This window comes from Tachypleus tridentatus, chromosome 13 (assembly GCF_004210375.1).
Source record: "Tachypleus tridentatus isolate NWPU-2018 chromosome 13, ASM421037v1, whole genome shotgun sequence".
In the NCBI taxonomy this organism is placed as follows: domain Eukaryota; kingdom Metazoa; phylum Arthropoda; class Merostomata; order Xiphosura; family Limulidae; genus Tachypleus; species Tachypleus tridentatus.
Window position 1 is genome coordinate 86,381,372 of NC_134837.1, and position 288,358 is coordinate 86,669,729.

General features: G+C 33.3%; 1 protein-coding gene across 4 annotated transcripts; it reads right to left on the bottom strand.

The window, feature by feature from the left end:
- Positions 1-8,856: 8,856 nt before the first annotated feature.
- LOC143238473 (glutamate receptor ionotropic, NMDA 2B-like) lies at positions 8,857-220,011 on the bottom strand. 4 transcript variants are annotated; one of them, XM_076478737.1, is made up of 16 exons: positions 219,873-220,011; positions 104,404-104,508; positions 82,722-82,903; positions 80,103-80,353; positions 67,294-67,477; positions 60,755-60,881; positions 44,584-44,804; positions 42,129-42,276; positions 40,029-40,212; positions 39,034-39,159; positions 34,412-34,632; positions 27,329-27,489; positions 23,094-23,275; positions 17,367-17,602; positions 11,909-12,078; positions 8,857-11,664 (listed from the first exon to the last, which is right to left on the bottom strand). In XM_076478737.1, exons 3-16 carry the CDS (start codon positions 82,841-82,843, stop codon positions 11,526-11,528), a joined length of 2,472 nt encoding a protein of 823 aa, XP_076334852.1. In that variant the 5' UTR covers positions 82,844-82,903; positions 104,404-104,508; positions 219,873-220,011; the 3' UTR covers positions 8,857-11,525. The 4 variants fall into 4 exon arrangements, with proteins under 4 accessions (XP_076334852.1, XP_076334849.1, XP_076334850.1 ...); XM_076478734.1 differs by having other exon boundaries at positions 103,884-104,508; XM_076478735.1 differs by lacking the exon at positions 219,873-220,011 and adding an exon at positions 131,489-131,606 and having other exon boundaries at positions 103,884-104,508.
- Positions 220,012-288,358: the final 68,347 nt, after the last annotated feature.

The following is a 288,358-nucleotide window of genomic DNA, read 5'->3' on the forward strand; positions in this document are numbered from 1 at the left end:
ATACATACATAGAATGGGCATTCTCTAAATATGTAATGTCAGTCAGCTCATTCATCAAAGACTCTTTTAATTTCAAATCTAGCCTTAATCAACTTAATTATAAAGCCTTAAAGGCTAGTTTCGATGTCATATCCCTCTTTACAGAAGTCCCAACCACTGAAGGCTGCACGATACCCTTAAAACTCTATATCCGAGACCCTAAACCATCAATAAACATCCCCAGCATCGAAGTAGCAACCCTCATATAATTCACCACAATGAAGACAAACAACAACAACCACAACTATACACAAACAAATGGCCTAAGCATGGGCAATCCAGTATCACCAGTTTTAGCCAATATTTTTATGACACAAGTTGAAACAAACAACACAGCATTACATCCACCACTATACTGGTACAGATATGTAAACGACACGATTGTGGGATTCACATCTACAGAACACACACTTAAGTTTTTCAATCACATTAACTCTATACATCCCAACATTAACTTCACATGTGAACAGGAAGAAAGCAATCAAATATCATTTCTTAACCTCAAAATTACAAGAACCGACACACAATTCAAAACAGAAATCCACCGAAAAATCACCCATACTGGACTATACATTCCTTGGGACTCAGCACATGAAACAAAACAAAAACTCAACATACTAAAAAACCAAATAAACACAGCCATAAAACTATGTTCACCAGATAAAATTAATGATGAATTAGACAAAATAAAACAATACTTCATCAACATCAATAAGATTCTTCCACAAACCGTAGAAAACATTATACACACACACCTAGACAGAAAGCTAAATCAACTAACAAAAGTAAATATACCCCACGATTTAAAAATTACGAAACTGTGCACTACTGCATATCATATATTTCCGACATCAGCAGAAAAATAACCAACATTTGGCAAAAACTAGTTACAAAATATGGCATTCCAGTTAATACCAAATTTATTTTAAAAACCATGCACAAAACTAAGTCTATACTATGTAAAAATTACACTGACAAACACTACAGCAATATTTATTTATAAAATACAAGGTGATAACTGCCACGACTTCTATATTGGAGGAACAAGTAGAAAAATGGAAACCAGATTCAAAGAACACAAAAAGTCACCTTCCCACGTTTTCGAACACTGTAAATCAAATAAACACAACATATCCATAGACGACACCCAAATACTAAAATAAAGAAACAAACGCAAAATTAAAGAAGCCTTACTTGTTCAACAACTCAAGTCCAAAATAAACCAATGCAAAGGAACACCTTTAACAATATTAATAAATATGTCCAACATCTAATCACGCCCTCTACATTCCTACACTCAATTACACAACCCCTTTCAAACAAGTGGTCAGCTATCGGTCAGTAACATTTTCTTTCTTTGTGAACCTGACGATGACCGAAGAAGGTCGGAGCGAACAACTTTCTATACTCATACTAGCCGTTTTTAGATATATAATTTTACTGTTCCATTAAAAACGTAGTTTCAACTTAGCCGATGAGATGACAGCACTATGTGATTTCTTTTTCTTCTACGCGAAACAGTCTAATATTTACAAATACAAATGAGGAATTTCAAGGTCCGGCATGGCTATGGGGGTTAAGGCTCGACTCGTAATCCGAGGATCGCGGGTTCGACTCCTCGTCGCACCAAACATGCATGCCCTTTCAGCCGTGGCGACGTATAATGTGAGAGTCAATCCCACTATTCGTTGGTAAAAGAGTAGCCCAAGAGTTGGCGGTGGGTGGTAATGACTAGCGGCCTTCCCTCTAGCCTTACACTGCAAAATTACGGACAGCTAGCGCAGATAGCCCTCTAGTAGATTTGCGCGAAATTAAAAAACAAACAGAAATTTCACCATTCCAATAAATTCCTAGTTTCAACATAGACAATGAGATGCCAGCACGATTGATTTTTTTTTTTTTCAGCGGAACAGCCTGGTATTTACAAATACAGTTGTTTTTCTGAAGTTAAGTACAAAGCTACGTAATGGGATATCTATGCCCTGTCCACCAGTGGTATTGAAACCCGGTTTCTAGCATTACAAGTCTTCAGACATAACACTGTGCCACTGCTGGGCAACAAATACATAAAACATAAGAACTCTTACCATTTCAATAAATACGTAGTTTAAACTTAGACAATGAGATAGCAACATTATATAATTTTTTACCCAGACGAAACAGTCTAGCATTTACTAATACAGAAAATTAATTAAGTTATGTAATGGATTGAATTAAATTATAATATCTTTAGAAGGTGTAATAAAAAAATAAACTTTTGATGAATTGTTCAAAAATGAAATGGATTGCTTGTTTAAACTGTATATGAATGTACAAAGGTACAGTCTCCCAATTTAAACATTTAGATATTTGTTTATTGTTACTAGTTGAGAATATCCGACAAGAAACAGTAAGTTGTATAAAGGACAATGTCAGATAATGTTCCTCTCTTCTGTGTTGTTATTAATCCCTAATGATTAATTAGACACTAATTGCATAGGGTAATCTGAGGAAGTAATGACTGACACATTTAAGTGATTAAGTAGTTCTGTCTTTAAATCCAAAGCCAAAATTTTATAAAAAAAATTGGAAAGTTGCCTTTTCATATTATTTTATCCCTTTCTTGAACAAAGATGCTAAAACAATATAACACGTATACACCGTCAGACACTTTCCAGTTATCACACACACACACACAAATTGAGGTAATTAAACAGACCAGCTTTGTGTAATGGATGCTAACAAATACAGACATATGCTCATCGTGAATCATCTTTATAGTAAGAAGTAAAAAAGAATACACAACGCATTATCTATGTTATAACTATCACGAATATCGAAACCCGATTTTTAGGGTTATAAGTGTGTTTGAAATTAAGCACAAAGCTACAAAATGGGCTATCTGTGGTCTGACCACCACGAGTACTAAAGTCTATACAATGTGAAAACTACATTGACAAACACAACACTAACATTATTTATAAAATACAATGTAACAACTGCCATTACTTCTCTATTGGAGAAACAAGCAGCAAAATGGAAACCAAGTTGAAAGAACAAAAAACAACAACAAAAAACATCTTCACATGTTTCTGAACACTGTAAATCAAGTAAACACAAAATAACCATAGAAAACACCTATATAAATACAATAAGTAAAGAAACAAATATAAATAAACGCAAAATCAAAGAAGCCCTGCTTATATAACAACTAAAACCAAAATTAAACAAATATAAAGGAAAATCTGTATACTTATACTAATTAATAACCTAACATATACTGCAACACCCCCTAGAATCCCGTACCTGTTTATACTCTCGCTCCTAAGACATGTGCTAGGTAACGGTCAGTTGAAAACTTTCTGTAGTAACTTGAAGATGACCGAAGAAAGTAAACGTTGTTCTCTACAGGGTGGCCCGTAAGTCCCTACCCATCCATATATTGTGTCTAAACAACGTTATAATGATGAGTTGAAGGCAGCTGTTACCGCGACATTTGGAACAATAACCCCTGCTGTGTTGAGAAAAATATCTCACAGAACATGGTGTCGCATAATATTATGCAGCGAGAATGAGGGACAGCATACAGATACACTAGATACACAAGATATATGGATGAGTAGGGACTTACGGGCCACCCTGTATTTTAATAAAAGTTTTAATACACATACCAGTCGTCTTGAAATAAATTTTTACTTCAAGTGGGTCTCTCGTCATCACGAATTTCATTCAAATTAATTTAACTTTCCTTATCGATATGTTAATTTTAACACAGGCTCTGATGTCTGTTTAACTTTTTTTAATGCGTCAACAGGTTATTTAGAAACTTAACTAACATAGTTTAAAATTTTTAGCAGGTGAAGTGAACAAACAGTAACGACAAATAAATTCTGAAAACAACAAATCGTCGTAATGTTAGACATTTCTTACTAGAAATATATTTTAATTGAGACACCTACCTTTAGAAATTACAGTTTTAGGAATCTCAGTTAATGGACAGGGCTAGGCCTATAATTGTATTGATTAAATGTTCCGAGATGTGGTACTGCTGAAAATGTTGAACATTTTAAGGTAGAGCCGTGTTATGAAAGTTACTGTTACTCATGTTATTATGTTCACAGAGCCAGACAAAACACAACACTTGTGACGGCGGGTGCTAATATCTGATTTTCTTTCCTCTGGTAAGTGGATCAAAATTCAAGATGGCTATATTCGAACCTCAGGCAAGGACAAAAATCAGCATACTTTTGGCTGTTTTTCAAAACACACTAATAATTTTGAATTTTTTTTAGAGTTACTGAAGTCAAGAAACCTTCCTTTAAACTTTCTTTATAATTTTTTAATGTATTTTTGTACACCCCCTAGTTACTTCAGAGAGTTTGATGCCAAACGAGAAATTATTCACATTTTGTGCAACCAGCACAACTGTGATGTCAACTTAACATGAAGTATTCTGTTCCAGCGTATAGAAATCTGTTGTTTTTTTTTCACTTTTAAGCACTGAGTACTAGCAAATAAGCTTATTGTAGTCCTGTATATTATTTATATAAAATATGGCGTGTTGCGATACATTTATGCATTATGATTCTAGATCGATATATAGTTACTTGATAGAGTTGTCTTAACAGGCCACGAAGCAATCAGAAGTTAATGTTTATTTTATTAAGATACGTTTATTATATATATTTATTAAGCCCATACACAAATGAAACATACATTTTTTACTTCTATCACATCGTTCGAAACTATTAGGCTCTTAGAAATATTATTACTTACCAATATCAAAAAGGGACGATTTTTAAACGATGTTATGCCCCTCAAATGTGAAGCTATTGCACACTTTCTTTATAAATGGTATTTTGGAATAAGTAGTGAAAGGTTTTAAATAAAAAGGTGTAACAGCGATAGACAATAGGCTGATTTATATAGTAACGTAATTGTTTAACAAAACTTCTCAAGTGTTTTAGGTAAAGTCTTTTTGCTCTTCTGTTAAACTAAACCGGTTTTACAGCTGTTTCTGTGAAACACAGTAACTCACCTGACTTTGTTTATTTTTTCTCCACTAAGAAAAAAAAGATCTACACCTAACCGAGCACCACGCAACTCTTTGAATCCAAAGTGGCCATCCATATTTCAATTACGTCTTTAAACTGTCTAATATATAATAAATACTAAAAAATAGAATTATTAATGTTTTCGTGATTGATAATAAATTGGTAATTTCGTTTTCTCCAACGCCCCACCTACATGGCTTGAGGTTTGATATCTCCTGGAAACACAGCGCAGATAACCAATTACCTAACTTTTTGCTAAAACAAATAATCCATATGTGCATTTTACGAACTGTAAAATAAAATAAGAAGATATTGGTTTCATAGTTTTTCAAACAATATACCTTTTCTGATTGTATCGTATCTAAAAATATGACTTAATATTCTTTTTCTCACTACAGGCTAAGTTGGTCAATTTTTCACAATTTTACGATGTTTAACAGACGGCATTAAAGCATGTGATCTTACAGGTTCATTCATTTAGTTGAATTTTTGTACAAAGCTACTCGACGATTGTCTCTAACTTTAAAGCTGTAGACAAGATGAAAGAAAACTAGCCACCACCATCCACTGTAAAAGTTTCGACCACTTTTTACCCAGGGATAATGGGATTGACATTATTATCATGCCTCCACGGTTGAAATGGGAAGTGTGTTTGACGAATGGATTTCGTCTTAACACTCCTACGAAAAGTGGCCTAATAGGCCCCAGAGCAACTTGAAAGGTTATTAATATTAGGCTAATAATTTTGTATTTAAATGAAATCAAATGAAATGGCAATTTCATTTAAATACAAACAGGCCCCACTTTTCGTAGGAGTGTTAATCATCAAACCTTGCTAAGCCTGACATTAGAGCGTAATTTGAAGTGATACAACGTTACCATACCAAATACGCATCATATGACCTACATACAGTACCCTTTTAATGTAAGAAATCAGAATTTTTAACCTGAACGGGACCTCATGTTGAAACAGGAGCGAAGCTAAAATTCTTCAAGTTATTTCTTTCGTAAAGATGAATGACTTTAAATAATGAAGGTAAAGTTTGTGGTGGTGAGGAGATAAGTCAGAAAACAAAACAAAACGATAAAACTGGATGCTTCGAGATGCATTCCAGGTTATGTTGGAAATAATTTTTGTTGGCAGTTTTGTTCATTTATTTCCTTTCCTTTTTTCTGAAATTTGTGATAATTGGGGAAGAGATTATACAATAGATATGAAAACTGTGTACTCTCTATTTAGAATATTCACAATAGTAAAACTGAATGAGAAACTCTACAACTTAAAAAAAGGTGCAGTAGACGTTTTATAAATAATTCGCTTTTTTATTTGATTCCGGTTTTTAAAGACTTATTTTAAGGTCGTTAACGAATAGGTTTGGATATCTTAAAAGTTATATATTTGGGGCTATTCATGAAGAATGCTATCAATCTTAACTTAAACCAAGCATTACCGTTCAGATCTGTAACCATCTACTTAGTAATTATAGTTTGAATGATGCACACTGCATCAAGAAAGAAAGTAATATAGCAATATTCAAATGTTATAAAATTCGAACCCCAAGTTATAGTCTCATAACGCTTCAAGCTTTTCGCTGGGTTAGCAAGGAACAGTTAATAACTTAAATGCCAGACTAAGTTGTATCAGTTAAAAACGATTTAATAAAACAACAACTAAGTGATATTTGTATATTTGACATTCAGTTTTAGCGCTGTTATTTTTCGTACATGATTTATATCCATCATGGTCTGGCGTGGCTCAATGTGCACAGATTGTAAATTCAAGGGATCTTGATTGACTCACTTTAGAGTCGTTGATGCGTTTTAAGCGTGACGGTCAAATTCCACTATTAACTCAAACAAGTTTATTTGTTTTGGATTTTGCGCAAAGTTACCTATTTTAGCAGTGAAAGACTATAGAGGGAAGGCAGACAGTCATTATCACACCCACCGCCAATGCTTGGGCTACTATTTTACAAATGAGTAGTGGGATTAACCAGAACATGATAACACACCCGCAGCTAAAAGACAAACATATATGGTAGAACAAGGATTCACAGAATACAAGTCGATCGCCCTAACCACCTGGTCTTACCAGGTTTTACTCAAACAAGTGTTTCAACATCGTGTTGTTGAATAGCTTGCCTTCCTTTTTTCTACACCATCATTTTAAAATAAGAAACAGCTGTTTCCTTTCTTTGTTTTTGCTTAATCTGATTTCCACTTCAGCCCATAATCTGCAAGTCTCTCATTTTGATCTTTGTTTGTCTTTTAAGCTATTTTCGTATTTAACAGTGCGTTATTGAGATTGTAAATTTTATTTACTTCTCTCTTTTGTGTAACTTTATAGTATTCAACTCAATTTAAAAATGTAGAAATGTATTTGTCTGGTCTTCTTACCTCTTTCGTATTCAACGGAATATTATTTAATGTATTTAAAGCTACATGAGGGCTACCTGTGCTAGTTGTCCCTAATTTAGCAGTGTAAGATTAGAGAAAAGGAACCCAATCATTGCCATCCACCGCCAACTCTTAGGATACTCTTTTATTAACGAATAGTGGGATTGATCGTCACATTATGACACCTCCACGAGTAAAAAGTGGGAGTATGGTTGGTTGGGAGAGGATTTTAACCCGCGACCCTCATGTTGCAAGTTGAGCGCTCTAATCAATTACTTGGCTATATCGCGCAATATTTCATTAATTGTGTGTGTGTGTTTTCTTATAGCACAGAGTCCACCGAGGGGAATCGGACCTCTGATTTTACCGTTCTATATCCTTAGACTTATCGCTGTACAAGTTGGAGATATTTTAATAAGTAACTAAAGTTATTATTACTACTTCATTATTGAACATTTCATTTCGTATAATACTATCCACTAAATAGACGGCAATTTACGAATTCACTAAAACTGGTGTTTGTTTCAGAAAAATAATGCACGCGTTAAACAATGATTATAATCAAAATTACGTTAACACATCAGTGGTACTATAATAAACAAGTTAATTTATGCACTGGTCAGTTGTTTGTTGACATTACATTACAACAAGACTAACAACAAATTATACAAATGTATTTTTACTGGTCCTGTACTATAGGCTTTTCAGTAAGAAGAAAACATTGCCATTTCGATCGCACATGTTATGCTCAAAATGTCGGTACCTTCAAAATCAGAGCTCGTCTTTGGCAAGAACATAACATACTGACAAAATATTTTGCCGAATAAGCCATTAATAACAGTTTTAAATCACATGTTGATATTGAATCAACCCTTAACGATTTTGTATTTCAACATCCAACAGAACCTGAAGTAATAAAGAACATTACGTTAATATGATAAATAATAAGTAGGCAAAAACAACGATTTATAAGCATGATGTAGTGATTTATATCAGTGGAACATACTACATGCTTCGATTTGATTGAACCTACTACAGACAAACTTCCGTTTATTTGGTGTCGTTGGCGAAGGTTGTTGTTGCTTTCGAATTGAGAAGAAAGGCGGGAAAAGTGAGGTGGTCATCAAGACATGTTTTTTAGATTTCATATAATTCAAAAGTTTAGAAGAGGACGGTTAATATTTTTAAACTGAGTGTAAGGAATTTTAGATTTTTTGAAACATTAGTGGAATTCAAAACAATAATTTGATTAAAATAATGAAGACAGTGGAGAAATTTAGTTATTAAGTAAAGAAGTGTGTAAGTAACGTTCAGTATTGTTTGGTTTTGTAATGAGTAGTAAGTTGAGAGGAAGAACGTTGACACCTTGGTTAGAAATCAAAACGAGTTCACGAACGACAGAGTTTTATTTTTAGATAACACTACTTAAAATTAAGCGAACATGTAAATGCATTCAGAAGAAAGAAAATAAAAGTATCTCTGCTATTAGAATTGTCAAAGATTGAACGTGCTGTTCGGAAACTGCATCCAGCTGTTCTTTACGTTTAGATTCTCGTGTTTAGTTACTTTTAATCGAACGTTAATAAAACATGGATATTTAGAGTTGTATGGTGGTGAAGGTGTGATGCAGGAAGGATAACAAATGTTTTTGGTAAGGTTTTTAGAATTACTGTAATCAAGAGTACTTTCACACGAATTTGAAAACATAAACCAACAAAGAAAATAAACGACGTTTCTGTTGGTCTTACCAGCCAGTGACCGTAAAATAACAACAATAAATTATGTGAAAACATTCTTGTTGGGTTTTATTTTACGAGCAAACCTTCTTAGCTACTTACCGATAGGGATCGTGAAACGATCATTATTTGGTCCTAAACAAAAGTAAATATTTATATATACGGAGTTAAATAGATGATATAATATTCCATGTTTTTAATACCCTTCGCTTACATGCGTCATTTTTCGAGAGATGGTCGTAATAAATAGGTAAAATGTTAAAAGAAAAAAGGAATATTTTGCCATAAACTTTCATTATTAAGCTTCTGTCACAATTAGTTAAACTCCAGACACTTGAACGTTTTGAATGAACCGTTGACGTATTTAATTCGGATTAGACATCAAATTTATTTTCATTTGCTTTCGCCGTATGAAATTTCACACTTTCCCAAATCATGATAAAATTATTTTGATCAATACGATAAGAAAGTAAAAACACTATTAGTTTCACTACCCTAATTCTAGTTATGTTATACATCTCTATCCACAAATTCTATTAATCATAACCGTTAAAGTGGAGTTTATGGTTTATTAAGCTATTCTCTGCACGATGAAAGTAAAGTGGGTACGATGACATTATACAGGCAAATTAGGGTCTAAATTGTTAGCACTGATCATAGCCTAATAAATTAAACACGTGTTTGTAGAAGGGCCAACAAATAGGGAATTTTTTTACTGGTTCTACCGTTTATAGTAAGGTGTTTTTTCCCCCTTGAACCTCCTAAAGAGTAGCGTTTGAGGTTAGAGACACAGTGTAATATCTAAATATATGAATGGGAATTTTGTGACAAAAGCATGTGAAACTGTTAAAGTATTTTTCACGTAACAACGTTTGATTACAAAAGTGTAAATAGAGAGAAAAATGAAACAATATGTGTTAGACGTTTCAAATATTTATCATGACGTGAATTTCATGGTATGTGAGAATTACAAAAAATACAAACGGTGAACAAGAAATCAATGAAGAAAAGTGACACTCAACAAAACTGAACATTAAAAAATCTAAAGTCAGTTACAAAAATTGAAAATGCTGAAGAAATAGGTGAAAGTACGACCTGTCAAAAAGTTTTGACAGTGTTTGAGAAATAGCAAATAAAGTATGTGAGGCTTAATGCAAATACTAGAATGATATTAATTACGTAATGAAGGTTATTTATTTTATGATAAAAATATGAACGAATACTTTCAAAAATGGTTGTTTGTGGGCATTTATCTGTGCTGTTTACTATGAGATTTGCAAATTTAATGCTTAATAATATAATTATATAAAAGTAAAACTGCTTTCATTTGAGCAGGGTATAATCTTGTGCAATGATTGGTTCGTAGACCGTGTGTGTTAGATAGCTCCATATTTAATGCTTTCATATTTGTTTCTAGAAATATTAAATCTCTAAAGTTGAAGGCGTATTTATGAGCACGCATTAAGACGTAAGACTCACACTACAACATAATAATACTATTACTATAAACGTAACGATGGCAACCATTTTGTGCGTTCTTCGGTGTACATTGAAAAGCTACTTCGTTCTCAAAATTGAAGGAAAACAATTTTCCCTTTAATATTTTCTGTCGCAATACGAAGTAAATTTATTTGTTTACGAATAAATAAAACAAAATGAGTACTTTTTCTACAGTTATTTCACAACTCTAGCAATCCAGTTATTTCTCTTTGTTGGGAAGAAGTTGAAAGCCAGGCTGTTTGCTTTATACGCTATTAAAGAAAAGTAAACATATATGTACGTGTGGTAGTTCAACTAATTAGAAAGAAATTTCATAAAGCTCGGACAGATTAAATTATTTTAATATCACATGGTGTGTTATATAACGTTATCAGTTGAACGAATATTCTATAAATAATACAGATTGTTTATCTAAACATTACTAGTTGTTTATTTCTTTTGTTGTCCGTTCTTCAGACACCTTAGTTTGGAATGTTTTCTTTTCATTTTTGGTTTTAGTTGGTAACTAAAAATAATATTTTTAGAGTTTGAGTAAATGCATTTTTTTTTATAAATATATGCAAAACAATGAATATTTTAACCCACAAGAAGAGGTCATTTCTCTTTCAACCAACTATAATGTTAATTAAACTTACAATGAAAACCAAATATTCTTCCTAAGTAAAAAAAAATCTTCTTCTAGTTTTTAACTTTACGTCAGTGCTGATCAGTCAATATAGTTCACAATATATAACATAGATTGAATAATCTAATCTTCAAGACAATAAGAATTTCTAAAGAACATTAAACAATAGCAGAGAGTTCACCAAAACTTATAGAATTAAATAACTGTTTCATATTCTGCAATCTCCTTCCTCATTGGTCTATAGTAAAGTCTTGAATGTGGAGTTTGAGATTCATTTGTGCTACTGTAATTTTTCGTGAAGTCTCGTGGTTCCCTTGGATCAACAGGACTTGTCCTAAACGTAAAAGTTAACAGTTTTTTTTTTACAAAGATTTGATTTAGTTATTCTTATTGAGATGATAACAATAGTCGCGTGTATCTGAATTATAATAATCAAGTTTAAATGTTTCAAGAAAGTGTCAAGAGAAAGAATAAACTATGTAAGAAATTAACAGAAAACATTTTAAACGTAAATTCAGGATAAAAGGTTTAGGAGATGAAGTTGCCTTTGAGAAACTGTAGTTCATGCCTCAACTTACTTGAGATAGAGTTCCTTCTGAAGTTGTTTTAACTTAAGACGAGCCATGTCCAGTTCATGTCGAGCTTTCCACAGTTGAGTGTCGCAGATCGGGTCTTTACATCGATGACGTTTCAACATGTCCTGAGCTTCGTACACTGCCCCACGAAAACTTAGTGATTTTCCCATACTCTGTACAAAATCAAAATATTATACCATGCTGTGTAGAGTTTTTTCTCTTTTTTCAGACTGTTTTCTTTTGCAGTTATTCTTATATCGTTATAAAAGAAATAAAACCGAAATACAAACTGGTTTTGGAAATATTATTTCCAGACAGCTGGACTCACTTAGTTTCACGTATTAGTACTACAGACCTCATGAACTGACATTTAATAGGACGTTACCTTTATTGGTCATCTTGAAAATGCATATTATTCGAAGTGAAAGACGAAATCTATAAGAAATGATTGACAACGTTAACTAATATTGTATTCTGTGGTCAGAAGATAGCGTACTGAATATATTTCGCTGTGTTATCATGTAAATACAACTAATCAGAAAGTGTTGATGGGCCCAAAGCTTTAGTTAAGGTCACAAAGGATCTTATCTAGTCTACAGTGATGTCCAGATAGTATTTCATATATCGTGAATATATATATGATACATAAAAGATCCTTATCATTTGTCGTAATATACGCCCTAACGAAGATTGGTTATTTATATTTGATTGTTAATTTGTTTAAAGTATAAGTGAATGTGATTAATTATTATGTGTGTCTGCTGTAAAGGAAGTTTTGTATTTGAAACTTATTAACAAAGGCCTTTAGTAAGTATCTATATTGTGATGTAATGTTGTTTTGAGAGCAAATTTTAAAACAAAGAAAGAACTAGACTTTTGTTACATGGAGACAGTAAGATTATCCTGGATCACGTAAAAACAGAAATATTGTTGAATGCAACTTTACATCTGAAACACCTCTAAAGCTCTCTTTTGCTACAACCTGATAAAACAGCATTTGAAATACTGATGTTCTGTGTAATAACTACGAAAGTCTTAAGTAAGCTTTTAAAATGCACCGTCAATGTAAATCGATCCTGAGGGCGTAAATTTAATCTCGACGATCTGCTACAAAGATCTGGGCAAGATAAGAACGCTCGGTGCATGTACAGTATTGCAATACATTTAGGCAGATAAGATAACATGGATAACGAGATTATGTGACAGCAGAGATGCAGCAGGATTTCTGATTGGAGTGTCTTTGCTTTTGACTAGTATTACCTACAGACAACAATAACAACATTCCTGTAACTATTAATCCAACTGACAGAGAGAGTGTTGCTCCTGTATCTTTACGAGGAGATTATTTAGCGAAGACGAGGACATAAAAGAAAACAGAATCAAACCTAACTATAAGTACTATGGTACTTATAGAAAAACATATCAAAGCAGCAAGAGAAATTAGCAAATCCATATGAAAAGTGACGACTAGGTATGGTGCATATAATGGAAAATTGTGAAACAAATCAGGAGTAACCGCGTGTTAGTTACTGATTTTAGTAATTCAATTTCTTCCATACAGCCAGAGTGTTTACTGGTAGAAACAAACGTCATACTTATATATGTAAAAAACGGCTGGTATGGATAGAGAAAGCACTATGTAGAGGAGCGAACGACGTTTCGACCTTCTTCGGTCATCGTTGTTCGCTCCTCTACATAATGCTTTCTCTATCCATACCAGTCGTTTTTACATATATAATTTTCTCTACAAGTGAGTTTTCTCGTCATCACCGATTAGCAAACGTCATACTATTACATAGTTATTTTGTTTTTCTAAAAAATGTAGCACCATACGAAAACAGCATACGAACATTTATATCCCTTTTGTTGTAGTTTTGTCCAAAGAAGTACATATTTTAAAATACCTTGAAAGGTGTTTCGTAGTATAGTTGTTGAGGTTGTAATCGTTGCTCATAACTAAAAAATACTTTACTGTAACTCAAAGGTTCAGATGCAGATTATTTATTAACTGATTAAACTGTCTGGTTGGACTAATCTCACTGTTTATTATTCTGTCAGCTGCTGATCACCTAAGCAATTAAGTGAGGTGTCTTGTTTTATCTATCAGTTAAGGATGGCTTTTGGATGTAATATGATAATTATCATTTCATTTTTGACAGCTCTTTAGAATTTAGAAAGTAAAATTTCTGTATGTGTTTATTTGTATAATTAAGCATATGTAGACAGGAGGGGTAACAACAAACCCCTCAATGAAGTAAAACGAAACTAATATTTTTTTTCTTTGTGGTTGAAAGGTATCCCTGCTGGCCATGCTCATGTTGTACATTTGATTATATAAGTATCCTCATCCGAGAGAGCTTCATGAAGTATATGATTAGTATCTTTATTGAAGAGTTGGTAATGTCCACAAGTGTCTACATATATAATGACTTATGTTGCTAACACAAATCTGCATATACGTGTGAAACAGTGTTGACTGAGGCACTTTTAATACACGGAAAATCAAAGAGTGTATCATTATTATTCTCAGTAACCAAAAAAGAAAATTCTATTCAAATATCCAGGAGAAAACAATAACAACAACAAAAAACACAAGCCTAAGAGACTTAACTTTAAATATTTCGGTCGAATCTCTAGCCTAGAGCAGCCCGGCATGGCCAAGTGGCTAAGGTACTCGACTCGTATTCCGAGGGTCACAGGTTCGAATCCACGTCCCGCCAAACATGCTCACCCTTTCAGCCATGGGAGGGTTATAGTGTACGCTTAATCCCACTATTCGTTGATAGAAGAGTAGCCCAAGAGTTGGTGGTCGGTAGTTATGAATAGCTGCCTTTCCTACTGCTAAAGTAGGGACAGATAGCTCACGAGTAGCTTTGCGCGAAATTCATACCAAACCAAACTAGCCTGGAGCATAAAAACAAGCATTCAAAAAACAAAGCGCCGGGAAATGATGGATTACAAACAATTCTTCTAAAAAAAGGCACTCCAAAATTATTTGACCACCTATTAGCCATATTTGATTTATCTCTATAATCTGGATACATCCCAGTTTCTTGGAAGCAAGGTAATATTTTAATGTTCCACAAAGAGGGAAAACCAGCCAATAAACCAAACAGTTATCGGCCGATCAGCATGACCAGCTGTGTAGGTAAAATTCGTGAAAGTATAATAAGCAACAGACTCTCCACATTTTTGGAGTTTAATTCAAAATTATCAGAAGAATAAAACGGATTTAAAAAATATAGACAAACAACAGATCACTTAATTAGATTAACTGAAACAATAATAAACAGCTTTAATAAAAAAGAATGCACTGTCGCCTGCTTCATCGATATTGAGAAGACATTCGACACTGTATGGCACGATGGTCTTCGGTTCCGTATGTATGAAATGGGACTACCGCGTGAAATTATTCGCTGATTATCAAACTTTTTGGGAAATAGAAAATGTAGAATAAACGTAGAGGGAACTTTTTCGGAGTTCTTCACTCCAGAAGCTAGCGTCCCTCAAGGAGGGGTGGTTAGTCCTTTTCTCTTCATCATGTATGTAAATAATATGCCATTCAAAGCCCCAAACCATGGATACGCGTCACAGTTCGCTGATGATGTAGCAGTTTGGAAAAGTTCCCCTACACCAGAAATAGCAGCCACTAACTTACAACCACAACTAAATAGTTAATGTGAATATTGCGGAAAATACAGAATTAGAATAAATACAGCGAAAACGCAATTAGTAATATTTTCAAAATCTACGAAATATCAAAAAGTTCAACCCCAGATCTACATGAACGGAAAGCTTCTCCAGACTGCTAGATCTGCAAACTTTTTAGGGTTAATGTATGATTCGAAACTTACATGGATAAAACATGTAAATAACATAAAAACTAAAATTTGGCGAAGAGTAAACTATGCTAGGAGTCTAACTGGTAAAAACTACAGAACAACACCAGAAAACATCATTAAAATATACAAGACATACATTAGACCAGTAATAGACTATGCAGCTCCTGCATGGATCAATGTAAGTGAAAAACAAATACAAACCAAACTCCAAACATTACAGAATACACTAATTACATCAGCATACAGAGTACCTAAAACTACTTCCTCAAAGTTCATGCACAATTACTCAAATACACAAACAATACCAGATAGACTTCTACATGGTACAATAAAATATTTTGATAAAAAATTGGCGAAAAAATGAGTTGTCATGCGAGCTAGACAGATATTGCATATATGATGAAGAGAGACCTAAACACCTCTCTCAGTTAAATTTGTACATCAGATCTTTAAAACAAAATCAAATTTAAAATAATAATAATAATAATACTAAAATAAAACAGGCCACCTACATTCTAGACTTATTAAAAAATGAAAGAACAATATAAATAGACATTGCCCTGAAAAGGACCAGATTAAAGTTATGATATTACTTCAACCATTCAGTATTTACTCAAAATATATTAATCAGGCCACTCCAACAAAGTAATGGAAGGAGGAAGAGGTCTAGTGTACCTGACCCTCCTAGGTATAAAAATAAATATACGCAAACACCTAGAGAGATAGATAGCGTGGAATCTTATACAAAAAAAATGTTCAAATTAACAAAATTGTTTCGTTCATATGAAAAAGATGGTGGGAGAACATTCATATTTTATGTGATTATTGCATAAAAAATATGCATAAAATATTGCATATATTTAAGTTTTGTAATTTTGTTTTTATAAAATTCCGAACTTAACAATTATGTAGCGAATGTTTGGATTGCTATCCAAATGAATATTATATATATATATATATATATGTATATAGATCTTGGCTGTTATGGCATATTTACACCAGTACAATTACTTGCTGTATAAATTCGAGTAAATTAACAGAGGTGATATTATATTTGTATACAGTAAATTAATTCATACAAAATTCCGGGCCCGGCATGGCCAGGTGGTTAGGGCACTTGACTTCTAACCTAAGGGTCGTGAGTTCGAATTCCCGTTACAGTAAACATGCTCGGCCTTTTGATCATGGGAGCGTTATAATGTGACGGTTAACACCACTATTTGTCGGTAAAAGAGCAGCCTAAGAACTGGCGTTGGGTGGCGATGACTAACTGACTTCCCTCTAGTCTTACACTGCTAAATTAGGAATGGTTAGCGCAGATAGCCGGCGTGTAGCTTTGCTCAAAATTCAACCCAAACCAAAATTCCGTGATTGTAAATACCGTAATAACATAGGGTTGTGTTAAATTTTTGTATACCTGTATGCCTATATTTTTCTGTTTTTAACCATAAGCACTGACTGAATGCTCACGTTTATAAGAAAATCTGTGGAAAAAAAGTACAAGTTAAACAACATAACGTTCCTTATGTGTTAAAAGACAGAAACATACGAAACTAAAAAGCGCAAAACATTGCAATATTTCTCACGACAGGAAATTGATAAAGAAGAAAAAAACATACCAAACTGACAAGCGCAAAACAACTACCAGTGTCCTTCTTGGCCAAATGCTGACGAATGTATTTAAAGTAGACATGCTCTAAGCCTAACACGACTAGGGTTAAGAAGACTCCACATCCAAGTAGCAGGAAGGCACTCATGAACTGGTTGGTATCGAGGGGATTACTGGCATTTCGCTTGTTTTTAGTAGGCTTACAAATACCTTGCAGCCAGAACCTCTGGAGACGGTCTAAGTCACCTGGATGAACAGATTATAGTACCATAATTGAGGGGAGAAAATATATCTTGAGAAGTACATATAATATCAGTTTTGATTAAAATCATATTTTGACTACTATAAAAGAGTACACAAAACAGTTTTTATATGTTTCTGTATTATTATTCCAATTTCGAAATGACTAGATATATTGAATGAGATACATGTGTAGAAAGGTTTAAAAATCTGTCACGCTTTCAGGGTTTACTATTTTGAAATAAAGTCAGAAACTTTAGCTTTCATGATAAGAGGAAGTTGAGTAGTCATTAAGAATGTTGTTTTAACAATAACTTCCGAAGGCAATTTTTATATTGGGACTTTATGAATAAATAATCAAATACGGAATTATTAAAAGTTATTTATTACTTTTCTTCGTATCTTTTAAATCATTTAGTTTGTTTCAAAATTCTGATCTCCTTGTATCAGAATTATAATGATTTATTCTCACTCATATGAAGAACAAAACTTATGTTTGGTGTGGACTGTTTTAGAACAAATAGTTTGAGAAATATAAAAGAATATGGTGTTACGAAATTACCTTGACATCCACTAGTACGTTTTCCCGCAGTTATTATTTTGGAAGTTTCGAAAACTAACCTGATAATTTATCACGAATTAAGTCACACTGGATAGACACGACATTGTTACTAGTTCAAAAACTAGGTTAATTTTTATAAATATTAAACAGGTAGGATTTTGTAGACAAATAATTATTATACAATATGAGCATAGAATCACAATTAGAATACGAGGTCTGTTCAAAAAATACGTGGACTGTTTGAATTGCGTGGCTCCAGTTGGTTCCAGAGGAATCCGCTTGATGTTGCTAGGTTTGCACAGATCAGCTGATTACGACGCCATTTCCCGATTGCAGATATCTTCATTTGTGTATTAGTTACGCGGTTTTAAGTGAAGTTCGATATTTTCGTTTGGCGGATTTCAGAATGAATGACCTGAAGGAGCAACGACTTGCTGTGAAATTTTGTGTTAAACTTGGAAAATCTGCGACTGAAACTTTTGCAACGGCTTACGGTGATGTTGCTATAAAACGTACGGCATGTTTCAAGTGGCATGAACGTTTTAAGGATGGTCGACAGTCCATTGAAGATGATGAGCGTCCTGGACGTCCTTCCACGTCAACTGACAACCCACACGTCGACAAAATCAACACCTTGGTGCGAGCAAATCAACGTCTGACTGTCGGGAGCTTGCTGAAGAGTGTGGGATATTAGTTAGATCTTGTTACGAGATTTTGACCGAAAAATTGAAGATGCACCGCGTTGCTGCAAAATTTGTGCCTCAGAACTCGTGAGTTTTTGGCCAAACACTCAATCACTGTTCTTCCCCACCCCACCTTACTCACCTGACCTTGCTCCTTGCGATTTTTTCTTGTTCCCCAAACTCAAAAGACCCTTGAAAGGAAGAAGATTTGAGACGATTCCCGAAATTAAGCCAAATGCGACGAAGGAGCTGGAGGACATTACAAAAAAAGCATACCAGGACTGTTTCAACAAGTGGAAACACCGTTGGGATAAGTGTGTGCGTTGGGGAGGAGAGTACTTTGAAGGGATCCCAGACCTGTAACTTCTAAATAAAGTACATTTTGTTTTATGACGTCAGTCTGCGTATTTTTTGAAAAGCCCTCGTATATTTTAGGAGGACCACTCTTTTGTTTAGTACAATTAGTAGAACAGTTGCATTGTTAATACATCGCTGCCTATACTAAGAGGTTGAAGTCGGTGTCTAACTAAATTAATATACCCGAGAGAGTCACAGTCGATGTGAAGATAAACTAAGTAACCAGATTTCCCTTCCTTAGAACTAATACAGTCTTTGAATATGCAGGGTAACAGTTTGAAAAATTCTGTTAATGCAATATCTAAGGTGATTCTAAGAGTTCTCAGTGGAATTTATAACTGGTCTTTCTGTTGGTCCATCCATGACTTTTACATATATATATTATTCTCGATAGTAGTACCGTAGTGTGTTTGCACTCCCGAATGGTTACAAAGTTAGGTATAATATGAGATCAATGCATAATTCAAAGAGAACATCAGTAGTACACTCTCATGTCCTCCTACCATCCTATGTTTAACATCACCAAAAATGTCTTATCCAACATATCTTTCATCTCTAGCTTTCTAGTGTAAATTATCACTGCTACAATATAAGAAGTGCAGAGTAGAGGTAGGTAAGATTGTATCTTCTAGCGTCATCTACATTTTGGGATCTCCACAAGGCCTGAAATGCCAGTTTCTCTTCATTTGGCTTTCATTTATTTTAACCATTTTTGTATTTATGTGTGTGTGTGTATTTTCTTATAGCAAATCCACATCGGGCTATCTGCTGAGCTCACTGAGGGGAATCGAACTGCTGATTTTAGGGTTGTAAATGTTCTAGCGGTACATTTACTATTTGTTCTTTGTTTTCTGTTCTTATACTTGTTATTTTTTATTATATTTTATTTCAGTATTTTGTTATTTCTTGCTAATTTATTCTATAATGCACATCCACTCCCCAACCCCATGTCTTCTATTCGTATTGGCTGTTCCTATCCTGGAAATCACTTACTGTTTCAGTAATAACATTTCACTGTATTATTTTTTTGCAGCGATTTTAGACACTTCAGAGTGTATAATTGTAGTTGCATTTGTTTCCTAAGATTCTCCATTCGTCACTAATAGATAACACTGTCATATAACTATATAGAAAAAAATAACTAAATTTAAAGTGTTTTGCAAAATAATAAAAAATCAAATTAGAAGAAGAAATAATGGTATTGTCTTTCCAAGGTTAGTAGTATTTGGCAAAATTCGTCGAAACGGCGACATATTCCCACAATAGGACACTCGAAACATGGCCATAACTAAAATTATATCGATTTCTGGAACTGTTTGCTCATTTGAGGTGTTTAGTGTGGTATACATACTCAAGAGTAGAAAGAAAAAACGTCCCATATACTTCGGCACTACAACCACTTTTAGCATCAAGATCAACTTACAATGCACCGTAAAAACATCTAATTGTTCTAATTATGACAGTTGCTCTAGTAAGAAACCTAATCATACAGCATTTGTATCATATTTAATATACTGTGCAGTGACTCGTGTATCAACACTTTCTTTGTTCAATTACTTGCTTGTTTTCACAAGTTTTAATGGTTTATTTTATGGTTGACAAACGTACTGTTGTATATACCTATTTTATAAATATTCAGTCCAGAATGGAATAATACGTGAAATGTGTGTTTATTGTGAATATTTACAAGTGAAAAAATGTAACACATTTTCCAATATTATGTTCAGCTGCCATGATATCACAAAAGTTGCTAATATAAATTAAAGCGTGAACAGTGCACACATGTTAGATTATTTACATAGTCATTATGACTTTATATAAACAATTAGAATAAATAAATAAAAAACCTATTTTTAATAATAAGCTATAGGTCCCTAACTTGTGATAAAGTGTGCGGTTAAATGTGCAGTTTGATAAGTGCTGTCAAACTAGCTACCAGATTGCGTGACCACAATTTAAATAATCTTGTATAATTTAGAGACAGGAATGGGTCTTACTGATATGGGATCTTAGTAACGATATCATTTAAGTTTATCTACTGGTTTATTAAGAAGAATACTGACTTTGAGTATCAGTCGCTTTCACATTTTCAGTTCTTATCAGTTTTTGGAAAAGGTATTTTGCATGAGAAATCAAAAATCACTAACCACAAAATCAGGCACATCTCCCAGAAAACAAACAAGCAAACTATTTATGCAAGATAAGGAAAACAGGTGATATAGTGATAAATTTTGTTATCACTGTAGAAAAAATAATTTCACAAGGTAACAAAAATTAAAATAATTTCATGTGAAATAAAAAAAAAATTAAACGGATTGAGAAGGTCAAGAGTCTGGCTAATGGGAAACGTCTAAATGAACAAAACCGATGAGTTGTTACTTACGTTTGTTGTACATATGCACAGTTTCAACATACAACTATGATCATTCTGGCAAACGCATACACAGACAGATAACTGACTCAAATACAGGGTGTTCCCAAAATATGTATACATACTTTGAATGATTATAACTCACTCAAACTTTCCTTTTTTACACGTGCAATTGATTTGAAGTAATGGTGGAAGCAAGACCAAGCTTTGAGAAAAGGAAATTTATCTTAAAGTGTTACTGGAAGTGTGAGAACGTAGCTGAAGTGTAAAGATGGTTTAGAAGATCCATCATCGCAACTCACTGTTACTCGCATCAGAGATATGTTTAAACAAATGGAACTGTTCAAGACGTCCATAAGGGGCGTTTTGGAAGACCGCGGTCGTCCACCAGTCCCACACGAGAAGCGAAGCTGTTGAAAAGAGTCCACCGATCTCCAAGAGAATCTATTCGGGAAACAGCCCGTGAGACAGGAATCCCAAAATTGAACGTCCATCGCATGTTGAAGCGCGTTCATTGGAAAAGTTTTGTTCCAGCATTAGTCCACATCCTCAATGAAGATGATCCTGACCGGAGAGATGAATTTTGTGAGTGGTACCTAGCAAAATCTGCAGAGGATGCACAGTTTTCAAACAAGATTGTCTGGAGCGATGAAGCCACGTTTAAGTTAAATGGCTCAGTTAATCGTCACAATTGCATCTACTGGGCACCTCAGAACCCGTATGTTATGGTTGAACACCACGTAAACTTACCAGGGGTTATAGTGTGGTGTGGATTACCAGCGTTTGGCGTAATTGGACCATTCTTTTTTCGAAAACACAATCACTGGTCTTGTTTATCTGAACTTGCTACAAGAATCTGTTGTGCCACGCATTAGAGAACAATTTGGAGATGAGGAGTTTTATTTCCAGCAAAATGGAGGACCTCCCCACTATCATCGTAATGTGAGGACCTATCTTGACGAAAACTTGCCGAAGAGATGGATTGGGTGAAGAGGTAGCACTGAATTCCCCCCACGTTCATCAGACCTCACACCTCTGGACTTTTTTGTATGGAGATACGTCAAAGATAAGGTTTATAGCACAAAACCTGTAACCATCAATGAGCTGAGAGCAGCAATTGAAAGAGAATGCACCCAAATACCTAATGAAATGATTTGTGAAGTTTGCAATTCCATCTGTCCGCGTTATCAGCAGTGTCTGGATCAGAACAGTCATTAGTTTGAACACCTGCGATAATTCAAAAGATTCTACGCTTGTCTTCTTAAACTTGGATTATAAAACCTAGATATATCTTAATAATTTTTTTATTTATAATCATTCAAAGTGTGTATACATTTTTTTGGGACACCCTGTATGATACAAATTACTTTAAATAATGTCTGATGAGCTCAGTAGTATAGATGGATATAGAATAATAAAACAGAAAAAAATATTTTAATACTGGTTCAAGAGCTATATATATATATATACATATAAATGAAACGTAAGTTGTACGAAACATTGTTTTAAAGAGGAACACGTTACCGTTTTCTCTGTACTGGATCATGTATTTGTTAAACATATTGAGGTATTTGGATTTTTTTGGAAATGCGAAGCCATAGCCAGTCATGGAACACCAGGCGCCAACCGTCAGCAGGCGACATTCATTATCTTGTCCTGCTAGGTACTCAAGTACGGTGGCGTCGTAAATGAAAGCGTCTAACTCACTGAAACAAACAAACATCGAATTATGCTTCTTAAAATTGTTACAATTTTACTGATTTTGAACGCTGTAGACAATATTACGTAACGTGGATTATTATTATTAGGCCCATGCACAAAATGTTTTAGAAGGGGAGTTCTAATTTGTGAAATCAAAAACAACACAAATTGTGCTAACCACAATCAGCATGTAAAGTACGCTAATGCTTCAGGATCTGGGGTATGCAACTATTTCAAAGCAAAAAATATTAACTTATTATCAGAAAAATATCGACTACGTATGAAACAGTGCTATAACTTATTTATATCATAAAAATACAAAACTCATCTGAACGCATGTGTGTGCGTTTTTCTTATAGCAAAGCCACGTCTGGCTATCTGCTGAGCCCACTAAGGGGAATCAAACCCCTGATTTAAGCGTTGTAAATCCGTAGACATATCGCTATACTAGCGAGGAGCTCATCTGAACGCCCTGTGTGAATACGTGATTACTACTTCTATACAAGAACGTATTAAAGAGTGAACAGTACACAAAAATAATGAAGTATGTTTTTTCATATAAAACTGTCTCTTTGTCCAAAATATTTAATAAGTGAAATGCAAGTTCACTTAAAAGTAAAAATAGTAGAATATCGTTTACTCTCTTGATCATTAAACCAGATACGAAATATGAATTGTTTTAGAAAACCGAGTAAAATTGAGTGAATGAAGAATAACATTGGAATCTTTCAATTGTGTGTAATCTATCTTGCGAGTTGGTTTCTTGAAACTTAAAGATTTAGTCTCCGATATCAAACCAGTTCTGTCTTTTTTGAGATTTTCGACTTTCTATTTGCATCACAAAGTTCATAACTGCTTTTCAATTTGAAGATTAAATTGACATTTTTTCTTTACTTGCTCAAAACTTCTCGACTTACATGATCCCACTAATCCATTACTGTTGGGAAAATAACATAGATTTATATAAGTGCTTACTTTTTATGACTGTTTGTAACATTATATATACATATGTATATATAAGAAACATAATAAATTTAAATATCACGAGGACCTTAGCTCTAACAAAAGGAAATTATGGAAACTGAAGATTGCCCTACATGTATTTTCCTTATTCATTCAAAACATCACTAATATATCGAATTTATATGTTGAGTTCTTTTATTTCGGACAGTAAAAGTACAGATTACCAATTTTGGTAAGTAGTTTTTAAGTTCTTTAATACATATATCATGTGAATGTTTTTATCTTTATATTATCAAAAAGGTATCATTTATAGATATGGCGTCAGTGACAATTTTCCAATATAAATAAGAAAGATATAAAGATCAATTGTGTGTGTTTTCTTATAGCAAAACCACATTGGGCTATCTGTTATATCCACCGAGGGGAATCTAACCCCTGATTTTAGCGTCGCAGATCCAAAGATTTACCGCTGTCTCAGCGGGGGACTATAAAGGTCGAAATTTCGACTATATTCGACGTTAGATTGAATATAGAATTAAGAAATGAATATTAGTGGGTCTTAAATCATGGCAATTTAGTATAATATAGAAATAGGCGCCTAGAAGACGATCAGTTTATGTTAACAAAGAAAGTAAAAAAATTATTTTATTGAAATTACTTCTTTGTTAATATAGAACACTGCGGCATACTACTTTTCCGTAAACAATATGCGTTTTCAGGCTTATAGTGTAATGTTGTGACAACTTGTGCACCTTTGTATAATTTGCTACAACATTATGATTATATATGTATTTAGTCTTCTCATAATATCAAAAACACCTTATAATTAATGCAGGCCCGGCATGGCCAGGTGGCTAAGGTACTAGAGTCGTAATTCGCGGGTTCGAATCCCTTGTCACACCAAATATTCTCACCCTTTCATCCGTGAGAACGTACAATTTGACGGTCAATCCCAATATTTGTTTGTAAAAGAGTTGGCGGTGATGACTAGCTGCCTTCCCTCTCTTATTACACTGCTAAATTAAGGATGGCTAGCGCAGATAGCCGTAGAGTAGCTTTGAGCGAAATTCAAAACAAATCTGTTGTTATCTTCAAAGTTTTTAAGAGCATAATTTCCCTGAAAAAAACAACAACTGATTTTTAGGTTGTATCTTTTTTTTTGACATTTCAAAAATTGATATTTATTTTGTAATTCATGTCTGCTTGTTATGAAACAATTGAGATTTATCCCAAGAATTTATCATCAGAATATTTTTTGTATTTTTACGTCTGGTTTTTATTTTCTTTTAGTTTTTTTTAAACTTCTGTTAAAGTTAGTAGATAACATTCACCTACACAGTTAGTAATTTTAGTGTTTTGTGATTAATTTTCTATAGCTTAGAAGAAACAATTAATACACGGAAACTAGCCTCAGTATTAACGTTTCTGCGTAAAATTGTTTGGTGTGATGATTCGATCTTATTGTTGCAATCGTAGAAGTTTTTCCGGTATTAAAATATAAAAATTAATATTGTAAGTTATCATAAACTTCAGAGTTAACTAATATTCGTTAAAACGTGTACATGTCAGAAGAATGTTTATATTTTTTAGAAGTTTACTCGAATCAATTTATACATTTATATGCTTAGATATAACCATTTAAACTAGATGGTCTGTTTCGTACGTTTAGTGCACAACGGTCTGTTAGCGCTCTATCGACCACAGAGAATCGAGCCCTGGATTTTAGCGTTATAATATTGTGAACTTACTGCTGACCCACCAGGGAACTAGAGCGAGTGTAAGATAACAAAGTGTTAACAGAATTTTTATTTATTCGGATTTTCATGTGAATTATTAGGAATAATTATTTTTTATTTGTTTTTTGAATTTCGCGCAAAGCTACACAGAAAATATCTGCACTTGGCGTTCCTATTTTAGCAGTGTAAGACTAGAGGGAAGGCAGCTATTCATCACCACCCACTGCCAACTCTTGGGCTACTCTTTTACCAACGAATAGTAGGATTGACCGTTACATTATAACTCTCTCACGGCTGATAGAGCGAGCATGTTTAGTGTGACGGGGATTCGAATGCCTTAACCTCCGGCATTTAATATTCAGTAGTTGGAGTTCAACTTTCACAGTTATTAAATTAATAAACAGTTAAAACACATTAAAAAACAAAAGCAATAAAAGAGATTTGATAAAGCAAACAATTCATTATATATTTTTTTTTCATTACAATTATACTTTTTGAAATTTCTTTTTTTGTTTGTTTTTGGAATTTCGTGTAAAGCTACACGACGGCTATATGCGCTAGCTCTCCCTAATTTAAGACTAGAGGGAAGGCAGCTAGTCATCACTATCCACCGCCAACGTTTGGGTTACTCTTTTACCAACGAATAGTGGGATTGATCGTCACATTATAACGCTCCCACGGATGAATGGGCGAGCATGTTTAGAGTGACGGGGATTCAAACCCGCAACCCTCAGATTACGCGTCTAACGCCCTAACTACCTGACCATGCCGGGTCTTTTGATATTTTATTCACAGTGACAGTTCAAATTATTATTCAATATTGTTATTTAAATATCGTACTGAGTGTTCAAAACACTGAGCAAATGCATGCGAGTATAAGTTTTTCAGGGTCTTTTATAGCCTAATAAACCTGGAAACATATGTTAGATAGTAAGTAATATCGCAAGACCTGAGGTCCAAAGCTGAAGATGTTTTGGTCTTTGATGCGTAAACAAGCAGCGAGTCTGACTTGTTACATTTGTGGAATACTAAAATAAAGTGAACCTTGCTTCAACTGTTAAAATGAATTAGCATAAGCTGTATTCTTTTTGGAAGAGGTAAAACTACTTATTAGTATGCTGTTTTGAAATTTAATAAGTTCTATATTAAATTGAATGCGAAATTTAATTTAAATACTAAAAAAGAACGGACTAGATTGAAACAGGCAAGTGAGTACAGCTTTTCTCAAATCGAAATAATAACATTCTTTGCAACTTTTTTAATACCGTTCGATTTTTAAATGTCATACAAGAAAGAAGCATTATACAGAAAGTTAAGATACATACAAAAATATAAGAATATTTATTAAGAATATATTACCCAGTTTTAACAGCTTTAATCCCCTCTATTGGCGATGACCTATTATAACGTTTCATGTAACTAAACATTCCAGGTTTGCGATCCTTCATGACGGTCCAAGTATTTGCTAGAGGAACTGTACCAAAACGAAAAGGTGGATCCAGTTCAAAGGGGTAGTGAAGCTACATGAAAAATGAAAAAGAGAGACAAAAAATTGAAAATACACATATACCAGGAACTAAAACTAATAAATGTATTGGTAAATTTAAAACTGTCAAAATATAGCGATTAAATATCAGATTTCTATCTCCAACCTTTGATTTGTTGAAAATAATTTTGAAGAAAAACAAACAAACAGATACTTTTGTTATATAATAAATGCTATTAAATTAATTGTAAATAACAATAGCATTAGACCATTAGGTTTGTTTGTTTTGAATTTCGCGCAAAGCTACATGGGGGCTATCTGCGCTAGTCGTTTCTAATTTTGAAGTATAAGACTAGGAGGAAGGCAACAAGTCATTACTACCCACCGCCAACTCTTGGGCTACTCTTTTACCAACAAATAGTGGGACTGACTGTTACATTGTAACGCTCCCACGGTTGACAGAGCGAGCATATTTGGTGTGACAGAGGGTAGAACCTGCGACTCTCAGATTACGAGACGAGTGTCTTAACAACCTGACCATGCCAGGCCAGACCATTAGGTAATGCGATTTCTTTTTTTCTTAAATAAGATAAGAAAATAACATATTGTTGTCTAGTACTATTTTGTAATGTAGCTCACAGGAACGTTGACAGAAACGACATTATTAAATCCATTCTGTAGAGATATAAAGAATGTTGCATGATGTAACATAAGTTATTGTTTATATAAATACTTATTAAATATACTTTTAAAATGCCTTTCTCAACATACTGTTTGTTTTTCTAAGATTGTTTTATATTCTTTGTATTACAACGCACTTTCTTTTGCCACTTTAATAAAAGACCAACTAATCTTAGGAAACTAGGTTACTTTTCTCTAATTCACATTGTTTTGACTGATGCTTTTACCAAAAACATTTTGATATAAATGCATACAATCGAAAAAATTAGTGAGAAGACATTTTTCTATTAATTTAAAATTATTTATCAAAAAAATAAAAACGGGTCACTTGCATATGTAGGCCGAAATTGGAGAAGAGAGGATTTTTGAGGCAATAAAGAAGGTATACTAAGATATTTATAATAAAGGCCTAAGCCTAAACGTTGAACAACACACACACACGCACACACAAAATAACGTAGTTTAGTGGAATTGATGGTCGTTTATTTCACCCTAAATGGCTTTAGAACTCCAGTACGTTCTAAGGACTTCATCGAAACGCTTTTGTCCTGAGTGCATTGGAAAATCTTTTAATTTCACAATGCTTAACAGTTCTTTTTTATTATTCATACAAATGTCTCAACACAAATTTGCCCTAATTTGTCTTTTTTTGACACACTTTTTATCGTTTTCTTTTTTTACATACCAACGCCCTTTGAAAAAAGGATGAGGTCTCATCAGTATGTTTCCTCTCAGATATATTCGTTTATTTTACATTCCCCCCCGATCTGTTTCATTCTATTCCACAAAAATTTCTTTCTGAGCATTCTGCATTTTCTCTCTATATAGTAAAACTTCGTGTCAGTCTTCCTTATTCTACTCAATTTTCTCATCTCCAACTCACCAAGCTCAACGTTCTAGAAATTTCGAATGATATACTTTTCAACTGTAGGTTCTCGATCATCGAGAGATTTTTTTTCTATTTCAATACAAGTCTCTGCATTCCAAAACTATTTTATTTTTTATATCTATCTATCTATGTTATTATTACTGTTTTTTATTATCTATTTTTGTATTCATTTCAAGAACGTTTACTATAACCCTCGCTAGTACAAGGGTATGTCTCCGGATTTACAACGCTAAAACCAGCGGTTCGATTCTCTCTGGTGGGCTCCGCAGATAACCCGATGTGGCTTTGCTATAAGAAAAGCACACACACAGTGTTTATTGCTTTCTTCATTATGTTGCTCAAACTCGTTCCAACGCTCAATTACACTGCACAACAATTTTTTAAAAAAGTTTTGCTTCCTGAAAAGTTTTTGCTGATTGTGACAGGTACCTGGTGGGTATGCACAAATATAGTTTTGGTTTTGCTTCATCAAGTAGGAACTTTGAGAAAAAGACAATTAACTGTTTACCGGCAATAACGTATTTAACTGCATTTATGTTTCTAATACGCTATTAAGTTCAACGTAATTAAAAGTGTTTTGCTCCTGATTTTCGTTTGTATTTAATGTCCGGTGCATCACGTTTTAGCGTCTAACAGAAGTCAGCAAGTATTGACGGATTTCAGTTGCCGTGATATCGTTTTTCCTTTGTAGCAAAACAGAAGATTTCGATGAAACAGTACATGATGGGCAAACTTGGATGTGATTTTCGTGATCATTAGCCAAACATCTATAAGGAACACCCAACAGTATTCAAGAAGCAAAAACTTTGTTGTGCAGTGTAATTTTCTTTTTGATTAACTTTACAACTTAGGATATATTTTGTTATCCAATCACAGTTTATGTACTCCTTTCATTGACTCTCATTATTTACATTTCTAAATATTTATTCTTTTACATCGTTTTTGTTTATATTTTCAATAATAAGATTGATGTAATAATCATTCTCGACCTGCCCCCTGTCTCCAATAGCACAGTGGTAATGACTTTTTGCTATTTTGTGATTATTAACCATAATTATATTTTATCTTCCCCTGTGCTGGTCAGGGAACTTAAATAAAATCTTCATCTGGCTTTTAACTCACAACAGGACTGTAAAACGAGATGTTGCAATAAGATACTAGAGTTATTTGTCTAAGTTTACCTTCATGTTGTTAGTTGAATAGTCATTTATTGACAAGATTAATATTGGTTTTTAATTGCACATCGTACTTATCAATCCTATGTGACCATTTTTGTCAAGATTTGAAAACAATGCACATTTTGATCACTAATTTAATGAATAATCGTTAACTTTTGCATTCTTTGTTTTACACAATAAGCTTTGCATTATTACCAAACAGGCAGCTTACATGAGTAACATCAGTACTTAAAAGTTACTGAACAAACATAATATCTTTTCAATTAATCAAATTAAAATATTACTGTAATACTACATACTACACCATTGGCTACACAGCTTAATGTTATCTTTTAAATATTATTTTATTACACAAACGTCCAGTTCGTAAACTGAAGAATAAAAACAGTGCGTATAATACTTTAAATTAGCTTTATTTCTATTAACATCTAGAGATTTTTGGATAATCTTCGTTGTAGTTCCAAAAACTTGAAATATTATCGAGAGAAATTTAATGAGAATATTCTCTCAATAAAGTAAATCTGGCATTTTAAAGAAATAACGTTTCGTTAATTTGGAATATCTAAGTTTAATCTATTTGCATTGTTCTACACAACTTGTTAGTTGAATATGGATTTAAGATCGTTGAAGTGAATACCTTTCAACACAATATATCTTTAAGGACTATAAACATTTCAATAAAAAACAATAACTACAATGAGAAACAACAAAGTAAGAACATATTCGATGAACATTAAAAAGCAAGCATAAGAACATTTCGAACAAAAATATAACTTTTAATACACCATCAGTAAGAGCTACACCTTTCAATATGTAGAAAACATTCAAGAAAAATTGTTAGTTTTTTAAAAATTAGGTTTAATTTAAGATCAACATGTATGTTAGCATAAATATTTGTTTTTTTAAAGACAAAGCAAAGTTTTCAAGAAAATACAACACATCTTTCAGTGCGGCTATATTTCTGTAACTGTAAAACACACACTTAACTAAAGAGCTATATTTTTCATCACCCATGATTAAGATAAAACAACAATAATAAACGTTATTTAGCACAAATAAATAAATAAATATATATATTGAAATCAAACTAAAATTACCTAAACGAAACAGATAACACATTTTGACTATTTATTTTGAATTTTCGCGTAAAGCTACACGAGAACTATCTGCGCTAGCCGTCTCTATTTCAGCAGTGTAAGACTAGAGGAAAGGCAGCTACTCATTACCACCCACCGCTAACCCTTGGGCTACTTTTTTCCACCGAATAGTGGGATTGACCATACATTATAATGCCCTTACGGCTGAAAGGGCGAACACGTTTGGTGGGACGGGGTTTCAAACTTGCAACCCTCAGATTACAAGACAAGTGCCCTAACCATGCCATGCCGGGCTGATTTTGACTGACCCATTCAGCCATCATCACACATTCTGATGACGAATAATTCGTGTTTCTGATCGTCGTGAAGATGACTGGCAAGTCGAAACATGTTGATTGTTTTTAGTTTTGTACAAGTAATTTTAGTTTGATTTTAAATATATTAATCTGTACTAAGTTATGTTGTTTTCTTCACGTGAAGTTTTTCAATGTATTTAATAGCACTTAAGTGGTACTTCCTATAAGATAAACACTTTTACTTCAAACATATTTTTTTATGTTTGCAACAGTATTGTGTATATCTGAGAAAAACGTATATTTTCAAACACACGAGATACGCTAGCAAAAATATTTCTCTAAAATATACATAAAAGTGCAAGTATGTACAAACTCCTAAAAACAATGTATTTAGACTGGTTAAGCATCTTCAAAAGCAAGAATACTTATTACAACTATATATTTTTTCAAATAAATGGTTATAGTTACATGCTAGAAAAGGTCTAACACAGATCTAAGCATAGGTTCTCCTCTCTCTACGGATATTGAGTCCTGTTGCAACACGGTTGTCATTGAGCTGTCCAGATAGTGTACATACATACATAGCACAAAGTCTGGTGTATAGAAGTCGAGTAGGTTATAGTTAAAATGCTTTTGGAGTCTCATTACTTCGTTAAACTACACGTAGTTAAGTCCTTTCATGTCAGCCTCGCATGACAAGGTGGTTAGGGCGCTCGACTTATAATCTGTGGGTCTCGGGTTCGAATTCATGTGCTACCAAACATGCTCTCCGTTCTATCCCACTACTTCTTCGTCAAAGAGTGCCCAACAGGTGGCAGTGGGTGCTAATGACTAGTTGCCTTCCTTATGGTGTTTCACTGTTAAATTAGGGACGGCTAGTGCAGATAGCACCCGTGTAGCTTTATGCAAATGATCCAAATAAACACACAACCTTTCGTGGTCTGTCTGCCTGACTACCGCCCATCTTGACAATAATTACGCAGCGGAGCTTCCATTATAAGAGGCTTAGTTATAAGAGTGTCATATCCAAAGTCACCTCGCGTGCGTGTTGCCTTTTGTAATTTATTTAATGTAGCAGAAGGATAACAGTCTGATCGCACGTAAATATTCACGTGCTGAGTTCTGCAACATGACAGTCTTTGTATAAAATAACACGAATTTTCCTCTCCAGTTCTTGAATTATGCGGATATGACAAAATGAAAATTTGTGTCGCTTTTCTAGACAGAGACCTTTCCCGGTTACGTTAAAAATTATTGCCTTGAACACGTAGATGGCTTTTATCACACTTGTATTCAAGGATTTTCAACTGTTATAAGGAGCTACACGTTGGGTACAGTAACTGCAGGCCTACTTTTGAAGGGTCCTAGCATCACAAACTGATCCACGTTCTTTTGTTTTCATATGCCATTAAATTCTAAATTTCCAGTCTGAACATATCTTTATGATAAAAATATATAAATATTTGGCGCCAAAAACAGTTGTTACATTATCTTCTCAAACGACGTGATGGTTTCGGTGGCATCATGCTTCGTACGTTAAACCATACAATGTTAAAAGGTGGTCATGATATGCTCTGTCTCACAGCAACTTTATATCTACTGTGATTGTTACGTGCCTTGCTGATTTGCATATTGAAAATTATATTCCTATAATATATTCAATCCGCTATATACTTCACCGTATGTTTTCAACTACACAGCGTGTTCATTACTCATTATGCTTACCACTCTTTAGATAAATCAAGTCCATAGCGTGTTCATTGTTCTCTAGGACAACTTCAAGCGACATTACGTGTCCATTATTCTACAGACAATTTATGTTATATTACCTATCCAATACATTCAAGACAACATTAAGCCACATTATGTGCCTATCATTCTGTTGGCATTTTTAAGTTACAAAACCTTTCCATTACATTTTAGATAATTGTAAGCTGCATTACTCTATAGGCACTCTTAAACTACACTGGATGTCCATTATTTTTTAGATAACTTTAAGACAAGTTGCGTGTTCGTTACTTTGTAGACAACGGTAAGTTATATTACATGTTAATTGCTCTGTAGATAACTGTCACTCGCAATGTGTGTCTATTATTCTGTAAGTAACTTTCAGCCACATTATGTTACCACTATTCACATTTTGTTTTTCTCCGGAAGTTTACTGGATGGATAATTATATATAAAAACTATGAATCAACATAAGATAACATTTCGTTTGTGGTGTATTGTTTTGCGTAATATATCACTAAATACAACATATTTGCAGCATAAAACACAGTGGTACAACTAATCACATTAATCTTGAAAAAGTCAATAAAACGTAAACATTTTCAATTTCACTTTAATTTTCATACTGATAAATTTGTTTCATTGTAGGCATTATCCTCTATTTTGTTATTGTAAAATTAGCTACTTTTTCTTCATTCTAAAATCCTAGGTTATATTTCTTAAACTGTGGTTTCTTACCCTTGTTAACACACAAATCTTTCACATTAAAATTAAACATAATGAAACATAAGAGTGTACGATAAAGCATATTTACTTTAATTTGTTTGTACATAACTACATCTTCGTCGTTAATTTACTTTTGTCTCATGAATTTGTGAGCAGATAGTCATACTATTATTAATACCTTCAATATGTCTTAATCAAAAGATTGGAGATTTTCGTGTGCGGTAATTCCATTGTCTGTGAGAGTAACCAGTGTATTGGGTGTTTTGACATCTCGAAAGAAAAAAAAATGTTGTTTTTCCTGATTTTTTTATCAGTTTGGATAAAACGTTTTGTAATCTTGTCCAAATCTTTATTCGCTTACCCGTTTGTCTTCGATTCCACTCAGGTCGTAAAACTCTTCTCTCGTGATCATAAAGGCCGCAAGGTTAGCAGTGTAGATGGCAAGGAAGACCACAGCAAACATGGCCCAGATATTGGACATAAAACGAGCCGTGTAACCACGTGGACAGTCCAAATTAACGCTGGCACCAAACAGGATGGCCCAAACTAGCCAGTAAGTTCGGAAAAGGGAGAACTTATGATCTGAAAGGATAAATACAGAAGATTGCAATGAGAACCAACCAATGTAGCCTAAAGCAACCTTGAATATAGCGAAGATTTTAACTTGGAGAGGTAAGTTCTTAATATATCAGTGTAATATATACTGTTATCCTCAATAATAAAAACAAAATACAGTTTAAATGTCACATTCGCTCCAGAATTACTGATTTAGATACAAGGATGTACAACTGATAACAAAAATATTTGATCAAAAAATTGCTACTTGTAAAATATTGATTGTTTATCTTATTATAATAAGAGAGTTAGCTCACAGGATCACACACAATGAATTGAAAAAAGAAGAACTAAAATTCGAACGCTTTCGAGTTTTCTTCTTCAGGAGAAAATCATTAGGTTATATTACTTCTACAGATAATGACTTACGTTTTTGCGGACGTCCGCAATCCTATGTGTAGTGATGGAAAGTAAAAAGACAAAACTTAACTCTTACTAAAGAACGTTGAAAGGTAGAAGCAATATTTCTGAATGTAGTGAATTGCCAGAGTCTCACTATTGACACAATAACATAGGCAGACGCATTTAAAATTGCGTACTTTGGTTTGACATTAGAAGTACTACAATTTGTATATATGAAAAATTCAAAAACTGTAAGTACAACAGATTTGTAGAAAATGTCTCAACTACGAGGTGTCTCTTTGTCTCAGTGAATATTTGGTTTTCTTTAGTTTGAATTCTGCACAAAGTTACATGAGGATTATTTGCGCTAGCGATCCAAATTTAGCAGTGATAGACAAGAGGAAAGTTAACACCACCCACCATCAACTCTTCAACTATTCTTTTACCATAGAATAGAGGGATTGATCTTAACATTACAACGTCCCACGGCTGAAAAGGCGAGCATGTTTTATGGGACTGGAATTGCAACCTGAGAACCTCAGATTGCGAGCCCAATGAAGAGAAATCAAACATAAAATAAATAAATAAAATAACCTGTGATTTGTATAGAAAGGCAGGTTATATTAGGAGATTATACAAAAAATACGATACTCCAGGCAGGCTAAAGGTAATGTGAAAGAGAACAATAAAAGAAATACAAATCTATAAGTAATATTGAAAATGTGTGACTTGAAAAGAAAGTTATGCTCGTAGAAAAATAAAAATAAAAGCGGTGACGACCTTCACAGAGGAAAACACAAAAACATGACGTATAAAGAAAAACTACGGCCATAGAAAGAAAATTTAGAATAAACATAATCACATGCACAGATTAATTAAAGATAACAAGTGGTTTGGAAAGAAACTACACATGTGAGAGGCAAAGCTGGAAGAAACAGGATAATTTATACAAGGCAAAAATAATCTCTGTCCTCCAAGAAAGTTATGTTCACAGAAGAGGAGTAGAATTTATATAGAAAAGGCTAAGCGATTTCAAGGAAAGGTTACTTTGATAGAAAGGGAATATAAAAATTAGGATAACCTGTAATCTGGAAGGAAAGCTACCTTCATAGAAAATATTCCTACATAACAGGATAATATACCCAAAATAAATGCAGCATGAAATCTAAAATAGCTGACACACAAATTTAGAGACAAGAATTACAATACCTTACTTCACAAGAACAATCCATATAAGAAGCTAAGTCCTTCAAATAAGTTTTTGAGCATTATTTATTTGTTTTGAAGTTAAGCACGAAGCTACACAATGGACTATCTGTGCTCTGCTCACCACTGGTAACGGATTCTAGCGTTGTAAGTCCGGAGACAAACATACCGCTGTGCCACTAGTGAACTTGAACATTGCATTTGCACATCGGTTAAAACTTTTTTTTTTAGGTAAAATAAGACATTTTAATTTTTTTTTTGAAATAGTGTATAAACTTTTAAGGTCTTTCTCGTACATCAAAACTACCACACAATGATATATCATCGCCAAAACTAGAGTTTCAGGTCGTGTGTCTCAACTTTTTTCCTGTCTTATGTCGAGATTTTAAGATAACACAACTTGTTATTCTACCGGATTATCAAAGAGTTACATAAGGTATAAGAATATTCAACTTTTTTCCAGAAGAAAGGATAAATTTTCAGCATAGATTCTGCATCTGGAGAGTACTAACACTTTTGTTTTGCGATACGTATTTAGTATTGGATTTATTTTCTTTGAAAATATCTCAGAAGAGAAATCTAGGTTCTGACTTATTTAAAAAATATATCATTAAACTTTTAATGCTTTAAAATCATTGTAATGAAAAGGTTTGCTTTGTAAAAATAAACAAATGTATAACCAGAAAAATATAAGAATTCACAGATATTCAACTGAAAATTTTCTTAGTCATTTTACTTTTAATGTTAATTTAAATTTTAAATTCTAACTATTTGTTTGAAAACAAGCAATAGATAAGATTTAAAAATGAACCTCTTAAATATAATTATTTATATGATTCTTTAATAGCAGTTTATTTATTTTTTTGTATTTAAGTTCAAAGCTACACATTGAGCTGTTTGTGCTATGCCCGCAACGGGTATCAAAAACAGGTTTTTAGCGTTTTAAGCTGTTAGGTTCACAGCTGTGCCACTAGAGGGCGTACAGAGAGACTAAGATATTTAGTCCTATTGATTGTTTTCATGGTTTTCAAATGTAACGAATAATCTACATTAACTACACCCATTTGGACACTGTAGATCTTCGAAAAAGTTTCCAGTATATGATAAAAAATTTTCACAAATTTCGACTTTGTAAATCATATGTACAAAAATCCACTTGCGAGCCAGAAGGCTTCATTAAATGGCATGACTGTGGCTAAACGACAAATATGATTGTTTGTTTTGAATTTCGCGCAAAACTACGCGAGGGCTATCTGCGCTAGCCGTTCTTACTTTTGCAGTGTAAGACTAGAGGGAAGGCAGCTAGTCATCACCATCCACCGCCAATTCTTGGGCTACTCTTTTACCAGTGAATAGTGGGATTGACCGTAACATCATAACGCCCTCACGGCTAAAAGGGCGAGCATGTTTGGAGCGACTGGGATTTGAACCCGCGACCCTCCGATTACGAGTTGATCGCCTTAACCCACTTGGCCATGCCGGGCCAGACAAATATGATTTGCTAGCTTTTGGTTAGAGAAGTAATCAAATTCGTTTGTTGTTGTTTCTTTATTCAAATCAGACACTACAACACTTATTCTTAATGTTATTTTGAATTATTTTCTGATGTTTCCAAAAATTCCTCTTATCTTAGATCCTATATCGTAGTAAGATCTTTCAGTTATAATGAGCCTTGTACTTTATTCGATTCCGTTGAGTTAAAACAGTTTAAAAAATACCCATTTTCTATTAATGTTATACTGCATAATAGAGGATTATTTAGTTCTACAATGTCCTTTCAATATCTTCTTTTTCTATTAAACTTTTCAACAGTAATTCCTTCCTTCTGCAACATGTTCAGAGACATAATTGTAAAGCAAGGGCATTGCATTTATTTTGAAAATATAAATCTCCTTTAGCAGTTTTAAGGAAAATATTTGAAACAAAATATGATTTTTATCTTCGATCGTAAAACAAATGACTGGAACGGATGAAAGGATAGCTGTGTCTTTCTAAATAAAGATCCGGTAACTGCATGCACATTCCATATCCATTACGGATATTTTCTGCACTATATTTCTTTCAGGACTATCAATCCACTTATGTGAGCATACGTTTAAATTTGCAATAAGCTTACAATCGTCCACTATCTTTGGAGGCAGTGTAAAGCATGTGAACAGTCCTTCTTTGCGATTTTAAATACATAATGAAGCATATTAAGCGCATGCGTTAAAATAGAGCATTCATTTCAGTCTTCTTCGTTTAGAACATTAAAAATCTTCAATATTTCACTGCGCGTTGTGTCTAAAATAATTTCAATGTTTTATTAAGAAATATTAAGCAAATTTTAATGGTTTAACTTCGAATATTTTCTTAAAAGACATGATTATGTGTTGGGTATAAATCATAAAAAACAACAACAACAAAAGTGAAGCATTCATAAATGCTGGCCAGGCATGGCCAGGTGGGTTAAGGGGTTCGACTCATAATCCGAATGTCACGGGTTCGAATCCCCGTCACACTAAACATGCTCACCCTTACAGCCGTGATGTCTTTATAATGTGACGGCCAATCCCACTATTCGTTTTTCTGATAAAAGAGTAGCCCAAGTGTTGGCGTTGGGTGAAGATGACAAGCTGCCTTCCCTCTAGTCTTACACTGCTAAATTAGGGACGGCTAATGCAGACAGCCCTCGTCTAGACTTTGTGCGAAATTCAAAGACAAACAAACAAACATCTTCTAGATATTCTGTATTTCTTATTTATGAATATTTAAAATTTTCTTAATTTTTTGCGTTGCTGTAGAAATTCAAACCTTTAATTCTTCAAGATGACACCTTACCTCTCGGAGGCGACATTTTCATATCGTATCCGAAAGGACTTAGCCACTCGAAAAGAAAGATGGCGAAGGCTGCAACTTGAATGCTGATCAATAGGATAAGTAGCCAGGAGATAGTATCAAACGGTTCTGAAAATGTAAATAAGCATCGAATGAGTTAGAATATCTTCCAGGAAAGACATGTTAGTATAACTTACGTTTCCTTTATTACAATAAAATAAGTCATTTGAGCGAAAGTTGAAATATTATTGAATAAAATGGGAAACATTACCACATAGTACAAGATGATACTTTGCAGTGAAAACATCAAAGCTGATGATCCTTGAAGACAATAGATAGAACACGTTTTATTTGATTGATTGAAAAAGTTTAATACATCTTCTGAATTAGGAATATTACGTAACACTCACTTTTGACGGATCATTTCTGATAACGCCAAGGAAATAAATGATTTCATTTGCAGGGAAATTATTATATTTTCGATAAACAAAAATGATACCCGAGCTGACTATGACAAAAATTTATTTCTCTTATAGTATTGACTATAAGGCTTCCTTAAAGAACACTTTAATCAGCACGTTATATATGGCATTAAAGACTACAGTGCTTTTTATTATTTTTAATTCCGGAGAATCTATTTAACTCTACTATATGCATTAAATACTCAAAGGGCATTGTATTGCAGTGCAATTCTTAAACAATAGAAAATAATATTAAGATTTTCGATTCCTTTTTTTTTTTTTTTACATTCGTACATTTGCGAACTTCATGACATTAGAACTAGGATTCAAAAGCGCAAACAATTGGGAAATTAAACTGTTAGTAACATTATTTTGTTTCTTAAATGATAGCTTACTAATACGGCAGAGTTATTTGGAAACTAATTTTTCTGCTTTTCTGTAGAAAAAGACGTAGTATACTTCATGTTTATATAAATAAAAAAAGAAGTCTAAGAGAAGTGTGTATAAATACGTATGTCTATGTAAGTAAGAACTCACCAAGAAACGCCTTAGGTGAAATAATTCCAGTATGTTTAGCCACAATTATAGTTATTCCAGTCTCCAGAAATGGAACAGTGAAGTCAAGAACTGTCTGGCGTTCGGAGTTTATCTTAAAACTCGTCACCACAACATCTGCTCGTCCTTCTAAGATTTCTGCTACTAACCCGTTCCACGTTCCATTCTAAATATTGTAGATGTAATGAGATAAAGCTTTAATTGTGTTTAAAAACATAAATTATATTTTGAAAACGACAATTATCTAATGGAAGTGAAAAGTTCAGAAGTGGCAAGCTTTAGAGATTCGCAAGAAAGGTGAAATATTTAACTGCCACCTTTATGGATAAACAACTCTCTCATACTTCACTACTTATGAGAAACATGAAACAACTTTGGAAACTTTGAAGGGGAATACCCTTTCTTCATGTCGGTACAAAACTCCAAGTTAAAATGTGGTTAATATTGTACTTTAAAAGGCTCATAAACAGGTTATACAATGTGTACCGTATGTAAGTGCCAATGGCACTGAAATGGTTATAATGGTTAAAAGTAAGAGCAAACACTTTCTTTTCTATTTTCATTTTAGTTTGGCAGAAATTTTCTCTTATGCCACAAATAGACAGAAAGAAAAGATGTAAAACATGATCTTAGCAGAAATACGGTGTTAATTTCAATTATTTATCATATATATTTCATACTTTACAACTGATTGCTGATAAATACATTAAGATGTTCTCATGAAACGTAAGTCACATTCAAGTCAAAATCACATTCTCACTATAGGTAGACGGAGCATAAGAACAGGAGCAACGTATAGTGGTTCAGGTGACATTTGAATCTCCTCAAACTTCAGTTGTTGCAGTACTTAAATGCGTACCATTAACTGAAATATTCTTATCTGAGAAAGTTTACTGCGAGAAGACCAGAAATGTGCAGTTTTTTGTTTTAGTTTTACCAGTTGACCCTTAATGTCTGTTAATTAGTTGATATTCTACTAACTACAAAGCTCTCTCGTTAAGAAATTTCATCAACTATCACATGTAACACATGCAGAAATATTCTAAGTTTCTTTCTGAGAGTTCAAATGGAATCATACAAGGAAATCTATATATCCCATTAAGCAGATATCTTGGAATGATTCTGTATGAAACCCTGATATACTTCTGTTGTTAAGATGACAAGTTCAATACAGGCTTTAATTAGCTGTTTCGGTCTTGTGACACCATACTGAGTATGTTTGTTCTCAACATAAGATAGAACGGTAATTTCCTATGAACAGAAAGGTGGAAATAGAGGTGTCACTGACATTTGTTTAAAATCTTTAACTAAACCCCAAATGTGAAGCAGAGATATTTTTGATATTCATTACAAGTAAATATTATTAAAAATTTACAAAAATTAAAATTTTGTCAGTTGAAAGTTAAAACGTAATTGCAGAAATTTTATATTTTGTCATGACTGAATTCGTTAAAAAACGTATTTTTTGAAATATTTTAAAGAATTTTACATCACAGAAACACGTAATACAACTTTATACTTCTGTGTAAGTAATGCCTTTTTAATGCTATTCTTTTCAGATTTGGCCAGATGGTTAAGGCATTCGACTCCTAATCCGAGGGTCGCAGGTTCGAATCCCCATCCCCCCACATATTCTCCATTTCAGCCGTGGGGGCGTTATAATGTGCCGGCAATCTCATTATTCGTTGGTAAAAAAGTAACCCAAGAGTTGGCGGTGGGTGGTGATGACTAGCTGCCTTGCCACTAGTCTTACACTGCAAAATTAGGGATGGCTAGCGCAGATAGTCCTTGAGTAGCTTTGCACGAAATTAAAAAAAACAATAAAACAAATAATCTTTTCATATTTACTTTCTTTCGTGCCAAATAACTTAACTAAAAATATTTTTCAGATCTAGTTTTGGTACAGATTCATTAACTTTAGATATATAGTCTGTATGCTCCACTGAACAATTAAAGCTACATTCAACTTTCTAGGTGTAGGATTCCACAGTTAAATCGTAACAAATACTTGTGGGTAAAATGAATCCGCCAATTTTATCTTTCCTTTAAACTTCACATTAAACAAAAGTAAATCTAACTTACATTTAAAACTCCCCAAATCCCATCTTCTACACGATAAAGATCATAAGTAAATCCCAAGTCAACAGCAAACTTCTGGAGAAGATCAACACAAAATCCAGAGCAACACATGTAATATTTGGGATTCCGCATGGCGAGAGTAAGATTGACTCTAAAAGTAAAATTTATAATACAGTTATACAGTACCCAATCTCTTGATTTATAATACAGAAATACAGTACCCAATCTCTTGATTTATAATACAGAAATACAGTACCCCACCTCTTTATTTATAATACAGAAATACAGTACCCCACCTCTTTATTTATAATACAGTACCCAACCTCTTGATTTATAATGCAGTAATACAGTACCCCATCTCTTGATTTATAATACAGAAATAGAGTACCAACCTCTTGATTTATAATACAGAAATACAGTAGCCCACCTCTTGATTTATAATACAGTAATACAGTACAAACCTCTTGATTTATAATACAGTAATACAGTACCAACCTCTTGATTTATAATACAGTAATACAGTACAAACCTCTTGATTTATAATACAGTAATACAGTACCAACCTCTTGATTTATAATACAGTTATACAGTACAACCTCTTGATTTATAATACAGAAATACAGTACAAACCTCTTTATTTATAATACAGAAATACAGTACCCCACCTCTTGATTTATAATACAGTAACACAGTACCCAACCTCTTGATTTATAATGCAGAAATAGAGTACCAACCTCTTGATTTATAATACAGAAATAGAGTACCAACCTCTTGATTTATAATACAGAAATACAGTACCCCACCTCTTGATTTATAATACAGTAACCAACCTCTTGATTTATAATACAGTAATACAGTACCCCATCTCTTGATTTATAATACAGAAATAGAGTACCAACCTCTTGATTTATAATACAGAAATACAGTAGCCCACCTCTTGATTTATAATACAGTAATACAGTACAAACCTCTTGATTTATAATACAGTAATACAGTACCAACCTCTTGATTTATATTTAGTTCTATACGAACTTCTGTGAATGAATTATTTGTACATTTTTCACCACAATCGACTGAAAAAAAATGCAATATTATAAATTGAAGCTGTCATGACTTGAAAAAATAGAAGTTTAAAACGAATCTTATCTGGTAAAAGAAACTGTTCAGCAGTTGTCAATATTTACTAAGTCCAGTAGCGTACATACAGGTTAATTAGACTGTAATTTCAAACAAATAAAACAATAAATTATTTAGGTACTAATATAAAAATATTGATATATATATAACAAATTAAAATATGATTTTTCAGGACACACTTTGGTATACTGAAAACGAATAAAAGTATATACATATATATATAAACTGTTTCATGGACTGTACATGTAATGCCACAAAGTCCTCGGAAGTGTCTGACGATATCGACCTGAATTTGTCAGCTAAAGCAAAAGGTGCTGTTTAAATCACGCGTGAAAACACGAGAAACGAAGTATTTGACTGTTGAGAATGGTTCCAACACAACGGAATACAGTAAATAAGAACCGACTATGAAAAGCATACAAAATTCGAAATATTGGCGAGATTATTTTATTAGAATTTACAGCTTTTCCAGTGAGACTAGTGTTTAGAACAGGTACGATTTTATGAATAGGTAAACTCAAAGCGAAACTATTGGCAAGTTTTTTTGTTTTTTGTTTTAATAATCACGAACTCTACCGTTGTATGTTTTATTTACATTCTGAACAGGTTATCAGACCTAAACAATACGATCAATATTATCTTACTTACCACACTGAGCCTATATTCATATGCGATTTGAATTATATGAAGTCGATGTAACTCAGTGGCAAGTGGGGAATCGAATAAGAGATTAGTGTTCATTGGGGTTTAAAGCAAGGTGTGGAGTAGATCCATTACAACTCACAGTTAAATAAAGTAATGTATAGTATTTGTATAAAACAGTGAAATACATTGTACAGTGGAGAGACTGGCACTAACAGAGTTGAAAACACATTATGAGTTAGAGATTGTTGAGCGACTTTTGTGATATACAGAGAGGAACTTTATAAGCTGAAGCTTTGGAGTAAATAACTTATAATGAAGGTGGAAAACGAAAACAATGCAGTAAAATATAAAGAACGGTTAAATGTCATAAACAGGGCACACTACATAGCACATAGATTACAATAAAGCACGTGGAATGAAAACATGAGGTTAAACCAGAAGATTAATTTATTTGTAGTAGAAATTTAAAGCTATTGCGTGGAATAATTTAAACGTGTTTGAAATTAAAAGCTAAGTGTGTATGAAAATGTTTAGAGTTCAGGGATTAATAAATAAAACAGTAGAGTAACTAAGTAAGGTAAAAATGTGCAAGGAATATGTTTTGCAGGATATATTCAGATGTTGAATAGAAACTAATTATCCGGCAAGTTCAGAATATTAAACAGAAACTAATTACCCGACAAGTTCAGACTCAGGCGCCACGCGACAGGGTACGGCTCGATCTGTCTTGCACTCCCCTGTCTCGTTGTCCGGTTTCACGAGGTTTACGTACGGCGGCTCCTCCATGAACGTTATCTTCAAGTTGAATTTTTCCGGTACACCTTTGGGTGGAACCGGAGAATCTCCAGGCCAAACGATATCCTTGATCTCCAGGGATCCAGCTGTCCATGCTCCAATCTGTTAATAACAAATCTTTTGATGTGAAGTTTATACAATGCCCCCTTCCAGTGGCAGAGCAGTATGTTTGTAGATTCCCACCGCTGAAAACCGGATTTCAATCCCCGTTGGGGCAGAGCACAGATAGCCTAACATGTAGTTTTGTATTTAATTCTAAACAAACAAATTATATAATGCTTCTATACACGTTAATTAATAATGTTAAAGTACTTATACCACTTCTATTAAGTTTGAACTATTAGTTCAATTATTCTTGTACAACAAATATGGCGTGACTGATAATTATAATAAAAGTTCTGCACTATCAGATAAAATATTATATAGTGAAGAACAGTGTAAAATGGACGAATATATATTTAAATTATGAAATAAAAGTCGAAATAAACAACTAGAAAAAATACGAAAAACGTTAAACCTCTGTTGCAGAATGTATTCCACGAGGTTCACAGATAGTATTTTCTATATTTTAGAAGAATATTGCAGTCTGAAGGACATAAGTTACACATAATCCGAGCTGTTCAAATAAACAAAAGCTTGCCATACATTTCTACAAATATGCTGCCATAAGAACCATCTAACCTATTTTAAAAGTCAGTGTGTGTCATGTGATGCTTGATTTCTGGAAATGGAAGGAGTCACAAGAGTCAAAATGCATTTATTCAGAAATAAGTGTTCGATTACTGTCTGCCTATTTCGATTTTAATTACGGGAGTGCAAGGAGACTGTGAGGGTGAATGTTCCGTGAAACCTTATAAGTGTAGTGAATGTTGATATAATAAGCTTGAAGTAAAATGTATTGTGGAATCACCTAGACTAGAGCGAAGTACATACAATTTATCATGAAAGTAAAAATATTGATTCAAATCTAAACTTACTTCGTTTATGAATTAAAATATTCTTTATTATATCACCAAAATAAACCTCTTTATTCAACTGAGACTTTAAATTAAGATATCAACATGTATTTTTCCACTTTTGTTGTCTATACATTTCATTTTATAGTTTCAGTGCATAGACTAACGTCCACCGCTCAACAGTGATAAGTACTTTAATTTACACTGCTAAAATCAGGGGGATGGATTTCCCTCGGTATACACAGTAGATAGCCCAATATGGCTTTGCTATAAACAAGAGAAACAACAACAACGCATACATAGAATAAAAACAGTAAGAGGTATGTAAAATTTTACACGGATTTTCTCGCTGTTAAAATATTTTTATTTGCGAGCTTTCGGCTCTCTGTATAATACCTGTAACTGTATTTTCCTTACTTTTATTACAGCGAAGCACTCGATTTACTTTTTTATATTCATCATAATTTTATATGTTTAATAACTTTAATAACAGATGGCGTCAGTTAGTGCTAGGATTATTGCCAAGATGCCTATATTAAAGCAGTGTTCCACAGTTTAACGAATTTTTGTCGCTAGTACATTGTCGCGTGATGGAGGCTCCAATAAGAAGCTGAAAGATCGAAAATGAAAGCATTTCAAGGTAGAGAAAAGCCAGTTTGTAATTCTACATATTAATTTACCTATGCTACGTGTCTTAAAAAAACAACAACAATAATATTAAGTTATACTTTTGTTGCTAAGCAACATAAAAGCCATTGTTGAAACGAAGTGTTATCAAAACGCACTGATTTTCCTAATACATAGGATTATATACTGCAATAATTATGTTTTGAATGCGCCACAGATTCATTTCGTGGGTGATCTTAATTTTGATTAGCTCCCCAAGGAATTTACTCACGTTTGACAGCTTCGACCGTAATTTTGTGCCTTTCTGTTGATCAAGCTTGATTTCGTAAAATTTATTTATTTCATTTAGCAATGAAATTTGACGTTAAGGGTAATACGTGATGGGCTATAGCCTGGTCGATAAAATATTTAATATTCCTCAACTAACATGGACCTAAGTAGTGTTTTTTTTTTTTTAAATAAATAATAAACTCTAAATTTATAGTTTTAAAAGTAAGCATATAAAACAAATCTGAAATAGAACTTATAAAAATATTAACTGATACAACATGTAATAAGATCTAAAAAAATAAGACAAAAACACAACTAAAAATAAACGCGCTATATAATAAAAGCTCTTTTTGAACAAATAAAGTTTTTGTGAAACTAGTATGGTCGTAAAAGTTTTGGAAGACTTATAATTTAGTAAAAACGAAACTTGAAGACTTTTTCATCGTAAAAAGTGTACCAAAAGTGTTATAAAACGACTGACGCTGTCAGATAAGCCGATATGGGCTTATATAATATTAGAAAAGTAACGTACTGAAAGTTCTAAGCTTTTCGGTGAAATACCACCATATTTTTAATTTGGTTTATAGCTATACTGATATTATAGCGACGATATTACCAACGCATGTCTGTCTGTATGGTATATTTTTGCAGTTTGAAGACATTATTGCTGCAGCTTTTTCAGAAAGCTTTCTAGAAATTGAGGTTGAATATAAGTTGTTCTTAAAAATTATTTGAAGGCCGAAAAGATTTAAGGATTTGCTTCGAAAGTATATATGAGTCACGAGAACAAAATCAAGGAAATAGTTTTTGTTCGAGCTATAACACACACATAGTGTTTGATACTCTGTCGTTATACAAGAGGAAATTGTCCCAAATAAATGTCTTCCGAGTAAAATTTGTGTTTGCATCAGTTTATACTGCTGAGAGTGTTCTTTTTTGCAGTAAAACGTAATGCAGACTTTAGCCTACTTGACCTTAACAAAAGTGTTTCGTTTCTTTGGCTACGTATAAAATAACAATAGGTGTAATTCTAAGAACCTAAAAGTCATTCGTTTGTTAAATTTTGTGTGCGTATCTTACTTCTCTTATCCATATTTCTTCATTACAACACGGTATGTCTGCGGACTTACAACGTTAAAATCTGGGTTTCGATACCCGTGATGGGCGGAGCACAGACAGCCCATTGTGTAGCTTTGTGCTTAACTAAAATCAAAGCAAGAGCAACCTCGTTGCAACATGAAGTTAGTATTTACGTATGTAAGTATAGTACTTCGCTTATCTCTATTTTTTTCAATGAAACACGAAGCTAATATTCTCGAAACTGAAATAGTAAAAAAACAGATTAACAAACTCGTTCACTCGATAATCACTTCAGCTCTGTAATAATAGAGTTAATCATAATTTTTGCTAGTATCTCATAACTCGGCTTTCGTATCATTTTGTATTTAAACACTGAATAGATTTATCTGATCTAGGTATCCAAATAAATTATTCCTTAAACTATCAAGAACATCCAAGACGTTGAGTTAATTACACATTAATCTCATGAAATCGAAACTCTTCCTTACAACATTAATACAAACGCTTAAGTAAAAAAAAATAAATCATTCCTTTATCCGTTAAGAATAAGAAAAAAATAACCATATTGTTTACTCATTTTGTTTATTTATGATAACTAGGTAGATTGATGATGCTATTGAAAGCATATGATATTTGCAACGTAAATGATAAATTATACGACTCAGCGAATAAACTACTAAGTTAGAGAGTCCTAGGTTCAAGTACAATAATTCTCAGTTTTGAATTGTTTATGATATGGAAAGAAACCAGTCAGCACTATCTGTTCACTTCATAATTGTTCTTAACCGAACAATGGGATTGAATGTCATATTTTAATATGCGCCAAAGCTTCAAATTCAAAGCGTGTTCAACTAACTACTTGGTCAAGCTCTGCAGTCAACCGACAACGTAAATCTTTCTAAGTTATTTTCTGCAATAAAAGTTTGATTGATTGAAGTTAAGCACAAAGCTACTTACGTCATGGGCTATCTGTGCTATGTCCACCACAGGTACTTAAACCTTGTTTCTAGCGTTATAAGTTCGCAGACATGCCGCTGAGCCTCAAGTCGTCCGTAATTTAGGGATGTAGGACTAGACAGAAGGCAGCTAGTCATCACCATCACCACTCACCGCCAACTCTTGGGCTACTCTTTTACCAAAAAAAGATTGACTGTCATTTTGTAACGCCCTCACGGCTGATAGGGCGAGCAAGTTTGGTGTGACGGGGATTTGAACCGGTAACACCCAGATTACGGGTAGAGTGCCTTAACTACCTGGCCATGCCGAGCTCACTGGGAAGGGAGTATCATAAAGGAAAAGAAGATTATCTGTATTTGTTTTTGGATCAATGACTGCTAAGTGACTTAAATGTTCATGCAGCTAATAATATAAAAACTTTGTACAATAAAAATAGACAGTAGCTGTGTGTTTTACATTAAGGTGCGTTGAAAAAAAAAATCCAGTTTTGAGCTTTAACTCGCGTGTTAAGTCTCTCAAGGTTAGAAATATGGTTTATGATTTCAATATTATCAATCCCGTTTTTTACTAGCTTAAATGTTTTTGTATAAAACTTTGGAACTTTAAAGGGTTTAAACTTCATTCACAGAATTAAATAAATAAATAAATATATATATCTACGCACACACACACATATATATGTGTATTATGTAGCGCATGATTCCATTTTCAGTCTCACAGTGGCGACATAAAATTAGAGCTATTAATAATTTTGAGGCCCGGTATGGCCTAGCGCGTAAGGCGTGCGACTCGTAATCCGAGGGTCGCGGGTTCGCGCCCGCGTCGCGCTAAACATGCTCGCCCTCCCAGCCGTGGGGGTGTATAATGTGACGGTCAATCCCACTATTCGTTGGTAAAAGAGTAGCCCAAGAGTTGGCGGTGGGTGGTGATGACTAGCTGCCTTCCCTCTAAATTGGGGACGGCTAGCACAGATAGCCCTCGAGTAGCTTTGTGCGAAATTTCCAAACAAACAAACAATTTTGAAGATAATAGCTAAAACTGTTCTTTGTTTATTTGGAAAGCTACACGAAGGTTATCTGCGCTAGCTGTTCCTAATTTGGCAGTGAAAGACTAGAGGGACGCAGGTTTTCCTCACCACCTACCGCTAACTCTTGGTTTACTTATTTACCAAAGTAGAGTTGGATTAACCAAGACGTTATAACGCCTCCAGAGTTGAAAGGATGAGCAGGTTTGTTGGAACGAATTCTGTATCTAATGCGATTCAAAAGTATTTATTTGTTTGTTTTTAGCAAAAAGCTGTGCGATAGACCGTCTGCGCTCTAGCCAACGAGGGAAATCTAATCCCGGATTCTAGCGTTCTACACTCGTAAATTTACCCCTGATCCATCGAGTGTCAATTGTCGTTTAAACACCTGCTTAAGGCATAAAACATCTTTATGGGGTTGTTAAAAGAAGTATGGCTGATCGTAAAACCAAGTACACTTAAAGTTACGTTCACAAAGCAATAACCTCTTTAGAAATTTATTTTAAACGCTTTGAAAAAAAAATCGTAATTCATAATCAAAAACACCCTCGGCTTAGGACAAACCTACAATTTGGATAAGAAACAGTTGAGTCCGAATTTATGAATTTGGTATCATGATACGTATACTTTTCACCAAAACGTCCCACAAAACATTTCTCGGTCACATCCTGACTAATGCCCTGCCCCTACTCCCACCCAGCACCTTAACAATTTCGTGCATTTTGTGTATTTGCTGCAGCCTCTTGTTCGAATCATTCACTTTCGGAACTCCCAAGATAATTCATGTAATATAGAATATATTTACTGCTATAATCATCATTGGTAGTGAAATGTGATTGAATATTCATTTATGTTTCTTCAATTATATTTTTCGTCCTTCGAACTTATAGCCCTTATAGTCTTTCAAGCATTATTAGGTCAGATTTTGGTGATATTCAATGAAAGGTAAAAAACAAAACCAATATAAATGACCTGTATGAACAAAACGATAACGAAAAATTTCTAAAAGAAATATTCTTTTCCATACTGGTTTGAAACAGTAAGAATTCTATTTATTTGGTCATCACTTCACGAGGCAGATTTTGTGCATTTATGAGTGCTTTAACTAATCTCTGCCATTTAATGTGTACGATTTAAAAATGCACAAAAAGATTTAAACTATTAAACAAGTACTAAGGAAAGTTGAATAAAATTCAGTTTGTCCGAAACTATATTAATGCGAGTTCCAATGTTATATATTGTGAATAATAGTTATCTCTCTATTTCTAAGTGATACGTTTAAGCGTTTTTCTCTGTTATAGCAGTTTGTTTATTTAAAGCTTATAAATATATATATTTTTATACAAAAGTTACTAATATTGCTTAAATATTTTTCATTATAAACTAAAGTGAAATATATTCCAACGTTTTCTTTCAAGTACTTTAAAATGAAACCAAGAAAAAATTACACTTGTCTGTAACAATGAAAAAGCCCATTATTCTTGTTCGTTTTGAATTTCGCGCAAAGCTACTCGAGGGCTATCTGCGCTAGCCGTCTCTAATTTAGCAGTGTAAGGCTAGAGAGAAGGCAGCTAGTCATCACCACCCACCGCCAACTCTTGGGCTACTCTTTTACCAACGAATGGTGGGATTGACCGTCACAATATAACGCCCCTACGGCTGAAAGGGCGAGCATGTTTGGTGCGGCCGGTATACGAACCCACGACCCTCGGATTACGAGTCGAACGTCTTAAGATGCTTGGCCATGCCGGGCCTACCCATTATGCGGTTAGTTTTTAAAACGGGCTGAAGTGAATATTCTTATGGTGTAAATATCTACTTTAAACTGACGAAAAGTGATTACAATTAATTATGCATGTCAAAAGATATTAGTATTAGACATGCTATACTTTAACCATATATTATTTATACAGTGCCGTAGGGCTTCTCAAGAAAAAGAGCAAATTACTGTATTTTAATCACACTATGTCCGCCATAACCATTGTCGACCTTCGCGTTTCACTTAATATAGATATAAATATGGTGGATATAGTGTGATTGAAGTACTATTATACAATATATCTTCTTCAAATCTTAAGGGATTGTTTAAATAACGTTGAAAACATAACAGGCTTCTTCTTCTTCTTCATGTGTCAAATCTGCGGCAGACATTGACGACCATGGCATGCCAGACTTCTCTGTTGTCAATCCTCCTTACCAACTCGATGTTGCTCATTGAGTTCTTGGTGACATAGTTATTGAGGCTGTCGATATATTTAGTTCTTTGACACCCTCTGCTTTTCCTCCCTTCTATTTTTCCACATAGCATCTGTTTCTCTATCCCATTCTTCCTACAGATATGTCCTAGAAATTCCATTTGTCTCTTTCTTATAGTTTTCATGAGGGACCTTTTGTATCCTGCCAGTTCCATGACTTCCACATTTGTTTCAACAGGCTTAATACCAATATTTTATGTTAAGTATAATGAGCAGAGTACTCTGTTTTTATTAAACAATGTAATGAAGGTTGGCTACAGGGAGGTTTGACCTCGCGTAGTGAGCGAATGGCATAAGTCTTTAATTTTCTCCGAAGTTTAAGAAAACTTGAAAAGCTATAAATAGCGAGTTAGACTAGAATTAGCACGTGACTTGTGCAAGTTAGTTAATGAGAAATAAATGCATGATTTAGTTAGTACGTTGCTGTAAGCAAATTAATTAGTTCAGAGTTGTAAGTTTGTAAAGAACAACAAGAAGAGATATGAAAATTCAAAAGTGAAATTTGTTCTAATTAGACGCCAGAGAAGGTTTTTAGCATTTAGTTACTTACTAATTAAATTATTTTTATTTTTTTATATTATTTATTTATTATTTTAATTTTTCATATAAAGTTCCCATATAAATAAAAGGGGAATGCGAATTTAATATGTAGTTTTTTGTATGTTGTTAAACTCAAAGTTTCACAATGGGCTTTTTGTGCAATACCCACCACAGGTATCGATTTTGTTTGTTTGTTTTTGGAAGTTCGCACAAAGCTACTCGAGGGCTATCTGTGCTAGCCGTCCCTAATTTAGTAGTGTAAGACTAGAGGGAAGGCAGCTAGTCATCACCACCCACCGCCAACTCTTGGGCTACTCTTTTACCATCGAATAGTGGGATTGACCGTAACATTATAACGCCCCCACGGCTGGGAGGGCGAGCATCTTTGGCGCGACGCGGGCACCAACCCGCGACCCTCGGATTACGAGTCGCACGCCTTACGCGCTAGGCCATGCCAGACCTACAGGTATCGAAATAATCGTTAAACTATTGAAGTGCTTCAATATGACGTGGAAATAAAAACTGATAAAAACCAAAGATTTCTTGCTAGGACAGCTGAGTCCACTGAGAAGAATCGAATCCCTGGTTTTAGCGTTGTAAATCCATAGACTTTCTGCTGTATCAGCAGGTGACGGGACAACGGTAAGTCTACAAACTTACAACGCTAAAATTAGAGGTTTCATTTTTCTCGGTAAACACAGTCGATACCTTGACGTTGGTTTGCTATAAGAAAAAAATATACACACACAAACTATAGCAACAGGACAAAGAAACACAAACTCAGTTTAGTGTTAACAACCTGATATATAATTGTACAAACCTAGCACCCTAAATCAATTTACTATTGTACTCTCAAACTAATTCAAAATTAATCACAACCTATATGAGAAATTAAGAAAACATATTAATACTTGTAAGTACGGTTATTAAGTAGAAAAGCTATAAAGGCTTCTTAACTAAGGAAACGGCCCGGCATGGTCAGGTGATTGTAGCACTCGACTCGTATCCGAGGGCCACGAGTTCGAATCCCTGTCGCACCAAACATGCTTGCCCTTTCAGCCGTAGGGGCATATAATGTGACGGTCAATCCCACTATTCTTTGGTAAAAGAGTAGCCCAAGAGTTGGCGGTGGGTGGTGGTGACTAACTGCCTTCCATCTAGTCTTACACTGCTAAAATATGGACGGCTAGCGCAGATAGCCCTCAAATACAAACAAGCTAAACAAATTAGAAGGTTTTTATCCGTTTCCTGTAATATGATATTTTTTAAGATAGTGAAGTTAGGTATTTCGCTTAACACTAGTATGGACTAATAATATTGTTCCTTAGTGTCTTCTTCTGCATTATTGTGTTAACACTTAAAGAATAGACATATTAATTAACAACCTAATGAATTTACCAGACACTATATCTTCTTCTCTTGATGGCCCAGTAAAACGTATGAGGGCTTATAACACTTATAAACTTATAAACTGGGTTTCGATAGCCGTGGTAGAGTTTTTATACTTAACAAGAAAGAAACAAAAGTCAAAATTATAGATCAGACCTATTATTAACTATTTCTTCGACACAAACAGCCCCAGATTAAGGCATGGCCTTATCAGGCTGAAACCTAGGGCTTCACTCTAATTAAGGAGCCTCAAGCTATGATTATAAATGTATTGCATGTAAAGGTTCTATCTCGAAGGGGTCTCTATAAGTTGAAAAGCCTAGGGACAATAAAACCCTTAATCTGGCCTTGAGGACAAACAAAAGTGACCTGGATTTAGTATGAAATTTCACAAACAAACTAAAGTGATCCAAGTTGACTATTATGTTTCCAACATAGCTCGACGTTAATTAAAATGTTTTCCAGATATTAAGAAGAGTATGAATTTGAACCTTAAATAATAATAATTTACAAATTTTGAGAGTTTAACTTTCTATCAACATATATGTCAAAATGGCTCGTTTGCGTAAAAAAAAATTTTTACGTAATGGAGCGAACAACTTTTCAACCTTCTTCGGTCATCGTCAGGTTTACAGAGTGGCTTTAAGATTGAACAGCACCAGATAGTTTAGTTATTTAAGTCCTTAATTCCATATTGTCTCTCACAAGTTTTACCTGCACACAGGTACCTAACTTCTGCAAGAACGAAAGAGTTGTGTGTCAAATTCATGGAAATAATTTGTGATTTGTGATAAATGGAATAAAAAAAGACAAAACTTGGTGTTGAAGTCTAAAGTCATGAAGATAAAGCACTTTATTTATCAGGAACTCAGAATCAAACAAACAAACACAAAATAGAGAGAGAGAGAAAATGATGAATATAAAGCCTAATGATTGAACTATATTCGATTAAGATTCACCTGATATCCCCAGAAAACAAAGAACGACATAATGCAACCATCCTACGGAACAGTAAATAAGAAGTTACGAAATTTAAAACTGCGTGTTTAGTATATATATATAGTATAGAAGAGTAACATAAGAAACATCTCCATACTTCAATGTGGATATCGGTTAGATATAAACCCCACTCCAGCATGCAGAAAAGGCCCGGCATGGCCAGGTGGTTAAGGCGCTCGACTCGTATCCGAGGGCCACGAGTTCGAATCTCTGTCGCACCAAACATGCTTGCCCTTTCAGCCGTGAGGGGCATATAATGTTCGGTCAATCCCACTATTCGTTAGTAAAAGATTAGCCCAAGAGTTGGCGGTGGGTGGTGATGACTAGCTGCCTTCCCTCTAGTCTTACACTGCAAAATTAGGGACGGCTAGCACAGATAGCCCTCGAGTAGCTTTGTGCGAAATTCAAAACAAACAAACAAACAAACAAACAAAACAAAGAAACAAAGTAGAAAAATGACCTTGGAAACTCTGGCAATATGGTAACTTCGTATAATTTAACACCAGTCTGTTCAGTAATTAATCGTAACAACACTAATACAAAAAAGGATAATGATACTTGGGATGTCTTACTAAAAAACAAGTTTAAACTGTTCAGATCCCACACCAGAATTTGGATGACAACAAAATTAAGCTCACCAAGAATATGTCTCAGGATCTATTAGAAAATAGTTTGTTAATTTACGCATAATAATAAAGTATACGCTAGTTTATGATGTCCGTAACTTTGACAATGTTATAATATAGAACTTTGTGTTTCTGGTTATATTGACAGTCAAACAAAATTCTGCTCGTACTCCCATACTAAATAGCAACAACAACAAAAATATGGGTAGGTTGTCAACCACCAGGAACTCAAGTGATGCATATCAGAAGTATAGAAAAATTTGCTAATGAACTTACAGAGTTTCAAGGGGAAACGTGCAGCGCATAGGAGGAATTGGTTTTCAGTGATGCTTGCCGACACCCTGAGGTAAAAAGGTTAATTATTTTAGTCGGCAACCACCAATATTCAAGTTTCTTAAGCGTCCCAAATTAAGAAAAATAAGTGGTCGAGGAAATTTCCAAGAAAAATTCCGCCGAAACTAAATCTAATTTTATAAGGAAAGTTTTTCTATACAAATATGCATATATATATATATATATACACACACACACACACACATTTGTAGTTCATGTTGTCAGTTTTACAAAAATTACAAGAATATTTCAGAAATATGCTTAGGATAACTGACTAGGATCTGGTATGTGTACAAACTTATATTTTTGAGATACACGAGATTCATAGTGATGTAGCAACTATACATCGAGGGAGGTAGATCATCTCTTCAGAGCTATCAACTCGAAAAATGTCTGTTTCCTAGCTCAACTTCTTACTTTGAAGGTTTGATATGTTATGTTTTATCCAGTCAATTTTCAGGCCTGAAAACAGTTAGTCACATTCAATGACTGTGGTGAGCAGATTAACAGGACTATATTTAAGGTTCAAATGTAAGGCAAAACTGAAAACCAACAACAATATATAAACTTATCGATGAAAAGTTCCAAAACAAATCAACTGAGTATAATCCCCAAACTCTAGTAAACATAAGCAAGCACTTTCTCTCTACTGCATACAATCAAAATCGCATATAATAAACATGACAATTAAGTCAGAGGTAAATAGTTTTCAACTAAGATAAAGCAACGGTTTGCAGACTTTTAAAATCTCTATCAATCAAAATGACAGTTTTGTAAAAAAAAGAAAAAAACACCAGAACAACAACAACAAAAAAGAAAAACTAAAACAATAAAAAACCTTGCTATTTTTGTCCGTTTACACAGCTTGTTCATTGTGCATAAATATATACAATTGTTATTCAACTGACAAATATTTTAAATTATCACACACATTATGCACTTCTCGAACAGGTCTGCAAATTTTTGTTTATTTGTATGTATGTATGGAATTAAACACAAATCTACATAACAGGCTACCTCTGCTCTGTCCACAACGGGTATTAAAACCAGGTTTCTAAAGGTGTGAGTCTGCAGACAAACCGCTGTTCCCCTATTCACTAGTTTTGTTTACTTTGTATTCTAGATATACGTAGAGTTTTCAAGATAATTTTAAAATTTTTATTACACACTCTCTTGGACGAACAATAAAAACAGAAGCGTAGCCAAGAAGGCTTCACCTACGAAAAATCCAGGCATATTGATCATATATTGTTTTTCAGCTTTTATTTGCAATAAACTCATTTTGTATGATTTAATAAAAAGATAAAGTTTCTATAAACACTTTCGTTTGTTTGAATGACCATTTTATTTAAAACTTAGATTACTTTCAGCTTTCTAAAATTTTATGCCCCTCCGTCCCCGAGCGAAAAATATGTCCACGTAATCGCATATATAAAAAAATGGTATTTATTTCTTACAGACATAAATGTGAAAAGGAAAATTATTTGTAGACACGATTGCAATACTTGAGGTTAAATAATATAAACTTTATTTCAGAATGGCTTTCAAAATAACCCTTATTTCGTCATTACCTGTCGCTAAGTGAAGTTACGGTAAGGGTAAGAAATAGGATCTTGAAATGAAGTAACGCGAGTTGGTTGATATGATGGCTTGCAATGTGAGCACCTAGCAACCAAGATCAAAGGATACCCAGTTTATCTTTCGAGATTTTACGATATGCACTATTCCTATAGCTCAGGGGTTTCCATCTTAAGAGTGCCTGAGGGGCACAACTATATTCACGAGTCCAGTGGCAGGCGGCATTATATTTTTGTCAAATTAGGGCTTGTTGGGGTATTACGTAATGCAAAATAAGGTTTGTTTGTTTTGGAAATTCTCACAAAGCTACTCGAGGGCTATCTGTGCTAGCCGTCCCTAATTTAGTAGTGTAAGACTAGAGGGAAGGCAGCTAGTCATCACCACCCACCGTCAACTCTTGGGCTACTCTTTTACCAACGAATAGTGGGATTGACCATCACATTATACACCCCCACGGCTGGGAGGGCGAGCATGTTTAGCGCGACGCGGGCTCGAACCCGCGACCCTCGGATTACGAGTCGCACGCCTTACGCGCTTGGCCATGCCAGGCCGCAAAATAAGGAATACATAGATCCATGGTAGGGTTAATTTATGTCCTTTTAACATGGTAATATGAATTACGATTGGGAAAGAAGTTAATCTGAATGTGACTTACTTTACGTTACATAATATTTGGTCGGGCATATTTGTGAAATAAAAGATGTATTTCATTGCTAAAATAAAAGGAAAATGTAATTTAAATATGTTCAATTACGCAATAAATAAATTTAATGAAAAAATGATGCATATAAAAGAAACCAGAATAGCAAGCATATCTATGATATTTAACGTTGTAAAGACATAAAATTTTTAATGTGAACTTTGACGTCGCTCAGCAGCACTGACCAAAGCGAGTATGTCGACATGGAGTCCTGTCGTTGCAGAAGAAGAATCCGTGAGGCGACTTCTTTTGTGGTTCTTAATGAATTTCATCGTGGCGAACACACTTTCACATATGTATGTGCTACCAAACATTGATGTCATTTTCTGTCTAAAAGCACGCAGAATTGGAAATCGAATTTTTGAAAGTAGTTTAAAGAAATCTGGTCCTTTTTCTTGTCTGGTTTACAGAAATGGATCGGCTTGCGAATCACATAATTCAAGTTGAACGTCAGCATGTTGATTTTCTATGTCAACACAAAGAGGATTATTGAACAGCTCAATTCTGCTTTGTAGCATTTCTAATTCTAGAATCCTGAGTTAATCTCATCTATGATATCTTCAATATTTACACAAGATTCTGAAAAATCAAGTGGCTCGTCATCTTTGAACTGTTTTGTTAATTGCTGACAACTTGGAAAGTGGGCCAAGTCGTTGTTTTCTAAACAAACGTTGAAAATTCTGAACTTATTTCGAAAGCCATTTATGTTTCCCATTAAATCTGATATCATCTGGTTACGCCCCAAACAAAGAACTTTGTTTCCTCCTCTTATCATGTTAATAACTTTAACAACAAGTTTAAAAAATTCGTTTTGTTTCCCACACAAAGCTTCTTGATGAATAACACAATGAAATGTTGGACATGTTACTTTATTTTCCCTACAAAAACCAACAAAGCATATTTTTTTTCCAATCATCGCAGGTGCGCCATCTGTCACTATTGCTGAACACTTATTGAAACCTCCAATTTTATCAACTGAATTTTTCACTGCCTCGAAGATACCCTTTCCTTTTGTGGTCCCACGAAGAGCACATACATTCAATAATTCCTCTTTCGTTGAAAAATATTCAGAATAATGCGTACAAATATTAACAGCTGACTTACATCTGCTTGAGCAGCACTTTCGTCAAGACAAAATGAGAAGTAAGAACTTTTTCAATCAATCCAACAAGTGAGTTTTCTAATCGTTCTCCCATATTAGTGACCCTTCTTTGTATGGTTCGGTTGGAAAGTGGCAGTGATTCAAATTTCTCAGCAATTTTGGCATCCCCAAACGCCTTAGCCATTTCAACAGCACATTTCTTTACTAAACTGCCACCAATAAAAGGGTTTTTTGCTCTTCCAAGTTCAAAAGAAACGATGCACGAAGCATTCAAAACAGATGTCTGGATTTCTGACAACTTGCAAAACATACTCGTTTGTTGTTTTAATTTTTTTGCTGAAATCCACAATCTGAACTTTTCAAGTTTCTCCTTCATATTTTTTTATACTTTTCTTCTTGTATCGTTGGATAATGACTTTTCATATTAAATTCTTTGGACACTTGTATACAAATCAAACACTGCAACTTGCCGTTATTGTTTGTAATTGAATAATCAAGTTCCCAAAGTTCCTGGTTCAATGTCAATCTCACGTTTCTTAAAAACTTTGCTCATGTTTATTTTTACCACAGAATTGAACAGTGATAATTTACAACATGCCAACCTCTACAGCAGCAAACGGACAGACTGGCAACAGCCACTAGCCGGGCGAGTTCACTTTGTCTAGCAGAGGGAAGGGAGTAAATAACTGAGGGAGTGCACTAGACTTTTGTCTAGCAGGGAAAATAATCGTTTAACACGCCGAGATGTACGTGATATAATTTAAAAGCTATTACTATCAAGCTATTACTGTAAAATTATAGAGGCATAAATAATAAGCATATAGGTCCACACAAAATAATTTTTAAAATTTCATTAGTGAATCTCAGTTGAAGCTTTCATGCATTTTAACTTTGCAAGTCAGAATTTTTCAGTTCTTCACTACAAAAAAATGTTATAAAAGAAGGTTATTTGTCAATAGAACTTCGCGGGCCACACAAAACCATACAGCGAGCTGCATGCGGCCCGTGTGCCACCTGTTGTAAATCCCTGCTATAGCTAGTAGGATGAATCAATGAATTCAGTTTGTGTCCGCTTAGCTGAGGAAGTTACCTATTTATTTCAGATGTAAATAAATACTCATAAAATAAATAATAAATCTATTCATTTTCTTCACTCCCGCTCATGGGAATAATTTGTACAGTAATGTACATTTTTGACTTTTGATAAGTTTTTGGTTTTATGTATACGGAACTATATACTTATTTTTTACTCTGATTATTGAAGTATAACAAAAATTATTTTCTCCCCACAGAAACTTGTTTCCAAGTAATTTACATGAAAGTCGTGAACCTTTCGAGCGTTACGTTTTCTGCAAGTCCTTGATTCATGACAGTTTACCTTCTCTCAGTCTCCAGGTCTTATTGTTATTCATCTCTGTTACTTTTACGGTTCTTAGATATTAACCAGTTTTCTTATTTTTACGTCATATCTTCTCCCAGGATCCTTAAGTTTTAAAGGTTTGCCTTTTCCTGATACTCTTGAACGTTTAGGTTAGCCACTTACAACTCTCTATATATAAGAGTACCATCCGGGTTGACATCCAACTTTCTAAGATCTTTGAGTTTTCAAGACTTACCTTTTCCCAATACCCCTGAGACTTTAGATTCATCACTTCCAGCTCTACATACTTAAGAGTACCATCCGGGTTGAATTCTAAGTTTGGTCCACCGTTACTTGAAGGAATGCTGACATTTCGAAGATACCTTAAAGTAGGAATAATTAACAAAATCTGGGCTATAATAATCAAAGTAAAATGTTTATTTTCACTCTAAAAACCATTAGAAAAATCACTTATCAACGATTGATTACATGCTGGAGGAATATTGTGTTTATTAGCAGTAACTGTGTTCGAAATTACATCATTGTTATACTTTTAATAGTAGAATTCTTGTGTGAGGCGGCATTTCATTCAGTAACAGAACTCATCAGTTTCGTGGTGGAACATTACCCATATATTACTACTTACAACATAAAATTTATTTTGCTTAATAAAAGTATGAAAGATAGGACAGAATATTCATTTGAAAAGTTGGGTATCATTGGAATAAGTATCAAACACATCTCAGTAAATAAACAAATAAATTAGTCGTGATAGATAAAAGACAAGATCAGTCAAAACGACAGATACTTTTGAATGTTCTGGAAAGTTACTTCAGAGAGTTCGGTGCCCACGTATGATGCATCAGAGAGATCATCAGGTCAACTGGAATTATTCATAATGTCTAATTATGTGTTGTAGCGTTAAGACTTTTTGTTTGTTTGTTTGTTTGTTTTGTTTTTTTAATTTCGCGCAATGTTACTCGAGGGCTATCTGCGCTAGACGTCCCTAAATTAGTAGTGTAAGACTAGAGGGAAGGCAGCTAGTCATCACCACACACCGCCAACTCTTGGGCTACTCTTTTACCAACGAATAGTGGGATTGACTGTCACATTATAACGCCCCCACGACTGAAAGGGCGAGCATGGTTGGCGCGACGGGGATGCGAACCCGCGACCCTCAGATTACGAGTCGCACGCCTTAACACGCTTGGCCATGCCGGGCCAAAACCCAACAAAAGGAACATTTCTTGGTCTGAAATAGTCTGGTGACTAGGGTGCTCCAATCATAATCCGCGGTTGGCAGAATCGGAACCCGAATACTCTTGCCGTTTGAACCAAGGAAACATTATAAAGTGATAGCCAATCCACTCTTCTTTGATAAATACCAGCTCAAGAACTACCTTCCTTCTATCCTATCATTTAAAATTAGTAACGGCTGGTGCACATATTTCTTGAGTAACTTTGCACAAATTCAACGAAACAAACGAAACATTTCTTAGATTAATAACAGCACTACAAAGTTTATCAATCGTTGCTAGCTAGTCAAAGTAAAGGAGAAAATGCGAGACATGAAAATTCCATTTATTTTCAGTATTGTTTAAACATTTGTGTTTAAGCTTAAGCTGAGTAAGCGAATGTTAGAGGCAGGTCCTATTTAATCTAACATAAAGTAAAACATAATCAGAAAACTAAACGATTTAGAGTAAAACAAGACAAGTTTCCTTTGTAGCCATAAGCTAACGTATATACGAATTATTGTTCAAATATGCACATCTATCTTTGGACCTGAAACATTACCTCAAGGAAATTATTTAGAAAGAAATTAACCTAAGGCAATTATCAACAAATTAATTAACTTATAATAAATATCTAGCCAGAAATTAACTTAAGGTATTTATCTAATAAGGTAGTATTTTAAGGTAGCAATCAGTTAACTCATGATAAATACCTAGTAATAGATTACCTTAAGATAATGATCTAGTAATCAGTGAACTCATGATAAATACCTAGTAATAGATTACCTTAAGATACTGATCTAGTAATCAGTGAACTTATAATAAATACCTAATAATAGATTACCTTAAGATAATGATCAAATAATCAGTTAACTTATAATAAATACCTAATAATAGATTACCTAAAGATAATGATCTAGTAATCAGTGAACTCATGATAAATACCTAGTAATAGATTACCTAAAGATAATGATCTAGTAATCAGTGAACTTATAATAAATACCTAATAATAGATTACCTTAAGATAATGATCAAATAATCAGTTAACTTATAATAAATACCTAATAATAGATTACCTAAAGATAATGATCTAGTAATCAGTGAACTCATGATAAATACCTAGTAATAGTTTACCTTAAGATACTGATCTAGTAATCAGTGAACTTATAATAAATACCTAATGATAGATTACCTAAAGATAATGATCTAGTAATCAGTTAACTCATGATAAATACCTAATAATAGATTACCTAAAGATAATGATCTAGTAATCAGTGAACTCATGATAAATACCTAGTAATAGATTACCTTAAGATACTGATCTAGTAATCAGTTAACTTATAATAAATACCTAATAATAGATTACCTAAAGATAATGATCTAGTAATCAGTTAACTTATAATAAATACCTAATAATAGATTACCTAAAGATAATGATCTAGTAATCAGTGAACTCATGATAAATACCTAGTAATAGATTACCTTAAGATACTGATCTAGTAATCAGTGAACTTATAATAAATACCTAATAATAGATTACCTAAAGATAATGATCTAGTAATCAGTGAACTCATGATAAATACCTAGTAATAGATTACCTTAAGATACTGATCTAGTAATCAGTTAACTTATAATAAATACCTAATAATAGATTACCTAAAGATAATGATCTAGTAATCAGTTAACTTATAATAAATACCTAATAATAGATTACCTAAAGATAATGATCTAGTAATCAGTGAACTCATGATAAATACCTAGTAATAGATTACCTTAAGATACTGATCTAGTAATCAGTGAACTTATAATAAATACCTAATAATAGATTACCTGAAGACAATGATCTAGTAATCAGTGAACTTCAGTTAACTATCTAGTAATCAATTAATTCAAGATAACTGTCTAGTGATTAGTTAACTTAAGGTAACTATCTAAGGAACAGTTAAATTAATTTTCTAAATTAAAATAAACTTGACGAGATACGTTATATGGTGAAAAATCTTTTCGACACCGGATGTAGTGTGATTGTCTTTTTAGTACAGTTTTCTTTATTTTCGCTTATAAATTCTGATAATTAAAATATATTTCTAATAACCGGTAAACTTGAGTGACTTCTTAATAAACTAAAAGTTATGATTTAAACGTCTAAAGCTGAAAATGTGTTAGAAACCTATAAGCCCAGAATATGTGATAAAACGCACGTTAACTGCAGTCAGCCCAACGGACGAGTTTTGATATTGGCGAAATACCTCTCAGGTAAGTTGATCAGAAATGTTATTTGTACACGCCTCTGATGTTGAATCCATAATGGACACATTTGTAGTTATCGTGGTTATATCACAAATTTTAGAACATTTGTTTCTAATAATGTATTAAGTTAGAATAATTTTAAATAACCTAATTTACTTGAAATAATGTTCTAATAACCAGTTATATTAAAAGCTATCTAACAATCACTTACCTATAAATATTTTAAATAATTATTTAACTTAAAATATCCATTTCAAATTACGCATTTAAATTACGAATAAGGAAAAAAATACAAAATATGTATTTCATTCAGCCAATCTGCCATTTTTGAGCAAAAAATGAAAACAACTGTTGCTGATTTGTAGTTATTTATAATTTCGAATGAGAATTATGCTATCTAAATGAACTAAAAGCTATTTCTTACTAATTCAAATGAAAATAATAAATATTAGAATAATAAAAACATCTCCTTGCATAAAATTTTAAGTAATAAATGTTATCTTTCTTCTGATAAACCTTACAGTATTAACTTCTAACTGCAATGAAGAGTGAAAAAAATGGTAGGTGTGATGAGACTACCTTTAAAAGAATATACACTGCTGACCAAAATCTTAAGGCCAATGAACATAAAGAAAAAATATGCATTTTGCGTTGTTAGACTCAACCACTTATTTGAGTAGAGCTTGAAAAGATGAAAATAAGAAAAGAGAAAAAAAACCAAAACTTTTTTAGCATTTAATAGGGAAAATGTGAACACGATGAAATTAGCCTAAATACTAGCTGGTCAAAAATCTAAGACTCTATTGAAACAAAGCATTAATCGATAAACACGTAACGAAATTTAGTCATTTGTGTTTAAGCATTAGCGTTGCCAACATCTCCCACTGACATTTCCTGTATTATATTGGGTAAAAACATGGCAAACGCTAAAAAGTTGACAGAGTTTGAACGTGGCAGAATTGTCGAGCTGCAAAAGCAAGGTTTCTCTCAAAGTGCCATCGCTGGTGAGATTGGGCGTAGTAAAACTGCTGTTGCAAATTTCTTAAAAGACCCTGAGGGATACGGAACGAGAATTTCAAGTGGACGGCCCAAGAAACTTTCGCCAGCGTTGAGCAGGAGGATTCGACGGGTTGTCCGGCAAGATACCAGCCGATCGTCGAACCAGATTAAGGCTCTTACGAACGCAGAATGCAGCTCAAGAACAATAAAACGGCTCGTTTAAACGTTGCTGAGAAGCACCAAACATGGGACGTAGAAAAGTGGAAGAAGATTTTGTTCTCTGATGAGAAAAAAATTAACCTGGATAGTCCAGATAACTTCCAACGTTATTGGCACGATAAGGATATCCCACCGGAGACATTTTCTACACAACACAGTGGAGGAGGTTCCATCATGATCTGAGGTGCTTTCTCCTTCCATGGAACAATGGAGCTTCAGGTTATACAGAGGCGTCAAACAGCAGCTGGCTACATTGGCATGTTGGAGAGAGTATCCTTATTGACTGAAGGCCCTCGCTTGTGTGGAAGTGACTGGATCTTTCAGCAGGACAACGTTGAAATCCACAATGCCGCAGGACAAAGGACTTTTTTATGGCGAATAACGTGATACTTTTGGACCATTCAGCGTGTTCGCCCGAACTGAACCCCATTGAAAATGTTTGGGGGTGGATAGCAAGGGAAGTCTATAGAAATGGATGTCAATTCCAAACAGTGCATGATCTTCGTGAAGCTATCTTCACCACTTGGAATAACATTCCAGCCAGCCTTCTGCAAACGCCGATGCCATGTGAAAGCGGATGTTTGCAGTTATTCGTAATAACAGCCGTGCAACTCACTACTGAGACCTCTTTTTTGGCATTTCCTACCCTTTTAGGACTTCTTTTTGGTATGATCTTAAACTTTAGACCAGTTGGTATTTAGGCTAATTTCATAATGTTCACTTATTCCCTATTAAATGCTAAAAAAGGTTTTTCTTTTTATTTTTCCTTTTCTTATTTTCATCTCTCGAAGCTTTACTCAAATAAGTGGTTGAGTCTAACAACGCAAAATGCATATTTTTTATTTATGTTCATCGGTCTTAAGAGTTTGGCCAGCAGCGTAAGTTTTCCAAACACGTACCATAAAGGATAACATATTATATTTTCATAAGGTAGTGTACAATGTTTAGGACAAGTGCCCTTCTTCAAATAGACGTTGCAAAATGATTTAGTTCGAATTTTAGACCAATATACGTAGTAAGAGCCCTCGTGAAATAAAAGTTACGTAAACGAAAATCAACCACACACTTTCGATTTATTTGGCAAGTGTTTCAGCAGATTATGTTATTAGTTCGTTTTTTGTTGAATTATGAACTGTAATTAATTGGTGTCCAAACCCTCAAGATTTTAGGCTATTAGCGATGAGTAAAGGACCATATAACAGAACCAGACAAACTGCTATACATTACATCATTATATGATGCTTACTTTATTTGTTTCCTTAAATCTTCCAGGCAATACTGATGACCTGTGAATCGATTTGTTTGGTTTGTTTTGAATTTTGCGCAAAGCTACTCGAGGGTTATCTGCGCTAGCCGTCCCTAATTTAGCACTGTAAGACTAGAGGGAAGGCATCACAACCCATCGCCAACTCTTGGGCTACTCTTTTACCAACAAATAGTAGGATTGACCGTCACGCTATGATGCCCCCATGGCTGAAAGGGCGAGCATGTTTGATGTGACGGAGATTCAAACTCGCGACTTTCGGATTACGAGTCGAGTGTATTAACCACCTGGCCATGCCTATGAATTGAGCGTAACCACTCTGCTGCAGCAGAAATAGTGAAGTAGTGAATAGAATAGGTTTCAACACCATCTTTTTTCATGTAAATATAGGTTTATCGAACAAAAAAAATTCGGAACTAAACTTTTCGAACTTGTAATTGTAGTGTAGCATTTTTTAAAAAAAAATTTGTTAACTAAGTAGCTGACAATCAAATATGGGCACATTTTATATTTAATTGTATTTCGATTATCCACAGAACTTTGTCGGGGACAAATGAATTATAATGCTCAAAAGATATTCTAAAGGTTTCTTAAATATGAAAATAGTGCACTGATGCCATGAAATAATATAAATATTGGTAACCATAAAGCTGAAACGACTAACTTGAAATAGAATTTATTCTGATAAAAAGTAAAAATTATTATTTACTGAAGTTTAACACTGTTATGTTTGAGTCCCCTGTAACATGTCTTTTTTTAAGTTATACTCCCTGATCGATGGTTTGCTAAGAAAAACAACTTGGTTAAAACAATAATAATAATGCTCACCTGAAGAACATGTCACCTTTGCTCCAGTGGTCAGTGGAGCTGCCATTGCATTTTAGTCCTGGAGATAGACTTTTATTTTCGTTCCGTGGATCATTTACAAAAAGCTCCAAGCCGTAACCGAAGACATTGAATGCTCGCTCAATCTCATCCTGAAGTCTTGCTTTCGTAGCGTTAAAATGAACTCCTTGAAAAAAAGAAAAGAAAGAAAAGAGATGGAGATGGACGACGGAACTGTCAGAACATTTCTGAAACTGGGAGACAGAAATGACGACGGAACGGTCAGAACATTTCTGAAACTGGGTGATAGTAATGACCACAGTTCTGATAAACAAATTTAAGAAAGGCTATTTATTTTTGTTAATAGTATTTTCTTCACGTTTATATTCATTGTGTTAAAATGCTTATAGGTTTTGGCATGGTTAAGTGGTTAAAGGACTTGATACTCAATCTGAGAATTGCGGGTTTGAATCTCCATCATACTAAATATGCTCGCCCTATTAGCAGTGGTGGCGTTATAATGTGAGGGTGAATTCCATTATTTTATTGGTGATTGAGTAGCCCAAGAGTTCGCAGTGTGTGGTGATGACTCAAGTCTTTCACTACTGGCCCGGCATGGCCAAGCGTGTTAAGGCGTGCGACTCGTAATCTGAGGGTCGCGGGTTCGCATCCCCGTCGCGCCAAACATGCTCGCCTTTTCAGTCATGGGGGCGTTATAATGTGACAGTCAATCCCACTATTCGTTGGTAAAAGAGTAGCCCAAGAGTTGGCGGTGTGTGGTGATGACTAGCTGCCTTCCCTCTAGTCTTACACTACTAAATTAGGGACGTCTAGCGCAGATAGCCCTCGAGTAACTTTGCGCGAAATTAAAAAACAAAACAAACAAAACAAACAAACAAACACGGTGGGCGTATCAGATAGCTATAAGAAACTCTGCTATTGGACAAAATTTTAATTCCTCTACTCCTACCTACGAGATATCATGTAAATAAGCTTGTTCACTACCGTACGACGTGGCTTAAGTCTACAACAATTTTTTTTTAAATTCGCCTATAATTTTTGTTTACAACCACATTAATTGTTATAGGTATCATAGCACCTTTTAAAGGTAGTATTACAAGCAATCAACTCAGAGGAAAATTGTTTTTATCCACGTTTCTTGACACAACCAAAAAGACGGTATTCTTCATTTAATACAATCGTCGTTGTTAGTTGCTTACATTAATGCTGGTAATATGATATATTGCCATTAATGTTACTTTACACCATCAGAATATAAGCAGAACTTTTTTTATAATATACTGTACATACCATGTTATTACTTATGCCACTTTTATAAAAAACAAATCAAAAACCGGGTTATTTTATTAATATTTCATATAGATTTGATAATAATACTTCTCTGTTTAATAAGCAAAGAGGTCTGGCATGGGCAGGTGGTTAAGGCACTCGACTCGTAATATGAGAGTCGCGGGTTCGAATCCCCGTCACACCAAACATGCTCTCCCTTTAAGCCGTGGGAGCGTTATAATGTTACGTTCAATCCCAATCTTTGATTATATTTGCTTATCTTTGACAATAGAGTAGCCCAAGATTTGATGATGAATGATGATAGCTACCTGCCTTCCCTGCAGTCGTTTACTGCTAAAGTAGGAACGATTAGCGCAGATAGTTCTCGTATAGCCTTATGTGAGATTCAGACCAAACCCCATCACACAACACAATATAATAAAAGTAAACAGTAGGGAAGTTATTGCTTAGATTTATATTTTAATAATGAAAATTGCTTTCACGAACAGAGAATGGATGAAGATGACTTGAGTTTAGGTGACACGCCCCGAGTGACATCAGAGCTTATTTTTAGAGTTGTCTCTTCATGCATTTAAAGACAACGTGGTATGCATGTTTATTCTACACTCACAGTAAAATCATGAAAACTCTTCATCCTATCTCTCAGGTTTGGTACCAGTAAAGCCTACCATGTTGAAGGCTATATTTTCGCTGTTAACCTCACGCATTTTAAGCTTTATTGTTACTGTTGCTAAATATTTTTCTAAGCTTCTATTGTTACTGTCTACACACTTTTCAATGTTTATAAAATACATAACTGTGTCGTAGTTGTAATTTCTCTGTCACCTTTTAATTTTCAGAGTTTATTGCTACTCTTCATTCGACATTTTCAAGAACAAACTACTATTTTTGATTCACCATTTTTCAACACCGTTGTTAGTTTTGCTGCTAGGTTTTCCTCAACAGACTGTACTAACCACGTTTTACTACAAGCTCTATCTCCATAGACAATATAGACCAAGTTGTACCATTAGTTCTACCTCTACAGATTGCATAACTACATTTTACCACTAGTTTTACCTTCATGAACTGTATAGACCAAGTTGTACCACTAGTTCTTCATCCCCAGACTGTATAAACCAAGTTGTACCGCTAGTTCTACCTCCATGGACAGTATAGACCAAGTCTTACCATTAGTTCTACCTTCACAGATTGTAAAACTACATTTTACCACAAGTTCTATCTCCATGGACTGTATAAATCAAGTTATACCACTAGATCTATCTTCACAGATTGTATAATTATATTTTAACACTAGTTCTACCTCCATGGACTGTGTAGACTACGTCTTACCACTAATTATACCTTCATGGACTGTATATACCACGTTCTGTCATTATTTCTACCTCCACAGATTGTATAGGCCATGTTTTACCACAAGTTCCACCTACATCTATTGTTTAGACTAAGTTGTACCACTAGTTCTAACTCCACAGCCTGTATGAACCACGAACATTTGCAAGATGAAGCTGCAATTATCTCCAGAAAATAGCTACTGTCAATGATATTTCTCAACTGTATTTGAGAAATATGTATTTCTAATATCGCTTTCAAATATCCAGAAGTTATTAGATGACTGAGTTCACTATTGTGGTGTCTTCGACATTCCGTGTTGATTTATTGATGTTATTTCTGCAAGAATCCCAGTTTTATAATTGTTTATTGTTATTTTTGTCTTTGCGAATTCAGTACTATCTTGATGTTCTTTCCGAATATTGCAAAAGTAGTATTTTTAAATATTGAATTCATTCTCAAGCGTACAAATCGACAGAAGTTTTACAAATCCTACAGTTTTTCTAATTTTTAGTTCCCAAAAATTTTGGAAATAGTAAATTTCATTTATAATCTTCAATACCCGTTGAATTAAGTAGAGAGCTGAATAGGCTGCGGAACCTTACGACGTCTTTACAGTACATGACACCACGTCACCGCGTATTATTTTGGATTTTACCTATCATAACAAAACCTTACTAAAACACATATAATAACAAAAAGTAACACTAAATTATTATAAATAACATCTCTAGCCTTATATTAGTTGATTTTAGTTACCGGTATATCTTTCTCGTACTATAATAACTGTCGCAAGATGGGGTTGTGTTCTGTTGATTAAGTTATTTGAGTAATTCGCCGTGATTTCATCTCAACTTGTCACTAGAAAGCGATACAACTCAGCTACAGGAGCTGGTTGGGGATCAGGTTAGCAAGTTGTTGGTTCATTTCTGACAAACAGTTCTCAATAGAATTCCAGTCTGGAGACTTTACTGATTGTGGCAATCTTATAACGTTCTCGTGGCGGAGATAATCCTGTACAATATGTAGCTTGTGGACAGTGGCACTGTGATCCTCGAATACGAAGTTATTGAGAAACCTTACCCTAGCATATGGCAGAAAAGTCGTCTTCATATGCATGTAGGATGATCACCTGACATGTCCGTAGAAGATAGCTCCCTAGTGGCACAGTGATATGTTTGCAGACTTACAAAGCTAGAAGTTGGGTTTTAATACACCACGTGTTCAGAATACAGATAGTCCTTTGTGTAGCTTTGTGTCTAACTTCAAACAAACGAAAACCTGTACGATATGAAAAGCGGATTTTCCTACCATGATGAACAGCTGCCCAAGCATGTGCTACACCACCTCACGTGGTCTCCATGTAAGAAAAGTCTTCCCTTCTTTGTTCTCCAGGCAAATGACGAACCTTAATGTTACCGTTAGTTTTAAGAAGTCAGAAACAGGACGCAGAAGGGAACATGCCACTAGTATCTTTACTGCAGTGACAGTGGTGAATTCTAATTAATATCGGTTTGCATATAGCCCTTCTTGCAAAATAACCTTGTTTAGCCAGTTTTTTATTCACTGTTTGTTTGGATAACCAGAAATAAACATAGTTATGACATTTCTGTTGTAAGGTACTGCAAATTTTCTTTCGAACTTGAAGTGTTAACCTGATCAAAGTAAGGTAATCTATTGTAGTAGTTTTCGGCGCTTACCAGTAGAATTTCATGGATGAAAGTTTGCTGTAGTCTGATAACGTTTCAGGATACAGAACACTGAGGGTACCCTTCTGTTCTGGCATTGTCTGTTTGCTTCTTACCATTTATGGACAGTCAGTAAAACAATTTAACATTCTATAACTCTTGATACGTTACAAGGTATGACTCTACATCAAGTAGAGATAAACCGTCTGTACAAAGCTTTAATCTGTCTCGAAAAATATTAGACCAAAAACACACTCTTTTATATAAAACAGGTATTTGTGTATGAATATCTTGACGAACAAATGCCTCACACAACTTATACAGACTACAGTAACAAGTCATACGTGTTTGTCCGATAATACGCTATCTTCTCCATTATAACTCTGACATTTACTCAATAACTATTGCATACTACTTAATGCATCATGCATTTAATAATTTAATTTTTTTGGTGTAACAGGAAATCTAGAGGAATATAGCAGAAAATCTAGAAAATGACAGTAAGAATTTATTTAAATACATTAAAGTTAAAGAAGATGCTAGGATGGGAGTAGGACCCTCGAGATATGATAAAGAAAGGCACGTATCCAGTGATTATGAGATGGCTGGGTTATTAGTATTTGCTTTTTCTTTGTTTTTTTACTGACAAAGATTTAAGCAGTATTTTACATTTTGAACAGTTTATAGATGTAGATGAGATAGAAAAAGTTGATTACATTAATTCCTAGGCGGTTAAGAAAAAATTGGAAATTTTAAGGAATAACAAGCGAGATAATATTTCCTGAAGGGTTTTAACACTAGTTAAAGAATAGATATGCGAACCACTTACTATCATGTTTCGTCAGTTGTGGATTAGCAAACAGGTACCAGAGGATTGGAAGTTTACTAGTATAGTTCTCCTTTACAAGGGAGGTGATAAAAATTGTCCTGGAAATTATAGATCCATTAGTCTTACATTAGTTGTAGGAAAAGGTTTGTAGAATCTGATAAAAGACGCTTTGCAAATTCAATTAATAAAATTTTATAAAATAGTCAACATGATTTTACTAAGGGAAAATCTTGTCTGACAAATCTTTCGACATTTTTTGAAAAGGTTACTGTTTATGTAGATGAGAGTAAGCGTGTAGATCTAGTGTATTTGCATTATGAGAAAGCATTCCATAAGGTGCCATACATAAAAGCTTTGTAAAACATCTCTATAGGTGTGTGAGATAAATTAGAAAATTGGATAGATGAGTGGCTAGATGGAAGAAAGTTACAAATGGAGCTCAGTCAAAGTGGACTAATGTCACAAGTGGGGTACCTCAGTGCTCAATCTTAGGATTTTTGCTTTTTTGAGTTACATCAATGACACAGATGTAACCGTGTCGTTTACAATCGGTAACAATTGTTAGTGATGTTAAGGTCTTTGGTGTTGCTAGCTGTGAAGAGGAAGTTTCTGATTTACAAAAGGATTTAAATAATTTAGTTAGTTGAACAAATAAATGGCACATGGGGTTTTAAGTATAGTAAATGCAAGATAATGCATGTGGATTATCATAATTTGAATTAGAAGTATAATTTGTCATGTCATGAAAGAAATGGATTTGGATGTAATAGTTGATCAGTCTCTAGAGACATTCAAGCATTAAAATTTCTAGAATTTTAGGTTGTATCTATAGAAATATTGAATACAAGTCTAAAGAGGTTATGATTTTATTGTACAAGTTTCTGGTTAGGCCTCATTTGGAATGCTTTGTTCAGTTTTGGGTTCATTACTTTAGGAAAGACACTGAATTGTTGAAAATAGTTCAGAAGAGGGGTGGAAGGGTTTTAATACGAGGAATGGTTGAAATCTCTCAAATTGTTTTCTTTTGAAAAAAGAGAAGGGGAGATCTGACTGAGGTATTTAAAATTTTAAAGGGAACTGATAGTGTTGATGCATGATATTTTTTCATACTTAACAATGAGAAAAGGTAGAACTAAGAGACACAAGTATAAATTTGGCAAGAATCTTCTTCTTAGAAGTCATCTTCGGTAAAGACAGATTTATTTTCTTAACAGGATGGTTAGTAATTGGAATGGATTGTCTCCGGATATTGTGGAGGCAGTAACTTTAATTGAGTTTAATTAAAAGCTAGGTAAGTATATGAATGATAAGGACTAGCTTTAAGATTTTTTCTTAAATTTATTTATTTACAGTTTTAGTTTTGCTTAAACAATAAAACAGTTGAGATAGACTAATAGTTCTCATATTATCCTCAAACGTTGTTATGTTAGTAACATTAATATGGAGCAGTATTCAAACATTTTGTCCAAGATTTTTTTATAGTAAAAACAACGAAATAGAAATGGTAGAATACATTCTAATATGAAAGGTATCTGTATATTGAAACCTGTACAACTACTGGAATATACTATTTTGCAGTTTAAATACTCAGACATTAATACGTACTGTAGAAACCTCCATTGACACAGCAGTAAATCTGCGAACTTTATAACGCTAGAAATCATGTTTTTGATCTGCATGATGTGCATCACAAAGAGCTAGTTATTTAGACTTGTACTTAATTACAGACAAACAAATGTACTGTTTAATTATTATGAGAGTTTTTATTTGTTTATATAAACATGATAAGACATTAAACTTCGTTCAAAGAGTTGAGATATGATTTTAAAACAAAACCGAGTTTGTGTTTTACAATGTTTGCAAAACTACCATTATTGAAAATTAGTTTCAAGTCAGTTTATTTTTTCAGTTTTATTTTCAAGCTTGATATATTTTACAATGCTAACAGAATTAACTGTTGGATCTATTAAGACTTTAAACGAGTACAAAGTAGTCACGTGGTCGGTCATATAAATCCATATTGAAAACATCTCTCTATTTAAAAATATTTTAGGTTATTTTAAAACATAAAATTGTAGAACGTGCACTCGTGGTAATTCAATATTCATTTGCTTTAAAAATCGCACAATAAACTAATTTTAACTAACGGACATTCAAAATTTTATTTTTTTTATGTAGAATTGTCATTCTCTTTCGTTGTCAACCACCAAGCAGGGTAAAGCAGATATTTCTATCTGTTTCTTGTTTTAAAGCACTACAACTCAAAAAGTAGTGTAGCACACATCGCTTGAATATTTTTCACAATACTTAAGGCAAATGATAACAAATTATAAAACAAATATATCAAACACATTTGTATCTTGAGGGTAGAAGCATATGAAATGACGTAAAATTGTTATAGATGACTTCATAATTCACCTATTACGGATATTATTCTAACTTGATCATCTCTTATTTCTTGATTTTTAACTGTTTTTAATATAACGTACTTATGAAATGGTTCCAAACCAAAAAATATAGATGAATCCATATGTTTTAACCTGTATCATAAAATATACTTCGAGTTGGTTGAGCGCCAGTTAGAATAAACTTTTATTGTTAGTATTTTTTGAGATGTTTCACATAAAGCCACATGCACCCCGCTACTGCAGAGGTTAGTTTACGGATTTGCAACGCTAAAATCAGGGGGTTCGATTCCCCTCGCGGGGCTCAGCAGATAGCCTGATGTGGTTTTGCTATAAGAAAACACACACACAGAATTTAATTTTATGTAATTTTCTAAAAGTAGAGAAATATTATTTATTACTATAACATTTTATATTTCATGCTCTATTATAAAATAAAACAATATAGCGAGACTCCGTTATCTTTATAACCCTGAGCTCATTGTTTGTAATTAAGCATAAAAGTATACAATGGGCTATCTGTGCTCTGCCCATCACGGGTATCGAACAATATAAATAATATTTAGTAACTTCACCAGCCACTCTAGTGACACAGCAGGATGTTTGCGGACTTATAGCTCTCGATACTCGTGGTGGGCACAGCAGAAATAGCCCATTATGAAGATTTGTGATATTAATATAAGAAAAAACGACGCCCAAAAATGTTATATCGTAAGGTCTGTTGAATAACTGTAAATCATTTTATCTTAGGTTAGGGAGAAAAAACCGTAAACTTAAAGATTAGAAAGATTATTTGATAAAAATTAATCAAATTCCTCAATTTAAAGCGAATATTAAAAAAAGAGAAATAAAATATTTTATGGTAATTCTGCACTTGAGATCTTATAAAACTAAAAGTAAGGACAATATTCTTCGAAATGTAGGCCATACTGGTCCTTTTCGCATTGACTATTTATAAATATGTACTCTGTTTACATGGTATTTTAAGTAACTGCAAATTGTTTCACTCTGTTCATTGTGTCCAAACTGACTGGGCGGTTAAAGCACTCGACTCGTAATTCGAGGGTCGCTGGTTCGAAATACCGTCACACCAAACATGCTCGCCCTTTCAGCCGCGGGGGTGTTATAACGTTATGATCAATTCCGCTATTCGTTGATAAAAAAGTAGCCCAAGAGTTGGCGGTGGGTGGTAATGACTAGTTGCCGCCCCTTCGGTCTTACAGTGCTATATTAGGAACGGCTAGCGCAGATAGCTCTCGTGTAGCTTTGCGCGAAATTCAAAAACAAACAAAACACTGTTCTTTATTCTTAGTCGTTATTACAAGTAACACATGCTAAAAGCTTTAAATAGACATAAATTTAAAGCATAATCCAATATTTATTAGATTTCTTCTGTTAGCACACCAAACGATATATGGAGTTTACGGATACAAGGATGTGAACAGAAACAAAAAAGCCTGTGGCTTAATGACTGGTTATTATTTCCACTTTCATATATTCAAATTTCATGTTATTAGATGCGATAGGATCTAAGTAAAAATTGTTTATTATTTGTAGTTCATCTTGCTAATATAAGTCAAACAGCGAAAAATAATAGACCATACGATAATTAGTTAGATGGTTTCTTTGTGCTTGTGAGTCAACCGTGCCTTGAATTTTAATTATTATAAAATGTTATATGTTGAGCGGGAATCTATTCATTTATTTCTTTACTTATTTTCAAATTATACGGCCCGACATGGCCAGGTGGTTAAGGAGATCGACTCGTAATTTGAGGGTCACAGGTTCGAATCCCCGTCATACCAAACATGCTCGCCCTTTTAGCTGTGTGGGCGTTTAATGCGACGATCAATCCCACTATTCGTTGATAAAAGAGTAACATATAAGACTTGGCGGTAGGTGGTGATGACTAGCTGCCTTCCCTCTGGTCTTACACTGCTAAATTAGGGACGACTAACGCTGATAGCCTTCGTGTAGCTTTGTGCGAAATTCAAAAAACAAACAAACAATCAAAGTAAAATTTTCTACGCAAACGAGAATTCTTTAACACGAAAGTTACTCAATGAAAGCAATTGTAACGTCCAGGCAAAATGTTAATGATACGGCTTGAATATACAGATAATTATTAATTTGTAAGTACTGTAAATAAAACTGTTAGTGAACGTAAACATAGCTTGTATTCGAACTGCGAATTATTACTCTTTTCTTTAAAGATCTGTACACTTACTGAGCATTTTAATCAGTAATATATTGGTGATGATTTAAGCAAGAAGCAGTTATATTTTACGAAAAATAGTGTCCTGTTTCGCCTTTAGATTTTATCATTTATTCTTTAAGTGATCGTTTTAATTGTGTTTGTTGTGTACATACAGTTATGAGACAGTGCTGCCTGCTGATGGTGGGTAGAAGGCCATCATGGCAGTACGAGTGTCAAAACTATTCAGTTTCTGAAACCGAACAAAAGAGAAACTAGTGATTTGTAGCACTGGTCTTTCCACGTCGATGTTGAAACAGTTGTATTAAGCTATTAGATAATTAGTCTATTTTTGAAGATCTCAGGCAAAAATATACATGATCAAATATGACATGAAATGACTGGTTATGTCACTACACGTTGTTAGTTTTCAGTCCACTGTTCATAAAAGGGTATGTGATTCAAGACATTGATTCTAGTAAGATATCAGAGTTTTGCTGTGAATTTTTATTACTGTTATTAATTTAAACATTAAATTACTTAATAATATATAGTTCAATAAATTACTTTTTTTCCTTCTTTATTTGCAGTATCACTGTTAAGGCTATATCGGTACATTACTGTTGTCATTTTGAGTACTTTGTAGATAAGTCAAAATTTTATGTGTCTTAACGATTATCGACGGTTTCATGTCCGAATACTTGAAATGAATGACTTATTTCTCCTATATAGTTCAGCAGTAATTTGGGGTTCCATATTTTTACAGCTTTACGTTTAACAACTACATAAGAAAGAACACCTTGTTCAGTTTAATTTCATTTGATGTGACAATTTAGGCGTCGAGTCATTTATCGTCAGGAGAGACGACAGTAAGAAGACGTAAGATATTTTCTAAAATCCTCAATAGGTAGCTTTACTGCGTGACATCATATTTGTGATGTTAGGTCAATTGAAACTATTTCTTTGCAGGGGCAATTTAACCTGAGTTCGTCCTTATGTTGAATAATACCAGGAGTCATTCTGTTAAAAATGTAATATTTTTATATCCGATAATATTAGATGATATTCTGCTATGATTGAGATATCTTGATGCCAGGTAACGCTAGAAACCATTCTAGAACTGTGATGTTTTGATGTCATATAAAACCAGGTGTCATTCTTTTATAATTATAATGTTCTGATTTAGATAATACCAGGTGCTATTCTGTCAGAATTATGATGGAACATCTTCAATACGAAACAATAAAAATCTTACACTGATTAGCAAGTAATACTAATTTAAGCCTGATAGAACGCCTCTAAGTCTTCCTTTGACGCTATAAGACTACTTCATCGATTAAACCATAACATAATTAATGGTATATCCTCTTATTAAAATCTAATCCATTAATTAATTGCATTTAGTGCAAGAATGGAGCTCTTAGAATGTTATAATGTCAGTCCTGTGTTAAGTTGGATGAAGAATAATTTAATAATGAAATCAACACGTCTTGTATCTACAGCAACATTCCAGTACATCAGTTTATGTAAATCATTCTTATAAAATACATTTAACTCTTGTATTATAGAGCTTCGCGTATGAAATATTAGGATGTCAAATTTTTTTATACCCAGGTCTGAATAGAACTTCTAATAATTGACAAAACATTTCAGTAATACAACTATACACAGATGAAATGTCCAAATTACCAAACACATAATGCATGTGCATGCAAGAAATAATCTACACTTTATTTGTTATGCCTAATTATAAATAATTATTTTAACTTCATTGTTAATACAATGTTAAGATATTGTTCATAATACCAAACGATACTACACGCAACCATTATGCAAATAATATTAAATATTGTGTTAACCCTTAGTATACATGATTCTTACTAAGTTGTAATGATTAACTGATATATTTTTCATGTTCTAATCTCTAGTTTTAATATAACGTGCATTACAACTGTTGTTGACCTTTATTATCATAGACTGTCTGTTATACTATTGTTGAGTTCAGTTGGATTATTCGTTATGAAAATAATAATTTTAAGTTCGGTCCTCTTAATGATAAATAAATAAATACTTTAATGAGAAAGTAAAGCAGATGAGAAAGTATCTGAGTTCAGTTACTATGGGCCCCATATAAATATCTTATTTATAAGATTTATATTGTTTATAAACGATATTGATTCGGGGCGTACACTGTGTGATACAACTGTGCCATTTTCAGTGACTTAAAGAAACTGTGCATATAAACATAAATTTGATTATGAAAGAACGTTAACACAAAAATGTGTTAAATAAAATAAAACAAAACATTTTCTGCATGCAAAAATAGACATCTTTAAGAGTATAAAAGGAAATATATATAAAACAAATATAAACAAGAGGTGTTCCCCTTACTGATTCGTTAAATATTAGATCAGTTAATAACCTTAATATTTAAACAGAAATGTAGATAAATGGAAATTAATATAAAAATGTAATGTTTCATATAGTGCTTCATTATATATTTTTTTTAATTTCGCGCAAAGCTACTCGAGGGCTATCTGTACTAGCTTCCCTAATTTAGCAGTGTAAGACTAGAGGGAAGGAAGCTAGTCATCACCACCCACCACCAACTCTTGGGCTACTCTTTACCAACGAATAGTGGGATTGACCGTCACATTACACCGCCCCCACAACTGAAATGGCTAGCATGTTTGGTGTAAAGGGGATTCGAACCCGCGACCCTCAGATTACGAGTCCAGTGCTTTATCCACTTGGTCATGTCGGGTCTATTCATATAGTGATAGTCGCATAAAAAATTATATTTGAAAAAAAATAAATGGTACTAGAGGATTTGAGAGAAAGAAGATCAATTTTTGGTAGCAGTAGCATCGAATGTTTGATTTCATTCACAGAATAATTTTGTAGAATTAGGTAGAGCATGTAATATGTATATTATGGATCTATCTATCTATCTATTTCTATATATATTGTAATTGTTAAGGGGTATTGCAGTTTAAGAGATTATGATATGATAGGAAATCCAGATGTTTAATAATTTAATGTCCTTTACTTACCTAACATACCTACAGGGAACTCTGTTGGAGCGTTGTTTTCGGCTGTACCAAAGACGGATTGTGTTACGATCCATACGTAGTTTTTACCTGTGATACCAAGATCGTCGGCAGCTCCCATAATCTCTGCACCTTCTTCTTTCGTGGAGTACAACAAAATCACTCTTACCTCACTGTACTTAAGGAATTCTATCTCTTCAGCAATTTCTTTGCGAATTTTCTTTTTAATGACGAAGACATCCATGATGTTGTATCTGCAGATATCAATTGACAAAAGGCTAGCATTTAATATGTTAAGAGAACACAGTGATAAAGCTCGTTTCTGAGAGTGGTAATAGCAAGACTGAATAGTTCAGGATACTGAAAACCTTAGTAGTTAAAATAGTAACTGAGCAGTTGTCATTCTAGCTTCTTACCCTGATGCTGAAAATTTCAAAGCTACATAATAGTACAACTTGGTGTTCTCAAATTATGTTTAACGTTCGATTATTTCATTTTCTCATCGAAACAGGCGTAATCTAGTGGGTTCCTTTTACAGATTGTGAATCCAAGATTCACAGTTGCTGCTAAGAAGCACTCTGCATTTTGCGACTATGAATACGCTGCAAGAGTGGCAGTTAAGTCCTACTATTTGGTCGGACAAGATAAATGGTCTGACTTGAACTGTTGGTAGTTAGAGTGTTCGATTCGCAATCTGCATGTTGCGAGATCGAAACCTGTCATCAAATGTATTTGCCCTTTCAGCCATGTGGGCGTTATAACATAATGGTTAATTCCGTTATTCTTTGGTATAGGAGTATCTTACGAGGCAGCGACAGGTAGTGTTTACTAGTTTCATTCCCTCTAGTCCGTCACTTCAAAATTAAGGATCGTTATCGCAGATAGTTCTCGAATAATTTTGCCCCAAATTCAATAAATACGCAAGCTTAGCTCAGGAGATGGCCGCGGGTGATGTCAAATAATATTTTCTCCAGTCTATCAGATCAAAATTAGGAACAGCTGTACGAAGAAAGTTATAGTGTGCCTTTACGCGAAAATCTGAAACCAGCAAACGAACCTTTTTCATCAGTTTGGTTCAGATAACGGGAAATATCATAAACTGAGAAAGGGAATAGAATGACATTTACATTTTAATTTTTTTATATAGACAAGCTGGTCATGCACTGGTAAGATATCACAATTCTGTGAATTTCTATTACTGCTGCTATTATATTAACATTAAATTACATAATAATATGGCTCGGCATATTCTTCCTTTTTATTTCCAGTAGAAATATTCGAGAGATATATCCAAAATTTGCTTGGTAATGGTTATATTGTTACACTTATAGCTAAATATAAATTGTATTCAGAAAATTATCTGCCTTTAAACATTCCTGATTTTAAAGATAGAAGTTTCTTGAGTTCCAAATTACTAAAATCATTCGTTGTACTTAAAATACCCTGAATTAACAAAGGATGAAAGTTTGTCAATAATAAATACCAAAAGAGTGACATGACACTTGGGTAAAAACTAATAATCTACCTACGTGAAACATTTTAAAGAAAAAATGATTTTAATTATACTTATTTGCTTTCGTTTTGGAAGAGCTTTTTTCCATATTTATTTTTGTAGGGAAAGCAAAAATCGTTATACGTGTAACCAAGGTGCTTCTGCCAACAGGGAAAATCGAAATTATTTCTTAAAACTGGTCAGGATGTCTTCTATTTGTGTGCGCAGTACATACGTTCAAGTTTCAAACTAAAAACTATTTTTTGTATTAAATAATAAAGAAAAACAAACTATGAAATGATTTCCTTCCACACCACCTTTCCACTCAACAAATGTGTTCATCTCATCATAAAGGCTTTGTTAAACATGGAGATAATTCCAACAGGATAATCGCTTAGTCCAAGACTTCTTTGCTATATATATATATATATACATATATATATGCAAAATATGAAGTATGTGATCTTATTGAGCATAATAATATATCAAAAATACTACAAGGGCCACTAGGTTCGAAGTACTGTATTTTATAATATCTTTAGTTCGTAAGTTTAGTTGGTTGGAAGCACTTTTGCAGCTTACACCGCTCTTCAGCTAGCGATTATAAATGTACAAGAACTGACCAGACTTGAATTTATACCCCATATACCCGTACATACATTTTATGGGTATACCTCAGGATTACAGGTTAAAATCAAAGGTGTAAAAGTTTGCGTAATTCTTGTACAATTGAATATCCATTGGTTGAAGAGCAGTGTAAGCTGCGGAAGCGCTTCCAATCAGTTAAAGATATTAATATATATATGTATATATACACACACACACACATATATATATAAAAGTCTTTTATTTTGCATCTTCTGACATTGCATCTCAGCTATTGAGAAAACTTTGAAGGAAAAAATACATTAAACAACTAAGTTTACTACGACTGATGAGTTATGTACAAAAAGTGTCAAAATATCTGAACTACATATAAGCTTAACTCTGTTATGTATATCTTTTTTTAGTATCTGAATGTAAGAGAACGAAAATATTTGAATTAATTCCAATTTAACATATAATATAAATACATTGCCTTATTTTGAGAAACATAATGTTTTGTTAATTAGTTCACGTTATCAATGTACCTGAAATCAGTGCTGTCTAAGACTTGGTTTCGAACCGCCCGGATGAAGTCGTCGTGTCCGCCTATTATAGTTGTTAGAATTGAGAAATGATGCCAAAAGTATCTCTTCATGATGCTCAACATTGCCGCTGACTGATGTTTGACAGAGGGCGCTAGTTGAAGGATGAGTGAGTCCGACACTTGCTACAAAAATAAAACTTTTGTTACAATCAAATACTGCGCGCATTTATCCAATTTTATTTTTTATAATTAGTAGGTAACACTGTGGAAACTAAATACCATCTGCAATGTTTGAGCTTCAACAAAGACTACAGCAAGATCTACCATCTACAGTGTATGATCCTCAACAATAAATACATCAAGACCTACCACCTGCAATGTTTGTTTCTCAACTATGACTACAGCAAGATCTACTAGTTAGATATTATTGCAATCAAAACATAGTTTAGTTTAGAACTTTGGTAGCTTCTAGTACTTAATAATTGTTTGTTTGATAAATCATTGTAACAATAAAATAAGAAGTACAATCCAAAATAATGAATATCAAATTAACAAATCTAAAGAGATTCTTAAACGTCCAGTACTTTGAAATAATTTCTTTTAAAGATCAGATTGAAAATTATGAACTGAATTATTCGCCATACCTTTCAATAACGTTTTTTAATAATAAACACAGAAAAATAAAGCAATCTTTTCAGGGTAAGGATACATAGAAACGTATTCTTAGTATACCTGACTATCAAGTGTTTAGGTATTTTTAATGAATTATCATGGCTCAGTGAAGTAGGAAAATACTAAAAAATGTGATCTTTCATAAACGTGGATTAATTATTGTTACCAAGAGACTGTAGTTGGCAACCAAAACTATGGTTGCAAGTACTTTCTGATGACCAAAACAGATAAAGTTCAATAAAAATAAATTATTTGTGAACATATTAAAGTATTAATAGTGAATACGTATCAACATATATCTATATTTACCAACACTTAAGAAATAAGTAATCAAAGGTTTACGTCTCTATTGCACCTGAACTCAACCCGTGGTCACCATTTACAGATAGTGTTAACTCTTGTTTGTTTGTTTGATTTTCGCGAAAAACTGCATGAGAGCTATCTGCACTAGCCGTCCCTAATTTAGCAGTGTAAGAACTAGTGGGAAGGCAGCTAGTCATCACCACCCACTGCCAACTCTTGGGCTACTCTTTTACCAACGAATAGTGGGATTGACACTTACATTATAACGCCCCCACGGCTGAAAGGGCGTTACTTATGTAAAACCAGTGTTAAATTGATGTATCAACACCAGTGCCTGTTGTAAATGTGACAAAGTAGTGATGGAACGCAAACTATATTTCTAAATATTATCATTTTAATAATGAGGAGACAACATAAAAAAATAAATATTAAGTATATCATTATTTATTTGGATGATAAACTACAACAAAACAAGTACACTAAACAAAAAATAGGTAGAGATAAAAATAAACATGTTTTCAGATTGAACAATGAATAAAAATATTTAATATTTATATTAACTGACAGTGTGCTGAGCGAATACCTAAAAGGAAGAATAACATCTATTGCTTCAAAATAAGTTGTTAAAAAGTAGCTGAGTTATATATATTTTTGAGGAAATAAAAGTAGTTTGTAGCATTAATATACTTAGTATATTTTTATGAAAAGAAAAATTATTTCTTGTTTTCATCACATACTATTCTAAAATATAAGTAAATAAAATAGACGAATAAATATACCTTAAATAAGATTTTCTGTTTTTTTATGTTTTGTTTTATTCATGAAAGTTATGAGAAAATAATATGGATGCACATAATTTTTCTTACCCTTATTTTCACTGGTTTTTCAGGAATGCACCAAACTCAATCAAGTAAGAAAGATGTCTATCTATCTTATCTACATGACTTACAAGGCTTCATGCCAAATAAGCTTCAGCAGGAGATGCTGGATTACTAATATGACGTGTCAGAACTTGCGTGAACACGAAATAAATCTTACTTAAACCATTTTCTTGCTTGCATTTTTCATCATATAACGTATTCTGTCGTATTAGAGATAAAAAGGAGAAAAAAGAAGACTCTTTAATTAAAATTATCACAATTCTAGGTAACCTTTGATAGCTTACAAAATGTTTTATATTCAAATTTTTCTGGAAAAGACGTTTGTAGTAAAAAAACCCTCACCTCAGCATAAACAAAATGAAAGATAATTATGTCCAGGAATTACTTTGAAGAGCGAACCTGGTAATATGAAATACCTATAATAGTGTCAGAAAAGATGAATACAAGATCTTGTTTATTGGTTGTTAAGCACAAAGCCACATAACGAGCTATCTGTGCTCTGCTTAACTTAGGAATAAATACACGAATTTTAGAGTTATAAGCCCCCCAAACTTACTGCTGAGCCAACTTTATTAGATTTTTAGAAAATAAAAACAAACATTTATAAAGTGCAATAGCAACAAAGAAACGAAATCCGAAATAAAGTCAAGAATATATCAACTTTAAGCACAGAAGGAAGAAGCACACACAATCAGATATGAAATCAATGTGAAATGATTAATATCTTAGATAAAGCCAAGCGAGGAATAAATTCATAGAAGTATCAATGAACAATACGAAGGAAGATAAAAACAAATTGGAGATAGTCAAGACAGCAACTACCCACCAGATAAATGATAAATTTTATGTTTGATCAAAACAACTAACTAAAATAGATCCAGGATAAAATAACAATAAAATGCATTCCTGACAAACCAAGCAAATTTCGACCAGTAGCACAGAAGACCAACTTCGGGATAAAACTAAGAAAGTATTGGCTTTAAAGAAGGAAAAGAAAGCGAGAACTCCAGCAGGGCTAAACAATAAATCATTTCTAAACCAGCGACAGTACGTTTCATTTAATAACAGCAGCAAGAAGAACAAAACATTCCTAAAACTGAGCCATTATATTCCATCTAAAATAAAAATGAATACTTAAAAGGTCAATAAAGAATACAATAAGCAGACAAAATTCAAGCACATAATCAACTGTCAAGGTAGATAAAAAAAATTAAAATTCGTAAAATCACATTACAACGCCCCGACGGCTGAAAGGACGAGTATGTTTGGCGCGACGAGGATGCGAAACCGCGACCCTTAGATTATGAGTCGCACGCCTTAACGCGCGTGGCTATGCCGTGTCCAGAAGAAAAGGACAAAAAAGAATTTTACAATTATACCATCATAGAGTCGAGGAAAGATGCTGAGTGAAAACAGTCCTAAACAACTATAGAGAGAAGATTAAGGCAACTGAACTGATACAAATAAGAATAGAGAACCAAAACTCGTTGAAGTTAGAAAACCAAAAATAATTTAAAATAGAACAAGAGAAACAAAAACTCAAAACTAACCAAATCAAATAAATACTTTTAAAACACAACTATTAAAATGACATCAACTATAAAAGTTTGTTTTTGTTTGTAATTAAGCACAAAGCTACACAATAGGTTGTCTGTGCTCTGACCACCACGGATATCAAAACCTGGTTTCTGATGTTGTAAGTCCAGAGATATGCCAATGAGTCACTGGACGGGGTAACTAGAAAATACACGAACACCAAACCTAATTGTCACTAATAGAACCAAAAAAACCTTTCAAGAAACATAAAAATTAGAATGAAACCACAACGATTATTAAGTCAGCAAATAAAGAACCCGTTTCATCCGAAAATCCAGAAAAATAATAAAAAAGCAACAACAAACACGATGAAAAAAATTACGGTGAAGAGGGAAAAGAGAGATATTTATTACAACGTTAAGAAAACATAAACTTTAAATGTAGAAAAAAAGACAATGAATGATGAAACCAGAACATGTACGAACATAACAAAATGAACCAAGAAAAATATGTTTTTCAAATTAAGGGTGAAAAACCTACATCCACATCAGAGCCAAGAAAATTAGCACGGCAAAGTCCTGACAAATACTGATAGTAGTGAGAAAATACCAAGAAAGAAGCAGTATTTAATACGAAATGAAAAAAGAAAAATACCACTTATAATTTTTCTTGTCAAGAGAACCAAAAGTAATAACATTGGTCAAGAGTTAAATAATGTCCAATGAGAGAAAGATAATGTCTTTGAGATAATCTAGAAGAAAGATAATTTTAAGTTAAAGAAAAACAAAGTACTCAGGTAAAGAATGCAGAAACATGATAAAAATGTAGAAAAACCTAAATAGAAAACAAATAAAGAGTGTAAAGACAAGACTTAGTCTGTAATAAAATGAACTAATATACTGAGCGTAAACTTCACACTTTCCAAGAAATTAATGATAAAAGAGAAGAAAGATAATGGTATGGTAGAAATGATATCGAAAATATAACCATGTAAAACTATCTACTATGAAGTCAACAAAGATAGAACTTGTGAAATGTAGTCGGTTGAGAACAGCAACAACAAAAAAATAAAAAAATAAAATTCATGTAGTAAAGTAAAAATTAAAATAAAATATACAACAGCTAAACGTAGTCAACAAACGCACTCACAATCTCGGGTAATTAAAACTGACATCTAACATTCATACAAAGATTGAACACCTTATACTAAAATGATTTTGGTTTGTTTTGTTTTGAACTTCGCGCAAAGCTACACGGGAGCTATCTGCGCTAGCCGTCTCTAATTTAGCAGTGTAAGACTAGAGGGAAGACAGCTAGTCATCACAACCCACTGCCAACTCTTGGGCTCCTCTTTTACCAACGAATAATTTGATTACGAGTCAAGTTTTTAACCACCTGGTCATGCCGGGCGTAGGGATTTTGGAGTATAACTACTTCTTACGTGGACTCGTCCAATCATGCTATACTTGATAATCGTGTATTTTGGCAATAGTCCTGCAGTAGAGTTTTCATTGTAAATATCTCCTTTGTAAGTATGTCATATTAAAACACGCAATTTTTCCCTACATTTTCCATAATCCATCAAGTATATAAAGACGACGGTTTCCCAGCAACCATTTTAATAGTTTCGTGGCACTGAATTCCATAAACGTTGCTTTTGGCAACTTTACTAGTACTCTTTCTTATCAAATAATATAAATACAATTTTCATTTTTAAGCCGCTTGAGGTTCAGCGGGTATTTCATGGGAGCAAGCTGATTATACGTGATTTATGTCGCTTTTCATACTGACATTCTTTCGACTATGCTCTTTCCGTTGTCTGGATTTTCAAGTTTTACAAGATGGCATGCTTTTCTAGGTTATGACTTGTTGCAGATCTTTCGGTGGATGGTTCTAATACCCCATGTTAATACAATATAACTTTATTTTCCCTTGTTATTAAATATAAAGTATATACCCGTTTTGGAAATTATAGATGCTTTGAACAAATCTTTATGACCTGACGCTACGACACTTTTTACATTAGAAAATATCTTTTCATATCCTTCCTATAAGAGACAGAATTTTGATGACATCACACTATACCTAAGTAATATCAAAAACCGACAAAAATGTGATTCTAATACATTCAGTTTCACTGTGATTTATATCGGCTATGTCTATCACGTGACTTTCTGAATTATATATTAAAAATCGTTTTAATATAATTTACTCACTTCTCTGTATAACCAAAAATTTCATAACAGTATATGAAGTGCCAATAAAATCAAAATTATCTGGAGAGAACTGTGAAAAGAAGAACTTGCCAACGAAAACAACATGTAAAAAAAGTCGACCAGATGATTAAGGCATTCCACTGGCCAGCTTAGGTTCGAAATCCTGTCCACCAAATATTCTCGCCCTTTCAACCGCGGCATCGTTATAATTCGACGGTGAATCCAACTATTCATTGATTGAAGAGTACCCAAAGAGTAGAGGGTAAGGGCTGATGGCTATCTACCTTCTCTCTAGTCTAGTATGAACATTGGCCCAATAAGGACTAGCGAAAGGGTATACAGTCCTGTATGGTAATTTTTACACAGATGAGAGAAAGAGCAACAAGAATAATCTACCCACTTGTCCAAGCATCTGGTATGTACGGGATGTATTTTTTGACATACCCTGTGCTCTATTTAAAGAGCAACAAGAATAAACTACTCACTTGTCCAAGTATCTGGTAGGTACGGGGTGTATTTTATTGACATACCCTGTGCTCTATTTAAAGGGCAACAAGGATGAATAACACGACTTATTTCAACATACGTTTTGATCGAGCGTACTCAGTAATGTTTATTGCTTATCTTGCTGGGGACGGATAATTTCAAGACGACAACGTTCCAATTCACCTTTCACATAGTGTGCTTTAAGAAACATGATAAACATTTCAAGCATCTTCCATGGCCACCAAAATTCTCGGTTCTCAATCCAGTTGTGCGTCTGTGAGAAGAACTTGGAATATATCTTTGCCACCACAATTTCTGCCAACCTTTTTCCATGAATTGATTAGAATAGTAATTACTGAATGGTTGAAAATGATACATGATACATTCAAACATCTTATGGATTCTACGTTGCGTCACACCATAATTGTTATCAAAGTAAAAGATGGCAGTGCCTTATTTAATATGTCCTAATAAAATGGTTATCTAGGCTGTATACTAACTCCAAAATTGATTAGAAATGTAAATCAACTAAAATACACAACTTAATCTGATCAACGTTTCGACAACCACTAGTTACAAATTTCAAATAATATGGCAACTGTGCAATACTAAGTCTTACATTGATCACATTTTCCATTCTAGTAGACGTGCAAATAATTTATACTCATATTTTTCTTATTTCATATTTCTTTCGTTCAAACGATGAAACAACTGTTAAAAACTTCAAAAGTAATTTATTACGTGTATTGTGACAGTTTTAATTCTTTTTTACATGAATGGTACTAGCAAAATGATAAAACTTACAATGATGAAAATAAGGGAGCGCGTAAAATACTATAAAGACTATTAGACAATATCTTTCCTTCTCAAGTTTTTTAAACAGCTCATTCTTAATATTTGTGGAATATTAGAGTCCTAAAAAAGTGTAACTTTTACAAAAGATATTATATCGCTGTAGTTCGTGACAGAGCTTGCTGAAAGGCGATAATAGCCACGTGAAGCCTTTTTCATGTTTAATATTTTATCTCATGCATACATATATATATTGTAAGCCATTATAGAGTTTTACTCTTTTCAAGAGCTCTCCTGAATTTAAGAAAACAATAAAAAGTTAATATTTCTGCCCTAAAATACTTATCTATTTAACCAATCTGGTCTTATGATGACACTTAATGTATTATATTATTACTAGGTGCCTGCTTCGTAGCCATACTTCTACACTTCAGCTCCCTACAGACTATTTAAACAATAAAAATCAGAACGAAATATAAAAAAATTATGAAAGAGTTAAAAAAAGGAAAATCTATTAAAAATACATGGACTTAGATGAGCAAACGATTGCTTTGCAAAATGTTGAAAAAAGGGTAAAATTGTTTTTGATTAAAGACGTCAAAAATTCGTGGGCGAATGAAACATATCTCCGCTTTGCAACTCCAATGTGATCAGCTCTGACACAGTAAATATCGCGATAAACGCAGAAAATTAAATTTCTCTATATTATTGCTTGGAACCCACAAGAAGGTATCTTTGTCCCAAATCCCATGTAACTTAGTTGACATACATACGAATATTTTACGAAAAACTCAAACTGTTTATATCTCTGTTTGAGAAATGCAAAGAGTATTTTAGTACCAAATTACATGCAAATTGATCGAAACAAGGCAAGTCATTGGCCAAAAAGGTCATAAAATTATGGACTCATTTCGTATTTTGACTCCTAAAACGAGCAGTGATTGGCAAATCCCACATTTTTGTATTTATATGTATGAGACCTATAAAAAGTATCTTTGTACCAAATCCCATATAAACTGGCCGCAATACGGTGGAGTAATTGTACCAAATGTCATGTACATTAATCAAAATATTTCCTAATAATATACCCAAACCCTAAAATTATGTTTCATTTTAGTCCAGACACACTAAAAAGACCCAAAATAAGCAAATCCAACTTTTGTTATATAAGTGTGTTGGGCATATAAACATCTGTATTTGTGCCAATTTTTATCTTGATTGCTGTAAATATGACCGCACATGAGCTCGAAATACAATTTTTGTTATTGTTTGACCTTTTACTCCATAAATTCCTTAAAAAGATATATATATAATAAAAAGACACTTGGGCATATTGAATAAAGCTATAATTTCATATTTCAAGCTAATCTACCTAGAATTGAAGGAATGGCAGACGAATGAAAATTGTTTAGAAGAAAAAGAAACAATAGAAAAATAGTGTTTCTTTTTACGGAGACACAAAAATAAATATAGATAAAAGAAACTTAGTCTTACTTTTTCGGTTTCAGAAATATACTTATCATATTTTACATATAATAAGTATATAAAATACAAATTTTTGTTTTCAACGGAAGTTTCATTCACTTAAATGCTTCACGTAGAGCAGAGAAGAGACGTCTAACTCATGAAACCGGTACAATCTTGAAATTTGCAAAATAGGAGCATAATTCTATATTTATCTTATCCATGATGACTAGGAACTCACTTGAAGTGCTTATATATATAGTAGAGAGCTGATATGAGTATTAAAATATTTTATTCAAAAACAGAACCAGTAACAAAGTTTCGGCCTTTTTTAAGTCATCATGATTGTTTGTGGTTGAGCACAAAACTACACAATGGATTGATTATCTGTGATGTGCTCACCACTCGTATTGGAACCTAGTTTTTAGAATTACAAGTCTACATACTTGCCGTTGTGACACTGGGAACTGAACTGAAGAATAATGTGGGATTTGGTATATTGAAGCGTGCTCCTGTTGTTCCTAAACAGGTACACAGAGGATGATAAATTTGTTTGTCCTTCAAGATAGGATTAAATAGTATATATAGATGATATTTTTGGCTTTATATCGATGAAGGGCTCAGGAGCACAGGGCTTTTGATTTACGAAACTTCTTCCTGTGTATGCAACGATATGAGAAAAGGAGTTTAAAACTTACATTATTTAGTGGATTTTTTTGAAGGATTAGAATTTATATTTGGTGCGTTTTTAAAGTTTTAAAGCATTTAGTGCTAGTGTCGGGTTTACTACTGTTTTAGTCCTCCGGTGAGAAAGCGGTAAATTTATGGACTTGTAACGTTAGAGTCAGGGGCTCGATTCCCGTGGTGAACACGGTAGATGGCCCAAAATGGCTTTGTTACAAAACAAACACGCTACTAAATTAATAGAGTTGCCGGTTGTAGACGTCAGTATTTTCTTCTGCAGTTCAATTATTGTTTTGTTTCTTATAACAAAGTTAAATTGTATCTTCTTCTCAGTGGTCTCATCAAATTTCGACAGTATTGTTGATCTTATTCTAGCATTTGGCCCCCGCTAGTACAGCGGTATGTCTCCGGATTTACAACGCTAAAGTCAGGGGTTCGATTCCCCTCGGTGGGATCAGCAGATAGCCCGCTGTGGATTTGCTATAATAAAACACACACACAAACACACACACACTTCTAGCATTTGGAAAATCCAACAAAAATATAAATTTCTACAATTGGTATACAGCTATTACTTCGCATCATATGAAAAAACCGTCATGCTTTTTCCAGGAGAAAATCACCTTATCTCAAAATGTGTTAAGACGTTCGACTCGTAATCTGAGGGTCGGGAGTTCGAATTCCGGTCGCACCAAATATGCTTGCCCATTCAGCCATGGGGACGTTATAATGTTACGGTAAATCCCACTATTCGTTGGTAAAAGAGTAGCCCAAGAGTTGGCGGTGGGTGGTGATGACTAGCTGCCTTCCCTCTAGTCTTGCACTGCTAAATTAGGGACGGCTAGCGCAGATAGCCCTCGAGTAGCTTTGCGTGAAATTCAAAATAAAAACAAACATCTCAAAGAACTGTGTGTAATTCAAAAAACAGTTACATATTTAGAGTGCCGGGCGCGCCATGGCCAGGTAGTTAGGGAGCTCGACTCGTAATGTGAGTGTTGTGCGTTCGAATTCCCGTCACACCAATCATGCTCATCCTTTCAGCCGTAGGGACGTTAAAGTGACGGTCAATCCTACTATTCATTAGTAAAAGAGAACTCCAAGAGTTGGCGATGGGTAGTGATGACTAGCTGCCTTTCTTCTAGTCTTACATTGCTAAATATGGGATGGCTAGCGCAGATAATCCTTGTGTAGGTTTGCGCGAAATTTCAAAAAAGTGTCCCAACTTACATTCTAAAATGTACTTAAAGATTTATTATGAAACAAAAAGGTTTTGGAAAAGTCACATACATATTGTGTAAGAGTTTGTCAAATGATAGACGCATAACAATAGCCAACTAAATATTAATGTGTTTGAAGATGTTTCAGACAATATATACATAAGCCATTGAATGGGTTTCGTATAAAGCAGAAGTTTATTATGAAGAAAGGTTTTACGAAAGATAGTTTAAAAAGCAGACGATATGTAGTGTCGACTGCTTCTTATGCATTTATTTGTTTGTTGTGAAGTACAAACTCAAACAATGGGCTATCTGTGATCTATCCACGGCAAGCGACCATGGAAGCCACATTTTCAGTGTTAGTCCTCATGCTTATCGCTGAACCACTGGGGACGGTTTTTTTTTTGTTATCTATTATTGGTTTTGATGCTCTGTATTTTTCTACTATATTATAAAGATAGTTCGTTAATAACTTTGTTATCTGGTAAACAAGTTAATTATTATTATTATTTTAATAGTTAATGAACATCGACTGTGATTGGCGTCGTTTATTTTTTTCCTTAAAATGTTTCTGAGATAACGGTTCATTTCATATTCAACTTATGGTTTCAGAAAATTTATTTTTGTAAAAGTTAAGTAGAAAGACGCTGGAGCTTATAATAAATTACTAGGTTCAAGTGATATTACCGACCTGGCATGGCCACGTGGTTAAGGCACTCGATTCGTAGTCTGAGGGTCGCGGGTTCGAATATCCATTACTCCCAACATGCCCGCCCTTTTTAGTAGTGGGGGTGTTATAATGTGACGGTTAATCCCACTATTCGTTGGTAAAAGAGTAGCCCAAGAGTTGGCGGTGGGTGATGATAACTAGCAGTTCTCCCTTTACTTTTACACTGCTAAATTAGGGACGGCTAGCGCAGATAGCTCTCATGTAGCTTTGCGCGAAACTAACAAAAAAACCTGATATTTATCAATTATTAATAACTGTGTTTGACTCCTATAGCGACTCAAACCCACTGCATTCCCTGTTAATTTGTCTAGGAATGTATTTAATGATTATTTTGAAATATAAGAAAACAAATGGAAGAGAGAAGAATATTCTAGTTATTATACTGCTGTAGGTAGCTACGTACTCTCAGTATAATTTATTGTAAAATATTACAATCTATACTGAGAGTAAAGTATAATATTACATTCAGATATTTGTACTCCCATTTCACTGCAAAATATCTATTCATCATATAATAATGCAAGTTCTTTGAGTTTGTTGAGTACAAATCTATATAATGGGCTGAATCTACCTCAAGGTATTGACCCTAACTTTTAGTATTATAAGACTCAAAAAGAGGTGTGGGTAGGAATCAGAATGTTTGAATAGAAGGCAAAGTTTGTAAGATTATAGGAATAGCGCACCATATTTCTTGTAAATTTACGTTAAACAACCTAATTATTTGCTGATGTGATGAGAAAGAAATGGAACTGAAAAATAGTGTGATATAGAGAAATAATAGAATGTGAAAGAAAAAAAAAGCACAAAACCTCATTAAATTTTAATAACAAACTACAAATAATTAATGGGGAAACTTTTTATTATTTGTTTTATAATTCTTGGAACAAATAGACACTGAAACTTCTCTTGTACTATTTTTAATTAAAGCATGAAATGCAGGGGTGTTTCTAAAGAATTACTACTCCCTTTTTTAATTAAAAGATGACACATGCTGTTTGTAATGTACCTTTGAGTTTTTCCACAACGTTCATTAATAATTCTAAACCATGTTCTTACCTTATGTCACATCTTCACCATCTGGTGAGAATAGAATCAAATAAATTGAACAGAAATAAAAAACAATAACCTGAAACTTCATTCTGATAACGAATTGAAGCAAGTTAATATATTCTGTAATTTCTTGTTTGTCACGTACGGAAAAATAGCATTATGCGTGATCATAAGTTTTATGAAGGGTCAGATTTTGATATTTTTTTTGCAATTGAATTTACTTTCAAAGTAAGATTTAAAATGTCATTCATATACACTTTACATCACTGAGATAAAATTGAGATTTTCCGGAAAGCCTGATTTTCACAAAAAAAAAACAGTACAGTATCTCTGTTTTTAAGATGACAAAACAGAACGTTTTCATATACAGTTGTTATTTATCACAAAATTTAAAGAGTAGTTTATTGTAAGTTAATAAAAAGAAATATTACACGAATGAGCTTTTTGCATTCTTTTATGCACTCAAAGTCAGGCGTCCATAATTTATGGAGAAAATTCACAATTCGAGGGCTTGACAATTTCAGTTAAAATTATTTCATCAGTGTATGTAACTAGCCTACATAAACATCAGATGCGCTTTTTGTCACTAGGACTATCAATAAATACAAGTACAAATAAAGCCATATGAATAATACAATCTGTTTTAACGATTTCAGGATGTGACGGCGTCCCTTTTTGTTCAACAGCCAAATATTGTTTCAATGTTCCTCGTATCTAAAAAAAATTATAGGTATACAATTGGCTAGATACCAAACCTTTCGTCAAAATTTTTCTAAAGATACAAACGCATTAATGAGAGTTTCGTTTGATGTAGGAGGTTAGCAGAAATTAAGAGATCGATTTTTAATTAATAGCATTACTTCTTGTAAGTCTGTTGTAAAAACCAATAACTGTGTACGAGAAGCTTCGCTAAATCAAGTAAGGTTATCTGTATTCGACAGGTATTTTTAGAAAGAAATTTAAGAAACTCTTAAAACCTCAAACTGCTTGCAGGTGTGAAAGTTCACGACAACCATCATATCTGTGAGCCCTAATTGAAGTTTTACACTTCCCGAGCACTCGTTAGTAAAAGAAAACTCTAAGAGTTGGCGGTGGGTGGTGATGATTAGCTGCCTTTCCCCAAGTCTTACGCTTCTAAATATGGGACGGCTAGCGCAGACAGCCCTCGTGTAGCTTTGCGCGAAATTTAAAACCCCAGCAACAAATAAAACAGAGCTTCTCATTTAAGTCGTGCATATTACATTCACACTCTGAAAGGTTTGAATTCGTGTGTGCATTTTGCATAAATTTCAAGTCATTTTATTCTGTGCTTTACTCATTTATTTAGAAATGCAAAATACGACTGTTGATAACAATAACATTTAGGTAAGATTTTTGAAAATAAACTCTAGTGTATTTATAATTCTAGGTATATATTTTATTCCTTATTTATATCAATATATTATATTGATCTCCAGATATATCATTCAACAAGGTAAATACAAAATGTATTTTAATCTGTTAGTAATATTGATACTTTTCTGTGTAAAAATGGTTTAAGACCCCAGCTAGAAAACATTTATGAATATGTATCTAGACTTTTTACTTCAGACGTACCATATTTTCTGACATTTTCAGTTATGTTTTATTAAATTTGAAAAATTTGTCACCTTGTGTGTATGTATATGTTTTCTTTTAGCAAAGCCACAACGGGCTATACACTGACACCACCGAGGGGAATCGAACCCCTGATTTTTGCGTTGTAAATCCGCAGACTTACCGCTGTACTAGCGGTGGGCTTGTTACCTTCTACTTTTTGATAAACCTTCACAATCTAGTAGCTGTAATGAACGTAACTTAAAAAATTATGGTTATCTCCGCTATACACTCCTAATTTTGAAATGAGAGATGAAAAGGAGGGCAGCTCAACATTCACCACCTACCATTAAATTTTGAGTCATTCTTTACAAACGAACAGTGGGATAGGATTGGCCGTAACATTATAACACTCCCACAGTGGAAGAGTGAGCACGTTCGAAACTATCTTTCGATCTTGCAACCCACAGGGTATGAGGTGACTGTTCTAACCACGGGGCCAGTATTATGAACTTTGTTTTATTAACAGATGAAAGGCTACTTAATGGACTCTACCTGAAACAGAAGTCGGTTTATCGCGTTATAAGCTCGCAGAATTATCCGTTAACTACTGTAGTATAGTAGTTTGAACTATACTACAAATTACATTTTTTTTCCATGTTTAAGTTTTTTGTTAAATAGAACGTGTTGCCATTGACATGCCAATTTGTAATTTTGTGCGATCGGACAGTTAAAATGGGTTCCGTAAGGCCTTTGTCCTTATATATATTATGTGGATTATGGAAATCATTCAGGGAGAGGTGCGTGCTGTAGATGTGACAACCTTATGATGGATCCTTCTAAAATAGATGCTACGTTGCAGGAATATTCTCAAGATGCATGTTTGTCAGATAAAGCATGACCAAACGTAATGACATAGCCTGATTTTCCCAAGTCATCTTAGCCTAATTTAATATCCCTGTTATATGAGACACTGCTATACACAACTGCTGACTAAAATCTTAAGGTCAATAAACATAAAGAAAAAATATGCATTTTGCGTTGTTTGACTCAGCCACTTATTTGAGTAAAGCTTCGAAAGATGAAAATAAGAAAATGTAAAATAAAAAAACAACACTTTTTTAGCATTTAATAGGGAAAATGTGAACACTATGAAATTAGTCTAAATACTAGCTGGTCAAAAGTTTAAGACCATACCAAAAAGAAGTCCTAAACAGGGTAGGAAATACCCAACAAGAGGTCTCAGTAGTGAGTTGCACGGCCGTCATTGCGAATAACTTCAAACATTCGCTTTGGCATGGTCGATATAAGAGTTTGTAGAAGGCTAGCTGGAATATTATTTCAAGTCGTGAAGATGGCTTCACGAAGATCATGCACTGTTTGGAATTTACGTCCATTTCTATAAACTTCCCTTGCCATCCACTCCCAAACATTTTCAATGGGGTTCATTTCGGGCGAACACGATGGATGGTCCAAAAGAATCACGTTATTCGCCATTTAAAAAGTCCTTTGTCCTGCGGGCATTGTGGATTGCAGCATTGTCCTGCTGAAAGATCCAGTCATTTCCACACAAGCGAGGGCCTTCAGTCAAAAAAGATGCTCTCTCCAACATGCCAATGTAGCAAGTTGCTGTTTGACGCCCCTTTATAACTTGAATCTCCATTGTTTCATGGAAGGAGAAAACACCCCAGATCATGATGGAACCTCCTCCACTGTGTCGTGTAGAAAATGTCTCCGGTGGGATATCCTTATCGTGCCAGTAACGTTGGAAGCATCTGGATCATCCAGGTTAAAGTTTTTCTCATCAGAGAACAAAACCTTCTTCCACTTTTCTACGACCCATGTTTGGTACTTCTCAGCAAAGTTTAACTGAGCTGTTTCGTGGTGTGAAGGAGGCGTGGCCTTTGAAGACGTTTATGGTTTTTAAAGCCTTTCTCTCGTAGATGCCGTCTTATTGTTCTTGAGCTGCATCTTGCGTACGTAAGGGCCTTAATCTGGTTAGACAATCGGTTGGTGTCTTGCCGCACAACCCGTAGAATCCTCCTGCTCAACGCCGGCGAAATTTTCTTGGGGCGACAACTTGAAATTCTCGTTCCGTATCCCTCAGGGTCTTTTTAAAAATTCTGCAATAGCAGTTGTACTACCCAATCTCACTAGCGATTGCACGTTGAGAGAGATCTTGCTTTTGCAGCTCGACAATTCTGCCACGTTCAAACTCTGTCAACTTTTAGTCTTTGCCACGTTTTTACTTAATGTGACACAGGAGATGTCAGTGGGAGATGTTGACAACGCTAATGCTTGAACACAAATGACTAAATTTCGTTACGTGTTTACCGATTAACGCTTCGTTTCAGTATGGTCTGTTTAGGACTTTTTTTTTGGTATGGTCTTAAACTTTTGACCAGCTAGTATTTAGGCTAATTTTATAGTATTCACATTTTCCATATTAAATGCTAAAAAGTTTTTATTTTTATTTTCTCTTTTCTCATTTTCATATTTCAAAGCTCTACTCAAATAAGTGGTTGAGTCTAACAACGCAAAATACATATTTTTTCTTTATGTTCATTGGCCTTAAGATTTTGGCCAACAGTGTATATATATATAATATAATATAATATAATATATAATATGTATATCATATATAATATATATATATTAATTTGTTATAATCTAAAAACAAGCCGAAACAAATATAAATTAAAAAATAATAAACGAAAAAGTTATAACATGGGATGTAAAATGTACCGTAGGATTTGGGTTATATCACCCTTTACTGCCTGCAGACAGATTTGGTAAGGTGACCACTGTTCAAGGTAAAGAAGAAGAAGACACTATTTGAAAAATAAGGTACTGGATGTAAGTAAGTTAAGAAACTTACCTCTTGAAGTTAGCATTCCAGCCCCCATTATGGTAGTAAGGCACTAACTTGTAGCCCAATAAACGAATTTACTGTGAATAGCCCCATTCAGTTATCTAAATAAACTAGTATAGCTTCCATCAACCACCTCCTAATATAATTAGTCAGAGGTTAGGCGTTGCTGTTTTTAACGCAGTCTTTCCTTTTGATTTTATTTACTTAGCTTTATCATTATTAATTTTCTTCTTCGCTCTCTCTCTATATATATCTATATATCTATAGCAAAAATAAATACTTTATTGGATAAAATATGATTGTGTATTTGTATTTATGGTACTATTAAAGCTCTGTAATGTTGTTTATAATTTAAACTATTAACCAGAAAGTAAGGAGCCAGTCGGCAACGTACTATCATCCACTATTCACATCAAGATAGTGACTGTCACTCTTATAATTGCACATGGTCAATGTTCGTTTTGATCTGAGAGAAAGGTTTTGTTTTTTGTTGTTTTTGTGAATTTCGCACAAAGCTACACGAGGGCTAACTGCGCTAGCCGTTCCTAATTTAGCAGTGTAAGACTAGAGGGAAGGTAGCTTGTCATCACCACCCACCGCCAACTCTTGGGCTACTCTTTTACCAACAAATAGTGAGATTGACCCTCCCATTATAACGCCCCCACGGCTGAAAGGACGAGCATGTTTGGTGCGACGGAGACTCGAATCCGCGACCGACTCTCAGATTACGTGTCGAACACTTTAACACACCTGGCCATGTCGGGCATGAGAGAAAGGAAACCTCATGCATTCTTGTGTTTTGCGATTCAACTAAAATCTCCCTGGTGAACGTTGCAGAGTATTCTAAATTTATGCAGCGTCCAACTTCTTAGATATATTAGATTGGTTATGGTACATAAGAAGCTATACAGTTATTTCCATTCGTTCTGGTACACATGGAATCTACGCATCTGTTTAATATAATGACTAACTTAACGTCGTTTTATTTTATCTCTTAATGAGCATGTGAAAAGTTTGACAGAAGAGGCAGAAAACTCCGACTTGTATAGAGCCAAAGCCCTCCTTTTGTCTTTTGTTTATAAGACATTGTAATAAATTACAAATTTTGGATGTATCAAATTTCAAATAACTAAAGAAAGAAATAATATGTTTTGAAAAATACGCGTTGTTGACTAATCATTACTAAAAATTTAAATTAATTAATATTATTAATGATAAAAAGATAAAATTCAAGCTGGTGTGTTTTCTTATAGCAAAGCAACATTGGGCTATCTGTTGAGCCTACCGAGGAGAATCGAACGCCTGTTTTTAGCCTTGTAAATCCGTAGACTTACCGCTGTACTAGCGGGGGGCTGAAAATCGAAGCATGATATGAATGTGAAATACAGAAAAGCTCACATTGTTGCCGTTTAAGTGCTAGTAAATAGACAAGTAGAAATGTGAAAAATTATAATTGAAAACTGTAAAAATGCTGCTGAGAAAAAACACACGTGTCATTTACCCTTGGCAGAGTATGTTTCGATCTCTTAGCATGCCATTCATTGATTGGGTCAGTGTAAAAATACTTGAACAAGTAAAGCTGAGAAACGAGTTACATATGGTAGAACCTTTAAAAATAAACTTATTTTGAATAGAGATTTTGGTCCTAGTAACACAGAAGTAAATGTATGGTAGTCAGTTTTATAAATGGCACCAGTTTATAGGTTGTAAGTTGTACAAGTATACTTACAAAGTATACAGGTGATTTTTTTATGTTTTCTTCGTCTTCGAAACTTGTAGATTTTTTGCTTTTATCTTTGTATACATAAATCATTGTGCATGTCGAAACTTTGGTGTCGTCAGCTTATTTTTCTATCAGATAATGTGTGGTGTTAAATGTTCGAAAACATTATAGATAATACATACTGCTTAACTTGACAGAGAACTATGGATGATATGTACTGCCTAGTTTTATAAGCATTTCAAGACGATATATAATGCTTATTTTTTTAGAAACTTAAAGATGAAAGTCATTGAAATTATTTATTGAAAAGTTTGAGCAAAACATGTTTTATTAGTTTTTGAGCTTGATTAATGTCCTTTAACTGTATTATAACCGTCTTTAAAACGTTCACATTACGGTTAATGAAGTGTTAATACAAAGTAAAACAAATTTTCAGCATAAGATGGAGCACAAAAGAACCAACATATCCATAATATTTCCAATTATATATGAAACAAATAACCGTTGAGCATAGTTTATTTGACTAATATTCAGGTCAGTAAATTAATTAAGCTGCTGGAATTTAAGCTATTAATATCGGATGGCTATTTTTCTTTATAATGAATTTTAAATTGGTAATATTTGTAGGTTAGTCGATGCTCAAGGGTTATGTCGTAACAAAAATTACATAACTCAGTTTTTCTTTTAGATTACATTCACAGTTTCAATCATTTGTTTGTTGTAAGTTGTGAATGAAACAAAACTGTTTTTAAGATCTAACCCTAAATGTTTCTCGATCTCTATGGAACGTAGGTACATCATCTTTAGTTATAGGTAACCTAAGTTTAATTTAATTTAGTGAATTCTTGAAAAATACACCTTGAAATTGAAGCATTAATCTTGAAAGTTTTTAGCTCTTTAAATAGCAATTAAATATCCGCAGCGAATATAACGCAAATAGCCCAATGAGTAGCTTTGTACTAAAACAAAGCAACCAAACAAGAGTTAAATATATTCTACTTTCAAAATACAATGAATAGAGATATTTTCTATCTTCTGACATGAAGAGTTATAGGTTTCAACTATTGACAAGAAGAAGGATAACAAGTGGACTCTTAGCCGAATAGCGGGATTAAATGTCAGAATTATAACGACCTTTATACGAATGTACGGAGAGTGTTCTGTGCCATATCGCAACTAGAACTTTGGATCTTCTGATCGCAAGCCATCACCCTAACTACTAGTCCACAACCGACCCCCTTTCTTTAAAAATCCATGTCAGATGCGATAGATTTTTGAAAGGACAGTTGTGTGATAACCTCTGTTCACTTATGAACCATTCATTCTAGTACATATGGAAGCTACATAGACACTTCTATTCATTCTGATACACATGGAAGCTAAACAGGTACTTCTATTCATTCTGGTACACATGGAAGATATACAGGTACTTCTGTTCACTCTGGTACACATGGAAGCTAAACAGGTACTTCTATTCATTCTGGTACACATGGAAGATATACAGGTACTTCTGTTCACTCTGGTACACATGGAAGCTAAACAGGTACTTCTATTCATTCTGGTACACATGGAAGATATACAGGTACTTCTGTTCACTCTGGTACACATGGAAGCTAAACAGGTACTTCTATTCATTCTGGTACACATGAAAGATATACTTCTTCTTCTTCTTCATGTGTCAAATCTGCGGCAGACATTGACGACCATGGCATGCCAGACTCCTATGTTGTCAATCCTCCTTACCAACTCGATGTTGCTCATTGAGTTCTTGGTGACATAGTTATTGAGGCTGTCGATATATTTAGTTCTTTGACACCCTCTGCTTTTCCTCCCTTCTATTTTTCCACATAGCATCTGTTTCTCTATCGGAAGATATACAGGCACTTCTATTCATTCTGGTACACATGGAAGATATACAGGCACTTCTATTCATTCTGATACACATGGAAGCTAAACAGGTACTTTTATTCATTCTGGTACACACGGAAACCACACAGGTATTTATATTCATCCTGTTGACCGAAAAACCTACGGAGCTACTCATGTAATAATAAGCGTAACGTCAGTTTAGTATGTGTGTTCATGTGCACATAAAAACATTTTATAGAACGCAATAAAACTCAAACTTATATCGGCCCTTCGTACTTCAAACAGTCAAATTACTGGTGGAGCAATTACTTCATTTCATTCTAGCAGCTTAATAACGTGTAAGTTTGTAGGGAAACAGAAACAATATAACAGTGAGTAATTTATCTAAGTGATAAAGTATAAACATCTTTTCATATTCAATCGCTGACAAAGGAGCCTGAAAGGTGTGGAATAGGTATTCACAGATTTGTAGTATCAGCGAAAAATGCCATAATTTTCAAATTATCTAAAATCGTAATAAGCCTACGCTCCCTTGCCATAAATGTAAATGATTGCTCCGGTCTGATTATTGATATGTTTTAATCAATATAATCGTAGTTGACAATGGTTCTTTGTTGGCTTTTTTATACTGAAATACTATTTCGACAGTTACCTAATTCATTTGCCTATAAAAACCTGGTTACTCTTACGTTAAATTGTTTGAAAGAAGACTGTAATGTTATAAATATTGAACATCTGTATGAGAGATACTACATACAATAGAATATGTTTTAATATATTTTACATTCTTCAAGACACATAGAGTTCTAAATATACAACAATATATCCATAGATATCTCAACCGATAGAGATGAGAAAAAATAATCATACGTCTTGTTGTCACTCTCTTAAATGCAACTGTTATTTAATTATTCTGGTGTTTTTGAACCTCTATAGGTTTTATACATATATATGTTATTTATTATAACAGACAAAGGAACAGAAGATTAATGTTAACCGTGTTTGTTCTATTGCAAAAATAAATAAATAAAGAGAGGTGAGCTAGTTTGCTTTAAACTAGTAAACCTAATGACAGGAGATTGTTTTACAGTACCTGTTCAACTCCAAAATTGTCAGCATTCCAAGCTATTACTGGTAACCCCAAGTATCCAGAAAGCTGGAGAAAATACTGCACAGAGGCTGCATTACTGCCGAAGAAATCCGAATTGGTGAGGTACAACACAGCTATAACATCGTTACTTAACAGGTCGTCACAGAGCTTGCTTAATATTTCCGTGGGGCTGGGGTTCAAAGACATTTGAACCACTTTTGGGAATTTAATATTGAAATATTTGTTTATGTTTAGAGGTTGACCTTTTTTTAGGCTCTGTAGGGCATCGGAGAGCCTTCTATTATATGTCCTCTTAACACTAGTAAAAGTGGAGTGAGGCAATATAGCTCCTGAGTAAATGTCCTGTTTCTTAAAATCGTATTTTTCCGAATACGAACAGCTTACTAATATTAAAGCCCATGCAACCAAGAGTAGCTGGAAGGTAGAGGGCGTTACAGAAACAATTCTAAATACCATGACAGCTAATCTTCTTATCATATATTCAAATTGCTGGCAAATATACCTCATCACGAACGTTTTCATGTTTTGAAAATAATGGTTGTAGAAGCTGATTCCCGTTCGTCAGATTTTCATCTTCTGGACTTGTTAGATGTCTCAACAAATTGTTCTGAAACAAAGAGTGGTCTCAATAAATGTTACTTATCATGCTCGTAATTATTCTATCACAGAAAATCAATTACTATGAGAATAAAGCAAAATACAACACGTTTGCCCCTGCATATGCTTTATATGTATATATATATATATATATTATTGATCATGTCTCGCTTTCATAATTTTTCAAAATATTTGAAATACTGGATTCAGAATTACTAGTATACGGTAAAAGTGTACGGATACTAGCTAATATTTCTCTTTTATTACTTTTAGCTAACTGTATCACTGCTTAATATAAAGATATGGGATTTAAAATCACTACTATACAGTAAAAGTGTACGAATGCTAACTAATATTTCTTCTTTATTACTTTCAGCTAACTGTATCACTGCTTTCTTAGCTACATGTAGTTTTTAAAGTCTTTTCGATGAGTTCATATAAAATATTTACCACCTGGTGTCTTGAAATTCGTTTAAATGAAATTTCGAATAAAGGAAACTTTATATTGTCAAAACTTGTGATCATTACTCCGAGTAAACTGGCATTGGGAACAATTAAATTATTTCTGGATAATGGTTATTGTTTCTGGATTGAAATAAGAATTCATATTGCAAGGATGTTATTTATTTTGTATCACTTATATTAACAACAAATACATAAACTTTTAGTTTAGCATAAAAACTTAAGCAAACAAAAATATATTCATATATTGGGAATCTTTGCCTAGCTAAACCTCACAGAGATATGGCTTATATGTGAATATAACAGTTTACATATATATATATATTCATTTCTACACATTTTCATCAGACAAAACTCCTGGTTACAGTCACACATTAGATATTTAGTGCTATATAGCATTTCACCTTTCGACAATAAATTCAGAAGAATTTTATTTTTCAAAGACAACTAACCCTCCTCAAGTGGCACATAACGGTATCTCTGCGGACTTACAACGTTTGCTACTGGGTTTCGATACCTGCGATGTAGCTTTGTGCTTAACTTCAAACAAAGAAAGATTACTAAAACCTGTTTCTAAACAACACATTTTCAGATTAAGGATTACTTCGAAAGTGAATTAAAATGATTAAAAACACAAAAATATACTCGTTACAACATTAAAGCAGATACGTTTCGGAACATGATTAAATAATCTTTTCAGATTAGGTTGATTATTTTTATTGATTAACGGATGTTTTAAACATATTTCAGTGAGTGGTATCTCAGAAACAGTTAAACAGATGGACAAATGTTTTGAACAATAGAAAAATCAATTTGTGCTTATTTTATAAAACACTACATCCATTCTTACACAAGAAATATTTATATATCTCTTTTGTTTGTTTGTTTTGAATTTCGCGCAAAACTACACGAGGGCTATCTGCGCTAGCCGTCCCTAACTTAGCAGTTTAAGAATAGAGGGAAGTCACCTAGTCATCACCGCAAACTCTTGGGCTACTCTTTTATCAACGAATTGTGGGATTGACCGTCACATTATAACGCTCCCATGGCTGAGAGGACAAGCATGTTTGGTGTAAGGGGGATTCGAACCCGTAACTCTCGGATTACGAGTCGAGTGCCTTAACCACCTTGTCATGCAGGGCCTATATCTCTATTACCTTAGAAGTACGTTCAAGACATTTTCACTAATATTACAAAATAAAGTTTTATATCCTTCTTGAGACGTTCCCTGCTGGGATAGCGGTAAGTCTTCGCATTTACAAAACTAACTTGGCCCGGCATGGCCAAGCGTGTTAAGGCGTATGACTCGTAATCTGAGGATCGCGGGTTCGCATCCAAGTCGCGCCAAACATGCTCGCCCTTTCAGCCGTGGGGGCGTTATAATGTGACGGTACAATCCCACTATTCGTTGGTAAAAGAGAAGCCCAAGAGTTGGCGGTGGGTGGTGATGACTAGCTGCCTTACCGCTAGTCTTATACTGCTAAATTAGGGACGGCTAGCACAGATAGCCCTCGAGTAGCTTTGTGCGAGATTCCAAAAAAAAAAAAAAATCATAGGGTTCACTTTCCTTCTGTGGACACATCAGGTAGCCCTTTGTGGATTTGCTGTGAGATAAATCCACGCACATTCTTTCTGCATATCAATTACACTTCGTTTACATCATGCCACAATAATTTCGAAACAAATTTCAAAAGTGGGGGAAGTATCTTTTATATTAACAAACAATATTCTTGATACCAAAAAGTATAACAATCTTGCTATTTCTGCCATATTAGCTAAAAACATGAAAACTGTTTATTTTTTAGAAATACATTAAACTATAAAATATTTCACACCATCACTTTTCTACCTTTAATATAATTCTTTACTTGAATTGTGTTAAAATTGCTTGATATGTGAATATAAAAAATATCTAATAAAACCTACAATATTCTTCTTTGTTTCGTTTTTTTAATTTCGCGCAACGCTACATTAGGCCTATTTGTGCTAGCCGTCGCTAATTTAGCAGTGTAAGACTAGAGGGAGGCAGCTATTCATCACCACCCACCGCCAACTCTTGGGCTACTCTTTTACCAACGAATAGTGGGATTGACCGTCACATTATAACGCCCCCACGGTTGAAAAAGGAGGCATGTTTGGTACGACGGTGACTCGAACCCGTTACCCTCGGATCAAGAGTCATGTGCCTTAACCACCTTGCCATGCCGGGGCACGATATTCTTTCTAAATACTTTATGTATATATTGTTGTAAATTAGTGTGACATTTATATGTCATTGATGGTTCTAAAAACGTACTCAGTATGACAGCGTTGAGTATTGATTTTTTCTCAGGAAAATATTGTGGAAAGTAGAAAAAAAAGAGTGTATATTTCATATATAAAATATTAATATGTTTCATGCGTACACTTACGTTTTGGTTTCTATCACCCTTGACCCCACACAAACGTCTTTTTTTTTTAAAAAGTTAATTATATAGATGCAGATATAATGTTACCAATTATAACATTATATGCCAAATGTAGAAAGAAAAATAATAAAATTATCAATATTATATATTTGCATTCTATAAAGTTTTTTTTTGGTGAAATTTACCAAATTATCATGAGGAACTTTATTATCTCAGTTCTGCAGCTCTACCAGATTTCATTCTTGAAGAACATTATTACTTTACGATAGAACTTATGCTTAGTATGGGTTCCAAACATGTCAAATATAAGCGTTTATTTAACAAGTAAATACCAAGTTCCCTGAGTGAGACTGAGGTGTGATGGTTTTTTCCTAATGACCCGAACGCTGGAGTACATTTTGCGAACTTATGTCACTTACAGATTGTGATAATTGCAATACATTTTAGAACAGAACACAATAGTTTTTTGGTATTTTCGACTTATGTGAAACAAGGGGTAAAACGGCCATGTTAGAGGCACCTAAGCTCAGGCATAGACATTCTTAGCTTACAAATGGCGTTGAAAAGAAGTCAACCAGAAAGCAACGACCGTCGTTTACGTAGCTATCCTAACAGCGGGATTGATTGTCACATGTATAATGTTCTCAGTACATTTTCAGCAGCATTTCGCGGTTCGAACGTGGGGAGTTGTGTCTGACAGCCCTGTATGTTAATAGCTCTTTGTTTTTACAACTTCCACGACAAACTACAACAAGAGCTATCTGCACATGTTTATCCATAATTTTGAAATGTTAGACTAGATGGAAAGGTAGCTTTCTAACAGCACTACCGCTAACTATTGGGTTATTCCTGTGTGACAGAAAAGTGAGACTTGAACGTTAGTTCTATTGCTTATCAACTGTCCTCAGGTGCGGAATAAGATTTTGCTGCGCGGACTCGAACTGATAACCTTTGTAGCCACATTCCAGGCATGCCAACCACCGGGTTATCTCCCGGCTTACTAATAATTAGATCGCGTTTGTCTCACAGAACATAGTAAATTTAAAGCTATTATAACTAAAAAGAAAATAAAACTGGAAAGGTTTTTTGCAACTACTGAGTATTTCATCAAGTAATTATTATACATTCAAAGCTCACTTATTTGTTTTTGTTTTTTACATTTCAAGCGAAACTAGTCGAGGGCTGTCTGTCCTAATTGCATCTAATTTAGTAATAATAGATTAGAGGGAAGGCAGCTAGTCTCACTACCAATTCTTGGGCTACTATTTTACCAAAAATAGTGAGTTTGAATATAATATCTTATAACGCACCCATAGTTGATAGAGCAAGCATGTGCGGTGATGGAGATTCGAATCTACAATCCTCATATTACGAGTTGTTTGGTGTTCACGTCATTTCTCACAAATGAGCGTATGTGTGTGTGTGCAAGATATAGTAAAACTAAACATTTTTTATCATTTTGCTGTTGTCGTCAAAAATGTGATAGCTAAATAAATATGGGAGTTAGCCAAATATTATACAGGGTGGCTCGTAAGTCCCTACCCATCCATATATCTTAAGTATCCAGTGTAACTGTGTGCTGTCCCTCATTCTCGCTGCATAATATTATGTCGCAATACGCTTTTCAAGTTTAAGCGGGCTTACATTGGCCATATTTCTCTGACAAAAAAGAAACAAATTTATAATACATGCGTAATTGAATATAACATAATGATATATGGATGGGTAGGGACTTATGGGCTACCCTGTAGATAAGATTTTAAACTCTATATAGACTTTTCAAGTTTATTTGAACGGACAATCTTTGAGAATATTTTTTTTTCGTTTGTATTATCTCAGTTTATATGGTAGGCTCCATGTTGTTAAAAGACTGAATTATCCTTATAACTAAAAGGTAAAGAGAAATCTGTAATACATACATATAATTATACAAAAAGTTCGTCCCCTTTTATAATATCACACAATAAATTAAACGCAATGCTATATTATTATTCATTCACTTAAATCAATTTAGGCTAATATACTGTGAGACACTAAAAAATCTGACTTCAACTTCTTAATGATTTACATTATAAATTATCGAGAATTTTGGGCAATTTCATTTTCCATATCAAGGGGTGGATAATTTGTTCGAGCTACGTGACTCTTTTCTTCTCTTCCAAGCAAGTCTACTTTTATGTATATATGATAGAAAACTCTGTATAACTTTAAATCTCGCATCAGCCTTTTATTTTTGATTTTTATATAGTTCCTATAATTTTATTGTTGGTATTAAAAGATTTGTATAAATAATATACTCTATGAACCATACGTTACCTTAATTATAGATTCGGTATATTCTATATGTAAGGATGGCTAAGCAGCTCAATAGATATAAAAAGTTTGACTTCAAAAGACGGTTGCCACTCACTTTTATTTGCTTCTCTACACAAAAAAACAAGGTAAGAAACCAACACTAAGATACCAAATCAGAGGTTGGCCATTCCAACAAACTATTCATATTTCTCCTTGTTGCAGCCAATGAATATTTAGATCAACTTTATCATTGACGTAATTTTAAACCTAAAGCCGCTCTTTGTGTTTTGGGGCAGTGCATGATGTTACTGTTGTTATAACTAGTAGTAATTAAAAACACAAGAAAGAATCCTCAATAACTGTGGCATTTAAAATTATTTTAAGCAAGATTAAAGTAAATTTATCAATTAGACCTTTTTATCCATGGCGTGTGTGCGTATGTTTTCTTATAGCAAAGCCACATCGGGGTATTTGCTGAGTCCACCAAGGGGTTTCGAACTCCTGATTTTAGCGTGGTAAATCCGTAAACTTACCGTTGTTCTGGCAGAGGACTTTAGTCATGACATAGCGGCTCATAGATTCTCTCGTGTTGTTGTGTTTTTTCAAGCACAAACTCTTATCTCATGACTCCATCATTTTTTAACCAATCTGAAATCTAATTAAAGTTTCAGACTTGGAAGTTGAAACCACTTTGATTGATGTATTAAGCAGAATTAGAATAAAAAAGGGTTTCATACCTTAATATATTAGAATTACGCCTAAACGAATTTCAATTCGAGGGTAAACTGGTAGAGATATTGATGAGTAATATAATCGAATCGATTGTACGAACACTCCACGCTTGGTATTGCTGGCACGCAATAATGCAGAAAACAAGATGAAATCTTTAATAGCCATGGCACCTGAAATTGGCACTGAAATTATTTTAAAAAAGATTATGATAAATTAACCTATGAGTTTTTTTCTTACTTTTTATTAGCTATATTTTCGTGCGTCAGCAATATCAAGTGTGGAGCGTTCATAAAATTGATTCGATTTTATTAATCATCAATATCTCTACCAGCTTACCCTCGAATTGAAATTCTTTTAGGCATAATTAGAATAAATTAGGGTATGACACCTTGAACGTGGTCAAGTAAATCAATCAAAAAGATTTCACCTCGTAAGTCAAAAACTATTATTAGTTCTGAAATCGGTCAATAAATGATGGAACTATCAGCTAAAAGTTTGTACTTTACAAAAAAAAACAACATACAAATGAAAACTTAGCGCCATTCTATGAACCACTGTGTCTCGACAAAAAAATAATAGTTCCGGTGTTAACGATGTCATTATTAAACCTTGAAGTTAGCTTTCTTTTAGAAATCTTGTGTTCCTTTAAAAAGCTTGGGTACAGCGTTAAACAGGAATTACCAGAAATAGATGAACATTAGATTATTGTAACATATAAGATACTCAACGCTTTGTATACTATACATTCATTGTCTTTGGGAACAAACTTCTATATTATATGTGAAGTATTAAATTTTACTATATACATCCAGCCAAGGGAAAAAAACAGTCACAAAACAACTAATATAAAACATTTTGTGTGTTTTTCCTATAGCAAATCCACACCGAGCTATATGTTGTGTCCACCAAGAGGAATCCAATCTCTGGTTTTAGCGTTTTAAATCCGTAGATTTACCGTTGTCCTAGCGGGAGACAAAACATTTTGTATATGTAAAATGATCTAAGCATGACAGTGCCAAAAAGATTTTTAAAGAATAATATAGAGATGATGCAGCGATACACATATTACCGCTACATGACCTTCAACCTTAACATTTAAAGTTACACTGTAAAATGCATATCTGACTTTAATATTACTAAAGTTGGACGTTATATATATATATTCTTGAGTGTTGTTATACAGTTTGTTAGTCATAATATCATGGTCTTGTCAGGGTAGGTATGAATGTGGTGTAACTAAAACCCTAGAACTTGGCTCGGCATGGCCAGGTGGTTAAGGCACTGGACTCGTAATCTGAAGGTCGCGGGTTCGAATCCCCGTCACACCAAACATGCTCGCTCTTTCAGCCATAGGAGCGTTATAATGTAACGGTAAGTCCCACTATTCGTTGCTAAAAGAGTAGCCCAAGAGTTGGCGGTAGGGTGGTGATGACTAGCTGCCTTCCCTCTAGTCTCACACTGCTAAATCAGGGACAGCTAGCGCAGATAGCCTTCGTGTAGCTCTGCGCAAAATTCATACCAAAACCTCGAATCTATGTATAAGGAAAACTAGGTTGAGTATAAACATATTTTAAATATTAGAAATTGTTACGTCTCTCGTTACGTAACCATTTCGTACTCATGAAGTTTGCAGTGTAACATTAAATTTTATATTGAAAGTCACGTGGGAGCTGATTTATGTGAATTTGCATCGTCCCTATATTTTTGCTTGCATTCTTTCTGGCACTACTATACCCCTATCATTTAACGTTTACATTATACTTCTATTCTGTTGGAAAGCAAAAGCTTTATTTTGAATACTTGAGATATTATGTGAGTTTTAGCATTAACTTTCTATATGTTTAATCATTAGAACATCAATAACATACATATATATTTTTTCATTTAAGGATTCCACTCACTCAAAGCTTGTATGTTTATGAATAGCGATATTGTTGCATGATTATAATTGCGCATTTCCAGTGTTTTCAGGTATGACTGACAACAGTCATAACTGAAGCGGTTTCAACATCAGTTCTTATACAAGCAATGCGACACATCGTAATCCAGACAAAAACCGATGTGACAGCTATGTTCGGTGGATTGATTCAGTTTTCATTTCAGAGCGGTAATCAAACTGCAAACGTCAGTTTTATGACAAGTTAAAATGTCATAGGTAGAAAAGTCTAACCGAAAGTTATCACTGTTTCTTTTTGTCATTCACTAATAAGACTTACTGATGTACCTGTCAGGAAATAAGAGAGTAGAGGACATGTCAGTGAAACTATCAAACCAGTTGAGGCCATAGCAGGTGAAAAGAGACTATTAGACATAGGAACTTTTCATTAAAAATATCTGCTCCAATTTTAACCACTTGCATCAACTACCAGTTTAAAATGAGAGGAAGGAGTCGTAATTAGCTTTTGGTACTCAAATTCAGCTTTGCTAGCAAAAGCGTTTTGACCTCTGTTAAAAAGAAAGATTTGCTTTTTTTTAATTTCGCTCAAAGCTACTCGAGTGCAGTGTAAGACTAGAGGGAAGGCAGCTAGTCACCACTACCCACCGCCAACTCTTGGGCTACTCTTTTACCAACGAATAATGGGATTGACCGTCACATTATAGCACTCCCACGGCTGAAAGGGCGAGCATGTTTGATGTGACGGGGATTCGAACCTGCGATCCTCAGATTACGAGTCGAGTTCCTTATCCACCTAGCCATGCCTGGCCGAAAAAGAGAGAAAATCAAGGAACAATGAAAGAAAATCAAATAAATGACGAAAGTAATTATAAAAAAAAACACGTTATGAAATATTCAGAGTAATCTGTTTCTGTGTGGAAACATTTTGAGAGATAAAAAAACTGTCTTATACAATGATCTCAGATATACATCACAGAGTTGGTCGAGTATGTGTAGGGATGGCCAAGAAACCCCATAAGCATAACACAGATATGCAGACGAAATATCAACAGTGAAAGAGAGTTTTACTTTAAAAGATGAATACCACTCACAAGAAACCATCTCTAAGATATCAAACTTCAAAGTGACCAACCCACTAAATTGTTCATCTTTCTTCTTCTTTTTCAGTCGAAATAACTCTTCAATAACTTGATCATTAACGCCAGTTATAACCTACATCCACTCTATGTATTCATAGGTAGTGTTCGATGTCATTGCTTAGTTGTAATAACTAGTAGCAATTAAGGAAAAAAAGAAAAAGCCAACAAACAATTCGTAATTCTTGTGTAAATGATATTGTCATTACCCCTTGAAGTTAGCTTTCTTACAGAAATGTTTTTTTTTTTTTTTACAAAGTTTAGGTACAGGGTGACATGGGAATTACCATCTAATTATTGATTAACATTGGATAACTGTAACACGTACACTATTCAATGCTCTGTATACCATACAATTGATGTTTTAAGGGATCCAATCACTTATATTATGATGAAGTAAAAGAGTAAAAAAAAATCACGTAATATTATATTTTATTACACCCATTCATAGAATACACTAACTTTTAGTCAGGGGGAAGAATGTCACAAAACAAGTAATAAAAGAACTAAAGTACAACACTGTAAAGAAAAAAGAAGTCATCAGCTCTTTGCTAACAGGTTAACCTATTATTAGCAACATAACAGAAGTAAAACTGAGGTATTTTAGAAATGTTCCAGTTAGTCAATTCATGGATGCTTCCTCCACAGCAGCAGGTGAACTAAACACAGTTCCATAAGTACCACAACATGCACATAATAAATTAGATGTCACATTCAGTTGTGCTCAAACAATCCATGCTGAGATCTCTCGGCATTTCTCCAGTAGCTAAGAATCGGATTTCGATACTCGCAGTAGGAAGAACACAGATAACCCAGGTATAGCTTTGTGCTGAACTATAAACAAACGAAACTACCTCTACTTGTATGCAAAATATATTGCATAATATGGTATTTTATTGATACACGGAAGTTTCATTATAAATGATACTTTTTATGTGTCTTAAGCGATTCATGTGATAATGCAAGAGAAAATAATTCATTAAATTAAAATTTGTTCCGTACTGCACTTTCAAAGTTAAAGAAGATGAGAGATATAGAAAACAAAACTAAAATTCAAACTTGTTATAAATAAATCCTGTACCCTTGTAACAAAAATAATTAAATAATATACAAATACAATAATTTAAGAATTATGGCTCTCACAGTGCAAGTAATTTAAACCCTAAATAATGTCTGTACAAGAAATTTCAAAGAAAAAAAAAGATGTTAATAGGGTCTAAATTGGCTTAGTGATTCTTGGAGATGAACTTCAGTGGTTCATTCGGGATTCCATGTGCACGGGAGGAGCAAATACGTATATAATTGGAAATTTATGCTTGGTCAGGTTTCCACACCTCCTGTTCATAACATGGTGTTGCTAAAAACTCCTGGCGAGCGGTGTGAATGACAAGTGAAAATATTTCATTTGAGTAAAGAGGGCAGTTGTACCACTTGAAGTTACTGAGGGAATGCGTGCTTAATTAATAGAAACGAGTCTGTTGTTGTTGTAAGTATATTTAACCGTAACTTATCTACTCTTGTGATCGTGCGTTCTTTTGTACTATAAACTATTCATGTCATTTCATTATTTAAATTCAGTAATCGATTTTTGTTTCAGTTGAAAGGATTAATGAGCCTAGTATGAGAGTAACTGAAGTAATTCGAAATGTACAGAAGAATTGAAAAGCCTACACATATCGATCTTAAATTACAATACATTGTTTTTTTATGCAAGAAAGAAAAGTCCAATATTTCTCAATGAAATATTTTACTTTCATTTCAACAAAACTGAAATCTTCTGAAATGTTAGTTCAGTTTTAGATTCAAGAATGGACACCTATATATTCACGAAATATATACAATATTCTTGAACACAATAGAAACTAGAAAAATAATTTGGTGCTAAGACTAATAAAAAATTGATTTAGTAAAATCTTCAAACATGTGTGAATCGTAATCAGAATAATGCATTAAGACACTGTTTGTGGACACACTATTAAATTGTTTTGTTTCGTCATTAAATGTTATTGCTATTAAGAACTATTTAGACAAATACCTTGAATTTATTTGAAGGTAGCTAGTATATACAAAGTGTGTACATATAGTACAGTTTCAAACATATATAATTACATAAAACATATATAATTACATAAAACATATATAATAAATATATATAATATATAATTACATATATATTAGATAAATATGAATGAGTTAATTAGATGGCCATATTAATTTATCCACAGAAATTATATTAAAAAATAATTTAAGTTTATTTACTTCTGACTGAAATTTAACAAATCTATGTAACAAAATTTTAATTTTTCTTATTCCTGGGCAGAAAGCGTTATTTCCCAATTGCTTATGCCTAAAGTAAATGGAAAAGACCTATTTTTCTCTTCAAACTTTGCTTTTGTGACTTGGGTAATGAAATATTCAAATTTACCCGTTTTTCAGAACATTCTAGGTATATTCAGTGCTGAGTAGCTGATAGAGAATTTTCTCGAACTTTCAATAATTTTCAAGAACTTTCTAGAATGTTGTAGAACTTGCAAGAATTTTCTAAAATGTTGTAGAACTTACGAGAATTTTCAAGAACCTTTTAGAATTTTCTAGAACTTTCCATAGTAATATATATACAGGGGCTCACCACTTTAGTTTAGTTCTAGCTGCTGAAGTGAACACATAGACCTATCTGATTTTGTTAAAGATGACATCAGGAAGCTGCAAGCACTCCCAGACCCATTCTGCTATGTATGTGGTCAATTTATCAAGACATAAGCAAAAAAGTACTCTGTGAAAGCATCTGCTAAAATGTGTGAAGCTTACAAGGCATATTTCGGCATGTCTGTCGGGGATCAAGATAAACCTTGGGTTTCCAAGGAGGTTTCACCGAGTTTCCCTGTTATATTCGCTTTTGGGACAGCAGAGACACAGCAACGCACTACAACAGGAAGCACTGGCCACATCAGACCGAGTTCTATGTGGGGAGGCACCATTGCACATAAAATTGGGTCTCGTAAAACAATTTGTCACAGCTCTTGATTAGGAGTCTGCAGCCTTCAAGTACCTTCGAGACTTCTTCCCTAAGCTGTCTGAGGCAAAGGTCAAAATTGGTGTCTTCGTTGTACCACAAATAAAGAAGATCCTGGAGTGCACATAATTCCTCAAGCTCATTAGGAAGGAAAAAAAGCTAGGGGCAGCTTTGTCGCAGTGGTTCGGGGCTTGGCAATCACAAGACCGAACATTATGTTGAACTGGTTGAGGCTCTGGTGTAGAACTACGGCAAAATTGGCTGCAGGATGTCCCTGAAAGGCCATATCCTTTCATTTTGATAAATTCAAGGAGAACATGAGAGAATACTCAGAGGAGCAAGGCGAGCGCTTCTTCCAAGATATACTGGACTTTGAACGCCGCTACCAAGGAGTGTATACGAAAACATGATGGGAGATTATATTTGGGGGCTGAAAGTGATTTACATTACAGTCGCGAATCTCGAGAAACTATTCACTTCTAAACATTTTTGTATAACTTTAGTATAAATACATGTAAATCTTGATTCATATATTCTTTTATTCAGACCTTATGTAAATGAAAATGTGTAAATTTGCTCGTTTTTTACATAGAAAATAGGTTAATTTCTATATTCCATTATCCAGATTACAAAAGCAAAGTTTGAAGGGTATAATGGCCATTTTCTGTACTTTTACAACATAAGAAATAACACATACTATTCAGGAACAAAATTTGTGTTACATAGAGTCATCTGTGTATTAACACATAAAAATAGGTAGATAATTATTATTCATAAAGATGTATAATTTCGCTAAGTAGTTATTTGTGTTCATATATATATATATATATATATATAAAAGCTTATTTGAAAAAAAAAATATTATACATAATTATGTAATAAACGTACAAGCATTAATTAACATTTAAAAATGGTACTTAGTAATTACTTATAAATACGGATAATTTAGTGAAGTTGTTATTTGTATCCTTCTATAAATATTGCTAAATTAAATGGTCAAATCTTACATATGAAAACATTATAAATTTGCAGCATTAATTAATTATAATGTTTTTCATAATACTCTAAATACTCCATTATTGTCATCCCAATGACTCAGTGGTAAATAGGAAAGCTTATAATATTAAAATTCTGGTTTTGATAACTGTGGGAACACAATTCAGATTTGCCATTGTGCAGCTTTGACTTAACAACTAACAAACGCAACGAACGTTTGATTGATTGATTGTCTGGAATTAGGCACAAAGTTACAGAATGGGTTATCTGTGTTCTGTCCACCACGGGTATCGAAACCCGGTTTCTAGTTGTGTATGTTCACAGACATATCGCTGAGCCACTGAGGTCCCAATGGATAATTTCAGGTATTAATTAAAACCCATCTTAAGGGATTACTCGAGGTAGATAAATATGAAACCCTATTTTTACATGCTTTTGATATTAATTCTGTGATGGAGAAATGGAAATGAAAGTTATACTCAAAAGCAGAGTATTTATATTAGAAATATTAAACATAGCAGTCTTTACTGATTGCCAGTTTTCTTGTTTTAGTGGTTATTCAACTATGTTACCATAAGTTTTGGTGGCCAGGTAATTAAGGCATTCGACTTGTAATCAAAGGGTCGCGGCTTCGAATCCCCATCGCACCAAACATGCTCGCCCTTTCAGCCGTCGAAGCGTTATAATGTGACGATAAGTCCCACCATTTGATGGTAAAAGAGTAGTCCAAGAATTGGTACTGGGTGACGATGACTAGCTGCCTTCCCTCTAGTATTACACTGCTAAATTAGGGACGACTAACGCAGATAGCCCTTAGCTTTGCGCAAAATTCAAACCAATAAGTTTTAGCTATCTAAACTATTCCATAAACGTCAGATGGTATTTGTAAATCCCAAATAACTCGATTTTTTCGTGAAGGGTGTTTAGTATTATATCAGTAAAATTTAATTTTGAAGAAGCTAGAATGTTATTTCGGAAAACGATTTTGTCTCGCCATAAAGATACAACAACCATAATACTAAATACATCGAGAAAGAAATCTGAAAAAAATATTAACAGTTACGTAGTTTTAAAAACTATTGTGATTGTCTTTTCAGACTCATAACGTAAGTAAATTAATTTGTAAAGTTATAGACAGACTTTGCGTTAACTACTTTTGTTTACGAGATTTCGGCTTTCTTGTAAGTCTTCATCGGGAAACAATGTACTGCAGTAAATTTTTGTCCGATGAAAGTTCCAGTAAAAGAACCGAAAGCTCACAAGCAAAAACATTTTCACATAAAGACAACTCTATATAAAGACTCTATATAACAATTGTGGTTACTACTGCTGGTTTTTATGACATCGTTAATTAGATTTGGAAAATCTTATTATGACTTATCTTAATATATAATGTAGCATACAAAATTACGGAAAAAATTTTTACTGTATTTAAAATAATAGAATAACTTATAGAATGGTAATCTTTTAAATATAAAGCAGAGCATACTTAAAACTCTCCTGAAGTGGGCTTGAGATAGAATGAGCTTATTTGATGTATGCTTAGATGTAATAACAGAGTAAAAATAATATTGAATTTTAAATAAAAAGATTTTTCTATTTTTATAGAACTGTGCGTTAAAAACAGGTAAAATAACAAATTATTAATGTATTTACCTTCAATATTAACATTTACTGTATAGCTAGCTTATAAGCAAACTTAAATTATTCCAACTTTACTATTTTTAACACTGTAACCAAACTGTTGTTTACGCTTAGTTTTAACAGAATTATTACGCTCTTTTCTGTTTTTAGTATTCATGAATGCTTATTATTTACGTTTTTAATGGAATTGCGTTTCTCGGCATATTTACAGAATGACATTGCTAATATCCGCGGTTCGATTCTCCTGAAATAATAAATGTTTTATTTATTGTTTACATGATTTGAAAAACATCGTTTTTACGAGTGTTATTTTGTTTCTGGTCAATTTTGCAGTTTTTACTAAAGTGCTATAGTGTGTAAATTAACTAGTTCGACATTAATTTTTATTTTGGGGTGAATGCTTTTTACAAACTGATGAAAAAGATTGTAGTTATACTTGTCATAAGACGTAAGATATTAGTTTTAGGCCTTTTATATTTTTTGATGCTATGTTCTTTAGATTGATCCTTGGGGATTTTCAAAATTAGAAAAATATATAATTGTATTCCAACCATATTATAATTGCCATATTTATTGCCAATGACGAGTTTCTTTCAGCACAGAACTCTTCAGGCCGGCGGGGATACAACAAACACAGCAATGATCAGAACACATTTTAAATTGGTCATTTGTTACAATAGCAGTTGTTATTGTGTGAGTGATGAGTGTTCATTAGACATTAATATTAGAATTTGAAGACTGTATAATAATAGTATTCCAACCACATTATATTTGCCATATCCTTTATCGACGACGCGTTTTACTGAAACCATATAAATATAAATATACAATGTTGTTTTAACAAATGGCTTATATAAATAGTTTTCTGATCATTAGTGTATTTGTTGGATCCCAGCTAATATAAATAGTCTTGAATTGAGCGAAAAGAGTCGTCGGCAACGTATATGGCAAATATAGAATGGTTGGAATACTTCTACCATACACGATTATAATTTTTGAAAATAACTAAAGGACTAGGTAAGCAATTTAGCGTTTAAAAATATAATAGGTCTAACACCATGTCTTGTGAAAAGTAGAATTATTGTTATTTTTTATTTCAGTATAAAATTCACACGTAATAAGTAAACTAGAGAAAAGTTAATCAAAGCTAAATACCCCATAACTCAAGAACACGTTCGGAAGAGAGATTCTCTTTCATCAAATATGATTTGGTAAGCATGAAAATGGTTAATTTATAGTTTTACTTAAACATGTTTAATTAAATTTGGTGATGAATAAATTTGTCTCGGGCGTTCAAAAGTCCAGATTAATTATATGAAGTTTAACCCTCTTTTAGACGTTCACACTGATTAATTAGCCGTGTTTTAAAATGTTCAGTGTGTGTTGTAGTGAAAGAAGAAAAACGTTATTTGTCCTGTTAGAACGTGGTAATAAATATAATAACCTAGTATGTACAGATAAGCTGATTTTTTTTGTGAGTGTTACAGAGTACAGAACATCGTTAGAATGTTATTTGGTGCATTTGTATCTTGATTTTGCTGCATGCATCTCGAAAACAGGTTACAAATTACTATAAAATGTAAATAAAAATCAAGAAGTTTAATAATTGAGTCATAAGTAGTTTAATGCGGATTTCAAGTTGTATGATTTTGTTACCAAGTCTTTTTTGTTTAGGAATTTCGCGCATAATATCTATCTATCTGCGCTAGTCGTTCCTGACTTAGCACTTAATACTAGATGTAAGGCAGCTAGCTAATCGTCACTACCCATCGCCAACTCTCGGGCTACTATTTTATTAACGAGCTGTGGGACTGACTGTCACATATAACTCTCCCATGCTAGAAAGGGTGTGCATGTTTGGTGCGGCGCAGATTTGAGTCGAATGCCCTAACCACCTGGCTATGCCGAGCTGCTTCCAAATCTTTGGCCTAATAACATAGGCCACGATTCTGATCAACTATATTTGTAGTTGAAATACTATACCGAAGGTACAGTCTCGAGGAATACATCAAATTACAAGACCTAATATGGGTAATTTGAAAATATCATGAAACTGTTAAGGGTTCTAAACATGATAAAATACAACTGTGGGACTATAAATCTTTATCATTTGATTCTCTTCTAAAGGTTTGCACAAAAATATATACAACTGATACTACTAGTGAAACATGTTATTAAGTCAAAGGTCTTTAGACAACCATTTAACTACAGATTGAGACTGACTTTCTCAATACATCTTAGTGATGTTACTAGTTACCAGAATAAGTTATTTAACAGAATAGAACAATAAGAGGTTGAAGAATTACAAGTTTCAATATAACTTAAAAAGGTAGTTTCAGCCCCTTTCTTTATGTTCTCTTTACTTAAGACCTGCTAAATTTTGGTCATTCATTCGCTTAAGACCCTTTTACTCATTTCTCAAAGATAGGTTGCGAATGTAATGAGTATACAAATATATGAACGTGTCCATAAAAATTGCTCACAATTTACTATGAACGTAAGTTGATTGCGCTTTACTGTAGCACAAAATTCATTACAGAAATGACTTCTTTAATTTTCTAAGATCTGTGGAAGAGTATTGTATGAACCAATAAGCTCTCTAGTACTAAAATATTTACACATTGTATCGCCAATTCATTAAAAAGTGTTTATTACATAGCATTTTCTATAGAATTTGCACACATACATGTAAAGCAGTGATTCTCAAAGTGTGGTTTCCAAAGATCCTCCAGATGGTCTGCGGGTTGTTCCAAAACGCAAGTCACCGATACGCAACACCACACTTCGATAGAAACCTACATTTTCATGGTTTTAGTGCACGTAAAGTTACTACTAATTCAACTGCAATCAGTTCAGTTAGAAACGTTTCATATCTGTTAATACACGAAGAAAAATCATAATTGTACGGCTTAACTTTCCGCGTCATACATGGAATTAATGCAACTATCGATAGTTCAATTCATCATAATGTGGAATATTCACAATTCAATGAATAGTTCAGTGTAGGATATCGGACGGGTTATTTTTAAGTTTTCTTAGCCACATATAGATTAAATTATATTACAAGTTGATTGTTACATACTAATGCTCAATTTTGTAGAAGAATAAGCAATTATATCTTGGATTCAAACAACAAGAATACTATAAAGGCCTCTACCTGACATACGTATAACAGGTCTGAGTTGCCGTGAGTTTCTTAACTCTCTATTTTCTTTAAGTTTTAATTACTTCATTTTTTTACGGCTAAAAAGATTTACGTCAGGAAATTAACAAGTTTGTTATACCCTCCAAAACAGTCCCTGGGCTTTGCGTATGAGGAATATAGCAGTCGTAAAATCAGTAAGTGTCATTTTGTGATTTGCCAGTAAAATGGGTATGTTACAAGTAAAATATTCATCAGGTGATTGTTTTTCAAATCGCTTTTTGTTGGTGTTAAAACAAAACAATGTTGTTCCAGACACATAAATTATCTAAGTTAAGTTTAACAGGTAAATTTTATTAAATGGTATATTCAGTGGTTTAACTTTGGTTTCAAAAGTAGAAAAAAAGCGCAGTTTCTGTAACTGGAGTATGCGTAATGCTATTTTATTTAAAATAATTATATCCTTGAAATAATTCGAGAGATATGTCCCTTGTGAAAAATATACCTACGTGCATGTCTTAAAGAAGCCATATGACTTTATAAGATTCAATCTTGTGCATGTATCGATCTCATTTCAATCTTCTTAAATGAACACAAGATTTATGACATCAATGATGCCAAGAAGAAGGAAGAAAAATACATTACAAACCGCGTTAATAAAACAGAGGAAAAACACAATTCACAACATGAATGTGGACTCTAATGAGCTGAAAACCCAAAGACCAACAGATGTTAGAATTCAAGAAAATGATTGACACAAAAGGCTCAGTAATATCGATTTATTTGCAATTAGTCAATCACGCTAGAGTGAAACCAAATAATAAATTGTAGCAATACTGAAATATTGGGATGTTAACTACACATGATAGAAAAAAAGATAAAACAAACCTTCTACATCCAAACTAACCTGTCATAGAAGTTACCAAAATCTATATACTCATCTTAAAAAACATTAAGATAAGTTAGTCGGTTAACGTCCTAATGGAGAAAAGCCCATAAGAATGGATAGCACATCAAAATTTCTAACAGAAAGACTCACGTTCCAAAATAATGCTCAATACCACCATAGGAACAGTCCTTCTGAAGATGGCAACAGTTGAATTGTATGGTAAAAAATTACTTAGTACTTATATGCTAATAAAAAGTAAAAATTTGGTAACTAATTAGTAATCAGACTTAGATTATAGTATAGGATAACCATGACAACGAATAATATACAGTACACACACTCAGCTTAAGTTCTTAATGTTAGTTTTATTTCAAAAATACTGCTTTCTTTTCCTTTTTCGTATCGTCGCAGTTTTAATATGAACACCTTTCATACTTTTGAAAAGTATATGTTTAAATTTATTTTTTTTAGTCCTGCAGGCAGTATAAGTGGAAGAAATATTTGCTTAGCTAGTTCGGTTAAACTTTGGTCACAATCAACAGAAACTTTTTACTGAAAACTCCATTGTTCTTTAACAGTATGCATTTTCAATTTAGCGAGTTAAATAATTACGGGATCATATATGTTTCAGATTAATAACGCCAAGTTTTTTTTTCCTTTTTTCTGTCTTAGACATTCATGTGGATAAGTTAGAATTGTTGTTTAAAATCAACGCTTTTCCCTAAAATCTCACGTTTGTTAGATAGTAAAAAGTTGCTACAGTATTAAGAATATTGTGTTTAACTGACTGAATCTACATTAAAATTCGAAGCAATAAACACACGATTGTATGAACTAGGATATTAATTAGTGCACTCCTTTTTTGATTCTTGATGTCTAAGTGAATGAAATAATGTTACTACTATAAAAAGTAAAAAAAAGGACAAGATTTTTGATGCTAAACATTATTAAAACTTGTAAAATTTGTCAGCAACATGAAACAACATTATGCTTTGCGAACTTGAAAAAATAAAAAAATATAAGTAATTTAAGCAATAAATTCTCTTCCGTACTGGTTCCGTTAGGTCTAGACGTAATTTAGCAGATACATTTTATAAAAATACTACATACTCATCAGACTTTGTTAAGACTTTAAATACCTAATATGGGGTCTGTTTATGGATCAAGATAAGACGTCCCATTTGATTGTTTTTGTGTATTTTTGCGCAAAGTTACAGGAGGGTTATCTGCGCTAGCCCTCCCACGTTTTGCAGGGTAGTACTAGATGGAAAGCAACAAGTCGTCACCACCCACCGCCAACTCTCAGGCTACTCTTTTACCAACAAATAGTGGGATTGACCGTCACATCATAACGCCCCCATGGCTGAAAGGGGGAGCATGTTTGGTGCGAGGGGTATTTGAACCCGCAACCCTTAGATTTCGAGTGGAGTGCCTTATCCACCTGGCCATGCCTGGTTGCATCGTTTGAGAATGAGCTGCGTTGTTTTTATGGAAAGCAATTGTTCGAAGGTTATTCAATGCATGTATTTAGATAACACTTTTTTACCGTCATTACCACTCTTGAACTATTGTCTTAATTTATTAATAATCATAAAAGCACATGTAAACATGCATAATTGTGCCGTAGAGAATAAAAAAACAATCCCATGACAATTTACATTAAAATACGATAAGGGTGATTGTGAAATGTATCATAAAAAGTTATTTATTTTATTTTCAATTAGAACCAGTAGTTTATAACATGAATCTGAATTAAAACCTTGTTAAATTAGGCTTACAAGACAATAAGTGCTGAGAACATAATTACTTGAAATAGTACTTAGAAATACATTGTTTTTCAACTGGTATGATTAGTAGTGTTTTACGAGACAAACTATATTCAGGATATTCATGTGTAATAATGAAAGAAATCAAGTGCATACGTTTATTCATACAGCTTGCCCTGACACTGAATTAAGGTATGTATTTAAAACCTTAGTGTAGATGTCATCTTTTCCCCAACTTCAACATCTTATTTTTTCCTCTTACCATGAAGACAATTATCTGTCACTTTACATATTCTCCTTTTTTTAGTAAACTATAAAAGATCTATCACCACAAGTTGGTTTCAAATTCATCCAAGAAATAATTGAATCTATCATAAAAGGGACCAGGACAGGCAGCTTGGAACACTCTCTACTCACTTGTGACGTAGCAATTTATTTTAATTATTCTAGGATCATGTCTAAAGCTAATGATGAACGCAGTTACTATACGTAACTGTTGAATGATTTTCCACTTTGTAAAAAAAAAAAAAATTCAGTTATTACTGTACTGTTTAAATTCTAAGGTAAGTTTGATATTGGGCCCGGCATGGCCAAGCGCGTAAAGGCGTGCGACTAGTAATCTGAGGGTCGCGGTTCACATCCGCGGCGCGCCAAACATGGTCGCCCCTTTTAGCCGTCGGGCGTTATAAAGTGACGGTCAATCCCACTATTCGTTGGTAAAAGAGTAGCCCAAGCGTTATCAAAAAAAAGTTTGCTATTATTAGTGAAACTAGGGTTTGTTTGTTTTTGAATTTTGCGCAAAGCTACAAGAAGGTTATTTGCGATAGCCGTCCCTAATTTATTAGTGTAAGACTAGAAGAAAAGTGGTTAGTCATCACCACCCACCGCCATTTCGTGGGCTACTCTTTCACCGAAGAATAATGGGATTGACCGTCAAATAATAAAGCCCCCACAGCTGAAAGGACGAGCATGTTTGGTGTGAGGGAGATTCGAACCTGCGACCCTCAGATTACAAGTCGAGTGACGCATTGTAAACACCATATAAATAAAAACAAAGCATTCAAATAAAAAAGTAGCAGTGCTTTGCAATAGTTACCCCCAGCGGCACAGCGGTGTGTCAGCAGGCTTACAATGTTAGAAACCGCATTTCGATACCCGTGGTGGTAAGAACACAGATAGGTCCATTGTGTAACTTTATGCTTAATTAAAAACAAACAATGCTTCCTACTCATGGAACATTAACTATTATTAAGTAATGTCTAAAGGATACCGACAGATATTGTTTTAAGGCATCATTGGCAACATATTAAACGTTACTAATTATTATATGATCATGTAACAGACTTTTTCTCGTGGCCAATCTCAATATCAACACCCCCTGCAAAAAAGAAAAGAAAAAAGGAAAACGAAAGCTTGAGTAAAATCATCATTTTCTCCTAAGTTACATTGTTATTATCATGTTATATATTTTTTAATATTATTAAATATAACTTAAACAACGTGTTACGTTTTTAAAATGCTATAGAGTACTTACAAGCCAAAAGAAAGACTTATAAAGTTTTTCTTAGAATTTTTACGTAATGAAATATCATATCCATATGTAAAATTTTGTCAGATTTGTTCAGATCATTTAGTTAGAGAGTGGAAGCTGTAGGAGTGAAATGTGCATGACGTGAATCACCTACGATGAGTTGAATCTTTAGTCATATATATTCCGATTATGCCTTTTATATTTAATATAGTTGAATTGGTGAAACTAATTAGAGTTCTGAACAATGATCGACTTCACCTCTTCAATACTTACTAATTTTTTCACCACATCTATCCGTCTAAACGTTATTGTTGTGAGAAAATGTTTTCTCACTCCAACTAAAAATGCTTCGAGTGTGCCGTAAGCCTAAAACTCCTTTTATCCAATTGAAAACTAAAATTCAATTTTACGCACTAGAAAAATGTTGTATAAAAGATGGGTGCAGATCAATACTGTATTATGATTGTGACTTTAAAGGTTGAATCCCACTTTTAGACGTCAATTCTTTGCGTACGGATTGACGAAGTAATAGAAAAAGAAATTCAGTTTCAGTCACCTGTTCTGTTTGAGATCACTTTTCTTATTTTGATATACGTTCCCGCCAAACACAGGTGAACTGTATTTTTGGTGCACGACACTCATATGTATGCATAATACACCACTGCTACTCATACAGCACTGTTATAAGCATGCACAATACCTTAATTTCATTATGTCTTATGATGTATAATGTCAACATAGTACTGTTATAAGCATGTATAATGGCTTGATTTTAGTAAGCCTTATGGAGCTCGTTTTGTTGGGTATTATGCTGTGTAATGTTTATACAGTACTGTTGTACATATATGTATAATAACCTGACGATGTACAGCATGTCTTGCACTTTTGTAAGCACGTCATACAGGTTGATTTTTTAAGTCTTATGGTGTAAAATGTATAACCTAAGTAAAGCGAGGTCAACAAAGCCGGATTCCATGTTTGCATTGTATAAAACAACAATACTTGCAAGTTACAAAACACAAATGAAACAAAAATAGTGAATCTTTTTTGTTATTGTTGTTGTTTCACTTTTTGTATTATTTTGATAAGCATTTATAGAATGCGATTCATATGGTCAGTATGTGGGAAGATAATACAGTTCTATTCACTTTCAAAAAATAAACATAAAAGTTTGGAAACACTAGTTTAGTTATTGTTAGCGAAATGGTTACATGCAATTATATATTGAAATTATATGAAAAATATACATCTTTATGAAGTTTTAATAAAACTTAAAAATTGTAAAAAAATAAGACTTATTTTAAATAATAATAAAACATGGTACTCTTAGCGACTTGTTTGCTGAATTTTGCACGCATATACTAGAGGAGTAATTACATTAGCCGTCTCTAGTTTTGAAGTGAACGACTAAACGGAAAGCAGCTTGTCAACTACACCTACTACCAAGTGTTGAGTTACCTTTTGGCAATAAATAGTGAGATTTATCACCACACTATAACACCTCCACAGCTGAAAAGGCAAGTTAGGTGAATGAATTTGATCTCGTGCTCACAAGTTGGGAGTCGATATCTGTAACCACAAGGCTAGGCAGGCCAGATCCTATTTGAAGTATATTGATAGGATTGTTTTGTTAAAATAAACGTTATTTCACTTCTAGTGAATTATGGAATGAATCATTTTCATATAGGCCTAATGAAATTTGTTTATTGGTAAGCGAAAAACTGCACGACAATCTATCTGAGCAGTTCCCAGTGAAAGGGATTTAATATTGAATTGTAACGTTAATTATTGTAGGAATAATACTCATCCTTTTGAGGTTCCCTGCTGCTACAGAGGTAAGTCTATGGATTTACAACACAAAAACCAGGGGTTCGATTCCTCACGGTGGGGACAGTAGACAGCTTGATGTGGCTTTTCTTTGAGAAAAAACACACAGCCTATGGTGAGACGTACGAAAGAAACAAACAATGTTGGAAGAACAAGTTGAAATAATTAAGAGATATTGGATTTGCAATGCATAATAAAGACAAATGTTGTGACGGGAGGTATGCAGACTAAAATAGTTCTTGCTGTACCCCAGTGGGACAGCAGCAAGTATTTGGAGTTACATTGCTAATATCGAGGGTACGATTCTATTTGGTAGACACAGCAGATAGCCCGACAATAACACTCATATACACTTCTTGCTACAAATACTACACAAATATTGTGAAGCGGTCGATGGTTTAGTTATCTTAGCACAAAACTACAAAATTGGTTATCTACGCTCTGTCTTCCGGGGGAAATCGAACTCAAAACTTTAGCGTTGTAGATCCACACGCTCACTTCTGATCCCCCAGGTAATATTTGAATCACTAAGCAACTACTTCATATCTATGGTATTAAGGCTTCCAAGAACAAGAAGGGAATTCAAATATTTTTATTTTCACCCTTAAAATTTTAAACTCCTGAAGCACCAAATTAATCGCGTAACTTTAATTCTTCTAAAGATTCACTTCACTGAAAGTATTTTATACAAAAAACACAACAATATAAGAGTGAAGTCTATTGATTTGGATGGTAATACTAATAATAATATGAACCTATTTCAATAAAGGCTAAATACTTGAAGAAAAATTTATTATAAAACTACGTCCCTTGTGGCTAATCAATAAGCCTGACGACTAAACATTTTTTAATAGTCGCGGCACGTAGATCACAGGTAGCCTATAGTGTGACTTTGCACTTAGTAACAAACAACTAAATATATGACCATAGATTACAATTGTATTTCAAAAAATTTACTGTTCAGATTTCGACTCTTATAGCTTTTTATCAGTTTTATTTTTAGATAAAACTTTCTCTCCACTTTGCGGCTTATATTTTGCTCTTATGTTCCAAACCACTCATAGTATGAAATAAAATTATTAACCAAAGGTATAAAGTTCCATTTACTACTGCACACAGTCCACCCAACCCCAATGGCCCAGCGATAAGTTTGAGAGATTATAGCGCTAAAAAACCTGATTTTGATACTTGTAGTATGTATTGCACAGATAGCCCATTGTGCAGCTTTGTAATTAACAAGAAGCAAACAAATCACTATACATATTTACTTAGTTGATCGTTGTAAAGAACAAAGGTGGACTACGTTACATATTATGACTTATCTCGGACGAGTCTCTGATTTATTGCTACATATTACGATATTTCAAAGGGCCTGAAATCGAGTTAATTAAATGTAGAGATGTGTCAAATTTATAATATTTGCCAACAAGACTGATACACACAGTTTTCTTTCTTAATACAAATATATTTTCCTACATAAACAATATTATAATTTATAATAACAATTATTACAAATAGCGATTATACTCAAAAGTTTACAAGCTTACAAACAGTATTGAGTCTTCCATCTGGTTTGGAGCTGAATATTTTATCGATGGTTCGTGGTACATGATAAGCGAATTTCGAGTTGATACTGGTACAACTCACTTGACGGGAAACTAGCCAGCTCTTGGCTGAACAAACGTGAATTTTTCAACACTAAAGTTATAAAATATCTTCGAAGAAATATTAATGTCCAAAGATAATCTGCTGAAATTAAACGGTTTGTAATGTACGAAGTCTATAAACGTTCCTCGCTAAATATTTGCAGTTTCCTGTTTGATAGGCGTTTGTCATAGTTATAGCTTTCGAGGTTTGTAGTATACTCACTGCAGTAGACCAGCAATATGAAACAATGTCTTCGCATGCTACGATAATTGTATTTTGTAATTGTTAGGCAAGATTCTCGAAATTTCAGTTGGCATCAATATTAACGATACGCTAATCTTTCGTAAAACATATTTCATTGATTCTTACACTAGAGAATCTTCTACAAATTTAGTGAATAGGTGGTAATTTCGCAATACACATTTAACAATATAAATTACATGTATTTCCAAATACATATTTAAGTGAAACAAACATCGATATCAAAATAAATGTATAAGAGTAAATTCGTTACAACTACTTATGCTTTATTTAAGGCGGGTATCGAGTGTCGATGTTTGAGCATTAGACATTTCGATAAGCCAATGGACGATCGCACATTTTGAAGACTTTTGTGTCAGCGTGGGGCCCGGCATGGCTTAGCGCGTTAAGGCGTGCGCTTCGTAATCTGAGGGTCGCGGGTTCGCGCCCGAGTCGCGCCAAACATGCTCGCCCTCCCAGCCGTGGGTGCTTTATAATGTGCGGTCAATCCCACTATTCGTTGGTAAAAGAGTAGCCCAAAAGCTGGCGGTGGGTGGTGATGACTAGCTGCCTTCCCTCTAGTCTTACACTGCTAAATTAGGGACGGCTAGCACAGATAGCCCTCGAGTAGCTTTGTGCGTAATTCCAAAACAAACAATGTGTCAGCGCTCTCGCACGTTGCCTATTCCAAGTAGTATGAATATTTAGTATCTTTCAGACATGATTCTGTATTAAACATTCTAAATTTAATTTTTCGATTCTCCATTTGTATCAAGGTAAGTCTGAAGGGTTATAAAGCTAAAATTAAGGGTTTGGCATCCTTGGTGAAGCCATAAGATAGTCTATTGTGAAGCAATAAAATTATTTCTTTTTCGATGCTAAATGAAAATCACAACTTTCACGATTTGTAACTGGCAACTTACAGGTGACCACCATAGTAATAACTTTAGCTTATTTATTTTGCAGCTAAATTAACACATTAATCTTGAGAACACGATTTTTTATCCCAAAATATAACTTCTTAGATGTCAATATGCATGTTACTTCTTACGTATTTTTGATAAGTTTGTCCTGTATTGTCATTTTTGTTCAACGCGTTAAAAGACTATTCGTAACATAAACAAAACAAAATATAACTGCTGTGACAGTACTTGTTAGTTCTATCTTTAAAATTTAATCTTTGACTTTAATTAATTAATATTTTCTATTTTTATTACATATTTGTATGCTGGATGGTTATTTTATTCTATCGTCAAGAAAAGGCTCATTACATTCATTGAGCAGTCACCCATGACCAGCAACAGTCTTTCGCAATCAAATGTAAACCTACAGTCTCTTTCAGCCAACATACCCCATTATACTTACCTAGTCAGGCTTAACCTTGCGTAAAATCTAGGCTATATGAAGTCTTTACTTTGATCTTTCTTCTGTAGTTTATTGACATTAAACTATTTTCTGCTGAGCTGTCTAACTTTTCTTTGCTTTAATTTCACTGCTTGTTGAGAATCAGGTGCTTAGACAGTAAAGAATCTTCTGTATTTAGAATTATGCACAAACTTCTCTCCACGTAAATACACTTTCACTTCCGAGCTTTAGGCCCCCTTCATAGGTATATAGGCAACAGTTATAACAATAACTGACATCTGGTGTTAACGTTATTAAACATATAGAATTATGATGAATATAGTATATAAATAGATTGCTTCGATATAACAAACGTAAAAAAATACAGTTATAGGTTTTATATAGATAAATAACATTTTCTATGTTATATATATGCATATCATTATCACTCAGTACATTATTGCTTGATAAAGGCCTAAAGCTTGCAAATAAATGTAGTTCAACGTAGAGAAAAGTTCATGCATAATTCTACATATTAATCAGCTTATGTTATGAGTCTTAAACAACAAAAGAATTTTCTTCCAACGAAAAGCATTTTCTTTGAGGAAACAGAAAAATTTTGTGGATCATTCATTAGAGTCAAATATTACGCGGGAAAATGTGTGATATTTTAGAAAGTTGATTAAAATTCATAACCAACTTGGATGTCAGGATCAATAATTATTTTTCATATTGCTGACACCCAACACTTTCTTTCCAGGTGCAAGACATTCAGCATTAGGCAAGAAATGTTTATTAGATAATTATTGTTTTTGTTCAGAGTTAGCAAGAATCTTCTCATTGCTAACTAAGTCGCAGCAAGAAAGCAATCAATATTTCTGGGCAATTGAGCCTAGAAGACATATGCCAAATACATTCTAAGTACCGGTTGAATGTTCACGTAGTATGATAGTTACAAGTACGAAAGCTTTAAATAAAACAATAATTAGTTCTTTAAGACTCAGGACAGCTTTATTTAATGCCTACGTTTAGGATTGTTTATAATCGTAAACGGATAAGCTAATAATTTGATCCCAAGTGACAAAATATTATATATGAAATAACTTTAGAGAATTAAAACGAAAAAGACCTTGATAAAAAGTTATTGCTTTATGACCTGAATGAGATGTAAACTATGAACCAATTAGAATACATTATTGAAACACATTGAAATATTTCAAAATGACGCCAAACCTTACCATAATGGTAAAACATTCTCGCAATATCTATAAAACTACCTATTATTTGACTGTTAAGTAAACCTAATCATATTGCGTTATCCATCATAATCGTGAAATAACCAGATACATTATTTGTGCTTGGAAGTGAATGTTAACAAATATTTTAAACTTCTTATAATAACCCGCATGTTTTTATTGCTTTTAGATTTTCTACAGGAATTAATTTTAGGATGGAGTTTAAATAGATATATTCTGATTTATTGCTTTAAATTTCCCAAAGAACATAATTGTAGCTAGATTATCGTGACGACACAATACTTTAAAGTTTATAGAGAGTTTTCTTGTGGCAAATATATTGTGACGATACAGTACTTTAGATGTTTGTTTTGTTTTTGAATTTCACGCAAAGCTACTCGAGGGCTGTCTGCGCTAGCCGTCCCTAATTTTGTTTGTTGGGCTACTCTTTTACCAACGAATAGTGGAATTGACCATAACGTTATAACGCCCCCACGGCTGAAGGGACGAGCATGTTTGGCGCGACAGAGATGCAAACCCGGGACCCTCAGATTTCGAGTTGCACGCCTTAACCCACCTGGCAATGCCGGGCCCAGTACTTTAAAATTAAGTTTATTGTAAGTGTAATAGAAAGAAAACACCCTTTGCTTTGCTATAAAGTAAGTTTTGTGTGTTTTGAAGAAGTTTTATAAAAGCAATTATAATAAAATTTTGATAGAAAAAATGAAATGTTATTGAAAAATTTTAAATAGAATTTTATATTGTACACATACAGGGCTATACCATCATTAAAACGTTTTTTTTTTATTCTTTGGTTATTAATGTTGTTATCATGGATCATGGTAGTATAACCTATAACATATTTAGTATAATCTGTTGTACCTTCATTTGAATGCCTACGTTTGCTACAGTGAGGTTTTTTTATGCATGTGACGTTTATTGTTAGTTGTGTATTGCGCAAGTCCAATCTGTTATGTAAATTTGTAGAAGATTTTTGAGAATAAAAATCAACAACATTTGTTTTACGAACATGTTAACGTGTTTTAGAACAGTGTTGATCATTCTAAAATATCGCGTAATTTGAATAAAAGCAGATAGCCATGAAAGACGTAAGGAATTTACCGTTATGCGATTACTTTAGTGCACACGCTTGTTTTGTATAGTTTTCTTTTTTGTATGTGACGCATATTGTTGAATATATATTGCGCAAGTCCCTCCTATTCTCGAAATTTGTTGAAGATTCTTGAGAAAGAATCAACAATGTGCTAGATGTGTATGTGATACTAGTGATTAACAGTATTGTTGTCAAATGGATTTTGATGAACGTGCTGAAGTCTCACGTGATCGGTATATAAAAATTGACGTGTTGAAAGACAAATAAGATTATTATTATTGAACAACTGCAGTCAGTGTGCTACAGGCCTAGGAAGCTATAGTTCTTATTAACAACTATTAATCAGAAAACTACAGAATTCGACCATGAACGTTTATAGAGTTGAACATTAAAAACAGTTCAACTTCAGTAAATAAATCGATCTTGGACATCAGTGTTTCTACGAGAGTATTGATTATCTCCTTCGGTCAAAGTCACTTTATAAACGGCGTTAGGCAAACCAAGCTAGCTAGATTAAGTAAGGTGTGAATGTATCAATTCAGAATTAATTTGTTTGTTGTGAACTTGAACCGTCGATAAAATATTTAGTTTTAGATTAGATAGAAGACTTAGTGTAGTTTGTAAGTTTGTTACAAATCATATTGTTTTAATATTTGTATATTAAAATGTATTTGTGTTGAAAAAAGGAAATTGTACACATAAATTCTGTTGGTAAATTACACAAATTTACTACATATTAACATTTTATTAATTTCTAATTCAAATTTTTGGTTAGTTGAAATGGTAAAACGTCAACACACGTAATATAATAAATCAGAAACTCGTCCGAAATAAATAATAATTGGTAACAGACAGCAGTAGACGATTATTATTAGTCAGCTATAGTCAGTGTGATATAGGCCTCAGAACCTATAATTATGATTAACGCCTATTAATCAGAAAACTACATAACTAGACCAGGAATGTTTATTGATTTCGAACAATACAAACTGTCCAATTTCAGTGAATTAACCTTGGACGTCAGTATTTCTACAAGAACATTAAATATTATCGCCAGTGAAAACTTACGGGTGCTTGAACTTTAGCCACGAGTCACAAAAAGTATACAAGTGTATAAACAGAGAATTAATTTGCTATCCGTGAACGTCGATAAACGATTCAGTTCCAGACGAGATATAAGATTTTTTGTTCTTGAATTTCGCACAAACCTACACGAGAGCTATTTGCATTAGCCTTCCCTAATTTTGCAGTGTAAGGCTAGAGGGAAGGCAGCTAGTCATCACCACCCACCGCCAACTCTAGGGCTACTCTTTTACCAACGAATAGTACGATTGTCGATCACATTATAACGCCCTCACGGTTGAAAGGGTGGGCATGTTTGGTGTAACGTGGATTTGAACCCGTGACCCTCAAATTACGAGTCGAGCGCCTTTATCTCCCGACCATGCGGACCTGTAAGATTCAGTGTTGTTTGTAAGTTTGTTAAACTCTTGTATATAAACCATCATTTGTTGTAAACATTAGCATTAACCCTTATTATAACTTTTATTGTTTTTCTTTTGTATATTAAAATATATTTTTGTGAACAAAGAAAGTTGTGTATATTAATCTTGATGGTAAATATCATAAGTTTGATACATATTAAAATTTAATAACTTCTAAATTAAAATTAAAGTTTCCGGCAATTTAAAATCTTAATATCTAGTATACATAACAATAAATCGGAGACCCGTCTGAGATAAATTATAATACGTAACAAACCATGAATACCACATCGTTTTTATATAGTCTGTAGTTTATATGGAGCCTCACAATCTACTATATGCATACGTATATACCGCGTGTAGGTCGAGGATACAATTTAATATTTATAATTAAAGAAAAAGATTAAATAAAAAATTAAGCTTGTTTGTAATTAAGCACAGAGCTACACTTTGGGATATCTGTGCTCTGCCCACCACGGGTATCGAAACCCAGTTTATAGCTATGTTTATAGGCTAGGAAGTAGGGGAAAAAGTACCAAAAAATAAGGAAATAAGATATGAATGAACACAATAGCCTTACAGCACTTGGTGAGTTTTGACAAGGTGCAACCTAAAAGCGGGTGCGGCCATTTCAACTTCATCTGTTTTTTTCTAAGTTGGCAGTTGTTAGAACTAAATAAAAAGGTTTACATAACTAAACATCTTTGTTGTAAACTGTGTTTCAGCAACCAAGTACAAATACATGCATACAATCAAATTAAGTGACTATAATGAAATGCGTGACATCATTAGGCAGATGTTTGATATCGGAAGTGAACGGGAAGCTCCAATAACTTTGGTTATGGGAGACATTATAAATATCTGACTGGTAAGAAATAGGCCAAAAGAATAGTATCAAAAGTGTTGATTTTGAATTTTTTAAAAATTGCTTAGCATTTAGAAAGGATTAGATACTGATAAAACTCAATTTTAATATATAACTGGATCAAAGTTCAAAGTAAAACACGAAGAAGGAATATGCGCAATGATCGACACACTCACTTTCAGACTGCTTGGTGTCAAAACTACAAAGTGCTATAATGTTATTCCACACATTCCAACACTGTTTCTTCACATTTCGATGTTTCCATTTCTTATCCTAATTTTTTATGTAATTTTTTACACTTGTCTCATAGTCTGTTTTGGTACTAAGTCTCTAGATTGACTGGATTCTAGGCCTATATCTCTAGTAAATTTTCTTAGAGCAAAACCTCAACATTTTCTGACTTTTGCTGCTATCTTTGATATATTTTTTCATCTAACCTTGGTGGCAGCCTTTTCTTTGGCTGAATTAATGACTAAAGCTTGTTTTGCATAACCAGCATTACTATTTCGTTGGAACAAAAACTTTTCAAAGTTATCAACATAATTTGTTCTCTTTTTCACTTGTTTTGTTATTTCGAAATGCATATTTTAAAATCTGCACAGTTTCAAGTACAACCTCAGATGCTAATATGTCACACTTAGTTTGTAAACAATGCAAAGGTTAATTATACAACTTATTGTTTTTGTTTTCAGGTTTTCAGTCCAGAGCATTTGAGCAAAGCTGTGTCAGACTTCGGCAGTGGTAACATTCGTCCTCATGTAGGAGATCATGTCTTAGGTACCGACTGCTACAACAAAATTATTTTGTCCAACACAAAACTCTTGACTCAGGTGTACAGAATTTAAATATCGCTTTCAAGGTCAGATCGTAGCTAGAACCGAGATCTAGAGAATCTAGCTGATATAGCTGCAAGCTATTCACGTAGTTCGTGTACCCTCACATGATATGAGGGCGGATTGTACTTGACAATTTACAGAGCGTGCTCGTAGTCACAGAATATGACTATACTGTATTATGATCTCGATAGTAGTTTTGCAAAATAGTTATTGTTATTAGTTGTTGTTATCAAGGTTATAAGTAAAACTAAGAAAAACACTTTTACCCAAGGCAACGTAATTGAATCATGTGCATTTATGTTTGCATGAAGTGAAGTCAGGAGAGAACTATGTCCTTTCAACAACGTTAGTCAGTGAGTCAGTCAGATTAACAAATATGTGGTTTTTAAAATTTTTGTTTTCACTCTACTTACTTTCTCAAGTGCATTGGTGGCATGTTATCCTGAACCTAGTTTGTTTACTGATCAACAGTTTATGTAAAGTAATTATAAAGCTTTGTTTACGTGCTGTTTACTGTACGTTTGAGATTTTAATTTTCGTTGCACATCTGGCCAATTCCTACAGGATTGCTGCTCCTTTGGATACGACGCTGCTGACAGATCACAGTTTTTCTTTTACTGCATAATCGACTTCTGCCATGCTACACAAGTGTCTAAAACGTTATATAAACGTGTAGGCTGCCTACCACAACAGAAATCTCTCAGCCGTAGTCTAGAAAATAACACAAGCTCAGTTTCGAACATCAAATCAGCAATTACTGTAATAGCTGATGTAAAGTGCTGAATTATAGCCAACGTTTCGTGGCTACGAATTTTGTAAATATTACATGTGGAGTAGCTGTCCTTGAAGTTGACTTCAAGGAATAGCAAGAATCGTGCAAGCAGTAAATGGTGAAAATGATGACAATTCTGGGCGAAAGTGAGACAGAAATGTTATAGCTATATATTTTATTAGAAAATATTTAGTTTCAAATAAAGTACGCATCATCAACGGTTCACCAGAGTTTCGGGTCGTTACAATGGAAGAGGGTCTAGAAGTGTCACTATCTAGTCTCCAACAGAAGTGAAGGCGGAAAGATTCATTAATATGATCAATTAATAACTATTAATTAACACGTTTTCTATCTTGCAGAGCGTGCAAAATGTCACTTCAAGAATAAATCTGACAAACTGCAGGAAAACCGTAACCGGCTTTACTATGGTCAGCATTGGAGTAAAAGAAAGAGGAAGGGGAAATATAGCACGGAAATATACATCCATGAATAACACTCGTGGTTACAAAATCCAGCTAATGCAACATTCCAGTATATTTCGGTAGTCCTTACAATCCAGTGTTTACAGACTCCCCATATAGATACAGGATATAAATGTAGTAGTTATTTATATTTTACAAGCTATACATGTCGTACGTTGATCAACATGCATCATAGTAATTTATGCAGGTAGTACCACTATCAATGATAACATTGTGGTAATGATAGCAGGAACAATAGTCATCCAGTTTACATAAAGTCAACCCACAAGTTGCCATTGTTTCCTAAGAGAGCACCGTACGCCAAGTACATATTTTATTTAACTAAACTGTTTCAAATTGGACACTATTGCTATGATAACAGGCAGCCTAAAGTCAAAGTGCAATAAGAAATGAGTAAAGAAACAAGCTTAAAGTTTGAGACCTAGAGTTGACATTATTTCCTCAAGCTGCAAGTCCCTATTTTGACTCCAGGTCTAAAGGCTTAAGTTTTTAAGAGAGTAGCTTGAGGAAATAACACTAACACTATGTCTCAAACCTTATGCATGCTTCTTTATTTATTTTTTGCAATTGCATTTTCACTTTAAACCACCTATCTTATTTCTGCATCTTCTGAAAATCCTTTATTTTTAAATTAACACATTTTAATAATCGTCTTATTAATGTTATCATAACAGGTAAAAAAAACAGACACTAAAATTCTGGTTGTACTGAAAATTACGTTATAAATTGTTTAGAAGAATAAGGCGAAACTAGTCAAAGGAACAATAAACCTTATTATTATGTGTATTATCATTCTATTACATTCTATACGAATCTTCTCTCAAGATATATACAAATTTATTATCAATCGTAATACGACTGCTATTATTAGTATTACAATACCCCGACAAAAGTTTTCTAATGATTCTAACCAGTGGTACTGAATTGACATATGTAGTATAGATTGAACTATAAAAACGTAAAGCATTCTGGAGTATAAAGTCATTGAGGTCCTTAGAGCATGTTTGCGGAATACGCTTTGTTACCGATGGAATAAAGCACTTCCCTAGAGGAATGTGTTAATTGTATATGTTCATGTAAATGATGGTTTAATTAAACAATAAGTTTACCCATATATGATTAACAGTATCATGAATAATTTATAAATGATTTGTTCACTTTCAAGACAACAGAGAAACGGTTTTGACTAGAAACTAGAAATTAAATTAAATGAGTAATACTTTAATCACATGCATTGTAAGTTTGTAAAGTTATATATTTACCAAATTTTTACCGTTCTTGTAAACTACATGCCTCACGTTTATTCAGCTATACGTTTGACGATTTACATTATTATAAATATGGTTTTGTTAGTTTGTTTGAAGTAAGCAACACGATAGGTTATCTGTGCTCTGTCCACCACGGGTATTGAAACCTGAATTCTATTTTTGTTAGTCCGCAGACATGCAGCTGTGCTACTGGAGGGGAATTTGTTATTCGAGGTGGATGCAGCACAGTTAACTCATTGTGTAGCTTTGGGTTACCAACAAACAAAAACAAACAAGCGAACCACATAAAGGACATTGAAGTTATTATTCAATCAACAACAACAAAATAAATGAAAACATTCAAACTTTCACAAGAATACTTATCTATACATACGCAGCGTCATGTGCTATGCCATCAACCAAATCTATTTTATGATGACGAGAAATTCCCTTGAAGACGGGGTATCTCAAGACGGCTGGCTTAGTTATTAAAACTTTTGTCAAAACAAATTATATAACAACGTTTCGATCTTAAGCCATCTTCAGGGTAACAAAGAAAGTTTGCATTTATTTCAAATAAGTATTTTATGAACATGCACTGCCACTCTTGTGTATCTCAAAGTATACCTCAGAATTTTCGCGCTTAGCTTCACAAAGGGCTCTCTGTACAAATTTGAACTAGTAAACTGAAGAGTGGCCAATCAATAGTGCCCATCACCAACTCTTGCACTGATGTCTGACCAAATAGAGAGATTTAATCATCACTCATACAACTCACCCACGGCCCTAAAGTGCAGTGTCTTTTTGCGGCAACGGACTGCGAAACATGATCGGTCGGCCTCAAAGTCCAAACACGTTCACCACTTAGTTACGCCTGATTCATTTCAAAGTTAGTTCCAGAAGAGCATTATTTTTTATACAGAGAGAGACATATAATATTTTTCTATTGTTTCTACTTCTTTCAAATACTCAATCAATCCTCATTCTTTGAATTTTCGGCATATTGACTTGAGATTGGGTTGGTTTACACTTTGGTCTAATACGCTCAGACATAAAAACTTTTTTATTGAGGTTTTTTAAAAGATATTACGAGAAGAAAGGTAAAACAACCTAAAATTCGATATTTAGGTCTCTTGTGGTCACATTTACAGCAGTTAAGATGAAAATTGGCACAAATGAAACTTTTTATTCACCACTTGAAACTGGAAAGGTTTACACTTTGCTCTAAACGCCCAGATATTATTATTTTTATTAAGATTTTTAAGGATGTTAAGGGATGATAGGTAAAACAATCTAAAATTTGATATTTAAGTATCCTGTGCAGTCATATTTACAGCAATTAAGATGAAGTTGGCACACAGGAATATTTTCATGTACCAGACATAATTACTGAGAAAACAGTTTTATTTTGAGTCCCTCTAGACGGGAGCTCACAAGAAACATAGTTCTATATTTCTGGTCAATTACACAGTTGTATTTTTACCTACTTACGTAGGACTTGGTACCAAGATAATTTTTTTACCAATCCTAAACAGTGGTTTAGGATTTTTTTGTCTTTTGTTCAATTTTTCAGGTAGAAAAGCAGAATTTGAAATTTTCGTGAACTATTTATGTGTATGCCAACCAACGTATATGGGATTTGGTACAAAGATACCTTCTTGCAGATCCTAAGCATTGATATAGACAGTTTTTGATTTTTCTGTCTTTTACGATTTTCCTGGTGTCACAATTGGCCATGTTGAGAATGCATGTCAGAGAGATGTTTATTAGTCCATGAATGCTGGCCTCTGTAATTCAGTTGAATTCTAGATTGGAGTGTAGATATGATTTAGTTTTCAGGCCTTTAACTAATCGCTGTGTGAATTAGCGGTGGTAAGATGGACTTCTAGTGACACAGTTTCATGAACCGAAAATAAAATGGTTTACCTCAATAAAATATAACATCGTCTCTTAACCTATGTTAACATATGGAGTGAATAGCTTCTAAAGAAAACTATGAATAATGAATGAAATACAGATATCTAATATTTCATACGTAATGCACTCAAATATTTGAAAAATTTAAGGTACATTATTAAACATTATGTGGAATGAAAATATGTTGTCAGACCATGATAAAAAAAAGAATAGAATATCTAATATGTCGAAAGCTAAAAAAAAAAAAACACTTGTCAAGAGAACAGAAATATGTCACGTGGTTTTACTTCTACATGACCCCCTTGTGACACAGTGGTCTGTTTCGGGACTTACAACGTTAGAAACCTTGTTTCGATACCCTTGGTTGACAGAGAACATATATCTTATTGTGGAGCTTTGTGCTTAACTACAAACAAAAAACATACTTCTACAATCCGTTTAGAATAACATTATAGCATTTTCGGCTCAGCGAAGCCTCGTGGTTAGCGTTTAAAGTTGTTCATTGGAAAATCCGAGGTTCGCATTGTGATGATACTAATTACTTTCCGCATTTTCTGTTGTAAGGTGCGTTATGAGAGTAACAAGCAATAACGTTATTCTGTTCAAGGCTAAAGGCCCGGCATGGCCTAGCGCGTTAAGGCGTGCGCTTCGTAATCTGAGGGTCGCGCGTTCGCGCCCGAGTCGCGCCAAACATGCTCGCCCTCCCAGCCGTGGGGGCGTTATAATATGACGGTCAATCCCACTATTCGTTTGCAAAAGAGTAACCCAAGAGTTGGCGGTGGGTGGTGATGACTAGCTGCCTTCCCTCTAGTCTTACACTGCTAAATTAGGGACGGCTAGCACAGATAGCCCTCGAGTAACTTTGTGCAAAATTCTAAAAAAAAAACAAGGCTAAAGAACGTTCTTATTGTTGTTGTTTTAGTGACTACCTGTCTTTCCTCTGTTCAGTAGTTCATATTATAATGTGAACACAAGTGACATTTGGAATAATATTTTGGTTTATAGGTTATGGTAGCATTTAGGTTGAAAATACTTATAACATACGAAGTACTTTGTTTTAAAATGTAATAAACTGATAGGTAAAATACTCAGATAATAAAATTAACTATGCTGTTAATAAGTCTTAACAGAACGAAAAGGTGTTTGTTTTCCAAAGAAAGAATAATATTTATAGGTAAGAGAAATAGTTTTTGATAAGTACAAACGAGTTGACTTAGTGAGTTGTTACTCAAGAGGTCATTTTTCTGTTTAAAAACTTCGCTAAATTCTATTGGAAGAATTTTACAAGAACAGTTTGGTCCACTCTTTAACGAAATTCATGTGGCATTTAAAAAAAACATTTTATTCAAATCAAACGTGAGTGAAATACGTGTTTAAAGCATTATCCTTTTCTCCGTGAAACTCAAGTTAATCATAAGGTACCACTTTGTTTAAGTTATTTATTTTATAAGAAGAATATTTATTATAAACTAATATTATTGAAATTAAAACATGCAATTTAAAAAAAAACTAAACAAAAAAGAAAGAAAAGATTTTGAAACAAAAATAATAGTTACAAGCCAAGAACATCTGCAAACTTTACTTTGAATTTCTGTGGTATCTTGCGCTAACTATCCCTTAAGTAATGTCCGATTTTAGGTTCAGAAAAATACAGGGTGTTCGAAAAGTCACTGTGCAGTTTTGAAAGCAGTGATAACAGCATTCTTTTAGTTTATTTCAAGCTAGCAACTGATAACGGTGTTTAGAAGTAAAATAAGAAGAATCCAAGCCTGTATTGATGCCAACGGGGTCACTTTCAACATTGTTTATAATTGTCATTCATATTTACCTCCTGTATTCTATATTGAAACATGTCTGTTAATGAATATATAAGTGCACAGTGACTTTCCTAACACTCTGTAGAAAGGATTTAAAACAATTTTAATGTTATTTAATCAATAATGTATGTTTCGTTATTATTATTTACTTCATGCCAACGATTCACAAGCTTCTGAATGCCACTTCTATAAAATTCTTGGAATATGGAGGAAAAGAATGTAAGAGAGTAGTTTTGACATTTTCATGTGTTCTTAGCTCTTTTTCATCAAGGTAGTTCTGCAAACTTTGGAATATATTATAATCAGGTGGGGCAAGGTCTAGAGAATAAGGAGGATGTGGAAGTTTTACCCAGTCTATCTTTTCAATCTTTGCAGATGTGATCCTTGCTGTATGGAGCTGTGCATTATCTTGGTGTCACACAACACGTTTACGATTGATCAAAGTAGGCTTCTTTTCTTTCAGTGCAACATTCAAACGCTCTAACTGTTGACAGTAGAAGTTTGATGTAATTGTTACATTGAGTAGCAGCAACTCAAAGTTGATTACATCAACAATACCTCACCAAACGCTTAAGAAGACTGTGATTTAGCCAGTTTACCTGCACTAAGCCATTGTCTATGGCACTTAACATTTCAATAAAATATCCATTTCTTTTATCTTCAGTAACCTATAGAACAGATGTGAGTTACGTTCACGAGAGTGCAGAGAAATGCAAATGTCCACTCTTGCTCTGAGATTGGCTTCTGTCAAATCATGGGGGACCCATTTTCCAAGTTTTGATACCTTTTCAAGCTTTTGCAGATGATGGTGAATTGTTAAATGGGTTGAATTAAGCTTCTGTGCAAGTTCTTTAACTGTTACAACACAATTTTTATCAAGTGCAGCCAGCAGCAAGTCATCATTAAACTCAACAGGACGACTTGAACGTGGTGCATCACTTAAGCTGTAGTCACTTGATTTGGACTTCTGAAATTACTTTCGACATTTTCTTTCATTGAGAGACTTCACACCATAAACGTGTAGTTTCTGCCGCATTGTTGCCTTTTTTAAACTCATAAAGTATTATATGCCTAATGTGCTCCTCAGACACATCCACCTTCATACAGGTTTATTTGATTAATGATCTGAAAAGTGGAGGTGGGTTAGTTTGTTTTATTTTTCTGAAAATTTTTATACACGTCCTACTACAGAAATGATGATGCATTTTCTGTATTAAATTTTAGGACATTACCCATGGGATGACCTGATACATTAACTTTCTTCGGTGTTATGATTTTCTGTTTCTTGTTAAACACAAAGTCACATAATTGGCTATCCGTGTTGTGTTCTCCATGGGTATAGAAACCTGGTTTTAGCAATATAAGCCTTATGAGTTTATCTACAGGATGGTTGGGATTGTGAAAATGCCTCTTGTAAGCCTGAAAAATAGTGGTTCAATTTCTTAGATATTTTTCAAATTTTCATTCTCTTTAAAATTTTGTTTCTCTATTTTGCTGCACGTTAAAGAAATAGTTAAAGTTGGCCCATAGAAATACTAACTACTTTAGAGTGGCAAATGGATTATCTGTGCTCTGCCCATCACGGGTATCGAAACTTAATTTTCATCATCATAATCCAACAACCTTACCGCTGAGCTTTACACAGACTTAACTCTCGCCATACGGAGAGCAAGGCTTTAACATCTCACGTTTTACTAATAATTAAGGGTAAATTGTACTTAATCTATTAATGTATATTTATTTTAATATTGATGCTTATTTTTAGTTAAACATATGTTTAATGTAGTTAAACATAGTTAAATGTGTATTATGAAACTCCCGCTTATTGTCTAAATTTGTAGAAGATTCTCGAGCGTAAAAATAATCAATATGCTCAGTGTGTACGTGAAACAGTAATGATTACTAGTATTATTCCCAACTGAGCTTTCGAGAACCTCACCTTAAAGTTTATAAATCACAATACATAGGGAAACAGTTTATATCGTTGGTTTGCTCAGTTAGTATGCTATAAACCTCCGTAGCTATAACTGTAATAAACGTTTATTAATAGGAAAACTACAGATATTTGACCAGGAACGTTTATAGATTTTGAACATTATAAACTGTGTAACTATAGAGAATTAACTTGGACATTAGTATTTCTGCGAGAATATTAGATATTTTCGTCGCAGAAAAACTTGCATGTGCTCACTGAAGTAACTAGCTAGCTTACCCGTCAGGTGTCGTGTTCTTGTGTATCAACACAGGATTAATTCTCTCAACCAGACCAAATAGAGGATTCAGTAAGTTTATAAGTTTGTAAAACATTTGTATATAAATCATTATTTGTGATAGCCATTATTATAAATTGTATTGTTGTTTGTACATTAAAATATATTTATGTTAAGTAAGAAAATTGTGTGGATCAATCTTATTGGCAAATATCATAAATATGACACAGATAAAATAGAAGAAATTGACATTGTAAATTCAAGTTAGAATTTCCGGTTATTTGAAATTGTAATACGTTAACATACGTAACGTAATAATCGGATACTTGTCCGGAATAAATGATAATACGTATATCAATCTTTTTTGTAACTCATAACGTTGTTTACAAGATCAAAATAAATAACGTAATGAACTCGGTGATGTGTCCTTACTGTCACTTTATCTTAGATAAAACAATGAAAATTGTGTCAGGTGCGTGTGATGGTTACATGGGATGTTGACAAGAATATTTTATTTAAACAAGAGAAATTAGTCGAATAGTGACTAATATTTTTACTGTAATATGCGTAAAATATATGACTGTCTAACTTACGTACAGCATTTATGCATTTGAATAATCTTGCATAGAGTTCCTTTTATTTTTAGTTTTCAGAATCATTTCAAAAGTTCAGATATTAGAGTTTCTACGTCTTATAAGATCGTTTAAGGTCAAAAATAAAATCACGTAACTGAAAAAGTCATTATTCACAAGGCAAAAATTTTATTTCACTTTATGATTTTCTGTCTTGCAATATTGAGGCACAATTGAACTGTTTAAACTAGACTGAAATACATATTTTAGACAACATAAGGTATCTCAACCACATGTAGTAGTTTGTATCTATTTAGCAAGGCGATCTTTGATTTCGTATGACCAAAAATGTTATGACACGAAACAAAAGAATTGATACGCTTTCTGTTGAAGGTTTAGTACTTTCTTTGTAATGTTTTATCGTGAGGTTCTCAGTATTTAGTTACTATGTTATTTGATGTCATATTTTGAATGTCTCAAATCATCTAGTACTGCTGTTCAAAACAAGCATTCCGAGAATATTTTCCATTGATACTTTTCGTATAATTAGTAATATTTACCAGACGTTTCAGTTTTTGTATGCGAATTGTAATTTTTGATAGGACAAAGATTAAATATGCTATATTAAAACAATTTTAGAGCACCGACAAGTCATTCAGTACACGTTACCACGTGCGATCAACCGTGAATTTTGACCGTATTCCCTTCAGTGTAGCTTCCATTGCAAAAGGCTCCGTCATAACACTGTTACATTCAAAGCATACCATTCCTTCCTGCTTGTTTTTATAATCCATCTGAAGTACGAGGACGATAATTTCCCAGCACTTTCCCATCAGTTTTATGTTAATTACTCTGCCCACGCAAGGCAGTTCTGTTGCAAGACACTCACTCCACTGCTTCTTTGTATTTGTTGTAACTCTCACATGACTTATTGATTTTGAAGCGGATTAGTGCTATATATTTATTTTAATATCTATGTTTGTTTTAGTTTAATGCAAGCAATGTATATTGTTAAACGCTTATTGCGTAAGTCTCCTCTGTCTTCTAAATTTGTAGAAGATTCTCGAGAGCTAGAATAACAACATATGTTTCAAGAAAGCACTAACGTACCTTCGAATATTGTTGGTCCAACTGGACTTTATACAAGTTCAACTTAAGATTATAAATCGACGTGCCAAGAGACGGAAAAAAATGTTTGGTCGCCACAGTTGGTATCCTACAAACCTCGGGAGCTATAATTGTGACAAGCACTCATCAATCGGAAAATTACAGACATTTGACTAGGAACGTTTATACATTGTAAATGTTACAAACTTCAGTAAATTAACTTCGGACGTTAGTATGTCTTCGAGAACATTAGATATTGTCGTCGGGAAAAAAACTCATATGTGAAGAATAGAGCTAGCTAGCATTCTTTTCAAGTAAAGTGTATCTGTACATCAATATAAGAGTAATTCGTGCCTCGTGAACCCTCGACAAAGTTTTCATTTCCAGATTGGATAGAGGACTTAATATTGTTTGTAAATATCTTGTATGTAAATAATTGTTTGTAATAACCGTTATTATTAATTCTGTTGTTATATGTACATTAAAACATTTTAAGAAGGAAAATTGTGTTTCTCAATCTTGTTTTCCAATATCATAAATTTAATATGTACTAACATTCAATTGACTTATAAATTCAAATTCAAGTTTTCGGCTATTTGAAATCGTAATACGTAACGTAGATAATAAACCAGAGACTCGTCAATTATAATACTTAATAACTTGTAGAAACGAAATGATTTTGATATAATATATTCAACCCTATTATAAAGGGCTATTTATTAGGGTTAAAATAAAAATTATTCTGTCTTGGTTTTAACTTCAATTATATGAATATCCAACTAGAAAGGTATAAACAGCAATTGAAGAGACCTCACAATCGAGCACGTTCACAAGTAAATCATCCAGAGAAAAACATAAATCTTTTATCGTATTGCAAATGCGATCGCAAGACCCTTGATAATGTAATTAGATTAGATACTATAGAAACAAAACTAACGTAAAATTGAATTATCTTACAAGGAAGATGTGGGAAACTTCCTGACAATGTTAAAAGGCCAAAAGTGGGCAGTAATGGAAAATACTCAAATTGTATTGCAAAACTTAGTTAAGTCAAAGCAAATATTAAAATTCTTTATATAAACATGCTGTAGGAACTAATAACTGAGTTGTAATACCCACGAATAAGAGACGACATGTACCCCGTTGTGTAGCTTTTTGCTGCACAGTATGATTTTTTATTTGATGATGTGTTTTGACAACTTAATTTTCCGTTGTTTGATTTGTTTAATTAGTTTACGATGTTATTTCACGTTTGGGAAGTATACAAGAATGAAACACCAATTATTTAATTCATAGAAGACTCATAAATTATTCTATAATGTATAACTTGAACCAAACATGACGGCCACTCTTGTGATTCGTTGTATGGCATTCACATATTTTTGCGTTGTTCCTGAACATGTAATGTATTATATAGATTAACTACTTTCATCAGCTATGATACATGGACTATAGAGGTAATCTATATGGGTCTTGTATATAAACTAGACTGATACAGTTCATTAGCAACGTCTAAGTATGTTGTTTCATCTTTGCTCATGTTTTGAACATTGCAACGTTAATATACGAGTACTTAACGTCATTGTAATAATACGTGAAAATTAATTCGTTTCATTAAATGTATGAATATTGGATCAGCATAGAGTAATCACAGTGTTAGTTTCAGTACTAATAAGTTTATTAAACGTAATGCAACAGATCTTCATTTTAAGCGTTATTTTGATTTATTTCATTCTAAATGTCGTTTTATTTAGTCAATTTAACTTTCATAGAAAAATGACTAAGACTAAACTTTTCTTGTTTTAAAGACTAACAGATTCTTTTAAAAAATAAAAGTCTGTATACTTAGATCACTTCCATAAATAATATCATTTAAACTTGATGATTTTTCGAAAATATCCATTTTGGATAGAGTGAACTCTAAGGGAGTTAGTGTTATTAATTTTTAACTTCATATCTATGTCATTTTTGTGACACATGTTTGCATTAAGTAAAAATATATTTATACATCATAAAAACGGTATTTTAGATGGTATTCATATTTTTGCCCAGAGGAAATTCCCAAATAAAAATTCGAAGGAAACAAGAAAATCATAATACCCACAGCATTAAGAACAATATAAAAACATATAAGATATCTAGGATGCTATATAATAAACAAATCATTTCCGTAGACATTATATCAAGCCAAGCGAACATTCTAGAATATAGTAAAATAACAGTGACTAATTTGTCTGTCGTTTTCTATTGTTCACAAGATATTGCTAACCTCATTTTGATTTATTTTGAGGACATTCCTAAATTTATCTCAGTTCAGCACAAGCAAACTAATATTACCCATGTATTTCTCTTGACATGTACGAACTATCTGGTCGATACTGGAATGTAAACTGACAATAAAACTAGTTCGTATGGCCATTGACAAGAATAAAATATTGGAATCATGGTTGAATCTGTTTTCGGACTTCCTTGAATGGCAGCCACTCAGTAAAACAATATTTCACTAGGATTTTGTGCTTGCGGTTTCTTTTGTAGCAGACTGAGCAGTGTGTTATTAATCACCTTTATTTGATCTCTCAAGAATTATTAATGTTCAATTCTCCGCATAGGCCCAGCATGGCCAGGTGGTTAAGGCGCTCGACTCGTAAGCCGATAGTCGCGAGTTCGAATCCCCATCACGCCAAACATGCTTGTCCTTTCAGCCGTGGGGGCGTTATAATGTAACGGTCAATCCCACTATTATTTGGTAAAAAGTAGCCCAAGAGTTGGTGGTCGGTGATGATGACTAGCTACCTTCCCTCTAATCTTACACTGCTAAATTAGGAACGGCTAACGCAGATAGTTCTCCTGTAGCTTTGCGCGAAAATTCAAAACAAATAGTCAAAGTGCGTTATCTTTTTTGTTTAGATAATTTTAGTTTGATTTCAATATATATATTTACTTGTGCTAAATAATGTTTATTGTTGTTGTTTTCTCTTAACGATGGGTGCTGAGAAATATAGCTCTTTAATTAAGTGTATGTTTTACAGTTACAGGAATATATCTGTATTGAAAGATGTGTGGCTGTTTTTTGCAAACTTTGCTTTGTCTTTAGAAAAACAAATGCTAACTTCAAGAGGTAAGTTTTATATTGCTTACCCCAAATGGTAGTACCTTATTTTCATTTTTTATTATTTATTTATTATTTTTCACCTCTTTATGCTTATTTTTTGTTATTTTAGCTTGGGAGAGCAGTCACCTTCCAACAACTGTCTGCAGGCAGTGAAGGGTGATATAGATGTGGGACATTGTGGGCTTGAGCATCCACGTCTCATTTTCTTAATTTCTAATTTTATTATGTGAAACTAGCGAATTAAAGGTTAAGATTGATAGACGCTGTATCTCCACTGCAATGTGGCTCCTACTTCTTCAGTCACCTCCAAAAGTTAGGATACATTTTATAATCCCACGTTGTAATTTGTACCCTAAGATCCTTTTAAAAACAATGTGCTGCGTATTTAAAAAATAAAACTTTCATGTTAATATGTTTTGGTTTATGGCTTGAAACTTTTATGGTTATAATATATATATAAACACCATGCATATAACGTATATTTTACTGTTCTAACAAGGCAAACTTTGTTCTTTCGACTTACTTCCATGGTTAGTGATGAGAGATGCAGTACCATGAAAGTGGTATATATCAGTGACAGGAGGTGATTCAAATGGTATATTGAGCCTCGTACTTATTTTTAAGTTTCTAAACAATATGTCTGCTGAATACTCATGAAAAATAAGTTAGTAGATCATCAATGGTTTATAATCTTCAAATCCGGTCTGAATGTGGATTTGAATTGGCGAGTATAAGAAACAATCAATAGGTATTTTCCCAGATGCAACCGAATAGGCAATAAAAATGCGTCTTATTAACAAAAGCATATAATTTGTTTCTTCATTAGCTTCAAAATAAATGAATTTTTCTTTTTATTTAATCAGAAGACAGTTTTCGTTTTTTTAATGCAAAACCTCACAGTGGTTTGTTCAAAGCAGGGAAACGAATCTTGGACATTCGTGTTGTAATACCCTAAACTTACCATTAATCCACCGCAATAAATAACATGATGTTAATGGCTAAACATAAATGTACTAGACTTATCCTATGTACGCATAATTTTAACTAGAAATAAATAAAACAATTACATTTATTCTGAATTCTAAACGTAGTATTAAAGATATAAAGAACTTTTTTCAGATTTTGTTGATCCTGTGAAACTGTAACAAAGAGTTAAAAGAGCCATAAGTGATGAATGATTTTGTTTTCTCATTCAACTCATTAGGTAAAGAAATGTAAGTTAACAGTTCTGACTGTTCTTTTTATCTGGCTTTCCCAAAAAGTAAATATAGAAATAACAATAACTTGTAACATGAAATTCTTTGTCACGCCACTAGAACCCAGACACAGAGATTAAATTGTATAAAACGCTGTTTGAACATTTATACATAAATGTATAACCTTGGCATGTTTTAAAAATGTTAGAAAACGTTATTACCACGAGTTATTAAAATACTGTTTTCAGATTCTTTCAGCCACTCATGCGTGATACGTATTGTCTCTCCTTAGCCACGTCTATGAATGGTAAAGCAGAAATTTCCTTTTTCGACACTTAAATATGTCGCTTTACTTCCTCAAACAGTCTTTTTTGTTCACAAATAGTTCAATGCTTGTACGGATATATATACTAAAAATTTTATTTCAGCGCATAATAACACTTACTTAAAATAGAACATATTGTATATTGTAACTACTGGTTTGCCTAGTATTAGGTGGTTATAATACATAACTAGTTAATTAGATTTAATGGTAAGAGGTGCTTAGGTATACGTTCATCACTGTGAGAGCGTGCTGGGCCCATAAATGTAGAACTGGGTTTGTTTGTCTTGTTTTGAATTTCGCGCAAAATTACTCAGGGGTTGTCTGCGCTAACCTTCTTTAATTTACAAGTCGTAGATAAGAAGAAAGGTAGTTAGCTAGTCTACACTACTCATCGTCAACTCTTAGACTGCCTTTAATTAATGACTAATGGGATTACTCGTCACATTATAATGCCTACAGGGCTAAACGAGAGACCACATTTGATGACAGGGATTTGAACCCGCAAACTAGCCATCGGAGTGTGCAAGGCCACAAATGTAAAGTGAAAAGAGCGTCGAACGCCTTTATCTGACCCTTCTAAATGTTAAGTGTAGAGACAAAAGTTACATGGAAGTTTCGTAATATTCTAGGCATTTAATATTGGTAAAGCAGTGGTTGAAGAACTATCAGTCGTTCTTTAACATACAAGTAAACAATGTTAAAACACCACCGTGAATTTGGAAGTTTTATTAGGAAATGTAGTACTAGAAGAGCTTAAAAGATATAAAAACATCTCATCTACATCATGGAGTCGACTGGATGTGACGGATGGAAATATCGTGATTTTTCTTTTTTTATATTGCAAAAAGAAGAAATGTGTACTTGGCCATGTTGATTGGAATATGAGTACAAATATGTAACATGAAATTAAATTTCAATACGATATATATGTTAATATATCACGATGAAGAAGTCTCTAGTCAATGATATTAAGTTTTAATGATTATTTAAGAGAGAATGGAAGACAGACAGAGGATCGCTTATTATCTATGATTAAATTAACGGTTTACTGTAATAATGGTGAAGATTATTCTCGTAACACCGTTGACTGTGACAAAGCTGGGTGTTCTTGCAATACCGTTGACTGTGAAAAGGCTGGATATTCTTCAAGCAATAATGTTGACTGTGACAAAGTTGGATATTTTTTTTGTAATAACAATAACTGTGACAAGGCTGGATAACATTCTTATAATAATGTTGACATGATGATGTTGGAGATTCTTCTTGGAACAGCTTTGACTGTAACAAGGCTGGATATTCTTCTTGCAACACCGTTTACTGAGATAAGATTCGCTATTATTTTTGCAACAATGTTGGCTTTAGCAAGGTTAAATTGTCTTCTTGCAACAACTTCAACCGTGACAATGTTAAATATTCTAGTTATAATAACGTTTGCAGTGATAAGGTTTTATATAATTTTTTTGCAACAATTTTGACTGTGACAAGGTTAGAGATTATTCTTGCAACAACGTTGACTGTGGCAAGATTGAATATTCTTCTTGCAACAATGTATACTGTAATAAGATTGGATATTTTTTGCAGCAATGTTTGATTATGATATTGTTGGATATTCTTCTTGCAACACTGCCTGTGACAAAGTTGGATATTCTTGCAACATCGTTGACTGTGACTATGTTGAGGTATTTTGTAAGTCCAGTAATGCTAGATGAGCACTTGCTGACCATAATTATGTTTAATATTTTTTATTGTGGAACTTTTTACCAATAGGTTTATCTGTGACGAGTTCAAAATGTTGTTTTTATTGTACTTCAGTCATTATTATTAGAATAGTTCATACTGACAAGGTTTAGACATTTACACCATGAACACTGTCACAACTAAGCATTATTGTAAGGAAAAGAAAGCATTTTTTTTTAATATTTGTTCAAAGAGTTATCGAACCATGAAAAAGGATTAGAACGTTTTCGCCACTGTTATTCTAAGATACAACTATTACATTGTCATTCTCCCCAGTGGCTCAGCGGTATGTCTGCGGACTCCCAACGCTAAAAACTGGGTTTCGATACCGGTGGTGGGCAGAGCACAGATAGCCCATTGTATAGCTTTGTGCTTAATTCAAAACAACTACCTTGTCATATGTTTCAAGTTTCCTTTTTCAATGTGCGTCAATTTATCTTATTTTCATGACTTTTAAATGTTTGTTTGAATCAATAGAAGGGTAAACAGTAATAGAACTAATCTAGGACTCACTATTTTACTTCGATTTAACGAAACATGCACTACATATATTTATACTTATCTACACACGTATTATTCATTTTCTTTTAAACATCATTTCGAAATCATGTTTAAATCAATGACCATGTGTTCAGCACTTAAGTAAAAAAATCTCTGTTGTTCAGGTTCCTTTGTAATTTTGGCTTAGTTTAACACTTCTACCTCCGGAGATCCTCTGTAGAATAAATATAACTGCCTAGCAGATGACAGGCATTATGACATGTAACAGATTATCACAAAGCGTTTCGCTTATTACTTGTATTTGGGTTACAGGAAAGATAATGTTTTTAACTAAAACATTATAGACCAACGCTGGTTTTTATTAACAAAAATTTTAGCCTTGTTTACAAGTTAAAATACCCATAATGTATTATAAAACGGTAATATATGAACGAAAATTATGGAAGTGACGAAAACGATATACTTCAGTAAGGAATTGAGAGGCTTATACTTTCAATGTAAAATCTACCACATTATGGTAAGTAGCTGTAGATATTGAGTAGGTTCGTTTGCTATTTCTTCAACATTTCAAGAAGCTTTATGTGCTATAGAACCCTAAAAACCTTGTATTTACTTGGACTTGTGGCTGTAGACGACAAACTTGGGAATTTATGGACCTCATATCATATCTTACAATACTTGTTCAATGCTTTAAGAAAAACTACAGTAGAAAAGAGAGTTGGTGTGCAGGGCTCGTGGAGATATGATACTACTAAAAATGGGCCTGGTATGGCCAAGCGCGTAAGGCGTGCGACTCGTAATCCGAGGGTCGCGGGTTCGCGCCCGTGTCGCGCTAAACATGCTCGCCTTCCCAGCCGTGGGTGGGGGGGTTATAATGTGACGGTCAATCCCACTAATCGTTGGTAAAAGAGTAGCCCAAGAGTTGGCGGTGGGTGGTGATGACTAGCTGCCTTCCCTCTAGTCTTACACTGCTAAATTAGGGACGGCTAGCACAGATAGCCCTCGAGTAGCTTTGTGCGAAATTCCAAAACAAACAAACAAACAAACTACTAGAAATTTGAAAACGCCTAATTCTGAGACACCATAAAGATGAACTACGCTTTAACATGTAGAAATGGATGTTGAAACCCAATAGAATAGTGAAAGCAGCAGAAAGCTCTATACGCAGTTATTAAATGCAATCATTATATTCACTTAAGTATTATTTGTTTTGTTCCTAAGTTGTGTAAAGGTCATGAACTGCTTGTGTCCCAAACAATTAAAGTAGGTTTAATTTGCAGATTAAAATACCAAATTTGATTTGTATAGACATTTTTCCTTTGTTCCTCATCATAAGCTAAAATGTTTTCCCTAAGTGAAATATTTTAATTCAGGGCACAAGCTATGGTTAAAAGCTAATCAAAACCTGATAAAAAAGATAATTAGAAATAACATTAAATCTAGTTGCTAAAAAGCCATAATAAAACATACTGACGTAATTATAATTTTTTTAAATTTCGCGCTGAGCTACACGAGGGCTATCGGCGCTAGCCGTCCCTAATTTAGCAGTGTAAGACTAGAGGGAAACAGCTAGTCATCACCACCCACCGCCAACTCTTGGGATACTATTTTATAAACGAATAATGGGATTGACCGTAGAATTACAACGCCCTCAAGGCTGAAAGGGCGAGCATGTTTGGTGTGACGAGGATTTGCACCCGCGACCTTCAAAGTACGAGTTGAGCGCCCTGACCACTTGGACATCGTCCCCTCTTTTACAACTAAACATTTGTTCGACAAGTTAACCAATTGTTTTGGCGTTTAATTGTATGTTGTATATGAATGCCTGTTTTTTTAATTGCGGTAACGTTGATAGGAAAGGAGAAACAAACAGTAGGTGGTAGGTTTTTAGTCTTAGCATGAGGACAAATAAAACAACATTTGCCATAGAAACGTTCTTGAAATACATCAACGTGTTGTCATTTGGTCTGATGATACCCATAAAACAACGAAAATAGTAGATCTTAAAACCTTTACTACGTCTCCGGAGATTGAACTTAGATGACCCTATCCAGAAAGGGTAATAAAAAGGTGAATGTTTGCAACAATTAATCCTGATGCTAGTTTACCAACTTATTCTTCTGCTTCTTTATTCGTTATTTTTACAATACTGCAATAATATTTGATATGTACATTTTCTGTATTTATTTTTTTAAATATTTATATACTGAACATGAGTATAAACTGCAATATGAAATAAAAATATTGTTACCAGAAGATCTTATGTGGCTTAAATTCTAATAGCCTAAGCTGTGAAAACTGTGTTTTGACTGGGAGTTAAGCCCAGGAATCTAAGTATTGAATTTATTAAAGTGGTGCTTTATCTTAAGGGTTTAGTAGCTAGAGCAAACATATTATTGAAGAAGTTATGCAACCAAATAACTTGAGTAAAGAGTCGTTAAAGCTGTGTTTATACATGGATTTTAATAACTAGGAGCTTGAATCCTATTAATATCTAGAATGTAATGACTTTTCGAGATTAAAATACAATTTTTTATAAACTTTTATATTCCCAAGATAGTAAATTTTGTTTCAGTGTCTTAGAAGTATAGCTTTGGTTAGTTGGTTGGTTGGTTGGCGTTTTATGGCGCAAAGCAACTAGACTATCTGCTCCCACTAATTCTAAATTAACAGTCTAGAAAGGTTAGCTACTCAACAACGCTCACTGTCCCCATTTGGGGTTTGGGAGCTGGTTGTCATTCTTATGGTATGCGCACGGTCTTAGAGCAGAGGCAGGGCATGTAGAGTAGAGTAGTAGACGTCCGGCATGCCCAAGTGGTTAAGGCACTCTACTCGTAGTCTGAGGGTCTCGAGTTCGAATCCCCGTCACACTAAACATGCTCGACCTTTAAGCAGTGAGGGTCATTATAATATTACAGTCAATCCCACTATTCGTCGGTAAAAGAGTAGCCCATGCGTTGGTGGTGGGTAGTAATGACTAACTGCCTTCCCTCTAGTCTTATACTGCAAAATTAGGGACGGCTAACGCAGATAACCCTCGTGTAGCTTTGTGCGAAATTCAAAAAACAAACAAAGCAGAAAGTGCGATTTTACGACAATTGGTCACGAACCATGAATCATTATATTAATTGTCTGAGCACGATAATCATTAGCCATTACCAACCTCTGCAAAGTTAACAAACACTATATTTTGTGTTTGATTACTACAGGTTCAAAGGATAATGAAAAAACTCTTTGTTTACGAACTCAAAAAAATTTTGTTTTTTCTTTGTTATGTTGTAAACGTATCACAACTGAAATTTACTTGTGTAAATTTGTTTTAATACGAATATAAATAATCATGCTCAAATCACACAAAAACCGAAAAGATGCCTTTAATATTATTTTTATAATATGTCTTGAGGACATTGAAAAACTATTTACTGGGGAAGCTGTGACTTTTTGACTAAAAGACTCAACTAATCAAAATACTTTAGACAGTATAACATAACGTAGCGAAAGCTTAAAAAATCATTTGATATTCGTTGTTTATACCGTTTCTATTGAAAAAAATTCTTAGCATAGATTTCTACATAAACCACTTTAGAACGTCAAGGACCTAAACAACAAGATTGAGTAGATTTTCGGTTAACTGTTTCTATTTTCACTTACCATTCCTTCTTGGAATAAAATAAGACAAGATACGTTGGGTTTTAGAACAAAGATTTTTCAGGGACTTATGATAGAGAGTATAATCATACAATATATTTTAAGTAGCTTTATATGCTTTTGAGGTCTTAAGAATGAAAGCAAAGAAGAATGTGTGACACATTTAACCACTCTGAAGTCGCTTTGTGTAAATACGTTATTTCGGAACAAGAAAATAGTTCACATGATGACAAATCACGTGGTAACTTAGTCTTACACAACTGTGTTCCAAAGCATGCATCTCTAAAACAAGGTGAAAATTTTTAAAAACTGCAATCAAATTATAATAATGTTTTAATGTAAGTCATGTCGTTATTACGTTATATAACTAACACTTGATCATAATTAAGTAACACTTGGCTTCTCATATCTGATTGTAGGCTCTTCTTTCTCAGTGATTACACAGGAAGTTGTATTTAGGAAGTGAACGATGATAGCTTCAATATAATTATACTTTGTTTGCTTATATGATTGAAAATTCAGTGCTTAAAGGGCAAATTCAGGTTTTAGGTTTCGTTCACTTCGACTAAAACGCGAAAAAAGAAGTAAAGTATGCTCATGAAATGTCTGGCTTTTAGTTACCTTCCACTTCTAATTATATATTATTCTGTATAAGGATTAGTTCATAGATTAATATGTAGAAATTAAAAACGTTTCAAAACTTGCGCATTTTTTTATCACGGGTATTGGATAAAGTAGAATTACATTTACTAGAGTTCATCCTGTACACCAAAAGTAGGCTTTTATCCAACATGGCTTTTTTTATTCTAATAAAACACCAATCATATATTTTTTCAGAATATAAAGACAATACAGGTGGGAAAATATAGTTACATCACTTCCTATTAATAACTTAATAGGAAGAATAACGAGGAATAAATTGAAATGTAATATAAATAGCTACCGAAGAGTTTTGAATGTATTTATTTATTTGTCTGAGAGTTTCTTAACAAATGTACTTGAAGTTTACCAGTAACACATTTGCAACAGCCTACGAAAAGTACTCATAAAGTGAAATGATAAAAAGTTGAATCTGAAAACAACAGCAAAATTTTTGTCAATTCGAGAAAAGTTTTTATAATACTAATAACAACAATTTTTTTTTCTCTGTATGTTTTTTGCTCTTGACATTACGATTGGTAATCGAACTAGTTGGCGCCATGCAGTTAAGTTTTATCGTCAAGCTGTCAACGTGTTGAAAAGAGACTATTATTGAAGTGATAAGCCAAACAAATAGGCCGTAAAGCCTACTAATATATAGAAATAGCTTGTTACCTTTTCTTTCTGGGATCGTTTTCTTTAAATCCACTTTCTTTTTGTGTATGGATCAGAAATATCTTAATATATAAACATATATTAAGTGCATTGATACGTTGTGTTCCATTATCAGGGTATACGTTTGTCTGGAATTTGATTTTTTTCACTGATCTTTGATAAGTAGTTTTTAGTTTTATTTCTTAAAATAAAGAGCGCAGATAGCCTTGCTACTTTGTGCCATAAAACACTAAATCTTAAAATAAGAAATGATATTGGTTTTCCTTCTTGTGTAAGTGTAATTTATTATTTATTTTTACATGCTTTAACCATAGCAATTACCTGTACCTGGTATTTGTTGTTATACAAATTATATTCCGACTAAACAAAGAAGTTGAGAAAGATCTTTATAATTTTATTCTCCTTATAACTACTAATTACAAGAGATAAACTCACTACAAAACCATTACGTATCACTGTACCAATTAAAATGTATCGTTTACAGAGAAACATAAGTAATCTTTACTTAAAAATTCTATATTCGATAACTTTATAAACGCTAGTTATTCTTTTCAGAGTATGTGGCTCACACTGGATTATTTGAGATTCTCTACAAGTAAATGATCCCACCTACAAACGAGAAAAAAATATTTATTTATTTCTCGACCTTTCGGTTTTACGCTTTCATTAAATGTTTCTACAGCTTTAGGTAAATGTTTAACACAGTATATCATATCGTACATCAACACTAAACAGGTGAGCTTCATATAGTATTTGTATTTACTTTGTATTAAGTTCGAACTTAATACGTATGCAGACTTTGTTTACTAACAAAAACAACAAATAATATGCTTTAATTCTAAAGTCTTCTCACACTTATTTCTCTCGTATATCTCCTGTTTTTTTAGTGTGTTTTTATATTATATAGCGATAAATTTGACGTTGACGTGAGGTGCCTGACGATGAAGCTGAGGGTCTGTGGTTTGCTTCCCTCCCCTTACAAAAAAATCGCTCTTCATACTTTGGGACCATGAGCTTTCTATAAGAGTGGTAATGACTAACTGTCTACCCTCTAGTCTACTAATTCAAATTAAGAACGGGTAAGACTCATATCTGTCATATGGCTTTTCATGAAATTCTACAAGCAAACAAACATACGGTACATTTGATGGTTAAATGCATATATGTATATATACATTCCTTTCCAGAAATATTTTTTATAATTACTCATGTAAGAATTAGGCCTAACAGAACGCTATCAACTTGATCATGAACGTTTGAATTAATAACAAAATGCAATAATTCAAAACATTTAAATAAGGAAAACTACATTAGCTCAAAAGTTAACAGTTTAGTGTCGAGAACTAGTACAACATAACGACATAACGTCAAAACTTTCTGTTTATTATGGAATCGAACTAAAGATACTCCACTGAATGAGGAAAACAAACAAACTAAAAACTGCACTTAACTGTGAATTCATTACTATTGTATTATTGAAGTAATTTTATTATAAAAATCGACAAGTTATGTTTTCCTCAGCATAATATTTAATAATATCCGTCTTACACACAACCGTCTGGTTTATTAATATCTACTTTTTAATCACACTCTTGGAATTTGCTTAAATCTGTGACGTAAAAGTGTCCTTCTTTATCTGCAACAGACCCCATTCAAACTTAAGGATTCTTCTGATAATTTTAACGTTATTTATGTTTCTTAAACACAAAGCTACACAAGATGTTTCATTCACCGATGTAATTTTGAATTCATAAATATAAATGATTTGTTTGTTTTCGAATTTCGCGCTATACTATATGAGGGCTATTAGCACTAGCTGTCCCTAATATTGCGGTGTAAGACTAAAGGAAAGGCAGCTAGTTATTACCACCCACCGCCAACGCTTGGGCTACTCTTTTACAAACAAATAATGGGATTGACCGTCACATTATAATGCCTGTACGGCTGTAAGGGCAAGTGTGTTTGGCGTGCCAAAGATTCAAAACCGCAACCCTCAGACTACGAGCTTGAGCATATTTGGTGTGACAGGGATTCAAACCCGCGATCTTCAGATTATGAGTCGAACACCTTAACTACCTGGCCATGTTGGGCAGTAATAGTTTGAATGTTGTTATTGAACAGTAAGCTATCAGATATATCTAGTTCATTAAATACTGTTAAATTAATATATCCACGAATAATACAGAGATTTGTTAATGAATGAGCATGTCTTAAGTGACAATGAGAATGAGCTTATCTGTCTTTCTGTCAACAAAATTCAGAAAATAAGTGAGAATAATTTAAACATTTTATTTCTTCAATTATGTTTAAATCTCTATATATTATTCTTTACACGATTTTAAAAGTTAAGTGTAGATGAAATGTAGAAATGTTTGTTTTACGTGTTTGTGAGCAACAATCTTTACAAAAATAACTTTCACTTACGAATTAACTGTGTGTGGCTATAAGTGTTCTTCTAATGCCGAGTAAAGCGTTTAATATCCTCAAATGTCTCCATAGGTAAAAGATGAATGGAAACAAACTACATACATCGAATGCACTTGACGCAAAGGTAAATCCTGAGTGAATATCTGTCACTAACAACATGTTACTTTAAAAAGTATCGTGAGATGCAATTTGACTGAAAATTCAAAATTCTATAAGAGATGAAAAATTACGTCCGGTGGAAGAACTGTTAGAATATCACAGATGAAACAAACCAACTCGTTTATTTACTTTTCTCAGCACCTACATCTCTTCATGCTATATTTTAAAGCGATTCGAGTCATTCCTACGTAAAATATGAAGGAATAATATATTTTTGTCACTGAACACCTGCTACACTTAAGTGAGTTTTCAAAACTGTAGAATAGGTTTTATCGCCCATACCGACATAGTTGGATTGAATACTCGTTTATATTACGAGTATTATAAGAAAATAAAACCCTTGCAAGTCATAGTTCTATAATAAGGAGTTGCTGTACTGTATTTCCCTTTTAAAAGTTACTCTAAATAGACCTTTACGTTAGCTCTTTCTTCACTTTTGTAATATTTTAAGACATTTTTTTTGCAATGTCATTGCTACTGATATCATGACGTGTGGGTACAATATGATCTTGAAACGGGAGTAGTTTGTTCTGGTCATTCCAATAGTGATTGCTGAGCTTGTTGGCTGTTTACTATGTGACCATTTTGATCATATCACGCAGCGTATGTAACAAGGAGCCAGTTGATGGTTCTCTCTGATTGATGCTTTGAAATTTCTTCCATATGTTTTGCTATGGGTATATCTATAATCTATACTTAGTTCAAGGTTAGTGTGCCTATCATACGATCGTTAATAGTACTTATTAACTGTATTTAACTTTTATGTCGTAATTTTGGAGTATATATGTATATATAAAGCTTTGTCTCTGCTTTGTAATGTGTCGACACATATAGCATTCTATAAGAAACAATTTACAATTAACCAGTTACAATTATATATGTATATATACATTGATATCAATGCATTAAAAATAATACATTATCAAAGAATTATATAATTTCAATAATCTTGACAGCATACGACACAGTCAATACAAATAACCTTATGATAACAAAATTATATAACACGTGAAAGTACTTAAACAAAAATGTCGAAATTACAATTATTGAATTAATTTGATATTTTGTTATACGTGTTTGTGTTCTTCTCAACATAAGCCAAAATCAGAAAGGTTGGAAAGCTGGCACAGCTAGTAATGTGCAATTTCTTATAACGTTTATACCAGTCGTATCCTTGTTACGGATTTTAATAATGAGTAATTAATTTAATTTGTTCAAATAGCAAACCTTTCCTGAATCTAGCGAAATTTAAAGAAAACTTTGTAGTCTTTGTAGGCGGTAGGTTATTTATCATTTCAAAAGCTCCTGTGGGAAGATAACCACACCAACGTTCTCCTTCTCATAAACATTTAGATTTGTAACCAAGGCTCTATGTTGTTTTGAATTCGGCACAAAGCTACACAATGGGCTGTCTGTGCTCTGCCCACCACGGGTATCGAAACCCGGTTTTTAGCGCTGTAAGTCCGTAGACATGTCGCCAAGCCTCTGGGGGGCACCATGGGTCTGGATTTGGTTGATCGTACTTGTTAGCATTTCTATGGTTGTGCTTGCGATTATTAACAGAGGTTCTAAGTAAATTACATTTCTAAAGAAGCGTTTTTTTCTCGTTATGTGTAATTAGTTCCAATGGATTTTAGTGTTGTTGGTGTTTTGACTTTTGGTCAAAGCTACTCGAGGACTATCTGCACTAGCCGTCCTTAATTTATTAGTGAAACATAAGAGGAAAGAGAACTAATCATCACCACCCACTATCAACTCTTGAGTTACTCTTTTACCAACAAAAAGTGAGATTGACCAGAACATTATAGTACCTCAATGGATGAGCATTCAAACCAGCGATCTGCAGATTGAGAATCAAACGCCCTAATCACCTGGACATGTCGAGGAGCGCTTTTCATTTTTCTAAGTAAAATACATTAATATATTAACACTAGAAAGTAAGGAACTTATTGGAAGTGATTTAACAATTTTATCTTGTTTATTATATGTTTATGTTTTCTTACAGCCAACCCACATCGCGCTATTGGGTGAGCCCACCGAAGGGAATCGAACCCCTAAGTTTAGCGTTGTAAATCCGAAGACATACTGCTGTACTAGCGGGATTGTCGTGTTTAGGTATGCAACAATTCTTACACTCATGTCGTGTTGTAGGCCACAAAAACATATAGTAATGAGGGTTTTTTATTTACAAATAGCTTCGAAACTATTTCGAATAAAACTTTCTATCAAGAGGAATGTTTCACTTATCTTTACTTTTTTATTTTTCTAACGGTGATTGTTTATTTTATTTTTAACTGTATACTGAGGGTTAATTACTATCAAAAGAAAAAAGTTCTGGGTCACGTGCTATTTCCTCCAACGTTGTTTGTGATAATCCTGATTACCATGGCAATATAGTTTCTATAATAAAATGTTTCTACGAAGTACAGCTAGATCAGTATTGAACAATACATACTGATACGAAGTACAGCTAGATCAGTCTTGAACAATACATACTGATACGAAGTACAGCTAGATCAGTCTTGGACAATATATACTGATACGAAGTACAGCTAGATCAGTCTTGGACAATACATACTGACAAAGTTTTTATTGCCCTTCCACTGTATCCGGATGTCAGCTCTCAAGATAACATTTAAGCAAACTAAAGACATAAAAGCTTGTTTGTGCTAGTACTTAAAAAGTATGAAGTCGCTTGAGGTTCTCATGTTTCAAGTTTTAAGGCATCTTTTCTCCTTAAAACAGTCTTTGATTTTGAGATACAGCTATAAACTTATGAATTATAGGAAGATCTTTATTTTGAAAGGACTAGACATTTCTAGTCCAAAGCGGCATTACGATGTTTAACGATCAGGAATATGCTTTGAACAAAATATGTATATGCAAGTGTTAAGCATTGCCTCTGTAGCGACATACTGCTGTGTTTACATATTCAATGTCTGGTAAAACTGGTTAGTTGCATTTTAAACAAAGGAGACTCAGGAACCACTGTTTGCTTATTCTATGTGCTGCTTGTTATTTAAGTTTCCTGTCATGTCTATTTCAGTGCCTTCATTTAAAACTCCACATCTCATCATAATACAATATGTACACGTTCGTGGTTGTCATGTTAAGAAAGGAAGGAAAGTATATACTTTCCAAAAATAAATCATTTTATCCTATTTTATTTTCAATTGTGTTTTATGTACCTTTTATTTCTATACGATTACGAAGAATAAATTGTATAGAAAATAAAAGGTTAGAGATGGCTTGAGTAGTAATATTTGTAATTTTGTTCAAAGCTGCGCGAGGGTTATATGCGACAGTCGTCCCTAATTCAGCAGTGAAACACTAAAGGAAGACAGCTAGTCATCATCATCCACCGACAACTTTGGGCGAATACTTTGCCAACAAATTGTGGGCTTAACCGTGGGGGCGTTATAATATTACGGTCATTTCCCCCAAAAGTGCTCAATGATATTCGAGCCCGTGTTCCCCAAATTGCGAAGCAAACGCCCTAATCACTTCGCCATGCCAGTGAAGAATGAAGAAAACTATTATAAACAGAAACGTGTCTACAATTATGTCATCTCCAGTTACAGCTTGGTTACAGACACACACGAATATATATATAGTATGGAACAAAAGCACAAACATTTGGACTTTTTTTTTCAATGTGCGCTTGCAATTCGGTCCTAATTCGATTACTGTTTAAACAGCTACTGTGAACAAACTGAGAAAATGCCTTATATCTCCATTACAAAAATTATTCAAAGTGATCCAGAACCGAGGTAGAGGGCGAGGTTTAACAATTAAAAAAAAATCATAGATATGTTCCAAATATTGCACAGTTCATTTTAAGTGCGTCTTCTATATATTTGCTCCACAAAATATCTATAATATGTTCTATTTAAACAATGCACACTGTATATTTTCTCCACAAAGGGTCTATAATGTGATATAAAATTTACGCACATGATTTGTAGTTGCACGTCTATTGTCATCTATTCCGGAGATAGTTCCTATTTTTGCATTTCATTATACATCGCTGGCCAAAATCTTAAACAACATAAAGACAAAATATGCATTTTGCGTTATTAGACTCAACCACTTATTTAAGTAAAGCTTCGAAAGATGACAATAAGAAAAGGGAAAATAAAAATAAGAAACTGTTTTAGCATTTAATAGGGAAAATTTGAACACTACGAAATTAGCCTAAATACTAGCTGGACAAAAGTTTAAGACCATACTGAAACGAAGCGTTAATCGGTAAACACGTAACGAAATTTAGTCATTTGTGTTCCAGCATTAGCGTTGTCAACATCTCCAACTTACGTCTCCTGTGTTACATTGGGTAAAAACATGGCACAGGCTAAAAAGTTGACAGAGTTTGAACGTGGCAGAATTGTCGAGCTGCAAAAGCAAGGTCTCTCTCAACGTGCAATCGCTAGTGAGATTGGGTAGTACAACTGCTGTTGCAGAATTTTTAAAAAGACCCTGAGGAATACGGAACGAGAATTTCAAGTTGTCGCCCCAAGAAAATTTCGCCGGCGTTGAGCAGGAGGATTCTACGGGTTGTGCGGCAAGACACCAACCGATTGTCTAACCAGATTAAGGCCCTTACGTACGCAAGATGCAGCTCAAGAACAATAAGACGGCATCTACGAGAGAAAGGCTTTAAAACCGTAAACGTCTTCAAAGGCCACGCCTCCTTCCACACTTCGAAACAGCTCGGGTAAACTTTGCTGAGAAGCACCAAACATCGGACGTAGAAAAGTCGAAAAAGGTTTTGTTCTTTGATGCGAGAAACTTTAACCTGGAAGGTCCAGATGGCTTCTAATAACTGGCACGATAAGGATATCCCACCGGAGACATTTTCTATACAACACAGTGGAGGAGGTTCCATCATGATCCGGGATACTTTCTCCTTCCATGGAACAATGGAGCTTCAGGTTATAACAGAGGCGTCAAACAGCAGCTGGCTACACTGGCATGTTGGAGAGAGCATTTTTATTGACTGAAGGCCCTCGCTTCTGTGGAAATGACTGAATCTTTCAGTAAAACAACGCTGCAATACACAATGCCCGCAGGACAAAGGACTTTTTCATGGCGAATAACGTGATACTTTTGGACCATCCAGCGTGTTCGCCTGAACTGAACCCCATTGAAAATGTTTGGGGGTGGATGGCAAGGGACGTCTATAGAAATGAACGTCAATTCCAAACAATACATGATCTTCGTGAAGCCATCTTCACCACTTGGAATAACATTGCAGCCAGCCTTCTGCAAACGCCGATGCAGAAGTTATTCGCAATGATGGCCATGCAAATCACTATTGAAACATCTTGTTGGGCATTTCCTACCCTGTTTAGGACTTCTTTTTGGTATGGTCTTAAACTTTTGAGCAGCTATTATTTAGGCTAATTTCATAGTGTTCATCTTTTCCATATTAAATGCTAAAAAATTATTTATTTTAATTTTCCCTTTTCTTATTTTCATCTTTCGAAGCTCTATTCAAATAAGTGGTTGAGTCTAACAACTCAAAATGCATATTTTTTTCTTTATGTTCATTGATCTTAAGATTTTGGCCAGCAATGTAATGGTAATGATCCGAAAACGCATGTTCCAGGTTGTTTTTCTTTTTGATCAAGTAGAATGTTGAAGATTATTGTCAATAGATATTGCATTGAATCTAAATACTGTTTTTACAGTATTTTCACATCTTTATCAAGAAATATGATTTTATTGGGAGCGGAATAGTACTGATGTTGATCCACATGGACTTTTTATGTTTTGGACAGGACGTAACAGACAGGCCTTATATAAAAGAGCAATAAACAATTTATATTCGTTAAAAATTACAGCTTGATATCATTTAACTTAAATTTTCAATAACTTAACAAATTTGTAATTTGACCCTAAAAAATTACCAGTAATTCTTCTCGGATACAAAAGGATAAAATTTGGGCTACTCTTTTACCAAGGAATAATGGGGTTGACCATCACATTATATCGCCCCCTTACGGCATGTTTGGTGGGATAAGATTTGAGGAGGACTGCTCCATGGGAAAATTTTATCTCCTCTAAAAATTACATAAATCGGTTTATTATTTTTCGACATACATCATACATAATACGGACCTAAATGCAGTACCCTCGCCCCGAGGTCGTATAACAGGAGATGATCCAGATCAAATCATGAGCTATACAATTTGCACTTTATCCTCCCTTATGCTGGTGCACATATTTAGATGACACTTTTACTGGTTTCACTGCTATCAAACACATACACCTTTTTGCTGAACACAGAAACTCCATTCACCCTAACATTAAATTCACCATTGAACACGAACATAACAACTAGTTGTGTTTTCTTAATTTCGACGTTATTAGATCCGACACACAGTTCAAAACCAAAATTCATCGTAAAGTTATTCACACAGACCTCTACATCCCTTATAATTCTGCTCGTGAATCCAAACAAAAAAAAATTAAAAAAAGCATAGACAGACCTTCAAGACTGTGCTCAACTGAATACATAGGTGAAGAAATCAAGCCTATAAAGCATTTCTTCGTTAACAGTAACAAATTTCCATTAACCATTGTCGAAAAGGTTCCACACAACCACCAGGATAAAAACCCAAGTCACAAACAAATCTGGCACTAATACACCAAACAATATAATAACATTGTACCTGAGTTTACCATTTATCCCCGATATCAGTTCATAAACAATCAACACTTGAGAAAATTTACCATTGAACATGAAATTCCTATTGACTTCAAATTCTTACCAAAATACGGCCCCAAACTAAATTATTTTTATTTAATAAAAATTACATAAAATCACATGATACCAACATCATTTCTAAAACAAAGGTTTAATAACTTTCTAAATTTTACCTAGGAAAAACCAAATTCACTAAACACAATGATAATAATAAACACCTCCTATGTTTACCGCCATTACATCTTAAAAACACTCAGTATATCTATATAAAACACTGCAATTTTATACAAATAATCAAACATCAATAAATGCGGAATAAAAAAGCTATCTTAATTGAACAAAACAGCCCCGCTTTAAACCACCACCCAAGAGTACCAAGATACCTACATTGGGCTGGAAAGTAATCTCTGATCACGTGACCTCTTTGTTCTATACTGCTAATGTGCTCATGAGTGTCTGTGAAGTACTTGTACCTGAGGATGGCATAATCTAGTAGAAACATTATACATTTATAATAAATATATATTAATTTCCCACTCAAGCCATCTTCAATTTTCTATATATCCTTTACATGTTATTGGATTAGTGAATTAGCTCAATATTTCGTTGAATAAGTTTCTGAAATAGCGATGGTGCAATATATAAAACTATAAATGTAAATACATATATATTTCATACATATATAAAACAAAGACTACATATAATATATTCAGAGAAACGAGACTTTCATTTTAGGGGTACAAATTGTTTTTTTTAAAAAATAATGGTTTGTGTGATTTATTTTTATTGATCAAAAATTGTAAACTCGCTTGAAGTGTTTACGTGGAATACCGCAGTGGTTAAATATTCCTAGACAGCGTCTTCTTGTTTTATTAACATCGTTATTTCTCTGCTTTATGAGCTGTATATTGTTCACATTTACTTCGATGATTGTTTTATCTCCTTCACTTAAACGAGTTTCTAAAAGAAACACGCAAAGGAAAGAGACGTGACGGTCCTACCTAATCGGAAGGGATTTATCGAGAGATTGTACTATCGTTACTATGAAAAGATTTTATAGAAATCTAGGGAATTTACTATTAGAGGATTGAGGTAAAGATGAGGAAATATTTAAAGGTAAATGGGATAACTTTAAAACAGTTTCTGTCGGGAGATGTTCGATAATTCATCGTGAAAAAATTAATCACTCTAATCATGGGTATACCTTTTATTCTATAGAAAAACGATTCCTCCATACGCAGTTTCATTCAGCAAAATTTTAGAATGGAAACAACTTATACGTGTATCAATAAACTTTTAATGACAAATAGAGTGTTAATAGCTTATAGTTGGTTCCATAAAAAAGAAATATAAACAAGATCCAAGTTCTTGCCTGAAAACAAATTATGTCTGATAAACAACAAACAGTCCTTGCTTTAAAGTTTCCAATTTTTCAGGTCTTTGGAATAGTCCAGTCGATATTGAAACAAAATATGGTCAACTCGGACATTTTCCATAGCAACCATGTATGAATACACAAATATTTAATGAGTCAAATACAACGAACTTCAAATAAATTTCTGCAAAAGGAGCTTCGAGACAATGTCTAAAGACAGCTGCTAGTGCTGTAACTTGTATTCCTGCTACCACTGCTGCTGTTGTATCTACTATTAGCATTATTGCTGCTATCACTGCTGCTGTTGTACCTACTATACTATTTTTGCTGCTTCTTCTGCTATTGTTGGATCTACTGTACTATTATATTTGTTGCTGTTGTTTCTGTATCTATTGTGCTATTGTTACTGTATCTACTGAGCTATTGTTATATTGTTGTTGCTGTATCTACTGAACTATTGTTACTGTTGTTGTTGCTGTATCTCTTGTGCTATTGTTGCTTCTGTTACTGATTTCGCTTTAGTTACTGACTTTAATTTTGTTTCTTTTCGTTACAAATAAGACATAACTATACCTGCTATGCCAGCAACAGGTCTTTATGTAGTTTATTGTAGTACAATTAGTGATGGTGATGGTAGAAAATTAATTAAGTCTGAAGAGATTATTTACATTACTGAAGGCATCACAAAGGCGCGCAGATAAGCTTTACCAGAGGGTGTAATAATCGTCTTTTGTAAAATACCATGTGCTTGACACGTGCTACGAGACTTACATGCTAGCAAGAAGCACAGAACATGCTCAACACAATACTTCTGGAGTTGACCAGCATAATTCTTCAGCTCGAGGACTAAGATTCAAAATCAAACCATTCCAATGTCATACACACTGTCTAGTATATTCTGAGGAATTGGACTTGAAAAGTGTCCAAAAGCGCACAGGACGCAATAGCGAAAGACCGATCTCTTGTGCATGAATCTATACTCAAAAATTGTGAAGAGGGATCGGATCTCTTGGCAATGAATATTAAGGTCAAAATACTTTTCGCTGTTGACATCTGTGCTGCCGAAGCCCAATATCATTGTACATGCATTCAAGCTTTCTTATCGAATAACATCATATCTCGACTAACAAAATTGGCAGATATGTTTTTATCATTTAACTACCTATACTTTGTTTAAAAACACATTTTCTGAACAAGAAAAAAAGCAACAACACAATTATCAGATAGTTTAGTAATCCAAAAACTAGATGGATTACAATATTTTTTAGATGTACTGATAACAGTATGTTTTAACAACCTTTAATTTTCAAAGTGGTTGGCTTTATCGGGTTGTTTGATAAATGTAAGATCGATATTAATGGTTTGTTTTGTTTTAAGCACAAATCCGCACTAAGGAAAATATGTGTTTTCTTGTCGCAAAGCCACATCAGGCTATCTGCTGCGTTCAGCGAGGGTAAGTGAACTTCTGATTTTAGCGTTGCAAATCCATATACTAACCGCTGTCCAAGCGTGGGACACTAAGGGAAACCTGCACTCTGACCACTGCATGGATCGAGCCACAATTTGTTCATCATAATGAAGTGTAGGCATGCGGAGCAAGTAAATATTTAACAATTCTTGTAAGGATATTCATGCTGAAGTTATTAAAACATTATTGTGATATAATTTTGTGTTCAGAAACATGGTAATTTTAATCAATAATTCCTCAGTTTTGATTAAAGTAGACAACTGTTACAAACAGACGTCATTTTAATATTAGCTGCTAAATAACAAACGAACGAACGAAGAATATTAATATTCAAACCATAATAATATAATACAAGATGAAGAAACCAACAGAAAACCCGACTTTAAAGAAACGTAGCATTTGCAACATAATCACAAAAAATGGTGTGAAACTCAACAGAAAAGACTAAAAATGAAGATGGTCATATCTTGATCAAATAACCATATACACATCGAAAATAATAATAACACAATAAACTAATAGAAGTAACATGTGTGTGGATTGATTTGTACCATATCTCTTTCTTTCATAAGACAACTAAGATATGTGTCGGTTGACTTGTATCATATCTATTCCCTTCACAAGACAAGTAAGGTATGTGTGGGTTGACTTGTATCATATCTCTTCATTTCATAAGACAAGTAAGGTATGTGTGAGTGGACTTGTATCATATCTCTTACTTTTACAAGACAAGTAAGGTATGTATGGGTTGATTTGTATCATATCTCTTCATTTCATAAGACAACTAAAGTATGTGTAGGTTCATTTGTATCATATCTATTCCCTTCACAAGACAAGTAAGGTATGTGTGGGTTGACTTGTATCATATCTCTTCCCTTCACAAGACAAGTAAGGTATGTGTGGACTTGTATCATATCTCTTCATTTCATAAGACAAGTAAGGTATGTGTGGGTGACTTGTATCATATCTCTTCCTTTCACAAGAGAAGCAAAATGACGTGTTTGTTATTAAGCATAAATCTATACGATGGACTGTCTTTGAAGTATGAACCAAGAGTATCGACCCCCTGATGTTTTGTGTTACAAGGCTCCAGAGTTATCTCAAAGACAGAGGAGAGCTAGTCGACGTTTATCTTCGGTACGTACAGAATTTGTTGTTTCAATTGTATAATTAGATCTTGAAAGCTGACAATGGATTTCGATGTTTCTCGCATTAATATTAAATTGAATGATAAAGAGCTAAAATGTTGCTTTGCTGTGTAAGTAGTTATTACTTTACTTATTTAATTAAGAGCACTTAATAATAATTATTTTGCACTTTAGTGTTCTATATGAGAGTCAAAACTATCGCGAGTTTTGTGAAATGTAGTTAAAAATCATGTTTTTGTATATTTATTCAGTTCATAGTTCTAATTTCTGTTTATTTTATACGTTAATATTAACGTAGTTAATTATATCGCACAACCTGGGGATGAATGTGGTTCAGTGCTCTGGAACTCCGTCTATCGCGTTTCATTACCCAACAAAAAGTACATTTTGAACCTACGATTGCTTTAAAAGAGTAACGGTCAAACCTCACAAGAATTAGCAGTGGATATCGTAGACTGACTAGCTGCTATCTTTTAGTTTACCATCTCAAAATTAGAGACGGCTAGCACAAGTAGCCTTTGTAGCCTTGTGCAAACATCCAAAAATAGACAGTCTTATTTAGATAGTACTTTATTTTTAATGTCTCCGATTAAGTTTGGAAATTAGATTTTCCCTCTTCGTTTGAAATTCATATATTCGAAAAAACGTCGTTCTCAGTTTCAGCTGATGGTAATATTTATTATTTTCACTTAAAAGCGACCACATGGTCTTAGTTCTTGTATGTTTTTTTTTAATTTTGCGAGAACTATCTGAGCTAACCGTCCCTAATTCAACTAGAGGAAAAGCGGCTAGTCATCACCACCCACTGCCAACTCTTGTGTTAGTCTTTTACTAACGAATAGCGGGATTGACCGTAACGTTTAATGTCTCCACGATTAAAAAGGCTAGTATGTTTGGTGTTCGAACTCGCGACACTCATATTATGAGTCGAGCGCCCTAGCTCCTTGGCCACGAAGCTGACTACGCATAATGTCTCATGTATACATAACAAGATGAAAAAAGGCGTGCCTTATTATTTTATGGAATCATCTCTGTATATACCACGAGGAAGATAAACATCCAATATCGGGAATGGAAATCATAAGAACGTGATATACTTAGAAGAAATGACATTGTAGAAAGTTGATCAGAACCATGCTCATACTTTTTTGCTTCAAGGTATAATGTCACGTCCAGAAAATGTCTACTTAGACATAATACAGTATCACAGGAAACAACATTTATAAACCGAAAATGTTTTCTAAGTTGAACCTCTGTTCATCATCGGGCAAGAAAGAAATATTCACGTGCATGTTTGTAGCTAGGCAACAGAACATTATGAGTTTGGGCATTTAAAGGCGAAATTAACGAAGATACAAAATTATACAAGGTGTAAGTTTACTCAGTGGAGTACCAGATATTTAAGGTGACCTCAGATGACGCAATGTATTTTATATCATTTTAATGTTAACCATCCACAGGTAATCAGTATTCGTTTTGTTAGTCCACTGATACTATGATATACTATAATGTAGTTTAAAGTAAATAACTACGTTCGAGTCAAGCAGTAAATAAATTCAACTGTGTGACTCCAAAGAGCATTTTGCTTACTTTATTCAAACAATGCTATCACTATATGCCTGGTTTGTAAAATTAAATTAGATATTCAAATCTTTCTTTGTGTGCTTATTTGTTATAGGGTAACGAAGAAGGAGGGGTGAAATTCATGTTGTTATTTTTACTTTCTAAACATTAACATTATAACATTGATTCAGTAGTATATTACATTTTTGAATGTATTTGTGGAAGACCTGATTATGAATTTGCTATTAAAGTTTTCCATAAGGCTTCCAATGCTGATTTTATTTTCCTAAAATTCGGTTCGTGCTCTCCATAAAAAAAATTATAGAAAAAACAAAATAAATCCGATCGACACATCGTTTGTTAAGAAAAAATCCATTTGTACATTTCTGATTATTTTAAATAAGTCATTCTGACAAATTAGTAACTCTTTTACTCAATTTGTCCCCTCAACTGATTGTTGCATAAACGTTAAAGAATTGATCAAACATACTTTAAAATTCAACAATAACTTCTCTACTTGTTCATGTACATTTCTTTGATCTATAGCGTTTCTGATGTGATCTAGAAAATCAAAGAAGAATGTTACATTTGTTACACTCGCAGAAAAGTTAAATGTTCGTTTGATAGATGAGAACCATCTTCTTCTATAGTTTATAACATTAATGCGGGGAAGGATTACTAACGTTCAAGATTACTAACAGATACATTTTAAAACGATGGAGCTTCTCTGGTATAGTTTGGATTTAATATTATTAAAACTTTTTCGTTTTTAGGACGTTTTTATGTGTGAGTTTTTCTTCTCAATTTTGTTTTTAATTCGCCTGAAGGTAACAAGTCAACTTGTCAAAATATTAGCTCCCCAGAGTTTGTTAGAGTGTTTTGTATTTGGGTAGAGTGCCCATTATTATAAATAATAACTAATAGTTTTCTTTTTTTTCTATGTTTTCAGATATCCAGTATTATCCTTGAAACGAACCCTGTAATAGCACAACGTATGTCTGCGGACTTATATCTCTAGAAACCGGGTTTTGATATCCGTGGTTGGCAAAGTACTTGTACACATTTGTGTAGTTTTGTGTTAAACATCAATAACTTTGAAACGAAATTATGGATTTTCTTTTCACGGTTATTCACTCGAGAAAGTCATAATTTAATTATTTACGTAACAACGAATAAAAGTAGCACTATTGATATACCCTTTACATTAAATGTTGTCATTTCATTAAACAGAGCTGGGAAACCGGATTGGAAGCTGGACATACTACAAAATATTTCCTCGCACTTTAAACTGTAAATGAAGTGTCGGAAAGACAATCCCCTGGAGTGGGTGGTTAGGGTGCCACATTGTCTTACCATTGGTCAGTATTTCAAAATCATGGACGGCGACATATAGTCTTAACAGTTTTGCCATATACTGAAAATACAAATACAGGTTAAAGTGTTAATAAAGAAGGTTTAATTGCGTAACTAATCAGGAATAATAATAATAATATGTCCAAAATATTTGAGTTGCAGATAATGAAAAGTAATCTAAATTACATTGCTAATCATTATTGACAAGCTGAATGTTTTATATGGGGACTCTCTTGATAATTGATAACTTAGTTTTGGTTATGACATAAGAGTTGTGAAGAGCCAGGACTAGATTATTAAAACTTACTTGAATTAAACTTAAACATACGACAACAAAAGTCAAGTATTTCGTAACACGCCTTCAGTGTGAAAAACTCCTCATGTCATTTGTTTTAAGACTAATGACAAACACAGTCTATATATAACGGAGACTCTTTGGCCAAGATACTGATTCCACATTTTAAATAAGCAAGTTCAGTCGGGAATATATTGTTTATCCGTTAAACACTGAAAGTAAGAAATTGAATAATAACATAGCGTCCCAGAGGATAGGAGGTAGTAAGAATTATTAAGATATTAAAAATATAAGCTAGATGTACCTTTAATATTATTGAATTAGGGCTAGGACTTTTTGAATAATTAAACATGAAATATCGAAAAAAAAAGTGTTGATTTTTCAGTAAACTCTATTATGTTACTAAACCTGTAAGCTAGTTATATGTTTAATGTTGTTGAATAAAGGACAGATATTGTTATTATAGTACAAGTTTTGTGATGTAAAAAAATGTGGAATTTATAAAAATGCTAAACGTGTAGGATATAAAAGTTCTAAAACGTTTTATTTGGGTTATTAAATGCCTAATTGTAAATTAGAATGAAATGTTCAAACTTTTCCACTCGTACTCACCTTTTATAACTTGTTTTGTAATAGTGTATTTCACGACTTACTGCTCATAACTCAACAGACTATTTCGTCTGAAGTTTAAGTGAGTGTCACATGAAACTCTTAAAATTTAATTAGTTCTGTACGAGTAGTTGTATTATGAAGTTATCCAATTAATCCTAATTAAATTTTTCTTTTGCTATGAACTTAATATTGGGATTTTCTACGTATACTAATATTATGTGTGGAAGAAATAAACACATTTTCAGGATGTATAAATGACTTCTTATTCTTCTGTAATTATACTTTTAGCTCTAATGAGATTAAACTGTAATTACATAAAAGACCGAAAAAATTAACTAGGGATCTGGGATGTGGAATTATTCTCCGTGTAATGGATGCTACTCTTATTACACTTACACTTTTTTTCATGTTTCCATATGAAACAAAACGTGTGGAGACGATACCAAATAGGGCCAAAAGACCTCTAAGTAATGAATTATTGAAATTAACCTTAGTAAAATGCGTTTCTAAGCCTTAAATATGATAGTCAGGAGACATGATATATTAAAGCAATACCAACGTATTAGTAAAGAGACCTTTATTCTAAGATATACTGAAGAATTATCTCATTTTTCAAGTGTCACATAGAATCATATTATTTCCTTCGTAAGAGTAGATGAGACTGTTCCCTTTTAAGAAATGAAAAACATTGACTGCGAAGAAAATTTTTTTCTTTCCAGAAAGATCTATAAACTTTATTATAAATGTTTTGTTTAGTATTTTGCCACCGTTTTTAAACTAAAAACTAATATACATATTAAAAATATTGAAAACTTATCTAGGGGATAAGGTTAGGGGAATATCGCAATATATATTTGTGAGATGTTTTTGAACATCTATATAAATAAAAAAAAAAACAATTACGTAATTAATCGTAGTGGAAATACGTTATACACTTATAGGATAGGCTGAAGTGACATATTACTTGTACTAAAGGACTACAAATTCACCAGTACTTTTACAAAATTTCTCACTACCTATTGACATTTATTATAATGTTGCCTACTGTCGTTCTTTATTACAGATTACACGGTATATATTTCCATGAAATCTTCTGATTGTTAACTACTATTAGTATATACCTAGCACTGCTCTTTACTCAATAGCAGTAAGCTCCGTGGTATTTCCTTGATACTCTTTCGCTGATACAGCGGTAAGTCTACGGATTTACAACGCTAAAATCAGAGATTCGATTCCTGTCGGTGGATTCAGTAGATAGCCTGTTGTGGCTTTACCATAAGAAAACACATTTCCTTTGTAATATGCATAATTAGTGATAAGTATTAATATGCGAATCAAAATACATGTATGAATGTCTTCAACTGACATTTACATGAAGTATGATTGGTTAGAAAAAAACAGAACAATAACAAAAGTACACATTTCTGTGTATGTGTTTTTTGTTACTTTTTATTTCTAAGTTAAGGTTGAAGATATATAACATTATTATCCATCCTACTAGGCCTAAGCTGAACTTTTAGTATGTGAAAAAGAAACAAATGTTGAGCTGCATTAAACAGTTATAAAAATAAGTTTATATAGCTATTTAATTGGGACACAAATCTGAAACTTAACTTTTGTATTTTCTACGTCTACAAACTGAAGTATTTGCACTTATAAACAATTGTTAAAAGTGATCTATACAACTCCTTATGCGGATTATTGTTTCCACCGTTCTTTAGGAATTGTACTCTAAATTTAAGTAATGTCGAAATCGGTCAAAAGCACTCGCCAACTATATTAATAAAAGTATCGGTAGCTTACAATGTTTTATAAAGCTCGCATTAATAATTTCTGTTAACTAGAACTAAAGCGTCACTTAAAAATGAACGAAAATAATACTTTATAAACACCTATCAAGATTGTATACGTTTATACATTTTTAGAAAACTAAAACTAAAAGTTGTTTCAGCACAGAGCTACATAAACAAAATTATCTGCGTTCAGTCCACAACAGAGATTCGAGCCCCAGATTTTATCTTTGTAAGTTCGTAAATTTGCCGAATTTAAATATTAATTTACATTGAATCATAGCTTAGTACATTCGCTTTTAACGTTATTTTAAGCTTTAATACTGAGTTTTCTGTTTCGCAGAAGCAACAGAATATTAAATAATGTCGTAATGGTAGTCTAGCGTGATGTGTGTTTACGTCAAGTTTGGCATGTTCATTTAAGTTACAAACATTGCAGTTCTAGATACTGTTTGTTTGTTTTTAATTTAGCGCAAAGCTAACGAGAGCTATCTGCGCTAGCGTCCCTAATTTTGAAGTGTAAGACTAGAGGGAAGGCAGATAGTCATCACCAACCACCGCCAACTCTTGTGCTATTCTTTTACCTACGAATAGTGGAACTAACCGTAACATTATAATACCCCACGGCTGAAAGGGCGAGCATATTTCGTGTGACGGGTATTCGAACCCGCAACCCTCGGATCACGAGTCGAACGCCTTAACCCACCAGGCCGTGCAGGGCCTTCTAGATACTGATAGTACTCTTATAAAAAAAAGTAAATCCTCGATTACTACTGAATGTGTTAGGCAGTTATTTTTCTATGAAACGATAAGTGGACATGCATGAAGGCGACATCTGTATAGGTTTGTTATATATAAAAAAACACTTAATTTTTATAAACACGTTCTGAAAGGTTCATGAACATGCATGTAGGGTAACTGACAAAACAATACCTGTTCATAACTGTTTCTTTTCTTGTACAACCTGATAGTTAGTGTGCGTGACTCGTTATCTATGGGTCACGTTGATTAATATTTTCGTCGAAAATATTTGTTCTTTAGAAAGTGAGGGCATTATAAAGTTACGGTCAATACAATTACTCGTTTATAAAGAGCAGTCCCAGAACTGTTAGTAGGTGGTGTTGACTAGTTGTTTGTCCTTTATTCTATCACTTCAAAATCGGAGACGGTCAGGGCAGATAGTCCCTTTGCCCAAAAATTTAACCCCAAATATAAATATTTCTCATAATGTTTAACGCCCTATTTACTAAAGTCTAACATTAAGCCTGTTTTTTTTTTTAATTCAGTATAATAATTATGGCATTTTGTAAATCATCTGTCAACATAAAAATAATTTTAGTCATTGGTAAAGGTGACTAAAAATCTAATAAAAAACCCTAGGTGAGAAAAATAGGTGCGGCCAAAAAAGGATTGAGTTTGCTGCGTATAAGAATGAAAACAAAATTGGTGAACATACTGGTAGCTACATTTAATGCATTGATAATACAAATATTACAGCAAATATTCTTAATTATTTAACTAGGTCGCGTATTTTATTTTACTCAACATCACGTCCCAACCTGAGCAAAATACGCAGTATGGCTGACTAATGTAAAATTATTATTGACGTTTGTTTTATTTAAACATATATTTGAAAATGTGTGTAACATATACTGTTAAATATGTATTGCGAAATTACCGCCTATTCACTAAATTTGCAATAGCTAATCTTGTGTAAAAGTCAACAGTATATGTTTTACAAAAGCACAGCGTTATCGTCAGTATTGTTTGATCAGCTGAACTTTCTAGAATTTCGCTTAACGTTTATAAACCATCGACGCATCAAGAGACAGTATGTATTGTTGGTTTGCTACAGTTAGTACACTATAAACTTCAGAGGCTATAACTGTGATCAACGTCTGTTAATAGGGAACGTTAGATATTTGATCAAGAACGTTTATAGAGTTCGAACATTACAAACTGTTTTACTTAAGCGCATTAACATCTGACGTCAGTGTTTTTATGGAAACATTATGAAACTTCAGCGGTGAAAAACTAACGAATGATCAGCAAAGAGCTAGCTAACACCTCGTTAAGTGAACTGCATCGATTTCAACTCGAAGTTAATTCACTCACTGTGAGCCCTTGATTTTCAGGTGAGATAGAAGACTCAGTATTGTTTGTAAGTTTGTAAACTTTTGAATGTAATCACTATTTGTTATAACTGTTATTATAAATTTTATTATTGTTTGTATATTGAAATGTATTTGTATTAAGAACGAACACTGTATAAATTCAAATTACAGTTTAACTCGGTTTCAGGCTATTTGAAATTGTAATACGTAACATAATAAATTGGAGGATCGTCCGAGATAAATTATAATACTTAACATTAACTATATAGCTACCAGTTTGTGCCCAGGTGGTTAAGGCACTCGACTCAGAATCTGAGGGTAGCGAGTTCAAATTCCCGTCACACCAAACATGTTCGCTCTTTCAACCATGGGGATGCTATAAGTGGCGGTCAGTCCCACTATTCGTTGATAAAAGGGTAGCCCAAGAGTTCGCGGTGGGTGGTGATAACTAGCTGCTTTTCCTTTATCCTTACATTGCTAAATTAGGGACGGCTAGCGCAGATATCCCTCGTGTAGCTTTGCACGAAATTAAAAAAACAAACAAACAAAATGTTCTTGAAGCTTGCATTTCCGTAGAAAATTTTTTAGGGATATTAAGTTTAATACATATGACTTCATATGAATCTTAATACCTACCAATTGGTTTTGTAATTCCTAAAGAATGGTATTTTCGACAAAAGGTTTCATTAAATTTTATTGACTATACTTTGTAAAACACTTTTTTGGGCTAATGAAATACCAATAAAAGCTAATTTAGTTTGTTTGCTGAGTATATGGAATTAGGACTAATCTAAATATAGGTTTCCTAATCTTGTCGAACATAGCGAGATATTATTGGGATTACGACCGAAAATATCGTTACAATGAGAGTATTCAACTAGTGACTCAATATATTTATATGTTTTATTTTTATTGTGTATTATTTTGTGATACTTATAAACAGACAGCTTCAAGATAGTAAAGAAAAATATATTTTATTTTTATGACATTTCGTCTTTTATAAGCCAGACATGACTGCGTAAAGTATGTATCATGACTGTTGATAATATCACAGCTGTTACCCATTACGTTTAATTGAGTGCCAAATGAATATCTCCAAATTATTTCTGTGCAAATAGTTTACTTCAATTCTGAATAATCCAGTTGATCCTAACTAAAATTCTCTTTTGCTAGAAAATGAGAATTATGGCTTTCTACTTATGCTAACAATACATGTGAAAGACATTAACGAGGTTTGAAAATGAATAAACGATTTCTTACTCTTTTATCCTTCTGTATAAATATAAAAATGTTTAAAAAGTATATACAACTTGAGTATACTTCATTAAAATGGTTAATTTCGATACGTTAAATAGAAACATAGCACAATCATTTTTTATGTTTGCTCAGATGAATTAATTTACTTTGTTAAACTTGGCTCCGTAATGAAAATCTGCTTATCTTTATTTTTATACTATTTTTCCCAACATCCTCATACTGTGTGACCATACTTTTTTAGAAAATGAAACGTCTTAGGAAATAGAATAGCTTTTTATCTCTCCATTCAAAATTTCATTATTAAACTATATCTGAGCTGTGGATATCTCTAAAATATATTTAAATAATAGATAGCTGGTTAAAAATGATTGTCTTAAGAATTTTAATAGCTGTTTTCGAAATATTTTAGTTTTGACCAATATAGTTATATTACCTTCTATCAGATTTTATTTAAAATATTCAAACATTATGTAGTTGAAGTACATTGGAATTCGATAGGTGATAGAAACTAAAGTAAGCAAAACCAATTTAAAATAAGAGAAATTCCCGTAAGCTATTTAAATTAAGTTGAAAGTAATGTAAAAAAAAAAACTTTCAATTTCAACTACAACAAATTTCAGTTTGTTAACATATAATCATAAATAAAAAAGAAGAATCTTACACGATTAATATACTTCAGATTTGAGAGGAAATAAAAACTCTTTTGTCATATATGGAATGTGAATTCACCCGGAATGGCCACGAGGCTAAGGCACTCGACTCCCAATCTGGGGAGTCGCGGGTTCGAATCCCCATTATGCCAATCATGCTCACCCTTTCAGACTGGGGGCGTTATAAGTGACAGTCACTTCCACTATTCGTTGGTAAGATAGTACCCTAAAAGTTTGCAGTGGGTAGTAGTGACTAGCTGTCTTCCCTCTAGTCTTACACTGGTAAATAAGAAACGGCTAGCGCAGATAGCCCTCGAGTAACTTTGCGCGAAATTCGAACAAACTAGCAGGTGAACTACTTCACTAATTTCTTCCTTTTTATTTTGATGATACGAATATGTAATTGGTAGCAAATATTTATTGTTGTTTTTTTATAATTCAAGAACCAGCTGCGTCACGAATTATTATTGTATTTATGACAGATGCATTTGACACAGTACTGAAATTCGTATTTTACTAAGGCAAAGTTGAAGCTTATATGCAAAAACGGCTCGTTTGGGTTGAGAAAATATTTTACATAGAAGAGCGAACAACGTTTCGACCTTCTCGGTCATCGTCAGGTTCACAAAGAAAGAGGTAACTGACCGGAAGCTGACCACATGTTTGAAAGGGGTTGTGTAACTGAATGTCGAAATGTAGAGGGCGGTATTAGATGTTTGAATATATAATTTTATTTATTTTATTATATTAATATAGGTATAAAGGCGTTCCTTTATATTGGTTTATTTTGGGTTTAAGTTGTTGTATAAGTAAGGCTTCTTTAATTTTGCGTTTGTTTATGTTTGTTTCTTTATTTAGTATTTGAGTGTTTTCTATGGTTATGTTGTATTTATTTGACTTGCAGTGTTCGAAAACATGTGAAGGTGACTTTTTATGTTCTTTGAATCTGGTTTCCATTTTTCTACTTGTTTCTCCAACATAGAAAAATAAAACATCTCTCGATGTTATATCCCTCTTTACAGAAGTTCCAACCACTGAAGCCTGGAAGATAGCCTTAGACCTCTATATCCGAGACCCTAACCCAACTATAGAAATTCCCAGTAACCAATTAGCAACCCTCATAGAATTCACCACGATAAAGACAAACTTCATCTTCAACAACCACAACTATATACAAACAAATGGCCTAAGCATGGGCAACCCAGTATCACCAATTCTAGCCAATATTTTTATGACACAAGTTGAAACACAAGCAATTAACACAGCATTACATCCACCACTATACTGGTACAGATATGTAGATGACACGGTTGCGGGATTCAAATCTACAGAACACATACTTAACTTTTTCAATCACATTAACTCTATACATCCCAACATTAACTTCACATGTGAACAGGAAGAAAGCAATCAAATATCATTTCTTAGCCTCAAAATTACAAGAACTGACACACAATTCAAAACAGAAATCCACCGAAAAATCACCCATACTGGACTATACATTCCTTGGGACTCAGCACATGAAACAAAACAAAAACTCAACATACTAAGAAACCAAATAAACACAGCCATAAAACTATGCTCACCAGATAAAATTAACGATGAATTGGACAAAATAAAAGAATACTTCATCAATATCAATAAGTTTCCTCCACAAACCGTAGAAAACATTATACGCACACACCTAGACAGAGAGCAAAATCAACCAACAAAAGTAAATATATCCCACGAATCAAAAAAATACGAAACCATATACTGTTGTTTACCATATATTCTTGACATCAGCAAACAAATAACCAACATTTGGCAAAAATTAGTAACAAAATATGACATTCCAGTTAATACCAAATTTATTCAAAACCCAGGCACAAAACTGAGGTCTATACTATGTAAAAACTACACTGACAAACACCACACCAACATTATTTATAAAATACAATGTGATAACTGCCACGACTTCTATATTGGAGAAACAAGTAGAAAAATGGAAACCAGATTCAAAGAACATAAAAAGTCACTTTCACACGTTTTCGAACACTGCAAGTCAAATAAACACAACATAACCATAGAAAACACTCAAATACTAAATAAAGAAAAAACATAAACATAAACATAAACGCAAAATTAAAGAAGCCTTACTTATACAACAACCTAAACCCAAAATAAACCAATATAAAGGAACGCCTTTATACCTATATTAATATAATAAAATAAATAAAATTATATATTCAAACATCTAACACCTCCCTCTACATTTCGACACTCAGTTACACAACCCCTTTCAAACATGTGGTCAGCTTCCGGTCAGTTACCACTTTCTTTGCGAACCTGACGATGACCGAGAAGGTCGAAACGTTGTTCGCTCTTCTATGTAAAATATTTTCTCAACCCAAACGAGCTGTTTTTGCATATAAATTTCTCCACAAGTGGGTTTCTCGACATCAAAGTTGAAGCTTACGTCACATTACGTGCAGATAAGAGAAGTATGAACACAGACATTTTACATTAGTTTTAATAATAGAACAATCGTTTTGTTTAGAAAGGGCTCATCAAATTAAGATTTCCATACATCAAAAAGATATTTTATATCAGTTAAATTAAATTCTCTAGTAATTTTAAAATATTGCATGTTATAAGTTATATTTCAATCCTCTTCCAGACCTACAGTTCATCCAGTTACAATTTTCTTAATATAATTGGCAAATTAGATTTTTCTTGTATTCGAAGGTAAAACATACTAGCTAATGATACCAAATGACTAAATGTAACAAAGCAGAAAAAAAACAACATTATTTGCTGTGTCAAGAAAGCCAATACCTTTTCCATCTTCAGAGACACTCGAACCGCATTAGCGCGCTTGTTGTTCCTTGGAAGTAGAATAAAAAAAGTTGTTACTTTTAACCTTGTTGACAACATAGTTTGAATGTTGCTATGTTATCATAGAAATCAAATACTATTTTTAACGCTTTATCAATTTAGACAAAGTTGTATCTTTACAATTAGCTCAGAATGACATAATTTACTTGCGAAAATAAACTTGTTTTATTTATGATTTCGTATAATATGAACATTTTAATATTTTCTTTGATCCTGCCTAATTAACGTGCTTGAAAGGACAAACATCGTTATTAGCTATCTCGAATTATGTTATAGTATTGATTCACACAAAGTGAAGTTTACCATGATAAAACAAAGACATATATGAAACGAGTGAAGCGATACAATAATAAATTTTTCACACTTTTTCTGACTAGATTATATCATTTTTACGGTATGATGCTATAATAAAATATTAGATGAATGAGAATATTATATCCACGTTAATGGAAGACATTACTAGTACTTACAATATATATGATGAAAATAGTAAATTTACAAACCATCAGTTTAAAAGTCCTACTCTAATACAACTGATTTATAAAGAAATCAAAGAACAATAAAAGCAATATATTGTCTGAGATTATTTCTTTAAAGAATTTCGCAGCAAGCTACTCGAGGGCTATCTGTGCTAGCCGTCCCTAATTTAGCAGTGTAAGACTAGAGGGAAGGCAGCTAAAAACAGATACCAACGAAAAAAATATAGTCATCTAAAACTGGAATAGTGTTACTTTTGTTCTATTGATAAGCAAACACCATTTCTACTATATTTAATTGCATTTGTTCACAATATTTTATCGAAAGATTAATATAATGGTGTTTTCGGATCTTTGAGAAGTATATCAAATGCAAAATTGGATAGCGTTGGTATTGTTCAGCTGTAGGCGTAAGTAGTTTAATATTAAGTATTTCCACCCTAAACAAACGGATACTTTTAACTCTAACTTAAGGTTATAGATAAAAGAGAGAACAACCAATTAACAACACCAGTTGTTCTTGCAACTACTGTTAATTAATCGAAAAGCAAAATTAACTCTAACTCTTATATATCTCCCAAATTTGATAGCGAAGAGTATTCTCAACTCCATGTTGAACATTTGAAACAACAGCCCGACACACCAACCACTGTGATAGGCCTGTGCTCAGATTTTTTTTTTACTATAGATATGCCAAGAAAAATAACTTGATAAATATATCTCATAATGAACTACTTAAATCCCAGAGCTGATGCTCATTGATCTCCTTGTGAATGATTAGGCGATTTTTAATGCCGTTTTTAGAAATAAAATGAGATTGTAACTGATTATCAAAATCCAGTTATACAAGGAGATAATATAAACACTGCTAAATGGTATATTGTATAAATACATAAATTAATTATATATTTATTGAGCAAGTTTTAGATTTTTTTGTTTCAGCCTTCTGTAGATTACAGCTAAGCTTGAAAATGCCTCGAAAAATAAACTGAAATCTGGATAATTAAATGTAACTCGTAAAAACCAAAACCTAGTTGTTTTTCCAGCTTTGATTTATTCACGTCACTTACTTACTCATCTGTCCATTTTCACTTACAGACTTCTTGGAACAAACAATTTTAACATGATAAAAAAACCGTGTAATCATTTTTCGCTCTGAATTATGTTTGTTCAACTGAACTATTTTGCTTAGAATGTGAAATTCTCTTCGTCTTTACTTTTTTTTACAATGCTTTACGTGATGTTTTGTTACGTATTATAATTTATCTCAGACGAGTCTCCAATTTACGTACACTATGTATTAAGATTTCAAACGGCCGGAATTTTAAATTTAAATTTAGAAGTTAATTAATTATCTGTCAATATGTATTAAGTTTATATTATTTGCCAACAAGATTAATAGACACAATTTTCTTTCTTAACACAAATATATTTTAATATATAAACAAATACAATTGATATGAACAGTTATTACAAATATTGGTTTATATATAAAAGTTTTACAAACTTAAAAATGTATTTCAGAATGGCTGGTATGGGTATTAATACTTATATTCTTACAGAGAGAACAACGTTTCGACCTTCCTAGATAACCTAGATAAACGTTGTTCTCTGCTTATCAATAAAAGTGTTAACACTCATACCAGGCGCTCTGATATACATCATTATTTCAAGTGAGTTTCTCGTCATCAAGAAAGATGTTACAAACTTACAAACAATAGTGAGTCTTCTATCTGGTCTGAAACTAAATATTTTACCAACGGTTCACTGAGAGCGAACTATTTCTAATATATAAGCAAACAGTATTAAGTCCTCTATCAGGTCTGGAACCGAAAACTTTATTAAGGATTTACGAGGCGCGAATTACTTTTATGTTAATATACAGATACACTTCACTTGACGAAAATGCTAGCTAGCTATATTTGTCAGACGTGAATTTTTCTACCGACGGAAATATATAATGTCCTCCTAGAAATTCTAACGTCCGAAGTTAATTCATTGAAGTTTGTCATGTTCGAAATCTATAAACTTCCTGGTCAAATATCTATAGTCTTCTAATTAACAAGTGCTTGTCACAATTATAGCTACAGACCCTTATAGTATGCTAATTGTAGCAACCCAACAATATTCAACTGTCTCGTGAATTTATTAGCTTTAAGACGAGATTCTCGAAAGTTCAGTTGGCAACAACATTAGCAGTCACTAGTATCACATACACACCTAATACATTGTTGATTCTTGCGCTTGAGAATCTTCTACAAATTTAGAAAACAGGCGTGACTTTATACATTACATACATTTTTAAACATATAATAAACTGAACCTAAACACAGATATTAAATTAAGTGTATAACAGTAAATACGTTACAGTTTTTATTAAAGTAGTTGAATTCAAGTAGCTAATATCATGCGATGATATCTCTCTTTGTAAACATGGAGGGCATTTTAACGGCTAGTAATAAATCACATTTCGATGGTACGTTTGTCATGGAGCTGCATATTTTGAAATACTTCAACATGAAAGACATGAGGTAATGTCTTGCATTACTGGTATTTAGTTTAACATCGCTGGATATGTTTTAACTTTTATTATTAGCTTCTGTTATTCATGTTCTTTTACGGAGGCAACACACTCGCGGAATTTACATGAAAGGAAAATTCACTTCTGATATATTAAACAATTCGCAAGCTACATGGTACTCGTTACCATGGTAACTATGTATTGCGCCAATACATAAGCGTCAAGGCTTAAAGGTCATTTTAGAAAAGCTGCTTGTTCAAAGAATTTTTTTTAAATGTTTAATAAAAATTGATTTATTGTATTGTTCAATGAAGAATGAGCATGTAAGAAAAACTGTAGCATTTGGGTTATTTCGATGAAACTGTAAGTCTTCGCTTTTAATATGGATTAGAGAAACTAAGCTAAATAGTGCCATACTATTAGCATTATAAACGAGCGTGTTTCACAAACAACACCCAGATATGTTCTTTGGAAGGATCTAGAAGCATTATTCTGTTTACCAAATTAAGTCACGCGCAATGTATTCAATGAAAATGGATAAATGTAGAAAGACCATACGTTTCAAGACATTGTCAGTTTTTATGGGTTCCCTTCTTACATTTAATTTGTGAAAATAAAGCAAAAAATGAGTGCCTTTAAATTGCTGAAAATAAGAAAATATTTTAATATAGTTACGTCAAGAATGTTTATTTGTAATTAAACGTAGAGCTACACAATGGGTTATCCATACTCTACTTACTACGGGTTTTGACACTGGTTTCTAGCGTCGTAAGTCCGTAAACATACCGCTGTGCCGCTAGAGGACTGCATCGAAGAAAACATTTAACATGCATTTCTAAAAGAATAACCTAATTTGTTTTTCAATTTAATTTGCTGTTAATTAGAAATACTCGTTTTAAAATAAAATTTCGATATAAACGATAATAATTAAAATTAAAAATGTGGAAAATGAAAGTTTTCTGTGATTTGTAAATATGTATATAATACATAATTTTAAATATATGTGTATAAACATTTCCCCAACGTATCACAACAGAGAAACTATATTTTCTAAAATAAACTCTATCTAACAGTTTATTTCGTGTAATAACAGTTTATGCCTACCATGAAGTCCCCTGCTGGTATAGCGGTAAGTATACGGATTTACAACGCTAAAATCAGGGGTTCGATTCTCCTCGGTGGAATCAGCAGATAGCACAATGTAGCTTTGCTATAAGAACACACACACACCCTATCATGAGTAATATATTATAACAATTATAAAAGAACAAAACTAAAAAAAAACAGGTTTGACATCGATCTTTAACACTATTACAAAGAATGTATATTAACAAATCAACCGTGACATCACAGCAGATTATTAACAAATGCTTGGCAAATAGAAGATATTCTCAGAGTAAGAAATGCTAGATTTACAAATAATGCCACTAACGTAAATGACAAAAAAGTGACCATAGAGTCTTTTTTTATTATTTGATTCTTCCTCCCTCTTCTTGCCTTGGTAACTCCTTGACATTGCTGTTAAATAAAGTGAACCAGAGACTTTAAATTAGCAGGTTCATGACGCCACAAGTGGATTAAAACTTTCTACAGTTTTAAGGTGTTTCTCATTTTACCACTTGCACTTTTTAACCAATTATCTTTCAGCACTTTTGATAGTATTATAATCAGGGTTGTTGTTACTCTCCACAATTTCTTGATCCTCTCTCTTCGAAGATAGATCTTTACTTGAAGCAAAGAAATAAAACCTAAGATATATTTTCAACACATTTAGAGTAAAATCTCTTCCTTATTTCATATTTACTGTACAGAATTCATGAATATTACAAACCTTTTCAACCCCGTGGCATGGAGCAGAGTCATCCTAAAATATACACTGGTCAGCTTCACCGAAGATATTTTTAATTGTTAACCTTAATGGGAACTCGAGGAACTAGATATACTTACTGCCAATGACAGTGCCTTTCACAATATACAATCGTTCTCACCTTAGTCAGAGATTATCCTCATATCACTGATGCTCCACAGTTGTGTTCAAAGTGATTATATGAAACTCTTCTCCACATCGACATCAACATCGTATAAAGTGATTATATGAAACTCTTCTCCACATCGACATCAACATCGTATAAAGTGATTTCCATCAGACCCTTTGGTTCGTCTGGGAAGATCACAACTCTGGTCTTGAGTCATGATAGCATCACACTCACGGCGTAGCAGATAAGCATTTAAACTGACTCTCAGTAAGAATCTTTATTTATAGCCGAAAAACGGTTGATACTCAGAAGGCCTGAAAGCCGCTGATACAATAATTAGTTGTGTGTTATTCATGAAAAATGTTTGCACGTATATGCGTTAGGACTTCAAAAGAATTGGCGATTCCGAAGAAAACTATGAAACACTTGGGTTTCCACCATTATACTCAATTTTCTGAGCTTTCTTTTCTTTGTTAATTTTGCCATATATGCTACAATATGTTAATAATTATGTCAGGAAACGTGCATTATGCATATAGAGTTGTGTATTATAAATACATATTTTTTAATTCTATTTTCTCCCAAAAGCAGAACTTGCACTGATAAAGGTAAGTATTGGATATGGAAACAGTAGAGTGAACGTAATACGTGAATCTATTGAAATCCAATTATGGTGTTACTTATGAACAAATTAATACATGTATTTATATATCATTATTTGTATCATTCACGTTATGAAATATACACTTTAATACTAGAACATGTTATGAGAGTGCGACACTTAGAAATTTTAGCTGAAACAAAATTATTTATTTAAGTGCATATAATATGCAAATAGTCAATTTAAAACTAATCATTTTATGCGAGAACTATGAATCTACAAAACTGACACAATTTTCAATGGTAAGACAATACTGAAAAAGGATATTTCAAATTTTCACTGTGAATCTCTATCACATTATTTCTGATTATTTTCAGGGGTAATTTAATACAACGAGCGAGAAACAGGTTTCACGTCATGAACCATCTCATAAACGCGTGCTTGTAACTAATAATTTAAAAACAGTGAGTTAAAAGTTCGTAAGCGAGTATTTTAAGTAAAACATATAGTCGAGAAATTCTGTTAAGATACCTAGCCAGCTGTCCCAGCCATCTGCTTGGCTACTTTTAATCGGATTAGGCTCGGCATAGCCAGGTGGGTTAAGGCGTTCAACTCGTAATCCGAGGGTCGCGGGTTCGAATCCCGGTTGCACCAAACATGCTCGCCCTTTCAGCCGTGAGAGCGTTATAGCGTGACGGTCAATCCCACTATTTATTGGTAAAAGAGTAGCCCAAGAGTTGGCGGTGGGTGGTGATGACTAGCTGCCTTCCCTTTAGTCTTACACTGCTAAATTAGGAACAGTTAGCACAGATAGCCCTTGAATAGCTTTGTGCGAAATTAAAACAAACAAACAAATACCTGTCACGAATATGCTTTTTCTCAAGCTTAAAGTGAGAAGATTTTCAATGTCATATCGTGACTCTAACCTTTATCTTATTTTTACATCTAGGCGCATTAGCCATTTAGCAACATCATTGCCACGATTATCACCAAAATAGAAATATATATAAGTCAAAGATGTAAATGATGGTGACAACACTGGTAGAAACAGAATGGAAGTTGTGTGTGTCTTGAAAGGTGCACATATATCTGAAGTTACTGATAGAAATTATGTTTATTTGGAATTAGTAGAAGCAAAGTAAAAGGTGTGGTTATTTTATGTTAGCGATAGAAACAAGTTGAAATTGTGATTATCTGGTGTCACTGGTCGAAACAAGGTAGAAATTGTCATTATATGGTGTCACTGGTTGAAATAAGGTAGAAATTATGATTATCTGGTGTTACTGGTTGAAATAAGGTAAAAATTATGATTATCTGGTGTCACTGGTAGAAACGAGTTAGAAGTTGGGATTATCTGGCGTGACTGCGATAAACAAGGTGGAAATTGTGGTTATCTGGTTTACTGTAGAAACAAGATAAGTGTTATTGTATCTGGTGTCACTCAAAGAACGAAAATGGAAGTTATGATTATCTGATGTCAGTGGCAGAAACAAGATAAAAGCTATATTTTATATTAATAGTAGAAATAAGTTGGCTGGTAATGTTGTCTGGTTTCAGTGGAAGAAACAAGGTAGATGATTATCTAATGTTACTGTTGGAAGCAAGTTAAAAACTGCATTTGACACCACTGTTGGAAATAAGGTAGAACTTATATGTGATATTACTAGCTTGAAGATAGCTAATACAGTATAACCTTCAAGTTTTGGAGAGTTAACAAAACTTTATAAATTCACAAGGAAAGTTACACGTTTATGTTTTCCATTTTCGTGGATAGTTGTGAACCAAAAGTGGTATGTATACATTTAACCCTATTAACTGATTGATGGCTTAAGAGTTTTTACCTTTCCTTAAGTTCTGTTTTAACAGTGGTTTATCTTAAATATGCTATATATATTAATGAGTAATAGAGAACATGCCTTTATAAGTATGATAAAATAGTAGAATAGTGATACTTATGAAAATGATCGATAAATAAGAAATGAGTGACTAAGGAAGAAATGAAAACAGAATATATTTATATGTGGTGCACGAGAGAGATTGTGCTTTTATGTACCTTTATAGCCCTATGAAATATAGTAAGCTTGTTAGAACTTGGAAGATATTAGGATTATTAAAATAAAAAATGAAATATTTAAGTGAGCAGTCTAAGGTTTTATCACATTCGTGAGTGCAGAAAACAACAACAACAACAAAGATCTGAAATCAGTTTATTCACGTACAGCGACTCCAGAGGACAGAGTGATATACGGATATACAATATATCAAGTACAGAGACAAGAAACAAGATAAGTAACAGTTGAAAACAGCTTCAAATATATTTCACACAAAGAACGATGTTGATGTTACATGTTACCATAAACTATAAACAACATTCCATACTTGCTAGTTTCTAAAATCCTCCTGGGAACTCTACCCAGTCATCAAAAATTCAGTAGCTCAGAGATTCATAAAGAAAGCCTATCACTAGATGCACATTTGTATGCCAGAACGTTTCCAATAATTTCCTGTTAAGGCAGATTTTATTACTCTGTGATATCAAGTATCTAAACTGGTTGACAATAGTTTGCAACTCTAATCATTAGCAATTCAGATTTAACCGTCCTAGCATTAAACTACTCTGAATGTCTTTATTTAAACACCTTTATTTGAATAGAGATGATAAATTATCCCTTTTCAACCCAAGATCCATTTACTTGTCATAATAATAAAGTTGAGATTTAGAAATAAAATTCCTTACACGCTTATAAAGTAAGAAGAGAAGACGTTTACAATTTTTAACTTATAAATGATATATATATATATATATGTTTCATAAAGTAATTTTCTTACAAGTTTTGATTAGCTGCTTTATGCTTTAATTTGCGAAGTGAGCCAATGATTAGTAAATAAATATTCATTAACTTTAAGTTTTCCGTTTTCAACGATTGTTATCACAATCTTTATTTTTCTTTTATCTACAGGCCTGGCATGGCCAGGTGGGTTAAGGAGTTCGGCTCGTAATCTGAGGGTTGTGGGTTCGAATCCCTGTCGCACCAAACATGATCGCCCTTTCAGCCATGGGGGCGTTATAAAGTGACGGTCAATCCACTATTCATTTGTAAAAGAGTAGTCCAAGAGTTGGCGATAAGTGGTGATGACTAGCTGCCTTCTCTTTAGTCTTACACTGCTAAATTAGGGACGGCTAGCGCAGATAGCCCTCGTGTAGCTTTGCGCAAAATTTAAAAACAAACAAACAATACTATTTTTGTTACAGGATGGTCTAGGATTTCGTTTAGGCTCAATATAAGTAGGTATTTCTAAACGTAGGTAACATTGAAATGCAGTTTGTACTTGGCTGAAAATCACCAGATGAAAGGCTGTGGAATCAATACTAAATAAGTTCAGTGTTTTTGACATACTTATTCATTTATGTTATTTAATAGTCTACAAAAGAAAATAACGAACCCGACATGCAAAGTATTGGGAAGTCAACCTAGAAAATTGTAAGTTGTTTTGGGAATGTTACTGCCCAGTATAAAAACTGAAACTTAAACTGAACAAGAATATATAAATAAAAATAAATACAATATTAAGAGTATGCTTTTATGCAGCGAATTATTTACACTTCAACAAAAGAGAAATCGTGAGGATAGTTATAACTCAATTACAATTATTGACACGAGATTTGTGTGTACACGAATTGTGCTTCCTCCGTTATTCATCGTCCACAACTTGTACATCGGTAAGTCTACGGATTTATAATGCTAAAATCAGGGGGTTCGATTCCCCTCGATGGACTCAGCAGATAGCCCGAGATGGTTGTGCTATAAGCAAACATACATCATCATCAAGACTTTATTTATTGCATGAAATATTCAATTCCATTATTTAATTATTTTAGCATAACTAAAGGTTCTCATTTTTGCTTACCAGATTGCTGTGAACAAAAATGTTTCCGATAAAACAATGAAATTACTAATAGTTATAACAATTTCTGTTATAATTTTAGACAATAAGTTGTATCTCTTTTTTTAACAATACAATCACGAGCCGATCAAACAGAAATTACAAGCGGTGTCAGCCACCCCTTCCCAGAAACCGGTAAAGAAGTAGTCGAGGGTCTGCTTGTCATGAAATGAAGTTCCATAGTTGACAAATGGTTTTGTTGGTAAATTGAGGAATGTTCTATTCTTATAAGACCGTAAAAAGTGAAATGTGGTGTTATAAAAACATTTTATTGGATAAATGTTGTTCAACATTACACTGTAACTCCCGAGTTTACCCAGTCTTAACAACAGAATAAAAAATAGATGGCTGTAATAAATATATCTGATAAGTAAAACTTTTATTTATTTTGTGTTATTACTACATCACAATATTTAATACAGTAGTGAATTAGTGTTTTCCGGTAACTAAAGTTCAGTACAGCATCTTCGGTAATACATACACTAAACCCTATTCTGTTGTACATGGTACAATCTTTTAATGCAGTGTTAGTTTTCCTGAATGTGTTCTGGAGATTGCACTTTGTATGCCATGAAATAAAGTTCAATAGCTGACGACATGGTTTTGTAGGCGAAGTGGAACAACTACTAAACATTGTATTTATCTTGTGACTTTACTTAACCTTAACAACAACAGCTACAGTAAAGCAATGGTGATTGTAACAATTTAAAAGACAAAAATAAAGAAACATTTTATTTAAGAATAAAATCACTGGGCATTCATTTCACAAAACGTTAAGCCCAAAAATTTGATTCTTTAAACACTGAAACTTAGGAAATATTTCGAGTGTAAGAGTTTTCTTTTGCTTAAACATTTCAATACAGAAATAAAGAGTATATAAATAGATATATATAAGTGTGGGTGCATTGCCTACATTAAAACCAGTGATAAAATTGCACCACTCGGTGAACGTAAAAGTTTTTATTTGTTCTGCTTGGTTCAGGAGAGTAGTTTCAATTTTTGTGGCTTGCTCTCTATTGGTGGTCTGAATATCACGAGGAGGGCATACCCCAGGGATTCATTCAGATCTAAGTAGAGTTTGAAGTTTTCTTTTTCTCAGCACTGACAAACTAGCCCCAGTACTCCTTGACATTAGCTATACGTACACAAAGCGTCTCAGAAGAACCATCCAATTGTCTTATTTGTACAAGACGTCTTAAAACAATATTTGTGGATGAAAGAAATATATAATACAAAATAATTGTGTAAAAATGTAATAATTGTAATAAATTTCTTTCACTTGAAGAATTCACTTTATTTTTTTCTTTGATAAACTTTTTCAAAAACAGTAAATTGGTTTTCGATAGAAATCAATACTTTTGTTCGGTTTTGTCTTAAGGAAAAACTAGTGGACATAAAATAGTGAAAAACTGTTTATTTGTATTTTGAATTTCGCGAAACGGTATACGAGGTACAGAATACTAAAAAATAAACAACTAAGTTGTAAAAGTCTGTTATGCTAAACATTATTATTCTCAGTTTCTTGTATTATTGATCTAATTTGGAGAATTAGACATCATTTGGATAAAGCGGAAAAAGTAACGCTAATGTCCAAGAGAAAAATTTTGTTTCTTTCAAACGTTAAACATGTACACGTATAGTTGTCTTGTCCTATCTGTTTGGTTTGCTTTGAAATTCATGCAAAGCTACACGAGAGCTATCTGCATTAGCCGTCCCTAATTTTGCAGTGTAAGATTAGACAGAAGGCAGCTAGTCATCGCCACCCACTGCCAACTCTTGGGCTACTCTTTTACCAACGAATAATTGGATTGACCGTCACATTATAACGCTTCTACGGCTGGAAAGGCGAGCATGTTTGGTGCGACGTGGATTCAAACCTGCACTCCTCAGGTTACGAGTCGAGTGCCTTAACCACCTGGCCATTCCGGGCTGTCCTAGGTGTAGAACATTGGTACACTATCTTTCGTTAAGCCTTCACTTGAAATAGTACACATAGTTTACATCTTGAGTGTTTTATGTTAAATATTTGAAGGATAGGTATGACTAACCCTAATTTTCTTCGGAAATACTACAGTGGACAAAGTAAGTTCTTCAGGAAGTGATTTTTATAACTTTAATTTATAAAGAGAGCTTAGTAAATATTGTAAACCTCTAAGCCCGGAATTTCTGCAGATTCTAAAAGTTAGAGTGGTCAGTTCTTTTCTTTACCAAAAAGCAATAGGGACAATTTTGTGATACAAGTGGTCATTCTCTTCATGTTTCACTTCACCATGAGAAGGTAGGTGTACGTGTTTTCAAAAGCTGGGCAGTCATTATAATAATACTAATACTAATAAACACATTGTTTCAAGTTCTCAAGTATACAATCAGTTCGTAGCATAAGAGACTTAACAATGCGATTCTAACACAAGTAATATTTGCAGTAAATATTAGAATACGATACACAAATATACATGTGTATCAGGAAATTTTGGAAAAATAAATCAAAGTAACACCTAAACCTTCGGAAATTAAAATTATTTAATTATCTACAGAATATTTCAGCCTCCTGCCTTTCTCGGAAACATTTCACACATACAGAGACACAGAAGTATTTCAGACATAGTAATGGTAGTTTTAGGTATTTAGATGGCAAAAAATAAATTGTTGGATTACCTTCAAACTTGACATTTTTGACATAGCTCTAGAAGAGTGATAGATATTTCAATGAAAAATATCGAATATAACTTCCCTTCTAATGGCTCAGTAATAAATCTGAGGGCTTATAAATAATAAATGAGGTTTGTAACGCTCAAAACGGGGTTTTAACTGTGAAGTTTTGTGCATTACAAGAAACAAATGAACAACGAAACTAACTCGTTAAATATTAAGTTGTGTTCCAAGTAGAGAAGGAGCGACCCATGAATCTTATATTAAATATATTATGTGATAAAATGATAATTTTTAACGTTATGTGTTTCTTATATAAAAACGTAGTAAATTTGTATATATATAAGAACTAATCATACTTTTGAAGTACATTTGAAGCTTTCTGATGAATACTTGGTTTTCATTAATAACTAATAGTTTTATCAGTTTCGTTTGTAGAACGAAGAATATACAAAGCTTTTCATCGTCTTTAGAGGGCTAAGGATAAGTTTAAGAAGTTATAACGTTAAAATCCGAGTATCTATTCCCAAAGATGTAGTTTAGTGCTAAAACTAAAATTATTCAGACATTGACTGTAACGTTCAAATATTATTATTTATTAAACGTGATGTTGTGTGTTCACTATTCCTAGCTGTGAGCTGGATGGAACATGGATCACACAAACTAACTCTTATAAAGAAATAATAGGACCAAACAAATTGAATCTCAAAAGTGTTAAAAATATAAACCTGTTAGGTTTGAAGTGTTTAGTTTAGAAATTCTAACTTACATACAATACAATGTTCTGCTTGTTGTGGGTATCGAAAACTGATTTTTGTCGTTATTAATTTGAAGTTTTAACACTGATACACCGGGATTATATATATATATATATAACTGCAAAGAAAACGAACTTTACACCAAAGAAATTCCAAACACGTCAATATATTCTACAAGTTTACAAAGAGTTACGGCAGCTAACACTTTATTAAATTAATGACTGCCCTCGGTATCAACATTCATTGTCTTCTGGTAATACACATTTCCTTTCGTATTCAAAATACAAGACAAAAAACACTGGCAGTGCTATTTATTAAAGAAAAATATAAATATAAAGTACAAGTGTTATTAATTATTGTAAAAATCAAAACTACATTTACCCGTTTGCTGCTTTTGACTAATCTAATCGAATTCAGTCTTCATGAAAGTTCCGAGTTTTTCAAACTTTGTTATGGACAAGTGTTTAGATAATGAAATATCTTATAGCAGTAGCATGTTATAGGAGGGACATGTTCAAAAATTATATATTTGAAACATTATAGCTGCTACAAACTATCAAAGAGAAAATAAGAAATTTTCCTTTATAAGGAAAATAAAAATGTCCTTCTGTCCTTTCAATATATTCTGGTTATTCTAAAGCAATTTAAAAGCATGTTACAAAAACAAAAAATAAATAAACTGAGATATTGCAAAACTCTTACGTATACATATATTTCATGGAGTATTTTGGTTTATACTTTGTAATAAATGCGTTTATCAGTCTAATTCTCTTATTGATAATGGGTGCAAACTTTTTGACACTTTGCCCATTTTTCTGAAGTGAGGCTATTTGATCAAAATTCACGACATGGTTGCTACTACTTAAAAAAAATGCAAACGCTGGAAGGATAATGCTTTTATTGTGTGATAAGATGAATAACTTATGAGTTTCAATTTGTTCTAAACAATATATTCCATCTTAACTTTGCCTTTTCTAGCTTGTTTGTTGCTAAGTACAAAGGCACACAGTGGGCTATTCGTGCTCTGCCTACCACGGATATCGAAACCTGTAGTTCACCGTTATAAGTTCACAGAATTACCGAGAAGCTTGTTTGTTTATTTGTTTGTTTTTGAATTTCGCACAAAGCTACTCAAGGGCTATCTATGCTAGCCATCCCTAATTTTGCAATGTAAAACTAGAGGGAAGTATTGTAGTACGTGTGAAGTTATGTTTGCTGATAGTTAGTTAATGATGATTACAATAAGAACAGATTTTAGTTGAATTACTACTTGGACTTTTGTTTTCATTTGACCTTTACAGCAGTCCAATTGGGAGTTGTGCACTTTGTTCTTCCACCTTATTTCCAGATTTCAACTGAAGCTTTATTGCATTCCATTTTCTTTTTTAACCCTGCACAACTGTTTTAGTTTTTATATTGAAAACAGTCTAACGAATCATAAAATAGAAAATTAAATTAATCATCATAGAGTAAGCTCTGTTATGATTATTTCGGTAATTTTTAGAAGTTTTTCACTGTCGCATCAAAAATTACTTTAATATTGAAATAGAATATGAATTTATATAGTGATGCAATTCAAGCTATTAACCCTTATAGAATTAGAATGTCTCGCTCTCAGCAATTCATAATTCCAGATGTAGTGTTTCTTACAGGCTAACAATATTGGTTCATGAAATTTTGTGACTACTGAACATTATTTAGAATTTTGAACTTGATTCTTGTCACTACCTAAATAATTAGACAACTGAGCAGCAAAAAATGTATAAGAAATCACTATGATTTTTACAGACATTCCCAGTTAATTATATATATATTCTTTTAAAAGGAAACAATGCATAGCATTGTAAAGGTCTAATGACCTACTGCGGAAATATTTAAAATACCATTTCAATAAACAGTACCAGCCATCCCCACACAGGCAGTACTACAGTCTGCCTGATTGTTGAGTGAATTCAAAAAAGCTGCTAACTTATTATAATACCCTTGAAGAGTTTACGTTCTAAAATATAACTGATATTACTTAAAACTAATAAACGGCAGCAGGAGTACCACTATTACAATTAAAGTGACATTGTCGAGAAGAAGGTATTAAATTTGGCAAAAGATTCTTTTATATTATGAATTTGTGAATTTCACCTGTATTTTTAAAGGGTAATAGCTCCATAAGGTATAAAAGTTCGACAAACACAATTTAAAACTTTACAAATTATTATACTTAAAGTGAGGAGCGAATCTTGAATTTTCACCATTTATCCATTAATTAAAGACAAAAATTTATTAAGTCTTAAAAGCCTACTATACTTAGGTTTGGTGAAGCGTTTTACCTTACTGGCTACTAACGACTTTTTAATCTTTTGCAAAGCACATTTGCTGAGAACAGCGCATTTCTGAATTAAACCAGAACGTGCTTACATTGTTTGTTATAAAAACGCTTTCTATGTTAAAAAATGCTCACCGTCAGAGGAAGATTAAAACTTGCAACCTAGGTGTGAATCAAAACTCATTAATAGTTCATGTATCTTAAAACTTTACACCGTAAAAACTTTTAGTATATAAGTCAAAATATTTTTGTCGTCTTACACATTTTATTGTTAGGTTCTACTGTTTTATGAACTTTAGCAATGTTTCTGCTTTGACTCCAACGTTTCTTGAAATAAAAGATGAATTACGTTAAAGACATCTGTCACTAAAAGCTAAGTTTCAGTTGGAGGTGTTTACATAAATTTCTAGCTTAGAAACAACTGTTTTTCGAAAGCAAATTATTCGTATCTCATCACATTTCCACTTGCTGTTACTTGTGGATATAATATATCCTATGTCATGAATTCCATCGATATATCCCAAGTAAGTTTAAAGAGTAATTCGAGTATTTGTCAAAACAGTGGGATGTTATTTAAATTCCATGACTGCATATATAAATGTGGTAAAGTATTTGAAATTTTGTTTTTAATGTCAAAAATAGATAGGAGTGACATTTTTGTTTTATTTGTCACTGAGACCTTCAAACTTGGCTTGAACAATCGGAAACAATGAATGGCGAGTGGCTCATACACGTACCATCAGGAAATTAGATCAGATGTTACATGAAATAAAAAATTATATATCCTTAAGGGGACATAAGATCTAGTTTTTGCAGGTATCGTCATATTTATATTCAACAAGCCAACACTTGCATGATAAGTTAGAAGCAATTTAGAAATGACATCAACCTCATGTAACTAGTGTTGCATTGAAAACACAATTTGAGTTTTCTCAAATGTACATCATGCGCAACATATACTGTTAATTGTTTATAAAAGTAACACCAAATGAGGTTAAAAATAACTTTAATTAAACCATTGCTTCTTTCTAGTTATTTAATATTTTCACAGACGTTTAACGTGTTAAAATAACATTATATGCATATGAGCTGCTTTATTAGCTCATTATTAGGTACTACAAACAACAACATCACAGTCTCTTTGTCTCTTAAGCAATTCATCAAAACTGTTTTAAAACCTCTATACGAATGTGGAGTAATGTAAAAGTCCGTGATTTCTCCCAGTGGAATTACAGGCAAAATAAATCAATCACTACTGAACCTTATTTTTCAAGAGATCACAACAAATGATTTATTTGCTTTTTTATGGATACTTGGGACATAATTTAATACATTCTACTACAAGAATTAAAAAAAAATCCTCACCAGCGTCTCATAGGAGGTTAAAACTAATACCAAAATTTATGTCTTTCCCAACTGAACTAAAAGCAGAATTCACTGAATGTTGTCTAAGGAAGTGCTGCTGAGTTGCGAAGTATATTTTTCTTCACATTTTTTACTGGAGCTTTTCCTGCATTATACCTACTTTAAAATGTACAAATAATTTGGTTTCTAACCATTTTGAGGCCCAACTTCTCCGAGATTGTAGCTCTAGGAAGATCTTAAATACCGTATCTGGGGCAAATTAAAAGTATATATACATTTAGGTGTACATATTTTTTTTTATCAGAAAATGAATATTTAGTTCATATCTATATAAATATAATAGTGTGCGAGTGTTTTCCTTTTAGCAAAAGCAGATCGAGATATCCGCTGTGTCCACCGAAAAGTTTTGGTTTGTTTTGAATTTCGCGCAACTTTGCTACACGAGTGCTATCTGTGCTAGCCGTTTCTAATTTAGCAGTATAAGACTAGGGGAAAGGCAGTTAGTCATCACCATCCACCGCCAACTTTTGGACTACCCATTTACCAACGAATAGTGGTATTGACTGTAACATTATAACGCCCACACGGCTGAAAAGGTGAGCATGTTTGATGTGATAGGGATGCGAACCTGCGACCTTCGAGTCCAGTGCCTTAACCACTTTGCCTTGCCGGACCTCCCACCGAGTGACATCAAACCCCTGATATTAGCATCGTAAGTCCAAAGACTTACCGCTGCTTCAGCGGGAACAATCATAAAAGTATATCTGTTGTATGTTATTGCTTCGCAGAGTGTAGCAGAATCTTCATTGAAATTGGTATGGTTTTCTTTCAGGTGAAGAGGTACATACAAATTTTTACTTTTTATGGACGTTTTGCGATTTTTACAATTACATATCTAAAATGAGGTTTCATTAATCATGAATTTATATAACTTTTGTCCAGGGCATGTGTACTTCAGCTAGTTTTATATATATTTTTAAAAAACTTTTATAATCTTGTACAATGAATGGCTTTCATCTAGAGAAAACCAAAAGTGCGTAATACATCAGTTGTTAATTTTACCAATATAGATATATTGCACTAATTTCTAGTTCTGATAAAACAACAGTTAAACAAGTTAAGAAGAAGATTTCACTGCAAATGTTAACTTTCTAAACACCAATAACTTATAGAAAACTTATAGTTTGTTATGAATTTCAAGGAAGCTATTGGAGGGTTATATAGAAGGTAGATAGCCTACATCACCCACCGCTGCCGACTCTTGGGATTCTTTTTTGCCAAAGAATAAATGGGATTAACCATTCCTCCCGACTAAGAGGGCGAAAGTCTTTGGTGGGACGGTTATTCATTCCCGTGAAACGAAAAGTGAGAGTTGAGTGCCATAATTATCAGGTCATGTAGTTTAACATATCAAAATTAGGGTTAAATTTGTTATCAACATTGTAGTGTAGTATTTAACAGTGAAGAAAGAATAGTAAATTCGACAAAAGGTAAATAAAGCTTTCTTTAGCTATAATCATTTTAAGGCCTCCAGGCTATTTTGGACAAATGCCAAATTAATCAGTTTCAATTATTCTATTCTAACATAAAAAATAAATCTGAAATGCTTAATAATGAAATTTATTTTTTATCTAAATAGAAACTAAATCCAAAAGAGCTTTATTTATTTTTTCATAAAAGGGTATATTTGCTGGATTAATAAAAGAGTTATAAAAGGTACGAAATACGTGCATACTGAACCTTAAAGCGACTAATAGAGTTTAACTGTGCAAATTGACTGGCGGAAACAAACACAGCTACCCAAAGTTAGGCTCTCAGTGTCACAACGATATTACACGAACTTACAACGCTATAAACCGGTTTCTACACCCGTGGTGGGCAAACAACAGATAGCCCCATGTGTAGCTTTGTGATTAACTACAAACAAACAAACTTTTATGTCTCACTTTTCTCAGAAAGAAGAGGAAAATGTAATTTGAGTTACTAAATCAATAAGTTTAGTAATTCACTTCATTTGTGTTAAAAAAATAAATTACCACAGTAAAAACTTCATAAATACGAACACCCTAGTGCCTCTGTTATAACCATTAAAACAAGACAAATAAATCACCAGCTTCCAAACAACAATAAGCCTGCAGCTGAAACATTACCAAGAACTATCGGACTGAGTTTCTCCAGACGAGGAACGAAATGGAAGTTTACAAATTAATACAAAGTTACAGCCTTGCTAACACTAACAGATTTAATAATAAATGAAATGCACTTCTCTACTCTTGCAATCCAGACTGGAGTTTGTTGATCAATAAACAGTCTATAGTGTACACACAGTCTGTTTGCTATGGTAGGGATACTAACTTATAGGATATTAATACTGGTTCTGCTCATGTACTTGTATACGAACTGTTAAACTTCTAATGATAAATTCAATAAAACGTGAAGAACATTTTTGATCTTTATATTAATTTATGGCCCGGCATGGCCAGGTGGTTTAGGCGCTCGACTCATAATCCGAGGATGGCGGGTTTGAATCCCCGTCACACTAACCATGCTCGTCCTTTCAGTCGTGGGCGTTATAATGTAACGGCCAATCCCACTATTCGTTGGTAAAAGGGTAACCCAAAAGCTGACGGTGGGTGGTGATGTCTAGCTGTCTTCCCTGTAGACTTACATCGCTAAATTATGGACGGCTATCGCAGATAGCTCTCGTGTAGCTTTGGACGAAATTCAAACAAACTTATACCTTTGCCACTTATAAAATAAATTCTGATTGAAATATTCGCTCCTCTGACGTATATAAATTTACTAGTAAGTACTGATTTTTTTATGAAAGATACAGAATATGCGCAAAACTTCTACTATAAAATTGGCATGATAATAGGCATTATAAGTCGGCCCGGCATGGCCAAGCGTGTTAAGGCGTGCGACTCCTAATCTGAGGGTAGCGGGTTCGCATCCCAGTCGCGCCAAACATGCTCGCCCTTTCAGCCGTGGGGGAGTTATAAAGTGACGGTCAATCCCACTATTCGTTGGTAAAAGAGTAGCCCAAGAGTTGGCGGTGGGTGGTAATGACTAGCTGCCTTCCCTCTAGTCTTACACTGCTAAATTAGGGGCGGCTAGCGCAGATAGTCCTCGAGTAGCTTTGTGCGAAATTCAAAAACATACAAACAAACAAGGCATTATAAGTCAAGTTATTTACTGCTATTTAAGCGTTAGAAGTCTTCTCAAACAGGCTAATTGGAATGTCACAAGAGAAAAAAAAGTATTTAGTCATGTCACGTAAATGTAAACAGGCTGTTTTGATTAGGAACGAGTTAGGCAAGCTTTCATCGTGCATACCCTCAAGTTGAACTGTTTTCAACCAACATTAGCCTATGGTATTTCATTAGGGGTACAGATCGAACATCTATCTTCCAAACAACCGAAATGGTATAGGAATAAGTATATCCAAAATTTTCTTTAGGTCTATTGGATCCAGCACTTGGAGGTTAACGGTTCGTCAAAAAGAACATGTACATTTAAGATTTACGTCATTTTCAATCATCAATAAACGTGAGCTGAATGATTGTAATTGAACCTATAAGTAGAGGAAAGTTGAAAGCTCTCGTCAATGCAAATGGTGAACAGGAGTTGTGTATAAAGGAAAATCTATTCGTGACTAGAGTTAACCAGAGACTGAGTGAGCAAAACGTTGCAGTTTTTATTTTGCTAAATCTACAAGTATAATCGATGTGGGATTTTTTTTTTAAAGTAATATGTTAGTCTTAATTTGGTTTCCCACCTGATGGTGGATTTTGTTCAATCAGAAAGCTCGTGGCTATGTTTTAGTTATTGGTTTGAGACACTTTGAAATTTTAATTGTTTTGGTTTAGTTGATTGATTATTTGGAATTAAGCACAAAGCTACACAATGAGCTATCTGTGCTTTGCCAACCACTGTATCGAAACCCTTATTCTAGCAGTATGAATCCGCAGACATGCCGCTGTGTCACTAGGGTGCCTTGTTATAGTGGTTGTATTGAAGAGAGTATTAATTTTAAGTTTATTAATCAGGCTAAAAATTATAATTCATTAGATATGGTCATTTGTTTTGTATGAGAAGTTACGTGACTTTGAATGTAGAATTTGTGTGTAAATTTACTTTCTTTTTAATTTTTCTTAACAAAATAGGTCACGAAAGTCCAACGTCAAGCAACTTGGTTAGCACATGTATATTAGTTGCATTTTTCGCTTTAATTATTCTGGGATTTTTAGATTTATTTAATGATAGCTAGATGACTGCATATTTTCTGCTATTTGGAAACTTGTTTATCTAACTACTATCCTTTTAACTAGAAAAATGATCTCATAATGAGGCAGCTTTAGACATTGTTGAGATTAAAGGACTTTCACACAAACAGTATGATGTTGGTCATCATTTTATGCATCTCGCAAAGGACTTTCACACAAACAGTATGATGTTGGTCATCATTCTACGCATCTCGCAAAGGACTTTCACACAAACAGTATGATGTTGGTCATCATTCTACGCATCTCGCAAAGGACTTTCACACAAACAGTGTGATGTTGGTCATCATTCTACGCATCTCGCTTTGCCTATACAATTATTTCTATTTTCGTTTCTTGTTTTAAATCCTATTACTCTAAGTACAATGTGACTGTTGTGTGTTCTATTGATCAGAACCCAACACTGTTGTTCAATATTATATTTTATTATTTATGTGAATGTACTGGAAGAAAAGTTAAGTGTACAATGTTTTTTCTTTTCTGATGATTTCTCATTTTAGGGACACGACATAACTTTAGTTTTGGATTCGTCCATTATAAGCTTTTTTTTGGATTGGTTCATCATGGTGCAAAAAAGCAGATAGTTTAATCTGAGACGTAAATATGTGATTATTGACCATTTCATAGCAGGAGTTATTTACCCGTCATTGAAGTGTCAAGGTTTCTACTGCAAATAGGTACAGATACTTTGTAATGGTACTTAACGTTCGATGAACTTGGAAAAATCATGTTTTCTATTCATTGACAGATTATTTAGGCAGAGTATACATGATGAAACTTTGTAGAATGGATGGCAACTGTCTGTTGTGGAGACACAAGTGTAAAGGACGATGTTTCAAAAGTCTTCCGCCTTTCAGTTGCCGTCCATTCTACAAAGTTTCATCATATTTCCTGTTTGGTCACAGATTACCAAAAATGCACCAACTTACTAAGAGCTATATCTGGTAAATCTTAAGCAGAATGTTAAAACTTTCTGTTGTTTTATCACAATTGTATACATTTTAAAACTGATTATTCTGTATTCTGCACGATTAATTTTTTCTTTTCTTCGTAGATTTCCAGAGGTTCAAAATATTGTTTTACGAATCTTATTAAAAGTCTTCTAATACACTTCTGTTCCTTTCATTAAAAACTTTACTTCAGGGTTCCTACTACATCTCTGCATGCACTACGTGTATTCTTAATCAATATGATTTTAGGTCTGTGAGGCGTACAGAAGAAGTAGTCGGTCATCTATTCCGAGTATTATATATTTAAAGCATTAAAATCATGGAACTGTCCTGTGGTGTTACTTACACTGAAGCATTCGGATCGTGGAAAGTCTTGTCATTTGGCAGTCTTCTCCTATGTGGTAACTTTATAATGAATGTCGACCTGTCCTTATTTAATCGTCCTCGTATTTTAACTCTTATACTAGATTGTCTAGTTTACATTAGTTAGATTAAGAACTCCATATGTATCTCTGTGGATGGTTCGCATGATCTAAAAGCTGAATGAACAGCTTGTGACTTTTATGTTCATGATAAGAAATTCTTTAAACGTTACAATCTTCCTGACTACTCTAGTATTCTTCTGGCTGAAAATTAATTTCTTCGATTTGATATATTATCTGACTTTGTAAGTACTTTGATTAATTTATATTTTAGTACAATAAATACTGGTATATATTCTTTTTTGACATGGTTGTGACAAATATAGAATTTTCATCTAACATTAAAAAATGCTTCATTAATTGTGCTTGGATTCCCAGATACATTGAATTACCTGGTAAAGGAATGGTTATGTGTTTTGTCCTTACTTTTCTACCTCTTTGTATATAAACAATTTTTATTGAACTAGAACGCTCAGCAGCAACAACAAAAAACTTATTGCTTCTTGGAATGATCGTTGGTTCGAATCTTTAGCTTAATATTTTACTTTTGACATATTTCTTCTTCCCTTAATTCGGATTCAGGTGGTTTAGAAAAATCGGTATTATGATGTCATCATGGTTTGCAACATATGTTGTTAATTTTACTTCGTATAAAATTTATATGGCTTTTTTCCAATTTGTTCTTTCTGCAATACCTCTTTAGAAAATTTGAGCGTGTTTTCTTTGTGTGTTCCCATTGTGAAAATGAATAAAAGCATTTTTTTATTGAATTTTGCACAAAGCTACTCAAGGGCTATCTCCACTATATGTCCTTAATTTAGCATTGTAAAACTTAAGGAAAGGTAGCTAGTCATCACCATCCACAGCCAACTCTTGGGCTACTCTTTTATCAACGAATAGCGGGAATGATCGTCATGTTATAACGCTCTCAGACTGCGAATAAAGTGTCCTAACCACCTGACCAAATATCAGTTTGTATGTAATTTACTGTTTCACTACTACTTTATTAGGAAGTCCACACTTGTTTTATTTTCTTACATTGAAAACTTCTGATGTTGCTATTTTGTTTCATAAGGTTACTTCTTTGACTACTTGTAGGTTCCCTTTGTTGGGTAAAAATGCTTCGTGTTTATTATTATATTTAGTTTCAAAGAAATCGTTGGCGTGATATCATATGGATCATTATCGGCAGTAGAAGACACGAGTTTGCAGAGGAAACTGTGGAGAATAAGTAACGAACATAATATTGTTGAGTTCTGAGAGTGTGACGTTAGAAACACTTGCAACTGTTGATTACAATGTTGTTTTAGAGAAAATAAGTATCATTTTGCTATCATAGAAAATTAACGTATTTATTTTAGTGTATTTTAGTTAGATTAGTTTTTAAACCTACACTAAAGCCTACAGATGTCTAGTTCTTACTGCATGTACAGTTAGACCTAAAGTTATGGCATTAGATTAAGCTCAGTGCTAAATGTTAAGTAGTTATTAGGTTATACAATACTAAAGTTATTAAATAATTAGTTGGAGTACCCATCCCCTGGACAGAAGTTATGTAAATTCATGATTAAAGAAAGGATACTTTAGAATATGAAAAGTTGCTTCCCTTATACGTAATTGTAAAATACGCTCATACAACTGCAGAACATAAGATATGAAACCTCAAGTTTTCAAGGATCTCTGTATGGGTCCAATGAACCTCCATACCAAGTTTTATGAAGATCCATCCAGAGGAAGATAGGTGTTGATAATAAAAACACGCAAAATTAAAAACTAAAATTGTATGTACCTCCGGAGGGATCTAATGACTCTCCATACAAAATCGGGTGAAATTCCATCTATACTTCGCAAAGTAGTAGTTACGTAGAAACACAACAGAGAGTATTGTTATATTTATATAGACATATTATAATAAGGTTTGCTTCATATAGGGTAGACTTTATTTAACTTAATGGTGAACGTATTGCTTTTATCATCTAGTAAAAACTAACTTGAATAAATTACTTAATTTAGTAAATTATTTAAGACGACAGTTACAGACGGTTGAGTACATTACACTAAATCGATTCTGAATAGGCAAATCATCAAATCACGTGATAATCACAACCGATACAATGCTCTTGTGGAACAGTATACATAGAGCTACATCTTAGCGCATTCATTAAGATAGTATGATATTACAGAAAATTGATAGCTTTGGAATATAGTATATAATAGTACTTTAGTCAGAAAATACTCATCAATCAGATGATAAAGGTGTGTTTAGAAAGGAGATTTAGAATTTCCAAGATGAGGAGCTCGGAATTGCCAGGTGGTTAAGGCACTCGACTCGTAATCTGAAGGTCGCGAATTTGAATCCCTGTCACACCAAACATGGTCGTCCTTTCGGCTGTGGGGGCGTTATAACGTGATGGTAAATCCTACTATTCTTTGGTAAAAGAGTAGCTCAAGAGTTGGCAGTGGGTGGTGATAACTAGCTGCCTTCCCTCTAGTATTACACTTCTAAATTAGCGACGGCTAACGTAGATAGCTCTCGTATAGCTTCGCGCGAAACTCAAACCAATTTATTTTATTTAATGGCATTGGAAAACAAAAGAACGTGGACAAACTTGGAGCAATAGAAACGTTATAAAACAGAGATCTGCAATTAGTAGTACTCCGTCTATCGCAAGTAAATTGTGCATCTTGTAAGAGGTGAAAAACTACAAATGCATACCAATGACAGAAGATATTTACATACCTCATGCAACAGTACACAACACAATCAACACAGTCAAGCAGTTGAAGAATGAAATAAATATTCATGCTAGTTAATTCACTGCGTCAGAATGTTCAAGCAAACTTCGATAAAGTGTTTACTTCTACTGCAGGTAGTTTATGGGAAGCATTTAAGAAGGATTAGTGTGTTTTGGGCAGGACAGCCTTACGAAGTACAATTTTAGAATCGAAGCTACGCTGCACAGTTTTTTAGTAGAGTACGAATAATGCGAAATAGGCTATAACAATTTTGTGAGGCTCCAAAACAGTTTTAATATAATCTATTCAGTTATCTGTAGTTACATATAACTAGTAATGTGATATACATTCTAGCTGCCGTACCAGTAATTAATAGCATCAGAATTAGTTATTAAGAGAAAGATCTATAAATTACGAGATAGCTCAAAATTAGCTAAATATATGATTATTTGGTAGTTTAACTGGTAATATACTAAAGGCTAGTAAATTTTAATATAGTTATGGATAGTTCAAATAATATATATTGATTTTATAGTGTGTAACAGCTGACAGGATATGTGGTTCTTTGGCCCTTTTTTTAGATTGTCCCTCGGGATACATTTAAGAATGAACTGGTAACATAATTGAACCTGTTTCTGCACTGTTCATTCTTGTAAACCAAGCACTCCTTATTTTGCCCTTTGCAAAGCAAACTTCACCAAAAGAACCCATTTCTTGTCTTACTTCCGTGATTTCAGATTTTAATCTGTTCATTTCCTACTCCAATAGTGCAATCTTCCCCACATTTGTTTTTAACTTATTTTTCAAGAGGAGGGCACGGCATGGCCAGGTGGTTATAACGCTCGAGTCATAATCTGAGGGTCACATATTAAAATCCCTGTAATACTAAAAATACTGGTCCTTTCAACCGTTGGAGTTTTATAATGTGACGGTCAATCCTACTATTTGTTGGTAAAAAAGTAGCTCATTAGTCCTCAAGTAGCTGTGCGTGAAATTAAAAGAAAACAAGCTCTTCTGTTCTATAAGTGAAACCATTAGCCATATTTTTAATTATGTGCATTCTTTGGAAAATATTGAAATGAGCTTCAATCATGTAGATATTAGTTTATAGTGGTACGTTGAAAGATTAAGAGATTGAAACACGAAGACGAAAGACGATTTTCACCAGATACGTTTTACAGTGTATTGTAGATGAAAGAAAAGATATTCAATACTCTCTCTCTCTCCACATATACATATATGCGTGTGTACATGAATAGAAAGTGAGAAGACAGCTGAGATATGAGGAACGGATGATGCTATTCCTTTTGTTTAAAAAAAGGTAATAGTTACCATAGAAATTATAGACCAAGACCAGTTAGTCTCACTTCTGTAACCGAAAAAATTCTAGTTTGATGAAAGAAGCATTACAAAATCAGTTTGTGAAATTTGGTATCATAAAAGAAAGTCGACAAAGAATTACAAAGGAAAACCTTACCTTACTAATCTGGTATTTTTATATAATAAAGAGGTTTTAGATTTGGTGTACTTAAATTTTCAAAGAGCTGTTTGTAAGATTTGATAACAAAATCACATCGATGGGATTTGAGAAAAGACTAGTTTATTGAATTGGAGGGTGATTGGATCATTGTTTGTTTGTTTGTTTTTGGAATTTCGCACAAAGCTACTCGAGGGCTATCTGTGCTAGCCGTCCCTAATTTAGCAGTGTAAGACTAGAGGGAAGGCAGCTAGTCATCACCACCCATCGCCAACTCTTGGGCTACTCTTTTACCAACGAAAAGTGGGATTCACCGTCACATTATAACACTCCCACGGCTGGGAGGGCGAGCATGTTTGGCGCGACTCGGGTGCGAACCCGCGAACCTCAGATTACGAAGCACACGCCTTAACGCGCTAGGCCATGCCAGGCCCTGTGATTGGATGAGAGCAAGCAAAATGTTATTAAACGAAATACGTCAGACTTTCTTACTAGTGGAGTGTCCAGGGATTAGTGGTTATGCCTCTGCTTTTATTTATTTAAATTATTTACCCAGATAGAGAATAATTAGTAACTTATTTAAGATTGTTCAAAACAATAAACTATTGGGCATTTCTACCTGTTCTGAGAATGTTTTGATATTATAGAATGACTTACATCAATCGTTAAGTTAGAGAAATGTTTGACAAATTGTACTTAATTATGATAAGTGTAAGGAAATAAATGTTGATTATCATAATTTGGATAATGCGTTTAATACAAATGGGAATCCGTTGAATAGCGTGTCTGGAGAATAGAATTTTGACATAGCGATAATAGGTAAATCAACTCCAGCCATTAAAGCAGTATTTTATGTTGAGAAAAAAATGATAAGTAACGATATTTACAATATTATTTGGAGTCGCTATAGGATAACGTCTCCGATTTCTGTAGACTGTAAGTTAACGATTCTAAGTCGAAAGTGCACATGTTTAAAAATTAGTAACGACAGCTAGGCTATGGCAGTAGTGGAGGATAGCATATTGTAATAGTTTAAGAGGGTAATCGATGGCTTCCATAAAAATGAAAGATTTGCTAACATTGTTACTTTTTTCGAAGGAAGATGTACTAGAACAACCTTGTATGACCAAAAGGTCACTTATTCCTATTGTGTTAATACATTCTGTTGCTCAGTAGTTGATACCACACAAATAGATTAGATAACTAGGCCTTTCATCATATGTATTCCAAACACTGGGAAATTATCTAATCAGGTCTGCCGTAAAAAAACAATAAGATCGCTTGGTCCCGATAGGTGGTTAGGGCGATCGATTTGTAATCTGAGGGTTGGGGGTTCAAATTCCCGTCACATCAAATATGTTAACCCTTTCAGCCGAGGGGGCATTATAAAAATGTGAAGGTCACTCTCTCTTTTCGTTGGAAAAAGAGTAGCCCAAGAGTTGGCGCTAGGATGTGATAACTAGCTGTCTGCTCTTTAGTCTTACACGGCTAGCGCAGATAGCCCTCTTGTAGCTTTGGGCGATATTCAAAAACAAACAAACGCTTGGTCCAAAGAACTAAAGCAGATGAGAATTCCAAATTTAAACAACACCTATTTCATGAAAATTGCAATTTAGGTAACCAACTTTGCTAATAGATTGAAAAACATACTGTAATTAGATAAACTATACTATACTGACCACTACAGCTTGATATAGTTTACAAAAACAATATTTATTCCGAGGTTAGATTACAACGCTAAAATCGGGGATTTGATTCCCCTCGGTGGACTCAGGAGATTGCCCGAAGTGGCTTTGCTATGAGAAAACACACACACACTCCAAGGTTAGAAATAAATCAAAAAGACATTCTTTTCTTAAGATTTTGAACTTGAAAGGTCTCGCATATCAGAAAATATTTTATAGAATGCTACACGAATGACCTTTATATGATCCGAAATAGTTCGTTTTACATTTACTAGAGAAAATATACAATGCAGTATGTAAACCCCTTGTGTGTACTATCAGCTCTAAATTCGTTTTAGTAGAAGCAATCGGTAAATACCTAGCTTTAGTTACTTTCATTAAATAACAGATATGAAAGGTATCATGATGGAGAAACATAAAATAATGTTTCAAGCGTTTCTAAATTAAAATAAAAGTTAAATTTATTATTTAAAAATACTTACTGAGAATCAGGATTAGAAATTTAGTTCATCTTATTTCTCAAGTTATATATACTGTTTTTGCATAAAAATATAAAAGTAAAAAAAAATATATATATTTGATCAATTACAACATCCTAAGGGGAGCAATAGTTTTTGTTTCTTTTAGAAGACAAACAAAGTTAATACAAAATAGTGAATTGAGTAAAATTGCAAGTATTAATTATACAATGTAAAATTTATTTAAAATTAAATTAAACAGGATCAGTGTTTTTAATCGCAAACGTAAAATTAATTTTAGTTTTTTGGTTGAATATGACTAGAAAGTAAACTCTGCTAAACCACTGAGGAAAAAAAAAAACTCCAAAGAATCTTTCTAAGCTGTTTAATGGATGACAAAAAGAAACCCAATACTGAACAAATAATATACACCATAGTCACGTTTATCGTAAGCAAACAGTTCAGTTAAGTGGCATAATGCAATTAAAGTTGAGCTTACATTTAGAAATTTTAAAATTGAAATGAAAATAATCATAAAAAAGATAAGTGGCTGTCCATAAACAGATTATCGAAGTATCTTTTACTTCTTTGTACATCATTTTAAAATAAATAAATAAATACAAACCTAAAAGGAGAAAATATTCAGAATTAATTAACAAGCTGATAAAAAATGTATATTTGACATATTTGAGAATTAGTTTTACCACAACTTTTTTCTTCTTATAAACATAAACGTTATGATAGTAGTTCCTAGTAGAACTATTCTTTAGTCTTTTTTCTTACGGACGACATAAAAGTTAACTCTGTATATTAAGGGTAAAATAAATATAAACGCGTGATGTTTTAAAGTTTTTTGAGGTTCAAGCTCATATTTTACCTCAACTTTTCTTCAATTGCAAACCAGTAACCTGATAATGATACACTAGGTAACTGTCAGATACAAAAGGGTGTGCAAGTGAATAAATTCTACTGTTTTCCTTAGTTTCTGTAGTTGTATTCCTTTGAAAGATATGATGTAATAGAAACAAGTCCTATGACATTCTTTTCATGATTTCAGTTTCTTGTTATTTATGGCTTTTACAGTTAAGAAGTAAAGTGAAATCATTTACCAGATCCTATTACTGTCTGTCTGTTTTCTTTATTTTTATAACACGTTGGGGAATTATTTTAGAGATAGACAAAACTTTTAAAATATTTCAGTATAGAGATAATTAATTAAAAATAACAACATCAAGAATTTAAATTATAAATGCAATTTGTGAAAATTACTTAAAAACAAAACTAAGAATAAACGAGAGACTTGATTATTGATTACAATAGTTGGTAGATTTTCTGAAGAAAATTTTGTTAAACCACTTTTCCTCTGCAACATTGTTTTCTAAGCCTATTTTATTATACATCAGCAGTTTTCCCTGTACGTTTATATAAAGCTTTTCCTACGGGTTAGATCTTGTACGTTCTAATAATATAATTATAACACTTAAAAAAGTAATACACCATGGTTTCATTATTTCGAGTCCAAACAAATGCGGTGGAAACATGTAGCAATATGTATTTGGTTTTGCAACAATAAATAATAGTAGTTTAAATTATGTATTTATTTTATTTAATGAATACTACAGGATACATGACTAAACCAATTAAATGCAACTGTTTGAAAAATATAGTTTAAAAATCTGTTAAATTAGAAAAAAAATAACTTTTCCAGAGCACACAAAAAAAGCATAATTATAAGACAAACATATGTTTTCAGTTACATCTTATAAACATGTTTTGTAAAACATTTACGTTTATCCGTATTTAACTAAAGAAAGGAGTAACAGTGCGTTCAGCCAAAAGTCAAACATTTTCAGAATACAAAAAAATCAAACAAATTTTTGTTTTCATACTTTTAGACTTAAAATTAAAGATTTCTGGTTCTTTAATTGTTTAACATTCTAGTGATCAATTGTTTTGAAAAAAAACAACTTCTACTGATATAAGTATCTTTCTATTTTCCCCCAATGACACAATGGTAATTGCTGACTTACAACTAAAATCCACAGCTAGACTCCTCGCAATAGACAGAGTGCAGATAGCCTATTTTGTTGCTTTCACGAAGAAAGCGACTCTTTTTTTTCACCTAGTGTGGCAGATTAAAACTACTTTAATAAGTGTAATTTTTAATGCACTGAATGTCAAAAATCTAATTTAAAAAACATATTTTTTTTCTGTCTCGGTACCTTATAAGACATTTGTTCAAATTATTTAAGAACTCATTTATTAAAAAAAATATTGGACTGTTATCATTCACTTGCTAATGAGAATTTCAAAGGCTTATGAAGTAATTTATCATTTTGAATTACAAAGAAGCTGGTGTCTGAACACGTTGCTTTTATTAATATTACCTTCAAATTATAAAATAAAAGCTTCCGTTGGAAAGTATATAGAAATTGATTGATTTTGAATTTTGCACAAAGCTACACGAGGGCTATCTGTGCTAGTCGTCCATAATTTAACAGTGTAAGACTAGAGGAAAGGCAACTAGTCATCACCATCCACCGCCAACTCTTGGGCTACTCTTTTACCAACAAATAGTGGGATTGGCCGTCACTATATAACGCCCACACGGCTAAAATGGCAAACATGTTTGGTGTTATGGGGATTCGAACCCGCTACCCTCGGATTAAGGGTCAAGAGCTTTAACCATCTGGCCATGTCGGGCCAGCGGAATTAATCGTAATATTATAACGCTCTCACAGCTGAAAGGGCGAGCATGTTTTGTGTAACTGAGATTCGAACCCGCGACCCTCAGATTACGAGTCGAATGCCTCGTTATCCACCTGGCCATCCGGATCTGAAGACAAAACTCATCCATTAACTCATCAATATTTCCTCGCATTTGAATTCTTATAAAAGTACTTGCAAAAGAGCTGGTTGTTTATCATCTTTATATTAAGCTCGAATAGAGAAATGTTGAAATATTTTAAAAGAAGTATTTTAGTAATTTACAGTGAAATTTTTCTCAGATTTAGAGCTTTCTAGGTTTGAATTTGATTAGTGGTTCTAACGTGAAATTCATCTTTTTAGGTGAAAAACAGTCCTAATCATACTGTATTAACACAGTAATAGAAGCTTACTTCTAATAAATGTTTTTCGAAATTATTCTTTGGTCGCTGTTGGGCCCGGCATGGTTAGGTGGTTACGACACTCGACTCGTAATCTGAGGATCGTGAGTTCGAATCCCCGTCACACCAAACATGCTCACCCTTTCAGACGTGGGGTCGTTATAATGTGTCGGTCAATCCCACTATTCGTTAGTAAAAGAGTAGCCCAAGAGTTAGCGGTGGGTGGCGATGATTAGCTCCTTCTCTGTAATCCTACACTGCTAAATTAGGGACGGCTGGCGCAGATAGCCTTCAGGTATGTTTGCACGAAATTCAAAACAAACCAATCGTGCCCGTTGTGTTGTATGTGATAACAAGCAGCCAAGAAATGACCTTTCTGCTCTGTATTATAGCGTAAAGCGCCGCCAATAACAACGTGGTAAACTAAACTCAGCATTGAGGAAAGAGTGATCTAGATTTTAGAGCGAGTACTGAACTCTTGCATACACCAGCTGAAGTATCTTTACTTCTGCTTGGGTCAGGCTCAGTGATACATTTGAAATCAGCGATTTATGTAGAAACTAGGGCTTTCTCAAAACCTTTTACCACATGAATATTCTTTAACAAATTGTATATTATGTAACACTTTTTGTTTTTTTCCCTTTTGATCTTATGTGGTATAATGGTATATTAATGTTGCAAATATCTTTAATCTCATAGAGTATAATTTTTGTGGCTTTATTGTAATTCAGTATTAAGATTTCTCTTGAATTAAAAAAAAACAAATGTTAAAAGTAAAACAAATTGAACATTTCTGCTGTTTTTATTCTTAATAGAGTGTTTTGTTATAATCACACAAACTGAATAAATAACGATTGCTTTAAAGCTGGTTTATGTATAATTAAATTAATGTTTTACAATAACAGCAGAGAACTTGACATACGATCCATTTCTAAACTTAAATTTATACATAGTGCAATACAAACCGCATAGAATATAAATGTGTTATTAATTAATAAGTTCTGCAGTGGCACAGCGGTATGTCTGCATGTTTACAACGCTAGAATACGGGTTTCGATACCTGTAGGGGTAGAGCATAGATCTACCATTGTGTATCTTTGTGCTTAATTGCAACAACAATTAATTAATTAATACTCCTAACTAGTATAACGTAGAGAAAATAGCTGGAAACGACTACTAATATTAAAATGTTGTTGTACTTTTACATACAGTATAGATTTTTTTAACTTAATCTATGTATTACATAACCCATGAAAAGTAAAACCCTCAAAATAGTTGGCTAATTAATTGAAAAAAGTGAGTAATTATAAAGTAATAATTAATCATGTAGATTTGCTAGTAGAATCCACCATGTATCATTTGTACTAGAGGACTTAATTTATTTTCATTTTACTTCAGAATGGCGAATGTTTTATGGTATACTAGCAGCGTAACATGACGTTGCTCGGGCTTTCGAAAGAACCTTTACTCTTTATATTTTCCCCAATCGATATTTTCATAAGTAAAAAAAAAAAAAAAAACATTTCTTGAATTTATGAAAATAAAAATAACTTCAAGTTTGACTTTTGAAAATAAACTGTGAACCTATTTTAAATGTGAGCTTTCTTATCAAATATCTTTTATTACTTGAATAGGTCCTTATGGAAATTACCTAAATTGTCTTATACACGTTTGAGTACCCGTTTTGGTGAGCCGGACATAACTAGCTATATTCCCCCATTTCTCCTCAATTATAAAAAAATCCAAACTTAACTATGTACATAAGATTATGTTCAATTTACCTTTATGCACATTTAGTATTTTTTTATGAAAGTGATACCGTATTCACATAATGACATTGATGTATGAAATATTCTAGAAACAAAATGTATTATTCTACTTTATAATGTCAAAGTAAAAGTCCACTTCCAAGTATTGAGCCACCGAGAGGAAAAAAAAATATATTCGCTGACTTAGCTTTAATCTTATTTTACATGATAAATATTATAATGTAAGCCTTACTTTTTTGATGTAGTCTATTTGACATACGATAAAACATCATAAAACATATGATAAAACATACTTTTGTTTTATAGGCTTGGCATACTGTTTGCTTTTTTACACACAACAATTTAATTCAGCATACATTTCTTCCATGTGTAAGATTAAATATATGTTGTATTAGATAAATGTATATCTAATGATTTATAACTAAAAATACCCGTAATTCTAAATGCTATGATTCTAATGCTATATTCTACATTAAACGTTAATTTACACTTACCAAAAAATGTCAAGTATGCATAGAAATTTTGTGTAATGTATATGTTAACAATAAAATTAAAGGTACGTATAGCAGAAGACAGACGCATATATCAACAAAAAACTGTTGTTTTACGCACCTTCACATGAGATAAATATGACTTGCGCAGTTAATGTGGCGCACAGACAAGTAAGCAAACAAAGTAAGGGAACAAATTTCAGTTATATATATAGATTAGTAATATGTACATAATATTTAAAGTTTATACACTTAATTTTGGAATAATTATTTTACTTTTATACCTGTAAACATTTAATAGTCAAGTGATCTGTCGTTGATCTTTTCCATTTCTTTTATTGCTGTATAAATAAAGATAACTTAAATTTAACTAATGTAATAAATTTATCCTTTAGAAATTTTAACACGGTATTTTTGCCCAGTGAGTAAGGATAAAGCAGTATATCATGTGACCTTGTTTCGGTAATGACATCATAACAAGTTGTTAATATACTTATTAATTTATAGTTTACAATTAATTTCTGTGATGTGAATTAAAATAATTTAAGGAAATCAGTTTTCGCTAAGCTTATTTGTTCTGCTGTTGCACATTTGTCGGTAATGTTAAAATATTGGTTTAAACAATCCATTATTTTACTTGATATAATAGTTATGTGATTTTTGTCTGTCCTTATAATTCGTTTAACCAGTCATATAACCCATGGTTATGGTCTCAAATTTTTATATATATTTCCACCTCTTTAATTTTTTATTTTAACTGAGTATATTCTATAAGAATCACCATCAAATATTTTCGAATGACGTCTAATGCTCGTAAGATCAACAAAAGTAAACAAAGTTACAGGGAAATTTATTTATTCTTATATAAAGTTGTAGTTATCTTTTATACTGATAATGTTTCAAAATAAAAAAAAAAGTTACTCCTAATAAGAAAGTAAAAAAATCAACAGTACCTGCCGTACTAAACGTTTGATTATACTAAAGGATATGGTGTATCTTTGTTTCTTATTACGTTCAGCAGCTGCATTTAAACAAATTGTAAGAAGTAAGAAAGTTAAAAAACTAGTTATAGCTACCCAAAACGTAACTTTTATTTGTTACAAACAGCTACCACACTTATATTCTTACCTATATTGCAACTTTCTTCTGTGTGTCTACTTCTGGTCCAGTGTTACTTAGAAGGTCTTCAAAGCAAGACGAGCATTTATTTTGATACCTCAGGCGGAACGGCTTCTGTTAACAACGGGGTTGAACCAAGTGGACTGCCAAACACACACTCTGACAATAAGCATCGAGACGATGTTTCGTGTGACATCAATAGAGCATGCGCAACGCCAACGCTTTTCTTATCGAAGCAGAAACGGATAATGCACAGCAACCAGCTTTAGGGTTAGCGTGAAAGAATATAAATTACACAGGAAGGCCCTGCGGATATGTGGTGGCCTTTTGTGACCATTTTTCTGGATTAGATTTCCCGGTTTTCAAGACCGAAAATAGGGAAAGTAAACACATGCAAAGCTCAGGGGATTTTAACATCACTTTTACTGAAGAGGACGTTCCAAGAATATGGGCAATGTTCATGACCCACGATTTATCTTTGTGTAACTACATGTATTAATTTAATGGAGATACTGTGAAAATAGACTACAACTTAAAAAGTATAAGTTTTGTTTTGTTTTCATGAATGCTTATTTTAAAATGACGTGAAGTGACTGTTATTTTTAACGTATAGAAGACTCTTAAACAAGCAAAGATAAATGTTATTCTTTTGGCCTTGGTCAGCTTCTTAAACACATGTGTGAATAGGTTTCAGAATGCAGGAAGATGTTTAGTTTATTTTGTTTTCGCTCATTATTATAAACAATGTTATCTAAGATTTTCTTTTCGATTACGTTCTCACATTCCTCCTTTCTCACTGAAGCCAAGCTTTCGATCAGGTTAGAGAGCTTTGAAAGCTCTGCCATTGTTAGTCAACTAAGCTATCAGCTGAAGCAGAGATTAAAATCCGTGTATTGACAGATGTAGTTTGTAACTTATCCGATGGTGGAAAGTCAGATCAATATCTCCGCATTAATAGCAAAAATACACAAGACAGAAATTCAATAAGGAAACATGCGTTACTTTAGATCTCACAGAAAATATTATACTCACATAGCTACAAAGAAACTGCAAAATAAGAAGCGTTGTCTTAACCAAGAACAAAAAAGTGATATCAAAACTAATAAATATGCAAATAATAAGAGAGGAAGGATAGTATATTTTGTTAAATAAACTAAACTAGAAAAGGCTTTATACACATACATCTTTATAATTTGTATAATTTACGAGTCGCACGCATTACGCGCTTGGCCATGCCGGGCCGGAACGGCATTTAACAGCAAAATGTTCTTGACTTAGATCATAAAGACGTGTTCGGATTAAAGATTTACAATTTTCAAGAATTGGATTTCATGTACTTAACAACATTGGAGAACAAAGAGATGGGAATCAAGTTGAACAATCAAGATAATTTAGATATAAATCCGTAACAGAACAGACTGTGCCCAAGCAGTTCAGCTTCCTGTAACAGGTGAAAACCCATGAATGTGCACCAGTTTTCAATGACAAATATATTAAGAGTAAATGTTATGCTGATACGTAGCATTTTAATGACATAGAAATAAGAAACCTAAAAGTTCCTTGACTCATAGTATACGAGTTTGCTTGTTTTAGCAATATCTACTCTCAGCGCATAATAAAATAAAAACAATATTAGACTATTGTTTATTTTTAACGGAAGGTATAACCTCAGAAAATTTTATTTAGCAAAGTTTTTGCGTAGTGCTTTCTGGGTAACGAAACGCGGAACCAGTGAAACTTTCTATCAGGGATTTTGATCTAGACACCAGGAATGATTTGGATCAAGCAGCTGCATTCTGTCATCTCGATTATTTAAATAGATTTACTTCCAAAAACAAAAAGAGGAGAAGAAACAAAGCTAAAACGAAAACAAAGGAACCAGACTATTTGTTTTAGAGCAAAACCAACTAGATTATTCGGGAAATCGAACTTCAGATTTTAGCGATGTAAACCAAACCCGCAAACTTACCAGTTATAAACCAAGAGAAAGACAATAAAAATGAGTGTTGGAATGTAAACAAACACTATTTTAGTAGAAAAAACTTAGCGAATAAGTTGTGGAAAATATAATAATTTTATTATTTTTTACTTGAAAAGAGGATTTAACTGAATAGGTATTCAACTGATAAACATAGATGTGCCTAAATGTCGATCATTCTTCTGCTAAGGTAAACAATGAGAATGACTTCTATCAGAAGGAATCTGAAAAAAGTCAATTTATTCTGGTTTCGTTTCTTTATAAACATCCTTAATGTTTAGCTATGGAGAAGAAGTTAGCTCCTCGTGGCTTACGTTTTAAAAATGTATAAATATACCACAAATGAGAAAACAGGCTAATGAAATGGATTTTTTTCTTTATTAGTATATTTATGTTAAGGTGGAGATTATCTCAAGTAAAGCACATTTTACTTTTTTTTTTATAGATACAAGTCTACACAATGAGTTATCTGTATTGTGTGATTCATTAGCATTGAAACTCAATTTTTAGCGGTTTAAACTCTCAGATTTATCGATGAGTTACTGGATTAGAACATATATTTTACAATAACGTTTATGTATCGATAAGTGTTTTTACCAATCAAGTATAAGAACAATCTTTTTTTAAGTTGGTATGTTCTCTTCGGTTTGCACTTAAAATTCAACTGGTCGATAGTATTCTTCTGCTAAGGTAAACAATGAGAATGACTTCTATCAGAAGGAATCTGAAAAAAGTCAATTTATTCTGGTTTCGTTTCTTTATAAACATCCTTAATGTTTAGCTATGGAGAAGAAGTTAGCTCCTCGTGGCTTACGTTTTAAAAATGTATAAATATACCACAAATGAGAAAACAGGCTAATGAAATGGATTTTTTTCTTTATTAGTATATTTATGTTAAGGTGGAGATTATCTCCACCTTATTATACTTATTTTACATATGAGCATGTGAGGGTGTCTTTAATAAGAATTAAAGTTGAAAGAAAAATATTATCTATTCTTATTCTTAATGTAGGACTTCGAAAGAAAGAAGTTACCGCAATAAAACTGAATGATGATTTTGAAAATTCATTTTAACGTTTCAATTAATTCTGTCTTCAAAGAAAGACGCTCATCTTCTTGTTCTTTGATATTAGTAACAAGAGGTTCAAGAATTATGATGCTGCATTGAGGTCATTCTTTTGAATGCCAATTTTTCTCAAAGTAATTCAGAGAATTATGCCAGAGCCTATCAGCGATGGTTTGTACGTTTGAACAGTTGCTTACAAATTTTGACGATGTGATAGGAGGGGCTTTAAATACTGCAGTAATTCGTGATTTTTGTATTGACTGTAGTTTATATATGTGTTTTGGCACTATGTTTATATGTGTTTTGGCACTATGTTTAAGCATGCAAGGCATGCTTATTGAATGATGGGTTGTACGTATGTTTTGTATATTTTTTACGATCTTGTCCGGTGAGGGTCCTTGATTTTTTCAGGTTAGACTTCTTGCATAACTTGTGTGTTTACAACTTTTTTGTTTATGTATTATTTGTGTTTCACCAACATTAGCTTTGGGTGTAATATTAAACCTAAATTTTGGCTATGGTTCTGGTCTGGAGAAGTATTCCATTAATATATAATTTTGGTTGGTACTTTTTATGTTTTGTTTGTTTTGTGAAGATTAAAAAATTTATTTTTTGCGAACATTTATTTTTATGTAATATTATTGGCAGTATTCTTCTATATTACTTAATAATGGTTGTAGATTTGTCACCGCTATGGATAGAGTGAGGACATTTCTCCAGACAATTTGTTTGTTTGTTTTGAATTTCGCGCAAAGCTGCACGAGGGCTATCTGTGCTAGCCGTCCCTAATTTAGCAGTGGGAAGGCAACTAGTCATCACCACCCACTGCTAACTCTTGGGATACTCTTTTACCAACAAATAGTCGGATTGACGGTCATATTATAACGCCCTCACGGCTGAAAGGGTGAGCATGTTTGGTGGGACCGGGATCCGAACCCGTTTTCCAGACAAAAGCATCGTCTTCTAATTGTATGTGTACTTAAAGTTTGGGTCTTTTGAGAACATATTACTCTCATAGATGACAGAGAGAACAGGGGATAATCTGCCTCTGGAGTAAATTACCCAGATAAGATTCTCCTAACATTTATTTTGGTACTTTTATTTTTTCATGAAGCTGGATAGCCACCAAAGAATTCCCTGCGATGGTTCCATTTCCGCCATGCGGAACCTGAGACCATTGTGGCACACAGTGTCGAAAATTTTCTCAATATAAACGAAGCAAGCAACAGTGCACTCGGTTTTATTGAAACTATTTATAATTATTTCTGCTGATTTCACCAAGTGATCTATAGTCTATTTAAATCTTGTAAATCAATTTTGAACTTCTGGTAATTTTGGAGTTACTGAGAGTCTAATTGCTTATTATTCTTTCAATAATTTCTCTTATACAACTTGTTAGGTTGATCGGGTGGTTGGTGGTGATGACTAGCTGCCTTCCCTCTAGTCTTACACTGCTAAATTAGGGACGGCTAGCGCAGATAGCCTTCGTGTAGCTTTGCCGAAATTGAAAACAAACAAACAAACCTTCTTTATGAAACATAAGAACAGTTGCTTGCTTCCAAGAAACCAGGATGTATCAATAATTTGATGATAGATTAAAGAGTGATGTTATATGTTCATACAATCTCAGAGTGCATGTTTTTGAGGAGGATAATTTGTATGCCCTCTTCCCTTAGTGCTTTGTTTTTTGTAACTTTCATTACTAGTTTTCATTTCGTTTCTATGGTTGTTTTTATGAGCTGGGGAGTGATAGAGTTTTCGGTTTAATCGATATTTATAGTTCTATTTTGTATATTAACAGGGAATTTTGTTATGAACATGGTTGTTTTAAGTTTTACAAAGTTGTTGACTTTATTGAATAAATGTGCATTCATATTTGGTTCCTGATTTGTTTTAAACCCGTTTTGGAGGTGTTCTTTAAATACGTTTGCCTTTTCAGTGTCAGTATATACTATTTTATTTGTGTTTCTAAAGGTGCATGATTATTATCTGGGTTTCCTGTGTTGGAGAATCGATTTAAATATGTCCAGAATTGTATTGAGTCGGTTTTGTCATGTAGTTGTGAACAGAGTTTGTCGCAACTGAAAGTGGCTAGCCATACATTTATTTCACAGCCCGAAAACTCATAATAGCCACTCATCCAATTACAGCGTCATCTGAGATTTAAAATTATAAATGAGGAACAGAGGTAAAAAACAATGTTTAATAAAAACATTAACGTCCTTTCTTTGAACCTGAAATTGAAGATGCTTGAAATTTTAAGTTTTTTTCCTAAGTTTGATGGTTCATAAAAACACATAAAGTAATGTGGTTTATTGCATGTGAATAAGTTTTCCAAAAGTTGAGAAAATAAAAATTATTAATTTAAGTTGTTTACTATTATTGTTTTGAAGTTACCACAAAACTACACACATGGCGATGTGCCACTGGGGGAAGGGCTATTAGCTTAAGAACGAAAACATTTGATAACCATATACGCAACATATCATTTTTAGAATATACTTCAACTGATGTTAGTTTTGGAAAGAAATCCAGATGTCCATATATGCATATACCTTCTTTAACATACTTTCCCCATAAATCAAGCTGTAATAAATGAACTTATTCAGTCTAAAAGAGAACAAAAAGTGGGTGTTTTAAAAACTAATCGTTGACAGAACTGATGCTTTTTCTTCTTCTTTAGGTTTCAGACTATTTGTGTAAGTATTTTCATTAAAGTAACTTTATTTTCTTCTATGTCTTGAATGCCAAATAAATAAAAATACTGAATAATAAAATTGATTCTGCGTTTCTTTTAACTTGTAACGAAAGGTTTGCTTCTACCAAATTTACATCAACAAAAGCTAAATTTATATTCACAAGCCTTCGAATTGAATGTTTGACTTTCTTAATTACATGTTTCTCACTTTCTATTCTTTGACTCCTTTACATTTGAGTAAGAAATCGTGATGTTCTATCCACTTGAGAGTAAACAGCTAAATTACGTCGTTTACAAAAACTATAATAACTAAAATAAGAATTCACTGACTTTTCAAATGTTTATTAAAACAGTCAAAAACATTTTTACGTATATATACATACTTATATAAAAATATACAGGGTGTCACATAAATAAATTCCCTATTTTGAAGCTTAATAAGACCATCATTTATTGAGCGAAATAACTGAAACTTTGTACACGTAATAAATTTCACTACAAGGTTTAGGTGAACCTAAAAATTAATCTTATATGTATTTTCGTTCATTAATTGCTATTATGAAAAATAATTAAATATAGTTATATAATATTAAACATACGGAAAAAATGTTAAAACTCTAGTAATAACTAAATTTATTTGTTACAATACCACACTGCATTATAATTTTTCTTCTAGCAGTTTACAAACGGGTGGAAGGAAGGAAGATTCATACAGGGCAATTTAACATAAAATAAGCTCAAGCCAAACGATAGCAATCATTCAGGACAATTTAATCTAAAATAGGGTTAAGACAAACAATAGCTGTCATACAGGGTAATTTAAACTAAAATACACATCTGGTAGGAAGATTATTCTTTCAAATCGAAAATTATATTTCTTAGTTTTAATATTTCTAACCCTTTGCTTGGCTTTATTGTAACTAAAATGATGTGTTATTCATTGGAGAAATGTAGTTCCGATATTTTAGAATATATTCTTTTTTCCAGTTGGTGTTAAGTGTAGGTTAAATCTCTTTTGTAATGTCGTTACAGAAGATTTCAGATAATAAAGTACAAAGAGTTTAATATTGCTAAACCCAAAACGTAATAACGGTATTTCCATTCAGTCTTTATATAGGTCTGGATATCATGACATAGTTAAAGTACAAACAATTTTTTTCACTGCGTTTACTCAAATTTTTTGCGTTTTCTCCAGATGAAACAAGATTTATACAAAACTAAGAAAATAACTTGTTTCATACTCCATTTATTCCTATCTGTTTATACAATGTATCATGCTATGGATAACTGAGAAGTTAGATGAATTAAGTAAACATTGATAACAAATTTAAATACGTGATTTGTTTCTCTAAATTTCTGGAACTAATAGCTCAAATTTCGTGTCAGAAATTTTATTTCTTAAATGCTCATCTGAAGTATAAAAACTTTTATTTACTTCTGACAAGTATTTCCAAGTTATACTAAGCTACATTTGATGATAATGTCTATTATAAACTTTATTAGATTCATTACAGCTGTCTTTGTTCAAAACTACAGTTCTAAGCTGCTCATAGTATTACTTTGTTGCTTAAACCTTAACTTATGTAAGTTTTTATTTCACAAGTCTGAAGCTATATTTTCTTACTTAATTCGGTTTTTGCCATTGTTAATCTTCAGGGTGCTTACAAAGATATTATGGCATAGGAAGGTGAAATTGTACAGGGGTGTTGAGATAACATGTGGATGCAAATGTCACAGTTGTCACATGTGACCACTTGGGGCGCTACTATGATGTTGTGTCACAATAACAATTTTAAATGTGGTCCTCCAGTTTCCGGAATGCATTGCATTCGTGTGACAATGAACGTTACAGCAACAACTCGCTTCTTATGGGATATATTTGCCACTTCCCAAAATTTTCAACCTTTCAGATATGCGACTGTGTGAAGCTTGCCAGGGTACAAAGATAACTTCAATTAGTAATCAGTTTATTGTTAAGTCTGGTGAACGAGATGGTTATTCATAAGGAAAGTGGTGTGAAATGATTATGTAGTGAAATTTATTTTGCAAAATGCATTTCAACCGGTTACTAATACTCGGAGAGGCACCATTCTACATGAAAACCGTATTGTCTACCATATTTTCTTGCTGTGGCGTGTCTCCTCAATTTATTTTTTTAATGAACAAGCACGAAGCAATACTGGAACAACCTTGCTAATGTTATGTACTCTGTGATATTCTCTGAGAGCTGCCTCTATGTCGCACCCTTTAATATAATAACATTTTACCAGTCAACTTCCCTGCACACATATATATTTTGTATTCTTTGAATGAACAGCACTACAACTGTCAGCACTATTTATACCTATAGAAGACTACATAAGCCCTCCTGGTGGCAACTATTACATTTACATATGTGTGATAGGGTTAACTATTGAACAACTTCACCTTTCTACATCGTTCCGTTCGTAAGACAGGACGCGCCGAAATGCGAAATTCTCTTTATAACTCTGTCCATCACGAGTTACTCTCAGCATTTTATCCCTAAATCTATTCTATTTTCTATGGATTTTTAAGGTGTTATTTTACAACCATGTTTTGTCATTTATATATTTATTTACTTTTATGTAATCGCTAGGTCAGAATGAACCCGCGATGGCGAACTACTTGGTTAAATGTCAACTTTCGTTATAACAAAACAACACCTACGCGATTAGGAAACTGTTCGAAGATAAATTATCGTACGCTCAATGTACGCTGTAAAATTAGGTTTAATATGACTTATCCTCTCATTCATTCGAAATACAAGGTTTTTAGACAGATATTTAACTCGTATGATACTAGATCACAATTTACTCTTTATGTCACATCTAATAAGCAACAGCGTATTTTGGTCGTGATCTATAATTTAGTGAAAATTTTCTTAAAATTATTCCTAATAGTCACTATTTGTGTAAACACTGACGTCATAAAAAGCTCATTAATATTTACGTTCTTAATTTGACAAAACAAAACTAAATTTCTTTTAGTAGCATCTGTATCATTCCAGGACAAGGTTTGAGCCCCGATTTTCAATATTACAAGTTTTTAAGCCTACATCTAAGCTACTAAAAGACTCGTCGATAGACCAAAACTCAAGAATAAAATACTGTTTCTTTCTTTATTTGAAGAGCACAAAGTTATAGAATGGGCTATCTATGCTCTGCCCACGACGGGTATCGAAGCCCGGTTTCTAGAGCTGTAAGTAAGTAAACATAGTGATGTGCCAATGGAAGGCAACGTTTTTGCAAATCAACCAAACCGTGAACGTTACTGGTCACGTTATCAAGTGAACCTTACAAAACTTCATTAAATACAAAGTACCGTATAGAAAATATCCCTCAAAAATATTAACACTAAGAATATAAAACATGTGAGAACCATCTTTTTTTTAAGTATTAAAATATACTTGAAGAAGTTTAACACTTTAAGTCAGGCACCATGAACAACTTGTATGGAAAACCATTGACATTTTCATGGGATATTTCAATTCGTAGGTGTTTGTAGTAAAGGTTTAGTTTGTGTAAATGAAACTATATTACGTGTAAGCATTGGCTTAACCATGCGCTTTTGATAAAAGTGTTGTTTCCCTGTAAATTATCCACACTGTATGGGGAAAGGCAAACCGAAGTTGTTCACAGAAAACGGGTTAGGTACTAGTTGGAATGAAATCATACATCTCGGTTTATTGAGAAGATTTCGAATACTTGTTTTGTTTACATAAAAACAATTGTGGTTGGACTTAAATTTCAGGAACATGAGTTTGAAAACATATATGATAAAAAGGTTTTGATTAGTAAATCTACAAATCACTTCTAAAAGACTGATACTATGTGACAATTCAAAATGTTTTGTAATTATCAAAGAAAGATGGCTGAAGCGTGTCGGTACTGCTATAAAAATCTTATAAATCAAAGAAACATACTTTAAAGATCTTCAGCGTAATTATTTAGCCTCCAGACGAAAACACCTACTTACTTTAACTACTGGTTTATATACGAAATATTCACATATATTTATTATAACTGAAACGTTTGTAATTAATTGTATTATTTTTCTCTTCCCCGTTTATTTATTAACAGAAATATTTTTTTATATTATAAAAATAAATACAAGTATGACTGTTAGGAGAACTCGGAGATCATAAAATTGAACTTTATTAAACTACTGTTACGATTAAATAAGTAGATATTTTATTTTATCTTAGGTAAGTAACACATTTTAATCATATCAATTATATTTTAATAACAAAGAAATATATTATTGTCTTCTTTTAACAGAAAAAGAACTAGGAAAGGAGTTACGTTATATTGACAGGCATTATCAGTACTACTTTTTAATTTATCTATATGTAAATAAGGCAGTTTAATCTGTTCTCAATATCTGTATTTTGTTTTGTTCTTTCTTACTTTACTTTAACTAAATCGTGTTGAGTAATCTAACTTGGCTAAAGTCAATAAATAGGATGAATACGCTACAACAGTTTCGTGTCTTTGCAAATTACGCAGCTCTCGTATTAGACGAATGTTCTGATTTCATAGGGACTATAAGTCTTAATTTAAGGGATGTTGATCAGACAGTAAGTTTGTATGTTGAATTAGCTAATGCAACAGCATAATTTTAAGTAATAAAACTGTATTTGATTAACTAATATACCAGCTGTTTGTTTTTATCTTAATAGAATATTTCGGGTGAACATCTCCAAACATAAATAGAAGGAAATAAATAAAAGAACTGGGTTTTGTGAAAAATATATATAATGTTAAGTAGAGTAAATAAGGTTCACTTAAATACATAGAGAGTCACAGTTAAATGAGTTTAAAAGAGTCTAAACTGCCAATTTTCCTTGGGCAATTTTCCGCTTACTCTCCAGAGTAATTTCAATAAGCGAAGAAATTAGTGTCTGTTGTTCTAGTAGATAAACTTGGAAATCGTTAACATTATCTCAACTCTGAAACGATAGAATAAATTTGGGTAGAAAAAATATATAACAAGTCCAAACTAGAGCACGAGATACCAAGAAGAATTTCCATTATGTTTTTCTGATTATAATTCAAGAAGCTTAACGCAAAAGTCACGTGCTCAGGTTTAACTGATTAGCTTGAGTAACTGGTTAGCTGCTTGCTCATCATATATAAACACAGGTTTTTAAACAGGAATGAGATTTACAGAGAAGGAAATAAACAGGAGCAGGAAAATAAAAAAGAACTTAATATATAACCTTCTTTAATTAGAACTTTCGCATTTGGCTGCTTTAACTCAATATGATGTCTGCACTATGTCCATCACAGGGAATCGAACCCTGAATTTTAATATCGTAAAGCCCTAAACTGATAATTGACCAAGAACTAGAACTCATAGATGAATATGAACTCTTGTTACAGAAAATGTTTTAAACGAAGAGACTAATAGTTATAGTCACTTTATAAACTGACAATAGGGGAAAAAAAGGAAAACATTGTCGAATGCATTTTTGTCACTACTGTACATGATTGAGGAAAGAACTCGCTATTGCAAAAATAAAGCAGTTGGAGAGTTGATATTATCATTAAAATCAGTAAAAAGGAAATATCAAATAAAGAAACATCCTTATTGTTGAAGACCTACTGAGAAAGAAATAATAGATAACAGGATTTCGTTAGTGTTGTAGACAAGTAGAAAAGATTTAGAATTAAAAGTTGTCTTGCTAAAATAGATTAAAGAAACCAAAAATCAATGACTGAAGGGTGAACATTGCTTTTTTAAACTAGTAAGTAATAACCAATGGATCTGAGGTTTTCACTACTATTTTATATCAGTGAAAAAGAACCACTGGTTAGAGGGTTGTTACAGTAAGTAAAATTGAATATTTTATTCGTTTAATGTTAGTGTCATTAACAGTATTATCTGAAAATGTTTGACATACAAAATCATTTTACTACTTTTTCATTTTTGAAATACGTGTTTTGTTTTTATATCTCTTAATATGGGGATTACTTTGAATTGTAAGCTTAGCATATGGACTTAAAACTAGCCTAAGTTTTTTAAGGCAGCTGGATCTCGTGAGATATTTTCGGACTAAAGCTTGAAACACCATTGCTTGATGAATGAATTAATTTGTATCATAATAAGTATCGATATCAATTACTAGATTAGGTTTCAGTTCTGATTTATGCAAGTGGCTCTCTCAGATCAGAAGTTAATAAGAATGACAAGCACTGTTATAGACCAATGAGAGAAAACAAAAGTGATGAAACTTGGGTAATTCCATTCGTACAATATTGTAACATTTAAATACAGGGACAAATACAAAACAGTCGTTGGTTCAAAATGGACAAGTTCGACGTAGAACAATACCACAATAAACAGTTGATAAAACAATAAACTTGGAAGAGAGAATTAGAGAGTACAAGTGATTCACAAGTTTCGAATGTTACACCACCTAAAAAAGATCGTTGGTTTAAACCCCTACCCCAAAAATCAACAACAAATAAACACACACGAGGAAAAAAATATATCTTGGCTGAATATGTCTAAATGTGTTGTGAACGATGAACACTTGTTTTCTGCAAGACAAGCTTGAAGGTACCACTTCGACAATACTCGAGACTTAGTTAAAGTGTTTGTGTTTATAAGTAGGTTTTATAAACATAATATTTTTAACATAAACTACTTATGAGAATTATAAGTTAAAATAACTTCATCAGCCCACAATAATATAATTTCTGGTGTACATCTGTCAGATTATTAGCTTAATTTCATATAATTTAAATATTAACACATTAGTTGGCACTACGTAACAAAACACATATGGTTATAAGCTATGAAATATTTAGTTTAAAGTAAAGAGGAGAAAAGCCTCAGGCTTAAATGGTGCTTTTTAACCTCTTCAAGAATTATACATCATCGGTGTAAGTTTTAATTCCATTTCACAAATATAACACTAAAAAAAAAACATTGCTTAGAGACTGAATTGCAGTATCTGTTCAAGTAAAATCCGTAAATTATTAGGCCTAATAAGCCATTTATCAAGCTTGGTAGGGCTTGTAATATAAGCTGTGTTACATTTTAGATATTACATATTTATATTTTATTTTCTAATTAAAAACAAATAGGAAGTAAAATACCGCTTCTGAAGGGTTAAACTCCATTGTTAGCCTATATACTTCATTCCTAAGCACGCATATTGTATATGTGACCTTTTCTGTGTTACTGACATTCGAAAATGAAAGCCAAAATAAATATCCAAAAACAGAAAGACATGTAGTAGCTGAGAGATATAGTGATAATTCAACAACATTGACTAACTTTTAAAATGCTAACGCACATATACCAAACACGTAATTCATACTCTGGCTCTTGTTATGATTGATTTTCAAATAACAAGATCATCAATATAAAATAGTGTTATTCACATATTCATGACCAATTCAGACACAGAGTTATAAAATTCTTGTGAAATGGTCAACTGCCTAAATATATTGTAGTAATTATCCAAATTATTTTATTTAGGTCAAGTTGTTCGAAAATACCATATGTAAATAAAAAAGCACCTTGCATTGTAATATCAGATTGTCAAAGAACAACATAGAATCTAAATTAACAATATGTTTGTTTGTTTTTTTAATTTCGCACAAAGCTACAGAGGGCTATTTGCGCTAGATGTTCCTAATTTAGCAGTGTAAGACTAGAGGGAAGATAGCTTGTAATAACCACCCACCGCCAACTCTGGGGCTACTTTTTTAGTAACGAACAGTGGGATTGATCGTAACTTTATAACGCCTCCGTATTTGAAAGGGCGAATATGTTTGATGTGACGGGAATTCAAATCTACGACCTTTAGCTTACGAGTTGAGTGCCTCAACCACCTGGCCATGCCGAGCCTTAACAATATGAAATTTTAAAGTATAATAATATTAACAAAAACCATAAATAACCTGAGTTTGAGTAGTAAGATAATTTACCCTTAGAGCAATTAAGTAAGAGTCTATCAAAAATAAAAACACTTGTGAATGAAGATATTTAGGTAATAAATCGCTTCAGTTTTTATTGTTTTAGTTATTTGCGTTTTTGTCTTAAGATTGTTTTCAAATGATAGCTTATTCCAATTTTTAGTCTTAACTGTTGTCTATTAGGCCTAATCTGTGTAGCATGATAATATTTTTTCGAATTTCTATGATTATTTCAATGGTTTGTAATGAATTAAGTCATCAATCTACGGTAGAAATTTCTACTAAAACGAATACAGAAAATCACAAAAAGGTATGTATCACGTATTTTAAATTATTTGTATAACACTTTAACGTTAATAGAATTAACTAAATGTAGTTTTAAATAAACGTTACTACAGCCGCACAAAGTAATAATAAAAACTAGTCCTTTTTTTAAGGAATCATTTTATTTGATACATCCAGTTTTCGCCACTTCAACCGAATGTCCCTCATGAAGTTTCCTGTTTCTTAGAGTATATGATGCAAGAAATTAAGGTTTAATAGATGTGAAGTTTCGTATAGAAATAAGATCACCAGACGCAGAATTTAATGTTAAGAACGATACGAAGTTGTTTGTACGAAACTTTGAATAGATTTCACTTCCAACTATGACTTTTTGTTTCCTTTGTGTGTGTATGTGTATATTTAAAGCTGGCCAAGCATGGCCAGGTGGTTGAGACGCTCGACTCGTAATATGAGTGTCGCGAGTTCGAATAGCCATCACATCACACATGCTTATCCTTTCAGCCGTGAGGGTATTATTATGTGATGATCAATCCTACTATTTGTTGGTAAATGAGTAGCTCAAGAGTTGGCGGTAGGTGGTGATGACTAGCTGCCTTCCCTCTAGTCTTACATTGCTAAATTAGGAACGACTGGCGCAGATAGGTCTCGTACTTCTGCGCGAAATTCAAACAAAACAGACAAACAAATATATATTTATGTATAGATTCGTAATTTTTTCTAGTTGATTGTAGAGTTTATCGCTTAAGTTTTAAAATCTCAGTAGTAAATTTAAAAAAATTTGTAAACACAAAAGATTTATTAAACATAACCTATGATATGTTTCGGCAGTGTTTCTGTCTATCTTTTCTCAGGTATAACACAAAGCTAAGCATACAAGACTTACATGCAAAGACAAAAACTCTTGAGAATGGGTGATAGATCAAAGAATGCTGCCCGTGAAAGTGTAAAAATTTTCTCCAGCGATGCTTATAACAAAGAAAATTGTCAGAGCTGGTCAGACAAGCACAGTAATAAACTCATCCTAACTTTGTTAATGCTATCATAACCACTGTCAAGGTCATAGCTAATTCACCTGATTTTATAATTTCAATAGTTTTAAACAATTACCTTATTTTTTTTAAATTTGGCTTGATGTAAGAGAAAGGTTTTATTCTAAGATATCCTAAGGCAATGTTTGTTTTACGGTTTTAAAGTTTAATAGTAAATCCATCTTTTACAATAGGATATGAACCTAGAGATAGCGCTGTGCTCCTTAGGTAATACGTGTGTGTGTGTTTTCTTATAGCAAAACCACATCGGGCTATTTGCCGAGCCCACCGAAGTGAATCGAGCCCCTGATTTTAGCGTTGTAAATTCGTAGATATACCGCTGTACTAGCGAGAGACCTATAGGTAATACAGTTCAGTTTGTAAATCCTCTTTTGGAGAATGAAAAAAAGTATAGCTGAGCTAATAATATTCTCTTATAACCCTAATTCTGATTTGCATATGGCAAATACAAAATTGATAAAGATTACACTTCGACTTTACATAGTTGTTGTAAATGCAATTTCACAATATATATAGTGTCTCAACCATGTACCATGACTTTAAATGTAATGACGAGGAACCAATTTTTTTGAAAAAAAATAAAGGTTCACAGACGGCTTGACTGGGAAATAAGAAAACTTATTCATATTATAAATCCAGGACGTCTCTACCAGGTTATGCCATCCTCAGGTACAAGTACTATACAGACACACACGCGCACATTAACAGTATAGAACAATAGGTCACATGAGAAGAGATTACTTCACAGCCTAGTATAGGTACACTTCATGGCCATAAGTATGTGGACACCCCACCATCACACCCATATGTGCTTGTTGAACGTCTCATTCGAAAACCATGGGCATTAATATGGAGTTAGTCCCCACTTTCCTGATATAAGAGCCTCTACTCTTCTGGGAAGGCTCTTAATTATATTTTGAAACATGGCGGCGGGGTATTCGCTCTAATTCAGCTACAAGAGCATTAGTGAGGTAGGGCACTGATGTCGGGCCAGAAGGCCTGGCTCGCAGTCGTTCCAATTTATCTCAAAATTGTTTGATGAACTTGAGGTCAGAGCTCTGTGCAGGTCATTCAAGTTCTTCCACACCAACCTCGGCAAACCATGTTTTTATGGATCTCGCTTTGTACACGGGGACATTGTCATGCTGAAACAAAAAAGGGCCTTCTCCAAACTCTTGCCACGAAGTTGAAAGCACACAATCTCTAGAATGTCATTGTATACCATAGCATTAAGGTTACCCTTCACTGGAACTAAAAAGCCTAGCCCAAACCATAAAAAACAACCCTAGATATTATTCCTCCTCCACATAACTTTACATTTGGCACTATGCATTCAGGCAAGTAGCGTTCTCCTGGCATTCACCAAACCCAGATTTGTCCATCAGACTTCCAGATAGTGAAGCGTGATTCATCACTACAGATAACGCGTTTCCACTACTCCAGAGTCCAATGATGGTGTGCTTTACACCACCCCAGCCGACGCTTGGCATTGCGCATAGTGATCTTAGGTTTGTGTGAGGCTGCTCGACCATGGAAACCCATTCCATGAAGCTCTCGACGAACAGTTCTTGTGCTGACGTTGCTTCCAGAAGCACTTTGGAACTCAGTAGTGGGTGTTGCAACTGCGGACAGACGATTATTATGCGATACGCGTTTCAGCACTCGGCGGTTCCGTTCTGTGAGCTTGTTTGGCCTACCTCTTCGTGGCTGAGCTGTTGTTACTCCTAGACGTTTTCGCTTCACAATAACAGCACTTATTGTTGACCGGGGAAGCTCAGAATGGCAGAAAATTGACGAACTGACTAGTTGGAAAGATGGTGTCCTATGACAGTGCCACGTTGAAAGTCACTGAGCTCTTCAGTACAACCTGTTTTACTGTCAATGTTTGTCTATGGAGATTGCATGGCTGTATACTTGATTTTATGCACTTGTTAGCAATGGCTGTGGCTGAAATAGCCGAACCCACTAATTAAAAGAGGTGTTCACATACTTTTGGCCACGTAGTGTATTTTGGTATCTTGGGGTGCTGCTTTAATGTGAGGCTACTTTGTTCAATTACGACAGTTTCCTTTATTCTGCATTTTCTGATATTTGGTTCTCTGCTTAAAATCACAGTCTGTTATATAGATGCACCGAGGGATTTTTCGGTTGCAATGATGGTAGAGATGAGAGGTTGATTTTTTTTTTTTATTATTTTGTTCGGTGAATCTTGCTTCTAATTTTCTTTCGGCTTCTACGAGGAAACATTTGAATAGTTATTGCACACTATTTTATAAACGACGTCAGTATGGTGTGACTCTAGGAATTTTTTATTTAATAATGATTTTAGTTTAGGATAGGTTTTGGGGTGAATTTGAAGTCAACAGAAATTTTATTTTTAATGGCAACTTTTCTTCAAGTTTTGATTATTTTTGAACTGGTTACTATGTCTTTCGTGTCCGAGGCTGTCTGATGAACTCTGGTATCGAAAGGCCTCATTGACGCAAGATATGACAGATATGTAATGTGCTTTTTTATTTTTCTTCATGGCTCGGCATGGCCATGTGGTTAAGGCACTCAACTCGTAATCCGAGGTTTGCGGCTTCGAATCCTCGTCACACCAAACATACTCGCTCTTTCATCCGAGGGGACGTTATAACGTTACAATCAATCACACTATTTGTTGTTAAAAGAGTAGCCCACGAGTTGGCGGTGGGTCGTGATGACTAGCTGACTTCCCTCTAGTCTTACACTGCTAAATTAGGGACGGCTAATGCAGAAAGCTCTCGTGTAGATTTGCCTGAAATTCAAACCAAACTTTCCCTCATAAATGCTTAGAATTATTTAAAATGGGTAGAAACCTTTGTGGTATGTGATAATTTGATATATTGGAAACGGCTCATTGCTTTCTGTATATGATAGTTATAAGTTTTACATTTACTGTTTTTATTTTGACATATAAAAAAGAAAGTAACTTCTAAATTCTACATGATAAGCGAAAATTATCACATTCAGACCTCATGTTGATTTCTTAAATAAGATCGAAAGGTACAAAGAAAGAACGATCCAGTCGCTAACTCACTGTTTTGCTTACAAATCTGATCATCATAGGAAGAACTGGTTTTATTTGCCACGGTAACGGTGTAGGAAATGTACACAGAAGTAAAGAAGAATTTCTATCAATAAACATAAAATGTTTCTCCTGATCTAGCTTTCAGGTTACAAATACTATTTACAAAATCCATAGACTTTCTTTAAAAAATAGTTCAATCTCATTCTTAGGCTAAAGATTTAGCGACAATTTATTATTGTGAGTCTATGCTATACGCAATAGATCTGTAAAATATACTGTGTTTTTCAATTTTATGAAGCGTGTAAAAGCGAGGGTTGTGATAAGAGGTGGGTATAAGAGGAAACCTGTGGCTTATAGTTATAACAAAACTTTATTTAACGATATTTTATCCTTGTAAGCTAAACGGCAAAAATGAGCCTATGTTTGTTGATAAGCGCAAATCTACACAATGGACTAGGTGAGTTTTACCAACCACGAGTATCAATATCTACTCTTCGCACTTAGGGATAGAGAAAAAAATATATATATAGATTATGATTATTTTGGTTCACTGAGGTTGAAGTTGAAATCGTGAGTGTAAGGTTCAATTGTAGTAAGTAATTGTTGTATTGGCAGAGATCTAGGTTTTATAGCAAAGTTTACACTTGAATTTAAGAGCAGTTGGTTGTTCTATTGGCACAAATATAGGTTTCACATGAAAGTTTATATCTGAATTTAAGAGTAACTCGTTGTTCCATTGGCATACATTTGCGTTTAATAGCGAAGTTTAAACGTTGAATACTGGAAATTGTTTACTTCTCTGGTTTTCTTTCAACTTCTTGTATTTCTTGTTGTGATTGTTTCTTTTCATATATGCTTTGTTGATTTATTTAAACCAACTTTCATAGTCGAGTTTGTTCCAACCTTCAGGGGTTCACTTGTTTGCAAGTTCAAGGTGTTTTTTGTATAGTTCAATTTCTAGATTGTAGATTTTCGTTTCTTTGTTTATGAATTTCACGCAAAGCTACACAAGAATGGAAGGTTTATTACCGTGTTAGACTGCTTAGAAATAACGGATATGCATAATATCCCATTCTTACCAAATTTCAACATAAGTTTTTAATATTAGATTTACTTTTTTTCTGCTAGTAGCGGAATTGAAGTCGATTTAATTCGTACTGATATTTTGAAACAAAAAACTACGGAGAAATAACTATTATTATAGATCAAGAATGTTATGAAACCCTGTTTGTTGTTAACTAACATATGTTTAGGTGAAGGATGTCGCACTCTTTGCACACATATCTGTAATAGTACACATAAGAAAGAGCTTGAACACATTCGTCATTCATAGAACGTTGTATGTGTATCAAAATGTGAACCGAAATCCAATAAAACGTTTTTACTAACAAAATAATTTGGATCCTTAGAATAGTAAAATCGGAATCTTAAAACAAGACTATTGACTTCTGGTCTCATTTTCTGGGTTGGTTTTATCTTTAAATCCAAACAATATATAATCACAGTAATTAAATATCATAGTTGTAGAAGTTGGAAAAAAGTCACTACCTCAACTATTTTGAAGAGATAATTACCATTCAAAACATTAAAATAATTCTTAAACTACATTTAGGTTTAGGTCCCGCGATGGGTATATCACAATAGTGTATTGCTTAACAATGAACAAATAAAGGTATCGTTATTCGAGCAATAATTGGAAAATTATTTGTTTGAATAAGATAATATTGCGAAATATATTCTCAAAGCCTATCACATTTAGATAAAACGTTTTTTCCATTAAGTTTCCTATCGAAAACTATTTACAAATTATTTTTTAATTGCTTTCCAAACTGTGAAGCTACGTTTATATACGAATGTATATACATGATATATACATATACATTATATAAAAGGTTTTACTTGAAGTTGCCTTAAATTAGCGGTATTAATAAAATACCAATTGTGTCACCTCAAAAGAACGAAATACAAATAGTGAAAAACATTAAAACTGTTGGTTTCCTCTAGTTATCTTCTTTCCCATTGTGTAACCAAAATGGAACCACCAACATCATGACAACTCTGTTGTTTAAACAAGAATAGGAATATGAGTCAGAAATTGAATAAACAACTTTATTTACCTTTAGAGCTTATGCAGGAAGATAAAAATGAATCTGAATATTTTTCATAGATAAATAGATAGGTATAAAGACTTATAAAAAATATGATTTTTTTTTCAAGGTCTTCTTATCACTTTTGATCGTATGTTTCAAAAAGAATGAAATTCAATCTATATACAAAAAGTAAGTATTAACAGGTACAGACACTAAACAAATTTCATAAAGCTACGTTGCTGCATGGATTTACATAATTTATATTTAATTGACTACCAAAAATATACATGTTATAATCTTGAAAATAATGTTAATTATTATTATTTAAATCAGATAAGATTATGGTGCCTTGCAAAAAAACACAACACATAACTATCTTAAAGGTGCGTGAAAAAGAAAATTATTCATATTTTAAGATATGTAAGTCGGTAAAACCTCGACCAAAATGTAAGAACTTAATTTCATACAGTCATAAAGGTTTCAGCTTCCAGAGTTTAAAATACATTTTATAATCATTGAAGTGGGTTAAAAAAGTTCTTCATTGCAAAAACTTACAGACACAAGGTCACTCAGTCTTTTTCTACATTTCATAATAATCAGTAAAGTCGGTAAAAAAATTATTGATTGCACAAACCTATAGCAATAAGGCCCCTTAGTTCTTTTCAAGTTTTATAATAATTATTGAAGTTATTTTAAAAAGTTATTGATTGCACAAACCTAAAGCTATAAGGAGTCGCAGTCATTTTTAAGAAAATCAGATATCTGGTGATCAGCCCTGTGTTCTGAAAAGCCACTGATTTATCACTCAGTCTATGATACACATATATTGATTTTACATGATCTTGTCTAAATTAATATTTTGAAAATGATGATACTTATTAAAGTACTTCAAACTGTTCGTGTACAATGGTATAGTCTAAGGCTAAAAGACATTTAAGTTTTCACTCACGCATAGTTTCTTCTATAGAAGACAGAAAGTCATAGTAGCCTACTGCAAATAAACTACACGTTTTTCAAAGTGACATTAAAGGAAAGTAGAATTACTTCCAAACTAATGGTAATGTTACTGTATCACTTGAATAAGGCATACCATCATTCACAACACAGGCAAGTGATCTCTATCTATTTCAATATCAGAAGTTTGAAACAGATTATTGTAATTGTCACGAGACTTGACAGTGTAAAAACGATTAGAAACAAAGATCACACAGTTGGCCTGTCATGTATGCCAGAACCTCAAGGAAGATGTAATACATTGGCAACAAGACAGACACGCTCACCTGTGATAGACAAGAACATTTCCAGGGAACTGACAATATACGGAGTAATATTACCTGTGCAGATGCAACATTATTTTCATGAAAAAACATTATGTATGTGGCAGTGATAAGAGTAAGAATGAGCAATGTTTAATGTACTGACCCGCTACACTTTTTAAAATGTTTCCATTAATGTTAAACGCTAGAAGACTCGCGTTCTATGACACTTTGTGCTGCCACATACTGATGAAATTTACGCTGTTATCAGTCTAATAGATGACACCATCGTCGTAAACTACTCTACACACGGTTTAAGGAAAAATGAGTTAACTGAATGGAGGTGACTTACATGATCCCTTCACTTCAGCCTTACATAACATATAAGGAAAAACGAGTTAACTGAATGGAGGTGACTTACATGATCCCTTCACTTCAGCCTTACATAACATATATCAAATGCTTTTGGAAGACAGTTAAGGTTCTCTGGAAACAGCTATTATAGAAGGTTGACTTCAAATATCTCAGTGTGTTATGGCCTTTTTGATTTTAAGCAAACACCACTGTGACTGGATATTCTTGCTATTCTTGGTGGCCATACTTACAATTTAATTGAAAGTCATCAACTGCAGTGATGTAAAGCTAGCTCTAAGAAATGGGCACTTATGATCATGAATGATTTATCATTTGCACTCCAGGTGAACAAAAATATTATATACACGATATGGATAAAAATTACCTTAATGTGGTGATTCACATTATTTTCTAACAGTGGCTTCCATAATTTATTTTTTGTGCTGCTATGTTAAGGGTGAAAAATAAATATGATGTATTTTGGCACAGTTTATTGAAATAAGTCATTCAGCCGACTAGTTTCGGTAAGACAGCCATTAGTACTGAAGATAATAACTGTTACCGAAGCAAGTTGGCTTGTGTAAAAAAAAATCGATTTTATTTTTTATCTTTTAAAAATTATCCCATAATTATTTCATTCAAAATAGTTTATTTATTTTGTATTATAGTCGAAGTTGGTTAAAGTGCTATATCTAAAACAAAGTAAAATAATAAAATAAAATTATATTACACTAAGTAATATAACTACACTGTAGAATAAATAAATTTTATCTGAGCTGAAAATGATAGAACCAATCGATCCAGACAACACTCTTGTCATCTAAAGAGAAAACCATTGAAGTGAAAATGTTAAAATTATATCTCATCAACAAAATTAATATTTCAATTTTAATTATTTTTGTACTTGCCTCTCGGTGACAGTTAGGACGTGTTTTTCCTTTACGGAGTTTCTATTTGAATAAATCATAAAAAATAAAAAATCAATTTCATATTTAACGCTATATATCTCGAATGATCTCTAACTGTTGCTTAACATTAAATTTTGAATGTGTAAACTATATAGTCCTCTGTCGTTTCGTCAACATATTTTAATGAATAAATTGTAAATGAATGAAATTAATACAAATAGTATGCATAACATAAGAAGGACGTAAATCTTTTTTTCCCTTTACTTGCTCATGCTTTAAGCGAAAGCCATTTTTCAGGTTTGATTGTCTTACACTGTTGTTAGAGTAAAGTACATTCTGCGTGCGAGAATAATAACAAAATAATTTAATTAGAGATACATCTTGAAGCACTTTTAATCAGTGAAGTGTGGCGTATAAGCCTGGATTCATGTAATACAAAAATGTGTTCATGTATAGGTAAAATTGAAATGTCTCTGCACAAAATGGATAATTCACGTACTTTTCTTCACACCCTCGTATATATTTTTTAAACCTGTAATAAAATTCATTGTTTTCTGTAATTTTAATTTGAATCAATAAATCTATTATAGTCCATCTCCAAATGAATCTAAAATATTTTATTTTTCTAAACTGTTTTCAGTATAGGCTATCTCTTTCTTTTCATTTATCATGTGGCTTAGGTAATCACTAAATTTACCTTGTGAAGAAGAAAAAGCTGTTACAAAATGGGTTTATCTTATTGTATTGTCTCAATTGGTACAGGTTGTTATGTTTGCTATTTCGTTTGGGGTCAAATTAGATCTGAGTTTTGTAGCTGAAGCTGGACCTGAGTGTCAAAAGTTTTTAAATATAATTCATACGGCTTTTAATAATGTTCGAGCCAGCGTTGCGAATGTTTACCCTTTATTCCATTGTTAAATTTGTACTCCAACTATTTTGAACTTTTGCATATTTTGGTTGTTTTGTGTTGTAATCACCTTTTTTGTGAAAAATAATAAGTTTTTTTATAGTTTTGGAATTTTGTGTCAGTTTATGGTATTACATTTTAAATAACAGAACTAACAGACCAGTTGTGGGCTTTAAATAGTGACTTACTACAGGCGTTTATAAATTCAGTGCTGCTTCACCAAAACACAGTTGGCTATATCTGCTACACTGTAAACATTAAATAATGCACGTGCATGCATTATTGTTTCAGAACATACAACTTGGACCATACATTGCAGCGGTGATATCAATACAGGCCTTTGTAACAAATCCTCATACTATATGTGTGGACTTACATAGTCTCGTGAGAACGGTTGTCTTTTATGTTAGACAGAGTAAACTCAATAGGTTTTAAGGTTTTGTTTACCAATATGAGATCATTGAGTGAAGTGAATATATCAGTATTGATGGATCAGGCACACGCTAGATGCCATTTATTCTTATTATATATTCATCGATTTTTTTGTACATGATTAGTATTAATGGATTATGTGCGTTAGATACTTTTACGTGTGTTTTCTGAAAAATGTATATATTCAATTTACCTTATATATTGTACCTGTTTCATTGCTTTCTTTCATAGGTTGAAAATGCTGTCTCCATGGCACAGCGGTATGTCTGTAGACTTACAACACTAGAATCCGACTTTCTATATCCGTAGTGGGTAGAGCACAACTACCCCCTTTATGCTTTTTAACTTTAATCAATGGAAAATGTTATTGATCATATTTTCTAATATTCCTTTGTTTTTTTTATATTTTTATATTTCTCCAGTATTTATCATCATTGTTTTAAATGTTCTCTACTCTGCACGTTTTAATGTTAGAATTATTTCTTTGCTAAAGTTTCTTATTTGAGAGTATTGTAGTGGAGTAAAACCTAATGAAGAAGTAAAACTTTTAGATTAAATTTATCTAATTTCTAATCATTTCTGATTTTTTTTACCATGTCAGATTAATGATGATTTAAAAATAAAACTTGTTATTGTTAAGAATGGGGATTCGAAAGTTAATGAAAGGGACCTAATTCACTGTTGTTTGAACTACAAGGACAGAAGACTTTGTAGTTTCTTATATAGGCTAGATTATAAATTAAGAGGGCTCGTAGAAAATAGTAAAGATACTGTTTTTCTAAAGACACGGGTACTATAGAATAATTTTGGTGCTAATATATGACTTATAAATATATACTTTATTTCTTGAAGTTCTTTCTTTTGAAATGTAATTAAAAATGACTTGATTCGGATTTTCATCTTCGTAAGAACAGATAAGACAGTTTCTGTAATAATAAGAATGTAAATGGTGTTTTGAATGGTAGATGTCTATTACAAGCTTTAAACCACGACGTAAAATTATGCTAAAACCACTTTACTCCACTTTTTATTTAGAATTGTTTGTTGGTGCCTACGATTAACTTTATCTTCAGAGCACAACTGAATAAATATCTGAACGATGTTTCACATTCACAACATAAGAAAGCAATATTACCTAAATATCTCATCCAATATATACACCAAAAGTTATCTTTATTTTAAAATCTTCTGTAATTCACTTGAATTTTATGTTTTTTTAGAAATCTAATGTTCTGTTGTTACAAATATTCAACTATCTGATTAGTAACCACAAAATTCAATGATATCACAAAACTCCAAATCCTAATTAGAAAAAAGAAGACCAGTGATTCCAAGTTCAACAACAAGATTATTGTTTCAAGCTCAAGCCAGGCTAGTGATCCCTCTTTCAAGAACAAACCTGATGATCACATTTTTAAATAATGAAAATGAAGATTCCACGTTCAAAAACAAAATAGTGATTCCATAACAGTATGGTTCAAAGTTCAAACAATCCCAAGTTAAAGAATAAATCTAATTATCCCATTTTGAAACAAGGACACCGATGATTCCAAGTTGTTTTTATTAATTTACTAATGCATCAGCAGAATTTGCTTCTTCACATAAGTATCAAAGCTAAAAACTAAATAGAAATTAAATTTACTTCTTAAGGTACGAAGAAAGCGCCGAGAGAACTGAGAACATTTATGTTTTCTCCAAAAACGGGCCAAGTGGTTAAGGCTCTCGACTCGTAATCCGAGGGCCGCGGGTTGGAATCCCCGTCACACCAAACATGTTCGCTTTTTCAGTCGTGGGGGCGTTATAATGTGCGGTCAATTCCACTATTCGTTGATAAAAGAGTAGCCCAACAGTTGGTGGTGGGTGATGATGACTAGCTAGCTGCCTTCGCGCAAAGCTAGACGAAGACTATCTCTAATTTAGCAGTGTAAGAATAAAACTCGGATAAATTGTTTTTATCATTGCTATGTGCTACAAAGACTAAAAACGTCAAGTTTGCACTGTTAGGGGACATAATAAAAACGTTCGAATAAAAATCTACAGGTCTGGCATAGCCCTTTTTGGAATTTGGAAAATTCTAGTTGAAACACTTTTATAGTCTGAGTGTGTGAATATTTTGTGCCTGTAAAAATAACTGTGAAATCATACAATTCTGTTCAAAATTAAAGATGGTTATACGAAGGTAACCCATTCGTATCTTTAAATAGAAATTCTAAACATGCGAATTGTTGTATATCATAACTCATTTTTAGTAGAATATAACTTACTTTAGAGTATAAGCAATATCCCACAGTCCATTTGAAATCTTTTTTACCCTTTTAATCTAGAATAAATTTAAACAAAATTTTGGTTTTACTTTTCATTAAAATTATTTCGATTGTAATTGATGTTCATCGAGTTATTTCTAAATTCAAGTTTCTTGTAACAAAATATGCGCCGAAAACTACAATATTTAAGCACAAAAGGCACAACGTTATAGCAGGGGTTGCTGAACAGTTTGTTTTATAAAAACAAGTATAATATTGGACTTATTTGTCGAGGAATGTAAGAGATACTATCAAAGTATGTTTTTAAATAATTGCTTACTTTGTTTTTAACGAAAAAATATCGATATCTTGTAAATATTTTAGTTGAAAAAATAATGGAACCTTAAAAGGTTGAAACTATATAATCTCACTAAGCTTTAAGTACGTTTGCCACTTTCATGAAGTGAGGTGTGAGGTTACATCATTTGAATGTATAGTATTTAGGGATTTTGTTTTATCCTGAGTCCCTATTGCAGATGTTTTATCAGTGGTAATTCTTGGGCAGACGTACGCAACAACATCCATCTTATACCATGCAGTCGTATGTAATTTAACAGTTAAAGACTAGAGGAAGGCAGCTAAGTAATCAACAATGCCCAACCCCAACTCTTGGGCTACTCTTCTACAAAGGGATAGTGAGATTGACCCTCATATAATAATGTCCTCACTGCTGAAATGTTTGGTAACGGGGATTCGAATCCGTGACCCTCAGATTGCGAGTCGAGAGCCCTAATCATCAGGCCATTCTAAGGAGTTAGGGGCTTATAATATTGTAAGTCATTAGAAAACGATGTTCCTTCACTATGGAGACTACCATGGACCAATTCGTTACGTTTACTGTGGTGTGAGTGGGTTCCTAATGGGAATATAAGTACAATACAAATAACGTTGATGGACATAAGAAGGGAATACGAAATGTGTGTATAACACGATAACGATTGAAAGTTATTTATCTCCTATTCAACAGTAAACTTGAGGGCTTATAACCTAAACATCGGGGCGAGATCCCTACTGTAGGTATTGTTCAGATAACCTGTTGTGCAACTTTACACTTCAACAAAAAATTGAGATTAGTTATTCTTCGCTAAAAACACAGAAAGATTACGAAATATAAAGAAGACAGTATATGTGTGCAATTGATTGAAAAAACCAAAAGAAATATGGGTCAATTTTGGTCACCAGACACATTCAAAAATATCTCTACAAATACTCATGCACCAGTCGCAATATGCAAAGTGTATCGCATTGTAACAAGTGAGACTCCTCGTCTTTAGATGCTTCAGAAATTCCAATATGCACCAATGCTAATTATAGCAAATAGAATAATAATGTCTGTTTTTTTATGTCGGTTTCATAAACTGGCGTGTATGTACTTTTCAAATAGGTGAAATTATAAAAATCGAAATACGCTTAAGAGAAAACTCATTTTTAAGAAAAACACATTCATCAGTGTTTAGAACTGAACTTTAGAAGAACGTAGATTTATAGAACACTTTCTAAAAAGCGATTGTTTGGAGTTAATTTAGCTAATATTTTTACAGAAGGTTAAAATGGTAATGTAGAAGGCTTTCATATTCAGACGTTTTCGATGGTACATTGGTTATGTAATTTATATACCTTGGTTTGACCATAATTATATATATACACACACATACACACAAACACGTTTTCATTTCATCGCCTAAATATTCAAACTCCCTATGGTAATTTTAAATGTGAGAAAATAACAGGCAACGGTTAATAAATTATAACGTTATAATTACTCAAAGTAGTGTGAACAAATTCAACACAGACATCCATAAACACCGTCCGCTAATTAAAGTTGTATTTCAGACCATTTGTTATAATTTACGATAAAAATAATGCATACTCTCGTTAGCAATAACTTAGATTTTGCTCGAGATCGACACCCTGTAGGTAAAACAGCAACATCCAAACAGAACATAATCGAAACAAAGGAGACTCGACAAAGCATAAAACCTCACGAAACACAGTAAAAATTAAACAAACCCTAGTTCACGTTAATAATATCACATCCTCATTTGACGTCACCATTAGTTAGAAAGACTTTTGAACCATTAAACTTCTACACGCTATTGAATTCCAACAGATCATTTCCCAGCTTAGTCGTTCATACTTAGAAAAAAAGAAACTGATCTCCACGGAATTGCACACTAGTTACTTTGCACAATTGATCGAGGTGAAGTAGAGCATATTTCTCTCGAACAGCACGTACGTGTGATTCAGTTGCAGATTCTCATTTAATACAACGAAACAAATAAATCTTACACCATCAGTTTCCAGAACTGGTAAGCCTGTGGATAGAAGCAATTTCGGATTAGTACGAACATTCGCAAAATACCATTAAACATTCCGTTCATTTAGATAAGCACTGCCTTTTACTGTGAGATTTCTTAAAATATTTTGTAGTTTTTGAATGATACGTATTTTTCTACTACTCTTTTGCTTAAATATGTAACTTTAAATTATCAGTCTTTTATGGCATTTAATTTACTCTATGACAAAGATAATTCTTTTCTTGTTAATTGTAACTTATTTTTTATAAAATCTGTTTCTCGTTAAACAAATTTGCTAAATGTCTTACACAAAATTAGTAAAATAAGAATATTATTTGAAGTTAACTTTTAGCTAAGATCATTTTATATGTTTATGTCTGAGTAACCTTTAACATCCTCCAGCAGCATAGAGGTATGTCTACTAATTCACACCGCTAAAAACCTGGTTTCGATACCCGTGGTGAGCAGAGCATAGATAATAGATAACCCTTTGTGTATATTTGTGCTTATTTCCAAATAATTAATCAATCAATTATCTTTTAACAAAATTGTTTTTTTAAAGAATATATTTATATAACGATTTTTTCTCTAACGATTTACAACGAAATTAAATTAAGTAACTAAATAATTGTTACAAAGTTAATATCTCTTCGAGAAAAAAATAACATTATTTTTTTGAAGCTAACTTTTAACTAAATCCTTTTGGTATGTTTTTTTTTATTAGTTTTCAACAAAATTGTTTTAAAAGAATAAATTGATATTATATTTTTTTCTCTACCGATTTAGAACTTTGTTGGATTGAGTATCTCTATAATAGTTACAAAGTTATTCTATACTAAGCCATACGGTTGATATTTTTACTAGATTAGATGTTTAAAAGAAGCTACATCTTGTGATTAAAATTGCCAATAGAGAACTGATCAATCACTGAAAAATGCTACTCTCATAGTCAGTATCTTATAGTTTTGGTCAGTTTTCTACTTTTATAGCATCTTTTGATTTAAAACCAAAAATATTATCAGTTTATTTCAGGTCAAATGGCCGGTAAGAAAGACTATTGTGTGTAGTAGTGACTTGCTAAAGTTGTATTTCATTTTAAATATGCACTCATAATTATATTTATGAGAAGGAATTAGCATATATAAAGCTTGTAATTAATTAACGTTATAGCCTACAAGGTAGAGTAAAGCAACATTATTCTAATCGATATACATTTGTGTTAATATTTTACTTTATAAATAGTTTTAGTTTTGTGTAACACAATGCTGTTAATAGTAACATTATATTACACACCCGAGATTTCTAAAGAAAGATCTCTGAATAATTACAAAACTCGTGAGTTTCAAGGGAATTATGTATAAGGAACATGAAACTGTCTCTACATGTACTTAATAATATTGCTATTGTAGATGAAAAACGGATAAACGTCATTAGAATTATCTAGCTTCTGCCATAACTATTCGTTTAGTTAAGAAAAACTGGAAGACATCTTCTTGGTTCCCAAGCTTCAGGGCAATCCCTTGACTCTCGTTTTTCTGGGCAATCAATTAGCTCTCGTGTTTCTGGGCATTCCCCTTGGCTCACCGGAATTAGAAGGGTGAATTAGAATTCATGTAAAGAACATGAAAGTATCTATCTATATATATATATATGCAGTGAATATCTGAACTTTTTAAAAAAACAACTTCTGTATTATTGCAATCAAATAAATAGCATTAGAATTATCACGTCTTCCACGAGGTATTAAGAATCAATATTTATGTAGCATAGTTTAATAGTGCCTACCTGGTGAGTGTGGAAGGAGGTTCCATAGCTACTAAATCCAATGATCATAGAATCAGCAGAGCTTTCTGTTCTTGTTTTCATTAGCCTTTCTACCCCATCTCTGTGTTCTAGTGGTACAGCAATAAGTCTACTGGGTTATTACTAAAAAAAGCCGATTTTTTTCCACATGGTAGGTGCAGTACAGGCAGACAGTTGTGTAGCGTTGTGCTCAACAACTTTACTTTTACCAAAAGACATCAGCTCAGCATGTTTACTCTTCCCGCGTCTGTTGCTTCTTCTTCATATAAAACATGTTTAAAATATTTACGAAGGTCGACGTGAGTCATCAAGCCACTGATAGTAGTCCACTTTTATATTATATATTTTATATCACACAACAAATCTGGATATTTTTATTAACTACATTGAATAATTAGAGTATCAGTCTAGTAGTACTGTTTGTATTTTATAGGGTTTATTATAATTTTATAAGTTGCTTGTGTAAGTAGCAAAGTCGTTTGTCAGCATCGTCGAAAATTCCATTATTTTCGAAATATTTTTTGTTTTCTATATGCTAAACTCGTGCATCTTTACTTACTAGAGAAAATTAAACTTTTTACCTTAACAAGTGTTTATCAATACAGTATAAAACTTGGATATTTTGGTTTTATGTAATATTTAATTTCACCTCATATAATTAGGTTACAAAACAGGAGATTACTGCTATGTTACATAAAAGATTAAATATGTCCACTTAGTCAGCTGTAAACAAATGGACTCAACACTCTGGAACTCCACTCCAAGTCCGTCATACGGGTAATAGTTAAAGATTTTTATTCGGCTAGAAACGAATAGCCCCAAGAGATAGTGGTAAGTGGTATTGATTAGGTTCCCTCCCTTTAGTTTTAGGGCCTGGTATGGCCAGGTGGTTAAGGCACTTGATTCGTAATCTGAGAGTCACAGGTTCGAATTCTAGTCACACCAAGCATGCTCACTCTTTCAGCCGTGGAGAAATTATAAAGTGACGGTTAATCTTACTATTCGTTGGTAAAAGAGTAGCCCAAGAGGTGGCGATAGGTAATGATGACTAGCTGCCTTCCCTCTAGCCTTACACTGCAAAATTAGGGATGGCTAGAGCAGATAGCCCTCGTGTAACTTTGCACTAAATTCAGAAACAAACAAACCCTTTAGTCTATCAGTTGAAAATTGGGAGTGACTTCGCAGATGTCTTTCACGTAGCTCGCCAAGAATATTCTAAAACAATATTATTTCAAACTTAAAACATTACATTACACGTAAAAAAAAGTCTGACAACTTAAACACTTGCGAAATAATTTGGTTTGAATTTCGCGCAAAGCTACACAAGGGCTATCTGCACTAACCGTTCCTAATTTAGGAATGTAAGGCTAGAGTGAAGGCAGCTAGTCATCACCACCCACCACCAACTTTTGGACTACTTTTTTTTATCAACGAATAGTGGGATTGACCATTACATTTCAACGCCCTCATGGCTGAAAGGACGAGCATGTTTGACGTGACAGGGATTCGAACCAGCAACTCTCGGATTATGAATCGAGTGCCTTAACCACCTGGCCATGACAGGCCCTTGTTGAAATGAAATCTTTCAGTAAGATACTGTGTTAAACTTCTTTCCCAGTACCTAAAATGTATAATTTGGAATAAAAAATGTTTGATTTGTTTTTATAGATACAAAAGCACCAACATATAGAAATTTGTGCTTTGCGTTTCCTAAAATTTATCTTTGTAATATTTCTATAAAGCATTTATTAATTATTTAATATTATGAGCTTTGTCCGACATCTAGAAATGTGACGATATTTTTATTTTACAGTTTAAATCCAAAGAATAATTCATTTGAAGCTCATTTGATCGTAGTTTACAAAGAGGTCACGCGTAAGCAAACAATGCACGTTACAAACAACTCGGAAATACCTATTTTTCTGCTTTCCACGAAACCAATCAGTCGCGTGTTTGTCCACAGGGAAACCACTATAACGTAGCTCACTGTTTTGATTGAAATTCGAAAATAGGTCGCCAGTGATGGATTTCCGCACTTGAAGATTTGTGTTGAATCCAAACTAAAATGAAGATGCCGTAGTAACTTAGAAACGAATCCTATTTTGATGATTTAGTTACAATAAACTGGATGTGACGTTGCTATAGCTTGAAGGCTTCAAGATGGTACTGTGATTTCTCGTGAGAGAAAATAGAATAAAGTGAATCAAAAACATACAGAAGCTCCAAGCAGTTATACTGAAACAGCGTTAGAAAAATCACAAGGGAATTAGAAATGGGTTCACGTTAGAGGGGGTGTTATTAGGAGTATTATACAAATAGATTACTGCATATTTTTAAAGTCAATTTACAATAGAGAGATGTCCGTAGAGAAACCATTCTATATTAAATTTAATTTTCTGAACGTCATGGTCACGGCAAATATTGTAAATAATTTTTTTTTTTATTCTGGAGGCTAGGTCGTTTCAGCTAATTAAAAGAAGTCATATTATTCAGTATTCATTATTTACACTTAAATTAACGCTAAAATATGACTCAACGCGTATAATAATACTATAAATGTTGTTTATATTTGAATTTCGTGCAAAGCTACTCGAGGGCTATCTGCGCTAGCCGTCCCTACTTTAACAATGTAAAACTAGAAGGAAGGCAGCTAGTCATCACCACTCATTTGTATGAAGCTCTTCTATTAAACTCTTTTTTAATATGAGGCCCGGCATGGTCAGGTAGGTTAAGACGCAGGATTCGTAATCTGAGGGGCGAGTGTTCGAATCTACATCATATCAAATTTACTTGCTCTTTCAGTCGTGGGGGCATTATAAAGTAACGGTTAATCCCTGGCTTCGTTGGTAAAAGAGTAGCTCAAGAGTTGGTGATAGATGTTGATGACTATCTGCTTACCTTCTAGTCTTACAATACTAAATTAGGGACAACTAGAACAGATAACCCTTGTGTAGCTTTGCGCGAAAATGAAGAGTAGAAGTACTGCCTTAATGATAACATTAAGCTTTTTAACTAATTAATCAATAATATTGATAAAACTAGAATTTTTGCATATAACTAAATACACTGTGTAAAGTTAACAGTCAACTACTTTCAGCTCAGGCTTTATATGCCTTGAATCTCATCCAGTATAATTCGTAATAAAATTTCGGCACGTGAGCATAGTTTTTGTAACCATAACCACAAATGTAATCATTACATTTCCAGGCTTTGTTTAGCTGAATTTTATAACGATAGAAACATCCAATAATCTCTAATAGAAAAAAATAATGTGTGATCAGAGAACGTTTTGTACCTAATATTTTGGCAAAAGTATAAGAAAAAATCTTACTATGGGATTAGTATTTCATAAAATAGTAAAATGATTTTCTCTCAGTAATAAGAAATTGGACCAATAAACAACAACTTACTGACACAATAAGAAAAGATTTAATAGACGTCTTCTAAATATACTTTAGTACGAAATGCAATATGGAAATTACTGGGAATATATAAAATAAGAGAATTATGTTAATGTCTCGTTCAAGAGACGAAGCTCTACCATTAGGTTTCTTGCTGCCTCTAGACGTGTGTGATGGTCTCCAGCCAGGTATGGTAGCCACTAAAACGGGCTTACTCATAGAGTACTGACTGCTTGAGATATACGTATACCACCTGGAGCGCATTTGCATCCAGGACTAAAAGTAGTCGTATTATATTGAACTGACTTTATATTAATGCAGATAGAATAAAGAGACTATCTTTACAATGAATTGTTTTACAATGCTTTATTACACAAGTTGAGGAAGTCCTGTCACAAACAGAGTGACCATCTCTTTCCTGCACTGGTGATGATTTTTTTATTTATTTATCTTTATCTGTAAACAGTAGTTTGTTGTTGTATTTTCATATTCTGGATCAAATGAAGCGTCAATTTCTTTCTATGACTGTTCTTTAATTCATCGTCAACGAGAAATACATTTTCTTCTCTCAACGGTTGGATAAGAGCCCTACGTCACTTGCGTATATTCTGTCTTAATATTTTGGAATAAGGTGTGTAAAAAAACCAAGTCTTATTGTTTGTATTCGATTAAACAATAAACAATGACATGTGACACTGTTCCTGTATTATTTTCAACGCTTGATTAAGTTATATGAAAAGCCAAATAAGCAAGTCGCGTGAAAACCACCACAGCTGATAATAATTTTAGTGGAAAAGGTATGTATTAGAAGTACATTTCTGCATTGACTGTTATTTTGGGCAGTGTGATAACATAAAAAATTGATCGTTTTGGGGGAGGTCATGATACATCCCTTGCCAATGATAAAAGATCCATAAACTTAGATCATAAAGATGTGTTCACATAAGACATATAGAATTTCCAAGACAGGGAAATCTCTCGTACTTAGTGGTACTGGAAAACAAAGGAATATGAATAAATTTGGAGCACAAGAACCATCCAGAAAGTGACCAGCAACAAGTCATACTCCAGGCGTGATAAGTAATGTGTGTTCTCTTATAACAGATGAGAATTCACAAACACAAATGTCAATGTTAAAACACGCTCTAAACAACAATATGCAATATAATTAAGGGATCTACACCTATAAAAGCGATATAAGTTATATGTGTACACAAGTTACTTTCTCGACATATTCGTTTAAACATTGCGTACCTTAAGCAGTTGGAGAATTTATACATACCAGTCCCAACATGCAATACAGTGCCTGTGAATGTTTGCAGAATCGGACAATTGAAAATGGTGCTGAAAATCTCTTGTCCTCGTTAACTAGATTGATTATGAAAGCTTGGAGGAAGGAGTGATATTCTTTGACGATGAAAACTTTATGAAGGATCATTTTGCAATGAAACGTATATCGCAAGGCTATTTTCAGGCTACACAGTCGTTAGACAGTGCACGGCCAGACATGGTAACATACAGACTGTAACAACAACGTGAGGATTCAAAATAATTTTAGTATAACGTGCTCAACCTCTTGTATTTTTTTAAAACTATTTTCATAATTTTCTCAACATTTCTAGAATATTTTCAAAATTGAGTTCCAGAATGCTTTGAAAATGGATCTCTGAAACGTTCCTATGCATTTCATGGAAAAGTTAATTCCTAGATCTAAGACAAGATGGAGTGCAAGTTTACACTAGATGATACAAGTAGATACAAACAGGAATTGAAAGGGTTGGATAAAGGTAATATAGTACAAGATACATCGAGCTATTCACTTTAATAGACTACGACCAATAAACAAGGATGGGACGAATAATGGCGATCAGTGATCGAATACAGGTACGAATACTTCATATTTTTATTAATACCAAAACGAATTCAGGAAAATTCTAAGTATACAAATACGAATATATATGAATGTCTTCATGAATATATTGTCAGGTAATATGTAATAATGACAAACACCAGACAATAAGATTTCATTACTTTTATTTTATGAAACAAACTTTTAAGAAAAAGAAATAAAAAACTGTGAACGAATAATATCATTTCAATACTTTTATTTTTCAGAATCTAATTACAAAGTTTTAGGACAAAAGTATATTTTTGATGGAGACTTATGAACATCAGTCCCTCAAATGTCTTGTCAGTGAGGTAGCAACTATTAGGTTTGAGGCTTTTGCTTATGATGCTAAACAAGCTGATATTATTTAGCATATGTTTAACAAATCGCCTACAGTTTGTCTAAAACTATGCATGGTGAGTGTCGTTTTGCATTATATTTAAAAATAAAGGTGATATGGCACAAATACAAGTATATCTGGTTATTTACAGTTAATAGCTTAAGTTAACAAATCAAATGTTTCGTGATGACCAGAAATCACCTTGAAGTTTTTACTTTTATGTGTCTCAGGGCAGCTGGTATGGCTGATGATGACTCAAGAAGGTTGAAACATTGTTCTCTACTTTATGTTGGTAAAAGTGTTAATACCACATCAGCAGTCCTGTGATACAAACAAATGTTTAATCACATTTAAATTCCATACCACAAGGAATTTATAGAATTTGGTCATATGACAGTTACTCACCTGTACTAATAGAAGTACAGACAAAATATGACAATCGAAATATCTTTACAACTGCTAACTTAAGTCGTACCTGATTTCTATTATGATATCTATCAGATATTCTACATTTGCAATAGCACTATGTTGGGATTTTATAATAGGTAACATCTTAATATTGTTTGTGGCTTAAAACTTGAAAGTTATCAAATAGTTGCTGACGTTTAATATTTTCTAATAATTCCTATATGTATTTGAAAATGTTTTCCACAGCGGAAACAGTAAATGAAAATAACTTAAAGGTTTTAATATTCATCACTTGAGACAAATTAAGCTGATATGTACATATTTCAAAACGTTGTGACCTGAGAATAGGAGGCGAGATCAGAGAGTGAAATTCTAATATTAAAGTGCATTTTTTAAACGGTAAACGTTTATACCACTAAGGATTAAGTGAACAAAATAATAAACATTAAGTTCTTAGGGATGGTATATGTGTACGCTTGCTCATACACTAATTCTCAGGAATGGTACACACGTATGCCTTCGTACATGCACATCTCCTATATAAGTATGCGTGTGTGTGTTTTTCTTATAGCAAAACCACATCAGGCTATCTGCTGATCCCACCGAGGAGAATCGAGCCCCTGATTTTAACGTTGTAAGTCCGTGGACTTACTGCTGTACTAGAGGGAGGCCTATATAAGTAAATGCAATTACTTTGGATGCATACATATACGCCTTATAATGTAAATACCTGCTATATGAGTACTTATCATACCTATAGGCATGATATCACACTTTTCTGTTCTCTTAGGACGCATGTAACATTAATACCATAAGTGAAACATTGAAAATATTATTGAATAGCCTTATCATATTTCGTTTAATTTTAATAAATTTATGTGCAGTTAGAAATTAACTACTACGAAGTTTAGAGATTGTACTTTCTGTCCCTGAAATGAAAAATAAATCTAAAATGTAGTTGTTAGGAATAGCATCATAATTTTCAGAGAGCTTATACGGCATGAGCTTTGGCTGTGGGTGACAAAACGTAGTACAGACCTTGCAGCATAGCACAACTTTAGTTCATATTGTGATGGATTTACTATTATTTATACTTTAATATCGATTTTTGTCTCGGTTAAATATATATACATGTAACTTACACAGTTAAGTCTGTATTGCAAAATTCTAGCTTATTTACTAAAGTTGTAGAAAATTCTCAAGTGTAAGAATAAACAATATATATATGTGTATGTAAATGCCAGTATTTTTGTGCAAGCTAATACTTCTAGAATCTCGCCTAACGCTTGTAAAGGCCCCTACTGGTACAACGGTAAGTCTACGGATTTACAACGCTTAAGTCAGGGGTTCGATTCCCCTCGGTGGATTTAGCAGATAGCCCAATGTGGCTTTGCATAAGGAAATACATATACACGCTTGTAAAAGTGACTAATGCAAAGTGCCAGGAAACAGTATGTATTATTGGTTTGCTACAGTTGATATACTATAAACCTCGAAAGATATAACCGTGATTAACTCTTATTTATTGGGAACTGCAGATATATGACCAGGGACGTTTATAGATTTGGAACATTACAAACCGTTTAATTTCAGCAGATTAACATCGGGCACTAGTATTTTTGCGAAAACATTATATAACTTCAGCTGTGAAAACCTCACGTGTGATCAGCGAAGAGCTAGTTAGCTCCTTGTGAATTGAATTGTATCGATACCAATTCGAAATTAATATAAAAAAATTCTGATCAGATAGAAAACCCAATATTGTTTGTAAAGTTTTTGTATATAACTCATTATTTATAACAATCGCTATTATAAATCGTATTATTGTCTGTGTATTATAATGTATTTGTACCAAGAAAGAAAATTGCGTGTATCATTTTTGTTGGCAAATATCATAAATATGACACATCTGTAGATTTAAGTAACTCCTAAATTTAAATTACGATTTAACTCTGTTTCAGGTTATTTCAAATTGTAATACGTAACATAATAAATTGGAAGCTCGTAATACGTAACAACATCATATCATATAATTGTATAGCGCAAGTCACCAAATTCAAATTGGCCGATCGTTTATTGTGTGAAAGCCTTAATGTAAGTGACGCCAAATATTTATACTTCCATTTTTTTCAAAACCCTTATATTACTTTGGATTAGTTTGTCTCTCGTTATATTCATAATTTTCACGGTTTGATTAAGCAAGACTTCAACTTAAGGTTACTACATATCGAAAACTTATAATATCTAAAATCTACTTTGGTGTAAATTTAAATAGTTTGAAACTTTTCCAAGTTTATATTTAGAGTGTGAAAAAATTTAAAGACAAAAACGAGCTTAGAATCGCTAGAAAGTCTTATACCAACTCAATAAAAATATATTGTAGAGTTCGATACAAACTGGACACTTATGTATTTCACACATAACAGTTGGCGATGTAAGCATATTGTTTGTTTGTTTTTTACACAGAAATAGGTTTTTCTGTACTTTTATTAATTTCCTTGTAATATGTGGTGACAGTGTTATAATATCATTGTTGTACTTTCATTTTAGCTATATGGTTACAACTTAAGTTGATGTAACTTGTAAATCCATATTTTTGTTAGTTAATACAATACGTATTTACTTTATTATTTAATAATCATTTAATTAAGTTTTGCGCTAAATATAATCTAAAGTTTTGTTGTTGGTTTTTTTGTATCCGGTTTACAAAATACCATTTTGTCCGATACAGCCTTTTCTTTTTCATAAACTATACCTCGCAGTATGATGTGGAAGTTATATTGATAATTATATTTTAAAGGAAAAAACTTTAATTAAAATTAGTTATAATCACGAATATTGCGAATCAATTCTCTTGGAGTGTATTTCAATTATATACATAGATTCATCATTTCACATCAACTGAGGCCTAGCATGTCACGGTGATTATTGTGCTCCACTTGGAGCCTGACCATTGCGGTCTTTAATCCCGTCACGAAACAAGAACGCTCTTTCAGCAGCAGGGGCGTTAAAAAGTGGCAGTCAATTTCACTGTCCAATTAGAACATCTCAGAAGTTGGCTGTAAGTGATGCTGACTAGCTGCCTTCACCTCTAAATTAGAAACGGCTAGCGCAGATAGCTTTGGAGTAGCTTTGCACAAAACTCAATAAACAAAACACACCCAGTAAAATGCTCTGTAGTTTATATTTTTAAAATGTCAAAGGCTATTAACAACCAACACAAGAAAGAAGTACAACAAATTTGAATGAACAATTGTGAACCACTTTTATTCAGCCTAAACCTACTATGGTTTTATTACTAACAGGGGAATATATATTCCACATTCTGAATACCGCCATATATATATATATATATTATGTAAGAGTATGAAGTTTTTGTTTGAATTTCGCGCTAAGATACACTAAGCTATCTACGCTAGCTGTTTCTAATTTAACACTGTTAGACTAGAGGGAAGACACCTAGGCTTCACTAACTACCGCCAATTCTTGGACTATTCTTTTACCAATGAATAGTGGAATTGACCGTTACATTATAACGCTCCCATGGCTGAAAGGGCGAGCATGTTTGGTGTAACGGGGATTCAAACCCGCGACCCTTAGATTACGAGTCGAATGCCTTAACCACCTGGTCATGTGGGCCTGCCCAGAACGTAACAGAACCACCACAACAAGATAAACTATTATCGAAATTATAATACAGGATTAACATTTCTCATACTTAATTATTAAAATTTGCACTCTCTTTATCCCTCCACTTTCAGGGAAATTATTATAAAATCGTGTTCTTATGAAAACTAAAATTTATATTTTAATATAAGAATTGTTGTTTCTGAAATACAGATACTTTTTTAAAAGTCATATTTAAAAGTCATATTAAAAGTCGAATACCATATGTTTATAGTTTCTCAGGAAGAGCGTAGAAAAACATGACACAATGTTAAAATCATGAATATATGGGTTTGTCAGTAATAATGCAGGACGTAAGATAACTTTACATTCCATATCCATTGCGAGTCTCATCGACGCTCCTGTAGTTTTTGATATACGGGTAAATTCCAGTAGACGAGTCTGTTAAAATACATGGTTTGATTATAACGACAGCAATGGAATCAGACAAGTAACAACTCACTAAATACAGTTAAGAGACAGAACCTGACGAAGTGAAAGTGTTTTTCGTTAAGAATGTACCATTAACAACAAGAAGATCGGAGAACAGATGTGTTCTTGTATTTCATTCCTTTATTTTTGCTGAAGAGTGTAACTATGTTTAACGTGATATTGTGTTTTAAAAATTACTCAAATAAAGGTTGTTTAAAGGTATACAAACATGTTTTATTATCAGTTCTATACTGTAAAATATAAGTGAAGCTTTTACAGTAATTTACTGAGAAAAAATATGCTATGAACAATAAACCAATGAAATATGAGTACCTTTGTGCTTAACACCAAAGAAACATTTCGTCGATTTTAAAAGCGTGAGATATCAAACTTTCTAACAATGTATTTAAAAATAAGTCGTTTTTATTATTATATGTTTCAGCATATCTTATGCTAAAACTAAAGTAACCAGGAAATCTATGTTTTTGTAAGAGAATAACAAAACGTAGACGTACAAACCAATCATTAAAGGTGTCATGGTTCTCCATTTAGAATATCTCTGTATAAACAATGTTTTCCTATTATAATTTTTCATAAATGAGAAATAATAGGATTACATATGGAACTTCAATAGCGTTTTAGTAAAATGAAATCTTAACCAAAGTTTATTCATAATATTTTCATTTATGCCATCTGTTATCATTTAATAGCATTCTCTTACAAAGTTTATTTGTTTGTTGAATTTCGTGCAAAGCTAACAGCTATCTATCTGCGTCTTTCATAGCAAATTTTGAAGTGATAGACTAGGGAGAAGCCAGCTAGTTAACACCGCCCAACTATAACTCTTGAATTACTCTTAGTGGTTTGGTTTTTGAATTTCTCGCAAAGCTACACGAGGGATATCTACACTATCCGTTCTTAATTCAGCAGTGTAAGACTAGAGAGAAGGCAGATAGTCATCAGTAGCCGTCAATAACTTAGCATTATAAGACTGGGGGAAGACAGCTAGTCTTCACCACCATCTCTTGGGCTGCTCTTTTTACAAACGAATAGTGTTTTGTTTGTTTGTTTTGAATTTCGCACAAAGCTACAGTAGAGCTATCTGCGCTAGACGTCCCTAATTTAGCAGTGTAAGACTAGAGGGAAGGTAGCTAGTCATCATCACTCACCGCCAACTCTTGGGCTACTATTTTACCAACGAATAGTGGGATTGACTGTTACATTATAGTGCCCCCACGGTTGAAAGGGCGAGCATGTTCAGTGCAATGGGGATTCGAACCCGCGACCCTCGGATTACGACTCGAATGCCTTAACCCATCTGGAAATAACGGGCTCAATGAATAGTTGGATTGACTGTCACATTATAACACCCCTACGGCTGAAAGGACGAGCATGTTTGGTATGACAGGGATTCGAATCCACGACCCACGAATTATAAGTTGAGTGGCTAGACCACCTGGCTCTGCTGGGTCCTAGATGAATAGTGAAAATGGTGTCTTATTACCAATATTTTACGGTGTTGAAAGGACGAGCATGTTCGGCGATGGATTTCAAACAAGCGACTCATACATTATGAGTCGAGCGCTCTAATCAACAGACCATGCCAGACCCTTCATTCCTCACACACAAGATGTATTTTAAATAGAAGCCAAACCTCTTTGTTATGCAAAATGCCTTTCGAATTGTAAATGTGAAACACATATACGTATTCAAATTTTATCCATTAGATTTGCATTCAGATGCCCTGTTATATATTTGAATGTATCAACAATGGAACTCTTAAAGATAGTACTTTTGTTTAACTTCAGTACAACATTAATGAATTAATGTGTTTTCTTGTTAAATTCGAACAGTTGTTAGTATATTGGATCGAGGAATAATTTGTTAAATATGGTGTCTGGATGAAAAACTGAAGAAAAGCTTTTTTTAGTCAGTTATCCTGAACCATGAGGAGGTTTAAAATTCCGTGTAATGATAACCGTAAATTAAGCTACAGCTGCTTCAAATTATACTGGGCCCGGTTGGCCTAGCGCGTTAAGGCGTGTGACTCGTGATCTGAGGGTCGCGGGTTTCATCCGCGTCGCGCCAAACATGCTCGCCCTTTCAGCCGTGGGGGCGTTATAATGTTACGGTCAATCCCACTATTCGTTGGTAAAAGAGTAGCCCAAAAGTTGGCGGTGGGTGATGATGACTTGCTGCCTTCTCTCTAGTCTTACACTGCTAAATTAGGGACGGCTAGCACAGATAGCCCTCGAGTAGCTTTGTGCGAAAGTCCAAAACAAACAAAACAATCAAATTATACTTCTGCCCAATGTTCATAGCGTTAACTAAGACAAATATTTATTCGAGCCAGATGTACGTAATTTGGGTTTCTTACAGATAAAAAAAAAGGTTACTACGTCAAAGAAAATTTTTCTTTCTATACGTTTGGAATAATCAAATATTAAATTACTCATTCTGACATTTCCATATAACATTTCACGTATTTAAGGTTGCGTTGGGATAACGTAAAATGTCGCGTACCCTGTTATTTTTATCAATAATATTACGTGAGGGTTTGGATCGATTCTAATTATATTAAATCCGTGGGAGTTAGAATTGGTATCCGTTGTTGCGAAGCTAAGACCTAGGATGAACTTTCCTTTGTACGAGATTACTTTACGCGCTGTAACAACCAACTTCGAGACACGCGATAAACATATTTTTCTTTATCACTTTTGCTACAATCATGAGACGTGATCAACAGCAATGATTTTGAAATTACAGAACGAAGAGATAACTGAACAGTTTTTTTTTCTATCTCCTTACTTGTTTAGATATAAACGAGTTTACAAGAACAAATAATTAACTTGTATTTTAGATGCTATAATATAATCTGGAAGTGCGTTAATGCAAGCTTACAGTTCCCTGCCTTCTAAAGTCAAGAGCAATTATTCGAGAACGCAGGCAAGGAAACTCTTTCCTTGGAAATCTAACAAATTATACAACTTTAGTAATAAGCTTGAACATCTTCATCTTAAACTAAAATCATTACACATATTGATTTATAATGTTCAAATATGTCTTGAAAATGAAAGGTTTGTATATTTTGATATCAATGTATTATTATTCTCTAAACTACAAATATTTTCTTGCCTGTTTATTTTTCTACAAATATGAAGACAGATGTTTAAACTGTTTTTGATAAAGGTCTGACAATTTTGTTTAAGGCTAAACATGTTAGATGTAAAGATAAAATTGTGAGATGTTATAAAAATATGGTATAGTTTTGGAACTTCTAATATTATACAGAATTAGAATTGAGTCTTAGAACTAAGGTTATTTAGATGCCTGTTTTATGTAACAACGTTGTCAAATATTGTAAATTGACTCTATTTGTATGTAAGGTAATAATACATGTTTTATTTGTTGCAGAATTTCATAGTATTTGATCAGAGTCTTGATTACAACATAAAATATTAAGGTAAAACCACAATGTGGAGTCAGTTTTCCACAGGCTTTAGATAATTTTCTGATTAAGTATATTTGATATAGCATTATTATAATATATCTTACATTTCCATTTCGGAATATCAAAAGGTGAAGGTTTGGTTGTTGTTTGTTTTTTTTCTTTGTTGTTTTTTGAATTGAGCACAAAGCTACATAATAGGCTATCTGTGCTCTTCCAATCACGGGTATCGAAACACAGTTTTTAGCGTTGTAAGTCCGCAGACATACCGCTGAGCCACTGGGGACGTAGGTAAAGGTTTGGCTAATTCGAAATTCTGAAAGACTATTCCTGAGAGCTTTTTGACGACCCCCCCCCAAGGAAAGATTCCCGTCCTTCGTTTCTCAAAAAAAAAAAAAAAATTCCCCTCATCCAGTAGCTCTACTGTTAGCCTCCAGACTTACGATACTGAAAACTGTGTTTTGATTCTTGTGGTGAGCATAGCATAGATATTCCATTGTGTAGCTCTGTACTTAACAATCAACTGGCTGAAATATATTTAAACCACTCATTTTATTTGGATTTAATTTTATCTGTACAAGTGAAAACTCAATATGTTTATTCTAACAAAGAATTTGATATGTCAGTCGCAGAATTATTCAAGAGGATAATAAGATCCCCGTGGATTTATAACACATTTTTACAAAGTAATTATTCAATAAATTGCTTTTGAGTTTATGATGTTGCTTAGGTCAATATCAACATATCCATCACGTAAAAATAAACAAAAATATATTCCATACTACACATAGTTTTAGTGATTACCGACCCTTGGTAACTCAGCAGTAAATTGGAGAGTTTATAACGTTAACAAGAGTGACAACATAGTTTGATATAAAATGTTAAGCATCTATTCTTGTACATGTTTTAATCGTTATCTTTATGACATGTACAGATATTTTGTTTAAAACCTTCATTTAATTCAGCAATTTTATTCACTTCTAAGCCTATTTGAAGCATGCTAAAATTTTTAGTGTTTTTTAATACTTTGTTCTCAACATTTAGTTAGTTTTAGCAATGTCGAGGTTTTAATCGTTTTCATATATAACACATCATCTTCTATTAAGGAGTTTCTGCTTAAGTATTTATTTCCACTATACTCGACGTTCCTTTAACAAGTGTCAGAATGATTAATAAATGTGTTGCTTAATTTGCTACGCATATTTTTTCAACTGTATGATAAAGAATATCCATATGTTTGGTCGTCTATAGACATCTTTTTATAAGTTTCTTTGTTGCTTTTTTAATTTTGCGCAAAGCTACACAAAGACTACCTGTGTTAGTTGTCCCTAATTAGCAGCGTAAGACTAGAGGGAAGGCAGCTAGTCATCACCAATCACTGCCAACTCTGGGACTACTATTTTACCAACGAATAGTGGAATTGGCCGTCACATTATAACGTCCCAAAACTGAAAGGGCTAGCATGTTTGGTGCGACGACGATTCGAACACGCGACTCTCAAATTACGAGTTAAGCGTTCTAACCACCTGCCTATGCAGGGCCTCTTTTCATGACTAAGAGAAAGACTGCAAAGCAATGCTTGGCTAATTAATGACGGAAATTTATACTACTAAATAGTTCTCAAAACTTATTAAAAACTACAGGGAATAAACCTAGTGTATTGAAAGATTCAAACAAAAGATTCGTCGAAGAATTGAACTTCACTGTGGAAGATTTATCATCAAATTATAAAATCGCAAGATACAAAACCTTCACATCATATAGGTAAAGAATATATAGTGGAAATGTTATAAATATGATAAAGATTGAATATATAACAATAACGTATTTCACAATAACTAGATAAATGCTTTAATTATTACTTAATGTAAACGATTTCGTCCAAAGAGAACTATTCATACATTTATATTTTGTAACAAAGTGCTTGTAACCCCAAAAGAAAAATCACTTTTAAATCAGGAGAAACTTAACTAATGTCAACATTAACTGTAAATCAGAAATAATGTACAACAAACCGGAAAGAAACAGTGTGAAACAGTTCGAACTCGTCAACAACAAATTCGAGAGCTCTCATCACTCGTCCCACGGTAGTAGAGCGTTTAGTCTATGGAGTTACAACGCTAAAATTAGGGGTTCGATTCCTCTTGGTAGACTCAGCAGACAACCCGATGTGGTTTTGCTATAAGAAAAACACACATCCATCAACACACACTACTACATCCAGTAAACATTTGGACACTTGTTGAATGGAGAACGGTAAAAAATAGAACTATAAGATTATTCCAGCCAATATTTAAGTGTTGAAAGTTTTACATTTCTGTGTTTTTGTTCCTTTTAATTAGGAATATTCTCTTTTATTTTTATTTCGGTACCTGTGGGTGGGCAGATCATAGATAGCCCATTGTGTAGCTTTGTGCTTAATTCCAAACAAATAAAAATTGTTTAGAATGTTCACTTTAGTTCAATCCGTGATGTAATATCTGTATATTATTAAAGTCAGAAGGATCCGCCAGGAAGAAAACACTTACATTAAATTAAGCATTTATCTAATGATTCAGAATTAGGTTATATAATCCAAAAAACTGGTAGAATAAAACGTGAACTCAATTTTCTATAAAATTTCTTGTCGTAAATAAGTCTCAAGAAATCAAACTTTTGTACTATATTTCTGAACATGTGACGTAGTAATGAGCTTTAAAAATCTTGAGCTTAAACATGAATCTTTAAAAGATGGTACATAGTTTATTCTGTTACCCAAGTAACACGTAATCATTCAAATTTAAACAAAATTTAGCTAATTATATTTACATTGTTAGAAAGCATAGATTATAAAACTTAACATAAACATTTGACTAGTATCTTTAGATGGTAAATATATTAAAATATAAGGACAGAATATTTAAAATGTGGATTCCACCAAATCGAGTAAGATTAAACTCATTGTCATGTATTCTATTTGAAATATATCATACATTCCCTAGACTTATGTGCATTTCACAAGGATTAACCTTAATCTATTACTTTATAAAGATTTCTAACATTAAGTAAGGTTAAGTTTGATTAACTTAAGTTTATATTAGATAGTACCTTTGCCGTATTAAAGTAAACCTCGTGCGATAACGAAAAAAAATTACGTTATGGTTTGATGTTCATTATCTATTTCGGTATAGATTTATTTCTCAATTTGTGTTTCGGATAGTTGTACAGATTTACATCAGGGCTGTTTATACCAAACGTTTCTAATTTTAATCTGATAAACTAGAGAGAAAAAAGAAATTTAATAAATTTCTCTCGAAAAGCGGCATTTAGTCTTCACTTGTGTAAAGTAATAACAGCCTGAAATGTCTGAGCCAGTTTGCGGAAACGGGAAGCAGACCATGGCGTCTCAGATTCGTAGTTCAGCACGTTAACTTTAAGCCATATCTGAGTACCTACGAAAAAAACACGTTATACTCTGAGTCAAGGCACAGCTCGCTTCCAGCAGACATTAATCACGTGCTTTCATTCGTATAAATATGTTTTTAGATGTTTAAACATTCGTGAAAGCGCTCCTGTAAGCTTTTATAAAACTAACCGCAAAACGCAGATAAAGAAATCTACTAAACATATTAAGATCTAATCTGGATTTTAGTTATCTTTTTACTGCTGATTACGTTTCGCCAACATCGATTTTCCTCAACGTGCGAATCTATAAAACTCGCGTGAAGAGACAGAAAACTAGATTTTTACAGTAAAATAAAGTAACGCCCTAACACCTTCAGAATAAAGCACATGATTGCTGGAAAGACAAAGTACTTTTGGGAAGAAATCCCAATTAAACTGAAATTGTCACGGCTGCAAGTGTAATTTATCGCCTAGGTAAGTCTAGTAATTTATGGGGCATGGACATTTCTGTATAAGCTATTATTCATTCATAGTAAAATCGTTTAGAAGATAAAAATATTAGAAAAAGAGAAACATTTATTACACACAAATCAATAAGGAGCAGAGATATAAGAGAAAATCAGAGAAAAAAATGATTTAAATACTCTAGTAATACCTAAATAAGTATTTACAAGATACGATATGACATTTCTGAGATACGCTTATTTCAAACCAAAACAGTAATAGGTGTAGGCGTTTTCTTACAGCAAAGCCACATCAGGCTGCCTGCTGAGCCCACCAAGGGGCAGCGCATCCTTGATTTTAGCGTTGTATATCAGTACACTTATCGCTGTACCAGCGGGGGACAAACAGTAATACTCACTGAGTTATCTGATATCAGAACTGTGTTAAATCGTTATGAAAAGAATTATAAATATAACTCTATACACATACCAACCAAAAATATGTATTACATATATCAGAATATTAAGTGTGTTTTTTTTTCAGTTTCGCTAGATGGATAAAACTTTATAAATTATTGTTCCAGTGCAGCAGTGTGCTTTATTCATTACGGTTTTGTTTTATGCTTCCTTTTCGTTTCAATATCTTAGAAAATGTTCTTTGCTTACGAAAAAAGTAACACACGTTCTGAGGGTCGTGAATTCGCCGTGTAGGCGTTATAATGTAACGGTCAATCCCACTATTCGTTGGTAAAAGAGTAGCCCAAAAGTTGGCGGTGGATGGTGATGACTAGCCTTCCCTCTAGTCTTACACTGCTATATTAGGGACGGCTAGCGCAGATAGGCCTCGAGTAGCTTTGCGCGAAATTAATATCGATAATTATTTCTTTGACATTTTAACCTTCTAGCTATTTTTTATCAACTACAAAGATTATGATTATAGTCAAGGGTTCACTTCACCATCATATTCATAAGCTGTGTGTTTCTTATAGAAAAGCTACATCGGGCTATCTGCTGAGTCCACCGAGGGGAATTGAACCCCTGATTTTAGCGTTGTAAATCCATAGACTTACTGCTGTACCAGCAGAGGACAATTATAAGCTATTGTAGCAAAAAAAATAAGCAGCCAGAATTACAATGTGGTTGTTATAAAAAAATATAAATAATGTGTGTGATAAAGTACTAAGGTATAAGTATATATAAATCAGAGTTTGAAGTTTTCATTACCTATGTATGGTTACATCTAAGCGGATCCTTCGCTGGAACAGCAGTAAGTCTACGGATTTACAACGCTAAAATCAGGGGTTTGATTCTCCTCAATGAACTCAGTAGATAGCCCGATTTCTTTGTTATAAGAAAACACACACACACACACACACACACAATTATCTAAACGGTGCTTAATGAACTATTCATGACCAGCGTCACTAAAAATCGATATTTCCTCACCCGGCCATATGCATATAACTACATGTTTTTCACACGTGATTCTTGTACTTTGAATATTTGTACCTGTGGATAACACTGCTATAGAAGATGAGTATTAATAATAGTTTAATTTAGAAATCGTTTCACGTTCTCATGACATACTGAACAATTCATAAAACCATCTACATATACACATACTTATTTGTGTTTAACATGAACTTCTAAACTGGTAAATAAAGACGAAGGAAACTGGCCAGTTGGAAAAGGCACTTGACTCGTAATCCGATGGTTGCGAGTTTGAATTCCCGTCGCACCAAACGTGCTCGCTCTTTCAGCCGTGGGGGCGTTATAATGTTACAGTCAATCCCACTATTCGTTGTTAAACGAGTGGCCCAAACGTTGGCGGTGGGTGTTGATGACTAGCTGCCTTCCCTCTAGTCTTACACTGCTAACTTATGGACGGCTAGCGCATTTAGCCCTCGTGTAGCTTTGCGCGAAATTCAAACCAAACCAAAACAAGGCACATTTCAATTATTATACATTATATATATATATATATATGTATATAGCGGATTACTATTTAGAAATAAAGTATTCAACTTATTTTTCTTAAAATATAAAACAATAAATCAAGAAGTAAAGGAAGCAATTATCTCTTTTCACTACGACCTTTGTACTCTGTTGCTGCTGAAGACAGGTTGCTAAGCCTTTTAAAATTTCATTGTGGAGGATGTCAAGAAAACTGCATTAGACTCTTAAACCTACTTATACTATTGGTACAATGTAAATTACTAGAGATAATACAATGTTATGGGATCATTCACGTGGTTGAGATTAGGTGCTGTACAGAGACGAGTATTATCCAAAAGTGTATTTATACGTTGTTGCCGATCGTGTGTATCCTCCAGCTTTGCGTCTCCACCCTTACTGACAAAGACTTCTCGGAACATAACTGCATACTCAACTGGGATACTATTGTCTGAAACTGGTGTAAGGAGCATAGCTTCCATAGTCAACTCACTTCCCGGATCACAATCCCATACAGCACCTTTGAGATAAACGTCGCTTTTCATTACCATAACTTTGAGCTGACGTCTCTGAACCAATTATGGGAAGATATATCTACAAAAATAAGCTATGATTGGGCAAAACAGTTTTCGCCATGTTATAACTTTATATTCAGGCGATAGCAAGATGTTATCATGACAAAAGGTGAGGTGGTCAAACCAAATAATGAAGCTGATCGTCAGTGTATGTATTTTCGATGGACGTCTTATTCGCTAACATACGTTCATATATTTATGTGATACAGTATTTCTGTGATACAGTATTTCTCATATATAAATATTCGACCGTTTTTAACTCTTCAGTTAAAGCCACTTCAAGCAAAAATATTCTTTTTTTTTTCCACCATCATTCTGGTATGATATTTTCCATGGCCTACTTTAAATTCTGTTGACATAGTTATGGTATTTTAACCTTTGAAAGTCAATTTTGATGACTTTATGAGGCGAACAAACTGACTTTGCACGTGTCGACACACATACATACGTTGATAAATACAGTTCAGTCAGGTTTGATTAGAAGATGGAAGGTTTTTTGAAAGCTTTTATCCTTGCTCTTTGTTACTACTTTGAATGGTAATTTCGGAATATAATTAAGCTAGTGTTTCAGAATATAACTCATGACTAACTTAGTATTCTACACTGAAGCTAAATCAAATCCAAGTTATCCCTGTATGTCTGTTTATTTGTTGCTAAGCAAAAAGTGGCCCGGCATGGCCAAGCGTGTTAAGGCGTGCGACTGGTAATCTGAGGGTCGCGGGTTCGCAGCCCCGTCGCGCTAAACATGCTCGCCATTTCAACCATGGGGGCGTTATAATGTGACAGTCAATCCCACTATTCGTTGGTAAAAAGTAGACCAAGAGTTAGCGGTGAGTGGTGATGACTAGCTGCCTTCCCTCTAGTCTTACACTGTTAAATTAGGGACGGCTAACACAGATAGCCCTCGAGTAGTTTTGTGCGAAAATAAAAAAAAACAAAATAAGCTGAGCAAAAAAGGACACAGTGAGATATATGTAGTCTACCCACTGTTGAAATCTAAACACAATTTTAGTGTTACAAACAGTCAGTCTTATCATTCAGCCACTTCTCTGCCCCCCTCTTCATTTTTACTTCAAACCTTATTTTAAACTTTGGAGGTTATGTAACGAAGCTGGTACATTTGCTAGAGGATTATTTAGTCCCAACTAATTGTAGTATTTAAAGTCCCCACCAGTGACACGACGGTGTGTCTACAGACTTACGACATTAGAAACCTGGTTTCGATATCTGTGGTGGGCAGATCAAAGATAACCCATTGTTTAGCTTTGTACTTTACTTCAAATAAACAAATTTATAAGGTTAAATCTAGTTTTGACCCCCAGCTTATGATTCACATAAGTTCAAAGTAATATTTTGGTGAATGGTCATTTTCAAAAGGTAGTTCGATGTTAAAAGTCCAAAGTAGCAAAACTGTGGATTTATCTTAATTTTCTGATGATTTGAAAGGGAAATTTGAACTGTAGCTTTCAACAAAGGTATCAATAAACTTTATTTAAATTGCGTCGCTTATCAAACTCGAGAGAATTTTATGACGAATTCTTTAGTTATTTTTTGAAACTAATAAACTCGTTGCTACTTGTTTGTCACTTTTAAAGATTTTTCTTTTATGTTATTTTCAAGACATCCTGTTTTACCCCTGATTCGGGCCCGGCATGGCCAAGCGTGTAAGGCGTGCGACTCGTAACCTAAGGGTTGCAGATTCGCATCCCCGTCGTTATAACTAGCTGCCTTCCCTCCATTCTTACACTGCTAAATTAGGAACGGCTAGCACAGTTAGCCCTCGAGTAGCTTTGTGCGAAATTCAAAAAAACAAAACATACTCCTGATTCTGTCTCTTTACAACATGAGTTTTCGCCGGATTAATTCCTGATTGTCATGAAAATAAAACTGCATTATTTTTATAAAACTGAACTAAAAAATAAAATACAAACGGTTTGCTTTATCTATTACGGAGTTTGATATCAAAGTCCAATCTGTAGTAAATCTTGGATAAAGGTGCTTTAATAACACTATATAACACAAATTTTGTTCCTGGATAGTATGTGTTATTTCTTAATTGCTTATGTTGTAAAAGTACTGAAAATGACCATTATTCCCTTCAAACTTTGCTTTTGTGACCTGGATAATGAAATTTAGAAATTAACTTATTTTCTATGTAAAAACGGGCAAATTTGAACATTTTCATTTACATAAGGTCTGAATAAAACAACATATGAATCAAGATTTACATTTATTTATACTAAAGTTACACAAAAATGTTAAGAAATGAGTAGTTTCTCGAGATTTGTGACTGTAGTGTAAATCACTTTCACGTATCAGACCCCAAATATAGTCTCCAATCATATTTCCGTTATACGCTCCTTGAAAAAGATGTTTGGAAAATGTCGGTGACGTCTACTCTAACTTGCGACTTGCGCACTTCATCTAACAAATCCCACTCCTTTGACTAGATGTTAAAAGCTTGGCATTCCACTTTGTTAGACTAAGATCTCTGATCAAGTCATTGAGGTCTCTTTGGTTTGGGTAGTAAGGGTTTCTCTCACCAGCTGCATCTCTGAGATTGTAATCTGGATCTTCAACATCTACCTCCTCTTCTGATTTACTGCTCTCCTCTGAGGATGGCTGCTTTCTTTCTGGCAGAATGGGTACAGAGAGCTCAAGGTAGTGTGGTACTGGGGCGATGGATGATGGAAGGTCCGGATACATGATAGCAGATGCATTCTTACCAGCCCGACGTATGGAAGAGAACATTATGCAGAAGTAGCAATTGCTTGACTGGTCAGTGGGCTCTCGCCAAATTCTTGAAATAGCAAACTTCATGGCTCTCTTTACCCCTCTGTACCATCTTGCAAAAGAGCAATATAAAATTGTTATTATGAAGAATAAATTTATTTCATCCACAACTATGTGTGAGAGATTCATGCAAAATATTTTATATGTGATATTTTTCTATACTATTGGAAATTAAAAACATGAAATATATTTAAATTTTAAAAGGTCTAAAATTTGTATAATATAAAATCTTACTATTCAAGCAAACAAAATTGGTCTGTCCTACTTTCTAGAGTTTTTTGCAATGCTCGCAGGTAAAATGAGGTGAGGGTTTGTTTTGATCTCCGACAAGCATGTCGAAATATGCCTTGTAGGCTTCACAAATTTTAGCAGATGCTGTCACAGAGTACCTTTTCCTTCTTATCTTGATAAATTGGCCACATACACAGCAGAATGCTTGCAGCTTTTTTATGCCATATCTGATAAAATTAGATAGGTCTATGCGTTCACTTAGGCAGCTAGAACTAAATTGAAGTGGTGAGCCCCTGTATATATATTACTATGAAAAATTTTAGAAAATCCTAAAAGGTTCTTAAAAATTCTCGTAAGTTCTACAACATTCTTGAAAGTTCTTGAAAATTCTTGTAAGTTTAAGAAAATTCTCTATCAGCTACTCAGCATTGAATCTACTTGGAATGTTCTGGAAAATGGGTAAATTTGAAAATTTCATTACCCAGGTCACAAAAGCAAAGTTTGAAGAGAAAAATAGGTCTTTTCCGTTTACTTTAGGCATAAGCAATTGGGAAATAACATTTTCTGCTCAGCAACAAAAAAAGTAAATTTTTTTGCATAGTGTTATTATAAACTGTAAGTGTTTTTGTTGTTAAATAAAACATACATTTTAATAATAAAACTGGTTTTTAAATTTTATTTCTTGTTTATATCATGATACTATGTACAGAGTATGGATAGCTCAAGAAACGTAATTATTAAAAATAAACCATATGCTTTATTTTAAGATACAATTAAACTTCATATTTCTGTGTAAAATAAAATGGAGCCTGGCGTGGTGAAGTGGTTAGGGTACGTGACTTGTAATTTGAGGGTAACACCAAATATGTGTTCTCTTTCATCCATGGAGGGTGTTATAATGTGATAGTCAGCCCCATTACTCGTTGGTAAAAGGATAGTCCAAGAGTTGGCGGTGGGTGATGTTGGCTATCTGCCATCCCTCTAGTCTTATACTGCTCGATTACGCGAGCGCAAATAACCTTCGTGTAGCTTTGCGCGAAATAAAAAAAGCAAGAGACATTATAATCCAATGTCACTATTTCAGTGTAAAATAAAACATACGTAAGCTGTATTATATTATTAATTAACCATTCACCTGAGCTCAGTATTTCTTCATAAAGTAAAATAACCATTCTTTATATTCTTTGTTTTTGTTTATTTTTTGAATTTCGCGCAAAGCTACTCGAGGGCTATCTGAGCTAGCTGTCCTTAATTTAGCAGTGTAAGACTAGAGGGAGGCAGCTAGTCATCACCCCCACCACCAACTTTTGGGCCGCTCTTTTACCAACGAATAGTGGGATTATTTGTAACATTATAACGCCCTCACGGCTGAAAGGGCGAGCACGTTTGATGCGACGGGGATTCAAACCCGCAACTCTCGGCTTATGAGTCGAGCGCCCTGACCATCTAGTAGAAATGTCAGTCTTAAGTTAATAGCCTTCATCTAGTATTTGTAATCTAAACATAACTAAGTACTTATAGGTAAAGAACTGGATTTCTTTTGAGTAACTATTATTGAGTAGTTTTTCTTAAACATCATTAGAAACTTTGTAGTTTCTGTGTCACTAATGTATTTGAGCTTTCTTTGGAGATATTTACTTAAAACATCAAAGAGATTAGCTGAGAGGCCGAACACAACGTAGTGATTAGCTTGTCACTGTGGATCAGAAGGTTTGTGTGGTTCGCGAACTATTTGTACAAAACTTGTTAAGGAAAGAAAAACAAACAAAAATTGACGATAGGTGGTGTTGATAAGCTGCTTTCTTTTCAGCCTATAAGCTCAACTCAGAAATGGCTTTACGCAAATATTTGTGTGTGTGTGTAGGTTTGCACGGAAATTCTCAAACAAATGAAGGTTAGCTGGTACGTTAACAATTACAAATGCGGTACTTGTTAGATTCAGTAAAATAGAGCTTCATTTGTAAGACCAAGTTCAAAACATCATCAACATATAAATTTAAAAAAAAAATTATATACTATCATCATTACAGTTGTTTTAAGAAATTTGTGCGAGAGCATAAAGAACTGAAAAATCAATATGTTTAGTAGCCTATCCCTAGCCTTGCTTACATGGTGGCATTAATCAGTTAGGGAAACTATCGATGATGGTAACTATTAACTGGTGTGTTTTTCCACTTTTGCTCTGTGTGAAATCTTAGAATTGTTTTGGATTTAAAATACGTCTGAGAAAATCATTCAGGCTGAAAGTTAGTGTTGTTCGTGGAACTTCAATATAACAATAACTTGAGACTGGATATGCACTTAGTTGCAATCAGCAATAGAACTACTGGAAAACAGTTGTCCAAAACAGCAAACAATAAAAAATAGTCTACGTAGAAATGTTGAAGTTAACCCGAAGCTACAAAAGTGTTCTGTAAATTACATTTAACATTTATTTATTTATTTTTCTCTGTTTCAGCTGTGCTCAAACCGACAAACTTTGAATGATGTTATTCTTTACCTCAGGTAACCAAATCATGTGCCTTAAGAAATTATGTATCAAATGATTAAGCTCACGTAGTCAACATTTAATCGTGCCTAGTAATTTTGGTGCAAATGTAGTGTTGTGACATTTATAAAGTGAATATTATTTCAGTCGTTCAACAATACTTGTTGTAATACATAGAAATGAACTTCATTTTTTTTCGATGAAGTTTGTCATTCCTGAAAAACTTTTAAAGCAGAATTGGTCTTTTCCTATATCAGACTTGAGCTCATTACTAGTATTGTTTATTTTTGGTTTCCAACACTTGGAGCGCTGTTTTATTGTTTATTTTTTTCAGTAAAGCACTTTGACCTATAAACAAGTTTTCGACGCAGACTAAAGTGACCATTTGTAAAAATATATATATATATATATATGCGTGTGTATGTGTTTTTTCTTATAGCAAAGCTACATCAGGCTATCTGCTGAGCACACCGAGGGGAATTGAACCGCTAATTTTAGCGTTGTAAATCCGTAAACTTACAGCTGTACTAGCGGGGACTGAAAAAAGAGAAATATCAGAAATATTAAATTTTCTTGCAGTCAAGACTGATATTATACTTACTATTAATTTATGATTCTCTTCATAATAGGCCTGGCATGGCCAGTTGGTTAAGGCACTAAACTCGTAATGCGAGGGTAGCGGGTTTGAATCCCCGTCACACCAAACATGCTCACCCTTTTAGCTGTGGGGGAATTATAAGTGATGGTTGTCCCACTGTTCGTTGGTAAAAGAGTAGCCCAAGAGGTGGCAGTGGGTGGTGATGACTAGCTAGCTGCTTTCCCTCTAGTCTTACTCTGCTAAATTAGGGACGGCTAGAGCAGATAGCTCTCCAGTAGCTTTGCGCAAAATTCAGACGAATACATGAAACTATTAGCTGGCATGGTTGAACTAATATCCTAAACAACGTAAAACACCCGCATTTCGTTGCGAGGTTCAAAGCTCCCTTTATGATTCACAAAACCCCTCAATATCCCAAACAGTCTCATCAATTGTCCCCAACTACTTCTGCAGCTACTTAAGAGGATGATAGTATCTATACTTGTATACAAAACAACAACAACATTAGAACACCCTTCCGTAGATAGCAGGTGGGTGGTCTTCCAGACACGCTTTAGTATTTTGTTCGGGCTGCTAAGTTACATATATAAGAACATTCTTCTAGCAACTCCGAATCCACTTACTAAGTTTATCATACCAGTTTCAAAACAGTGGTGATAGACATTCGCGGATAAAAAAAAATTCACACACAATAAATATTACATAAGGCACAATGGAATCTGCAAATGGCCATACAAAAATCCATTGTCACAAACGCCAGTCGATCTTTGCTTGGTTATAAGTTTATTTGATTTAAATTTCGCGTAAAGCAACACAAAGACTATCTGCACTAGCCGTCACTAATTTATCAGTGTAAAACTAAAGGGAAGGCAGCTAGTCATGATTACCCCCTCCAACTCTTGGGCTACTCTTTTACCAACGAATAGTGAGATTGACCGTTACATAATAACGCCCTCACGGCTGAAAGGGCGAGCATGCATGGTGCGAGCGCCCTAACCACCTGGCCATGCTGGGCCTTGGTTAAAGTATTATACCGTCATTGGTGTTCTCGAAGGTAAGCCTAAGATTTCAACTTAAACAATACGCTAGCTCTTACAGTTTCAGGTATTTCGCATTTTTTAAATCTATTCTTTGTAATTTTAAACAGCTGGTGGATTAATCTATACGATAATTTCAGATCGTACAGACGTCTTGTTATAATGTTTTTTTCTAATTTCGTAAGTTTAACTAAAACTTCATGTTCATGTTTTAACACAATAAATGCGTTTATCGATAGATTTCTCTATCTAGAAGCTACAGATGTTTTTGAAAGTTTCCTTCACCTTGTAACTGTATTCAATAGATTCTATGAAACTCGTGACGTGCTTGTGTTACATAAATAACTTTTGCTTTTCTCATTATAGCTTGAAGACAGGTTCACAAGACTACTGACAAGCTAAACAGAAACTATATGTTCTTAGTTTTTCTCTATTGCTCGCATCCACAAGAAGATTAATCAAAGAAAAACTGATTTTTCTAGCCCTCATTGGTTTTTTCAGAAGAAATGATTGCCTGTATTGGCTCTATCTATATCAGTAATATACGTGATGGAGCGAATGTAATTACACTGTTGTTTTCTTTACAACATAGTTTAATTTCTATTAATTACTCTGAAACAAACAAACTAAACCGGTTCAATTGTTTTCGTAATATTGTTTTTAGTACCAACTTTATAGTAAGTTTTATCCACTATAGTATAGTACATCACAGGAACATCATCTCCAAAACTTATGTTTTGATTCCAGTAACTTTCTGCTAACTTTTTAAATTCTCTGTTCATAGTTTTCAATACCTTCCATTAAAAGCACTAACAGACAGGCCTACTTTCTTATCTACACTTTGTGGGGTAACTGACCGTACAACCACAGGTCTTTTGTAAAAGTGTACATAACATACACAACATAACCTATACAATATGAAAATGTAAGACTGTATGTAATATACAGATCCTAACCTATACAATTTGAAAATGTAAAACTATATAATGTATAAAACCTAATGTATGTGATATGAAAATGTGAAACGAATAAACTGTTTTGTGCATGTAAGTTTCCTCATATGAAAAGAAATCTATCATGAATTAGAGGAAAAGATTGACGACAGTTTTTGTGATATGACAATGTAACAGCTTTGTTTGTTTTTCAGTTTCGCATCAAAGCTACCCGAGAGCAAACTGCACTAGCCGTCCGTAATTTAGCAGTGTAAGACTGGAGGTAAGGAGGCTAGTCATCACCATCCACCAACTCTTGGACTGCTCTTTTAATAATGAATAGAGGGATTGAACATAGCATCATAATGCTCCAAGTCTGGAAGGGCGACTATGTTTAATGTAACGGGGATTCGAACCCGTAACTCTCGGATATTGAGTCGAGCGCCCTAACCATCTAGTAGAAATGTCAGGTTATATAATACTAATCTTGATCTAGTATTCGTCGAAGTCTATGTTTAATGACAAAATAAGAAAAGGGTTTTCTGTGTTTTGTTTGTTTTAAGTTACATTTTACTCGTTATTGAGTTACCGTTTGTTGAATTTCGCGGAAATCTTCTTGGGAGTAGTCTTTGTAAGTTTTCTCTAATTTTGAAGTCACAGAAGATAGGTAAGGCAGTTATTCGACATTACCACTGTCAACTGGTAGACTACTCCGATTGAACATTGTGACTTGACCGTCACTCTTATCATTTGCCCCCCGCTAGTACAGCGGTATGTCTCCGGATTTATAACGCTAAAATCAGAGGCTCGAGTCCCTTCGGTTGGCTCAGCAGACAGCCTGTTCTGGCTTTGTTCTACGAAAACACACACTCTTATCATTCATCGATGGTCCCAAAGTTTAGAGTGCGATATGCTCAGGCAGTAATAAGATCGAATGATATATCATACTTGACTTCATAGTTCTTTTTAGCAAAATATTTGATTCATATTTTAAAGCTTAGCTTTATTTGAAATTGAATAAACAAACAATTACTTTAAAATTTGTAATTTTTAGGAAATAAATCAACTTATCTTTACTATTTTGATTTTGTTGTCGTCAAGCATGTTGTAGCTTCTGGTGAGTTACATATGTTGCCGTAACTCGTTTTCTGTGTTTTTATATATGTCACAAGAAACCTTTGAAAGAAAAAAGTAATTTACATAAGCTACCAATAATGAAATGTAGAACAGAAGAATTTTTTAAATAAAGACTGGTTTGTAACAGAAATATATATTTATACTACTGGTATATACCAGATCTCTAGTCTTTGTAGTAATGATTTAATTTGTAACACGTTTTCCAGAAATGATAAATAAGACGATGTATTACGTAAATGTGAAAATCAAAGATTAAAACGTTGAACTTTCCCCAACAAAAAGCTAATAAAATTTGCTTCAACAACATGAAACGAGACAGAAAATTTAAGGTTTTTTACAGAATTCAAAATTTAACGTGATATAATATTATCAGAAAAATATCTAGCATAAGTACCTTTATTTATTGTTTTTTGTACCTAATAATAGAGGCCCGGCATGGCCAGGTGGTAAGGCATTCGACTTATAATCTGAAGGTCGCGGGTTTGAATCCCGTCACACCAAACATGCTCGTCATTTCAGCCGTGGGGGCGTTATAATGTGACGGTCAATCCCACTATTCATTTGTATAAGAGTCGCCCAAGAGCTGGCGGTGGGTAGTGATGACTAACTGCCTTCCCTCTAGTCTTACACTGCAAAGTTGGAGATGGCTAGCGCAGATACCTTCGTGTAGCTTTGCGCGAAATTCAAAAACAAACTAAAACCTAGTAATATAAAAGTAAAGCTTTATCTTTAAGAAATTCGAATCCCAGTATATGAGCAGTAAGTTTAAATCCGGTCTTTGATTCCCCGTAGTACACAGAGAGTAGGCGACTCATAGTCCATCGTATGAGGTGGCATTTTGAAAGAACAAACAAGCAGTTTAGAAGAATTGAAGTCGCTCTTAGATACATAGAGTGATTTTACGTGTGTTGAAAGAGTATTTTTGTTGAATATTTTACACTGTTTATAAGCTACATCAACTTTTTATAAAGTGCAATCTAAATATTCAAAGTATGAAAAAAAAACGGAAACAGCTGATTAGGAATAAATTATAAATCACAATAGTCAATAATAACAAAATAAAATATCCAAAAGGCACGCTTTACAAGTAGTAATATGATTGGTTTGGTTTATGAATTTTGAGCAAAGCTACATGAGGGGTAGTCGTTCCTGATTTAGCAGTGTAAGGCTAGAGGGAAGGCAGCTAGTTATCACCACCACCCGCCAACTCTTGGGCTACTCTTTTACCAACGAACATTATAACGCCCCACGGCTGAAAGGGCGTGCATGTTTGGTATGACGGGGATTCGAATCTGAGGGTCACATGGTCAGCCCAGATGTAATGATATGAAATTATCGATGTAAAATAACCACATATTGTCATAGTTCTGAAAGCAAATTTATACAATACAAATTTTCTTTATTAGTGGATACTTCGTATCTTATGCACTAACTTACATACTACGAAAAATAATTATTATGCAATAGGATTTCTTAACATCTTACGTAATAACTTATTATTATTATTTTAATAATAACTCAACGCTCCCAATATCACCGCCGTGCATCTTCAATTTTTCGGTCAAAATCTCGTAACAAGATCCAACTGATATCCCACACTCTTCAGCAAGCTCCCGACAGTCAGACGTCAATTTGCCCGCACCAGGGTGTTGATTTTGTCGACGTGTGGGTCGTCAGTTGACGTGGAAGGACGTCCAGGACGCTAATCATCTTCAATGGACTGTCGACCATCCTTAAAACGTTCATGCCACTTGAAACATGCCGTACGTTTTATAGCAACATCACCGTAAGCCGTGTTAAGCATAGCAAAAGTTTCAGTCGCAGATTTTCCAAGTTTAACACAAAATTTCACAGCAAGTCGTTGCTCTTCAGGTCATTCAAATCCGCCAAACGAAAAAAATCGCACTTCACTTAAAACCGCGTAGCTAATACACAAATGAAGATATCTGCAATCGGGAAATGGCGTCGTAATCAGCTGATCTGTGCAAACCTAGCGACACCAAGCGGATTCCCCTGGAATTAACTGGAGCCGCACAATTCAAACAGTCCGCGTATTTTTTGAACAGCCCTCATATTGGTGAGATTTCAACGCTATCAACCGCGTTTTGATACCCGTGGTGGGCAGAGCACAAACAGTCCATTTTGTAGTTTTGTGTTTAATTTCAAACAAGCAAACAAGTTACTCAACAAAAACGTAAAGTAGCAAGCCTCGTAATAAATATTACAAAAACAAACAAACAACGTTGATTAGGAAATGCAATATCATGTGCCCTATTTAAAATTAAGTTAGTGACAACAGAAGTATTGAAATGATGAAAGACATCAACATATTAAAGACAAACAACAAGACAAAGCGTTCATATATTGAAATACTAAATACTAACAGGTTATTAATGACCAACTATATAACAATATCTGTACTAATTTATGCGCTTCACTGTAAAGTACTAAATTTTAATACAAAAATAGAATTGATAATTTACAATATCCAAATGAAGGATTATAAAGTAATCATTCATATGAATAATTATTACGTAATCTTTAAATAAGCTGTATTTATTCTTACGTATTTAACAAACAGATTCATCAATTTCTTGCTATATACGTAGCATTTACTATGTTATATATTTTAATGATTCTTCTGGAGATAATGTAATTAAGCTGTTGAGATGGAAAATTTAAATTAAATTGGTATTAAAAAAAATACCAAAACTGTTACAAGTATAAACAGAAAAAATTAAGATTTATATTATTTTGTTACTTTCGTAGATTAAGTTTATTTAACATGGACAGACACATTTTACTTTAAAAAACTATGAAAATATCACTAGTAGCGGATGTGATAGAAAATATGTTAGAAGATTAAAATTACGTACTTGTTGTCTTAAGTGTTTTTACATTAAATCCAGTACTTTAGTAATGTTAAAGTTCCTACTCAGTCTTTGGTTGTTAAATTAATTCAAATATTCTCAAACAAATAAGACCATTTTATTTCTTCATTGAGCTTGTAATGATAAAAATCAACTAACCTTTAAAGGTAGTAAGTTAATCATCCATTGCTATGACAACGAATAATGAGAACATAACGTAGAGTAAGGTATAAGTTATTATTACATTTTTGCGGGAAAATACTTATGAGTATTAGAATGTAACTGTCAAGGGATAAAAATAATCTCTGATTAAACTGAAAGGTCAATGTACGTTGTAATGAAAATTCACATGAGCACTGCTGATCTCTAGAAAATTTGTTGATGGAAAAATGAAAACTATGTATTGTAAATAACATACACTAGGTAATCGTCCTTAATAACAGTCAGTAAACATACTAGTCAGTAATTAGTTAGTTAGTAGATATTTTGTAGCGTAAATTTTCTTGAATATTTAACTGTTAGTAAAACTGTCTTCAATGTAAGTGTTGAATTTCAAGCAAACTATTCGAAGGCTACCCTGCTCAAGTCGTCCTAAGTTTGAAGTTATAGACTACAGAAAAGACAACTAATCAACACTATACATTGCCAACTCTTAGGTTACTCTTTATCATTAATGATGGATTAATCGTCACGCATAACGCCCTCACGTTTAAAAGAGGTTTATTGTTTATTATTTTGAATTTTGCGCAAAGCTACACGAGGGCTATCTTTGCTAGCCTCCATAATTTAGCACTGTAAGATAAGAGGGAAGGTAACTAGTCATCACCATCCACCGCCAACTTTTGGGATATTCTTTTACCAAAGAATAGTGGGATTGACCGTGTCTTTATAACGCCCCCACGACTGAAATGGCGAACATGTTTGGTGTGATGAGGAGTCGAACGCCTTAACCACCTAGCCATGCCGGACCATAAAAGAATGGAATGTTACATATTATTTCTGTGACACAAATCTTTATCATTATTTATCTTACTTGTCAGTAATGTTAATAAATATATATATATATGTATGTGTACATTATTACAATAATATTATAATTATAAACACGAATGGATTATTATCTTACCTTTTCCTTTTTACATATAATTTGAAGATGATAAAACGTAATCATATTTTTGTTACATGGACATCTCTATATATTTTAAATATCGGTACATAAAACTTTATTCGTATATTTTTTCAACTGTAAATGGAAGTTATGAATAAAGGTGATCACAGTTCTTTACAGATAATTTATTTTTATGTTTACAGTTTTTACGAGTTCCATGTCCAATCTAAAACTGTTTTAATATTCCATGTTAATATCAAAAGCAAACATATCATAATCGTAAAAAAAGAGCAAAGGCTTTAAGTTCCTTTAGTATTCGATATAAGCAAAGAGAGCCCCCAAACGGCACAGTGGCGTGCTTTCGGGTTTAACTTGCTTGAATTTTGTTTTCGATACCTGTGAAGGGCAAACCACAAATAGTTCATTGTGTTCCTTTTTACTTCACTTCAGACGATAAGCAAAGAGAAATATAATTTCTATTTTAAATATTTGTTAAGTAGCAGTTGGTTCGATATTTTCTACATTAGAAATATTGGCTTAAATTTGACTTCTCGTCATAATTGAATAAGGCAAAACTTCTATAAAGAGCCTACTTATTAGGATAAATCTGCGTTAAAACTGTTTAAAACAGCATTAGTTTTTAATTATGGTCATAATAAGAAAACATACAAATAGATAGAGTAATGGAATTCATTTATTATTTGCTGTTAGATTACTGAATTTGAAAATCCAAACAACAGATTATTTGTAAAATATTAAATATGTTATTAACCACATAAGCAACTATAGCGTCGACAAAATGAAAGAATTAGGTTGCAAAATCAAAATATTAGGTATGGAATAGAAAAACAATAAAATGGAACTTGCTACTGAAGCAAATCATGAGAACTCCTTTAATGAAATCTATTATGCTTTTGTGGACGATTGTTTGGCAGGATGCTGTAGAGACGACTAGTTGTATGTGAACTGAAAGGTTAATGTGATTCAAACTATTCTAAAGCCTTGTACATTCTTCACTGCATTCTTTGCATAGGACTTGTGAAAGTTTCACTCCTTAAGCGATTAATTAAGATTGTTTTAGGCTTATAACGTGGAATTAATTGCAGTTCGATCTCATATATTTTACACTATTCAGCAAGATTAAAAAAGAAAATGTTATGAAACCTTTCAAAATATAATTTTCTCTTTAACAATATATAAAATGATTCTCTTTGAAATTAAATTTAAGGGAAACTTTACTTTAAATGGCATAATTCAGCACTCATGGTCATACTTAAAGTAAAAAATAAATATTAAAATATAATTGTATACAATCGAAAAAAGACTGATGTATAGCATGGATGTTATCTATTAGTTGTTGTGGCAGACTTACCCGAGGTTACATGTTATCTATCGGTTGTTGTGGCAGACTTACCCGAGGTTACAATTTTGAAATAATTTCATATTTAATCGCATTACAAAAATGTTTCATGCTTATGAAATAGTTCTTATGCTACCATCTGTATTTAATAATCATATTGTAATTTATGTGTGTCTTGTTTGTTTTTCTTATAGTAAAGCCACATCGGACTACCTGCTGAGCCAACCCATAGGAATCAAACCCCTAATTTTAGCGTTGTAAATCCGTAGATTTACCGCTGTACTAGGGTGTCTGCATTTTGGTTAACTCCATATAAAAATAAATCGCTTTCAAGATAATTGAGATAATTTGGATTCTGTTTCACGCTTTCTCTAGGCTTTACGAAATAGACAAAACCCTATATACTGATTTTTAAAATACAAAGACCTGGAATGTTTCTTAGCAAAATACGATATCTTATTGATTTAACTACGTTTTTCCATCGCCATCGTAGTTGTCATGTTCACAGGTTGTTAGATTATAATGTCTAACACAAGATCCACATCCTTCACCTTTGATTTAATCTTTTTCAGTATGTGTCATTTATTATCTGTCTATTTAACTATAGCTCATGTTTGTTAACATTGTTGTGAGAAAAAAAAAGACGTCCGAACAACTTTTAATTATTCAGAAAATATTACATTGTGCTTAAACCAGACTTTAACTGACTTTCATCAACAAGAAAAACATTTATCTCATCTTACTGCATCTACATAGCGTTGGCAGATACACAAAACTGTAGGTGACTGGATATCAATATACTGACATTTGTTAGTGCGTGCACTAATTGCCTGTGATGATTAATCTCTCAGTAGTGTTTAGTGCGAACGGTACACTAACTGCCTGTAATTATTAATTTATCAGTTATGTGTGGTACGAGCGATATATAATAGCCACTCGTTAATATTAATCAGTCATTAATGTTTAGTACGAGAGATACGCTAACTGCCTATGGTTATTAATCTGCCAGTAATGTTTAGTACGAGCGGTACATATTAATGGAATGTTGCTTATGTGTTAACAATCGGGGCATTAGAATGATACGAAATGATACATTATGTTCTACAGTGGACTTCTAGCGTTAAAAATGGGATATCAATACCATCAGTCAGCAAAGAACACAATTCATTGTATAGCTTTAAGCTTAACAACAGCAAAACAAAAATCCAATACATCATAGAGAATAATAGCAGAAAAAAATACTTATCTAAAAGCAATCAATCACTTATACAGTGTAAGTATAATTGACGTGTATACTAAGTATTATGTATTTCGTTCTGTAATCTTCAGTCGAATATCCTTTAAAAACTAAAAATCATTATTTTACTAGATTAACGTTGTTTTAAGAGTTCTGCATGGAAAAGAAAGGCCTCTTCTGACATATCTGGAAGTGTCTTTTTGGTACATAAACAAGAAACATCAGATATTTGCGTTTTTAAACATTTAAGTGCTATGGAGATGTATTTCACAACCTGCAATATGTTATTTGAAGTTTAAATTTGATGTCAGTTTGAAATTCTAGTTATTTAAAGAACCGTCACATACTCAAGATGATCAAGGTTGCCGAGTCATTAAATACACTTCTGAATGCACAAAGTTGAGAACAGTATACTGTTGTTTTTTTCTCCATTTCTTGAAAATGTATTTTTGCTCTTTAGGCTGATTTCCTCCAAAGTATATAGTGTTTTATTTTAAAGTATAGAAATACTTTAGGGCGTAAAATGGGACGTCGGGACAATGCAAGAACAGTGCTGCAATACTTTGAAATGCTAATTAACTGAAATGGTTAATTCAATAATATACTATATTAGCAGAAAAAGAATTTTAGTAGCTTATCACACTTCTACATACAATGAGCAACGATGTTTATGTGTTCATTAAACTAACGAAAAAATAATGTACTGAAACTTATATAATTATCTAGCAAACAAACCTGAAACAGACAATAGCTGTTTAGTTTAGAGCGACTTGTAGATAAAGTCTTAAAGAGTTAATCAACAAAATCGACCTGATTTCTTCAAATTTTATTTACTAGTATCGCTCTTGTTACGTATTATACTTTATTTCGGATGACTCTCCGATTTATTATATAACGTACGTTACCTATCACTATTTCAAATAACCAGAAATTTGAATTTGAATTTAGAAGTTAATTAAATGTTAATATTTACCAAATTTATTATATTTACCGATAACATTGATGCACACAATTTCTTTTTTAATTTTTTTTAGTGTATCATACAAACGTAAAACAACACAATTTATAATGATTATTATTAATAGTTTTTACAAATGATGGTTTATACACAACAGTTTTATAAACTTACAGACAATACTAAGTGTTATATGTGATCCATAACTGAATATTTTATGACGATCCAGGTCCACAACGAACAGATTAATTCTCAGTTGATATTGTCACACCTCGCTTAAGCCAGCTAACTTGGTTGACCTTGCACTGTTGATTTTTAACCAAATGAGACATATAATGTTCTCGTAAAAATGGTAACGTCCAAAGTTAATTGGAGTTATATTTGAAACTTGTAACGTTCCTGGTCAAATTCTGTAGTTTTCCAATTAATAGACGTTAATCACAATTATAGCTTCCGAGGTCTATTTCACACTGACTGTAGCTATCCAATAATAATCTTCTTCTGTCTCTCTCTTAGATCCTCTTATACGAATGAAACGAGTTACTAGAAGTTTCAACAATGTTCGAAAATGCTGGCGCGTTTTTGTGAAACAAATATTGTTTGTTCTTACTCTCAAGAATATTTTACAAATTTCGAGAACAGGTGGGACTTGCGCAACACACAGTCAAGAACATAAAGGTAGGTATTAAATTAAACATATAAAGGTAAATCCGTTACGCTCTGAACTAGGCAGTTGTTGTCTGTTTCACCTATGTTTGTTCATTACAAATACCTAGCCTAAACTATCTACAACAGAATTAGATAGATGTTATTTTACGATTGTTTAAACTAAAACTTTTCGTAGTCACTTAATTCCTTTTAATATTTTCCATAATGTTCACTATAAAGTATGAAGTAACTTGATATTACGTTTAGATTTTTCAAAAGTAATTTTATTTCTCTTCATAAAAGTGTATCTGTTTTACTTACAAATGCTGTGTGTTGCCTGTGTGCTCATTTTAGCGCATTTTAAAATTATTTTTCATATAATAAAACCTTTGAGGAATTTTTGTATGATTTGTTAGTATTTTCCATTTTTTATTTTTACCTTTGCTTATTTTGAAAAAAACGAAAGTACTTTTTAACTTATTTTTTACCTCATCTTTGTTTTAGAGTAATTTAATTTCACCTAAATCGCACTGATGCTTTACTTTATGTCTAATATAAGATTTGACTGCTTTTTGTCGATAAGAAACTGATCTTGGCTTGGCGTGGACTGCACGTGATTCTGAAAGGTGTCTTGTTCAGTTAAAGCCCATTTACGAGGATTACGGTCTAAATTCAATTCACAGATGTGTCACTATAAAATGACGATAATAAAGAATTAATAATTGATAGGTTTCTG

What these genes read in the sequence shown, in the direction of transcription:
- LOC143238473 (XM_076478734.1), bottom strand. Translation starts at nt 104,423, where the DNA reads ATGAAAACGTTCGTGATGAGGTATATTTGCCAGCAATTTGAATATATG. An exon ending in ACAATTTTGGAGTTGAACAG is followed by an intron (nt 82,904 to 103,883) that starts GTACTGTAAAAC and finishes TTATTTTTGTAG; the next exon opens with CAAGTGTCGGACTCACTCAT. An exon ending in GAAAATGTCGCCTCCGAGAG is followed by an intron (nt 34,633 to 39,033) that starts GTAAGGTGTCAT and finishes TTATCCTTTCAG; the next exon opens with ATCATAAGTTCTCCCTTTTC.